At 36.7% G+C, this 288,358-nt stretch overlaps 1 protein-coding gene and 1 long non-coding RNA gene across 4 annotated transcripts; one reads left to right on the forward strand and one right to left on the reverse strand.

Moving 5' to 3' along the window:
- Positions 1-32,462: 32,462 nt before the first annotated feature.
- On the reverse strand, positions 32,463-39,661 carry LOC127164958 (uncharacterized). The gene is made up of 3 exons (XR_007827725.1): positions 39,544-39,661; positions 35,300-35,371; positions 32,463-32,829 (listed from the first exon to the last, which is right to left on the reverse strand). It is a non-coding gene; the product is annotated as an uncharacterized LOC127164958 (long non-coding RNA).
- A 58-nt stretch (positions 39,662-39,719) lies between these two features.
- On the forward strand, positions 39,720-237,400 carry edil3a (EGF-like repeats and discoidin I-like domains 3a). Of its 3 annotated transcripts, none has more exons than XM_051109149.1 (10): positions 39,720-40,150; positions 94,569-94,595; positions 117,417-117,545; positions 158,799-158,912; positions 176,421-176,602; positions 194,433-194,588; positions 195,258-195,402; positions 196,446-196,630; positions 219,359-219,514; positions 235,180-237,400. In XM_051109149.1, exons 1-10 carry the CDS (start codon positions 40,084-40,086, stop codon positions 235,327-235,329), a joined length of 1,311 nt encoding a protein of 436 aa, XP_050965106.1. In that variant the 5' UTR covers positions 39,720-40,083; the 3' UTR covers positions 235,330-237,400. The 3 variants fall into 3 exon arrangements, with proteins under 3 accessions (XP_050965106.1, XP_050965104.1, XP_050965107.1); XM_051109147.1 differs by having other exon boundaries at positions 39,725-40,150; positions 94,566-94,595; XM_051109150.1 differs by lacking the exon at positions 94,569-94,595 and having other exon boundaries at positions 39,728-40,150.
- Positions 237,401-288,358: the final 50,958 nt, after the last annotated feature.

The raw sequence follows: 288,358 nt of genomic DNA on the forward strand, positions 1-288,358 counted from the left end.
CAAGGTCGGCAGTTTAAGACATTAATTTATAAGCACAAAACACAAGATACTTCTCTTTTCAATATGAATAGGAATTTATTGGAAAAACCTAAGACATATAAACTAATCTAACACATAGACGCGCATTCACACATTCATACAAGTTGCAGAAAGAGAGAGAGATGAGGAAAGAATGAGTTTAGAAGAGTGAAAATGTGAAATCCCAAGTTTATAGCATACGTATATGCAATTGCTTAGACCTGAACAACCATCAATCATTTAATTAACCCTCGCGTTGAGTTTCTTAGTGAGGTTATTAAACACTATATTAATGCACCAGTTCAGCTAGAATCTGGAGGTTGTACTTGCGTTGCCTTTGTGTTAAGGGGTTTCCTTTGATGACGTCGTTGCAGAAAGGGGTTCCCCAAGGTTGCTGATTGGTTGGAAGTCCGTGGTCGTTGGAGGTGATGTCTTGGGCGTTGGCTGGATGATGGAGTCGTGTACGCTGGTTGAAGTTTTGAGGCAGGCACGAAGTCTGAGACACGGCTTAGCGGCAAAACTTAACTTAGAACACGAAACTCTCAACGGAAAGAAAAGATTAAAGTAACAGAAAGAAATGTGACGGTCTCCTCATGTTTTCGTTAGAGGAGTGGCTGGCGTGCAAGCCAGGAAGCGTTCAAAGAACGCAAAAAGCAGCGGCAAATTATGGCAAAAAGCATGGCTAAAAGAGATGGCACGAAGCACAAACTAAAAGCACAAGCTAAGAGCCTGACTAAAAGCAATGGTTAAACCAATAGCTAAAAGCTAAAGCTAAAAGCTAAAAGCATGGCTAGGAGCGATGGAAATAGCTAAAAGCAAAAGCAAAATTTGATGGTGTCCTGTGGTTTTAAACTCAGCTTTGGACACATCCCAAAATGGTGTCTTGACCAATTAGATGTTGTCTTAACTCAGGATATTGCTATGTTTCTCCTCCCAAAACATAAATCAGCATGTTATCTTATCAGTCACATGGTCAGAATTTTCCCGCTCTTGCAGAGTATAATTTGGCCATGATTCCTATAACATGAATACAACACATTTGACAATGAATTGATTGGTGGAAACATTCAAAGCATGAATTTTCAAACTCATACATACCAAACATGAATATAAACCCTTAAGCTATTCAATAGTTATTAAAAAGGACATACACAACGAGTGATTAGAACATAATAGACAAATGTGTGGGTGGCATACATAGCAGGGAGTTATGCAATGGTCTGATGTTCATTCATATGTCCTTTTAAGCATCGTTTTGGTGCATATTTAGGTAAAATGGACAGTCTCTGCCATTCTGTGAACTAAGGGCATGTTCCAAGGAACAAAGGAATTTAGAAGAAACTTGGTCTGGTTCTTGTCTTGGGTGGGGGAGCACCACCCAACAAAGTTTCCTCATGTGATGGTCCTGATGGGCTGCATCTTTGACCATTAATCTTGGGTTTCTCGCCCCAATATTGATAATCTCCATCCTGAGATGGGATTATCAATAATTGTGTTCTTTTGTTTTAATGTTGCAAGTTGTTCAAAGCTGTGAAAGTTAGTTGGTTAGGCTTACTTCAGGCTGGCTGGCGCCAGGGTATCCTGGACAGATTTATGACGTGGTTCTGGGCCCCTTTGTGGAATTTGGCTCTTTGGTTTCAACCAAATGTTCTGATCGAATCTTCCATTTGTCTGATTCGCTCTGATACCCTACAAATTGCACCGATCTTCTGGGGTCTGAAGTACTTGAGTAATTGTACTTCATTACTAAAATCAGTCAATAAAATGATAAACTATTCATCCTTAGGTTGTTACGGTATTGTGTAATATAAACACACAAAGAAGATGAACAACAGCAAACAGTCTTTAATTAATCCACATACAAGTAATCCACAAAAGGCAGGCAGGAAACACACGCACAAAGCAACGCTGACATTGGACAATGGAAAACCAAAAGAGGGCAACTAATATACAGAGGAAAATGAGGATGATTAACTAGACAAAGGTAAAGGACGGACAGAGGAAGGTGGAAAGGGGTTTAGGTTGGGGACAAGGTGGTGGTGAAGGGCAGGCAGGAAGGTAGGCAGAAGATGGTGGTGACGACAGAGGAAGAAGCCACAGAGGAACCCAGGGGAACCACAGCGGACCAGACGGAGGGAGGAGCCAGAACTAAGACAGAAGGAGCCAAGGCGGATCAGACGAAGGGAGGAGCCAGGGAGTAGCCAGGCGGGACCCAGACCCCAGCCATGTAGGCGACCCACGGTGGAGCCGACGGAGGTAGGAGCCATGGTGGAGGAAGGGCTGATGACTTCAGGGGGCCAACCAGCGATGGCAGAGCAGGTGGGAGAGGAGCCCAGGGTGGAGATGGAGAGCTGTAGAGCCAAGGTGATGCTTAGGATCCAGAAGGCCAAGATGGAGCAGATGGCTTTGGCAACTGAGGCGGAGACGGGAATCCAGAAGGCCACAATGGAGCCAGACAGAGCCGGAAAGACGAAGCGCAGCCGGAGGAGTGGAGTCGCAAGGCGGTGGATGTTTGACGACTGACCAAGGTGGAGCTTTTTTGGAGTGTCTCTTTACACTAAGTGCAAATAGTCCTCTCCTGTTGGCAGAGGATACTAGCTCCACCCACCAATGTGTGGTTGGGCTAGACAACATTACCAAAGACACCTGCTAAACAATGGCTCCAGTGGTTTAAGTGGTATAACACATAGCTGTGACATATTGATGTGATTGACCCGAGTTTGAATCTGCCTTGAATCCAACAAACTCGTTCTTCTCCCTTTTCACATTGCAGATCACATCGGAAAGGTATTTATTTTCAATAAAATGAAATAATCGAATAAGTGGAAAATAAAGTGTCTCACAGGTGTTCATTAGGGTTAGGGGTAGGTGTAGGGGAGGACTTTATTGTCCCAGTAACTATATTAGAATTCGGATCATCCGTCATCAAATCTCGGTAAATATTGGTACACAACATATTACAGATTTACTTTAAATGTCATTAAAGCTGATTACTCACTGAAAACTCCCACAGATCATGTTTTCATGCCAAGTCTTATTTTGACATAACACATGAGTTTTATCTAGGTATTTGAGTTGTTTACTTTTTTTAAATTAGTCTTTTCATTAACGTCATTGTATTGTTCATTCAGACTGATTCGTGAACGTGGAATGCGCACAAACACAAGAGGCGGATTTATCATATCAACAAATCACAGCCGAACATATCCAGTGAAGTCCAATTATACTGCAGTGGAGGCAATGCCTCCTCTCACATCATTTTCCCCCATTCTTTCTCAGTTACCCTCCAAAAACTTACGGCACACTTTAGGGGGTCTATTAAAACTTAGTGGACTCAGGAGCGGCGAGAGTGATGTGGACTCCTGCTGTAACTTCACCTGCTGGTGTCACTGTTGAAATGTTTTACTTTAGAAAACACAAGTGATGTTTTCTACACCCCATGAACCCTTGCGTCAAAAGTGGGAGCGTCTTCCAGTTCGAAGTAAACAAGCGGGACGTAACACTCATTCATTCAGCAGCTGACAGTAGTGATGGGCAAATGAAGCCTCGTAAAGCACTGACATTTCATCTGAATGTTTCGGGAAAAGATTCAAAGCTTCATATAAAGACAAATTTATTATACAGAGGCGAAGAATAAGCTTGCTGCCAGTTGGTAGGCATATGTAAATATCCACCATCAGCCCATGACTGAGGTATTTTCACAAATCCTTCAATGCACTTCATAAGCATCTTGTGTTATCTGAAGTTTTTGCTGGCTTTAAACGTATATGCTTTGAACTGCCTGCGCCAGCTTTCGCACAATCGCTGGTGAGCCACCTCGCTAGATCTAAGCCGCTTTTCCTGAACACAAGCGAGCGAGTGGCACTCGATTACAATAGCCACTGTCATGCATTGCCAAGAGGGCCCATTTGATAGCAATGACATGTGAAGTCAAACGTGCTCCGCTGCTGATGCTGGGCTGGGGATACAAAATAGCAGGGAACTGCTGAGTAGTCACAGTAGGAGATGAAATAGTACTGGAAATCATTTGTTCAGATAATGTAAGACGTGACTTAGCTGAGATCTACTTCCCTTGCATAGAACATGAAGCCATAAGGATTCAAAGAGTAAAGAAAGCCAAAGCCTTGCATTTAAAGCACATGCATTTAGTAATCGTGTGTTTGTTTGAGCTGTTGTTTATATGTAGGATGTTTCTGTGTAGGATGTTTCACATGTGTGTACACATGTGCACAGGCAACGCACAGATCACATGACCTGCTTGATGATGTTATTTTTAGCTGATTCAGCAGTACGTTGTTCCAGCTCTGTGCAGGCCCCATAACCGCACACCCCAATCTAATTCACCCGCTTCTTTCAAAGAGCTTCAGGCTCTGAGGTTTCAAATATTTCTGTCCTAAAAAGACACAAATGACACTATCTGTAATATTTAATGAAGTGTGTGCCAAGATTTTCCTGAGCTGGAGTGTAGGCAGGATTTGGGTGGGCCTGCTAAATATTGTTTGCTCTATAAGCAAATTTAAAATGAAATTTTCAATGACTTTTTTTTCTTCATATTATAAAAACTTGTGGGGGAAGAAACAGTATTATAAAAACTGTGTTTTTGTTGTCAGGAGTGTTCCAAGCCTAAAAAGTAACTAAATTCATGTACTTACTTTTGTGTTTTAGAGATTATATGAGTAATAGTTAACTCAGCAATTACAATTCTAACATTATCTGTTTTTTTAATCTATTTTTTTATCTACCTGAAATTTTTTTTGTCTGTTTTTTTATTTATTTATTTATGTTCCCTGGAGGGGGAAAAAAAAGTAGGAAAAACATTCGCATTCTTTTATTTTTGAGCGAAGTGATCATTTTAAAAGCATTATCTGAAACACCAAAACAATTTTCTTGGCTCATGAAAATGTGATCCATGTGAAAATACAGCAAATTGAGGATCTTTCCTGTGCATTGTGTGTGTAAAGCAGCTTTATTTTACAATATGGTTCTCAGCTGGATTAGAAAGATGAGGCATAATAGGGGATGATGTGTACTGTAGGTGAAGAGATCATACTGTTCTGCTTACTCTTCCTGTTGAGTTTAATGCTGCAGTGGCTTCAAAATATTATCACAGCTGCTCTGTGAACTTTTGACGTTTGTATTGAAAAAGAGAGAGATGATCTGGATTGCTGACAAGATGTTTTTCTTATATAACCGCATACTCTTTAAAGAAAGTTATTCTTCAATTATTCTAAATTTTATACAAAAAACCCCCCCTGAAATCTTTGTTGAGCAAACATTTATAAAGTTTGCACAAACCTCTGGACTCACTTCATTCCATATTATAAAGACAATCAGAGAGTCTAGTCTTTATAATACGATGAACTAAGCTCTCAGCTCATTTATGAGCAATGTGCAGCCATTATCATCTTCACACTCATGTAAAGCTCCTTTGTGCCTAATTGATTCTCAATGTCAGACTGTCCCACATTCCCTCGCTTCTTGTTTAATGAACCCATCAGCTATCACCCAACAGTTTGTTTATATTTAGAACTTTATGGAGCACACTTTACGTATCTTGACACTGCTTTATTAATTAAATGTAGATGAATCCCTGAAGCTACAAAAGTTATTGATTTCCCCTTTTTTGTTCTGTTTAACAGACATCACAGCAGCTGGGTTATTAGGTTAATTTGGCTGCTATTACTTTAAGAGCTGCCGCTGCTGAACGTGATGCGGACCTGACACGCTTGTTCGTAGATTCATTTGTGTTTTGATATGAAATGATACAGGCTACACCATGCGCTGCTCCATTTGTCCACAGTACAATGGCTGACAGGACAGGTAAATTCATTTTTACTGACATATGGCCTGACAAAATCTCTGACTGCTGTTCACTGATGTACTGAAGCTCCCTTGTCACCTGTACCTTTCCCACACTTGTTTGACTAGCGCCTCGTGCTGAAGTAAAGTTTAGAGTGTGCGTCTGAAAAGTCTCCCGTTTGATGTGGTTGTAAAGACATTCAGCGACTAAATAAATGCACTTCCTGTCAAAAAAAAGACACAGAAGCAGCAGCAGTTGTGAGTGGGGTGGCCAACCCTACCCCCACCCCTGTGTTAACCGCATTAAATATTTTTAACGCCATTAAACTGGAAAAATTAATTGCCTGTGTTAACGAAGTGGGTGCACGCAGTAATGCAACTCTGTTTGATAACCGACCGCAGAACAATGTGCTGATTCTGAACACAAAAAGAAGTATAACATTGCTTTGAAGGCTTGCACATTCAACTGTTTGTGAAATGGAGCTTTGTGCTCTTGTATCCTACCTCTATCATTCAGCATAAATCCAAATATTCCATAATATTTCCATATTTGCGATATATCTAAATGCTAAACTATTATTTTTTATGTAAATTATAGGCTTTGTACTTCAGTCGTGTTCCAAAGGTGATGAGGCGGGCGAGCGTGATTACTTAAATTGTTTCCTTATACCAGCAAAATCAACTTAAAACACTGTCATTTATTGTCTTGTTAATAATGCATCACTGTAAAAGGTCTTTTGTAAAATAAAGAAAACAAATAGGATGTCGCTTTTTGCCATTTGAGTTTCCTTTCTGTCACAAAAAATTAACTGAAACTCAGCATGTATAGGCTACATTACGTGTCACACTGTTTTTTCCCTTGTATATCTGTTAACTAAATCAAATATATTTCAAATTTCAAGTATTTATTCCTTGTATGTATATATGTACTGCAGATTATATATATATATATATATATATATATTACATTATGTGTGTGTGTGTGTGTGTGTGTGTTTCTTTTTTTAAAGCTTGTGACAGTCTGCCTTCGGGGTGGATAGCTGGCCACACAGATTTGCAGCGTCTGGGGTTGCAGGACAGGGCTTGATCTAAGATATTGTGAATTTGATTTATGTCTCCTGGTAGGACATATTGTCTGCATAGCACTGAATCCCAGAGGAGTGATCAGTTTACACACATGCCAAAGTACACACTGCTGGAGTTTTGTGGCCAGTTCAGACATGGTGAGATGTTTGCTAACCACGACCTTTGTTTCCAAAACATTCCACAATTCTAAGATTGGATATCTGATTATGGAATCAGCCTATTCAAAGCAGAAACAGTTGATTGGTTGTTTTTATCCAGGTGGATTAACTAAATCTTGCAGGAGAATGCTGTTGGCATAAATCTTATACATAAAACTTTTCCTCTACAGTTAAGAAAATGCCTACATTTATATACAAATATGCAGTGGTATTTTTGTGTCTATGTGTGAGTTTCTTTGAAACACCCCTACCTTCTTTCTCCTGTCAGAATCATCCTCCCAAATGCAGACGAGCACTGTCATTTAATTTGCTATGCATATATTTACACACCCGTCAGCTGAACGCAGTGCAAATATTCAGCTGCTCAGCTGGGGTGTGAGATTTGTTTCTCACTAGTTTGCTTATGGTAAGCCGAAAAATTTATTCCTAATGCTTCTCAAAATGAGCAGAGCATTAAAGAAACCCAGTGATGGAATATTTCAAAACAAGCAGATTAATGGAACAGTCTAGAAAAGCTCAGCATATGCTGTTAGTAAATTTTCTTTGGCCGCATATATACTGTTTAACTCACAACACTGACCAGTTAATTGATTGCCATTTCTGTTTTGAGACTTTTTATTATTATTATTATTATTGTTATTATTATTGAAGGAAAATTGGTGAGCAAATGAGAAAATGTCCAGTCAAATATGTGACTCTGGACCACAAAACCAGTCATAAGTGTCAATTTTAAGGAAAAAATGTACAAAATATCCTCATGGAACATGATCTTTACTTAATATCCTAAAGATTTTTGGCATAAAAGAAAAATCTATAATTTTGACCCATACAATGTACTTTTGGCTATTGCTACAAATACATCTCTGCTACTTAAGATTAGTTTAGTGGTCCAGGGTCACATATAATCAGAGATAAGGTACATTCCCTCACTTTAATGTATGCTAAATGGAAGAATTACATAATTCGTATAAGAAATATACAATCCTTCACAACTTGGTAAGTTTATGTTAGATCTCTGTGTGGGTCATTCCATGTCAAATCAACCAAATTTTAGAAACTTACCTGGCTCTAACAGGTATATTTTAAGTAGTTGTTTTGAAAGAGGGAAACAAGATACATTTCTGCTCTCAAAATTATTTGTTCTTCAGACATTCCTCTTTAAAATGAAGTAAGTATTAGCTGTATGCAAAGTGACCTCATTTGGTTTTCAGCAAATGTATACAATTTAACATTTTGGACATGGAGTCACATTGGAATCCCCATATTTCTGTGATAAGGCCTTAAAAATGAAGATTACAAAAGAAAACTTTAAGAACCAGGATATTAAGAGGAAAGTATATAAAAAGGACTAGAAGTATGTTAGGATACTGTTCATTGTTCTTGAGTTAGGCAATGCAAACTCTGAAGGTGAAAAAATAAGTGCTTTTTCTCATTTTTGAACTGTGACCAATGGAATTTAATGCAACAAGGATTGCTAAAGTCAACTGATTTACTAGACCTTTCTATCTCTGTGTAAAAATGGCATAATAGCGCTGCCATCTTTCTAAAGTAAAGTGTAATTTGGTTTCAAATCTCAAGTGAATATTGTCATTTTGACCCCCCTCTACACAACAGTGGATTACTCAGTAAATATTCATCCATGACATTTACTATTTTGTCTGTCTTCTTTATTTATGTATTTATTTTGCCAGAAAAAAATCAAAAGCTTTGACACAGAATGACCCATAACATTTTCAGGATAATTATTGGATGTTTATTGGAATAATTTTGATGACTTTTGCAGCAACTACCTGCAAGCTTTATAATGTATGTATAAACTACTGTATACTGTAGCTTGACCTAATTGTTACTGTTACCTGGAGCTACTTATTTGAATTTCTGTCCTCTTCTGAGCTGAGGGAGTTGGAACAGACAGTATAGTGTAACTACTGCAAAAAAAAACTGTTCTTACAAAAAAAAAAAACAAAAAAAAAAAACCCAGTAACCCAATACAGTGACTTGATTTCAGAAGCATATTTAACCTCAGATAAATGCATTTTCAGTAATAGCATCACCTTCTGTCATTATTAAAGGTGCTAGATTTATATATACCTGATACAACACTTAAACTTCTTTGTTGGTATAACCTATTCAGTTTGATTTGAATGGTAAATAATATTCTTTACACTGAAAATCAGTTTAATTAGGCATTACCGTAAAGGAAAACTTTTTTTTTTTTTTTTGGATAAAATTTCAGTCTGAATTTTACAAATGAGCAAATCTATGTTTCGTGTATCTGCATATTTTCAATTCTTCATGTCTCCTTTTAACTCTGGATAAAACAAGAGGATTCCATCAATAAGAAAACAAATTAATCTAACGGCCGTTATGAAATGGCATGCCAATGTTCCCATATTCCACATCTTGAACTCTCATTAATAATGTATTGATTGAGATTAATGATGTGTGTCCCTCTTGATACATTAAATCATTACATGGGAAAATGTCAATTATACTGTAATTAAAAAATAGCACAATATAGATTGTTAAACTCCATCACCCTATATTTTTTTATTTATTTATTCATTTATTTTTTTACTGAAAATTGGTCTTCTGCAATAATATCATCCCATTTCCATTTTTCAATCATGGATATTTAATAAAAATAGGATGAGACATATTGATATTTTAACATTTTGCACAATGTCATATGAATATCAATGTAAAAGCTCATAATTGCAGAGAAATGCTGGAATTATATTATAATTTTGCCAGTGCATACAATGACTAAAAATGAGTTTAACTTGAGTAGAATTGATTTTAACTACTTGTGCCGCATGCTGTCTTTTTCAATTTTTATTCAATCTGATTCAGGGTCTCTGAATCCTGGCAGAGAGACAATGTCCTGAAATGAATGTTAACAGGGGCCATAATTCCCAATTGTCCTTCTCAAGAAACTAATTTCAGCAAATATCATGAATTAGACTAATGCAATGAGATGAGCATGTCTTTAGCTAAGAGGATATGGCTTTGCAAAGTGCTAAGTACTACCATTAGGGCAGTGTAGCATAGCTAAATTTAAGCCAAGGTTACTCAAGCATGGCACAAGTATAGCTTGAAGATTGCTTCCATAGAGAGGGGGAGGTTTCTTTTAAAAAATGAACACCCTTTTCCAAACTTAAGACTGGGCCAGAGGGTGTGCGATATGGAAATGAGAGAAATGAGGCAACAGTAAGCAATAAACATGCTAATTCACGCAAGCGTGGCAACCACTTATCTGTAACCAAGAAGAAAAGAGCAGCAAAAGCTTGCTGTAATTTAACCCGAGCATCAAGAGCCGAACTGTAGACTACATCAACCTGTTGAAGTACGAGGGTCAAATAGCTGCAAACCCACGCAAAATATACAAAGTATTTTTTCTTGCATGCTAATAGGCTTTTTGCATAGGGTTTGCCTCTTTTTGGTGAAGGAGAAAGACTGTGAAAATTGCATTAGGAGACATGCGCATCGGGTGATTTCTTCATCACAATGTGACAGAAGTTTAAAGAGAATAAATGGATCAGCCGGTCACGGTAACGAGATTTCAGTGTTTATCAGGGAAAACAGAGCGATAAAGGACAAGGAAGATTAGCATGAAGAATGCAGGTGTGTAGGAACGTGAATAATATAGACATTGCAGTCATGCCAAAATCAGACATCCCAGCCTGGGTCCTCTGTGGATTACGCTTCACTGAAATACAAGACATAAGAGCAGTGTTTTGTATTGTAAAGGTATTTTACATGCGTTTCTCTCCGCTTTGTTTTACATTATGTGCTGCCTGCTTTATTGTCAGTGATTTAAATTCACAGGACTATGAAAAACAGCACAGTCTTAACCTGCATTTGCATGTCTAATATATTCAAGGCAATTGATTGATTGAGCACGCATCAAACCTGATTATTGACCTGTAAAAACATCCATAAATGTCAGCTCATCCCTCCCCCTTTCATAGTTTATTACTGCTATAAAATTAAACTGTTATCTGTGTAACCTACAAGATTCCTCTTTGGTGCAAGGCCTTGCATATACTAGAATTTTATTTGGTTTTTAATTCTTGTAAAGTTTTCCTTCAGCATAAGGAAAATATATTCAGTATATACTATATATTCAAGTTTTCTTATATTTACACCTTTAGGCAATAGATTTTGATTCTTGCTTCTGTCACATTTCAGACTGTAGTGTTTTGTCACAGCAGTGGTGTGAATTACCTGTTTTTGTCACTAGGCTATGGTAATGCATAATGCAAATTTGATTTTATTTTTTTTTATTTAGCTACAGTATTCACCCTTCCTATAGATCAGAAACATAAGTCATAAAGTTCTCATTCCCTAACTGTGTTAAAGGATTAGTTCAATTCCAGAATTACAATTTCTTGATAATTTACTCACCCCATGTCATCCTAGATGTTCATGTCTTTCTTTCTTCAGTTGAAAAGAAATTAAGGTTTTTGAGGAAAACATTCCTGAATTTTTCTCCATATAAAGGATTTTAAGGGGGATCAGCAGGTTGCAGGTCCAAACTGCAGGTTCAGTGCAGATCTCCTAATGCAAAAAATGATGTCATTTTCTAAAAAATAAATAAAAATGTTATACTTTTTAACCACAAATGCTTGTCTTGCACTAGCTCGACTTCACACATTACGTAATCACGTCAGACAAGTCTTTAGGACCAAAGTTGTGCATTGCATCACGCATTCTTCTTCTGAGGTAAATTCTGGCTTATTTCTCTCAGCGTGTCTTCTTCCAGAAACGAAAAATAGCCGAGATGAACTTGATGAATGTTCACGTTTGTTTACAGAGGTTATCTAACTTCGACGTGACTTACTTCATTTAAAAGTAGACATTTCAAGCTTTCTATACATATATTGCTCATGTCTGTAAAGTAGGCATTCTCTGAGATTCAGGTTGTTTTATTTGTGTGAAGAGAGTTGACGAAGACTGAGACGGCAGAGAACGCACCCTATTTATTTTTTATTTTATTTTACAAAAGTACATTGTTTTGTTGTTATGCCTATACACAAATATAAGTAGACCTTTTGTCTTTTCAAACGATACCTTATTCTTATCTGTGGGATGTTTCAGAATTGAATATTTAGTCCCTGGAAGGTGTCTCTCACATTGTCCCACAGCAACATTAAAATGTGTAAATTTGTAGTGTGGATTAGTGTACAATGTTTTATTCATTTAACATATTTAATATTGGGTTCATCCAAGTTATTTGACATATTTGATTTTTTTTTTAAAGTAACACAATAGTTACTTTCCCTGGTAATTAGTTACTTTTATGATGATGTAACTCAGTTACTAACTCAGTTACTATTTTTGAGATGTAACTAGTAACTAGTAACTATAACTAATTACTTTTTTAAAGTAACATGCCCAACACTGCTTATTCCTGGGATCGTGTAGAGCCCTTTGAAGCTGCATTGAAACTTAAATTAAATTTAAATTTTCCTCAAAAACTTTAAATTCTTTTTGACTGAAGAAAGAAAGACATGAACATCTTGGATTACATGGGGGTGAGTAAATTATCAGGAAATTAATGATCTACTCCTAAACTCTTCAGTATTTTGCTTATTTAAATCCAAACAGCAACCAGCAACCTTTTTGAGTTTCATCTTGTTTTGAGAATGCAAAACATGGTTTTACTCAAAGATCTTTGTGTTAGCAGCTGGACAGGTGACGTTATACAGAAAGTCCTTATATGGCGATGTTTGGATGTGTATTATGCTAATTAGCTAAGGTGGGCATGAGTTCCCTTAATCAGAATAATCTGGATTCATCACCGTTAGATAGCCATGAGTTGAGTGTCTAGACCTACAACAACTATGCTTAAATGATGGTGTATAGACAAGTAGAAAATGTACCAGAATTAACCTTTAGTGGTCCTGTAACAGCAATCAATGACTATAAATCTAACCACAGCATTAGTGGGAAAGCCCCTAACCACAGCCTTCTGACCGTAACTGTAAACTCTCACTCTCTGTTGTTTCAGGAACATGTCCTGGACAAATGTTAAGCGGTTAACGTGGTTGATGTGTTGCATTTCTGTGTCATTTATTTAAAAAAGGCCTATAGCTACAATTAATGTGTATATACAGCTTTGTGACAAACTTCTACAGTACATTACATACTCTACGAGAGGACATCTGTCCTTGAACTCATACAGTCACCCACAGGAAGGGAAGAAAAAGGAGACCATTCATACGGAAAAAAAGCAATTTCTTCCAATATCTATGTGGCATTGCACGTGTGTTTGTCAGGAAATATCAGGTCACCTAGCAATGGATCACGAGACAAATGTAACATTAATACTGCATGTTCCACCTTTCCATTTGCCATGTGCCACCAGACAACAAGCAGAATAAAGGTGTATATTAATATATCCAATAAATATGTAAGAAGGCAGAAAACACAGTACAGTCTACCTATTGCACAAGATCATAGCATGGCCTATTTTGAATGAATGAACATGATGCATGTTCACAGAAACATATATTCTATTTAGTAATATAATAACATGTTTTACATTTTGTTTGTTGAAATAAAAACTGGCTTAAAATCTTCTTTCCTAGGGAACAAGCATAGTGTTAAAATGTATAGGCTTAAATGCAGTGTAGGTTGCTTTGGATGGAAAGCAACTGCCAATTGAATTAATGTAGCCAGATAACAGAATGGAGGGAAAAAAAAAAAAAAAAACTTGATCACAGCTTTTTAGTATAAATTATTCATGTGTGTATGTGGGCATAAACTGCAGAGGTTGCATTTGCCTGCTGCAGCTGTGAAAATATATGTCCGTTCATTCCACGCCGTGTCCTCAAGTACGACAGGTGAGTCATTACATTCATTGGATCTGTTATACAACCTGTGAGACAATTTCAATAAATGACACACATGTAGAAGCTCCCAGTCATTAGATTATTCTTACACCCAGCCTCCTTTATTGTAGGATGTCCTGGAATGGATTCTGAAATGGATATTGAATTCTCTCCCCTGGAGATTTTAGATGAAAAAAAAGGCCTGGCTGGAAATCGAATCATCTAGCGAAGTGAAAATGCTGTGTAAAACTAGGATTTGTGTGAATTGCAAGACAACATCACACATAGCGCACACTCAAATACCTTTGTGGGAATAGATGAAGGAGAGGGGGTCAAAGCTAACACAACAGTTCTCAAGGTGAGGTTTGGTATGTGCTTTATTGCTTCGAATAGTCTACTAATTTCTATTTAGTATTCAGTGTGGACCCCTTCTTCCATTGTGATCTGCAAACTTCTTGTGTTCCCCTGACTATTTCAATGTTGTCTTTAATGGGAATGATTATGTTTAACACGAAAATCATAATGTCAATACTTTGTTTTAATTTGGTGCTTCATACAGCATGTAAAAGGTGGAATCCAGTCATACTACAACACAAAGCAATATGAACCTGAAGTGTTCTCTGAAAGAATCAATTCAGGTTGTTATTTTATTTATTTATTTTTTTTACCTCTAGCCTTACTGCTGAATAAAACGAATTACACAGGAGTGGACTGATGTCTGATGATGGGGCTTTGAGCAGCGAATATGAGGAGTGCATGCATTATGTGCTTAAGTTCAGAATGAAGCTGCTTGTCTCTGTGGTATGAATGAAAGGAGGTATGTAAGCAAGTGTACTGTACATAACATTTTTCGTTGTTTACTTCAGACCATTTTGGCGAGGAGCGAAGAGCTCCTCAAATTTAGATGAGAAAATAATTGCCAAAAAAAGAAAATAAAACAAAGATAGCCGAGTATGAGATGCTTAAGCTTATTTTGGAACTATTTTTGTTGGCAATGAGGAAATATATGAGAACTAACTGGCCATATTTTGTCTGAAATGTAGTTACCTGATATTAACTTCTTGTTTACAGAACTGCTATATGAAAGCAATATGCTCTTGCTGGTGTGGGATTGATATAAACCACCAAATAAAAGCTCGAATGGAAACAGCATTTCTTTCATAAAAGTGGATGAAGGGGTTTATCTGTGAAATGAGAGTTAAAAGTAGTCTGTCAGTGTCTTTCCACTAACCACTAATGTGATTACTGACCGCGTTTACTTGATGACTATTCTTACTCACTGAAGTGGTAAAAAGTCAGTACAGTCAGACATCACAACTTTTTTTTTAGGCTAAAATATATACTGCTATTGAAAGATTGGAGACAGTAAGATTTTTTTTCCAAGAAATTAATATTTTTAATTACACTATATGCATCTCCATAACTGAGCATATCTCGAAGCATATCCAACGATATGATACATTAAAGATACATATGAAGCTGCTACTGATGCAATGCAGTACGATTCACCCCTTTAAGATGCAGTGTGATCCGATTTCAATTTGATTCAACACAATGCGATTCAATGCAAAATGATGCAAGTGAAAAAAAAAATATAATGTTATGCAATTCGGTGTAGTACAGATTAGGGATGTGCCTGAATCCAAATACCGTATTGGGAAAGGAAATAATGTGCACTACTGGAATAAATATCAGATGGGAGAAAAATATATTTCAATGCTTTCTCTCACAATTATATTTTTAGGTAGTTATACTGTATATAAACTGCAGGCATCAGGGAGCTGCTATTAATATCCGGGGCATTGAAATTGCTTTTGAATGCGCACTCGCTTTTTACTACCACTTTCGAGATTTGCGATAACACATACTCTGTGTATACTACAGAGCGGCAGTATTTACCACACATTTTATTGCTAGTGGTGTGCAGGATCTGCTAATCATTTGCCATCATCTTATAAGTCATTTCTTCTTACTTTGTTTATGTGCTGAGTGAAATTTATATACAGTGCCTTGCAAAAGTATTCATACCCCTTCATTTCTTCACATTTGTTTTGTTGCTGCCTTATGTAAAACTGCTTTAAATTACTTCTTTCCCCACATAAATCTACACTCCGTACACCATAATGACAAAGCAAAAATGGAACTTTGTGAATTTATTAAAAATAAAAAAAACTGAAATAAGTGCATTGCATACATATTCATATCCTTAACTCAGTACTTAGCTGAAGTACCTTTACAGCCTCATCTGCATTTTGCAATTATCTGTCATTCTTCTCACCTCTTCACTTCTCCAGCTCTGTCAGGTTGGATGGGGGCCGACACACATTTTCAGGTTTCTCCAGAAATGTTTGACTGGGTCCGTGGCTGGGCCACTCAAGGACATTCACAGAGTTGTTTATAAGCCACTGTGTGCTTAAGGTCATTGTCCTGTTGGAAGGTGAACCTTCTGCCCAGTCTGAGGGTGCTTTCACACCTGTAGGTCGATTGCTTTGTTCCAAAACAGCTTTTTATTCTTGGTGTGGTTCATTTCACACGGTAAAGCTTCTAAACGGACCAAATGTGTTAATACAAGTCACGCACGAGTAAACTGTCCTCTCATTGGTCAAAGTTCCATGGTTTATTTTCGCACAGCTGTCATCCGTCAGGATGGAGCAACAACAGCATTGTGGGCTTATTGTTGAACTTTTTGTAGCTGTTGTTATATTAATTTATAAATTTGAGCAGAAGTCCAGCATTTGTCGGGAAAACATTTTTAAAATACACCTGCTACAAAGAGAGCAATAAGATGGCGTTATAAAATGAAAATGCGCGCTTTGATTTTGAATTACGAAGATATGCCCACACACATACATTCACAGGTTCATTTTAAGAGGTATTAGCAAAACAACAAAGCTACTGCTGTTCACAGAACTGTAATTACCCATTATACAATGTGATATAGCCTGGTTCATTGGTCCATTGGATCGAACTGCTTTCTCACTACAATCGAACCGCTCCAGAGTTTGTTTTCAGTCGCACCGAGACCACCTTGTTCAGGCGATCCCGGACTGATTGTTTTTTGACGCAGATCCGAGCGTGATTGCCGTGATGCCCAAACGCACCAAGCAAAGGGGGGAAACGTGCCAGGTTCTGAAACAAAGTGCCAGGTGTGAAAGCAAGTTTAGAGCTTCTAAAAGCTCTGGACTGGGTTTTCATTAAGGTTATTTCAAAATGTTGGTGTATTGAGCTTTTCTTCTACTTTGATGAGTCCTTGCAGTCCCTGCTGCTGAAAAACAGCCCCACAGCATGAGGCTGCTACCTCTATACTTTACTTTTGAGATGGTACTCTGCAGGCCTGTTTCCTTCAAACATGATGCTTGGAATTAAGGTTCATCAGACTAGAGAATCTTGTTTCTCACAGTCTGAGAGTCCTTTAGGTGCTTTGTTGCAAAATCCAAGTGTGTTTTCATGTATTTTCACTGAGGAAAGGATTGATTCTTGCCACACCGCCATAAAGTCAATCTCGAGTAGTCAATCTGGAGTGTTGCAGTGATGTTTATCCTTCTGTAGGTTTCTCCTGTCTCCACATATGATCATGGAGCTCAACTAGAGTGACCATCAGGTTCTTGGTCATCACTCTAACCAAAGGCCTTCTCCATCAGTTGCTCAGTTTGGCCAGGAGGCCAGCTCTACAAAGAGTCCTGGTTACTTCAAACTTCTTCAGTTAAGGGTAACAGAGACTACATGCTTCTTTGACCCTACAATGCAGCAGATTTTTTTTTCTGAACTCTTCAAGTGTGGCTTGATGCATTCCTGTTTCTGAGGTCTACAGGCAGGTTTTTTTTTTTTTTTTTTTTTGACCTCATGACTTGGTTTTTGCTCTGATATGCATTTAATTAATATATTTTATTTTGTTGGCAGCTAACCATGTCCCTTAGTGACTCTATAGAATGTGTTTATTTGTTTTTCATGCCTTTCGGAATACATATTCACTATTCGGGCACTTCCCCTAGTACAGACAGTTAGCTTTTTTTTTTTTTTCATTGTTATTATTTGGGGGAAGATGCAGCTCTATCTCTGCTATGTTATTCTACATTCTATGTGACTCTCAGGACTTGTGTTTAGGTCTCCGTAGTGTTATGATACGTCATATTCACGTAGCAAATTATCGATCACATTCTAAATAATAAAAGTAAAGTGTATCTACTAATAATTATTCATAAATCTTTTGTACCAATGCAAATATGTCAAAAGTGATCCATTGTGATACAAATGCCAACTTGCATCGGATGCACATTTTTTAAATCGATGCATCACATTGTTAACTTTTATGCCGATGCACCGATGTGAACTGGTGAATCTTACCGTCCCTAACGTACACATTAAATTGATCAGACAGTAAAGACTTTTTAATTATTAGAAAAGATTTACACCAAGTTTTTTTTTTTTTTTTTTTTTTTTTTGTAAGTTTTGAATAGTACATAAAAAACAAAAACCCTAAAAAGCGATCCCATTTTTGGAGCTTTAGGTTATGTCTGCAACAATTATTACCAAGGATTTGATGACTGAAGAAAAGTAATACATAGTTATAAATGACTGTAAACCTTGTAGATATCTAAATATCTCTGACTATATGGTTTCTCAGGGTTTCTTTGTAACCATTCATACTTGTTTGTATATATATATATATATATATATATATATATTTTTTTTTTTTTAACATGTATCATAGCACTGACAGCATCAAAAACCCATTTACATTCATGCTTTTGGCAGATGCTTTTATCCGAAACGACTTACATTGCATTCAAGGTATACATTTATCAGTGCAAAGGATTTTTTTTATAATTATGATAGAATTAAGACAGAAAATGATGATGAATAGAGGGGAGAAAGGGATGGCAATGACATGAGCCAGACAGCGTCAAAGCTCTATTCTTAGTTAAAAGATGACAGATGCTTTTTTCTTAAATTATGTTAAGTATGTTAAGTTTAGACCTTTATTTCCAAATAAACTGTACCAGTTTTCTAAATTGGTCTGGTTAAGTGTGGTACTGCAAAGTAGTGTAAATGTATAGATTGAATGAAATATGTTTACCTCATTTGGTTTGATGTAAAGGTAGGAATGTTTAGGATCACACGTATTTCTGTCTCTTTTATCAGACAGATTGATGTTGTGTTTTCCAATACATTGCCATAATTCCCACTTTGTGGCCTCTTATTCCTAATGTGTACTTGTTATAGACACCTTTTTTTCAATTATTTTCCATTTCCTGGCACAGGCAAGGACAAACACAGAGGGATATATCTCAGTATTGACATTGGCTTACTCATCAAAAGCCATTGGGTGATCAATAAATGAAGCACAGCCAGAATTACAGATGACTTTTTCAGTTTATTGATACAACTGTAGTTATCTCACCTTCTTGGCTTGGACATCCTCCATTACCCTTCCAGTCTGCACATTAACACCGGTCTAGCTATGTTAACATACGGTCTTGCTCACAGGGCCATACAAAGCAGGCAGTGTTAAGCCACCAAGTCAAATATGTAAATAATTAAAGTACTGTGCCAGAAAATGCCTCAGTTTGGAAATGCGGTTGGCAATGAGATTGCCAGTCTGCAAGCGTGCAGAGTGGGATTTTCCAATTTCCTCCTTCTACAAAACCGTACACTTGACATTTCTCTGATCCAATCCCAGAGACATCTTTGAAGAACATAAAGCCTTCCAGAGACTGTTTCTGTTTCCCCCTCATTGATTTGGAAAACGGCAGCGATGAAGGCAGCAGGGTAATTAACAGATTTGCAAGAAGCATTGTAAGGACAGCCAATGAAAGTCTTCTGGCTTATTATCTATAAGTAGATTGGAACTAGTACTGAGGAATTTAAAATTTGCCATTTCGCACTTCAACAAACCCTCTAAGAACAAACTGCTGTGGTAAAAGCCTTGGTGACAGGCTTTGAAAAAATGAGGACCAATTATGGTAATTTAAAGAACATTTAAAAACATTTAATGGGGAATAAATGTTGCTGTTGAAGACTATGAATAGCATGTTCCAAATAAATAACAGTTTAAATAGTTTAATGTATGGAGAAAAAAAAGTAATAGTAATATAGATCTCTAGTAACCAGTCACATCCAAAAGGAACAGGAACAAAATTTCAGAAAATGTATTTACTTAATAAACATAATAAGAGAGTGAAGTAGTTCTTCTTCTTCTTCTTCTTCTTCTTCTTCTTCTTCTTCTTCTTCTTCTTCTTCTTCTTCTTCTTCTTCTTCTTCATATTATTAAGTTGGTTTTTAGCTTTTGTAATCAACTGGTTTTAGATGCTAAATGAGCTAGTTTTAGCTGGGGTTTTTTTCTTGATAAATCAACTGGTTTTTATTTTATTTATTTATTTATTTATTTTTTGCTAAATTAGCTGGTTTTAGCTGGATTTTAGCTGGCTTTCGTAAATCAGCTGGTTTAGTTGGTTTTTAGCTGTTTTTGTTATTTTTTTGCTTTATGTTAGCAGTATGTTAATTCTTGGAAAAAAACATGCTAAATATATGATAGTCATGCTAGAAACATCCTAGCATATTGTTAATCATGCTAAGAACATGATATCAATATGCTATCAACCTGCTAATCATGGAATAAAATGCAAACAATGTGTTAACAATGTGTTAACAACATGCTAATCATGCTAAAACATGTTAGAAACATGTTAACAACGTGCTAAAAATTAATCTTTTTCCTCAGTCAGCTGGTTTTAGGTTGGTTTTTAGTTGTTTTTACTAAACGAGCTGGTTTTAGCTGTTTTTTTTTTTTCTTGCTAAATCAGCTGTTTTTATTTTATTTTGTTGTTGTTGTTTTTGCTGAATCAGCTGGTTTTAGTTGTTTTTTAGCTGGCTTTTCCTAAATCAGCTGGTTTTAGGTGGTTTTAGCTGTTTTTGCTAATTTCTTTATTCATGTACCTAGTGCAAAATAGATTTATTAAAGAAAATAGGGGTGAAATAGTAAATCTACAATAAAAATACACACCTGTGCACAAAATGTATGAACCTGGCAATAACACAGGCAAAATGATTTAAAAAAAAAAGATGTCCAAAAGGTTGCACAATGGTTAAAGACATTTAATGGGGAAATAAATGTTGCTGTTGAAGACTATGAATAGCATGTTCCAAATAAATAACAGTTTAAATAGTTTAATATATGGAGAAAAAAAAGTAATAGTAATATATATCTCTAGTAACCAGTCACATCCAAAAGGAATAGGAACAATATTTCAGAAAATGTATTTACTGTAATAAACATAATAAGAGAGTATTTTCTGGTTTTAGCTGTTTTTTTCTTGCTAAATCAGCTGTTTTTATTTTATTTTGTTGGTGGTGTTTTTGCTGAATCAGCTAGTTTTAGCTGTTTTTTTAGCTGGCTTTTCTTAATCAGCTGGTTTTAGGTTGTTTTAGCTGTTTTTGCTAAATTTTTTTATTCATGTACCTAGTGCAAAATAGATTTATTAAAGGAAATAGGGGTGTGATTGTTAAATTACAATAAAAATACACACCTGTGCAAAAATGTATGCACCTGGCAATAACACAGACAAAATGTAAAAAAAAAAAAAGATGTCCAAAAGGTTGCACAACGGTTAAAGACATCTAATAGACGCCTATTTGACATCTGAAGGAAATGTCCTATAGACGTATTGCAGATGAGCAAACACTCTAAAAAAATATACGTCTTCCAGATGTAAATGCAGATGTCAAATAGACGTCTCTGTGATGTATGTGTGTTATTGTTATTGTTGTTGTTGCTGCAGTTTATTATAATGATAATAATAATGATAATAATATATATATATATATATATATATATAAATCAGCTCAAAACAAAAAGAGGAGAAAAATCCTTTCCCCCCCTTTCACTCCCCCTCTCGTTACTAATGCTAGTAACCATAGAAACATAGAGCCTACTGGGACATAAATAAAATGGAAGGCAACCAAATTGTGATGGATAGTTTTGTACTTGTGCATTTATTTATCCATACGTTTCCATTCATTGAGTAAACAGTGATATGATGACTGCAGTGTATATTTGCCTTTGTGCTCCACAGCTCACACAAGCCCAGACACACAACTGAAAACACATACAGATCCACACGCATGCATGCCTATAATATGTCTATGCAATCACAACTCTCTGCAAACAAACACTTCTGATTCCTCACAATATTCTTAGTATCAGCCATGGAAATGCAACTGTTTCCATATTTGAAAATACGCTTTTTCACATAAAAGAATGAGGAAACTTCTGTCTGTCAGCAGAAACAGTCTCTCAAAGCATCTAGGAACTAGACAGGTTCACAAAGATCTATATACGACTTTTGTCTGTTGCTCTAAAGGCTGCCCTGACTTTAACCTTCATGCCTCACCTTATTGTTAACCTTTGGAATAAAAGCACCATAGAGTTGATCGAATCTGCCTTATTGACTTGTTGGGATGTAATATTGACTTGGTTCTATGATGCTTAAATGGCATACAACAGTGGTTACTTCATACTTTGATGACAAGCCACATCAGCAATTTATTCCTGCTGGTTTTCCTCACAGAGAAGGGTAAATATAGACCATGTTCACAGAAATTGACAGAGCATCATATTTAATGCTGAGACAGGGAATTGTTTCTTGCTTTGCCTTACAGTTGATCACTGGGTTGTAACAGCTGTTGCCCTTGGGGAACCACAGACACATAAGAACAACACAAGTACAATATAATAGGAGTGATGACTATTCCCAAAAGATGTGTAGTCCTAGCTAACAAAAGATGTGCTCTAAGAATGTTCTCATAGAGTTATAAAAACAATATTTCTTAATGGTCTCTGAACGCTTGAAACATCTAGATGGTAGTTCAGTTAACCTGTTGCCAAGAAGTACATTCCATAAATAATTTTTTTAAATAATGTTGAGAATATTAGGTAAAGTTAAATGAACGTCCAGCTAAAACATTTCTGGTTTGCATTTTTGTGCAAATGTTTTGAGACATTATTAGTTTGTGTAACATTTTTAAAAAATGTGTAAAAAAATATCCGACTTAAACATTTTAGGAAAATAGTCCAAGAACAATGTATACATGTCTTTTTTTCTTTTTTTCTGCTGTTTTCAGAACAAGTTTGTCTAACATTAAAAAAAGGTATCAGGTATACCCTGTGGTATAGGGACAAAATGTCCCCACAAAGATGGCAGAATCCAAAATCCTTGTCCTTGCAGGGACATTTTTAGACCCCATGAGCAAACAAGCTTATAAATAAATCTTTTTTTTTTTTTTTTTTTTAAAGCAGAAATTTTTGTGTTAGGAGTGGGTTTAGGGGTAAGGTTAAGGTAAGGGAATAGAAAATACAGTTTATACAGAAAAAAATCACTATGTATATGGGATGTCCCATGGAAACCCAACATGTGTGTTTTTGTAGAAGCTTACTGTTTTCAAGCATATTGTCTTTTTCCTGTCTTTTTGCATTTTCGAAGGATACACAACCTCACTGCTCATTCCTAATTGGAAAAGGTGAGGTGACAAAGTGAAGCTATTGCCAGTATAAATCATGCACATGTGGTACCCACATGTGGAGTCGTGATGTATTGAATCCAGTATGAGTCAACAGCAGCATCTCCGAAAACAAGCGCACTGTGGTTATATATTACAAAACCTTCAGACGGGCACATCTTGCTCTTAATATCACCAACCTTGTGGAGGAACAACAAAAGTCTTGAAAATCAAACCTTCAGACATTTTGATAAATGTTACAACACATTTCAATGTCAAGAATCAGACAGCTTTTCAGACAGGAATAAAACATACAAGACAAATGATTAGTGCATGCCTAGAGACAGTCGAGTTGTCTTGCCTATTGTTTTCTGCATTAATATAAGATAGCTGCATCCTTAAAGAATTCTTTCTTTGAAGAATTTCAATTACTGTATATCATGCTATAGATTACTAATGTATGATTTATGAGCTTAAAAATGTATTATTTATTTTAGTTTTAAAGAAAATGAAGTAGCCAGAAAAAAAGGCTCCGTGGTGGATATTGTACTACAAGATAAAGTTCAGGCTGACCAAGTTCAGTAAAGGTCAGGCTACAGAGACAAAACCCCACATCTGGTTGACATTAGGGAGACTGTACTATATGTGTTACTGTTTTGCAAGCATTAATTTACCTCAAACTATGATAAATCACTTTGCATTACTGTGTCCATGATAAATGTATAACTGAATAGCAATAAAAACATACTCAGTTCAGCCAAAAAATGAAAATTCTATTATTCGGTCATATCAGTACAAATCTCAGTGACCTTTTTTCTTATATGGAACAGAAACTAAGATATTTTAAAGAAGGAAATATTCGACTTTTAGTATATGGAGAGAGAGAGAGAGAGAGAGAGAGAGAGAGGGAGGAGAAAAAAAAAAAAACACTGAGATATTCCTAAAAAAAAATCTTCTTTTTATGTTCCACAAGAGAAAGTCAGTATAGTTTTATACCAACTTAAAAATTAAAATAAAACGTAATTCAAAAAATAATAATAATAACATTTAAAATGTAATCATATTATACTGTACTGTATAAAAATCATGACCACTGTACTGTAACGTCAACATTTCTTGTAAAGTGTTATAAAACATTGCTTTTTCAGTGTTTTTTTCTTCTTTTTTTTTTTGGCTTCAATAATTCATAACCACTAATTATTTATTAAGAACTGTTAAATATTAAGTGTAGGCCTGTTGCTGATTTTCATATGCATATTTTGCATATGTTTACATACAAAAGTCTTCAAATTTTTTAATGCTTTTGAAAGAATTACTTTGATATTTATATATATATATTAGGGCTGTCAAACCTTTTATCGCAATTAATCGCATTCAGGATAAAAGTTTGTTTACATACTATATGTGTGTGTACTGTGTATATTTATTATTTATATATAAATACATACACATTTTTATATATATTAAGGAAAAATATGTTAGATTTTTATATAAAATATTTATATATATTCTAAAGTATATACAAATAAAAATATATGTACATATAAATATTTTTCAAATATATACATGCATGTATGTTTATTTATATATACATAATAAATATACACAATACACACATATCGTATGTAAACATAAATTTTTATTTTGGATGTGATTAATTGCAATTAATCATTTGACAGCCCTAATATATATGAAGAGTTCAGATGCAAAACCAGCTAAATCCATCTGACGTCTTTCTTTAAAAAATGCATTTTTATCAGGCTCAGATGTATAGGTTTCTATGTAAGTACCGGTACTTCTGGTTGGGCTGAGGCTGTTATTTTAGCGAGTTTGAAGAAAAAGTATTTGATGGACGTATGTGTCGAGAGCATTCACTCAGTATCATTATCTCATTTTTGACCGAGATGGCTTTTATATATATATATATATATATATATATATATATATATATATATATTTGCTGTTAAATAATAAACGTACATATTACTTACAATATTTTTTTTCTTTATTACATCTGGTGTAATTATAACACATTTGATTTAGAATAATTAAGCCTGAATAAATATGCAACTCAAAATATTTTTGTTGTGAGTGTTTATGATCCCTAATGACAAACTGTTTTGTCAACAGCACCTGCAATTAGCAAGTATAAATGTGCTGTCATATTCAAGATGTTATTTATTAATACACTTGTACACAAGTCACCTATGATCTTTCCAGCTTTCACAAACCAAAGATATCTGAATTCTCCCAGGCTCAAAAACTTTGCCCAAGAGATCAAAGGTTTCCATGTGTTTTACTGGGTATTTCACCCCAATAAATACTCTTTAAATGCTTCAAACAGAAACAAAGATGAGGATAGCCTTTCAACATCTGCAGAAGTCCTCTTTGAATCAGATCTTAGAAATTCAACTTTTTTTTTTACACATATGTAAATATATATCTGAAGTCTTTTTTTTTGTGCTCTGGTATGAACTTTATGATTTAGAAAGATACAATGCAAGTTATTGCTTGTGACTTGTATACTGAAATACTGTTTTTCACACAAAATATTTGTAAACTACTGTGTGCTTTTACTCCAACAGAAGGGGCTACAGGAACGCGACCACCCTCCAAAACTGCTGAATGTGAGAACCGTGTCTTTGAGTCTGAGTGCAGCGGTTGTTTTTTTTGCTTACTCTCACACTATATTTGCATGTGATATTTACTCTCAAGTTGCACTAGACTGCTCAGATCGGAAAATTCTCATATTTACATGCTTTTGATTTCCTTCTTTTTCATATTTTGCTTGCTATTGATTAATATTACCATGTGAAAGAAAAACCCATCTATGAAGTTGTCTAACATGATAAATGGGGCCATGTTAGCATGAGAAATGGGAAATGCAAATGATTGATCTATTTAGTGTGCGAATATCTGGGTAGGGAAATACTATGTGTGCGTGTGGGGAATATCCATATCTTCCAAGACAGGAAATTCTGATCCCTCATGTGCCTTTGCCCAAGCAAGCATGTTACAACAGGGAATTAAATCTCAACACAGGCCACCTGGGTGTGAAACAATATAGTACATACAAGAGATAAACACGTCTCTTCTTTGAAATGGGAACGTAGGGTTTGAGGAGTTCAGAATTATTCATATTTGCCAGATGAAACAACAATCAAGTGTTTAAAGGAATAGTTCATCCAAAAAATTAAAATCCTGTCATTCATTACTCACCCTCATTTTCCAAATCCGTAAGACCTTCGTTCTTCTTTGGAACACAAATTAAGATATTTTTGATGAAATGCTAGAGCTTTCTGACTCTGCATAGAAATGTTCAAGGCCCAGAAAGGTAGTAAGGACATCGTTAAAAAAAGTCCCCGTGACATCAGTGGTTCAACCTTAATTTTATGAAGCTAACAGAATATATGGATAGATATATAATGGATAGATAGATGGATAAATTAATGAATAATGACATTTACAGGTTTGAAAACGTACTAGTAATTTTCTGTAAAGACATTATCCAGTAATATCCAGTAACCATTTTTTTAATCAGATTTTTTATTTCTTGTACACAGTGTATTGCAGAATAAATGTCAATGCAAAAATAAATATTAATATTTATATTTAAAAAAAATCACAGATGAGCATAACTAATATTTCATATGTCATAGCATCAGTTATTTTTATGATTTGTCCTAGCTTCTACTTGCCCGTATAAGCTGCAGGGACACCGACAGAACTTCTCCATTTCATTAATAGCAACATTGCTCTCACCTTGAAGAAATATGAGACAGGTGGTGATATATAGCTGTCAAAGCATTATATGACAGTCACTTTTATTGAAAGAACACATTAGGCTAGACACAGGACTGACGATAGAAAAGCACTATATAAATGAACTAATGAACATAAAACTTCAGGTAGCTCAGGGTCAAATGACCATTACAGTCTGAACTGATTTAAAGTGGAAGCGAAGCAGTCAGTTAAGTTTACATTATTTAGTAAAGTGACGTCCACTTTAATTAAAAATATATAACAAAGATGATTAATGCAACCAACATAGAAAACAGGATGTTTTGTTATGGTGCCACCATCTTGCAATGCCACAGCATGTGATGTCATGGGGTTAGTTCGCCATGGCCAGTATAGTAATTTAAGCATTTCTTTACATTTTGAACACACAAATGCTATTTTAACACACATATTCTGGTTTACACCATAATTTGGATGAATATTCAACATCACACTGTCTATATGCTGAGTTTTGATCATGATATCCATTGTTTGCATAATCTGAGGGGTAACATGTTGTAAACAAACAACGCTTCATACAATATCATTCATGTTACATTGTATTATGTCAGACCATTCAGACATGTTTGCATTACACTGACTTGTTCACCAGTTGTACGTAACATATTTTATGTTCACCTGTGAATACAGTTAGCTTTCCTGCTGTTAACTCATCACCTATCTGAATGATCGGGCCAGTGCTAGTTCCTCTTTCTTCCCCTTTAGTGTCACTTTTGGACGTGCAGGGCCCTCTGTTGATTTCAGTTGTTTGCCTTAATTTAATGGTTTGCATGCATTTGTAAAAAATATAAATTATTTTAAATAAATTTATACTTTCATTGGAGCACCTAAACTCACCCCTACCCTACCCTAAACTTACCCACACTGTAAAAAACAATTTGTTGAGCCAACTTAAAATAATTTGTAACCTGGCTGCCTTAAAATTTTAAGTTCAGTCAACTCAAAAAAAAGTTTATTCAACTTGAAATGTTAAATTATACTAAGTGACAACTTAGATATTTGAGTTAAATCAGCTTAAAATTTTAAGGCAGCTGGGTAACTTATACATCTGTTAAGTTTAGCAAACACAAATATCTAAGTTGTTCCTTAGTACAACTTAACATTTCAAGTTGACTAAACTTATTTTAGTTGACTGAACTTAAAATTTTAAGGCAGCAGGGTAACAAATTATTTTAAGCTGACTCAACAAATTATGTTTTTTATTTTTTACAGTGAATAAAAAAAACACATAACAGGCAAATATAAGTACAGTCATAGGTATTTATTGCAGAAACTGACCATAAACAAGCAGTATAAAAGCATTACAAACAAGTCATTTTGCATTCCGTGTATTCTGAAGCCATACGATATCTTTTTGTGAAGAAAAGAGTAAAACATAAGGTATAATCAGAGAATTTCTTACTATAGGGAGATAAGAGGGTCTGTATTACTTACTACTGGAGAAAGCGTAACGGCTAACTTGGATCACGTGTTCCTTAATAATCAATCACATTACAGCTTTGACGTCATTTGCCCTGTGTTCCATTCGGAAGGGCTCATCCCTATGCCCTTATCCCTTCAAAGTGTTTTACACTCCGGAGTGAGAGCATCGAAGGGTTAAAGGGTGTAGGGGACCAAACAACTGTTTCTTGAAGTGCCCTTCTGCGTCATCATCCCGTAACCACACGGAGGCGCCGTCATCATTGAAGGAATCAGTGCAAAGGATCATGGGGGCCCGAAGTGTCCATCAGTTGTACCCTTCGAAATCCCTCATTCTGAAGGGCCCTTTGAAGTGGCCAGGTTTGAGCACTTCGGTTTGGAATGACCCTTCAATATGATGGCCATCATTGTTTTCACTCTGAAGTGCCCTTCGGAGGGCGATATTTCCCGTTTGGAATGCACCGTGAATTTCAGTCAGAGGATACCATAGAAATGAATTATAAATGCCATAAACTGAATCCCACCTGTCGCGAAAAGTCAGTGACTTCTCTTATAAAATGGCATTTTTAAACTAAACTAGTTTAAAACTAAAAATAGTTCAATCCAGAAGTATTGTTTAGTGTAAAACATGTTGAAGATTAGCAGATAGGCTGTCGATTCATTAAATGATAAGCCGTTTCCTCCACAAAACTGTCTATTCAGCATAGTGAAGCCTCTCTTCCATTGACATCCATTCAAAGAAAACGGCCTCTGGTCTTCTTTCCCATGTACTGCCAGACTGGAAGTGTACTGCCAGACCGGTACTGCCAGACCGGTAGTTGCAGGCTTGCCTCCTAGTGGCTAAAAATGATCTCGCTCCGTTAACGCACTCACATCTCATTCAGAAGATACTCCTGAGCATCAGCATGACGCAATCAGTCACGAGACACACAAGAGCCAATGGCATTTCACAACCAACTCTGACGTAACGCTTCTTCTGGCGCCATTTTTTAAATTTACGCAGAGTTTTACGGCAGACAGAGATGGCGATCACGTCTCACAGATCAAACATGTTGGCTTCGGAAGACTTGGAATATTAACACTTTTTTAAAAATAAATTATGACTGTAGCTGTATCTGCCTGTTATATCTTGCGTTTTATTGACAAATGGTAGGTTTAGGGGTTGGGGTTGGGTCACGTGCTCGTAAATGTGTAAATAATGTAATGTAAATACTGTTGTGACTGTTTACATTGAAAAATCACACCACAACATACATGCAATAATGGCAATATTATTACCCAATATATAATTTAATCATGATGATAAAATTCCCAGTGCCTTTTGCATCAGCACCAGAAACCAAGCGTTTCTTATTTAAAGGAATGAAGGACCCTGCACAACGAAAAATGACGCGAAAGGGGTACCCTGTGCGTCAAAAAGGGCCAAAGGGCCCTGACCAAGCGTCAATATGTGACGAGTTACTCACGCGTTGTGATAGACACGAAAGCCACAGCTCGGCTTGGACAGCAGGAGAGTACCAAATTGAGCTTTCTTTCACATCTTCACCAGCAAATGCACACAAGACTATGTCTGAATGTCTTGAGGAGTATCTACGTAAAAGCATATTGTTTCCAATCTGCACTTTACCCCAAACCAGCAGGTTCTGCAAATTTCTGCAAAATACTGAGAAAAAGTGGAAGTTGTTTTTCTAAATAATGTAAACTTGACTGACTGCCTCATTTCCACTTCAAGCAGCAGGAAGATGTGCGTGCTTGAGTTTCACCACATCCGTGTTAAACGCAAGGACAAAAAAATCAAAGTGCAAGGGAATGATACTTAACCGATACGCTAATTTACAGAAAAAAAGAGAAGGAAGAAAGGAAGAAAGGAAAGGAAAGGAAACCAACAAGAAAGAAACAGTCAGTATATCACTTCTATCTCCCAACCCTGATAAACATTACGCAATCTAGTCTCTTGAGTCTTTCCAATTGCATGGGTACTATAGTTCATGAGAGCTGCTGACCTGTGCTGTAACCTTCCAGTGAAGACACAATTATCACCTAGCCAGAGGCAGAGAAATGGATTGATCTGGCTGTAGTTAACTGTAATTCATTGGCCTCTGTCTACATTAAGAGTCCTGTGGGGAGGATTAATGTGGCAGAGGACCTGATAAACCAACCTAGTTCTCTAATAATGTCCCAGCTCTCCTGTTGTGTGCAGAGTTGAACTGTTTGCGCTTGGGATAAAAGCATTGAAAACACACATTCAATCTTAATATAGAAGTCTGACTTCTGGATTTTTTCTTATCTAGAACAATGTTCAAACAGACCTTAGTGCTCCAGTAACCCCTCAGGACATTTGATTCAATATAACATTGATTTGAATGCGTAGTTGATCTCTTTTAAAAGAAGTGATCATTTGGTTATTACTGAAGTATGGAAGATTAAGATTATGTTTAAAGGATTATGATTTGTTTTCTTTCTGTTTGCTGGCCCATGAAATCAAGCGGGAAGCTTGTGCAGTCTTTGATTTTGGATTCTGGAGGAGACGGCCTCAATTAGAGCGTGACATCTGAAATATGTTGTCAGAATTAATAAACGCAATTAGGTCTTATTGTTCAGTGAAGTGCATAAATTACAGTGTGTGGGTAAACTCTGAAAGTGAAGTATAATGTTTTAAAACATATTGTAGATTTCAACAGAAGGTTGAACTATTAATAAACTATGGTTTCTAAAAGTTATTCTGATTTGTGGTGTTTATCACTGTGGCATTTATACTATACAGCAAAGCTATCTATCTAACTTTAAAACGATCTTTATTTTATCTTTTATTTTATTTTATTTTATTTTATTTTATTTTATTTTATTTTATTTTATTTTATTTTATTTTATTTTATTTTATTTTATTTTAATAAATTCAGAAGGCCAGGTATTTATCTGTGATAAGCAACACTCAGGAGAGTTCAAACAGTTTTTTTTTTTTTTATTGAGCAAGTAAAGACATTTATAACGTTACAAAATTAAAAATATTGTCCCTTTGAAGCACAAGTGTTTTCAACATTGATAAAATTCAGCATATTACAATAATGAAGGATCATGTTACACTGCAGACTGCACTATGGCTGCTGAAAATTTAGCTTTGCCTCACAGCAATAAATTAAGTTTTAAAATATATTAAAAATGATTTTAAAAGAATATTTTACAATATTAGTGTTGACATTTTTGATCAAATAAATGCAGCAATGTGGGCATAAGACACTTCTTTCTAAAACATCAAAAATAATAAAATAAAATAAAATAAAATAAATCTTCTACACCAAACCTTTTTAATGATAATGTATATTAATTAATATACATAATTTCACAAGTCGATTAAGATGTCTTCGTCCACGTAAAACCAATGCTTTAAACCTTCTTAGGGCAAAGCATGTCATTTGTGAGCAGAAATTTTAAACATCAAACCGGTAGTTAAGCTTTTTTTTTTTTTTTTTTTTTTTTTTTGTATTTATTTATTTTTTGTTTCAAGCTGGTCAAGCAGTGCTTTGATAGCAACACAGAGCTACAGTTAAGACTTATTGACAGAATCAGTCTTCTGCTGTCCTGAAAAGACAAAACACAGTAACTATGCCAACAATGAAAGTGATAAAATTGCCATTCATGTCAATTCACACTCCATTTTCTCTGAATCTGAGCTTACTTGAACTAAACCTGTCTGTCACAGGATAGATTATAGTCTTGAAGACACAATTTCAGTCAATCCAATTTTGACAAAATGAATAGAGCTAGTTATTGCGTTGTACCTTTGCATGACTGACCGTATAGTTGTCTATATATTAAGATGTGGTAGAAAAAAGTATTGTAATATTGACAGAAAAAAAAAAAATGGCATGCTTCACTTTTATCAGCAGCATTCTCAAAAGTGAGAACTCCAACACCACAGCATGTGTCTCTAATGAAATTCCTGTAATACCAGATAAAAGTGTCACCGCTTTGTTTTGTTTTGTCATGTTTGTGACTCCGGTCGAGGTGAGAAAATGCCAAGAAGGAGTCAGATGATATGCTCATAATTCATGACACTGCACAGTAAATCTGGTGCAGGTGTGGCTTATTGATCTCCCAAGAGAAATATAGTCCCACCACTCTGTTTCTCTTCTGCTGATATACGGCCACACTGACATTGTAAATGAGTCTCAGGGCCGTCCGTGGAGGTTTGAACAAAGGGCAGCATTTGAGGCTACCTGGCGTAAGAAAGAAGAGTTATCAAAACGTGCTGAAAATCCTTTATTTCCGAGCAGACTCCACTACAGATTGCTGGTCATACACATTAGCAGAGAAAAGAAAAGAAAGAAGGGAAGAGAAAGGAAAAAGGGAGGAAGAAAGAAAGAATGTTACATAGGAAGCAGCTGCAGAAAGAGATCAGTGTAAACAGGCCAAGATGATGTGCAGAGAAGCAATGATGTGATGTTTTTTTCCTTCAACACAGAGTAAACAGAGTAGATTGGGGAGAACTTAGGCGAAGGTGTGTGGGTGGATGAATCCAGCGAGTCCAATAAAGAAACACATCGACTGGTGTTTCTCCAGGGGAGCTCCTATGTCTCTGTGTAACTGAGGGAAATATTACACATGCCTTCAGTGTACACCACAGCTCCTTATGTGTTAAATTACAATATCATGGTGACACATTATACTTCTGTGTTTGTTTTAGTGTTTATCATGGGTAAGATTGGTATTATGCATGTGTTGATATGTAGGAAAAGCATTTAAATATTTTTAGTTGTATTTATCGAGCTTACTGACAAAGGCATTGCATGTAAAGATGCTTATGGGTGCGTTGGGTTTATAATTGCATCTTTAACTGAACTGCGGCATGGAGTTTTGCCCATCTTTTCAGCATGGTGAAAAGAGCAATATTTCTGTTCTTATATTTTAGACAATGCAAAAAATGCATTAGGATTGACAAAAGTGTTAGTTCTTGGAAACTGATGTGCTGGAATGAGCCTTGAAAAATTTGTTTTTTATTGTACCTAACCATGAATCAATCCTCATTCTTCATTTTAATAAAAGCAGTGGTTCACAATTTTTCTTCTCAGGATCCAGATTTTACATCTAGCAATGATGTGACAACACAGTACCAAACGTAACCTATTTTTTTAAGCAGGCTATATCATATTTTGGTAACACTTTACAATAAGGTTCATTAGATAATATGACTTAACTACATTAGTTAATAGCAATATTTCTACAGCATTTATTAATCTTAGTTAATGATAATTTTAGCATTTACTAATGTATTATTAAAATTAAAAATTGTGCTTGTTAACATTAGTTATTACAGTATTAGTTTTTGTATTAACATTAACAAAGACTAGTAAATAGTGTAATAAATGTATTGCACATTGTTCATTCATGTTAGTTAATACATTAACCAATGTTAACAAATGTCACCTTATTGTAAAGTGTTACCCATATATATATATATATATATATATTTTTTTTTTTTTTTTTTTACCTTGCTTTGTTAATGTTTTTGGAGGACTGCAACCCAGGCTCTTTGGAAAATCATACCTGTGACGGCACTTCTGTAAAATTATATTGCATTGCTTCTTGCACATTTGACAGCACTTTTGAAGTGAAAAGTGGTGATAAAAGTGCCTTCAGTTTTATCTAAAACAGATGAATCTGGTTTTATCATTTGGGTTTTGTAGTTTGGAAACAAAATGTCTTGTTAGTGGTATTATAAGTACAAATACTTTAAGTACAATGTTGTACCAGGTGACCTTCCGAGCAAGTTTACTACATCAGAAAAGCCATGCATATGGAGTTAGTCTTGTGATGAAAATATCAAAATGTATTATTTTATGAATCATGCACTATGGTAAAAGTGTTTTAAGATCATGATATAGAATCATGCAAGGAACCATGCAAAAACAAGTCTTTATTAAATAAGAATGTGCCCCCATAATCGTACTTTGTGTGACAATATACTGTAAAAGTTGTTGGTGTCTTACTGCAACTGGTGTTCATTTTAAACAGAAATTACAGTGAATTGTATTTAGGTACTTTTTTAAAGTTTTGATTTTGCAAAAATGTAGTTGTTTTTTCAAAGAGTGTATAGCTGCATGTAAGCTGACACAAAAAATCTGATTTTTTGCTCACATCTGACACAGATCGGGAATTTGTTGCACACGTGTAAACACAAAATCTGCATGAGAGCTGTTTTTTTCGCATTTGACCTGGCCCACTTCCAAATGTGGATTTTAATCGGATACACACCCAAATTCTAGACATCCGACCTACGTCTAAACACACATATCCGATTCCCCTCAGAACTCTCAATGCGAGGGCAACACATTGGCCCATAAAGATAGCGTTTTAATGTCAGTGTGATGTATGCATCACATTTTATTGAGATGGAAACTTTAATTGCACATTTAGGAGCTGGTTTTCAACCCCTGCCCTGTGAATTTTATAAATAGTTACAACAGCTTCACTACTAAAAGCTAAAATTATATTTCTCAGCAATGAGGTGAGAACTCAACAGTTTTCGTAATTAAACCAACAAGCCCTACTTGTTTGCAAGCTTCACACTTGCTTGCATGTTTTCTGTCTCTAGTTAATTTATTTGAATTAATTTAAATAAATATCATTTTGGTGCTACTTTATTTCACTAAAGTTCAATCTATATCTGTACATAAAATAACAAATTACCGTTATTTTCTGGTCTTGATCCATTCAGTCAGATTTTGTGCTGCAAAACAACCATGACAGCTGTTGTCCATGCTGAAAAATAATAATTGAAATTTATATAAATAGCTTTACTAACACGGCCATTAAAAACCTGAGTTTCTACCACGTGCATAGTAAAGCAATCACTGACAATCATTTTGGGCGGGAATTATTGTAGACACATATCGGATATCGGTCGTGTCTAAAATGAATGTAAACAGGTGGGTCAAAAGATCAGATTTGTGCATTGAGAATTGCAGTGTAAATCCCACCTGTATGACAGATGAATTTTCACCAAAATACAGTCGACTTTCTTTGGATGTATGGCATCTGACATCATCAACAAATGAAATGACTAGTGTTTTCTTCTTTTCTTGTAAAAATTGATCAGTTTGTTTTGCTCTCATACGCAACATGTAGTTACTTGCATTTTATTATTTGCATTTAGCATTATTTTTCCCCTGCTCTATGCAACTCTATCAGAAAAGACATGAAACCCATTTTTGGGTCGCAACCCACCGGTTAAGAATCCTACAGCAACATCAAACAATGCATTATTCTATTACGGAAAATAGCTGTCTTGCTTGTTATCTAGCAAATGTTCTCAAAATAATGGGCATCGGATGTTTGCTACAGAGAGCAAAGTAAAAAAAAAAAAAGAATGGAAAAAATCATAGGCAGCAGAGAACTTTAAAGAATGCAACAGGGTGAGAGTATTACTACAACATTATGACTCCATTCATGTCAGGTCATGTCCTCTGCTCTTCGAATGCGTATATATACAGTATATAAGAATAATTTTCTATTGTATTTGCAGATTTACAGGACATCATTTGCCACTATGTGCTTGAAGAATGAGGACAAAGTAGAACATTCCAGTTTCCAGTAGCTCTACAGTAAGCAGGAAAACCACATGGATTCCAGTCGTCTATGTTTTTTGGCTTGTTTAAATGGGGGATGATATAACCTCTGCTCCGTCTATTGGGGACACAAAGTAGAACAACATTTTTCATTCAACGGTTCAGTGTCCGACAGCCAGCAAACTAATAGAAATGCATCACGGGACCAGCAGTCAGCGAAAATCAAACAAATATGACTTTCAAGCACAGTTAAAATTGAAAGTGCAGATTGCTCTTAATTTAGGCCAAGTGCTTCACAAAACTTCCACAGGGTTCTTTGGCGTGATGCATCAGAGGAACAGATGGAGAACACAGCACAGTGGCAGAGCAAAGTTATTATGGTCTCACACATTTACGGAAAAAGAAAAAAAAAAAAAAACCCTCACTGCAACATAATAGAGTCTTTGCCGGATCCGCTTTCCCAAGCCTGTGGAAACACTGATGCAAATGTGTATTTTAAAGATCATGATTCGCAGAGAGTTTTGAGCGTTTCCCCTTTGAAGCAGGAGCTCTGGGGCTTTTGGGAGGGTATTGCACTTCTGTGTCCCACTGCTGTTCAGGAAGACAAAAGTAATATTCTCTGGTGAATTAATGCAGTGTCTCTAATTCTGTCTTCCCTGCCTCTCCTCTTTTAGTGCCGTGGGGTTTGAAAGAGCGAATAGAGTAATGAACATGGAAAAAGAGCGACTACTGCCAAAATTCAAAAACACGAAGCTGAAGGATGGATGCAAGGCAAGAAAAAACATTGAAAAGACTATTCAAATCCCCTACTTCTAGAAGTGGACTCAAAGGATTAAAACAAATCTCTCAAGTAATGCTTAAGAGGGTTCTTTAATGCATTCAACTAAATTGACAACAATAAGCATCCACAGGTATATAGTGGTATATACGTTATAGACGTAAAATATAACATTTCAGTTATAAGGCTACTGCATGTCTTCGTATTTTTTAATATTTGACAGTATGCTGTATAGGCAAAAGACGCTGAAGAATCCAGCAATTTGCTATTATTCATAAAACCACAGGAAGTGTCGCTTTAAAGGAATATTGCATGCTCAATACAAGAAAAACTCCAACAACAGTTGTATTTATTTACTAATATAAAAAGGAGCAAAAATCAAGGTGAAGCACATTCATTAGAAATAAATGAGGAACCAGTTTATTAATTAATTCTTCTGTTAAAAAGATAATTTAAAAAATGCATTAAATTAGATACTGCATACATTTTTACAGCACTTTTAGAGCTTGAGAAGTTACATTGTCATGGCAATAAATAAGATAAATGTATATCACTTTTCCTTTTTTCCCCTGCTATTTTAACTTTTAGCATTAATGTTTTAGTTTTTTTTAGTTAAGACAAGTGGAAATTTATTTGAGTTTAACTTAACCTTGAACAATGTTTGAACTATTTTGTCAGGAGAGACACCTCTTTTGTAGGTGATATGAATCTTGATGTAAGGTAAATATTATACCTTGTTGCAGCTCAATAATTCATATTCCTGCATCCTTGCATGACCATATGGCCCCGTTATTCTGTTTTGCACAGGGTTACAGCAGTAGAGCACTATACTGTAAATGCATTCAGCATAAACATGTCTTATTCATAGATACAGCCTGAAAGTATGCATAGAGGTGTCCCTTAAGTTATGAGCTATTATTTTTCACACGTTACATACAGGAAGAGCAATAAGCCTCTGAAGTACTCCTTAGAGGATTAGGAAAGGGTTTAGCAATTTTTGGATGCCTGTAACCAGCTGTGTCTGATGTGATGTGTATGGAGATGCTCCACTTTATTGTGTGTAATTAATTAAATGTCATATCAAATCTCCAGAGACTGGCAGTTAAATGTGCAGGCCATGTCCGATAAGTATTCACACCAAACTTCATCCACAACTGAAGCAGCCAGCATAAAGATTTAGCTCCTTTTTAGACTAATGAGGGGTATAATGTGGTGTGTTAAATTGACAGCTCAGGTTTGCTTTAAATTGTTTTATATTTTAATGTGGGATTAAAGTACTCCACAGTCTGTCAATGGCTCAAGTATTCAAAGAGATACTGCACAAATTTGCATGTCCATTAAATTAATGGAATTACTAAGTGCAATAAGTACTTATCCCTTAAAATAGAGATTACTACTAGAATAGCATAAGGATTTGTATAGGGGAGACGGCAGTGCGTTGTAACACCATAATCTTTTCTGTTTTTCTGCTGGATGAGCGGACAGGAGGTTTGGTTCCAGTGTACTTTTACAGGACCCACAAAGATTGCACAAAATGGGACTTTGTATAAGCTTTATGAGAGAGACTAAGACACACATATAGATGGCATAGTATTTTTCTTTCTAAATCTCTTTCTTTTTTCTTTCTTTCTTTCTTTGCCCTGCTGACATTTTATTTTTAGCAATATATTTTTTACTATATATATATATATATATATATATATAAACATTCACTGATACTCCAGAAGGAAACACAATGCATTAAGAGCCGGGGGTGAAAACTTTTTGAATGTGAAGATCAAGGAAAATTGTACTTAATTTGCCTTCTGGGAAACATGCGAGTATCTTCTGTTGCTTCCAAAGGGTAGTACTAAATTTTAACAAAATAAGAAGAATTTGGACATCATCTTGTTCAAAGTTTTCAAGGGTTCCCAAACTTTTGAAGGGGGTTTATTTTAATTTCAGTTTTTTTTTTTTTTTTTTTTTGTCTTGTGGACTATATGTAAACCTCTATGTAAAGTTTCTTACTCAGGACAGTACTAAATAAAAATAATAATAATAATAATAATTTGCATTTTGTATGATCTCTCCTATTTTGTTTAAATTATTCTATTTTCACAGATTCTGCAGGGGTTCCTAAACTTTTGCATGCCACTGTAATGACCTTTTTTTATTTAAATAAATAAATAAATATGTTTTTGCTTAGTTCCATGAACTGTACAAAAACAAGCATTTTTGATGCTTTTGTTTTGAATTGTTAACCTTTATATGTATTTCAAGTTATATTTTCTGTTTCAGTTAACACATCTACCATTTGTTTAGCTATACTTTGAAATTAAACTGTTTACAATGAAATTAATGTTGCTTTGGGTTGTTGTGGTGAACACGAATGAATGTATAAAATTAAAAGGTTTTAACTGTTGGAAGACAACTCACCCAGTTAGTGAACGCGGGTTATAACACAGGTACTCGTTGTACTTTATTTTAATTTGTAGCAGACAAATATGGGAAGATCACATCAAAGTTTTAGATAAATAGCGCACGTTAAGCACAAACTGTTAGCTACAGAAATCCCCGGTCTCCCCTACATGGCCATCCCACTATCTCACCTGCAGAGAGTGAAGAGAGAGTGTGTGATAAATCTGTGATCGGAAGGGAGGTCAGAACAGTTAAGCCGCTGTACCTGTTCTACATCAGAGCAAAAAGAGCGTCTTTCCCAGGGCGAAGTGAAATACACTGACAGTGTCCCACCCATTTGGAATCAGCCGTTCGTTCTGTGTATTGGAGGCTCCAGGGCTGCTGGGGAGGAGCGAGGCTCGTCTTTATCAGTAAGACAGCGCCGCTGCTCGAGCGCTACACTGACCGTCTGCCGCGCGCAATCACCGTTTGATCGGGACCCGCGCGGAGTCTCTCCGTTATCTCGCCGCGCGCCACTGCAGCAGAAGGGCAAGAGGAACTCCTGAGAGGATCACTTATTTCATCTACGCTGACCCTTGCTGGGAGAAAAAAAACACACGGACTTAACTGACACCTGTCCTGGGAGATACTTAGTCGAAGACCTTTGCGTGTAACTCAGTGGAAGACAGAAGTTTTAACCGTCGGTGCCGTTGAACGCTTGTAACCTTGGAACTCGTAGCTGCTGTTCGGTGATGATGGGACCGTTGCTCGTCTCCATCGCCCTCTGCGTGCACCTCGCTGTCCCGCATCTCGTCAAAGGTGAGTGGCAGAGCGCAGAATCTCTGTTTTTGTGAATGCTGTTGTTTAACTTTCAATTCCAGCAGGACAGGGAGACAAAACTAGAACTGTTACAATTAGGCACGTCACAGAATGACCTTAAAAGGCTCGTTTATAACAAAATGTTTGTTGTGCGACTCATCATGTCCCGAAATTAACCTCAGAACGCATGATTAGTTTGCAGCAACTATATCTGAGCACAAGTCAGTTGCGGATATTTGAAATGCCATTCATTATACATCATGCTGTTTTTGTTGGTCAAGTGAAGGTAGTAGGGAAGACATTATTTACACGCTATCCCATTGACAGGCTGCTACGGCTTTCCTGATCACACTCCCACGGTTTTTACATCGATGGCAAGCTGTTTTAACATTTAACCTGTAAAACGGACAAGTATCTGTTTTATTGTACTATTTCTTAGGATTTATGTTCTAGTAATCCAGTAGTGACTAGTAGCTATCTTCTTCATGTTCACCAACTATTCTTTAGATATTTGCTAGTATAGCCTAGTTAACAGTGGCTAAATGAATAGATACTAGTCATGTTTATTTAACAGTCTACATATTAGAACTTCATTTATTAAATCATTTAATCAACCAACCAATCGATTCAGTTTATTTATGAAGCACAAATAAACAAAAGTGCTTATTCATTTTCTGCAAGTCATTATCCAAATAGTTACTTGTGTCTGTCCCAGCTTTGTTTTTGTATGTTAATGAGACATTAGTATGTAAATACTTGCATGCCTTGGGAATACTTAACTGTAAATGTCAAACTGAAATAGGTACCAGCAACAGATGGAGTACATACTAGTATGTGAATATTTAATATCTGAATAACAGATAACCATTGAATTAACGCCCCACAAAAAAATTGTTACTGGTTGACAATGGAACAGTAATCTGATTAATAGGTACTTCTAAACAAAAAAAAGTCAGTAATGGATTGCTTAAAATTAGCGATGCACCAATATGAAATTTCTCAACCGATTCCGATTATTCAGAACCGATAGTTCGGTTTTCTTAAGGAAAATAAAAATCTCTCCCAAATAATGCTGCAGGATAAAAACTTTAGGTTAAAATGAACAACAGTCAACAAAATGAGCAATGATCAATAATAATAATAATAATAATAATAATAATAATAATAAAAATAGGTTGAAACACTGATTAAACGATTATGAGACATGATACATTCCGGTAAGTTGTACTGTATATTTCAACATACCTTCTGATGTTCATCCATGCTTATTTAATGCTACAACTTGCATTAAAGTGGAAGAGACTCACGCTCTGCACTGCTGTTTGAACTGAAGCTGCTACAGCGATCTGTCATGGCACATTTAAGAGGGTCAAAACGGATTTATTGTTTGAATTTTGTCATAAAATGTACAATATTTGAAATCAGAAGTATTCTTATCAGAAGTAACAAAGCTCAAAGCTCTTATGCATTATAAATGTTTTGAGGAATAAATGTTAAAATAGCTTGCCACATTACATCAGCATTTTAAGACATAGGAGGAGACTGACCAGTTGTCATGCTGGATGGACTTGGGATCCATTTACCAGAGCTCAGTGGATGTTACTCCTTGTTCTCATCGATCTCCAATCCCTGCCAATGTTATCTTCTATAGTAGACACATGAGTGATTTGCATCCGTTTGGATTCAAATGCTGTCATTGCATTAGAAGAGTGGACAGGTTTCCTGTCTGATTTGTTTATACAGAGATTCAAATCAATTGGATTTTTATCTTCAAAGTTGTTCATAGAGCAGTCACAAGTGCTGGATAACATCGTAAAGATAATGTTCAATGCTGTCATGGTCCAAGGCACATATAAAAAAAATAGTGTTTTGACAAAATTTGGGTTAGGTACTGTGACGTGTGATTTTGTATATTCATATCAACATTCTGACTCTCGTTAGTAAAAACACAAGCCACCTTATGCATCTGGCATAAATGCAGGAAAATCTTTTTGCTAAGAAGTTGCTCTTTCATAGCTTGACGGACACTGTGGAAGTCTCAGTTTCTTGGCAAATCTAAGTACAGTTTGAGACACTGCGATCTCTTCTAAAACCCTAGAGGAAATACTTTGGAGATTACTGGGGTTGTTTCCTTCCTGAGAAAACCTGAGAAGCAAAATTCTCAAATGTGCTCTGTATTTAATCTCATTGCAGTCTAGGAGAAACAGTTCTTATATGTGTTTTTTGGTCCCCGAGAGGATGAACCTGTTTTCTGAAAGCGTCTTCTTGAGGCTGCAAGAGCACTGAAGTTATATAGCAATGATGGAGCATAATTTAAGTGTTCCTCAAAGGCAGAAGATATCGCTTTCTAAGTTTGGATGCTGCTCAAAAGAATGAAGTATAGATGCATCAGTCCAAATATTCTTCAGCAGACAGTTAAGTTCCTGAATATGAGTGCAAATAATATTTGAACACAGGTTGAATGCTTGTGTCCTTGTTTGTAGTTTCCCAGTCTTCTCAGCTTCACAGGTCTGTGATTTTAAGTGTGCTTCCTAGCTGTGCTAGGAGCTATAATTGCAACTGAGCATGGCCTCAGAGCCTCCTGGTGTCAACTGTGCTTCTGCAGCTTGGAGCTGCAGCTTCCTCCTTGAATAATGGATTCTTAGCTACAATACCTCACGGTGCACTTGTTCCTTGGCTTGGTGAGAGAGTGAAATCATCAGTGGCAGTTCTTCAATTAATCACAGCACATTCAGACGTCACACATTCGACATGCTTCAAGGTGTGATTTGGTAGCATGCCACACTTCCAGTCACGTTTCCTTTGTTTGTTGCACAGCAATTAGGAACTTCATAGAGTTTGGCTTCTATTAGATTTAAAGGTAACTTATGTTAAAGTAGAGGGGTAGTCCATTCAGAAAATTAAAATTCTGTCATTCTTTCACATATTAAACCTGTATGACTTTCTTCTGTGGACACAAAAGGAGTTATTTTGAAGAATGTTGCTAACCAAACAGTTTTGGTTCCCATTGACCAAAAATACAATGGGAACCAAAACTCAACATTCTTCTTCAATCTTCTTTTGTGTTTGCAGAAAAAGAAAGAAAGAAAGAAAGAAAGAAAAAAAAAAAGCAAACAGGTTTGGAACAACATGAGGTTGAGTAAATGAGTAAATTTGAGTAAATATTTTGGGTGAACTAGCCCTTTAATTTAACTTAATTTAATTTAACCCTTTAATTTATATATATATATATATATTTTCTTTTATGTTAAAATATTTGCTATCACAGTTCAATGTAGGTTAACATCCGAATATATGCAGTCCAACGTGTATGGAGACGTCTGTAATTTGTGGTCCAACATTTATGGAAGCGTATGAAATATCCTGCAGTATATCATGTTTCTCCCATTGTGTGCGAGACTGTGTGGGAGATTTTTGAGAGGCTGCTTTCATTGATGCATGCAACTGTCGGGGGGCAATTACAAGCAAACACCCTATTCCCAATGTCAGAGGCCACAGCTGCTGGCTTGAGCGAATCGATGCTCCTTAAACATCCCTTTCCTAGAAAGGCTCGCTGTGCATCGTCTCATGCCATTTTGCAATGTATCAGAATGCTGTGTGGCTGATAAAAAGGCATTTTGTTTGGTAAGCTACCGACTGTCTCAGATAGACCGTGAAATAACACTTGCTGATGACAGTGGGCCTGTTGCTTACGTATACTCTGTGGTGGTTGGTGTTTTTTTAGTTTTATGTATGTGGACACCTTTAAACTTGAGGTTCTTAGATTGCAATCATTTTATTTTCGACAGATGGTGTTGCTCAACTGCTGTATGAAAGCCTGTTTTATAGAGATGTAACAATATCAAAATCTCATGATATGATAATATTGCAATATGAATTTGTCACAATATGACAAATGAAGAAAATTTAAGTCAGAAAAAAGTGAACTGACTTGTACCTTAACTTTAAAGGGGCCTCAACCCTCTTTTTAGTTGTGGTATACTGTCTCAGTCTAAATTACATTCTCACTTGTGTTTAAGGAAGCCAAACAAGTTAGAAAATAATAATAATAACAACAGCTTTATATTATTGTTATTCTTATGACAATAACAGCAATTGTAAAACAACTGCACGGTAAAATGAATATTTCAGAGGTATATTATTTTTGCTTTACACTACAATAGGAAGAATTTACAATACTTCTTTCCTAATTTCTATACTTGAAAGAGATATTTTGAATTTGGACTGCAGCAACACTACCCATTTAAACCGCTAGCTGTCAGCAATTCATACTGCACTTTTAAGCTTTATTTTGTCGCAAATGGCAGCAGAGCTTTTATTTTGACAGAAGAATCCAGCTTCAGTAAAATACAAAAACACATCTTACTGCAAATCTAGTAAAATGCTGTAATCATCTGCTTTGAAAATAAAGCATAACTGATAGCCATTGCATTCCCAAATGCGCGCTAAACTCATAGCACATGCAATAAATGAGTTCACTGTATTCACTGTGAACTAACCGTTCTGAAGCACAGAAAACGCTGGATCACGAGCTGATCGCCTGAACAAAGTGTGTGCTTCACTTTGACAGGAAAACAGACTTGATGAAGGGATTAAGCCATATTGTGCTTCAGTTTTAGTTCGTTTGCCAGATACTGTGCCAAAGCATAATGTTATGTGTCATAGACCTCCTTTTAGAATTTGAAGAATTTAGAGTTTTCTCAATAATGATGCCTACACTTGTGGATCGTACTGCCTGTGGGGCATTTTGGGCTTGTCTGTATGCATCTGAAGATATTTCAGTAGGGTAGTCTTTGTTACTGTCTCTTGCCTTGAACTATGAGAAAATGTAGTAAAAAAGCAAGATTGATTGCTGCAGATAACTTTTTCCCCTTCTTTCTGAATTGCAATGGTATAACAGGAAATGTGAGCTTTTTGTAACAATTCAAGCATGGCATTAAATAAATAGCATGGCACGCCATGAGATGTCAGCAATTCTTACTGCACTTTTAAGTTTTTTTTTTTTTTTTTTTTTTTTTTTTTTTTTATGGAAACGGCAGTAGAGCTTTTATTTTGACTGAAAAATCCAGCTTCAGTGAAAACAAAAACACATCTCACTACAAATCTAAAATGCTGTAATCATCTGCTGAGAAAATAAGGCATAAATGATGTCCGTTGTATTCCCAAATGTGTGCTGAACTCATCATTCACTGTGAACTGAACCATTCTGAGACGCAGAAAATGCTGGATCACGAGCATCGCCTAAACAAAGTGCAAGCTTCCCTTTGAAACGCACAGCAAAAACTGGATGAAGGCCTTAAGCCATATTGTGCTTTCAGTTTTAGATCATTTGACAGATACTGTGCCAAAGCATAATGGCCCAAAATACAACTTTAAAGACCCCTTATGTTAGAATAAGAAGTTTAAATATATTTTAAAAATGACACTTAGCCCAGAAGACCTATTGTGTCATATCATCATGTGACCACGGTAACATTGAGACAGTTTTGCTATTGCGATACCACGATATTGATAATACCATTACATACTTATTGTTTTGGCTAAAACATGTGATAGTGAGATAGTGTGTTAAATAAGAAATTAAGTCATATTGTGATAGATAAATTCACAATAAATAAATATATGAAATATCAGTCACATTTTAAGATATAAAGTCGTGGTTACAGGAAATAATTACAGTTATAGGAAGCAAATCTAATTATGTGAAATTGCACTTGTATATAGATATAAAACATAACTATGAGACGTACATTTGCAATTGAGAGAAATACATTTGCAATTAATTAGCTAATAAGAACTGAAGTTGCAGTTCCAAGAAATAAAGTAGCATTTTTGAAATATAAGTCACATTTTAAGATATAAAGTCACAATTACAGAAAATAATTGGAAATATGTGAAATAAGCAGTTGTAAGATATAAAGTCCAATTTGTAAGAAAATCATATTGTGAAAAATGAAGCTAAATTTGTGAATTCACAGTTATAGGAAACAAATACAATTATGTAAAATAAAGTTGCAATTGTTAAGATATACAAAATGAATGATCAAAAATAAATTTTGAAATTATGAGAACTAGGAGTCGATTCGTGTTTCAGAGCTGATGCCGATAGCGATTATTGCATATAAAGTAGACGACCGATATTTTGAACTGATATAAATGTTTGGTGTAAAAATGAACATTAATGACAAAATTAAGAATTACAATGGCTTTGACAAACACTTTTTAAAAATGCTTTTAAGTTATTTTATCAGCAAATCGGTTTCAAAAATTACCAATAACCATAAAAAGTGCTTGGCACCGATAATCGGTTGACCCCTAATGAGTACTACAGCTTAAGTTCCAAGAGTTGCATTTGTGAGATAAAAATCACAATGAAAGATAATAATGTCAGTGATGTGAATAAAGTTGCAGTTGTGAGATATAATTAGCAATTTTAAATGGTCTTACATAGCTCAATGTGGAGTACAGATGATGTTTATTGGTGGCTCATCACAATGTTTTTAGAGACTGCAAGCTGTCTAGACATCCTTTATTTATGTGTATCTTTGTACTTGCATGTGTACTGTAAGTAGTGTATCTCTGCACTACAGACTTCAAAAGCTTTATATATCAATATTTATTGCATTATATTTTCCGCTTTGTATTGGGCACTCTGTCCGTGACAGTGTAACTATTTTATCCCAGCTTGAGGACAGGAGTGTGTTTGACAGGGGACCCATGTTGAGAGTGTGAGACAAATTTGTTCTGGTTGGTTGAGCCTGTGGGCCCTTAAGCTCCAGTAGTTCAGGTCTTTATCCCGCACACATGAACTGTGCTGTCAGCGTCAGCTGGCCACTTCATTAGAACGGCTTCCCTGCGTGAGTCTTGCATGCTTTATTTATTGTGTGACATTCGTGATTACATTGTGGAAAAATTCAAAGCAAGTACCTTAGAAGAACAATCCACCATGGGCTGGCTGCCTGACGAAGAGACCAAAAGCTGTTTGGGAAAAATAGATTTGCTTATTAAACAGACCCAGTAAAGATGCAAAATGCAATCAGATTCCTTGTTGAAAAAAATGTAAATATGACCACAGCATTTTCCTAGAGTGAACTTGTGGAGAAAAATGAGTTAATTGTGATTTTAAATGGTGACGTTTCCTTCTTTTGATGGAGTGCCAGCTGGATTGGTTTCTTAGTTAAGCAAATAACTTTCCCCCCTCCGAGAGCAACATGTGGCCGCATTACACAATCTGATAGGCTCAAAAGGCTCATTTTGTAGGTCTCTAGGAGAAGTAGATGGTTTTGTCATTCGTTTTTTTTCTGCCATCACTTTCACTGTCTCCTTAATGAGTGTACAGAGGCCATTCCTTTCTAGATCATTGGTTTTGATAGGCTCACAGATCACAATTAATCATGAATGAGGCAACATGGCCGCTCTGGTGAAACAGAACTCAATCTTTCCATAATGACCTTCCAGTTCTGATGAGGTGTCATTGAACTTTACTCATTGCCCTTCGTTTCCTGTACGCTGGGGTGTAATTGTGGTCATCACTGTCTGGACTGTGCCCATGCTGTCCTGCTAATAATAAAAGATGGATTCATTTTTCACTTGTTTTGACAGACTAATGGCACCATTGACGTTTGTTGATGAGCAAGACTTGACCTGCATTATCTCATGGTAGAGCACCTGCATGCTAAACTGTGTGAAGAATATTAAGGGGTCAAGATTTGGCTCTCTAGCATGGCCTATTTAGTCATTTCTCTAGTTAAGATATCACATATAGGCCTGTTCTTATTATGTTGTTTATGATTATTTACAAAGTAGTTTGGGTAGGTACAAGTGAGACCCTTGTAGCTATATAAAATTGATCATTTTAATTAATTCATTCATGATTTATTATATACATGATTTATATGCTTTTTTCCCCACAAGCAATAAAGCTGAAAAAGCCAAACAAAAATTAAAAGGAAAAAAAAATCTAATTACATTCTTCTGGGGAGCCCTGTGCCTGAACAGCTGGTATTCAGAAGAAAAGGGAATGTTAACAGATGATTTCTCTAAGTGTTATAGACCTCCTTTTAGAATTTGAAGAATTTGGGGATGTATTGTTATGTTGTGCCTATGGGGCTATCATCAAATGCCACTGAGAGATTTAGAGTTTTCTCAATAATGGTGACTATGCAAGATGCCTAAACCTGTGGATCGTACTGCCTGTGGGGCATTTTGGGCTTGTCTGTGTGCATCTAATGGAGATAATTCAGTAGGGTACTCTTTGTTGCTGTCTCTTGCCTTGAACTATGAGAAAATGCAGTATAAAAGCAAGATTGATTGCTGCAGATAACTTTTTCCCCTTCTTACTGAATTGTAAAGATATAACAAGAAATGTGAGCTTTTTGTAACAATCCAAGCATGGTATTAAATAAATAGCATGGCATGCCATGAGATGAACAATTTTTTTTTTTTTGTCTGACTTTAGGAGTACAACATAGCTTAGCTCTTTGTATAATGTTTATACATCTACCATTGTACAATGAGTTATACTGATTCATTTTGTGGCCTGCAATAATTAATTTTTGTTGATAACAACCCCTGTGCAAACCTCACTTGCACCCTGGGGCTGTTAGAGTCTAAGCTTGAGCGCTACCATAAACAAAAAGATAATTAAAGTGGTTGAAAGAGAACTTTACAATGGACATTATTAAAAAGGAACTTGTGGGATTTTTTCTTATCGTCCTTAATTGTTGAACAGTCTACACTGTAACCTGTGGCAGAGTTTGGGTAGGTGCAAGTGAGACCCTTATAGTCATATAAAAAGGATAATTTTAATAAAACACATTGCAAAAAAAGGCTTATCTTACTTAGTATTTGTGTCTTGTTTCTAGTCAAAATATCTAAAAATTCTTAAAACAAGGTGAATTTACTAGATAAGCAAAATAACATTAGCTATTTAGTTTTGTTTTAAGAAAAAATGAACTTAATTTAGTTTTTCCCCCCTGGAAACAAGTAAAATTATCTGCCAGTTGGGTAAGAAAAATAGTATTTTACTTACCCCACTGGCAGATAATTTTACTTATTTTAACCAAAATAAACTTAATTTAGTTTTTTACCCCTGGAAACAAGACTAAATATCTAATGTTGTTTTGCTTATCTAGTAAATGCATCTTAATTTAAGAATTTGTAGATATTCTGACTAGAAACACAACAAAAATGTTAAGACAAGCCTTTTTTTGCAGTGCAGTAGGATTTTTTTAAATTCCTGGAATTAGAAATTGATGGAAAATGACCATCTGAAATTGTCCATTTATTTTCTAGAATAACTTTACAGATAATTAGGGGTTGACATATTATTGGCTTGGCTGATCATCGGCACGATATTAGGCAGTTTTTATGGTTATCGGTATCGGTCATTTTCAAAACAGGTTTGCCAATAAAATAATTTAAAGTTTTTGTCAGATCCCTTGTTATTATTTTGACATTCATTTTAATTTCTTCCCATATCGGTTCAAAATATCGGTTATCGGCCTACTTGATCTGTAATAATCAATATTAGCATCAGCCCTGAAAAACACATGGTGGTTGACCCCTACTGATAATATTACTATATATATCACTATAGCCTTGTCTGGTGAGTTTGCTGTGGGTAAAAAGCTCTATTATGAACCAAACAAAAGACAGTTTTTTTTGTGTTTTTCAGCAGGACATCATTTATTACGCATCAGGCAAATTATTTTCGGTTCATTTTGTCATATTTTGTTGGTATTTATGACCTCTGGTGGGTGTAGTGTGTTATCATCGCCTGTGAATGAAAGGACATTCATAATGAGTGATGAATTAGTATAGCAGATGGCAGGAAGTCAGATTGAATAAAGACGATGTCACTCCAAGCAAATAACCCTCTTCTTCTCTATGGGAAACAAATCATCCTCTTTCAGAACATGTCTGCCTCACATGGTATCTGTTAACAAGGACCACTGCAGTACTTACAGCCATGTGGCTAAGAGTGATGGGATAGAGGGTGGATTGGATGTGGATTGCTGCATACTTAAACAGTTTATTTGAAGCTGTGCTAAAATTACCTGTGTAGCACGATCTCCTCATGTTCCCCTAGGACCTTAGTGCTTTAAAGATATTGGTTTAAAGACTAAAGTTGATTAAATTTGGCCTTGCAAAGAGATTTTTACTCTCAGATCTGACATCAGCGTTCGTTAAGTCGAGCCAGTCATGTTTAGCTTATTTATTTTAAATACATGTAGATTATAAAGGTGCACTGTGGCTATGAGAGTACAGAGTACAAAGTACATTAGACATCAGGGTTGTGTGCCATCCAGAACTGAATTGAGAATGCATTTTGAAATTCATATGATTTTTGAATCTGTCAAGACTTTTAATTGAGAAATTGTATGTTTTGACAGTATGAAATTGTATGTGAATTTGTACAGTTATAGGTACAAGAATACTTTTTGTGTGCAAAGAAAGCAAAAATAACAACTTTATTCAACAATTTCTTCTTTCATGTCAGTCTTCGACATTCTGACAAAATGCAATGCAGAGAGCAATGCAGTTTACAAGCAAAGGGAACCAGATGGGTCCTCTGCACAATCTGACTGCGTTGCAGCCTGGAATACAACTTCTGGTTTTGTCTCGCCAGAGGAGAATGATGGAGTTTTGGTTCCTTCGGCACACTTACTGTAAAGCTGCTTTGACAAATTTTGTATTGTAAAAGCGCTGTACATTGGTGACTTAACTTGACTAGAGGAATGCATACGCACGTGTCGTGGTACTCTCGTGAACGTGTGTCAAAGACTGACATGGAAGAAAAGAAATTGTTGAACAAAGTTGTTATTTTTGTTTTCTTTGCATATTCTTGTAGCTTCATAAAATTATGGTTGAACCACTGATGACACATGGCCTATTTTAATGATGTCCTTGCTGCCTTCCTGGGCCTTGAATGTGGTAGTTGCGTTGCTGTCTATGCAGGGTCAGAAAACTCTCAGATTTCATCAAAAATATCTTAATTTGTGTTCAGAAGATGAATGAAGTTTGGAACGACACAAGGGTGAGTAATTAATGACAGAATTGTCTTTTTTGGGTGGACTATCCCTTTAAATGACTGCAAATTAAGAGAGTGTTTTGGTTTACTTTTTTGAAAGTTAGAAAACTAGAAAACAGTTGTTGGCATCGATAGCTTTATGGTTAGTTTGCCGAGATATAACGCATCTGCACTCACGGCGACCAGAGTTCGATTCCCATCTTGAGGTCCTTTGCCGTTCCTGCTTCCCTCTCTTCACCCAATGCTTTCCTGTCTACTTTATACTATCCTGGCATAAAAAGGCCCAAAATATAACTTTAAAAAAATAGAAAAAACTTGGAAAGCTTTTAGAACGTTTTAGTTAATCTATTTCAGTGTATTTAATAAATGAACATGCAATACCTGTTTGATATTTCTGTGAATTGCAGCTTAGTAAATTTCTCTTCCTTCTAGTTCAGCTTCCTGTGGTGCGTGACTAGTCTATTTCAATACAAAAACGAAACACCACACAAGTTGGTGCCACACAAAGGATTATGAATTAAGAAAGAAAGAGCTCATACAGTGCAGTAAAACAAGTACAAGTTGAAGTGGATGTAAAAGCTTAACAATAGAGATGCAAATGTGTCAAGACGCTGGATGTATAACTAGGAGAGGAATTAAGAAGATCCTAAACATCAGAGAAGATACAATTATTTCATGTCTAGCCAGGTGCCTCATTAGCAAGTAATTTGGAAGTAAACTCAGAAGCTTGGCTAGTCTTTCTGCAATACTGGGAGTGGGTGGATTGTTTGGGAATTATTGGCTGAACTCGGGTTGCAATTCTTTAGGGTTCTTTCATATTTTTCTAATTAGATTAGCTCCATCATTCAAACTCCTCAAAAGAGTCTAGACAGATCATAAGATCTGTCTAAATTCTGCACTGACTGCATCTACATGGTCTCCTGTAAAGATATGCTGTGCTTGGCAGTCGTGATCTGTATAGTTCAGCGTATTCCACAAGTACTTTTGGGTATTCACCATCTCTCTCGCCTCCGCGGAGCCATGAATTACATTATTCAGCCTCTTTACTGACATGAGGTGTAATAAGATTCAGACGCAGGTATCAGCGTCATTTATCTGGATCTGAACAACTGCATTGAATGAAGGCTCCCCAATTACTCTCAGGCCAAGGTTGATGCCATGACTTGTTTATTGATTATCAAAAGATGGAGGTTTAATTTGATACTCGGATGCAAACCGTCAGCTGATTCTATTCCTCATGCACAGCCGTTTTGTTTAACACCACTCGCTGTCTGTCTGATCTTGAGGCTTACATCTCCAGTCGTTGGCACTATGCGCTATGACTTTCACCGCCGTATTCTCTGCTCCCAGACACCCGGTGTTCACAGCATGCCATTGTTAGGCACATTAAGTACATTAACCACAGTCGATATCTGAGGATTTGTCTCCCTTCACTCGGTTCTGTTCTCAGAGCCATCATCTCATGCTCGGTTCAAGGCAATTGCTTTCAGTCGGCTAGTTCTGATTTAATTTGACGTGTGAACACCCTTGAATGTATGTGTGGCTCTGTGAAGGTTCAGGGAAGAATCATGTGCCAGGCATGTGTATGCGTGTGTGTATGCCCGTATTTTTAGCTTTTATTTTGCGTGTGTGTTGTTCATTAGCGTTCCAGTGCATTTGTGCGTGTGTACTGTGTGTGCTAAGCAAGTGGATGTGTTTTCTCATAATGAGGTGCTATGTGTGCCACACTCAAAAAGCTTTGAAAGCTAACCCAGAAATGTCATCACATTAATAAGGGCTTCTTCACAAGCCAGAGAAGCTTTTTGAGAAACTTCTACAGCACTTTGTGCGACACCATGACTCTCTGCACACCTACTCATGTCGAGCCTGCATGCTCATGCTGCTGTTTATTGACAGTCGTAAATCTGATTGAAGGGACATGTTTGACTTTCACAATATTACTGAGGGATGAAACCTCATTTAACTCCATATAGCAGTGTGTGGACATACCCACTCTACAATGATAAAAATCCATCATAAATATGAACATTTAGAATAATTATCTAAAGTCATATAAGCATTAAAAAGTGGCAGGTTATGATACATAATTACAACTATACAATCCAAATCAGTGAATTTTGCTGATGTTTTTTTATTTTTTTATTTTTATAGAAATAATAAAGTTAATGTACTTGTTTACCAGAGACAACAGTGTTATTGAATATTACTTTAGATGAAATATGATGTCCGTGAAGAAAACAAAGAAGATTCAAGCTAAATATTACGTGTGGGCTGAACATTTTTAATTTTTAATCAAGGTGTCATTTTGTCAAATTATGTGAAAAATATGAAAAGTGTTGTATTTAGGATATATAAAATGCTAGCTTAGAATTACATTTACAGAATTGTAAACACAATATATCTTGAATTACAAACACAATACTGTACGTCTTTTGAGACTTGTTGGAAATTACATTGTTTTGAAAGGTGTCATTACTTTCAGTAAAAAAAAAAAAAATTTTTGCCTTTGACACAATTGCACATTGACAGTGGACTAATGAAATAATCTGGTGAGCATGAAATTTATGATTTACAGGAGACATCGAATGGAAAATTGCATATAAATATGTCTTATCAGTATGTGAACACAACCACTCTACAATGATAAAAAAACATTTACTCCTTTTTAATCCCTAAAAGACCTAAACTGTCTCAATTATCAAGCCGTTTTGATTTTGTCAGGCCACACCCACAACTGCTGACGGACTGTCCCGTATTAGCATATTTCCGCATTTTTTTCAGCGCGCTGAGTTTTGTTTTTGATGGTAACGTGCCACCGAATACATACAAAATGGAAGAGAGAGGCGGGGTGAGCAGTAGCTAATTATAATTTAAAGAAACATCCGGAATGGGTTGCTGTGAACAGAGCTGTTTTTGACAATGTAAAAACAATGTTGTTTTATATGACCACTGAGGAATTTTAACCAAAGTGTTTTGCAGACACTTCATGAAGACCCTAAAAATATTATCAACTCGTTGAAAATAGGCATCCGATGTCCCCTTTAAGAGAGTTCATTTTCCAGTCTACAAGGCCAGAAGTATCCATAGTTAAAGAAACGCTAAATAAAAAAAAAAAGTTATTTTAAATTGTATCCCAGTGATTCATGAGGGTCATGAGTCATGTTGTCACTTGCCATGTAATACATCAAAACACTAAACAAATGTCTGACAAACTCAAGAGGGTTCAATTCGGGTAATGGTTGAGACTGGCGCAATTACAACCCCCGGAGACCTGAGCATAGAGTTTGTGAAGAGTTGTCCAGCTGTTAGACATTACAGCTCAGCCATTCTCATGAGCCGAGACTGTGACACTCTGAGAAACCATACACAGTCCTAAAAATGGACTCAGGAAGCGGATGGAGTGGGATAGTTTGCAGTCTTTTGTCTCCGTTGCTGTCCAGATGGGTTTGACACAGTGTGTAATTGGATGAAAGGTTACAGCCTCGTGCACCAGCTCATGATAATTAGAGAAATGCTTGAAATTCAAACAAGTTGCAGGGGCTTGCTGGAAGGGGTTGGCAGCGATTCTTTTTGAAGTGCGAACAGGTTTTTAGAAAACACCTGTTTCCTTCTGGAGACTGAAACATTTGGCTTTAAAATCAGAAGACTCAATTTTGCAACAGGCAGTGTGTGTTTGTATATTATTTAATATAAATGAATGGAATTATACATTAACCTTCACGTAAGAACAAAGTTTATATGAGTCTAAATCTAAAATAAAAATGTAGCTCAATTATTTTAAAGATGTTTGCCAATAGATTATGCAACATTACTCAAGGTTATTACAATGATTACCTAAACTGTATGAAATCAGAGAGGGTGTTTGTATAGTAATACAGAGAGAAATTAATATCATATGTGGCTGAGAGAATAATAATCTCTTGGCCTGCCAGAAATGCTTCATTTGGAGTGCTTTACAGAGGTTGCATTTAGGTCAGTGCATTTCAAGAACATAATGCTGAATTGAGTGTTTGATTGTGAATCTGTTTGCGGTACTGAATTGTGAATAATTAATTCTTGGTAATTGGAAACTTTCAGCTATGATAGTTCATTAAGAATTCAGGTGACAGAAGCTCAACGAACTGGCCTTGTAGGAGCGATATGATGTTATTAAACTCATTATTTATGATGCATTGTGGTCCATCCGCACCCAAGTTCTATTCTGTATTGCCGCTGAGGTTTTAGTACGACTGGAATGTTTTGGCCGATTTCACCTCGACTACATTTCCATATCCTCTCTCTTTCATTTGCCTAATTAAATGAATAAATATGCATTCAGCTTTCCAACCAGTTTACAACTCAGGGTTGTTTTCATTTTTCTCAATAGGCTACTGCATAAATAAACAAGAGTATCATTTCTACCGCACATTTTATTAATCATACTGTGGGTTTTATGTGAGTGCGTTTGTTCTTGTGCGCATTTGCGTGCGTGTGTGTATCAGGAATTGGGTGAATAGGTGAAAATGAGAACTGGTTCTTATTCAGTATTGGAATTATGAGTTTCTTTAATATTTCTAATACATGCATTCTTCTGCAGATTTCATACTTTACTGAAATACTCGGAGTTCCTTGCAAGTTGCAGTTAGTGTTGTTAGAATTATTAAAAATCATTTTCATAGTTAAGATAAAGCTAAAATAAAACAAATTATTTAAAACAAATAAAACAAACACCACGACTGAATATAATACAACACAATACTAATTTTTTTTTTTTTTCTTTCTTAAAAATACTAAAAGTATCATTAATAGAGGAGTCAAGCAACAAGAATTGTTAAGATGAATCCGAATTAGAATCAAGTTGTTCAAGATTCCCATACCTTGTCTCAAAATCATTAGGAATTATGTGGTTAACACTGAATTTAATATTTTGAACATTGGCTGTCAAGAAACAACACATTTCTGAGAAGGTTCTCTCTGCTCAGGAATGGATTTTCAGGATAAGATTACAGAAGAGTTCAGCAAGGAATTTAGTTCTCTGACATTTCTAAAATATGTAATGATGGTGTATTGTTAAGATCATTTAAGCACAGAAGTGGCCAAATTTTTACTGACGACTCTGGGAAAGAACCCACAATGCATGGCGGTACATTCAGACGTTAGCTAATCGGTAACCACAGCAGACATTCTTCAGATATGAGTTTATATGTTTGTGTAGGTGGGTGAGTGGGTTGATGGTTTCGAATGAATAAGCGGGTCCGATAGCTTCTTTCCAGTGATGGTTTTGTATGGCAGGGTCAGACTGGAAGAGCTGGAAAATGCTAGCTTTGTGAAATTCAAACTGAAGAACCTCCACACAAAACAGAAAGAACTGAATTCCAGCATGCTGAACAAGGTCCCTAATGGGATAGCAGTGTTTTACAAAGCAGGTGCCTAGAACAATATTCTCTCATTTGTTCATTTTGTTTAGTACATTTGTAAATTAGCAACATCTGCAGAAAAGAATGTAATGCATTGTAATGCTCTGGCTAATTTAAAGCAGTCATTGTTTTCACTGTTATTCCTTTAGGAGTTCTGTATTGCAAAGACGCGGTCTGAGATTGTTAACCCTGTGTGATCTGACAGAGTTATCGTAATGTTTAAATATATTTATTTCATTTTGCAGTCTATGTGTTTGCGTTTTTCTACTGCAGTGGCTATAATTCATCTGTACACTGTTTCCCTAGAAATGATTAATTTTGTGTATGGAATGATGGGAAAAAGACCAATTTGCAAGCCAGCTGCAGAGTCCATTTGACAGATATAAAGAGGTTACATTTCTCATTACAATTAGTAGACAGCTCATATTTTCATTCTGGTAAATATCTGCTAGTATTAAGAAATATGCAAAAGAAACTGCACTTGGCAGTCTGGATTGGTGCTTGTCATCGATGTATCTTATATTTAATCAGAGTTTAAACTGATTATTCAGATTGATTGTGTTTGAGTTTGATTGTCTGGATTGTAAGAAGTAGGCTAATTCAAACAGACTCTTTAGAACACAGTTTAGCAAACATTTGTGTTGTTACCTGATTTTGATGTTTTCATATATTATACCGTTAATTAATCAGCTTCTCAAACCACACAGACAGCATGTGCACATGAAGGATGCTTGTAGCAGCTGTAATTCATTCTTAGTGAGTTTCCCCAAGAGTGTACAACATCAATTTGGAAAATACGAATCCCTGGGCATGACATACAAAAAAAAATAGGCTAAATAAATAAAAAAAGATGTTGTGGCCATGAATTAAAGGGATAGTTCACCCAAAAATGAAAATTACCCCATAATTACTCACCCTCAAGCCATCCTAGATGTATATGACTTTCTTCGTTCAGACAAATACAATAAGAGTTATATTAAAAAAAAAAAATGTCCTGGCGGTTCCAAGATTTATAATTGCAGTAAATGGCTGTTGTGATTCAATAGTCCTCCCTGTGATTCAAAAAGTACTCCACACAGCCCCAGGGATTAATAAAGGCCTTCTGAAGTGAATCAGTGTGTTTGTGTAAGAAAATGGGTGGGTCAAGTTTTGCCAGGAGCGAAGTTATAAGTATGCGATACACAGGCTTGGTCCTGTAGTCGGTGTTACAAGGCATTTTTATAGAAATAAACTCAGTCTAGTTCAGCTGGAAATGGGATGCTACATATCTGAGGGAGGCGCTGCGCGACGCATCTGTTTCAAGCAGTGCAGAGCCGCAGGAGTCTGATGCGAAATAACTGGTGGCGGATCCAAAAGCGCAAGATAACTATTGTTAATAAACGTTTAATTTCTTAAAATAACTGCCTTTCATAAAAAAAATAACGATGAACCACAAATTAAGCATTCGTTTTAAATAAGGGAAACCTTATTTATTTGGGTTACAATGCAAGTATAGGCTATAGACTTCGTCTTCTTCATTTTGTTAATAGGAATTAGATGTTTAATAAATGCGAAATTTCCATTATACTACTTTATGACTGATCTGTAATAATAATGAACCACAAACTACGATCGTTTTTGAAGGGGAAATCCATTTTATTTAAATAACAATTTTATTAACAAAATTGTCATTTTGTTATTAAAACTGCAGTTTCATATATGTGAATATCTTAATGGTACTATTTTATTGTGGGCCTATACAGTGGCAAATAAAATTGGTAAATAAAAAATACCACGGCACACCAAGCACTGAAATATAGAAATAAAAATAGAACATAAAAAAAGGCTTTTTTTTTTTTCAATAGTTAAATGCAGTCATCAGAATTGGTATTATGGCTTTTTTTATATATATATTTTATTACAGGCAGATGTAAAAGACAGAACAATACAATGAAAAGAACATTGTCTGCATTTTCTTTTATCACCACATATAACCCCACTGAATTAAAGGAATCCAAACCAAAATTAAAACAATACATAACCTCCCCCCACCCATAAAGCCCTTAGGAGGATTGAAGTGAAATGTCATTATCTATAACAATACTATGAAAAGAAAAAAAATATATATATATATATATATATACACAGTATATACAGGTATTATGGCTTTATCAGACTGCACTTAACATTTTCCAAAAATCAAGCTCAAATGGAGTTAACTGGTTCCCCTTCAGGAACTCGAGCCGCGTCCGAAAACGCTATGGGAACGCCTTCAGCGTGACCGCGCTCTGAATCACGTGTAATCAGCCCAATGAAAGAGCGAGACGTCATAGGCGGGTGACGTCACCAACCAGGAAGCTATAAATACACGTGCGTCGGAAACCGGCGTCAGCTTCTGTCTTTCAGCAGCGCTCTGTACCTCACCCAGCAGATGCGGTTGCGCAGATGCGCACTGCGGTTTCTTCCCCCCCGGGAAACGGGCTCGACGGTCCGACTATCAAAAAAAAAAAAAAAAACAGTCTGTGCAGTATGAGGAGCTGCTGGAGGTTGTGACTCGTGCGGTGTAGAAGTTAAAATTAGATTGGCCCGCCGAGTCACAGGCCGAGCCGCAGAAAAGCAGATTAGATGAGAGATTTCTGCAGTCTCGGCCACCTTCAGCCCACCGGAGCCTTCCTTTCTTTCCCGATCTCCACACCGAGGTGTCGAGATCGTGGAATTCTCTGTTTTCAGCCCGCTTGTTCATCCCTGCTTCCTACAATTATGGCAGCGTTGCAGGGTTGGATGAGCGTGGCTATAGAGCGATGCCACGGGTGGAACAGACACTCGCCAGCTATCTGTCCCCCGGTTCGGCATCGTCTCTTAAGGCTCCGGCATTGCCGACCAAACCGCTGCGAGTCACCTCAGCGTTGGTCCTCCGAGGGGGGTGATGTCGAGATCGCCGAAGAAAAGCCCTAGTGGCCGCGGAGAGACATCTTTGGTTGACCCTGTCCGATATGAAAGAAAAGGACAGGGTCTTCCTTCTGGACGCCCCGCTATCGCCTTCTGGCCTGTTCGGCGACTCTGTCAACTCGGTCGTCGACAGGTACCAGGAGGCTCGTAAACAAGCGCCGGCGTTCCAGCGGTTCCTCCCTCTCCGCCATCCAGCTCGCGAGGCTGCTGCGGGAGCAGCCTCGGCCATCTACCAGCTCCTCGTACAGAGATGCACAGAAGCAGAGCGTGGCCACTCGCACTCCTCCCCATCGAGAGCGGGTGGTCGTACGCTCTAAGTCGGGGACTTCCAAGGCGAGGCCCGACCTGAGGGTCGTGCTGCAGTCGAAGAAGTCCTCGACAAAGCCTGACAGTTCAGGACCACTGAGGGCAGCCCCAGGGGGGGAAAGGCGGGGTGCACCGCATTCTTCGGTGTCCGCCTCCCCCCTGTGCCCTCAGGAGACCGCTCTGCTAACCCTGCCGGTGCTTCAGGGCGCAGCGGCCTCCAGCGAGCATACACCTCGGTTTCTTCCGCCCGGAAACGTAGCGGGGCCGGGGAGCTCGCCACCCCCGAGGGGGTCTCAGGGGACCCGAAGAAGGATGGGGGCCTACGTCCCATTTTAGATCTTCGTGTTCTGAACCGCTCAGTCATGAAGCTGATGTTCAGGATGCTTACTCTCAAGCAAGTAGTGTCACAGATCAGGTCCGAGGACTGGTTTGTGACGATAGATCTAAAAGACGCGTACTTCCATGTTTCCATCCTTCCTCAACACAGGAAGTTCCTGAGGTTTGCTTTCAGGGGCGAAGCATACCAATATCGGGTTCTTCCGTTCGGCCTAGCACTCTCCCCCCGCACTTTCACCAAGTGTGTGGATGCAGCTCTGGCTCCGTTGTGACTCCAGGGCATCTGCATACTAAATTATATCGACGACTGGTTAATTCTAGCTCAGTCGGAACAGTTAGCGGCTCAGCATCGAGATGTTGTGCTCGCTCACATGAAAAAGTTGGGGCTGAGACTGAACGTCAAGAAAAGTGTGCTGTCTCCATTACAGAGAACCACTTATCTAGGTGTGGTGTGGGATTCGACCACGATGCAGGCACGTTTGTCTCCTGCTCGGATAGAGTCGATCCTCGCTGCAGTCAGGAGAGTCAAAGAAGGCCGGTCACTCACTGTCAAGCAGTTTCAACAACTGCTGGGTCTGGTGGCAGCTGCGTCCAACGTGATACCTTTTCGCCTGCTGTACATGAGACCCCTACAGTGGTGGCTCAAAACCAGGGGGTTCTCCCCAAGGGGAAACCCGCTTCGCATGATCAAGGTCACGCGGCGATGCCTACGTGCCTTGGACATGTGGAGGAATCCCTGGTTCCTGTCTCAGGGCCCGGTGCTGGGAGCTCCTTGTCGCCGCGTAACGCTAGCAACAGATGCTTCCCTCACAGGTTAGGGTGCGGTCATGAGTGGCTACACCGCCCGCGGTCTGTGGAGAGGTCACCAACTCACATGGCACATAAATTGCCTGGAGATGCTGGCTGTGTTTCAAGCGCTGAAGCACTTTCTCCCGGACCTGAGAGACCGTCATGTGTTGGTTCGCACCGACAACACAGCGGTGGTCTCTTACATCAACCACCAGGGAGGTCTGCGTTCGCGCCCCTTGTACAAGCTGGCGCACCAGATCCTTGTGTGGTCCCGGGGCAAACTCCTCTCGCTGAGAGCGGTTTACTTGCCGGGGTATCTCAATGTGGGAGCAGACATCCTGTCGAGACAGGGAATGGATGCTTCACCCCGAGGTGGTGAAGCAGATATGGAGAGTTTTTGGTCCAGCACAAGTGGATCTTTTTGCCACGAGGGAGAACACGCAATGTCCCCTCTGGTACTCTCTAGTTCATCCAGCTCTCCTGGGGCTGGATGCCATGGTACAGACGTGGCCGAGGCTTCGTCTGTACGCGTTTCCCCTGATCGCTCTGCTCCCGGGAGTTCTAGAGAGAGTGCGCCGGGACGGGGTGTCCCTCCTTCTAGTAGCCCCGTACTGGCCGGGCCGAGTTTGGTTCTCTGACCTGATTTCTCTCCTCGACGGCTCTCCATGGGAGATTCCTGTCAGGAGGGATCTCCTCTCACAGGTGGGGGGCACTGTGTTCCACCCTCGCCCGGAGCTGTGGAAGCTTTGGGTGTGGCCCCTGAGGGGGCACACCTCTTAGCTTCCGGTCTCTCAACCGAGGTTGTTGAGACCATCCTCCAATCTAGAGCTCCCTCTACAAGGAAACTTTACGCCTTGATGTGGAAGCTTTTCACTTCTTGGTCCGGACGCCACCAGCAGGACCCAGTTAACTGCCCAGTTGGTACAGTGCTGGAGTTCCTGCAGGACAGGCTTTCCGCAGGGTTATCCCACTCCACCCTGAAGGTCTACGTGGCGGCCATTGCGGCCTACCACGCCCCTCTCGGTGGTCTCTCTGTGGGTAAAGACCCCCTTGTCTCACGTTTCCTCCGTGGTGCGCTGAGGCTTAGGCCTCCTGTACGTTCTCGTGTTCCCTCATGGGACTTGTCGCTGGTGCTAGAGGCTCTCTGTAGGCCTCCTTTCGAGCCAATTGAAGAGATTTCTGATCGTCACCTTACGATTAAGACAGTTTTACTTATCGCGATTACTTCTTTAAAGAGAGTTGGGGATCTTCAGGCTTTCAGTGGCCCCTTCTTTTCTGGACTTTGCGTCAGGTCTGGCAAAAGCTTTTTTGCACCCTCGTCCGGGGTATATCCCGAAAGTCCCCTCCTCAGCACCACGGCCAGTCGTACTACAGGCCTTTTGTCCTCCTCCCTTCCGGGAGCCCGACCAGCAGAAGCTAAACTGTATGTGTCCAGTTCGAGCGCTAGACACATACGTCCACAGAGCCGCCATGTGGAGAAAATCTGATCAACATTTCGTTCGCTATGGTCCGGCTAAGCGAGGCTTTCCGGCCACCAAACAAACTTTGAGCCGTTGGATTGTGGATGCTATTTCTTGTGCATATGAGTCCTCTGGTCTCCCTCCTCCTTTAGGGGTCAAGGCTCACTCAACCCGGAGTGTTTCTGCCTCCAAGGCCTTTCTTGAAGGTGTTTCTATGCAAGACATCTGTAATGCTGCGGGATGGTCCACGCCCCTTACTTTTGTCAGGTTTTATGACCTGGACTTGCGAGCGCTCCTGGCTCTTCTGTCCTTAGTCCTAGCTCTCTCTAGGCAGGGACTTGGATTCTGGCAGCGTGGGCATCTCGTTCCCATAGCGTTGTCGGACACGGCTTGAGTCAGGTTACGTATGTAACCCTGGTTCCCCGAGGGAACGAGACGCCGCGTCTCGAGGCCTTCATCCTGCATCTCTGTGAGCGCTGCTTCTCTCTTGAAGCTGACGCCGGTTTCCGACGCACGTGTATTTATAGCTTCCTGTTTGGTGACGTCACCCGCCTATGACGTCTCGCTCTTTCATTGGACTGATTACACATGTGATTCAGAGCGCGGTCACGCTGAAGGCGTTCCCATAGCGTTTTCGGGCGCGGCGTTTCGTTCCCTCGGGGAACCAGGGTTACATACGTAACCTGAGACGTTTTTTAACCAGTGAATGACGATCTGTGTTTTGTCTGTCATAAGAACAGTTGTATCTGAGTCAGCAAGTGCATCGCATTATGCGCTTTCATCAACCTACAGGTTATAACTTTTATTGTAGTTATATGTGCGCTTAGTTTTTCTTGTCGTTTAATACACCAAAATCTCATGATATAGCGATGAAGCTCTATATTCACAGGATATTTAAAACGTAGCCTACAAAAGTATATTGGCTACAACTAGACAGCAAAGTTAAGACTCTTCTCCGCTCTTCAAACACACAAAAAAACATTAGCCTTTACAGACATAGTGTTTGAGTAAAGAAAACGCTGTACTTAATCAAACATCAGTTATTTATTTGCATTGCGAACAAGGCACTTTGTTCAGTGAAAAAATCAGAAATGCGTTTCTGCGACATGTTGACTGGTGTATTTTCAGTCTTCAATGATGGATGTGGACGTGGTGACGTCATTTATTTATTTTTAACACCGCACCCCCAGCACACCCATTTTTTTCTTTAGCTCCGAATCAGGGGCTGCTGCAGCACCCTCAGCACCCTACTTCCCGCCGTAATGCTGTCGTATATACGTTCATGAGAGAGTGGCGTTCCAGCGGATGATGCAGGATGTAAGTGTAGCGTAAGCTGCGGTGAGAATATGCTAGTCTCGCGAGAACCAAGTTTTACTTACAGTAAAGGAAAATAAGTCTCCTTGTGGCTTTACAAAAGGCCTTAACTACTTTTTATGACAAAATGGATTTTATCTGGGTTCTATTGGACTATTGAATCTCAACAGCCATTCACTGCTATTATAAAGCTTGGAGGAGCCAGAACATTTTTTAATACAACTCCGATTGTATTTGTCTAAAAGAAGAAAGTCATATACACCTGAGATGGCTTGAGGGTGAGTAAATAATGTGGTAATTTTCATTTTTGGGTGAACTATCCCTTTAAGAATTATTTTTCACAACTTTAATCATTTGTTTCCTTGCTTCCTTACTAATTTTAACTTTAAGTTTAAACACGAGTTGTTTAGTACAATGCGGCCATGATTTACCTGAAACAAGGGAAAAAATTAACAGTGTTGGGGAAAGTTACTTTTAAAAGTAATGCATTACAATATTGCGGTACTGAATTACGTTAGTTACTTTTTTAAGGAAAGTAATGCGTCACATTACTTTTGCATTACTTTTTAAATCTGGACAGGGATTGCTTGCTCATTTTTAATATAAAAGTTCTATTTTTGGCAAATAAATAGAAAAACAAAGTAGTTTGTGGTACTTATTTGAAAAAAGTAACTTAGATATTTTCTTGTAAATTATACTTGAAAAAGTAATCTGATTATGTAACTTGCATTACTTGTATTGTGTTAGCCCCAACGCTGCAAATGAATAAAACCTTGTCACAAATAACTAATTTGTGGCCATGATAACTTGTTTTCTGATGCATTAAAATCATGTAAGAATTATTGTCCACTACTGTTAAAAAGGGAATGAAGTTGGCAAGATTTTTTTTTTTTTTTTTTTTTTTTTTTTAGTATCTTATGCTCCCCAAGGTTGCATTCATTTGTTCAAAAATACAGCAAAACACTAATATTGTGAAATAGTCATGAGAGTGAATTCTTTATGGCCACGATATCCAATTATTACCCTATGTCATGTCTGAGGTGTCATAGGAAAATGATGTTGACATAAAACAAAATATTGGCTCTCTCCAATCTTAAGCTCGTTAACAAATTGTTTCCATGCCGTCTTTTATAGTATCTGCATACATTTATTGAGCTTTAAAGAGCAAGTGATCCTTATTAAACTTTGTAATATAATCCAACTTTTAATTTAAGTTTGTTTGGACCAGCAGACTAAATCCACAGCCAAGTGAGGCTTTCACAGATATTAAATAGTTCTTTTCTCCGAAAGTTATGAATTATTTAAAAGCATGTTCTGTGTTGCCACCTGGCTGCAGAAAGCTGAGTTTTCTCCAGCCTTCAAGGTACAGAAACATCAACGCGTGTCGATACAGCTTTAATAAGAACGCAGCGACTCATAAAGCCCAAATCTGTCGTCTTCAGCCGGTGACAAATCTCTGACTGTGCGAGCGTGAGTGTTTGTGTTTGTGCCGATCCATGTGTTTTGAGTGAGTGGCAACGTTTGATCTCCATCTCGCTCATTGATTGAAACCATGTGAGTGCCGCGCTCATGGCAGCCCACCATTAGGATCCACGTTTCTCTGCCCTGTGATTTCCAAGCACACTCCCCTTAACATCAACAAAGCCGGGCGTCTTGTAAAGCTTGCACATGTTTCGGCTCAAAATTCACACTGCTGCTTTGCACAAACTGTGAAATGGACGAGGCCTCATCTGCTAACCAGTTTTTCACAGTAGCACGTGCCTGCTGGTACCGACCCGTGGTCGACGCGGTGGGTGGTTGAGAGGGGAAAAGAGTTGGCGGGAGCTCTCGCCGCATCTGTGACATCGATCAGCTTGGCATACCGTCCAGCATAGGAAGGAAGAGTCATCATCAAAAGCTACATCTGTGACAGGCGGCCCTTACGGACTGAGCCAAAAAGGATTTATGGGATGAGGTGGGGGAATGCTGAAGTATTTCTTATGGATGGGTGACCTAGTTGAACAGGTTATACTTTTTCGAGATGAAATATAGGAGCCACACAAGAGCTCTGAAAGCTGTGCGAGTTAAGACAAGCACATGAATAATTTACATTTTAACACCCAGCCTTTTCAAATTCACATCTTCATCTTTTGACCCGCTGCTTTCTAATGTTGTTGCAGAATCGGTGGACTACCATGTTCTTTCACCTGCGGTTCGGCTTGATGATGGCAATTCGTGCTGCCTTTAACTTTGCTTTTATTCCCTCAGGTTTCTTTATTGACAACATCGACTGACATTACACATGTAATTTACTGGAGCCTGCCGCTGGTCTCTCCTCCCATGACTAATTCAACAAAAGGCTGTAAACAATGTTAAGGAGGACAAACTGGAGTCATAAGTCATTGATGCCTGTTTTTCTCTCATGCCTTTCTGTTACAGCTTTGTCCTGAGAGACTTTTTCTGAGATCTATAATCTGTTGTACTTCTAAACGTTTTATCAGATTTGCTTTAACAGATTTCTTTTTTAGTATCTCTCTTCCAAAAATATTGATGGCTCCCGCACTCACATTTTTGTCCAATAAGATGCCTAGCAAACAGTAATGTGTTTTTTAGTCGTGCCATAATTATTATTCCATTTAAAAGTTTGGGATTGGTAAGTTTTATTAATGTTTTTGAAAGATGTCTCTTATACTCACAGAGCATACATTTCTTTGATCAAAAATACTGTAAAAACAGTAATATTGTGAAATATTATTACTATTTAAACTAACTGTGTTCTATTTGAATATATTTTAAAATGTAATTTATTGCTGTGATAGCAAAGCTACATTTTCAGCATCATTACTCCAGTCCACAGTGTGACATGACCATCCAGAAATCATTCTAATATGCCAATTTGGTGCTGAAGAAACATTTGTCATTATTATCTGTGTTAAAAAGAGTTTTTTTAATGAATGGAAAGTTCAAAAGAACAGCATCTATTTGCAATAGATCTCTTTTGTAACATTATAAATGTCCTTACTGTCATTTTTGATCAGTTTAATATGTCCTGCTGAATAAAAGTACTCATTTCTTTCACAGCACAAATGTAACCATAAATTTGTAATAACTTGTGGGAAACTCTTTTTTAGGCTCCTACTTTTTTGCTGTTCATTATTTTGCATTAGTGCAAAAAATCTTCTTACCTTTGTCAGTAAGTGAAAAATGGGAAAAAATATGAAAATGTAAGTCTGAGTTACCCCTCCAGGACATCCAGTTTCATTAGGAAATACTTGAACACAGGACAAAAACAGCTCTTAAGTGATTGTATGGAGTCTTGAAGTAAAGTGGGGCAAAACAGAAAGTGCAGGCCCTGCGACTGGCTGCTTCAGCTCACCTACTTCCACTGTCTTCTCAAATGAAGTGTTCCTGCTGGTGTAGGTGCAGAAATTTCTCTAGTCTTGGCTTTCTGTGGTGAAATCATAATCATCAGTCATTTCAATCATTATCATGACAGCCAGTTCCACTCAAACAGACCTTTAGGCATTCCTCTGCAAGATTCCCGCTCACTTTACCTGGAGTATATGTGAAAAATAAATCGACTCATCTTTAGCAAACCCTCTTAGTGACCTGATGTATATGACTCTTATTTGTCATTCTGACAGTATTGGTACAGTGTTCGCTGTTTTCGTAGCATTTGCCTGAGCACTTGACTTGCATTTGTACCTGGGCTGATAACTGCCACATATGCAATATGTCAGATTTGGTTTAGGTTGCTGTTTGACAGCGTCTGCTAAACATAAATATGAAAGTAAGTGAGAGTTAATCAAATTGAGATCTTTATAATTTCAAAACCTTACTTAATGTTAATGCATTATGCTATATTTTTTTATGCTTTTACTTATTTGTAGAGAGCAGGATGGCCAGTGACCAATACAATGCAGATATACGATGTAATGATAGTACTGTATATGAGACACACAAAAAATGCTACAAATTTAATTATAAATATGCTATTATAAATATAAATAAATTTGCACTAACATTAAAAATTAGGTCAGTAAGATATTTTTAAATAAATTAATACTTTTATTTAGCAAGGGTGCATTAATTTGATCAAAAATGGCATTCATAATGTTACAAAAGATTTCTATTTTAAATGACTTCTGTTCATCAAAGAAAAATAAATATGCAGTACAACTTGTTTGGAACATTGAGAAGAATAAGAAATGCTTCTTGAGCACTAAAACAATAAAATTTATCTTCAAAGTAATAAATTACATTTAAAAATATATTGAAATAGAAATCAGTTATTTTAAATTGTAAAAATAATTCACAATATTACTGTTCTATGACGCAGTTTTACTGCCACATAAAAAAAAAATCTAAGATTATGAGATTAAAGTCAAAATATTTCAAGAATAATGTAAAAATTACTAGAATAAGGTCAGCATACTATGAGAATAAAGCTGAAATACTATAAGAATAGCTGACATATTTTGAGAATAAAGTCAAAATATTACGAGAACTAAGGCTAAATATTTTGAGAATAAACCTGAAATTACGAGAATAAAGTTGAAATGTTTCAAGAATAAAGTCAAAATATTTTAAAAATATAGTCAAAATTATGAGACTTATTTCATAGCAATTACAAGATTAAAATTGTGATAATTTGAGATTATATTCTATCCTATTGCGCATGCAAATTGCCCAGATATTGGGAGCACCAGAAATTCCAAAGTCTCCGCTTTCAAATTCTGTCAGTTTTATAGCGATACACAAACAATATGTCTTACAATATTGTGTTTTACTGTTTTTTTAATGTGGTTTAACAGATTGCTGTATTCGTTTCAGTTTAAGCGGGATGCAAGTCAATCATCTTTCCGATTACAATAATGAGACATTTGTTTCATTAAATTAGGCTATACTATTTTTTTCATGCTTTCTGATGTTTCTTCACTTTTATCTCTCTATAAATTTGAAATAAAGAGGACAAACATTTATAATTTGTATTTTGTGATAAAATTGACAGAATTTGAAAGCTGAGCTTTGTTATATTAAAAGCAACAAAGCACAAAATTATTGTGAATTATTGTGACGTTAAATATTAAGTCCAATCATTTACTGTATTATACCGTGAATAAAACAGCTTGTGAATAGTCCCTTAACGTTATATACCTCAGAAAAGACAACAGTGTAACTTTTGTCAGCAAGTTTGAGCCCATTTTAGACTTTAGAACGTTTTATTGTTGTTTTTAATTAAATACATGTGAGGAATGAAAGATTGGATGCCACAGATGTTTTTGCGGAGTTGGTGGTGGAATTTTCACAAAGAAAACAGTGTAATTGAATGATTTTAATTCACATGAATACAGCGATCTGTCACGCCACATTTGAGAGCTTGAAACACATTTTAAGACACAGTTTGTATTATGCTATTAAACTGATTTTGAAAGCTGAGAGTTTGTTCTATATTAAAAGTACCAAAAGCACAAAGCTTATTGCTATTGGGGGGCTGGCACACTGCAAATGATAAATGCAATCGAAGACATGAAATATCATTTCTAAGCATGTCCCCACGAGTATGACATGGTGATGATTTCTGCTAATAATCCCACATATATTTGTGGTGTATTATAAAGGGTTAAATAAAGAAAGCTACGGAACCCCCTAAAGGAATGTCGATTGGATGTGTGAGCTAATATTAAGATAAAAAGTTGTTCCTGTTCAATCTGTTAATAAATATCATATTCTTGATATTGAGCTGTGTCCACAAGTCCTTAAAAATTGACTCTTCCTCATCCCAATAAGACGACGCGGCCGCTCAGACGCACCAATATTCAATTAAATTGTGGTGGCCTGGAAAGTTCTCCTGGTGCTCACAATCCGGGCTATTTGTATGTGTAATATAGGCAATACTCAAAACAAAATATTTTAACTTTAATTTCTACACTGTACAAAATAAAAACACAATTTGTTATAAATATAATAAAAAATAATTTGTTACCTGGCTGTCTTAAAATTTTAAGTTGAATCAACTCAAATATCTAAGTTGTCACTTAGTATAATTTAACATTTCAAGTTGAATAAACTTTTTTTGAGTTGACTGAACTTAAAATTTTAAGACAGCCAGGTAACAAATTATTTTAAGTTGACTCAGCAAATTGTTTTTTACAGTGTACTATTTACATTCTCGAAACATTTCGACTTTATTCTCATAATTTCGACTTTATTCCCGAAATATTTAGACTTTATTCTCCAAATATTTAGACTTTATTCTCTAAATATTTAGACTTTATTCTCTAAATATTTAGACTTTATTCTCTAAATATATAGACTTTATTCTCTAAATATTTCAACTTTATTCTCATTTGACTTTATTCTCTAAATATTTTGACTATATATATATATTTTTTTTACCGTGGCACTAAAACGTAGCCGTACTGTTCATACTGTATTTAGATCAAATAAATACAGCCTTGGTAAGCATAAGAGACTAAAACCCCCAAACTTTTGTGAAGTAGTTTATAATCTCTAAATGTACTTAATGGTCTTGGTCTTGGTCTTGACTTCATATGCGTCATTCATTTATGTTTATGATTACGTTATTGGACACTAGAGGATAAGACTGTTTAGTGTGTTCCTCATTCAAATAAGTAAAATTTGAAGAAACAAGATAAATGTTTAGATTCCCATACAGATTTGTATTCTTTTGCTTGACAATGTGGACACCCTCTTAGCATAACAAAGTTGGATTATAGGGCCTGACAAAGATATTTCAACAGAAATTTCAAACAAGAGACCAGGACTGACAGTTCGCCGTCTTAACAGTTTAGAAAGTTATGACAAGGACGACCTACTTGACTAAAAGATTCCATTCCAGGTTGTATTTCACCTTAAGCATGTGGGTGGAATGATGTAGCCTTTTGGTTGAGACGTGGCAAATCTTCAACATGACTACAGATGTCTGTCTTGTCAGATGTAGGAGTGTATTCAGAATGGCATAACTTGTGTTTCATGGGACATGTAAAAACATTTCAATAAAGTTTCAAAACATATTTGCTTCTGCCCTTTGAGAAGTGTTCCCTTTTCCAAGCTAGTGGTCTCTTTTTTTAGGTACTCTCCACTTTTCCTCTGAAGCTGACTTTCCAATTGTTTGGAAACTGCTTTCATTATCTACACATCAACAGAGTGAGTCTTTCTCTCATCATTTTGAAGACTTGAATGCTGTACACTACAAAATGAAAATTTCCTGCTTACTTACAGATTGCAAAGTTTGAAGATGCAGCCAGGGTACAGACGGGAACTTTTGACAGCTCATTTTTGGACAGGCATCTCACATGGAGTAGCATAATCTGTCTTAAAAATCTTTTTCCAGACAGTCTGCAAGCCATTTTTAGAAGAGGCCCCTGCACGCACTGGCCCTTTTGTGGATTAAAGCACTCGCTCGGTCGGTTTATGGACGCGCTTACTCACACAATGTCTTTGGAGAAACAAGAGAAAGCACCCTCAAGGGACCTGTGGGATGCACCAAATCGTATCTTCAGATGTGGATTCTCATAGTAAAATGGTCGTTTATATATGAACTCCATTGGTTGCGGATGAAACCACCCACCTCGCATAAACGGAGGCCTGTTAAGGTCGTAATGTGGGAGTGGGAATGTGAGTGACATCTTTACAGGTCCTTACCATTGTGCTCTTTAATCTTTGTTCATCAAGTCATGTTTCATCTCCTTGTTTTGAGTTCAGTTGCTTTTTATGTTGAGGCATACAAATTCACAGACGGGAGACCCTTCGAAAGGACAGGCCCTCAGGGGCCCTTAGTGTTCAAAGACTCTCGCACTGGCTTTTCTCGCTGGGATCAGCTTTCTAGAGTCTTTCAGGACTAAATGTCTTGCCTTTCCGTCTGTTCTACCTGCTATGCCTTTCACTTTGGTAATTTGCGTCTTGCTCTTTTTTACTCTTCTCTGGTTTTCTTGTTTAGTCTCCGCTCTCTGAGCTCTTTATCTCCTGGTGTCGGCTTGTTATAACGGCAGTTGCCTCTAGCGCGAATGTTATGCAGTGTGCGCGTGTGTTTTTATCCTCTGTCTTTTTGGCCACCAGAAGCAAATTCCCCCCAGCCATTATATCCAATTAGCAAGAGGCTTTCTTTTCTTCTTCGCCGCCCCTACCTCTCAACGCAGAGTGGTAGAGGGGAATTCTGGCTGCATGCTTCTTTGATGAGAGCAAATCAAGCTCTACTCGGCCAATGAGGATTTAAGTGCCATAAGAATGCACATTCTGTTGTCTTTCTTTTTATGTTTGGCATTCAGGAAAACTGAAGGTATTTCTCTGGACTCTTTACATTACATTTTGACATTTATATTTATTGTTTGTGTGCTTTTAAGATATCCTGTTTCAAGACTTCCTGCTGTTTGGAGTCATCATCAGGTGATACTGCTTTTATCAGTTGCTGTGTTATATAAGTACTACATTCATTACCAAAACACATTGTCATATTAAAGAAAATTATGTGAAAGTGTCGGCATGCATTATCACTATCACAAAATCCCTTGACCAACCAATTAATATCAAGTAATACAAACTGCTGTATAATGAGTACAGTTAATTTATAACAGCTAAGGGGCGTTGTTAGGCACAGTACGAATAACAATTTTATAAAATTACATTTATATGATTCCATTTATGTGACCCTGGACCACAAAACCAGTCTTGAGTAGCACGGATATATTTGTAGCAATAGCCAACAATACACTGTATGGGTCAAAATGATAGATTTTAATTTTATTCCAAAAATCATTAGGATAGTAAGTAAAGATCATGTTCCATGAAGATATTTTGTAAATTCCCTAATGTAAATATGTCAAATCTTAATTTTTTATTAGTAATATGCATTGCTAAGAACTTCATTTGGACAACTTTAAAGGTGATTTTTTTCAATATTTTGATTTTTTTGCACCCTCAGATTCCAGATTTTCAAATAGTTCATGGCCAGATATATCCTAACAAACCATACGTCAATGGAAAGCTTATTTATGACTGGTTTTGTGGTCCAGGCTCACATATGTAGTAAGGTTTCACAAAATAAAATGGAGCAAATAAAGTGTAATGATATTAATAAAAACATTATTCTTCCACTAAACAATGTAGTTCCTCAGAAACGGTTGTGGTTGCACACAGATGTAAACAAAGGTGTATGTTTATAGAATGTAACGAACGCTGTAATTTACGACAGCTTTGAACATGGCTCAACCAATCAGAATCAAGGACCAGAACTATCAATTTCATTAAAAAAATTTGTAAGCATAGCCAACCCATAAATTAAAATTCTGTCATTACTTGAATGTTGTTCTAAATCTACAAGACTCACTTTCTTGTATGGAGCACAAAAGAAGATTTTTGAAATGCTATTTTTGTTCATTCATTGTCCATATTCTTTACTGAAACTAGTACTGCTGCATAAATGTGTTCAATTTGTTAAAAAGTTTGTGACCTTTTTCTTCAGCAACAAGCCATTCAATTTAAATTTGTTTAGCATGCTTTGCACTTTTACGGCAAATGCAAAAAGGCCAATCCCAAAACCCCAATTCAGCAACAAAATGTTCAGTATATTCAAATGCACATGCCGGATACACAGTTGGTCACACTGACTCACTGTGCTGAACAATACTTCTCCTATTAAATGACTGCTAGCCCACACAGTTCCACTTAAACTCTGTTTGATTTATGTGCGGCGTAGAGCTGCGGGCCTGTGGAAGAAGGATGTCCTATGAAAACCGCTGCCCTCAACATGCAACTGACTGCATGTTTGCCATAGGTTGGTTTTAAATTGTGTATTACTCCTTTGGTGTCCTAGTTTCTTACCATCTAAAACTCTCTGAAATGCGAATTTTAGGCAGCAAATAGGTTATATTCAGCACATGTGAATTTACACTGGCTTTTCTCAGTGCTGAGTTGAGAATGTGGGTGTTTGCAATTTGCATGTCATTTAAATTAATGCCTCTACGGCAAAATAAAGTGTGCGTTTTCTGAGGCAGGTGGTTCTGTTCTGCTTTTGAATCTCTGGTAAGTCATCAGACAGCACTCAGACTGATTCCCTAGCATCCAAATAAGCTACTTTTAGGTGTTGAATGTTTCCTAAGCCTCTTTTCCACTCTAAAGCCTCATTTCAAAACCGAACCCATGTGAAGAATGGAGGTGCTTGGCTCGCTGAGTATTGATGCCTACATTTGTGAGTTCTTCCCAGATTTTGCCTAGACCCAGATGTGGATGGTAACTGTCATGAAAAAAATCACAGCCATGGAAGTGATGTTTCTTTTTGCTGTCCTGTTAATGGCATGAGTAAATGCAGCATATGGTGAGAAAAGGTCAGACACGCTCAGTACAAAATTCTCATAAATTCACTTAACACTCTTGAGAAATTCACTAGAAGAGTGTTAACAGGCAGATCCCTGGCTCAGTTACCAGTCTTGAATTCTAAAAGCTTAAAATTAGCATTTTACAGAGAATATAAGCAATATAACACCTAGAACTCTTTCATAGCTGACTACTGCCTTTTAAAGGGAACCCGTATTACAACTTGTATGGCTTAATATAACATTAACTATGTCTCTTACTGAAATATGTAGTAGAAAACCCATGAACGCCGCTGGATAGCGAGTGAAATCTGCGTGGAGAAACTCGTTCAGTGGCTGTGGCATCATGAAAAACGTCGGCATGTTTACATCCTGCCAGGATGGCATCTAGCGTTATCTAGCGTTTCTTGTCTCTGCCGTTTGTAAGCTCTGTCAGTAGCTGTGTTCTACTAAAAGCCTCAAAGGCATCAGGGCTAAAGTGGAGAGAAAAGATGCAGGTCTTTAGAAAGTTTTATTCATCCACAGGCATCTTCCCATTCTTTTCTCCTCTTCTTATCGCCAGGAAATCAGTGAAGACTTACATCGATTCTCTTGTTGCCCTTCAACTGAAAATTACAACCAAAAGGCGCAAAAATATGGCATTGTATCAGTATTTTATTTTATTTTCTGAGTTGCTTATTCCCAGCTGTGTTGCAGTAAAAATAGCATTAGGTAGTACCAGTAGCTCTCCGAGTTACTGCTTCACGTCATTGAAATAATGGCGCCCCCCCAAATAGTCCAAAATATATATAAAACATAATTTACGTTAGCCATACAAGTCTTAATACCCAGGGTTCCCTTTAAGCTTTCAGTTTTTTAATGAACAATGCTCATGGTATAAAACATTGTACAGGTCAGACAGTCATATATCATTGAAAATCTCTCAACTAACAGGCACATTTCACAATGTTTGTCCCTTATTGGTTACTGGACAATCATACTTTTTTTTTTTTTTTTTCCCTATATCAGTCAATATAGGAAGTTAGAATATATTTGCTGTCATTCAACACCAACTTAAAGTTAACACTAATAATTTGTTAAATTCTTAAATGTAATTTTATCAAACCTAAAAATATATTTTTACTGGTACTTAAAACGATAAAAATTAGTTTTTAATGTGATTTTTTTTTCCCCACCTCCTTTTTCCCATAAGAGCGGGTTCGGTCATTTGTAAATTTTATGGGTCAGGCTTCCGGTCTCATCCGTGTCCGGCTATTTTTAGCTGTACAAAACAGCTCGTTTTGGTGCTTGATATTGCAGATTGGTGTGTCTTACCATAATGTGTTATCTTAATTATGAACATATTTGAATTATCTTCTCGTTATTTCCCTATAGCAGCTAATGAACTGGAAGTCTCCCCCATAGGCTTATTCTGCGTTGAAGAGTAAGGTGGATAGATTTTGACAAATTCTGTCTATTTAACAGTTACCAGATGGAATACAAAATACTGATCAGATCATAATTATGTGACAAGAAATTGATTAGATTCTGTACTGCACATATTATATAGGCTTAGAAATTGATAGCTTTTAATGTTAATGCCCATATTTGGTTGAATATTGTGTGGCTGCCTAAGCCTAGAGCTAAGCCCTTAAATCATTGGCATATGTCTATTAGCAGACCCTTTCAATATGGCCTCTTTGACTCACTCTCTACCTTTCCTTGCTCGCTTCATCCAGTTTCTCTCCTTCTTCTGAGCTATTCTGTGTGTGCTGCTCTGCTCGATCCAATGGTCCATGTTTTATTTACACATATGAACACTCACACATACAGCTCAGCAAGTTATAAAAAAGGCTGTGAAGTTGCCCTCTTGCTGGCCCATATGTTCAAAATATGCCACCACTGTGATGGTCTAAACACAACTGCTGGAGCTGGGTAATGGAATTAGTCACTATTTCCAACAGAAACTGGGTTCAATCCTTGGCCTTGTTCCACATAAAATGATTTAATGAGAACTGCTAAGATGCTAATATGAGCTATATCACCTATCACCACAGATTTGCTACTGCCAAGTTGCTGAACTTTTTTATCTGGAGTTGCAAATCGAGTTATGGCTAAGCCTTAAAGTCTGTCTTTAGAGCTTATTTCTTTGACTCATACTGACAGCCGTTTCCTGTTGGTTCTGTGAAGTTGTGTAACTTTCTAAAAGATGCAGAAACTTTAAAGAGAATCCAGACTTACAATGCAGAAGTTCTAGTATTGTAAGTTGTTGGGTTAGGGTTATCAACATCTGATTAGCCAGGGATTTCTCTGGTCGATCACACAAAACCTTCTGCAAATATCCACTGATACTTTGGCATTTGAAATCCATTCACCCTGTTTGTGTTGTTAGTCATAATCCCCAAAGCCAACTGGTTCTCAGCTCAGATTTTGTAGCTCTTGTAGTACTCTGAATTGCATTTCGGATACACCATCTCATTTAGCTGTTTTCTTGCATTTGCTTTCACATTAGCCATTTTGCTGCACCCCGCTGAGCAATTTAGCTCTTCATCCTTATTAACAGAGGTTCAGATAAAGATTCCTCTCTCAGAGAAGTGGTGTTCAGCAGTTAATAAATTATTAAATCAATGTGTAATAATTGTCATTATAATTATTTATTATTATGATCAATTGTGCCAAATGGTCCCTGTTGATAATGAACAATTACTGAGTCATTTGAAGAAGTGCCATTACTGTCCACAAAATGTATAAAGTGCATTTAATGCAAAAGTAGGGTATTAACGGATTTGCAATCTTATGTTAACTAATTCTAAATTTAGAAATGAATATATGTATTATAATTATTATACATACATATCATTAATAATATGTATTATACATGATGTAGGTTAGACCACTGTGTGAGCAGATTTAGAGTTTATGCTTTCACTACATGATTTAGTCTATTGAAACACATTTAGAATTCCCTCAAAATTCAAGATAAAGAAGCAAAATGCCCCAGTATGTCTTTTTTTATCTAACTTTCATGTCTCTTATATGTATATCATCTGATATAGTTAATATTACACGACTGACGGTTTTCTCCAAATATCAGCACGACTGCAAATGTGATTTTGATTTGATGAACAGCTCAAAAAACAAGAAGTTAATATTAAGTGACTTACATTTTAGACGCAACATTTCTTGTTTTTGCTGTATTTCGACAACGAAAGTAGTTACAAACAAAGAACTGTTTTGCATCTCTGAGCAACACACGACAGTGTTTCTTTACTGAATCAGTCAGCCATTTAAATGAACTGGCTGAATGAATGACTCAACAACTCAGTCATGCAACAATTTACCGCCACCTACTGTAAATGTCACTTCAGATGCAGACTCTGTGCCACCTTTGCACTCCAAATACAAATTTTGTTGATACTGATTTCATTTGTTTGGTAACAGCACTATAGTGTCCTACTTTTTTCAATGTATTGATTAAATTCAAGAATTTGACACAAAAGATGATGCATACAATTAATTTAGATTAAAAAATGACCTTATAAAGGTAAAAATGCCCATAGAAGGAAAAATCAATTTAAACTTGTTGAAAAAATTTTTGCTAGTGCTGCAAATGAACCACCGCACAGAATATAAATAATATCAAAAACTTTGCAAGTCAGCTGTCCACAGCAGTCCTAAACCTGCCAAAATACCAGCACAATAACATGCTCAGTGAAATATTGTCTAGTTATCGCTATCGACAAAATTCCAGAATATATGGAATATATATAATATATATCGCACACCCCTAGTACAATTTATTGCAAATTTTGTCTCACAGAAACATTTGACAGTCAATAGCTGGCTGAGTTGGGATGCAGATGCAAATTTAGTTTTTACAAAAATAACATTTGTCCATTCAGTGATGCAGATAATTGGTCCGTACAGTGTGTGGTTCAGTAGGTTGCACTGTTTCGTTTTGTTTTTGGAGTGTTTTGCTTGTGGTATTTCCATCTGCCAGAGAAAAAGGCAGAGGATAATAGAAGAGGGCAATTTTGTAGTCACACCAGTGCTGCCTTAAACAAAATAAAGCTGCACTGACAGGACTAACAGTTACAAACTGTTCTGGAGCCCTAGATTGCTGTAATGTTTTGTTTGACAGTAAACTGGACTTTAGCATGCCAATACTTCAGACTTGACTTTGGAAGTCTGTCACTTTTTGATGTGGCTTTCATGGTATTATGTGTTGTTGTGGTTAAACTTCTGGGCTGGTATCAGAAATGCTGCACAAGGGTGTTTCGAGCACTTCCACGAATATGCCGTTGAGCGTTTCTCCTGGTTGTCTGTCCCTGTAATAAGTGTTCTGTAAGTTGCTTTGGATAAATGACTGACATGCTCTGATTATGATAAACTTCATTATTAGTTACAAGCCATTGCTTTATTTATTCAAAGCCTATTAAGTCAAAACTAAAAAGAAGGCAAATGATTCAGCTGTTTCCTGAGATTTTTTTGAATGTTTCTTATGAAAACCTCAAACAGCCACTAATTCTGGCTTTAAAGTTAACACAATAGCGAAGCATTATGAGTGTCCGTAATGTGCTCAGTGCCCTTTTAAATGCTTAGGTAGTGGAATTTGGATCTCAGAGTGTGTGGAGCTATGCGTGCCAAAGCGCAGAGCTAGTGAGTACCGTCCCACTGATAAGCAATAGGTATTTGGCAGGACACTTGAAAACAGATGTGAAAAACACAGTGGTTCAAAGCCAAAGGTTCCAATAGGCAAAGATTGCTTTGGTTAATGTGCCTAAGGCATGGCATAAATTAACATTTGTCTGAACAATAAAGATTTCCTTTGTGCATCGAGGTGGGCTGGAAGAGCCAATTAACATTGAGTTGTTGCCTTTCATTTAGAGTACAGATCTCCAACAGATTTCACATTATGTTGTTCATTTTGCAACTTTTATGGTATTAAATAAAGAATCTTTTTTTAACTACACCTTTTCTCTTTTGTAAAGAACACTTTGAGAACACTTAATGTCTTAAATGTTATCCACGTGAGGTTTTCAGAGCATGTTTTTGCAAGCCTTTTACCGCTAAGTCACCACATTGGTGTGTGTTATTGTCCGTGACTTCTATATTCATGCATTTTCTGCTGACCAGGCAGAAAAAAAGAGAATTAACCTGAACTCAGAGGAGCATTGTTGCACTGAAAGATCTAGATTGAAAAGCAGTTAATGATTCATGTTTGTGTTGCATTTATGCATAGGCTTAGCTCCATTGTGGGTATGACTATTTGTTTGCCTGAGGGAGGGAGCAATGTAAAAGTGATTAGTGTACATTGTTTGAGTGGTGTTGTTCGAAAAATGTGTATCTTGAATACGGAAGATATCAGGTGGTGCCTGCAATGTTAAGCAGTGGCTACTGGTATACAAGACCCTAATGGTGTTATGAGGCTATTATACTGTGGTGTTTTAATGTTGCGTACAGTAAGTTGTGTATGAAGCTTAATTATCAGTCTGTACTGTATTGGTCAATGTTGTGACACTATTTTTTGTCTCTATTAAAGGATTAGTTCACTCCTGAATTAATTGCTGAGAATTTACTCACCCCATCGTCATGCAAAATGTTTATGTCTTTCGATGTAGGTAGGTGTCATTGCATTTTAACGAGGGGTGTAATGATACATGTATACCGAACCATCACGGTACGGGCATCTCGGTTCGGTGCATGAGGCCTTACAACGAATACAGGCAATTCAACTTCAATCCAGAAGGGGGCGCCCGCAGTAATGTAACTCTGATTAACACCAGCAGAACAGCGAATGCTAGGAGTTGCAGCTAGGAGTGTAACGTTACTTTAAAGGCTTGCACACTCAACTGTTTGCGAAATGGAGCTTTGTGCTCTTGTATCCTACCTTTCTCATTCGGCACAAATCCAAATATTGCATAATATTTTCATTTTGACGATGTATCCAAATGCTAACGTGTTCCTACGGTGACACAGTGAGGCGGGCGCTCATGTATGTTTTGTGTTTGTGTGCGTCGGCGCGATTACGTCAGCTTTTCTCATACCAGCAAAATCAACTTAAACAAAAAACAAATAGGATGTCGCTTTTTGCCATTTGAGTTTCCTTTCTGTCACAAAACTGAAACTCAGCAAATACAGGCTACGTTACGTGTTGCAATGTTTTCCCCCTTGTCTATCAGTTAACTAAATTAAATATATGTCAAGTATTTATTCCTTGTATGTATACATGTACTGCAGATTTTATTGCCTATATATGACATTATAATTTGATATAATATTTAGTATTTTAACATGTAGGTGGAAACCAATTTTAATTTGTACTACTCTCTGTTAAAAATAAATGAAAAGAAATCTAGCACAATAGATTTTTTTCTGTTGTACCAAAATTGTGTTGAACCGTGACCCCCGATCCGAGGTACATATCGAACCGTCACCGTGACATGTGTGTACAGTTACACCCCTAATTCTAATGTCTTTTTTTTAGCCTATCCAGTTGAACCCACTGGATATGCTGTTCATTCAAAATATTGCGGAAAAATTTTTAATGCATTTTCTAGAGGGACGTCTATCACCGTTGCACTCGCGCCTCGCACAAGAGAGTGGGATGTTTAGAAAGTCATTTAAAATTATTGTAAGTTCAACAATAATTGTATTATTTTATTGGAACCGTGGATTAGTAATATTTTGCTCAGTGTGCCCTCTTGTGGCATCAGGAGAGGAGCCAAAAGCTTTTATTCCCCTAAATTAAATTATGCATCTTAAATTTGAATATAATTCAAATTTTGATAACATTAAGTATAAAATTCAAATTAATTTTCAGCCATTTTGATAGCTCTAAACGATCTCAGCCGAGAAATAAAGGTCTTATCTAGCAAAACGATATACTGTGTATATTTATCATATATATATATATATATAGTATAATATGGAGTGTGTGAATATAAATACATACATCTAAATAGATGTAAATATTTTCTAAACATGTACTGTGTATCTGTCACGTTTCAGGCAGGAACAGACGAACAACGACGTAGTGAAACGAACAGTCTTTAATAATCCACAAGGAAACACGGGAAACACTGGAACACAGGGTGGTAACATCAAGGTCTGACAAGGCAATAGGGAAAACACACGCTATATATACACACAGACTGATTACAAACACAGGTGCAGACAATGAGGGAGAAACCAAAACACATAGAGCTGCAGGGGGAAATGATGGGAGAAACCAAATAAAAAGTCCAGGGGTGTGACAGTATGTGTGTGTAAAACATTTATTTTGGATGCAATTAATCGTGATTAATCATTTGACAGCACTAGTCATTTTCTTAAAAAAAAAAAAAATAACGTATATACTTTTTAAACAAAAATGTTCATCTTGCACTAGCTAGACTTCACACATTACATAGTCACGTTGGAAAGGTCATGTGTGACATAATGTAACAAATGTGCACAGAAATGCCCTTTATGAAAAAAGAAAAAAAAAAAAAAACTAAAACAGCGATTTTGGACGATTCTGAAGTTGGAGGAGAAACCAGAGTATACAGATGAAGAACCGTGCGTGACCTTTCCAACGTGACTACGTAATACGTAAAGTCATGGATGCGCATCACTGAGCTAGTGTAAGATGAGCATTTGTGGTTAAAAAGTATATAATTTTTTAGAAAAGATTATTCGTTTTGCTAGATATTCCTGGGTTCGAGTAGAGCCCTTTAAAGTTTAGCTGAAATGGCTATTTGGAACTTCAAAATAATACAATTCTTGAATAAAAAAGTAGTAGTTTGAGTGGTTATATTGGTATATTGAGTGGTGTGTACATACTTTTATATAATAATCTTATATGTCATTGACCCATATACTATCGATTCTACTATTAGCTTTACAGGCTAACCCTATTAGTGCATATAATCAGCTTTTGTAGACCCTGTGTATGCTTGATCAAGTGATCAAGTCATGTACACACCATTCTGTCTTTAATAGTATCCAGCTGTTGTCTTACAGAGACATAATGATGTGTAAGAGGAAGAGAGCAGATGCGGTCAGCATTCTGAACTAGCCGTTCGCTATTAATGTTCTGCAGAGACATTTTCGTGTTTCGAGTGCAGAGCTATTGGAACTACTGTATTGTGCAGATATAAAGGTGCCACTTCTGAAATAGAACAAAATCATTCTGTAATGATTTTTAGACATCTTTGTCAAGGTTGGTTAGACCTAGCTTTAAGCTTAGAACTAGGTTCAAGTGCTTACAGAGCACGTATCTGCGTCTGTCGGCACTCTTCAGAAATGTTATTCTCATTATTATAGTGCTCTTCAGAAGAAGTGTTATTGTTTGATGTAATTTCACATTAGTGTGTTGAGTATCTAATCCCCACTGTGATGTTATGTGGGTGTAGCATTTAATCTAGCAATTCCATATGATGTAGCCGCCTATCATACTGTATACGATTTTACATTCCTACATATTTTTGTAACGCATCTCAAACGCTGGTTTCACAAGTTGCATTGATTCTGGGAATAAAAAGTAATTTTATGTGTTCGACATTGCAGGTATTTACATCTGTTTGACCTCCTACTACTTCAGTTTTCTCAAGTATGTGAACAAAAGTATATTTTCAAAATTAACTTTTTCCTGTGAGGACATAGAAGTAGGGAAGCTTGTTTCAGTTATAAGATTAAAAAGAAAAGTAGATATAAACTCGCAATTTGGAATTGTGAGATATAAACAGTTTTCTTTATTCTTTGGTTGATCATTGCATAGATTGGCTAAAAACTGAATAACATTAATGAACAATCTTATCCAAAGCCATATGATTTATCATTATATGATTCATTGGGAATCAAACAGACGACCTCGCTGGCATCATGCTCTTCCAGCTGCAGGAAAAATGTCTCTTAAACAGAACGGCTCGATGTCTGTGTCTGCGTTAGACAAAGGCACTCTCAGACTAAATACACCCCCTGAAGCTGGTGTTTAGTGGGAGGTGACAAGCCCGTCACTCGGAATGCCACTGTGCTAAATGCAGATTAGATCCATTACCCAAATCTGCTCTGACCTTGTCACGATCTGTTGGAAGAGAGATGTGGATGCTGCGTCTGTGACTCACACAGCACTCAACACTGCATGCCGCTTTCACACATCCCCCATCCGCTCATTTAAAGTATGATCATTTAGTAATTAACTTTGTCAAATGATGAATGCTCTAAGGAGACTACTTGGAAACTGCTTCAAGTTTTCAGATTCATCCTGTTGTGATTCTATAAATTTGCTGAGGAATAATTATTACTTGAAAAGCTCTGCTAAATGGGTACGAGTACATTAGAAGATATTTCCAGTTTTGCCTTGACAGCTGAGCATTAAGCCTTCACCATCCAAAGACAGATAGTTCATGATGACCAAAGCAATTAGTGAGGTTGACTAGATAATAAAGATTTCTGTTTTTTTTTTGCACTAAGGGTGCATTTATTTGAAATACAGTAAAATCACTAATATTACGAAATGTTATTACAATTTAAAATAACTGTTTTCTATATATATATATATAAAAATTCTGTTTATTCCTGTGATGGTAAAGCTAAATTTTCAGCAGCTATTACTCCAGGCTTCAGTGTCACATCAGTTCTAACAGTTAACTCTTAACTATGAGTTTTGCGTAAAAAAAAAAAAAAAAAAAAAAAAACTCCTAAATTGCTGTTGTTAAGGCCTTGTCCACACTAATACGTTTCTGAGGTCCTGACGTCAAGACGCCAGGATGGTGTTTTTGTTAGTGAGCTTTTGAAAGAGCTCTACAAAGTTGATAAAAAAGCTGTTTTTGCATTATAGTGGGGAGGCTTTTGAAAACGATGACACAGTTTAGTCGTGACAACTATTGTATCAATAGATATCTATGTTTATACTGGTATTGTACTTTCACACTGTTGCTACAGATCAGGGCTGTGCGATATCACAAAACAATTAAAATCTCAATTTATTTTCAGAACGTTTGACCGATTCTCAGTTTTTTATGATTTTTAACTAGTCAGCTTAAGGTAACCACACAGTAAGCTTTTTTAAGGCTTTACACGTGCGCAGTAAAGCGTTTAATGTTTCTGATGTTTCAGTGTGGATGAGAAACTTCTGTGAAATGCTTGAAAACGCTATTGTGGACACAGAGTATTTTGAAACAAAATTGCCATTTTCAAGTGTATCAAGAATAATGTAGACGTAGCCTATAATAGTTGAAAATAATAGTTGAATTTATAAAAATGCCCTGGATAAAAAGTTTCTCAATTTGAATATCAGGAGGAAATTTTACTTATTTTATCTTCTGGGAAACATGTAATTATCTTCTGTAGCCTGTAAAGGGCAGTACTAAATGAAAAAAAAAAGTTTTCAAAAGTTTCTCCCCTACTCTTAATGCATGTTTTTTTTTTCCTTCTGAAGCATCAGTGAGCATTTGAACTTTCTGTAATAGTTGCGTATGAGTCCCTCAGCTGTCCTCAGTGTGAAAATGTATCTCTAAATTATACAGTAAGTGTTGGAAAGGGTTCAAATACACAAAAATGCTGGAAAAACAAAGAATTTGTGGGACCTAAAGGATTTTTCTGAAGAACAGCAAGCAGTTTAACTGTTCAGGACTTGTGAAAAAAAAAAAAAAAAAAAAAAAAAAAACTGCTGTGGATCATTCAGGTAAGAACACAGTATTAAGAATCAAGGGGATGTAAACTTTTGAACCAAGTTGTTTTTATAAATTACTATTATTTTATAAAAACTATTATTTTCTCTGAAAATATGTGAAATATCTTATTTAGGTTAGTACTAAATAAACAGTAACATGCATTTTGTATGATCCCTCTTATTTTAGTAAAATAATTACAATTTTTAATGATTCTGTAACGGGGATGCAAACTTTTGACCTCAACTGTAAATACTGATAAACCAATATGCTTGTAACACATGCTTATAAGCAACTAGTTAATAATGAGAATTGGTCCTTAAACTAAAGTGTTATCATGTTTGTGCATATTTTGAGTGTCAAGTACATCTTGTGTGAACTGTTTCTTTTAACAAACCCTCTTTCTTCTGTTTAAAACAGTTTTTGTTTGTATAGTTTGATTTTATGTGCAACATCCCTCGATTTTTGACCGTAGTTCTGGGTCTCATTCAATTTTTTTGATATCTGACATGAGGCAACAGCTCTCTTTCATATTCCATGAAGATCCAGAAGCCCTCAAATCCTCACTTAACCTAAACCCTCCCGAAGCTTCCCTTTAGCTTCCCTCCTGAATTATCAAACACACCCGGAATTTATGTAACTTATTTGTTCTAGTGCATAAGTACCAGCCACGAGTAAAGGCTTTTAGTTGTGGCTTAGGCTTGATCTTTTGATATACAATAGATTTTCGGCAATAAAAACTAATGGTGTGATAGAAAGGTGTCTTGCTGGTCACGCAGTGCTTTTTAAAACTGTCTGAAACTAATACTTTTCATTCAAAGCAGACTGTCATGGATACAATATATATATTTTATAAAAAAACGTACTGTCTTTTAATAGACCGTAACCAATATGGGAACGATTCATCAGCGTTCCCATAGACCTCTGCGGTACCTCTGTGCGTGTCACGCTCCCCTATCTTCAGTGTGCACCTTTAGGGTGGTATCAGCCTTGTGCTTTCTGTACCTGTTACATTATATTTGGATATTACTTTCTCCAGGATTTCAGTAAGATTAAGTCAATCCGCCCTATGGCTTTGCCTTATCACCCCTGGCTGGGATTATCTACATGAGTAGGGACCGCTCTGCAATAAACCACCGTCATGTTTCATTTCTTCTTTCCTTTTCTAAACTTAGACTCAAAGAACATGCGTTTGAAATGAAAAAGGTCTATTTTTTCATTTTTTTTTTTTTTCTGATGAGAGTCAAATAGACAATAATTGGCCTGTGTGATTGTGTTGTGGAGTCTTGATGTCTGTGTTTGACTATTTTGGCCATGATGTTTGCTTCATTTAAGACCTTTTGCACCGTCATTCCTTCACATGTTAGATAAAGTTCTTGGGTGGATCACTCACTGATATTGTGTGTTTTGGTTGGATCTCGATGCCAAGCATCTGACATTTGTTTGGGAAAATATTTGATTCATTTCCCTCTAAAATGAGCTGGCATGGGTAAGAAATGGGATTATATGGAGATGAAAGGGTTTGTGGGTAATCTGATCGGCTCTTTTCCATTCCATAAATCTCATAGTGCTTTAAAATCGCTGTTGGAGGAGTGGACACTGCTTAAACTGCAGAAGAGCAGAACACATGTTGAGAACCAGTTCTTGAAAACAAAACCAAACTTACACACACACACACACTTTTCAACCCATAATGCCATACAGCTGTTGCAGGGACCAGATTATCCAGATGGAAACTCGTAGGGTGCTCGTAATTTTCAAAGCATTTATTGAATTTTAGTACTTTCATTGGAAGTAGCATGTTACCAGGAGAAACAAATGTAAATACCCTTAATACTGTGTTTATTTAACATTATAGTCAGCGGTATTTCATAGTTTTTTAGGGTTTGGCCATAAATTCCTTCAAAAAGAACTGGCTGGAGAACAAACATCACTTCTCAGCTTCAGCTAACAAATATGTCTTCATAAAATTGATTGAGGGTTATTCTCAATGATATTGAGAAAATGTAGTTTTAAGATTTTTTAGTAAGAATGCTGCAGTTTAAATGTCAAATTTGAGGTTGATTCATAAAGATTTATATTTGAAAATTTGCTCCGTTTTCGGAGTGTGAGGTTTTTCTTTTATTGATTGTACATGTGTTGACACACAGTATTGGTTTGTCAGCTTGTGTGTTTTTTTTCTGTCTGGAGAGTTGTCTGCAGCTATATTATTTGCATAAATACATTTAGATAAGACATAGTCAAACATGTATGTCGAAATTGTGCCTGGTCATGTGCGGGGAAGCTAGTGGCGCTTGCACTGTCCGGAAATTAACTTGATTTGCAGTCTGCCGACCGTATTTGGATTCGTCGCAGTTTTGCACAGAGAGCGCTCTGATATGTCGGACTGTACAGCCGTTTAATCAAAATCAATCTGAAGGCTGTATTAAAATGATTGAAGGGTCTAACCTGGCCCGCGGGCCACCAGGTGAAAAGACCTGCCATACAAGGTCAGTATGGTCTGTGTAGTCATTCGAAAAGGCTAATTCAAAAAAGTGTAATCTATATTTTGAAAGAACTGTTATTTAACCCCTAGTAATGTGTGATGATCTATCACAGACCATTTATTAGCAGTATGACTCATGGCGCTTATTTAAAACACTGTAATTAACTGTCTGTGCATTACAGACTCAAAGTATGTGATATCTACTATTGACACACATCCACTTTAGAGAATGGGCTTTTGAACTGATAAAATCCTCATTGGCATTGATTAAATTCGCCTGTGGCTGTGTTTTCTAACTAGCTCTTTAGAAATGGTAATTTAGGAATGCATTTTAGAGGTGTAGCATCAGTGCAGATGGAAAGAGATTTGGGAGTGCTTAACAAAACAATAAACATCATGAACATAGCAGTCAGTGACTGGACATGATAGCTTAGGGCTGTCTGTGTGCTGAGAGATAATGTGCATGTCTGGCTTTGTGTGATCAAAATTGTGTTTATGTGTGCATACATTTACATGTTACATGTCTGTGGGCCTTTTATTTTCAGTTTGTACACTGCTATTCAAATATTTGGATTTATTTAATAATATTGCTTGCACAATACATTTTTGATGAATGCAGTTGTCTTTCAAAAATCTTACCAAACTCTTTAGTGGCAATGGTCTTGTGCATGGTGACATATAGCACATACAAAATATTAAGGAGCACAACTGTTTTCAAGATTAGTAATAAAAATAAATGTTTCTTGAGCACTAAATCAACATATTCAGGGCTGTAATCTTACATTTATTTTTTGAAACACTTGTGCTCCTATTAAAAAAAAATTATAATTAAAAAAAGAAAAAAAATGTAAAAAAAAATTCAGAAGCACTTTCTGGTCAATAACAAAAATTATTCTTCCCATTACGCTGTGATATTTGACACCTTAAAGTGATTTACAGGGGCATTTTTTTAATATTTGTATTTTTTTTACATTTGCATTTTACATTTGAATTTTTTCTATATTGAAATGCCATCTTTTATGTCAAATTCAAAAGTGTATATTTATAAGCTTTTTCAAAATTTTTAAAATTAAAACAAAATAATAAGTAATCGATCAAATAAAATCAGTAATAACAAAATTCATTTGCAATTTGCACTACAGATGTGGCACAGAAGAAAAAAAAGTGGCATGTAGGTATATTTACAGACATTAAATGAGGCTCAGAGGTGGCATGATTGCAATTAAATTCATAAATTCATGTTGAAATAAATATTTTAAATACAGAATTTTAACTATAGAAATATATAATATATATATATATATATATATATATATATATATATATATATAAATAACTGAAATGATCATTTAAAAATGAAACTTAAACTGCCAGTAGGTGGTGGCTTGTCACTGATTTTATCACTGAATCATTCATTCAGTTGATTCGTTCAAATGATTGATTCATTCAGGAGTGAAGCAAGTGGCTGTCTTTATGAATGGGTAATTGAATCATTAACTCACTAGTTTCCTTTAAAAACACACATTCATTCGTAAACCAAACACTGCTGTGTTCATGCAAATATGATTGAAATTGTCACACTGTAGTGCCCTGATAAGTAATGGCTGATGAAAATTCAGCTTTGTTATCACATTAATTAATTACGTTTTAAAACATATTAAAATAGAAAAAATTTAAATTGTGATAATATTTCAAAATATTTGTTTTCTCTGTTGTCTTTTTTTCTGTAGTGCATATTTGATCAATATCTTTATGTAATATTTGCCGATATTGATATTTAATTTGTGCATTTACCTATTTGGAATTTCTTTTTCACCATCTAATGCTCACTTGTCTTATATATTTTTTTCATACTGTACATTAAAATGTTTTAATGCCTAAATTTACTTGTAGCATTTGAAATGACAGTTTTAAGTGTGCTATTTTTAATCTATCTGTCTAGACAAAATAGTACATAATTTCAGTGTTTACATTTATTGGTTATCTGAAATAATTGCCGAATTTTGTTAATCGTTAATTTTATTAATCACATGCATGAACTTTGTATAGTTTCATATTGTAAAATGTTGGTTGCTTAGTGCTGTTGCACTGTTAGGCAGCTCTATTTAAAAAAAAAAAAAATATTATTCAGATTACTTGAAATGCTCAGAGCCATAAAATTGGTTTATCCCTCTAATAGCACAAATATTATAGAATTGGATGTGCTGTATCGTTGCCTGCTAAAACGGGTGATGATTCGAAAACATTTCAAGTCTTTGTCCAAGTAGAAGAGTTTTACACCACAATCAGTTTTATATTGTTTCTATTTCTCTGTGATGTTAATTACCTTACACAAAATGGCAATGTTACGAAACACTGTACTGACGTGTTTGGAGTCTAATAACTGGCGGTTAATTGATGACTGAGTTGCCATAAGAACACGGCTTGTTTATGTACAGTTTTGTATAAATCTACATCAATATTCAGTTTCTGCCATTCAGGAGTAGCTCTCTTTGACCTCCTCTGCTTTCATCTTTTCAATAAAGTGATTCTCTCACATTTTTAATTAACTTAACGATATAAACAGACATTTCTCTTACTGAATCTTGAAAGAGTTGCTTTGTTAAGCAAGGTTTCTCCCTCAACAGTAGCATGTCTAGGATGAATATAATGACGGCTGCTAACAACCATTCTGGCCAACTACCATTTCACAGTAATTATATAATAGCTCAGATTTTAAATTTTCTCTAAGACCCAAGGGAACTACAAAAGGCTGCGTAAAAAGCCGATTGTCAGATTATATTTTCAGAATGAGTGCTGTTTATCAGGCATTAAATATAGCTGAATTAAAAGAAAGAATTAGCTTTTACATATCTTACTGTAGTTACACAAAATTAATCAAAGTGTCAGAAGGACAGGGCGGAACAGATACTACACATCAGTTCCAGCACTAATTGAATGAGTCTGTGACGTCTGGCAGCGATGTCTTTCTTCCTGTAATCAGTTTAGCGAGTCTGTGTTTGAGACTGTGCGGTGCCACGGTTTGGCTCAGATGCTGTTTGAGCTGCTTCAGGAGAAGATGCTGCCTAATTCTTCACCCAGATGTAAAACAATCCAGCGTCTGCTGATTTATATCAGTGTCTGTGTGTTCCAACGGATGCACAACAATATCACAGTGTTTCAAAATGCTACAATAAAAGCGCAGTGTTGTGATACAGAGATGATATCAGATGGTAATACCCTGGCACTGAACAGGGATGTGCTGAACTACAAATTTACAAAATCCCATATAATTACGGTTCACCTAGTCTCGCAAAGCCAAACCTTACGAATGATGACAGAAAGTCTCGACTCCATAGCAGCTATCATTGGACAAGGACCGCCCAATAGGCCGTCTGACCATAATGTAATACTTTCGATTACAGTTCATTTCATTCAGCATCCTGTTTAGGGGTACAAATGTAAAGTCAATATCCCTACAATAACAGGCTGGCATGCAGGCAATAACTCATTCAGTCAAGAACATTGTGTTCAGAGTCTACGCAATACTTCACATGCTTTTGAAAATCCACTGTTTAGATCAGGGGAAGGCAAGCTCAGTCCTAGAGAGGCACAGTCCTGCAGAGTTCAGCTCTAACCCTGAAAGAAAAAAAACTCTCTACTCTCTCTAAAAACTGTCTATCGACCTTTTTCCTCATTGTGGAAGTAAGCCTATGGGTGAGACTTCCGGTTCATTATCCATGATAGGGAAATAACGAGAAGAATAACAGCGTGCAGTAAATGGTAAAACTGTTTGCTCTACAATCCAGAGTGCTCATAATTAAGATAACAGATTATGGTCAGAAACACAAATCTGCAATATCAAGCAGCAAAACAAGTTGTTTTGTACAGCAAAAAATAGTTGGACGCTGATGAGACCAGAAGCCACTCATAAGAGGGCTTAGTAATAGCCTTAGTAATCCTGAAGACATTGATTAGCTTGTTCAGATGTGTTGATTAGGGTTAGCGCTGAACTCTGCAGTACTGCAGCTCTCTAGGACCGAACTTGCAGACCCCTGGTTTAGATGCTCCTGATTGTTAAGCGCTGATTGTTACAGTTGTGAACATTACAGCTTCCTTTGTCTTGTTTCCAGGCAGACTGTTAATAAACTCAACACACACATCTCCTGTGAAATCCTGTAAATTCAACCTACGTATCAGAAGTGAACTATTTTTTACTTGACTGGGCATGTTGAAAGCACAACTACTTAAATGTCTAGACCAAAACTGTCTGAGTAATGTTCTTTAACAATATTGTTCAGGACTTAGAATTTATTAGAAAACTGCTGCTTTGAAAGTTATAGAGCAGGTTTTTGTGTTCTGACAGTTACTACATAAGTTGATCTTACTAATTAGATATTTTCTTTTTAGTAACTTGTGCACCATATATATTTATTTATTTATTTTTTATTGGGATTCATACATCATCTGAATAGCTAAATAAATAAGCTTTCCAATGATGTATGGTTTGTTTGGATAGAACAATATTTGGGATATACAACTATTTGAAAATCTTAAATCTGAGGGTGTAAAAAATCTAAATATTGAGAAAATTGCCTTTAAAGTTGTCCAAATTAAGTTCTTAGCAATGCATATTACTAATCCAATTTTTTTTTTTCTTTTAGAAAATTTTGAAATAAATGTATAATTTTATTCAGCAGATTAAAGCATTAAAGACATTTATAATGTTACAGAATTTCTACAAAGTTATTAAGCTATTAAGCAGCACAACTCAGCATAATTTAATGAATTTTGAAGTAATGGCCACTGGAAATTCAGCTTGTCATCCCAGGAATAAATTACATTTTAACTATATTACAATAGAAAACAGTTGTTTTATATATTTATAATAAATAAAATGTCATAGTATTCCTGTTTTTTTTTTTTTTTTTTTTTTTTTTTGTATATTTGATCAAATAAATGCAGCCTTGATGAGCATAAGAGATAAGAGAAAAAAAAAAATTACATTTAAAAATATTTTTGACCCCAAACTTTTAAAACAATATTGTACATGAATGAATCAATCAATCAATCAATCAATCAACCAATCAATGGTATTACAATGGCATCATGGTAATACCAAGATAGTTTCTTGTATGTGAAGACCAGTTGCCAAGTAAAGGGCAGTGTGGTTTACAGAGTGGTTTGCATATATTTCTATGGAGGGCTGAAATCACGTTTGGGGGTTCGGGTAGGAATCTGTAATCACGTACAGTTGCTGAAGCTCATGACAACGTGCAATCGCTTTCGTATGTGCGCTGTTTTTCGAAATCAAAGAAATTCAGCGGAGAGGGGAGAGGAGGGGAAGGGGGGACACAGTAACTTGTTTGGGGGGGGCAAGGTCTGCAAATGCGTCGGCCCTGCTTCAGCGGCCATTTTCAAGACAATGTATCATGTTGAGACTAAGCACATTTGTGATACATAATTTTTTTTTTTTCCTCACCAAAGACCACCTTCCTGCCCAACACACACACACTAACACACACAAATACACTCATATTCTCCCCCCCTTCCCCCCCACACACATCTCAACAACCTTGTTTTTCATGTTTGGGGCTCCAGGCCAAATCCCCAGTGTGCAGCAGTACGTTTCAGAGAGCAGATAACACAAAACTCAAAGAAGGTTCTAGAAACCAGACCCAGCAGAAAGAGGGGGAGCAAGAAAGTGGGAAGATGTAGCATGGGGACTGGGCCTTTTATGTCTGTGAGCTGTCACTCTGCTCTGTAAGAGAAAGATAGAGTGGCAAAACAGAAGAAAACCACAAGAAGATACAGTTCGCAGTGGATAGAGTCAAGAGTCTGGATGTGTGATGTCATATTTGTGTTCATGCAGCTCTTTAAAACACCACACAACTGTGTCATGGCTATGAATGGTGTATGTTCTTAAGCAGTGTGTGTTCTTGTGCCTTTGAATTGTTTTATTAACATAAAAGGCACACTTTGTGCCCTGGTTATGCATGTGTGTCAGGAAAAGCTGTGTTTGGTACGCGAAAGCTTGCGCATTGTGTCTGTGCATGTCTTTGTAGATAAACTTCTGTCTTGGCTCAGATAATGACTCTTATGGACGTTATAGAGGAGCAGACATTGACACTCACCCGAGTAGCCATGCTGTTGCTGGGTTGGTGCATCCAACTCTCTCTTCCTTTCTCTGTCTTCAGCTTGTTTACATGGATTATTGGGGCTTTGACATTCTACATAGTGGCGCATCTGTGTGAAAATGGTCTGTACCATTAGAAATCTGACTGATTAGACAGTCAGATTTCTAATGGTACAGACCATTAAGATTCCTTTAAAGAGAGTTGACCTCTAACTGCTACCAGCAACACAAAAACCCAAACAATTCATCACATGCAGCCAATGAGGATAGCTTAACCTCAGTTCTGATACCATCAGGACCCAAGAAGAGCTTCTTTCACAGGGAGGTGAATAGGATGAAGACTGAGTGAAAGAGAAGAAAAAGGAAAGGGTGCCGGGAGTCTTCCCGGGGTAACGTGATCAGGTTGATGGAGGTCAATGATAATGGCTGGAGACAGGTTGGGTTCATCCTTGCCTTTAAGGCCCACAGCACAGCGATTAACAGTCAAACACATGCATGCTCAGCCGGATAATCTGTGAGCTGCTGCTGAATGATAAATACGGGCCGGGCTCCGGCTGAGTGAGCGCCAGGGTCAGACGCAACAGCAACGTTTAGATATTGTATTAAAACTTGCCCTATGAGACTGTCCTAATTCCAAAGAGCCCGACCTTCAGGCGATTACGAGAACGGTCATCAGCTACATTCACACAGCAGCAGCGGACAGCCGGCCCGGTTGGGAGAACTAAAATGAGTAATGAGTATAAAATATAATGACGACTGCATTATATTCCTCTTATATTCCACATGTTTTCAGATGTTACAAATGGATTCTGAGTGTGAATTCAGCTGATGTGTGATGTAATAACAGAATGGCAACTGACAGTGTCATGTCATTGATATACGTATGAAATAGGTGTGTGCTTCATGGGTTATTCTTTTGCTGTCAGTCACTAATATATAAGGCCTGTCAGCCTCTCTCAGGTTTGAAAAATGGCAGGGAAAAAAAAAATCTCTGGAGATCTCATATCTATAAGAATGAAAAACACTGGGGATGTCCACTGAAATTGCTGAAATTGAAACATGTATATATATACATATATATATATATATATATATATATATATATATATATATATATATAATGCTGTTTTGTTGTTTTTAGCAATGACTTATTGTTGTATTATGATATTTTTGGTGTGACTCAAATGCACCACCTGTTCAATTGCAAATAGCTTTTGTGTTACAAGAGAGGTTATGTGAAAGAGGACTGACCACGTCTTTCTCTTTCTCTCCTTCCTCCCCTCCAATTCCTTCATATCCGTCTATAGCAGCAGATGGTGAGGATCCGACTTCAGCAGGTGGGATATATCTAGATATGGTAATTGTTGTGCTCCCCTCATTTGGCTCCTGTAGCTCTCTTTGTTGCACTTCCTTCTACTGTTGTCAGTTTTGGCATGTGTGACCTTCCCTGCATGAAATTCACACGTCTATTTCAGAGCTCTTCTCTTACCTGTTTCTTCACACCTTCTCAAGATCCCCTCTGATGTCACATCGTCCTTGCTGTGTTATTCTGTCTTCTCACCATGACGTTGATGCATAGAGCATCTCAAAACCTGCTGCAGAACCCCCCTGCTTATGATACATTACCCAGTCTCTTTTCAAATGCTGCTATTCTGATCGCTTGCTTGCAGTCGAATTTGGTTGCCACCGCTGTTGACGTATATTCTTGCTTTTTATAAATTTTGATAATCTTGCACATTTGGCACTGTGCATTTGCACACACATATTATGGTAACTTAAGGTGTTTGCTTCTCTCCATCTCCTCTCGACCTCCTTGGCTTCTCAGTATCCCACCCATTGATCCCTCTCATCGCGCCTGGTCAGCACTCACTCTTGAGCCCACTGATCTCTGTGAGCGGAGCTGCTTTGAAGAGCGCTCAGAATCTTCTCTCCTGCCTCGTTGTTTTATGAGGTTCCAAGCTTTCAATAAAACGCTCCAGCCCTTCTGTCTTCACATTCACGGGTGTTCCTTTTATACTGTGAACAAGACGCACATCTGTTGCTCTCTGTCACCACAGAAAGTGTTAGATAGACTTTTGCATAAATGAGCAAGATTATTAATCATGATTAAAATTCTCTTTTATAGGTGTGAACACATTTATCGTTGTTCAGTACATTTTCACAGACAAAATCCAGTCATTTCAATAGAAATCCACACAGTTGGGAATTTCACATAAGATTTTTGCATCAGGTTCATGGTGGTCGCATGGATTTGCATTGTTGACAACCAGAAAGTTGCTTGGTTTGAAAGGGACTTTAGATTTTATTTTATCTGACAACAACGGCATACCAAATTTTGTTTATTTAAAGTGTGAAATTATCATAATTTACTAATGCTGTGTCAAACTTGTATGACTTTTTTCTTCTGTGGAACATAATATGTCTTGAGTGTCTATACATATAGTCATATAGGTTTGGAAAAATGTGAGGGTGAGTAAAAGATGATATGAAGTTTTATTTTCTATTAAAAGGCAAGTTTTCTATTCTTTAACTTGTGTTTCTTTGGCTTCAGTCTGATCTACAACCCCAATTCCAGAAAAGCTGAGACATTTCATGAAATGCCATAAAATAAAGAATAATTATCTGTTCGTTCTCTTTAACCTTTATTCAACTGCAAAAAGTACAAAAAATTGTTTTCAGTGGCCAGCTTTTCATTTTATGAAAACCAACCTTTTACCAGTAAGAAAATCCGACTACGCCACCCTAGAAATTAGCTCTAGGGAACAATACTCAAAACCCAAGAATGAAGTAATTAAGCACACAGGTTCGGTTCCCTCATGCAAGTGAACAAGAGACGTGGGTATAATATAAAAATACAAATGTTTATTAATACAAGAATGTGTTAAAATGGACACTAAAATGTCAAAGAAGCAACAGGAGATCCCACTTTAAATGGAAGAAAATGAATTTACACAAAGAATGAATGTAGATAATAACACAAAATCAACTTTAAATATGAAAGCAAAATAAATACCAGCAGGGCTGAGGCTCCCAACGGCAGGAAACAAAATGGAGTCTGGTTTTACAAGGGCACACTTTCACGCACACACACCAAGGTGCACTCAGATCACACTACCACACACTCAAAGTGGTACACAGCACGCAATAAAGAAGAACCACCACCACAAAGAGGAGGATCCGTTCACCCGTGGGACCCCAGCTCCTGCAATAGACCAAAAATAAATGAATAAACTATAACAAACAAATAAACACCATTAACTTAAAGCAAAATACAACACAAACATCAATTAACTAATAAAACAACTCCAAACAAAGGTGGGTATCAATACCACATAAGACTGGAAGAAAACATTAGGAAAAAATCAAATAAATTCAAACAAAATTACAAAGCAACTTGAAGTTAGATGTAAACGGCATATAAATCAAGTTGCATTAATAAAGGAAAAATAACATACAAATAAAACAGCAAACACAACAGTATATAATTACATATATATATATATAGTACGATAACCAAAAAGAACACAAGACAAACTTGACTCCCACAAAATTAATCAAAAGAAAATAAAGGACAAAACTAAACAGTTATTTTCTCTCAATAAAATGAGATCGTCATATTCTCCATGTTGATGCACAAGCAGGAAACGAAACAATAGGAACCAGACGAACAATCCCCTTTCAACAACGATGATGATGGCGTCTGCACGACAGTGTGAACAGCAAAACCGTAGGATTGTGAGCAGAACGTCAGCAGCGCAAAGCGGAAAACAGCAGTAAATACAATATAAAACAAGAAAGAACAAGAGGGAGAATCCTATAACGAACACAAAAAGAGACGTTACAAATCCTCATACTTTTTCATTCATGAATTATAATTATACTTAAAACACTTACCGTCAAGGTATCATGCAAAATAGAAAATGTACAGGCACAGATCTATAAATCATGCCCACCGATAGCACCCTGGGGTACAGGAAACGCACCTATTCAGCATGTAACAATGTTAACAGCACATCGAAGGATCACGATACAACAAGCTTATACAAATACACATACCTGAGAGGCAAACAGTCATTAAATCCACCAAGCAGCACCGACAACACACTGACACCAGGCCAAAACGACACTATAATTTACGGAAGAAAGCGCTTTAAAAGACCAACCAGTTTTAAAATAACCGCCTGTTACAGCACAGCGCGCTTACCTGCAACCACCGTAAACACGGGCACAAAGGGGGAAAGTCGGACGTGACGCATCACAGGCAACAACCAATCAGCCTTTATATTGAGGATACTAGTTGCTGATAGGTAAATTCGGCTGTCAGTCACCTAATTTCATTACATTCCACCCCCAGTTTCTGCAACGTCGCCCCGACGGTGATCTAAACGGCAGCCCACCCAAAACTGTCAGTTCCAAGGCCGAAACAGGGTACTAACTGTACTACAAACTATACTAGACACTGAACCAGCACCTACTGCTCGAGGGAGGTGATGCATGTTAGAGTGATGACCTGCAGTTCTCCTCCCGGTTCTTCTCACTACACTCTCGGCAACCTCCAATGAATTGGGAGGCAATGCAACTGGCTGCAAACCCCCCTCAACCTCAGAACCGTCTGTTACTCTACCGGCTTCTACAGATAACGCACCACCAGATGTCTGAGGGACAGAAGAAATGACAACATCTTGTGGCCTCAACCTACCTCTATCTTGTGGTGTCTCTGGCACCAAGACAAACAAATCCTCCTCATCATGCTCCTCTTCGAGAGGTTGCAAAGGTTCAATAACCAAAGGGTCAGGCAACTCAAGAGGTGGATCCTGGCCGATCAAAGCCTTCAGCAGAGATCGGTGCACCTGCTTTACCTTACTCAAGTCTGTGGTGGGAGCAATGGTATATACCGGCCCACCCTCCTTAGGCGCCCTCAGGACCTGGTACACCACTGAGCTCCACAGGTCCTGGATTTTACATCTACCCCTTACGCTATAATCGCGGAGGTATACCAGCTGACCCTCCTTCAGTGGTGCTTCCTTTACCTGCAGGTCATGCCGGGCCTTTCGCCGATCAGCTGCGGCACCCAACCGTTCACGGGCACCCTTGAAAGCAACTTGCAACCGATCCTGCTGCTCCAAAATCCACCTATGAACACTGCCAGCGAATGGCTCTTGAACTCTTCCCAACAGGAAATCAACAGGAAGTCTAGGCTCCTGCCCAAACATTAAAAAGTGCGGAGATTCCCCAGTTGCCTGATGAGGGGTCGTGTTATAAGCAAAGAGTGCCTGGGGGAGACAAAATGGCCAATCACCCTTTTTAGAAAGCGGCAAAGTGCGCAACAAGTCATGCAACGTCCTATTAAAGCGTTCGCATTGACCATTTCCAGCTGGGTGATATGGAGTGGTCCGTGACTTCTCGACTCCATACAAACTACAAAGTTGCTGGATGAGAGTGGATTCAAAATTACGGCCTTGGTCAGAGTGAATACGACCTGGCACTCCGAATTTACAGAACCACTCTACCACCAGAACCTGAGCCACGGTCTCTGCCCGTTGGTCTCTAGTGGGTACGGCCAAGGTGTATTTTGTAAAAATATCAGTCATGACTAACACGTTCTCCAGCCCAGACCTCGAGGGCTCTAGCACAGTGAAATCCAAAGCTAAAATTTCATTAGGACGGGCAGCCAACAAATGTCCCATAAAGCTACCAGGGGCAGTAGGGAAACCTTTGGCACACTGGCACCGCTCACACTCCTGGCACCAGCGGGCAATATCTGCAGACATCCCAGGCCAGTAGCATCGCTGACGCACAAGCTGGGATGTACGCTCCACCCCCTGGTGCCCATGCTGTTGGTGAAGCTGGGTCAAGACTTCGTGTTTCATGACTGCTGGCAATAACACCTGGAAAACCTCCTCGCCACCGTCTGGGCGAAACACACGCCGATAAAGCACCCCATCAGTCTCCACCAGGCGGTCCCACTGCCGAAACAGAATAATTGCAAGCTTTGAGAGTTTCTTACGCTCTTCAGGAGTTGGAGGTGACTTGCGCCTCCAAAATACCAACAATTCTCCTATGACCGGGTCTACTACCTGCTGAGCACCCATATCACTGACAGAGGAACAAGGGAATGAGGTAACCTGATTTACCTGGGCCACCAGTTCAACTTGGGCAGCTTGCTGCAACACCACTGGAACAGCAACCCCTGGGCACAACTCCTGCACCTCTACTGTACCTGGAAAGTTTTGTCGTGACAAAGCATCAGCATTGCGATTGCTTTTCCCTGACCTATATTTGATCTCAAAGTCAAATGCTGCAACTTGGGCAGCCCAACGCTGTTCCATCGCACCCAACTTTGCGGAAGTCAGGTAGCTAAGGGGGTTGTTATCAGTAAATACCACACATTTATGGCCCAGCAAGTACTCCCTAAATTTCTCAGTCATGGCCCACTTGAGCGCTAAAAACTCCAGTTTCATAGAACTGTAGTTAGTTGTATTGCGCTCAGTGGGCCTAAGACTGCGACTACCATACGCTATAGGGCGCACCTTACCTTGCTGCTCCTGTGAAAGGACTGCCCCTAGTCCCCCATGACTAGCATCTACCTCTAAAATAAACGGTAGCGAGAAGTCAGCATAGGCAAGCACTGGGGCTGTGGTCAATTTACCTTTCAACCCCTCAAAGCTACACTGACATTCCGCAGACCAGGCTTCAGCAAACTCCCGAGCACTGCGCTTTAGAGGTTTTGGGTTTGCTAGCTGAGCCACCAACCTATGAAGAGGGGCAGCCAACTTGGCGAACCCCTCCACAAAGCGCCGGTAGTAGCTAGCAAATCCCAAAAATGAGCGCAACTCCGAAACATTAGTCGGACGGGGCCATTGTGCAACTGCCTCTACTTTACCTGGGTCAGTAGAAACCCCCTCAGAAGAGATGACATGCCCCAAATAATGTACTTCCTTTTTAAAAAAGGCACACTTGGATAGTTTGGCCTTCAAACCTTCCCTCTGCAAGCGGCTCAAGACAACCTCCAACCGAGCAAGATGTTGATCTACGGAGGAGGAGGAAAAGACAATAATATCATCAAGATATAGGAGGAGGGACTGGCACTGCTGGTCCCCAAACAACCGCTCCATCAAACGTTGGAAGGTGCTTGGGGCGTTGCATAACCCGAACGGCATTCTGTTCCACTCAAAGAGACCAAATGGGGTGCAGAAAGCAGTCTTGGATTTGTCCCCCTCAGCTACAGGTACTTGGTTGTACCCGCTGGCCAGGTCCATGGTGGAAAACCAACGGGCCCCAGCCAGCGAATCCAAAGTCTCCTCAATACGTGGTAGAGGGAACGCATCCTTCCTAGTTTTTGAATTTAAGCGACGGTAGTCTACACACATTCGCAGACTACCGTCCTTCTTTTTAACCAACACAATAGGTGAAGCATAAGGACTGCAGCTCTCTCTTATTACCTGGGTTTCCAATAACTGATTGATATGTGCCTTTACCACCTCATACTCAGATGGAGGAATGCGCCTGAACCGCTGCCTGACCGGGATGTCATCCAACAAGGGGATATCATGAGATATCAAGTTGGTGCATCCCAAATCACCATCGTGTGTGGAGAACACGGGTACATACTTCTCCAACAATGCTCTAACCTTACCCTGTTCTTCTTCTGACAACACAGAAAGATCCAAAGTGGCTATCTGTTCCTGCACAGTAGGAGAAACCTGCACAACCTGTGCACTCACCTTAGCTGTAACCGTCTTAACTTCTGCAACTTCTGGAGGTAAACTAACCACATCAACCTGATTCACAGTGCCAATAACAGTGCTAGCATACAACACTACGTCCATGGTACCAACATTCACTATTGGCACATAGACCGTACCACTGTCCACCCTTAGAAGAGCAGGGGAGGCCAACAAACCTGCCGGTAGACCAGAAGTGGGTGGTTCAAACAGTACAGTACCACTTGCGTACTGCACAGAACAGGTTGCAGCAACAAATTTCATGGTGCCACCCGTGATGCGACATGCCCGACGTCCACGCACTCTGACTCGCCCCTTACAATCCACAGCTGGCTGAGCATCAACCTGGTGGCAATGTTGTAAAGCCTGAAAAACAAAACTAGGGGCCTGTGACACCGACGGTAAATCAAAAAGAGCTGCACCATGTTGGCCAAGGAGCTCCCGGTAGCAGCGGCTGAGGATGTTCATGCCCAACACCCCAGGAACTTGTGCACACACACCACCAGGAGGATCCCTGACCACCAAAATGCCACAGCCTAAAACTACTCGCCCACAAAGCTCCACGTCCAATTCCAAATAACCAATATAGGGAATTGTAAGGCCGTTTGCAGCTCGAAGCTGCAACCAATTACATGACCTAAGCTGCTCCTGACCCCACAACCCAAAATTAGTCATAAAACAACTCTCTGTCATGGTGGACACCATTGAACCAGTGTCCACCAGGCAAGGTACCTGAACCCCACCCATAAATACAACGAGCTGTGGACAAGAAGACATAAAACGTGACATAAAATCAGTAGCGGTGACATTGAGCCTATCCTTTTCCCAACCAAGTTGCGGCCCTGCAACTCGGTGGGAACTAGTTTTCCGACGGCTGCATGGACGATGACTGCTCACCCCTCATTAAAGCCAAATTCACACGAGCCGGCGGTGGGCGGACAGGCATCCGCTCCCCGTCGCAATCTCTAGCAAAATGGCCAGGTTTCTGACACCTTCTGCAAATTAAATTAGCCCTAGATGGTCGTGAATGTGACTGAGGATTTTGAAGCTGAGCCATACTTTGAGATAACTGATTTAATTGTTGCTGCTGCTTCCGCAGCATGTCCCGCAGTTCACTCATTTCTGACACTGCTGAACCATCACTACTATTAAGGTGCTGCCGTCCCTGTACCCCATATTGAATGCCATAAGCGGATGGAACGGACTGACTTCGACCACGCACCCCCCCCCAGGCATACCCTCTCTTTCCCAACGAAGGGCTTCGCTGCGAACATCAAATAATGTGACAGTGGGTTGACGACGCACTAACTGCTTCAGTTCACGTCGAAGAGCACAATCATTAACATACTCAACAAACTGATCCCTCAGCAAAATTTCACCATTAGGGATGCCATGAGGGGACTGATTTTTAACTTTTTCCAGAAGACTCATCAAGGCCAAAGAAAACTCTACCAAAGTTTCCCCTTCCTGTTGTCTTCTGGAAAAAAACGACTCTTGAAGTGCTACGTAAGACTTTGTGCAACCATACAATTCGCGCAATACTCGAATAATTTGTTTTGGATCCTCCCTCTCGTTCACTGACCGATAACGAATTTCTTCCCTCGCCTCTCCCTCCAGATGATCAACCAAGAAAAATGCCTGATCAACTGTAGACAGACGGCGAAGCCGCATACAAGCCTGAGCCTCCTCCACCCACTCGTCGATGCCAATGCCCGACCGACCACTAAACTTTGGGCACTTACGATCTCGAGGAACAAAAACAAACCGTTCCATTGCCGATGCATCAGCACCAACGAGTGGGGGATCTGCAACTGCAGGAATAGAAACATTAGATGGGCCTGGCTGTGCAACAGACACTTGTTCTTGTCTCAATCGTTCATTATCCGATTTTAATTGGGCTACCAAATCTCTTAACTCACGCATTTCATCCTCCATAATTGCAAATGCACCAGCACTTACCACTAATACGTAACTGAATTTAACTTGTGCCGGACCACCGAAAGGGACTGCCTCTGTCTGGTTCCTAACAAAAAGAAAAACAAAAAGAACAGAACAAATACTCAAACAAACCCACGTCTCTGTACTAAAGAGGGAACCCTGCCGACTACGCCAGAATGTGACGGAGTGGCACAATTATGAAAACCAACCTTTTACCAGTAAGAAAATCCGACTACGCCACCCTAGAAATTAGCTCTAGGGAACAATACTCAAAACCCAAGAATGAAGTAATTAAGCACACAGGTTCGGTTCCCTCATGCAAGTGAACAAGAGACGTGGGTATAATATAAAAATACAAATGTTTATTAATACAAGAATGTGTTAAAATGGACACTAAAATGTCAAAGAAGCAACAGGAGATCCCACTTTAAATGGAAGAAAATGAATTTACACAAAGAATGAATGTAGATAATAACACAAAATCAACTTTAAATATGAAAGCAAAATAAATACCAGCAGGGCTGAGGCTCCCAACGGCAGGAAACAAAATGGAGTCTGGTTTTACAAGGGCACACTTTCACGCACACACACCAAGGTGCACTCAGATCACACTACCACACACTCAAAGTGGTACACAGCACGCAATAAAGAAGAACCACCACCACAAAGAGGAGGATCCGTTCACCCGTGGGACCCCAGCTCCTGCAATAGACCAAAAATAAATGAATAAACTATAACAAACAAATAAACACCATTAACTTAAAGCAAAATACAACACAAACATCAATTAACTAATAAAACAACTCCAAACAAAGGTGGGTATCAATACCACATAAGACTGGAAGAAAACATTAGGAAAAAATCAAATAAATTCAAACAAAATTACAAAGCAACTTGAAGTTAGATGTAAACGGCATATAAATCAAGTTGCATTAATAAAGGAAAAATAACATACAAATAAAACAGCAAACACAACAGTATATAATTACACATATATATATATATATAGTACGATAACCAAAAAGAACACAAGACAAACTTGACTCCCACAAAATTAATCAAAAGAAAATAAAGGACAAAACTAAACAGTTATTTTCTCTCAATAAAATGAGATCGTCATATTCTCCATGTTGATGCACAAGCAGGAAACGAAACAATAGGAACCAGACGAACAATCCCCTTTCAACAACGATGATGATGGCGTCTGCACGACAGTGTGAACAGCAAAACCGTAGGATTGTGAGCAGAACGTCAGCAGCGCAAAGCGGAAAACAGCAGTAAATACAATATAAAACAAGAAAGAACAAGAGGGAGAATCCTATAACGAACACAAAAAGAGACGTTACAAATCCTCATACTTTTTCATTCATGAATTATAATTATACTTAAAACACTTACCGTCAAGGTATCATGCAAAATAGAAAATGTACAGGCACAGATCTATAAATCATGCCCACCGATAGCACCCTGGGGTACAGGAAACGCACCTATTCAGCATGTAACAATGTTAACAGCACATCGAAGGATCACGATACAACAAGCTTATACAAATACACATACCTGAGAGGCAAACAGTCATTAAATCCACCAAGCAGCACCGACAACACACTGACACCAGGCCAAAACGACACTATAATTTACGGAAGAAAGCGCTTTAAAAGACCAACCAGTTTTAAAATAACCGCCTGTTACAGCACAGCGCGCTTACCTGCAACCACCGTAAACACGGGCACAAAGGGGGAAAGTCGGACGTGACGCATCACAGGCAACAACCAATCAGCCTTTATATTGAGGATACTAGTTGCTGATAGGTAAATTCGGCTGTCAGTCACCTAATTTCATTGGGGGCAAAGGTGCCATTGACTGGAATATGTGCAAAATGGGGCATGTATTGCTTGTACAGACACACACAGTATACTGCCATCAAGATGACGTATTTCATGGGACGTCCATGGTTATTAGATCAAGACAATGCCAGGTCTCATTCTGCATGTGCTGCAACAGCATGGTTTTGTAGACACAAACTGAATGTGCTAGACTGGCCTGCCTGCAGTCCAGATCTGTTTCCTGTTGAAAATGTATGACCAGTCATGAAAAGGAGTATCAGACAATGATGATCACAGACTGCTAAGCATCTGAAGTTTTTTATCAAGCCAGATTGGGCAACAATTTTACTTGCAAGACTAGAAGTAGTAGTATCTTCAATTCCCAAACAATTAAATACTGTAATTAAAAGGAAAGTTGATGTGGCACAGTGTTAAATATGTCTCTGTCCTAGCTTTTTTGGAGTGTGACAACTTTTCTGTAATTGGGGTTGTAGCTAATGAATATGCATGTTATATAAACGCAGATGGGCTCTTGTAACTGAATGGCAGAACCTCCATTCCTATAGCCTTTTTTAGTATTATGGTTTCTGCCATTCACATTTCTATGAGTAGGCCATCTTCTCCTTCTCAGACAGACTCTGTGGTTACTTAAATGCTTTTCTCTAAGAACCACACTATCTGTATTGCAGCTGTCATATCCTATCCAAAAAAAAAAAAACAAAAAAAAAACCCTGTCATTTCATATTAGTTTAGCATCCAAAGTGGCTTTTTAAGCCTGTTTAGAATTTCAGATTAGTTCTACTAACTCTTCAGCCGGCCGTGCTTTATGCTGATGCTAAAAGGTTCGTGGTACTGTATGTGTTCCATAGTTTACATTTACCAGCATCCATTAGTTTCCACAAGGAATTTATGATCTTTGATGCACATAATGCCTTCAAATTCCACTTCTCTATATATACTGGAATGAATGAATGAATAAATGTATGAATGAACGAATGAATGAAAGTGTGCAGTATGCACCCAAAGAAAGAAGTCTTCATCAAAAAAAAAAAAAAAAGCCGTTTTATGAAATTATGTTGTCAATCTGACTTTCTTAAGTGCGTTTTGACAGATTTGAAGAGTGTACATGCATCTTCATTTGACATGAGTCTCTGCATGTGGACCACAATGAGGAAAAAAAAATCCACATTGCAGATGAACTTCAGATTGTTGTTTGATATAGTTTAGATTGGTTTCAGCTTTAAAGCTCACGTATAATCTGGCATTATTTTGGATTATTCTGTTTTCCACATCCACAAGGGTTAGAGCAATGACCTCGGTGGACTCTTCAGTCCTGGAGCATTTGCAGCATTGATTTGATTTTTAAACCTAGAATTATGACCTGTTGAAGCCCAAATTATATATTTCACGGGGTAGGTAAGTACATGCAGAAATGTGCCTTCACGAGTGTATGTGTGATCAATGGATTCATTGGTATACATGTGGTGTGATGCTTGAATCAGTGTTCAATCAAGACACCCCAGGCTTAATAGCATGCTACATGTTTGATATAATTATGTAGATTAAACAAGATCAAAAGCACCTTTATATAGGTAATCACCCCCCCCAATGCATTTATTCATATTACAGCACCCTTGTCAGAAGCTATTTGCATTTTATTGTCTTGCCAAATTTGAGAGCAAGAGGTAAATGGGAAGCAGATTTATTTTTTAGCTTCTGATTGTCCCCAAATGTCTTTTTTACTGTATAAACTCTGAGTTGCCATGGAGGCAAAGATCACAGAAATGCTGGCTCATCTTTGCATTTCAAAAGGAGCAAAAATGAAGCCGTATAAGCTCTTTAGACTGTATGTTCCACCGTACTTTCATACTCAAGCAAAACGCAAGAAATAATTGGTCAAATGAGAGGTGACAATGAATAAATTTCAGCATTTGAAACACAATCTGAATATCAGCTCCTTCTTTTGCTTTATTGAATCAGAATAGTTCTCTTTTATTTCTTAACTGCGTCACTGTGCTTTTCTCTATTCTTTGTTCAATTATGGATTCGATATGTACATTTTATATGCAGCTGGAGAACATTCATCGTAGCCCACTGGGCCCTTATTAGTGTAGTTGCTATGGAGGAGCGTGTTGCATGAATAATACACTTTCTTTTTCCTCCTGGGGAGTTTGAGTGATGGAGCGGGTAACTGCAGCAAACATTAGTATGCCATTATATAACTAAAGGTGGGACTGAGTTCACTGGCCAATATTATGACCCCTCCATCAGACACTGACATGCTAAAAGCCCTTTTTTTTTAATGCCCTTTCTTTGGCCCAAGCACCCATTTTGTAATCCGAGAAACATTATTTCAATTTGCTGTGTAGTGCATTTCAACTTGGAAATGGACATAGGTGGCTTCTGTTCTCATGGTCCTGCTGTAACCGGTAATTGTTAGCGTCAAACGTCTGGCGATAAATTGAAGGCTTTACTTTAAATGTGGCCTTTTGAAAATCTCAGCATGTACGTGTTCAGAAAAAATACTTTAGGAAAGCAGGTTACCAGCACAGCGTTTGCCATATGTTCTAAAAGAAAAAAGAAGAAATGACCGGAGTGTCACAACTGGTGAAGAGGCAGACAACGGTAGGTTACACAACTGAAGATAACTTCCCAAACGTCAAATTCAACAAAGGCAGAAACACAGAAGCTCAATGCTTGTAGGGTAAACAGTCTTATCTTAATTTTTTAATATAAAATGGAGAACATTTGATACATATTAATCTGTCTTATGAAACATGCATAAACATTTCTGCTTTAAAATAAACACACTAGCTGCCTATTAAAAAATTCGTATTTTAAAGAATAAGCATGCGCAGCAGGTAACTAATAAGAAAGAACTTTTGCATGTACCTTTAATTTTAAAATGAGATTTATTTGTGCTTGTGAGGAAAAAAAATACTACAACAAACTCATTATTTGACTTCTCAGTATAATGAGTGCAACTCAATCTTATCTGCCTTGTCGTATCTTCAAAAAAATCTACATACAGTACATACTGTATACCCAGATAAATTAATATACGGAATGAGCAATATCACACTTGTAGCGGTGTGATATTACTGTATATACTCGCACAGCTGTGATTCAGCTGTAAGTAATTACAGTGTGCTGTTATACAGCCATATCACACTGCTAAGAGTGTGATATTGCATTTATACGACAGTTCGAATAGCATGAATGTGTCAATACATAAGAAACAACAGATTGTCTTTTAAAACTCTCTTCCTGCTGCCATAAACTCAAGTTGACAGTTTTACAGCTGAGCCCAAGCCTCCGTTACTAATTTTAAAATGTCACTTCACTTCAAAAATGGACTGAGCGAGTGTGATTGTGAGTGTGATTCTTTAGCTCAGTTTCATATTTGCAATAAAACATTAGTGACATTGAATGTCCGCTGAGAAAATCAATATCTTTGTTGTACTATCCTTTCATCTGTTAAGGGTGATTTCCGATGATGGCGCTGCTCAGTGCATTTGTCTTACAATGTGTTGTTGAAAGTAAAAATGACTTACAACCCATTTACAAATTTCAACAGATATGGCCAAGGTAAGGCTTCTCTCAGCGGGTTCATAAGCGCTGAAAAAATGTAACCATGTATATTATTGCCCAGCTCTTTATATTAGATTGGGTATATAAGTATGTCAAACTTTATCTGCATACATACAGTATACTCGTGTAGGCTGATAGATATTATATAGCAAATATCAAGTTCCTGATATTGCCTTGATAATATGCTTTGCATTGTTGCAAAATGTAAAAATGCGACATAAACGTTATCAACATTTTCTGCAAGGCTGTGTTGTATTATGAAAGCTCTATACAAATAAATTTGACTTGACTTATCTGAATTGCGATATTGCATCAGAAATGCAATTATGTCTTGCTAAAGGATTACAAAATAAGCACCCAAATCAGTTGGTCTATCCAAAGTAAACTGTTGCAGGAGTTTTCATTTGGAGATGTCTGTTCTTATCAGCCCTGCATTCTTGGATGTATGTGAGTTGACAGGAGAGAATCTCTGGGCTGTTCTTCTCCTGCCAGCCTGCTATCATGGTGACATTTCCATGGCATTTCCTGCCTCCCTTTTACACCCTCACCTTCCATATACGAAAGACTTTCCAAGGTGAGCTTGAACTTACTTTGGCTGCCCTAAGAGATTTTGCTCCCGTGGCGGGGAGCTGAGTGGCCACTGATTTAGTTCTTTTGCCTCTGTTCTGTTTTTTCTTTAACGCGTTGTTTCACCTGTTCAGTTTAGTCAGCGTGTCTTGTCATATAGCGTGCACGGCGGGATTTAGAGACAGGGCTTTTCACTTCCGGCCGTAGTTCTTAGTGGGAGAGGCAAGTGTACTGGGCAGTAGGCAGTGAACTGGTAGGAGGCTGATACTGCACTCCCTGTAAAAAATGAAGACAGAATTAGGCCACGTACGAGCTGTGTAAGCTCTTAGCCTGCAAACTCTGCGAGCTGAACATCTCTTTTAATGTGCCTGCATAGGCATTAATGCGAAGGTGTGGTTTTCCTGTGGTACAATGATTCTCGATTAAGGACACAGTGCTCTAAATTACAGCATACTGACATTGCGTCCCACTGACGGCAGATAAAATGTGTTCAGCTTTTGAAGTTTGAAGACATACAGTATGCAAATCAGTGCCCTATTACCCAAAGTATTAGTAGTGTATGATCCTTTTTTATTGGTGCATAATAAGATCTATCTATCTATCTATCTATCTATCTATCTATCTATCTATCTATCTATCTATCTATCTATCTATCTATCTATCTATCTATCTGTCTATCTACCTGTCCATCTGTCCGTCTCTCTGTCTGTCTATCATCTTTTTGTCTGTCTATCATTCATTGTTCTATATATTGTTCTATCCATATTTTGTTCTATCAATCTAGCTAACATTTTATCTGTTTCTCAATTTTTAAGGCATTATACCATTTTGCAATAAAAAGTCTTTAAACTTTTCCTTTTTTTCAAAACTTCCAAAAAAAGGCTTTGTTAAGCCACTTTACTTGTTACTTGTTTAAAAATTCTAGTCATATTAATTCCTTTGAATTGATTATCTAAATTTAAAATCTAATTCAGGCTTTGAACAGTTATTTTAAAGAAATTCTTAATTATATTCTGAATGGTGCAACATACTGTAGGCCTATATTGTAGTCAAAAGGAAAAGAGGAAAGTTTTGTCTAATTGTCTAATTTCAATACAAACAAATTCCTTACATATTGAATTAACATCATAACAACTTGTGTCAAAAGCTGAATTGAATCTCTCAGAATGTCTGCATTTGTTTTGTCCTCCTGCTTCAATAAGAGCAGCACTTAAGCTGTGTGAAAATAATTAATTTTTTATCTATTATTTTTCAAACATTTTTCAAACAGTATGCAGTATGATACAAAACACATTTGTGGAAAACTAAAAGCATAATTTGAGATTACCCAATGAACAACTTGAAGAACATCTGATTATCTGTACCATGAGTTATCAAAAAAAATTATTTTAAAAATTTAATTTTGTGATTAGTGAAAAAAGTGCAGACTTTTGTATTTAAAGGACTGCTAAAGTGCCTTGAAATATGTGTTGATGTATTTCAAATGAAACAGGAAGATAGGGTGGGATATATCAAGAAGTCTTGCCCCTATTTTTTCAAATAGCCAGTAACTTTTTGTTTACATCACATATTGGGTCAAAGCCATTGAGCTCGGTGAAGCTGCATTTGGCAGTGTATGACAGCCACAGTCTAATAGATTATTTGTTTAGATTCAACATGAAACTATTACTAAAGCAAATTATTTGAACTATAATTGGAAAGCATAATAAATATAATTGGAAAGCATATTTAAACTCTCTAAATCATTCCATATCCCATATTTAGTGCACTACGTGCCATTTTCTGTATAAAAAAAATACTAACTCTGTGAACAATTGAGTGATTTCAGTTGCAGTTTTAGCATCTATTTCAACCCAGGCTCATGAAAATACATGCCTCTACATTAGGGGTGTAACGGTTCACAAAATTCATAGTTCAGATAAAATTCATCACAGTGGTGTCACAGTTCAGAACATTTTTTGAAATGGCAAAAAGAAAGAAATTCCAGAGAAATTTCCTTGATTTTACTAAATTTTTATTTATTAAAACTAACATCATAAAGTATGATTTTTTCTTTGAAAAATGCAGTGTGCCAAACAACAGTCGCATCTCAGATCATCATGGCAGAAGAAGGATTTCATTTATCACATGATGAGAGTGAGTAAAGCTGACGAGTGAGGTGAGAAAGACAAGAAGTTGGTAAAATATTTAGTTTCGAAACGAAGTACAGTAATGCCTACTTAAATATTTTAGACTTTGCAAGGCCTTTTGACTTTTGCGGTTTATCTAAGATTGTTTTGTAATCTTTTTTAACATTTGTTTACTTGCTTCCACCATGTTTGCTGATTTTCAGTGTTTTATATTCTTTGTGTAAGTTATTTGTTATTTTATATTAGGCCTATAGCATGGTGTATTTGTATTCATTATGTTAATAAATTAAAAATTCTATGTTTAATATAAGTGAGTTTGTCGCACTGTTTTGTTGTTGTCAATTCAATCAATTTATGCCAAATTGCCGCAATTCGAAAGTGAAAGTAAAATGTGCACAGGCATTTACAAGCTATATAAAAGCCAGGAAAAGAGGGAAAACAGTAATGAACTACCTCACTCTCACAACCTGTTATGTCATTTAGACTGCCTTCTTAAAGGAGAAGTCCACTTCCAGAACAAAAATTGACACACAATGTACTCATCCCTTGTTAACCAAGATGTTCATGTCTTTTCTTTCAAACGATCCCAAATGCAGTTGTAAGAAGAAGGGTCTTATCTAGTGTAATGATCGGCTATTTTCATAAATATAATACAATTTATATACTTATGCTTATACGCTATGCAAAAGCTTTTTAAATACATTTTTTGGTGTTGCCGACTTTACATTTGCATTGTTATACTTATTAATGTCAAACGCTTGTCTTGTCTCACTCTGCCTGAACTGTTTTTTCTGGTTCATGACAGTTAGGGTATGTCAAAAAATTCCCATCTCATGTTCTCCCTCAACTTCAAAATCATCTTATATTGCTGTTTTACCTTTTTGTTGAGGGTGTTTGATATTCTTTGCATGTTCACTTTGCAAAGACTGGGTCAGAACTTCTGCAGTGATGTAGGATGATTTTGAAATGATTTTTGAAGTTGAGGGAGAAAATACGATTGGAGTTTTTCAACATACCCTAAGTGTCTTGAGCCAGAATACACAGACATCAGGGAGAGCAAGACAAGACGAGCGTTTGAGATTAAAAAGTATTTAAATTGTATTTTTTTAATGAAAATAACCAATCGTTTCACTAGATAAGACCCTTCTTCCTCGGCTGGGATTGTTTACAACCGCATTTGCGATCGTTGAAGCCACAAGTTCAAAAATTGGGGCACCATACCAGTCCATTATATGGAGAAAAATCCTTTATGGCTGAAAAAAATACATGAACATCTTGGATGACAAGGGGGTTAGTACGTTATCTGTAAATTTTTGTTCTGGAAGTGGACTTCTCCTTTAAGCACAATGGCACTGAGAACATTATATTTCACACACTTTAAGCTGTTTTATTGTCCAAATGTAATAGGATTAGTCCAACGAATCATTCGGTTTGTAATGCATACCGAACCAAAAGCCTTGTACCGAACGGTTCAATATGAATATGTGTGTGAATATGTATATATGTTCATTTCAACTGTAAACTGCAGTGATTTGTATATATTGGTACGTTTTTTCAGTGTTTTCAGGCATGTATTTCCAATGAGCCTATGTTGGTCTATTTATAGTGTATGGGGTGAGATGCTACAGAGTCTAGGGAGCATTTGATTGGACAGAAAGTTTCTGGTTGAGAAGCTGAATTGCAGGTTGATGTCATCAAAATAGTTGATCCATATTGGTGGAAATTAGAGGCAAGTTTTGAATGCTTATATGTTGTAAATGCAAATTTTATCATTGTTTTGGAGCACACTAACTTATGGATATGCTTAAGGCTATATTCATTCTAAAAGCCAAAAAACTTCAATTTTGATATCATGGGGACTTGAATGAGAAAAAATCTCATTTTTTCAATTTGTGCTCAATCTGTTGGACCTTGCTGTTTAGACGAATGCCTGGCTATGGTGGAAACATAAGCATTCTCCAGTCCCCAGACTCATAAGATACATACAGGTCATGTGCACATGACCTCACTGTTGCTCTGTGCTGCTGCTGTGCTTGGTTTTACTTTACAGGAAGTCTGATTTGAGCTCCAGCTGCCCGCTTGCTCACCTTCCTGCCTCCCAAATGCTCAGCTCAATCTGTTCATGATAACTCAGACACGGAGAGGCTGTCTGTGCCCCTCTCACCTCCATCACCTTCACCTAGAGATCATTTGAGGGAACAGTAATTAAAACACCTACATAACTTCCTTCGCATGCCAAGGTATAATTATCCAGTGGGCTGTTTGTTACATATGATGCTGTATAGACGGTGTGGTGTGTAATTATCATGGCCGGTTGCTTTATTTAGTGACACCATTATTTGCATGGACTTCGAATAGGTGATCCAATCGATGGCTGAAAGGTTTGTTCAGCGAAAACCCATAAAGGTTCAGACGTCAAAGCTGTAATTATTATAATCCAACCAAGTGAATACCATATCTCCATATTAATGCTTTAGGATTTCCATACCATCCAAGTCACATTACCCACAATCTGCATAAATGAATGCATTAGCGAGTGCAACACATTTGGGTCGCTTACCTGTCTCACTTCAATGACGTTTGAGTTGAGAACTAAAATGAATTCACTTTTGGGAATTTAGTAGGGAGCATCCATCAGAAAGTGATTAATTGCACAGGAAACATCGGACGATTTGCTGTGTTTAACCACCGCTGAGGTTTTTACTGTGCTGCATTGGAACCAGGCTCTTCTGATAGATTGGCTTCCATTGTGACTTGTCGGAAAATCGGGATGCGTGCGCCAGCCAACATCAATTACTTTCCTGCCACAATCACGAGCCGCCCAACAACGGCTGACATTCTTGTTGATCCCCCTGACTTGCGCCACAAAAGGGAACAGTACAGAGGACAAAGCTTTGTTTCATCGGCCACAATGCCTGGCAATGTCTCTCAGGAACGTGTGCAAATGTGGCATACGTCCCCCCCACCTCCTTCCTTTCGCCCGCTCCCTTTTCTCCTTCTCATACCGTCTCTCTCCATCGCTGTCTCGCTCTCCCTCTTCTGACTTCCATCTCTCTGGAGGTAGAGAGGGCGCTGTCACAAAGCTTTGTGCGGTTATAGATCGTCATGTCAGAATGCAGGCATAGCTGTCACCCTCTCCTTCAGGATGCAGAGGACTTTTAATAGAGTTCTGGCAAGGTTATTACATGGTGTGTCCCTTTAATTAGCTACTAGTCTCATTATAGCTGAGATGCTGTACTGGAATTCACAAATGTTGATAGGGTTACCCTCTGTGGCACATTTTTCTGTGAGTGACTTTTTTGTTTTTTTTTTTGTTACACATATGTTGTCTAAGAACGGCACTAACTTTTACCTTTGTAACAGTTTATGTCATGTGACATAATGTTATGACCAGCACCTGTACATTACTTATTATCAATGTTGAAAACAATTGTGCTGCTTAATATGTTTGTGAAAACCATTACCTTTTTATAGTTAGGATTATTTGATAAATAGTTAAACATATCAGTGTCACATGATCCCAGTGTTATTTTGGTGTCAGTGATTAATGATTAGTGTTTGTTTATTTATTTATTTATGTATGTTCTTTTCACTTTAATTATAGGTAAAACATGTCTATGTAGTTCTAAATATGTTATTATTATTATATTATTATTATTATTATTATTATTATTATTACTATTATTATTATTGTTGTTGTTGTTGTTGTTGTTATTTTATTTATTAGTTGTAATGGTAACAGATTACAATAAGGTTCCATTAGTTAATATTAGTTAATGTATTTAACTAACATGAACAAACAATGAACAATACATTTATTACAGATTTTATTCATCTTTGTGAATGTTAGTTAATGAAAATACAATCGTTCATTGTTACTTCATGTTAATTCACAGTGCATTAACTAATGTTACCAAGCACAACTTGTGATTTTGATAATGCGTTAGTAAATACTGATTTTATACTAATTTTAGTTTTCAGTTATTTGAGTACTTCAACTAATAAATAAATAAATAAATAAATAAATAAATAGAAATATTGCCTTGACATCTAGCTGAAACAAAAAAGTATAATATGCTGATTTGGTACCCAAAGTTTTTTTTTGTTTTGTTTTTAATTATTATTAGAAGAAGCAATTACATTTGTATGATCATTTGTTAAATAGAAAATTCAAATGCAGTTCAAGAACAGCACTCATTTATTCATTCATGCATTTATATTAAATATTTACTGTCACTTCTGATTTATTTATTTACTTTATTTATTTATTTATTTATTTATTTAATAGGGACAGTGCTCATTAATCAACAGTAAAATACTGTAAATAAGCCAGTCCTAATGCCTCATTTTCATCAGTTGCCCATTGCCAGGTTCTATAAAAAGGCAACCTAAAAATCTGAAAAACAGTAAATTATCACACATAAGCATACAATAACATTTACAATTACATACAACTACAGATAATAACGGCAGTTTAAAAAAAAAAAAAAAAAAAAATACAAATTTGATTTGCTTTTAACCATTTCTGTAATGTATATTTAAATGTTGAATAATTTGTACTACTCCTTAATTCAGTTTGGTAGAGTATTCCAATAGTTAATGTCTCTAACTGAAAAGACTGACCGTCCAAATTTTGTACGCCTAAATTGTACAGCACAGACTCCTCTAGTAATTGCTCTTGTTACTCTACCATTATTATCCGTCTACGTTATAAACTGGCATAATGGGGGAGGTGCAAAACCATTAAAATTTTTAAAAATCAAGCAAGCATCAACCAAATGTTTAATATTATCAAAACTTATTTTATATAACAGTATTGAAATCAGTCATCTGACTTCAGTTTTTTGAACGATAGTTTATCTCTCAAAGATCCTGTGCTTGTCACACAATCAAACATTTTCAAGACTCTCATCCAGAGCTCCTCTGCTTAGCACCCAAAATGGAATTTGTGTCTTTTGAGCAATCTACATTTAGTCTGTCTTTGCACTTAGAAGCACATTGATCATCTCTCTGTAATACGTCTCTCTGCTCCACCCATGCCCTCTTGTAGAACTCGCTGCTGATATTTTGAAAGATTAAACTGACTGCCCTGGAATTTCATCAAGCAACTTTTGACAGCATGCAACCCGATGCAGGCCCTCTAATGTTTTAAACATCAGTATGGTATTGATAGGCCATGAGATATGGGCCCTCCGGGGGTTCTTATGAGGTTGACTTACTTGCAAATGCAGGATTTGAGAAGACTAAGAGATTAGAAACTACTCTGGAACAATCAGTCCAGTGCCGGAATGTTGTTTTAAAAGCTTTTAGTGAAATCAGCATTTTGACTGGTCATTCATGACTTCACAACAGTTTTTTTTTTCCAAGGCAGTAGGTGAAATCAAAGTGGTTTTCCATTTGGAATAGAGACGCTCAAACAATTTATTAATCAAAAATAAATTCATTTTTACAATTCATATTGTTTATAGAAATACTGTTCAAATTAAATAACACAAAACATTTGTTTTGAGATTTGCATGTGCAGTTTGCATAGAAACCAACTGAAACAATCTAAGTAGATAATTGCTCTATTAATAAATTATGACAGCTTAATATTTTTAATACTTACTTAAATTAAATCAAGTTTTACTTCACTCTAAAAAGTCTGTAATCACCTCATATTTTACGATCTAATAGAGGGATAAAAAAGTTGAGAGGAACCAGAATCAGCTGGAGGAGACAATCTGTCAAGGCACATTACAATAAATGCACATATGCCAGACATTATCTAGTTACATAATATATGCCATATGTGTCATACCTTTACAGAATCCATCTTTTACTAAAATGTCATTAAACTGGCATCCTGTCAAAGAGCATTGCTCTCATAACCTTACTTTGACCATTTCACATACTCATCTATTAGCTTCTGCTCCGATTTAACTCTCTGACTGATTATAACGATTGAGTGAAATGCCAGCACTTTCATCCAGCATCTCTTTCTCTGTCTTTGTCTCTCTCTCTCTGTGTGTTGACACAGTGCCAGGAGAGCTAATACAGTGCCCATGATAGCATTTATCCCTCAAGCTGCCCCATGGTGACCTCAGCAAGCGATGCTTATACTTACACTTCTCTCTTTCTCTATGTGATTCTGTCTCGTTTCATCCTTTCCTTCGGTGTGTTCAATCATTTATCTTTTTCCCACTCTGTATGTCACAGGAGTCGTTATTTGAACCACTGTAGACAGAGATGCAAGTGCTTACACTGCAGGCCGTGTTTTAAATTGCTGATGTCTGTTTCTAGCACATCTGTTTATCTAACCCATCATGTGGCTGTGAACACTTACATACTGTATCAAAAACACTTCAGCCTGCCTGCTTATTTCTGTTTTGTCTAAATTACAGGACCCTGCCATCCAAACCCTTGTCACAATGGAGGCACCTGTGAAATCAGTGAAACGTTCAGGGGCGACACATTCATTGGATACGTCTGCAAGTGCCCATCAGGCTTCAACGGAATCCACTGCCAACACAGTAAGTTTAGACAGTGACTGTGCAGCGCTGTTTCTGCTTGAGTTTTAATTAGAGATGGGATGCTGGATGAGTACTGTAGTTGCATTCATTTGAAACCCATTGTGCTCCACTTTTTTGTACACGTGAATGCATCTTATGTAAACACGTCCAATTTCACATGGATATGAAACCAGCTTAACGGTGTGTTTACTCTGCAGCGATTGTGTTTAATCTATGTTTTTTTCAGCACACGGTCAATATAATCATCATATATACACACGATTACAGTTGGTAAGATTCTTTCTTCCTGAATGCTCAAAGTAAATATACAGTGCCAATTTAGAAACTTTTAACGACAACAAAAAACCCAGCTACAATAAAAGTGAAATATTTAAAATGTAATTGCAAAGCATCCAAAATGTAAACAATACTATTTACACACTAAATTCAGCAGAGCTGACACTCCAGCAGAGCTGGACGATTTGTGATAAATTGAGAATTATATATATTTTTGAGGCTGTGACAAAATATTAATTGTAGCAGTCTATTTAAAAATTTGTAATTAAGTTCAATTAATTTTTATATATTTTTTTAATTGTTTGAATGAACGATGGAGGCGTAAATAAGCAAAACAGTCTTTAATAAATCCACAAACACAGGGTAATCCACACAAGGAACGAGGAATGAGACACAACCACAACTTGTTAGACCCGACAAAGGAATACACAGACTGAAACTTGAATACATGGGGTAACGAGGGAACACAGTTGAACAGAATGACTAATCAAATTTAACGAGAACAGGAATATGACCATATAAGGGAGCACAGGAACAGGAACAGTGGCGAAAACACAACAAAACAGGTCCATATTCCTGACAATGATTCAATGACTCACTCATAAATACTTCACTTGTTTCATTACTGAATGAATTAGCACTTTTGAATGAATCATATGAATGAATGATTCAATGACAAATACAATTTTTAACGGTCATTTGTTGCCACCTAGTGGCAAAACAATGTAGCAATATTTGAAGCGCTAATCAATGTTACTTTCAAAAGATGATTTGCTTTATTTCAGTCGCTAAACATCAATGTTTATATCCGAACTATAAATGGTTGAAAATACTGTTTGTGAAGCTATGTTATATTATACCTGATAAACATGATAACTGCTCTTTCAATGTCAGCCGCAGCACATTTTTTTAATCACTTATATCATGAAAAATGTCACTACCTGCATCACTACCTAACAACAACTGGCTGCCACCCGGCCTTTTTATCTTTTTGTGTTCCTCATTTCTTTAAAGTGGAGAATTTCGGAACGTTTTGCCGCTCTCGGTTGAAAACGCCTGTTCTGTAAACTCTGTAGGTGTATAGGGCTTTTCTTAAGCCTTAAAAAATGTTGTCACTTGGTTATTTAGGCAACTAATTGGTTTTGTACAGTACACAGGGTCTGTGACTGAGCAATTCAAAAACACTTCCTACTAATTCCTACCTAATAAGATTTTGAAGTGCACATCCAATGGACTCCTAATATAAGTTGTTAATGTCAGTGAAACGACACAGCTAATGTTGCTGTATGATAATAACAACATGGTGAATGTAGTATGTCCATTCAGTTATACCATACATTTGTTTTAGTATCTATGGATATTTGCCCTTATTATTAAACAGTAGTTGGCAGTATAATATAAGAATGCCAATTTCATGAAGGTGTTTTTATCTTTATGACTTTATTTTATAAGCCTAATGTAATTTGTTTGTATTATGAACTCAAATTCAGGTGCACACACATTGCTTTTTGCTGTGATTATAGCAAACAGAGACAGATATTATTGCATGATTTATTTTTACTTTTTTTTTTATTATTTTTTCTCTTTAATTTTCATCCACTGCTAAACATATGGTCAGAAGCAGTCTGAGCTTTCACTACTCCAGCAGAAAAAAGGCAGAAAAATCAACATTTACTCTTGCATATTAAGTGTGTATGATTGTGTGTGGATACAAGCTGGAGGATAAACCAGAGATGAAAGGGGATTTGAATATAAGCTCCTTAACTGTTCTACTACTGTAACTCACAGTGTCTCTGTCTTACTCTCTAATCTTAAAATTATCTCAGTAATAATAATTTTTTAACCCAGGGGTTCCTTTTAATTGTCTCCTTTACTTTGCAATCAGTTGACATATGGGAGATTTTGCAATCAAAATGTATGGAAACCATTAAATGCTGTATCATTGACATACTACTATATGTATTTATGAATTAGTTTTCATTTCTGTATTTACCTTATTCATTCATTCATTCGTTTCTATTTTAATTTTTGTTTTAGTTACTTTAGTTCATGATGTTAAACTAGATGAAAAAGAGAACTATGTGAGGCTGAAAAATGAATTGTTACAGTGTTAGTATTGTGATTTGGTAGCAAATGTCCCAGCAGTTGCATTTCCAGCAGGCTTATGGTAGTTAATGCAGCATAACAAAACGTTTGACTGTAGAAGTCAGATTTAAAGATTTTTATGTCGACATGCTTAAGATGTCACACTGTTGGATTTTTTTCTGAAATAAAAAAAGAGACTTAATAAGATGCTAGGCACATCTTTCAATGACTTTAGCCTCATGTCCGCTCAACAGTGTTCATCAAAATTTAGGTCAGTGATAAAGATGCTTTTATACTTCGCATGTAATTATACTTAATTGGATTCATAAGTTCAAATTTGTAAAATCCCACATCCTGAGTGTCACAATAAAACCGTAAGTGTGTCAAGCGAAGTGATTGCTGTGTGCAGTAGTGCCATCCTAGAGAATAATAGCTATTCACAGTGCCTTCTCAGATTTTTAGAAATAGCTGAATAAATTGCATCCATTATCGTGTAACATTTTGTTTTTTGCAGATCCTGTAAAGGCACTGCATAGATTTAATAATTATTGCTAAATGAACTGAAACAAGGATGTGTTTCCTATATAATACATTTAATATTGTTCATAGTTATTTTAAGTTTTAAGTTGTTTAATAGTGCTAAGTAATTTAATAAATTATTTATTAGTACATATTAACACATATTAACGCCTTGGTCTGCATGACCATATTCTAGATCCCTTAATCCTTCCACATACCTAAAAAAAAATAAATAAAAATAAACCTAACATCTACCTTTCTATCTATTAATATACTGAAAATGATGAATTTATTGAAGGTGAAAGTCATAAATAATAGTTAATTAGTAGTGAGAACTGGACCTTAAAATAAAGTATGACCGAACTGACATGCTCTATGCTTTAATCTATAGAATGTGTGATATTAGCATATAGAAAAAAATAAAAATAAAAAAAAAACTGTTAAATCTCCTGGCAAAAGCAATTTACCACGACTTAAACCTGAATAGTTAACACTTACTCCTTCTGGAGAAGCTCATCTCTTCTAACTAGAGTCTATTATTATTGTAATAGAGTAGGATGCAAGCATAGGTTATTGCTGCTACTGGATGAGACTCAGAATACTGATAATGACAGATGGGGCACAGGTGAAGGGATGATGGTGGCCAAGAGTGGGCAGAAGCTTGTAAACATTGGTACTTCCAAAGGTGTGGGTGGAGAAAAGCAATGAACAAAGAGATTAGTACTCCAAGGAACGGATGATTGAAGTAGTAGTGGAAAGAGGAAACAGTAAACTGATGCGTGCAACCTCATTTTAAACTGTTTCTTCAGTGCCAAATCCATCCGTCAAAGAACAATAACAGTTTACTTGACCAAACGTGGCTGTTTGACATTTTAGTAGAATTGATGGATTGTTTAGACCTGTGACTCATTCATTTTACGTAATGTTGTAGATGCTTGAAATTTACCAGGTTTTGTATGTTTACGAGATGTCCCTTGTGCACAGTCATAAACATTCTTCAAAAGATGCAGTTTCTTCAAAAGGAGATAGTATGTCTTATCAAAGCCAGCTTTGAAAGATTCGTGTCATCAGCCTTGTGTGATTAGCTTCGGTTAAGCTGAGTAAAGCTCAGCTCTGTCAGTACGTTTGTTAAATCTCAAAACAACTGAAGGTCTATAATAGCATCCAATTTCTTTTCCTCTCGTTGAAATGGATTGGCACATATACTGTATCTAAAGACATTAGGTAACCAAATCTAGTGTCTGGGTAATTCCTGCAATTAAATGATAAAAGGAAAGTGATAATAGAGCCCCAAGAATGACAGCTTAGTGGGCTTTGTTGCAGCCATGTGCAGGCTTTGTAATTGCTGACAGGCTTAATAGGACTGATAAAATTGAGTTAGAGGGATTTTATCAGCAAGAATAAACCTTGTGCTGAATGTTGGTCCTTTGTTACAAATGGAAATGACTTTGGAATCAGTGTGGAAATAGGAAAACCACTGTCAGGGAAGCATAAAACATAAAAAGAAATATATATATATTACCTCAGGTAAATTGACCAACAGACAAAACCCAGAACAGCTGCAAAACTATTCCTTTAAAATACATATTGTGTTTTAGTGCTCAGACTGCTCTGTTCTCTAGGAGATTGATTTGATTTATACTTTTAGACCTGTCAATATAATTCCAAGCAACAAGTAGCGCTAATCCAGTGGATATAGAATGCTATTTTAAAGAAGCAGATAAAAGTAGTAGGCATAACTGAAATATAACTGATTTTTTTTTAGTATTTCATATGATTGGACTTGTGGACGTTTGGGGGGGTGGGGGGGGTTCATTCGCAGGCCGTGCCTCCCAAAATTAGTTACTCTGCCCCCCTTTTCCATCCTTTCCCCTCCTTGCTGAACGTGATCAATTTTGAAAGTGAAACCGAAAAAACAGCGCGCATAAGAAAGCGTTTGCACGCTTTCGCAAGTGTCAGCAACTGCATGCAATCACAGGTTGCACGCTTCCCACTCAAAACACCCCCTCCCGTTTAATGTGGTTTGTGCCCCCCTAGAAATTTAAATGACCCCGATGGAGGTGCCCTGGCATCAGCTCTGTGACATGGCCACTCTAGTCAATGCTTGTGTTTATACCAGCCATCTCACGGCAAGTTTTTGAAGATTTCTATTTATAGTTTGCAAATTGACATTTTAGAACATACTTTTTAAAAGCTCTCGGATCATCAAAAATATCTTAATTTTTATTTCAAAGATGAACGAAGGTCTTACGGGTTTGGAACGACGTGAGGGTGAGTAATTAATGACAGAATTTTAAATTTTGGGTAAACTGTCCTTTTAAGGTTAAAGTGTAGTCTTGTTTCACATTATGTAATCTTCTGAAATTAGTTGGGAGCAGCAGTTACACAGAACTGAATGAAAAGTTATAATTTCATATTAAGTAAATAAGTAAAATGTGTTTAATAAACACGACTGAAAACAATGCTTTCAGTAATAATGCTAATGATTTCAGTATTCATAAGGATTCATTTGTACGTCTGTAAAGTTGTTCACTCCTAAACTGCATTTTGGTTGCTGTCAGTATGTCAATATTGTATTGTATGTCAATATCGGCTGGTTGTAGTTGTTGTTATTTTCCTGACAGTGTATTAAAATAATTTAAACTTTTTAAAATCAATATTTCAAGTCTATGTGTTTATTTATTTACCAAGTAGCCATGTAATGAGCGAGACAGTGTACACTCTGCTGGTCATTATCTCTAAGGTTTATCTGCTTCACACTGAGCCTAAAAACACCCTTTATCCAAGTTAAAATTGCTATAACACAAGCCTGCAGGGCTTTCTGTTTTAATAAACCCCTTTAGGATATATTTTGTGATAATGACCGGCTGACTGTACATATTGTAGGTACCATCCAGTAATTGAATCCGACCTCAACATTTCAATCCATAATAATGCTTATGAAACAGGCATTATTATCTTCTTTGTCCAGTACTGTTGGCTCTAAATAGCAAGGTTGCATTGGCTGGCCGTGCTAAAGATAATGCGCACAGCTGTGAAATTGTTCTTGATGCTCACAGTTCAATTGAGCCATGTATTTAGATCTAGGCTGAAAATACCTGTGATGCTGGGAAAATGAAATCGCATTACTAGACCACTAGCAATGTCTGAGAACATTTTGAGCATTAACAGAATATACCAAGGATGTATTACAGAGAAAAGAATGATGTTTAAAGGAATAGCAAAAATGGAAACTCTGCCATTAATTACCCTCATGTCGTACCAAACCCGTAAGACCTTCATTCGTCTTTGGATCACAAAATATTTTTGATTAAATCTAAGAGCTTTTTGTCCCGTGACAGTCTTCGACCCATGGTAGTTACTTTGCTGTCTATGCAACATACAAAGCTCTTGGATTTTATAAAAAATATCTTAACTTGTGTTCAGAAGATGAATTACAGGTTTGGAGCGACATGAGGGTGAGTAATTAATGACAGAATTTTCTTTTTTGGGTGAACTATCCCTTTAAAATGAATAACGTTCATTTATTGTTAACCATTTTTTTTTCTTTTAGCCTTAATTCAGTGATCTTCATCTCCATTCTCAGCAGCGACTAAATGTCAAAAAACCCATGCTCATTATACATTCAAAAATTGTCACCTCAAAGTTTTACAACTAATTTTGCAGCAGTGAAATCAAACACTCACTGGATCTCGCCTGCTTCGTCATACACTGGGACACACTGTGTTTTTGGGTGATGTGAGTTTGAATGAGAAATGTGAGCCTTCACAGAGTGGATTGGGCTAAAATTTTCAGCAAGTAATAAGTTAAATTCTGTTCTGTACGGCACACAAAATTGTTGTATTGGGTTAAAGGAGAAGTTCACTTCCAGAACAAAAATTGACAGATAATGTACTCACCCACTTGTCATCCAAGATGTTCATGTCTTTTTTTCTTCAGTCATAAATAAATTATGTTTTTTGAGGAAAACATTGCTGCATTTTTCTCCATATAATGGACTGGTATGGTGCCTCGAGTTTGAACTTCCAAAATGCAGTTTAAATACAGTTTCAAACGATCCCAAATGTGGTTGTAAACGATCCCAGCCGAGGAAGAAGGGTCTTATCTAGTGAAACGATCGGTTATTTTCATTAAAAAAATACAGTTTAAATACTTTTTAATCTTAAACACTCATCTTGCCTTGCTCTGCCTGAACTCTGTGTATTTTGACTCAAGACAGGGTATGTTGAAAAACTCCAATTGTATTTTCTCCCTCAACTTCAAAAATAATTTCAAAATCATCCTACATCCCTGCAGAAGTACCAACCCAGTCTTTGCTAAGTGAACATGCAAAGAAGATCAAACCCCTTAAGGTAAGAGGTAAACCAGCGATATAAGACGATTTTGAAGTTGAGGGAGAACATGAGATGAGAGTTTTTCAACATACCCTTGAATCTTGAAGTCCAGGCAGAGTAAGACAAGACGAACGTTTGACTTTAAAAAGTATATAAATTGTATTATTTTATGAAAATAACCGATCGTTTCACTAGATAAGACACTTCTTCCTCAGCTGGGATCGTTTGCAACCGCATTTGGGATCGTTTGAAGCCGCATTTAAACTGCTTTTTGGAAGTTCAAACTCAGGGCTCCATAGAAGTCCACTATATGGAGAAAAATGCTGAAATGTTTTCCTCAAAAAACATAATTTCTTGAAGAAAGAAGAAAGACATGAACATCATCAAGACATTTCCACAAGGCTGGAAAAAAGGTACAAAAGCTATCACTGATGCATTGCCCTTTCAAAAGGAAATATCCAATGAGATGTGTAATAATATTTGGATATTGCTGGATAACTTTTGGATAGACGTAATTTTGGTCACAGATGTGCCTTTTTCTTTTTGTACCTCACAGCTCTGTAAACTTAAAGGGATAGTTCACCCAAAATTGAGAAATGTTATCATTATTTATTCAGCCTGATGACATTTGTATAAGAAGATATTTTGAAAAATGTCTCCAGGTTTTGTTAATGATACATTGCAAGTCAATGGGGTCCAGTGTTGTTGTAAAACTCTTGAGACATCCTTCAAAATAACTTTTTACACACGCACACACACAAAATAAAAAAATCAGACAGGTTTGGAACAATGTGAGTGTGACTAAATGACAGCAGAGTTTTCATTTATCCCTTTTAACAGTATTTCACATTTTGTGCAAACACATACAATTCACACGTTCAGATTTCAGATGTCAGTTGTGAATTCTGTGAAACTTTGCACTTAGTTAGCGTCCTTTCCTGTGAACTCTTTGGGATGATGAGGCCCGCTGGTGGTTAGCTCTATTACCATCATCATTATTACTGGTGAAATCCAGCTTGAATCTCCGCTGTGTTGTCATTACTGGAATGATGGGCTGCCATGCTCCCACTGTGTCAATGGGCAGATTGGCAGGCCAACCGGGGATGGAGAGCGAACGGCCAATTATTATAATGGCATGTCACGACAAGCTATTGGCAGGCGGAGAAGCATGTGGATATTGTCAGGTTGGAAAAGGAGGAGAGGGGAATCAGAGTGCATTTGCTATTATTGCTGGTATTGGTTATAATGCTAACAAGCCCCAAATCATGTCTTGGAACACAATGACTACGAGCCTTTGATGTGATATGCCACGTACTGCTTTGTTCATGTCGTCACTGAAAGTTCCTTGGATTCAAATTGTGTTTACTTCTCCACTCAGCCAGCTCTCATTCGCACTTGTGCAAGCCTAAACAGTCCTCCTGTTTAGAACAGTAAACAATACAATGCCATGATAAACAGTATTAATATTATTTAAACATTCATCTGTGTACTGTTAACCGGGCAAGATTCCAGCAACAGGAATCCACAAGCAATCTCTCTTTGTTCACATTTCATTGATTTTGTAGTTCTTATTTTTTACTACATTTTTGAAAAGGAAATCAAGCAGCCTAGAGCACATAATGCTGTGCAGCTGGATAGGACAAAAAAAGTTGATTAAATTGGAAAAGATAGCTTTTTTGTTGTTGTTTTTTAATGTAATTCATTATCAATAGTCAAAGTGCTTTAGATATACATGAAAAAAGTGAAAAAATAAATAAAGACATTTAAAAGTCACAGTTATCCATTTAAGAATAGAAAAATTAATAAACAAGAATTAAAGAATGGTGTTTAAAATGTGAAAAAGTTAAAGATAATAGATAAAACATTTTAGCCTGGATTTAAATGGGACTGCTTTTGAGACACAGTGTATTTGTCTTTATTATTTTTAACATGAATGGCCAAGAGACTCTCTGCTCTGCATTGTTATTCACAAAACAATTAATGATAGCTTTGTTCTGTTTCTGACAAGGTTATTAAATTTGAAGAGTTTTAGCATGCAGAACTGTATTTTTAGCTTTGTTTGTTAATGATTGAAGATTGTGTTTGCAGAAAGTTCATCAAATCCAATACAGGCCACATCTGTGGGATATATCACATGGCATTGAAATATATATATATTTTTTAAGAAATGCATAAGAGGAGATAATAAAGCAAGGTTAAAAAGATTTTTAAGCGGAGGCATCTTGAGTAGGTTGGACTACGCTTTGGCTAATACTCAAAAGACGCCAGCACTTTTATATCTAAGCAAGAAGTCTTTTGGGTGATTTAATTTGTACTTTGATCAATAAGCAATCTTCAGCTTCTTACGAAATATTCCAGCTGTTACGGTGATTGATTTGGATTGAGGCTACATGTGCAAGGTTTTTGGACTTGATCTGTATTTGATTAAATATTGACAGGAGCTTGTGTGGCTTGTTTTCTTGGCCGCCTGGTGGGTTTAAAAGAAATATGGCAGTGTCTGTAGGGAATATGCTAGCGAATATGTTTTTATACAGTTTGCAGATGATGGAACCAGATCATGCCGCCTCTCAGTCTCTGAAGCATTAAAACAATCTTTGCTAATCCTGCACAAATGCAAACAACAATTTCTGTAAATACATACTGTGAGCTCCACACTTTGATGTTTAAGTTCAGCAGATGGGTACGGCTGCAACCGACACATCTCTTTGCTCTCTTTATTTAATCTCATCAATCTTTTTAATACCTTAAACTGTGTTGATAATACTGTGCCATATGCATTACTGTTGGTTTTCAGAGCCACATCTGCCAGAATGTGTTGGGATGTTTACCTGCATCCACATTTCCATTGTGATTGTGACTGAGAGCATACGGAGTGGAGATATGCAGGCATGTCGGTGAGAGTTTGTCCTCACACAGCTCTCAGCTCAGCCTCTACCTCATCACCCCCTCAGAGCCCGACACAAACTGCTCCCTCTGCTCCGGTAATAAATAGGATCATGCCTGTAGGCACCACTCTGAGGGACAGACAGAGAGAGAGAGAAAGAGAGAGAGAGAAGGGGTGGGTGTGTGTTTGTGTCTGTCTGTCTGTGTCACTGTGTACTTTTCACTGACTGTTCTGAAAACTCAAAGGTTACCATTATTACTAGACTTTCTTTAAAGGTGTCTCATTTTTCCATGTTGAAAAGTTTTCTTAGACGCTAGCCTAATAAGCAGAGACAACTATAAGACTATAAGTAAGTTTTAAATTGTTTCACTTTAACCTTACAGGGTTTCTGATTTGTAAGGCACTTGGTCACTTGTCAGCTGGTCAGTCTGGGAAAGCAGCTGGCCATCCGAGTAAACTAGCTGTATGCCAGATTGGCCAGGCTTGGAAATCTGCTTAATCCAAAAGGCTTTTGTTTGTTTTCTAACAGGAACTATTCTTTTTGTTTGAGCGTCTTGATTAAACTGACATCAACAAAAAAAAAAAAAAAAAACAAAAAAAAAAAAAGCCTCTGGATTTTGGTGCAGGAGGAAGGTCAATGGAAGGAAAGATATGAATGAATGGATTGATTGATTGATTGTAATAGAGTGCAACAGTCGGGTTCTAGAAGGAAAAAATCCCATTGAATTTCTTCATAGGGGAATTGATTTTTAACAGTTACTTACAAATTTTTAAAAACAGATAGACTGTTAGCTACAAGGTTGTTATCTATGGAATATGCTTTTCTAAAGCAGTCAGTCTGCATCACTTCAACTTCTTTTCTTAAATAATAATTTTCAGTGGATATTACATTACCCATGATTCTGAGAAAAAAATCTATCTATCATCAATTTAATAAATGTTAAAAGTAGTTTTATTGTTGTCTTTTATTTTTCACACGTTTCCTGAGATCGTAGTCCTCTTCCTCTTGAAAATTTTTCCAATTTTCCTGTCATTTGCCTCAAATTAAAGTTTGTAATTTTCTTTCTTTCTCTTTCTTTCTTTCTTTCTTTCTTTCTTTCTTTCTTTCTTTCTTTCTTTTTTTTAGTTTTTAGTTTTATTTTTATTATGTTTCACATCCCACATGATTGGTTTGGGTTATGGCATATAACTGTTTAGCAAAGTTTTATACTCTCTGTTCTGTTTGATGACATGAGGGAGACAAAATGACACAGTTCATCTTAAAATCCATCCCTTAAAAATAATTTTAGTAACCCAATGTACTACAAATGGCTATTGTAATTTTAATAATAGGGGTGGGAATCTTTTGGTATCTCATGATTTGTTGCATATCAATTCATTGGGTCGTGATTTTCAATCTCAACTCACAGTTTTTTATACATTTTTTTGTACACAATGGACATCAAATGAAACAGTCTATAGTGTGAGTAGTCCTGACTCAAGAAATAGGTGGTTCCTATTAACGTAATAAATCAAATATTTTACACTCCCCTTTAGGGATGTGCATGTATTACAATTATATAGTTGGATAATTATACTGTATATAAATTGTGGGCATCAGGGAGTCGTTATTAATATGCTTGCTTTTTACTTTCACTTTCGAGATTCGTGATCACACTTTCACGAAGCGGCAGTGCTCACCATAAATTTTACAAGATTAGATATTTGTCAGTGAGGGATCTGCAAATCATTGAGAATCGTCCTATCAGTCATCTCTCTTCACTCTGTTTATGTAGTAAGTGAAATTTACAAGCAGCAAGTGCCTAACCATGTCTCACATACCTTTAGTGGCTCTGTAAAACGCGTTGTCCATTTTCCATGCCTTTCCGAATATGGATTTATGCGCATTCCTACTTCCCATAACAACAAAAGATCAATAATTAATATAATACTTTTCCAAACACTTCCCCTACTGAAAATGGGACAGGATGTAATCATTTTCTTCTTCCACTGCTGTTGCTGTTTTGTTCTGTTAACTAGAAAATTTGTAAATCGATATGAATCGCTAGAAGACCGAATCACGATTCATATATGCATCGTTTTTTTTATCCCACCCCATTAAAGAATGTTTTAGACTTGAACAAAACCAGGTAGTTTATGTATTATCTCAGAAAGTAGATTTTAAGTTACCTAAAACAACATTTCATGCAGTGTTGAAGTGTTGAACTTTATTCAACCTTTAAAAATAAATAAATAAAAACAAGGAGGTTGCGAGTAGAACCTCTGCTAATTAAAAACAGCACACAAGTATTAGTCATTGTGCCTGTGGTCTGTTTTCGTAGAGCTTTGTATAGTTTAAATATATATAATATGTTTATGTATATATTATATATATATATATATATATATATATATATATATATAATTTATTTTTGGTTGGGTAAATTTGCATTAATTAGGAAATTAATAAAAACAATCTAAGTGATAGTTGGATTTATAGGCATTTTCAAGGCTTGAATTGGTATGGTGTCTATTTTATTCTCAAAATGATAGCTAATTTCCTGTTCACTGGAAAACACCTTTTCCTCAGTCTCATAATTGAGAGTCTGGTGGATAAAGCCTATGTCCTTCACATTATTTTTTCCCACAGTAATACACAGAGACCTTTGGTTGAAGTGTGCTTCTGTACTGAAATTAGACTCTATAAGCGCTCTCAGAGCTGTTGTATGAACCCAAGCTTTGGACTCAAAACTGTAGAAGTGCTTCATCAATGATTACCATAGTTAAATATGGAAGCGCAGTCTTGACATACTTGTCATATTAAGACAAACAGTGTTTTATTATTAATTTTATTATTTAAACATTAGCAGTACACCAACAACCCTTATTCTCACCATAGCTCTCTCACAATCTGGGTGGCCTTCCCACAGAGCTCAATGATCCAGCAATATGTGGAAGACCAACTCTCATGGAGATTCAGATTACGATCCCATTCCTGATCCCACAGCCCACACACATCACAACCCACTAACACAATGGAAAACCAGGAAAACAGACCATTAAACTCTTGACAGCACACAAAACATTAATTGGAGATGAACCACCCTATTTATATTTTCTGCATTCTGTACTATGTGTAATAGATAATGCACGTGAGACATCTGTGAACGAGCATATTATCTGAAAAGTGTCAGGTACTGTTTCACACGTCATATTTAAGTACAAACAGCTCATTAAAAAGGGGCAATCGCATGCACTTGCAAATTGTAAAATTCCAATTTGTTAAAAAGATATTTTAACAAATCCTAAGAATGACATCTTATAGATAACGAACACACATATGGAATAGATGTCTCAGTGACATATGTGGTATAAGCGTAGAGGATTTATATTTAGCGCATTCATTGTAAACGTAATGGTGAAAAACACAGAGAAAAACTGAAGTTCCTGTTGATCACAGATGCTTCTGATTATAGACTTCTTGGAAGACAGAAGTTTAGCCCTGTAAACTAAAAAGAGAACCAACTTAAACCTCTCACACATTCTTAAAACACTAAAAAAAAACACACAAGAATGTGTTCTGCCGTGATGGTGAGACTAATGCAAAACAGGACTGATAATAATCTGCCGTTCTTGTCCAAAAAGAATATATATGGCTTACACTGTGGGTCAAATGTTTCACATATTTTTGATTTTTAATGTTTTTAAAAGTCTGCTCTCTAACGAGTTTATTAAACCAAAAACAATAATATTGTTAAATATTATTACAGTTTAAAATTTAATTTATTCCTGATGGCAAAGTGAATTTTCAGCAGCCATTACTCCATTCTTCACTCCACATTCTTTAGTGTCACTTTTTTTATTTATATATTTAGAAACAGTGATATTTTTTCCTTTGCTGCCTGTGCTGACACTTGATCAGTTCAAAGCATTCTTGCTTGAAAAAAAAAATGTATTATTTCTCAGAAAAATCTAATCTAATTAATTTCTATATACATTTTATATACTCAATTTACTGAATTTTACATTTTATTTTATACTTGGTGGTGTATCACATTTCTACAAAAATATTAAGCAGCACAGCTGTTTTCAACATTGATAATAAGAAGTAGTATTTCTTGAACACCAAATCAACCTTAGATCGATTGCTGAAGGATCATATGAGACTGAAGTCTGATGAAAAGGTTGCAGAAAATTGAGCTTTGCCGTCACAGGTAAAAATACTTTAAAACACATTAAAATAGAGAACAGTTACATTGCATTCTTTCGGATGACACCCAGATTTTTCAGGTACTTTACCAAGATGTCTATTCCATTTGTGCATTTTCATCTTGAAGATGAAAGTTGATTCATTTTGTAATGGTTTTGAGTGTTTGTTTGTAATTGTTCTGAGGGTTCCTTTCATGTGTTTTTAAGGTTTTAATTAATGCTTTTGTTTCATCTTTAAGTCTTGCATTGTTTCTGTCTCTCATGTTTATCATCTTTCTGTTGCTTGATCCTGGATGTTTTTTATTTGTTAGCTGCTGTATACCTAAGAGGTCTATAATACCTGAAGAGCACTAACTATTCCCATTCATCTGAATGTCATGTATTTACAGCTTTTTTTTCTAACAGGGTCATGCTAACCAGTCCAAACTTGACCCCTTGGTCATACCCTCATGTTCACCTTTGTCTTCATTGGATTTTGCCCTTGTCTTTTGTTGCCATGTTCTTGTTTTTACTAAAATAAAGCTTTAGCTCCATACTTTTGCTCTCATGTAACCCCACAATACAGGCATTTTCTGCAACACATCTCTAAAATGTTCCTTGTGCTTATTAGAATGAGAAGCAGATGTCTTGTGACATCTTTTATCAGATGTTTGTACACACACATGACACTTTAAAGAAAAGGTGATTCTTCCTGCAGGATTCACTCTTTCTTTGTTTCAGTGATGTGATACATTAAGCATTTTGCTTAATTACTTCTTCTAAACACACTTTATGAAGCACATCTTTATCCCATGCTTTCTAAAGAAAAAGGAACATGAGTAATTTAAAAGATATTTCATCACTGTCTAGGTAAACATGCAAATATGTTTTTTTTTTGTTTTGTTTTTTGTTTTTTCCTCACTAGCATAACGAGAGGCTTGCTAATGAAAGTTTATTTGACTGGACGAAGTGTAGCTGGAAGCGCATGCTTAATGGGGTTGCTGTGAACGATCAGCAATACTTTGTATCTCCACCCTCAAGCTCAGACAATGAATTATTTAAAATAACCTGCAGCTACACTAAGTGGCAATACAAGAAGAAAGAGAATAGCAAGAAAGGGGTTTTGTTCTTCAGGCAGTCTGGTGAGAATAGTCCTAACAAATAAGAGTGAGAAAAACAGGTTGTGCACATGCATGAGGACATTTTTACATTTTTTGGTTTGCTTGTTTATCTGAGATGTAATCAAGAAGTGTGCAGTTGCCTCCTGATTTTGATCAGTTCAATGCAAGTGGTAATATACATTATACTGTATATTACCACATGACAAGTCAGTATATTTTAAACATGATAACTTCTGTTAAACACTCTCTTAATGGTAAATATTACTATTCTGAGGTACTAATATGCAACCTTTAGGGCTAAAGAAGGTGCAAATGTATCCAAATAAGAGCAAGAGTCCAGGATTCATCAGGAAAAATTTATTTTTTTTAATGCAACTACTACAAAGAGAGCAATAAGACGGCATTATAAAATGAAAAGGCGCGCTTTGATTTTGAATGATGAAGATTTGCCCACACGGAACACAGAACTGTAATGACTCATTATACATTGTGATATAATCTGATTCATTGGTCTGTTGGATCGGATTGCTTTCTCACTACAACCGAACCGGTCCAGAGTTAATTTGTTTTGGCGCGGATCCAAGCGAGATTGCCGTGTTCACATATCGTCATATTTTTGTCAAAACTGAGTTTTTCACATATTCTTATTCTGTGACAACTTATTTACATTATGTGATGTTTCTGTGTACATTTTGTGCCTTTTTTTGTAGAAAACAAAAATGGTTCTATCTACAGAAGTCTATGGAACTAAAAAATTTTGAAGCTCAATATTTCAAAATTGCTCAGAATGCAGATAGAATCTTGTAATTCTAAGGTGACGGTATGTTCAGACAAACCGAGCTAAGGGGGCAAACACAGGTTCCGAAACAAAGTGCCAGGTGTGAATGCAACCATAGACATAGTATAAATATCAAAGCAGCAAGTACTGTACCATGTGCTAAAACAAACTGTAAACAGTTTGCAGGAGACTTAACCAATTGTCCATAGCTCTCCATTTAATCACATTTTGTGGGTATTAATAGTATTAGTATTACAGAATTTCATTAATTACATGATTTTTTTTTTTTTTTCCTGTGGACATATACTCAATGTACTGAGGGAGAACAGATTGTTTCAAAATAAGCTTGCAGGCCACACTTCCTCCTAGCCATCTGATTCTGTCGTGTCTGGAGCTGCTGTTATCTCTGAGCTGTCTAAAGGCATCAGGGAAAACAAACAGCAGGGATAAAGCCTGAATCAGAGAGTTTCATGGGTTGGTGATCCTGGTTTCCAACATCAGTTTTCTCATCCAGAAGTCTTGTTCTGCCTAGCCGGCAAACACACGTCCCATAGATCACTGCTGACCTTTTCGTTTTCCACGTGAATGTTTGGCAGGCTGGACAACGCAGGTAAACATCACTCATGCAATGCTACAGTGTACTTGTCAATCAAGTTGGTGTGTCTGGAAGCTGAGAGTAACACAAGCTGAAGGGTTGGGGGGGGAGGAGGGGAGAAGAGGGTGCTCTTTTTTTTTAAACTTACACTGACTGACACTGCAGCAGAGCAAATGATCTCAGCTGGTTTGACATGCGTATCTTAACATATTCCATACATGGATGTAGATTTGAGTATGAATAGTAGGAATGTGTAGTATAAGTGACTGCTGAATACGTTTCTAGTGATCAGTTGACTGAAGGTGACAAAATAGGCATATATGCTTGTTTTTTTGGGGGTTTTTTTTGAGAAAAATATTTAGTAAAAAAAAAAAAATCATCTTCACTAACGCGTGCCTCAACATACATTTCTGCAACACCGTTATTACGTACCTTACTGTACGTTTTGTGGCAGTTTCAAAGTGAAATGTCCAGAGAGTGACGCTAAAACACACGTGACTGTGGCACGTGTTTATTACATTAGTACAGGCACATATTGCTGCATTTTTATTACACTGCTTGAGGTACGTATTGTGGCTGTTCAGAATTCAAATATCCGGGTAGTGTCGCTAAAGGTAAATGCTCTGTTGTGCTGGAAATATCCCCTACACCAAACCCAACCCTAAACCTAACTCTAAACCAAACTTACAGTGTTAACAAATGCAAAAAAGATATAAAAATGCATTTGTTGATGCCATTTTAACTTCCTTATGCGGATTTGAGCTGTTTTGTTGAACTGGGAGCTCTTTATCATTCAAGTGCTACACCATATCGCGTGAGCTACCGAGCAAACCTACTGAATTAGAAAACTCCAACATATGAAGCTGTATATGTGATGACAATGTTCAAAAGTATCATTCTTCAAATAGCTCATGATGTTAAAATGGTTTGAAGCCATAATATAATATTCTGTAAGTAAATGTGTGAAAATTAGGCTTTTTAAATCAAAACTCTGTTTGTCAATCATACTGTGTGAAAATGAATAAAAGTTGCCAGAGTTTTACTGCACCTGGTGTTCATTTCGACTGGAATCTGCAGTGATTTGTACATATAGGCATTTTTTTATTTTTTTTTTTTAAGTTTTGCAGAAATGTATTTAGAGGCACGTTTTTCCAGTGAGCCTATGTTGTTATTCTGAGTACAAGGTGGCAAGTTCTCATGTCCTTAAGAGTGAATTGTGTAATTTTTGGATTGCAGAGTAGAATTATAATGCTTATTTTCGAATATGATTCCAAAACGTTTGGCTAATCTGCCATTGGTCAAAAAACATTAAGCCACACCCTAAACTCACCCCATTGGTTGAGCCAGTGTTGCTATGTCAGGCTGGTCAAAAAACAGAGCACTGTTTTGAAAACAGCACAGAGACACAGTCTTTATGCATTTTGAGAAAAAATTAACCGACAGGCTTATGATAGCTGAAGTATTTTATCATAAAACAGTAGCTATGTTTCCATCACCCTGTTTTTTATGCATATTTTGAAGTATCACATAAAAAACGAGTGATTAAAATGCCAAATTTCCCTTACTTTGCTAAAAAAATTTGCTAAAATGGTTGTTAAATTGGTGAAAAAGAGTTAATGCGAATAATACGACGTGGAAGCACGTTTGCAGAATATGTGACTTTGTGCTATTGGACAGCATAACCTGACTAGTCTATAGACCGATCGTGTTGCATCTTAAATGTTGTTATGGTCATTCTGAAATGCCCAAGCAAAGTCTGTCGTCAAAGTATTTCTTTATAATTGTCTCCCAGAACTATCTTATATGACTGCGTTCCTAAACAGCAGGCATCCACCTCCAAAAGCAATGACTACATTTATTGTGTTTCATCTGTTTACTCTGAGGTGCAAATAATTTATTATATATGAGAATTATTATATTGTGTGGCTTCCCCTACTCTTTTAGTGATATTTATTGCCAGTTTATGAGGAAGTGACGATTTTTGTTCTCTTTGACTATTTGAAAATAGTGCTTATTCGCATATGTTTTATGCGATTTTCTAGTTTGCACATAAGTTAAAAATCGCAAATTTGGATGGAAACCCAGCTAATGACACATAACAGATTCGAAGTAACAATGAAAGCAACGTGATTTGATTATATGTATTCAGTGTGTGTGTGTCACCACGGCGGTCTCTGTGGCTCCCTCTAACCGCCGTCAGCGGGAACCATCCCCGGACTTTTAGTTTGACATCGCTCCGCACCCCGTACCTGGGACCCTCCCGCTTCCGGTTCCGGGTCTTCCGGGTCACTTCCCTCCGGCGGCCATTTATACCGCGCTCCCGCGGTAAAACCCCCGCGAAGTATTGTCTAGTCTCTAGCAATCTCTGAGCGTTTTCCTTGTATCTATTGCCTTTTGTTACCGACCGGATTGTTTATATCGTTTACCCCGCTTGCTGCCTGCCTATTGGACTTATTGCCTGGACTGTTTGTTTACGCTCTGGATTCTCCTTATTGCTCCCGTTCGCTGTTGTTTGACTTACGCCTGCACGACTACGTCATTAAAGTATCGCACATGGATCCAACGCCTCCGCCTCCTTCTGTGAGTGTGTTACAGAATACTTCGCCAACATCGGATCCAGCGATCGTTTACCCGGCCTCGTCAGCGGCGACCGCGGCCACTCCTCCGTCAGTGCTGCAGATCGCTTCGGAGTTATCTGCCCAGGCTTCGACGCTGGCTGTACACCAGCAACAGCTCCACCCCCTCACTTTGAGATCTCGAGTTCTGGCTGAGGTCCACACTGTTCCGAGCTCCGGTCATCCCGGTATTGAGGCCACCATCCACCTACTCAACAATCGTTTCTGGTGGCCTTCTCTGCGCCTGGATACCATTAACTTCGTCAAGGCCTGCACCGCCTGCAACACCGCCAAGGTCCCACGCCGCCTACCCGCCGGCCTCCTCCAGCCATTACCCGTGCCTCAGCGTCCCTGGTCACATATAGCCGTGGATTTCGTCACTGACCTGCCCGTCTCCAACGGACACACCACCGTCCTGTCTGTGGTAGATCGTTTCTCCAAGGCCTGCCGTTTTATCCCCTTACCCAAACTCCCCACTGCCCTGGAAACGGCAGAGATCCTATGCAACTGGGTGTTCAGACTTTACGGTCTGCCGGAGGACATTGTGTCAGACAGGGGTCCCCAATTTACCTCACGCCTCTGGGCAAACTTCTTCCGTCAGCTAGGGGTCAACGTGAGCCTCACCTCGGGGTACCATCCTCAGGCCAATGGGCAGGTGGAACGTCTTAACCAGGAACTTATTCGCTTCCTCCGAACATACTGTCAGAACCGCCAGGAGGACTGGAGTCGGTTCCTGTTCTGGGCGGAATATGCCCAGAACTCCCTTCACAAACCATCCACTAACCTTACCCCGTTCCAGTGCGTACTGGGCTACCAACCACCCATGTTCCCCTGGTCCGGGGAACCCTCAGAGCTCCCAGCAGTAGACTCCTGGCTCCAGAACAGCGAGGAGACCTGGAACCAGGCCCACGTCCATCTTCGGGGGCTGTACGACGCACCCAGACGCAAGCCGATCGCAGGCGCCGCCCCAATCCACCATACCAACCTGGACAGTGGGTCTGGCTTTCGACCCGGGATCTGCGTCTTCGTCAGCCCTGCAAAAAACTAACTCCCAGGTACGTGGGTCCCTTCAAGATAGTTAAACAGATCACACCTGTGTCTTTTCGATTAGCTCTCCCTGCTGAATACCGAATCTCACCCACTTTCCATGTCTCTCTGTTTAAGCCCGCTGGCGATCCGGAAGGAGCGGAGAACCTAGAGGGGACCGCCTCCCAGGGACCTACCCCCATTGTCGTCGACGGCGAGGAGGTCTACCGGGTTAATACTATCCTGGACTCCCGACGCCGGAGAGGTCAGTTACAATATCTAGTCGACTGGGAGGGCTTCGGCCCAGAGGAAAGATCATGGGTCGCCTCCGGAGATATACTGGACCCCTCTCTCACCACTGAGTTCCACACTAATCACCCAGATCGACCAGCCCCTCGAGGAAGGGGCAGACCCCGGCGTCGGGTACCTCCTCGCGCCAGGAGTCGCTCGCAGGGGGGGGGGGGCTCTGTCACCACGGCGGTCTCTGTGGCTCCCTCTAACCGCCGTCAGCGGGAACCATCCCCGGACTTTTAGTTTGACATCGCTCCGCACCCCGTACCTGGGACCCTCCCGCTTCCGGTTCCGGGTCTTCCGGGTCACTTCCCTCCGGCGGCCATTTATACCGCGCTCCCGCGGTAAAACCCCCCGCGAAGTATTGTCTAGTCTCTAGCAATCTCTGAGCGTTTTCCTTGTATCTATTGCCTTTTGTTACCGACCGGATTGTTTATATCGTTTACCCCGCTTGCTGCCTGCCTATTGGACTTATTGCCTGGACTGTTTGTTTACGCTCTGGATTCTCCTTATTGCTCCCGTTCGCTGTTGTTTGACTTACGCCTGCACGACTACGTCATTAAAGTATCGCACATGGATCCAACGCCTCCGCCTCCTTCTGTGAGTGTGTTACAGTGTGTATATTTCAACATATAAAAAGGGTTATAGCAGTAAAAGTATTTTAACAGAACAATGGCACACTTCAGTTTTAGAAACTTTTTCGAAAAAAGAACAACTGATCATTTGCAACAGACAGAATCACAACAAAAGCCACATGATGTATTATATATATATATATATATATATATACTTAGTCCTTGATGTACCCATTGAGGAATTGCTTGAGTTGTTATTCATTTTATTCATAATTAATCTGATTGTTCTACACACCTACAGTAAATTCATCTCTCTGGTATGACCTAGATATAGTCAGGAACGGTATTGTCACACCACCTGACAATTCTAGCTGCAGTGGGTAACCTAGTTTTGTGTGTAGAAAGTGTTTGTTAGTTTTCTTCCCGCTTTGAAAGCACGCTATCCAAAGCATCAGTTGATATAGTGCTTTTTAGCGACAAAGCCTCATTGAAGGAGCAAAGTGTAGAGACATTGTATTGTTCTTCCTATTGTTCTACAATCCCATAGAGGCAGAGCTCCACTCTGTGTCCCCTGGTGCTGCCACATTGCCTGCCTCTTGATGGTTTTCCCTGTTTTCCTCTCCTCCTCTTCTTCTTCTTCCTCCCTTTCCACCTGACCCCAGTACTCTTTTCATTCCTTTCTCTTTTTCTTGAATCCCCAGTACTTCTCTCCCCACCCTCAGCTTTCTCTCTTTTCATCTCATCTCTGTCATTTTCTTCCCTCTCTACTCTCTTGCCTTTTTTCGCCATCTCTCCTCCTTCACTGAAGGTTTCTGTGCTTCTTTTGCCTCTTTGGTGCTGCAGCCGAGCCTTCATCTCTGCTGCCGGAGCTCCATTGGCAGGCTGCCAAAGCCTGTTAGTACAGAAACCTGCCCATTCCTCAAACACCATCCACTGCACTTGCATTAGGACTCAGCCCATCGTTACAGCCAGGCCATCAGACTGGAATCATCCCATCCCTTTTTTTAAAATACTGAGGAGTGAATTCATTAAACAGTTGTGACACTAAGATTTCAGCACAGAAGCCTGTGTTTCATTCACTAATCAACTGCAGGCCACACAGTATTTGCTCTGGTGTAGTACTGCAACATGAGTATTTAAATAAAGCCACTGTCATTCTTTCAGCCCAAACACGCCAACATACTTTTCACAGAAGGTAGTACTACTTACCTGGTAGAACTAATGTTGTACTAGTACAGCATAACATGTATTTAATTCATTATTTTATTCCATTTTTAGTGATCATGGTGGCAGTTATTCATCAAATTCAATTCACTTGAGCCAATCACAGACATGTCAATTCATCTCTTGAGCACAATGACCAAACAGAGATGTTAAAGTCAGTCAGAATTCCCTCAATACCACTCAAAATTCTTCTGCACACCCGTGAATCTTCACAAAGATATTCATTGTACAGTGTAGACAGCTTTACTGACTGAACAGACGTTTTCATGCAGCAGAACAAACAGATTTTAGTGATTATGAAGGGAGTGCTTTTTGCATGCTTTCAATATATAATCCATTCAGAATTTGAATAAAAGTTTTGTTTTTGATGCTGCTAAGAAGACATTTAAATGCAGGATTCACACTCATAAATTGCATAACCATACCGTTGCATTAGAAAGAAATAGATGTGCTTTAAGCAATGTAAATGCAGACTAAAAGATGTTTCTGCTTATACATTCCATCTTCACTTTGCTAAAGAATCCCATCTAATTTCAGAAGCACCTCAGTGGTTTGATTCTGGAAGCGGGCCTGCCTCAAGATAACTTTCATACATGACAGATGTTTGGTGTGACACACAGCATGTAATTAAACTCGGGGGTCTGCTAGTGCCATGAAAGATCCCGACCCCCAACTGCTCTAGGCACCTGTTAAACAAAAGATGGCTGGGAGAAAATATGCCTGTTGGTAATAAACCAAAACTCTGTGATAAACACTTTTAGTTCCTCACGTCATTCAGAGAGCTCTCATAGCAATAGAGTAGCTCATATAGATGGCCTAAACCTTAAAGGGGTCATCGGATGCCCATTTTCCACAAGTTGCTATGATTCTTTAGGGTCTTAATGAAAAGTCTCTAATATACTTTGATTAAAAATTCTCAATGGTTTTGTAAAACAACACCCTTTTTACCTTGCCAAAATCAGCTCTGCAAAAATCATCTCATTCTAAGGGGTTGTTCCTTTAAATGCAAATGAGCTCTGCTCACCCCGCCCCTCTCTTCTCTCTGTGGAAAGACGGTCTTGTTTACATTAGCCGCGTTTAGCCGCTGAACTTCCTAACTACCACGTTGTAAGGAAAGGCGATCGCAAAGCTTCATAAAAAAATGCTTATACTCTCTTCTGCTGTAAGTGAAGCTAGATCATGAATGATTTGCACACACATAGGATATATGTAGATCGGGAGGCGCATTCCATTCACAAACAAATGTAATCTACTGCATCTTCAGCGGCTCAGATGTCGGGAGTAAATGACGACCACTATGTTCATTATTACATCCAGCAACACAACACCTCAATCGCTCAATCGGAGATATTCTTGTCTAACTTACATCCCATTTTCATGTCTTTCTGTCTTCAGTCGTGAAGAAATTATGGTTTTTGAGGAAAGCATTGCAGGATTTTTCTTCATATAATGGACTTGATTGGTGCCCCGATTTTGAACTTCCAAAATGTAGTTTAAATGCAGCTTCAAAGGGCTCTAAATGATCCCAGCCAAGGAACAAGGGTCTTATCTTGTGAAACGATCTGTCGGAAAATAAAAAAATTATACTTTTTAAGCACAAAAGCTTGTGTAGTACTTGCTCTGGGATGCACGTCCACGAAACTAGGTCACACGGAACTACAGACCCAGTGTTTACAAAGCGAACGCGCAAAGACTAAGGAAGTACAAGTAAGTCAAACGCTGTTTACAAACAAAAAGGTACAACAATGTCGGACGATTCTGAAGTTATAAGATGGAGTTTTTCGCCACACTCTACCTTTTTGAGCCGGAGTACACAGACGGTGAGCTTAGACGTGATTCGTAGTGTTGTGGATGTGCATCCTAGAGCCTACACGAGCTTTTGTGCTTAAAAAGTATACAAATTTTTATTTTTCGAAAAAAATGGCTGATCGTTTCGCTAGATAAGACCCTTCTTCCTCGGGTGGGCTTTAGAGCCCTTTGAAGCTGCATTTAAACTGCATTTTAGAAGTTCAAATCAGGGCAGCAATGAAGTTCATTATATGCAGAAAAATCCTGAAATGTTTTCCTCAAAAAACGTAATTTATTTACAGCTGAAGACAGAAAGACATGAACATCTTGGATGACAAGGGGGTGAGTAAATTATTTGCAAATTGTTGTTCTTGTCTTATCACAACTTTATAAACTTTTTTTGATCCACTTCAAATGTTGACTACTGTATATCATATTAAAAGTGTCAAGCTAACCAAATTATTTAATTTCTCAAAATAATTTACTAGAAGATCTGAATTGGCCCTCTCATGTTTCATGTTCAGTCCATTATGTTTAATGGATGCACTGTATATATGGACTGTTTTCAGGTGAAATACACCCAGTGTTGAGTTATTGCAATGGAGCCATCATAAAAAAAGAGTATAAAAGTTTCACTATTTTAAACAGACACTTAGTAAATCATAGCAGCCTGGGCTGAGATGAAACTTAACAGAGTGTCATTTTTATGTCTTAAACCAGAATGCCACAGCTTAGCGTCTGCTATTTCTTTCCCACTGAGCTGAGCAGAAGATAAGCTGATAAACTAATGATATACTCGCAGTATGGTTTCATTCAGCAAACAAACTGCACTTGTCTATGCTCAGGGCAACAGTAAAAATGAACTGTGTATTTTAACAGCTGTTTACTGAGACCTCTGAGAAACGAGCCTTTTTGCATCAACTGTATGTTTGATAGATGAACTGCATGAATTAATATAATGCCTACGACTGTTACATTTTCATTTCAGTTACTGAATCATCACTCGGTGAAGGTCCTCTGAGACTTCACGCTTCAACTATTTTAGATCTTATATAGTGCTGGATCTCATCTGGTGTAATACTCAGAGAAGAAAAGTAAGATCCAGAACTTTTATCTGCTATTGTTAAACAGCGAATTCAATCATAGTAGTAGTGCACCTGTAGTAGCTCTCATACTGCAAAGGGAATTGAAAACCATTTAAAAATCCAACAGTGTGAAGTTTTAGATTTAGTTGTAAGGACTGCATTTTTTACTGACCTTCATCAGCTTCACATCTACTACTGACATATTTAGTACATTCAGTTGAAAAGAAGGCAGATACAAATGGAGCACTACTTAAAATAAATAAACAATAAACAATCTGAACATTAAGAATCAGTCAAAATATTGGCTGGCAGAAATGTGAATTACTGCTCATTTTGTAGTAAATTAGCGCCAGAGTGCAATTCTACAAAAGCACAGATGGGAGGGGAAAATTCTGCCGGTTATTTACTGACAAGGTGCACTTTAAAGAACACAGATGCAACATCTTATTTTCATAATGAACAGCTCAATCTATCAAGAGCTGTGCAAATTACCGCCTGCTTTAAGACATGCTTTTTTTGGGACGTTAAATTTGACGAGTGCAAACGTTAGTAAATCACGTTGCGTGATTCATTTTAATACTCTCCTCCCATAAATTTTGCGTCTGAAAGGGAAACTCCTACACATGCATATTCAATAAGGTCAGGTCTTTAGTAAATCCTGACAGTACTATTTTAATACCAAAAGATGGTTTGCACTGACACAAGCTGTTAGTAAATCTGACCTCAAATGTTTGAGATCAGTAAAATGTTTTAATGTTTTTTAAAAGAAGTCTTATGTTCAGCAGTGCTGCATTTATTTGATCAAAAATACTGATACTTTGATCAAAAATACAAAAAAAAACAAATGTATTACGAAATAGAATTATTTAGTTTCCTATTTTAATATATTTTAAATGTAACTTATTCCTGTGATGACAAAGATCGATTTTCTTCAGTGTTTAGTTTCACATCATCCTTGAGTAATCATTCTACTATGTGATCTGCAAAATATATTTGTGCTAATGTGTCTTATGATACATATTTTTCAAGATTTCTGATAAAAAGAAAGTTTAAAAGAACAACATTTTAACTGCAGTCGGCGCTGTTCGCTTTCTGGGATTTTTTTTCCTTTGCGGAAGCTTTGCATTTGGTTGGCTAATAAAATATTAAAACTCAATTCTGTATTATGTGTACAATGATTTAATTATGTCATCCTGGTATGGTGAACTCACTCTCTTGTTTCATAAAACATGTTCATTTTGCAACAATTGTTTTATACAGTGTAATGGATTGTAAGATAGCTAACAAACTGGTACGATTTAGAAACATTTTTGTCTTACGTTAATATATTTTATCGCCATATTTATTTATGTGGTGAAATGCTATGCAAAAAAACAATAAACCCTGTGAAGCCGTGGTTTACAATGAATTTATAACAGCTAAGGGGGGTTTTAGGCACCCCGCTCCGCATCGTGTCTAACAACGCCCCTTAGTTGTTATAAATTCACTGTAAACCACGGCTTCTCGGGGCTTATTGCTCTTATAAAACAGTTATTCCATATACGTGGTAAGGTTTCACAAAAAAAGAGACAGAGCAAATAAAGTGTAATGATATCAATAAAAACATTATTCTTCTGCCAAGCAATGTAGTTCCTCAGAAACAGTTGTGGTTGCAACAAAGACACATAGACGTAAACAAATCTGTATGTTTGTAGAGTAATTTACAACTGCTTCGAACGTGGCTCAACCAATTAGAATAAAGAACCATAACTATCTGTTTTATAATAAGTACTATGACTGCACCATATCCCTTAAATGTCTGTCTAGTTTGAACTTGCCATTTACTATCAAATGCCTTCTTCACAGAAGCTTTGCATTCAAATATTTCAACTCAGATCAATGTTCTGTGTCAATTATTTACTTTTGTGGAAAGCAGCCGTGTAATAAGTGGGATAATGTACATCCAGCCAGTTGTTATTGCAAAATAAAGTCAGTCATACAACAGCCCTCGACTTTAATGTCGGGCTTTATTCTGCGATAATAAACGGCTGGATGTACATTATCCTGTGCTTAACAAACACAACTTTTGACTTTAATAATTCAGTAGTAAATACTAAAATTAATATGTATTAAGATTATTAAATGCTGTAGAAGTATTGTTTATTCTTAGTTCGCGTTAACTAAAGTAGTTAACTAATTTTAACTAATGAAACCCAAACTGTTCCCAAACTGTATTTACTGAAATATCTTTAATCAATTTAATGTTTCTTTTTTTATAAAATGAATTTATTTAAAAAAAAAACTTACTGACTCTAAAATTTTGAACATTGAAAACTTTTTGCAAACATTCATATCTAGAATGACATAAAGTTGATAAACTAAAATATGTAATTATTCAACAGCTAGTTCCTATTCTTCAATTTGACTGGACGGGCGACATTCCAAGAGTGCTGATATGAAGTCCAACAAGCTATTAGTGCTGAATCATTTTGATAAGGGTCATTCTTACGTGCTCTTTTACGGTAATTCAGATGGATTGTTAAATATTTATGAGGCTCATTGTTGAGGTGGACACAATGTAAACATTATAGAAGACCCGAAATATTGTTTGGACGCAATCTTCTTCCACATATTAAAAAGCCATATTATTGATATTATTCATTTTTGCCCGACAGTTGACCTGTCAATCAAGCAATAACAGTTGCCTCCTGAATTTACATTAAGCTTAGTTATCTTCCATTTCTTGTATAGAAACAGACTGAACTGCAATAAGAACAGTTCAGTCCTTTATATATATATATATATATATATATATACATACATATAACGTACACCTTCAGCCTCTGTAGCCCTTCCATCTCCCACTGCACCCATCTCCTCTGTTCTTCTGCACGGTTACTCTTCATCCGAATGTCTCAGAGCAGCACCAGAGCAGGTGTCCACGCAGTAGGGGTCACTGCTGCCTGCTGCAAAGGCCATTTCCTCTTCCCTCGGCTCTCTCTCTGGATGTATGGCTACCAATTTAGCGCTTACCGTTACAGCCCTTCATGCCGGAGTGCTATTCATCTCTCTCATTATCCCCCGACTGAGAACTGCTTTGAGCCGAACAGGAAAAAGGTCACGAGACCGTCGTCCACAGCCAATCAGAGTTTGGCCTGAGACTAACTATAACAGCAGATGTTGTTAAAAGCTTGATAAAGGGTTAGGAGGTAGTTATAGGGGAGTGTGGCACACTTGGAAGATTTTTAAAAATCCTTTGGTAGCGAGAGAGATTCAAAAGTTATTTTCGGTTCTGGGAGAGGCATGACGATGAATGTGGATTGGGGGAAGGCTGTAAGCTTAAGAGACACGCATGTATACACACATGCACCACTGTCACACACACACATACACACACTCTACCTCCATCCCCTCGCTCTGTGGAAATGGCCCTATGTGCTCTGAACACTAAATCAGGTTAAGCCTCCACTGTCTCCCGGCTAGCAGAGCACTTCATCACTCACACGGCAGACAATGCCACAGCAAAGGACAATCCCTCCTCTCTGTCTGCCTCTGTGTGTGCATACTAATAGATATGAGTTGTAAAATCCTTCCAACATTTTTGTGTCTCTGTTTGATCTTTACAAAACCACCTGGTGCAGGTTTGAAATGAATTTCACATATGTAGTGTTCAGAAAAACACGTTTTTGTACGGTTTTGCTTCGCATGCCGTGCCTTGAATGCTAATGTCATCTGAATGTATGTATGCCCTACTGAGATTGACTTGTTGATGTCGATATGTTTAGGATTTTAGTAGGGCTGCCCCGTAATAGTCGACTAACCGTTAGTCGACAAGAAGTGGCTTGGTTTTGGTTGGCCAAAATTTTATTAGTTGCTTAATTGCAGAAAATAAATAAATAAATAAACAGACAAAAATCACGCAAGTCACGCAGCCCTTGATGGACAGGTAGTTAACGGCTGGTCTATGTGGTAATACAATACATTGGGCAGGACACCCAAATGCTCACCTATCTTTCATCGACCTCAAATATGGCTTATCATCTAAAATACTGTATGTAAGTCGTAGCAACTTTACATGGCTACTCAATCTAATGTTAACCTAGAAAAATGTGCGCTATTCAGCTATCTGTGCGGAGTGTGGAAGCTGAATAGTAGCGCGATCACTGCATGACAGATAAATGTGCCGGTGTGGTTACATGCTCTTAAAATACATCATTTCTGGTCATACAGATAAGAGTAATACATCTTTCAAATCTGTAAAGACTCTATGTTTATTTTTGTGCACTCAGAATAACAACAAAACATTGTGCTTTTGTAAAATAATGAAAGCATAAAACAGGATGCACTTTCTGCCGTCTCGGTCTCTGTGAACTTGTCAAGAAAAAAAAATTTACAGAAACTCTGTGTATACTTACCTTACAGACACTGAAAATATATCTGTATAGAGCAAAATATCTACTTACAAATGAACCAATTCAAATGGAAAAAGAATTTTTTCAGATTATGTAATCCATATGAAACATGCATACAGGCACATCCACTAGTCTACTGCGGAGATGACGAGTCGCTGACTTTATCTCTTAAGCCGAAAACAAAGAAAGCACTAGTTTATCAATAAATTATTAAACTGTTAATGCAGTTTTCTTACTGTCTCTCCGTTACACATTCATAATCATATATTCTGCAGGTGTGCAGTGGCAAGCTTTATGCGTGCGCTTGAACGCTTATTGGGCTGTGTAGGCAATTAAAGGCTCATTGTTAGGATTTAAATGGTTTATTAATAAATGTGCTATTAGTCGACTAATGTGTAAAATGAATGACTACTAGTCAACCAGAAAAATATTTAGTTGAGATCAGCCCAAGATTTTAGAGATTTGACCCAATCAAAAAGCCAGTAGACAGATATTGTTAACTCTATAAAGCTTACTGTATCATATTTGATGCATGAATTTTCTAAGGCCTTGAATTATCAACATGATCAAAACTTTGCTGAACAAAAAACTGTTGCACACAACTTATTACATGCTGTCTGCCTTATATTTTTTTATTTATTTTTATTATTATTATTTTTTTTTTTGACTAAATATTCAATAAACTGTTCCATTAAAAATGGTAAAACTGCAATGTGCCACGCTGTTGCATGCGGGGAATGAGGAGTAGGGATGAGGAGAATCTGGAACATGCACTTTTATTTAATAATCCACACAAGGAACAGGAACGGACAGCAAAGCAGGGAATCCAACGCAAAATGACATGAAAAGGCTTTGAATACACAGAGTGACATAAACAATAACCGACAACCAAACGGGGGACACAACCAAACTTAAATACACAGACCAATCAGACGAGGACAGGTGTAACCGATTAAACAGTGACGTAATAATTGGAGACGGAACAGGAAAGACCAAATAAGGGCATACATAGGGAAAACCACAAAAACAGTCCACAGGGGTGTGACACAATGAGGTTTCTTTTGTTAACATTAATTAACTATATTAGTTAACATAATTAATAATAGGCAATAAGCATTTATTAATGTTAATATTAAGTTCAAGACTTACTAAAATGTTTAGCTGTATCTTTTAACATTAGTTAATGTTAAAATTAAAATAAACATTTTTATCAACTAACATTAAAAAAAAGAATAATAAACGCTGTAAAAAAAATATAGGGCTGCCCTCAAGATTTTTCTGGTTGACTAGCAATCGTTCATTTCAAGCATTAGTCAACTATTAGTCACACGTTTATTAATGAACCATATAAATCATAATAATGAGCCTTTAATTGCCAACGTAGTCCAATAAGCGCTCAAGCGCACAAAAAAAGAATGCCAGATATAATAATTTGAACGCGTCAGGGAAAAACAGCAAGGAGACTGCATTAATGTTTTAATAATTTCTTGATAAACTAGCACTTTCTGTGTTTTCTGCTAAAGAGGCTACACTGACTTGACATTTCAGCAATAGTAATGCACCTGTATGCACGTTTCATAGGGATTACATAATCTGAGAATATTTGTTTTCTATTTGAATCGGTTAATTTAAAAGTAGACATTTCGCTCTATTTATTTTTATATATATATATATATATATATATATATATATATGTGTGTGTGTATTTCATGTCTGTAAGGCAAGTATACACAGAGTTTTGAAGTTTCAAGCTCAAGTTCACAGAGACCGAGAATGCAGAAAGCGCATCCTGTTTGCTTTCATTATTTTACAAAAGCGCAACATTTCATTGTTATTCTGAGTGCACACAAATAAACCAAGAATCTTCACAGATCAGAAAGATGTATTACTATCTGTATGATCAAAAATGATGGAGTGTTTTAAGTGACCGCACCAGCACCTCTATCTGTCATGCAGCAAGTGCGCTACTATTCAGCTTCCACACAGACACTTGAATAGCACACATTTTTCTAGGTTAACATTAGATTGAGCTGCCACTACACACAAGTTGCTACTACACACAGCTTTCAGATGGAAAGCCATACTTGAGGTCAATGAATGATAGGTAAGTGTTTGGATGTCCTGCCCGATGTACTATATTACCACATAAACCAGCCGTTAACCAAGCCTCTTCTTGTTTACTAACCTTTAGTCGACTATTAGTGGGCAGCCCTAGTTCATTGATTGTTTATGTTATTTAATGTATTAACTAATACTGAGAGTTTGTTGTAAAGTGTAAAAAAATTATTTCATATGTCAGGCTTTATAGAGTTAAAGCATTATCCTTCAGTTTTTACCATAGAGTACACATGCAAATAAAAATAAAAAGATTCTGTAGCATTGTTTCCTCATTAGCCTTTATACCCTGATGAAATTAGATGCTTTGAATGTATGTAATATATTTATTTAGCAGCTGTAATTGGCTGCAGAGTGTACATCAGTCTGAGAATGTGAAAATGTGTTGCACTCATGGTCATGTATTGCATTTATATGTGTCTTATTTCTAAAAATGAATAATGTTAGTAACATTTTACTGTAGGCAGGATAAATATGAAAGCCCTGAACTATAAAATGGGGAAGAATGTAAATAGAAAAATGTGTTGTAGTTCCTTTCCGAGGCACTAGTTTTTAAATTCCATACCAAATTTAAGAGGAAAAAAAACAGGAAGCCACACATTTTTTGTGTTTTGTGAAAAAGTTGAAATTCTGTTTATAATGAATTAGTTATTAGATTAGTTAAAAAAAAGAAAAACATGAAGAATCACCCTGATGCTTAAATATTAAGTATGTTTTTAAGCCAGTTTGGTCTCTCAAACCTCAAGCAGGGAATGAGGGTTAAAAGAAAAACATGAATTTAACAGGTTCAAACATGTAATTAGAGCATTCACATGTGAAATTTATGAGGTTTTCCTTAAGGGATTACATCTTCAGATTATTCTGTATGATTAGAGCTTACATGCATTCTGGAAAAGTGTGAGTTTTGTAATATTAATGATCATATTTCTTTCAGTATTCCTCGTGTCTCATGGTAGCACAGCTCACATGAGAGTCTTTGGTCAGAGAGCAGGAGTTCATTGACTCTGATGGCTTCTAGTTGAGGGATCTTGATGTCAGGTATGGCAGAGTTTTGTTTACCTGACCTTGAGCCTCTCAGTGTCTGTGTCTCCCCGACTGTGTGGATTAGCTACTCTTCCCCTGAGGTAATCCTCTCTCTCCTGCTCTCCCGCACGCGCTCTGACAAGCGTACACACACACACACACTCTCACGCTCACTGACAATCTCACACTCACACACTCACACAAACACGCACACAACAGATTTAATTGCCCCTCACTGATATAAAGTCTCACTCCTTAAGCTGCCTTTCAATCCAGGGTGGCTGCACCATCTCAAATGGACCTACACTCTTGCCCAGTCGGATTTGTCTCTGTGTTCACCTGACGTGCCAAATGCCACCTGATCATCTATCTATTTGTCCCGAATGGTTCTGTGAACACAATGGAACAAAGATCAGGAGTTCTTCCAGTAACAAAGGAGCTGAGACGCTTCTGTCATTAAATACCCGCTGCAGGTGCAAGGTCTAATTGTAGCAAATTACAGTGATGTGCAGTGCAAACCGCAGTGTGACGCACCATCAAAACCGCCCACGGTCTCATGTTCATTTGAGTGAATGATAAAGCTTTTAATACTTTATGCTAAGAAAGGAGGTACCATAATTTGAGTGTTTTTTGAAGATGTTCTGCTATTGAAAGGTTAAATGAGTGTATTTTGTGGTCACTGAACACTTATGTCATGATTTGAAGTGAACTAACATTCACTCAGGCCTGTGAGCTCTGAAAACACTCATTTACTATACTGGTGCATCTGATATGTTTTCATAGCTAGTTATTTATCAGAGAGCATTTGATCCAGTTTTAAACTTTCTGTGAAACTTTATCCACTTGTTGAGGTTTCTTCAGAAGAGTTTGCAGAGCAGAAGGTGCTACACAGAGCCAGGAATAATGAGTTTGGTGAACTGTTTCTCTGCCAGAGTATTAATTGTTGCCAGCCAAAGCCAGCATTTTTTATTATATTTAACAATCTTTCATATTTTACAATATCCTATTTATTATTTGATAATATAAATCACCAGTTTAAAAACAGGAAAATAGATATATAGTTTAAGTGGTTTTTGGTCTTTTTATGTCATTTATGGCATTTTATGTCTCAAATTGATAGATGGATGTCATTAAAAATGTGGAGATTAGGGTAAATAAGTTAATGCAACCTCTTATTTACGTAAGCTAAACATAAAGCTGCTTGGTTTTTATTTTTATATATGGAATTAGTAGACCTATATAATACATATTTTAAAATTGTATTGCATACCTGTTCCTGCCAAAATAATGACCCATTTCAAACGTTTATGCACTTTTCTTATATTTCTTCTCTTTGTTCTTAACAGCTCCCACTCGCTGTGGTGGAGCAGTTATGAAATATTCTTCTTGTAAATACTTTCCAGCATTTCAGTGTTTTTTTTGTTTTTTGTTTTTTTTTTCCCCACTAATAAATATACATGCAAATTACAGCAAAAGTGCAACAGTTACCATGTGGTGTTTGGCAGTGGGAAAAAAGAATTTAAACAGTAAATTTTGAATTGATTTATTTTTGTAAACTCAAAGGTGTGGATAATTTACAACATGGCCTTGGTGTTTGTTACAAAACAGTAGGTAATTTGGCCGAGACACTAGCATTCTGGATTCGGACGGCAATAAAATGACTGATTAACTCCTGTTGAACATCTCTTACATCCCCGTGAAAATCAATTCCCGTTTAAAATGTCGTAAAGACTGTGTCTGAATCACATTAAGAATCATGATTAAAACATAAATTATCAGAGATCAAGTCCATCAACACCTCCAAAGTTTCCGCAGTCATATTATCCTTGTCGTTTTTCTCTGTAACATTAGACACTTTTGATTTGTATGCTGTTGAACGTTTGGTGATCATGTTAGCTTACTTGTGTATAAACAATTTCTATCCACTCATTTTGGTTACACAGATCTTCTTTGCTTGTTTTTGGATCCAGAGATGATGTAGTATATTTTAAGGTCCATAGGTGTCTCCTACAGTATAACACTGAAAACACAGGTTGCCAGAATAACCAACCTGGTCTCATTTTTTATACGTAGGTATTAGTAAGTAACGTTTACAAGAGTTAAACATACTTTTTTTATAATTTTTTTTGAAATGTACAATTTGGACATATTTCAATGTTTCAAATGCAAAAACTGCTACATATTTTCCGTTAAAAACTTATATTTAAAATATTTACAAAACTTTTATATGATTAAGGTATTTGTATCAATGCATTTGTATCATTTTAGACGCCTTAACCTCCCCCCAAAATCTAAACCTACCCATTTTATAGAGAATATATAAATAAAAAAATATATATATAAAAAAATATATAAATAAATAAAGAAAGAAAAATATATAAAATATAGCTGACCGAAATATGCAGGGAAATACAATATATTTATAGTATATATATTTTTATAGTCGCTAGTTCCACTCCTACGTCTAAACCTAACCATAACTATGGCTGTACAGTATAAAGAAAAACACGACATTATTTTTTGAATTAACGTGAAGGCGCAGTTTTGATGCTTATGGTTGCAATTTAGGATAAAGATGAAGATGAATAAAGGCATTTGATTTTGTTCCTTGCAGTCGTATGGGTTCTGAAGATTTGGATTACAGTGCACAAATTACATTTGAAGAGTTCAGATGCAAAACCAGCTAAAAGCCATCTCAGTCAAAAATGAGATAATGATACTGAGTAAATGCTCCTGACACATAGTACACATCCATCAAATACTTTTACTTCAAACTCGCAAAATTCCAGCCTCAGCCCAAGTACTTACATAGAAACCTATACAGGGTAGCCAGAAAGAAATGCTCATTTTAAAGAATTACGTCAGATGGATTTAACTGGTTTTGCATCTGAACTCTTCATTTATTCCTTTCGTAATTATGTTGCGTTTTTGGTGTATTTTATGGTTCTTTGTCAGTCACATAATGTCGGAGAAAACGCCTTTTGTGTCCTATGGCAAACGATTAAATGTTTTGTAGACCCACTTTTTATGTAAAAATACATATGAATTGTTATGAGATCATGTTGGAATAACTCCTTAAATGGTGGGAAGCATTGTGTTGTAAATATTGGTGTGAAAAGAGTTAAGGAATAACACAAGCCCATCTGTCCTACTGTATGTTCTCTGTATCACCTTACATGGTGGGACACATTTTATGGTTTTGTTTCATGTTCATGCTCATGTTTCTGATATCAGAAAGGCAAGAATTTCAAAATGAGATGATTTTGCAGCTCAGTTTTCATCCTGCTAAGAAGGTTTGAGTTCTTTAAGTAACAGTATGTTTCCATAGTAGACTGAACTGTAATCTACTGTATAAAGATTAAGAAAATTTTGATTCCTAATGATATGTCCCCTTTAACGAATCAACAGATTTGTGAATATAAAAGAAAACATTAGTGGCTAATTTTGATTTTGAAGTAGCTATTAACTTAATGATAATTTGCCCTTGTCGTTGTCAGCAGTGTGCTCTCAGGTCTTTGTTTGTCAAGTTAATGATCGTTAATGAGAGCGTTAAGCCTCTCTCACTTGAATTAATTAAAACATAATCCTTGTGATTGTGACAATCTCCCGCTATGACGATGGCACTATGTCTGACAAGGGCTTGTTTGTGCACCCATGCTAATAAAGCACTTGTTCAGAGAGGAGTGCTTAGAGCATAGTTTTCTAATTTGAAGTTGCGTGGTCATTAAGATGTTTGAAGTAATGAAGTAATTGTTGTGTGTTTTGTATTGTTCCATTACAAGTGGTACGGAATTTGTGTGTTTAAGACAAACTGATATCAAGTGTGAAACCTGCAATGATCAAAAGTGACATGTTTTGTGTAATGTGAGATCTACTGCAGACACTTACTATTTGTGAAGTAGTTTTTGTGTTTTGGAGCACAAAGGAAATTTATGTAAGTTACATGAGGACGGGCACTGACTTTGTTCGAAGGATGTATTCATCTTAAGCCAAAACCTAGATCAGAACAAAAATATATATACGGATTTAGGGATTTAGTTTACATATGCATTCAGTGTCCGAAAATACCAGCAGGATTTTAAGTCTTTGATTTATTAAGGCCAGATAAGTTAAGCAAAATCAAGCCTGCTGTTGAATGGAAGCTTATCCTCCAAACATCAAAGCTAAGTCCTTCAGCTCTGTGATGGCTGCTTATAACGCTTTGCGAATTTATTCAGTTCTGTGAAATCTTTCGGGATCACCATTAAGGCTTATTTCCACAGATCATGTCTTCAAACACATCACCATACAACACACATTTACTTGTTAAATAGTTTGTTCCAGTTTAGTTCTAATGGTTTATTGTGGAAAAGTTTAGTTCAAACAAAGTCTAACCACATTTGATGCAAACCTTTATAAACTAGCATCACAGAAAAGAACTGAAAAGACAGTGACTACTACCAGAGTACTTTCCTACTATGTTTTACAAAAATATGTCAAATATAAGATAAAATAAAGCAATTTGACTCAGGACATGCCAAGTCGACTCTAAAGAACTAGTGGGGATAAAAGCCGACGCTGTTGTCGCCTCACGTCGCCAGCGTCTTGACCAAAAAGCTGCGCTTGAACACAACGCACAGACTAGCCGACTGCAAACTAACGTGCGTTCTGCGTCTGCGTGAGATGAATTAGCTGTCTACTGTATATCAGCAGCTATCAATAGTATTTGTCATTCAAAAGGAGAAACCAAAACAAGAGCATACAAGCTATATGCAGATATACGAAACATAAACAAAGCCATGCTTGCTTACCATTTTGAATATCAGTTATATTGATAACTTTCTTCATTTTAAGCATCTCATACTGTTATGAAAATATTCACATATTGGAATGCTTGGGTAAGATCATGTAACATTAGTCTTCTGTCTGTGCCGCTTTTATTTATTCACTCATTTTCATCACTTTCGCTTTTATTCATTGGCGCTGACTCGTTCCCTAACTGAGCATCCAATCAGAGTTGTCACTTGCACCGATGCCCCGACACTGAATTAACATGTTGAGTCAGGCAAATTCGAAAGCTAACGTGTGGAACTCACCAAGCAAACTAGAAGTTTCAACTCAAAGTACCCCACAGATCTTTTATTATAGCATGTCAAATTTCCCCTTCTTTGGGTGTGAGCAAAAAACACGCCATTTTTGTGTGTGTACCTTTAAATGCTGCAGCTCATGCTTCAGATAGTCCGTCAACAACAAAACTGGAGAATCTTATGCAGCCAAAATTATTTATGAAATATGCAGACAGTCATCGTATTCTGAAAAAAATTAATGACATAACTCTGCTTTCTGTTAATACAGTCATAGACAGTGATAATTTTAGTCACATTAGCTGAGCAGCATGCTAACAGGCACATCCAGAAATGCGATTTGGAAACATTCCAAAAATAAGTGGCTTACTTGTTCTGGTTATGATGTATAAGCAAGAACAGCTGGTAGTGACTCATTTATTGAAATCAGCTTCTGTGCAAATCCTGTGTTGAACTAACCCTTGTTTACGAAACAGTCTGGCATAAACAACCTGATCTCATGCCGAAAACATACTGCATCAGGTAGCCCATAGGTGGGGTAAAACTCCCCCTTAGTACAAATTAAATTTTTGTTAAAAATCTAATAAGATGAAAACTCTACAAATTTTTTGTTTAGCGAATGTAATGTAAAAACGCAATTGCAAGCATACCGTTTTAGCTTGTTTTACAGTCTCTACTCTTTCAGCTCATTCATAGTGAGTCATGTTTTTCACGGGATTTGTACCCAAGAATTCCTCATCCTAAATCAAAATTCCGTTCCGGCTGAGCTACCGAGCAAGCTTGTAACCTGTAGCTGTAGTCATAACTGTGTAAGAAAACGATTACAAGTGCTAACTGTTTTACTGCCTCTAGTGTTCATTTCTGTTGGAAACTGCAGTGATGTACTTATTCCCATCTTGTGAAAAAGTTCCCACAAGTATGTTTTCGTCACGAGATCAGGTAGGGCATAAAATTATGTACACAAAAATATATCACTCTTCTGCACATTTTTGTCCGTATATGAAATTCATCCACAATGTTCTCTGTGGCTTAGATGCCGAGAGTCTTTGGAGACTCTCATTTGTACATCCAAAACCTATTTGTAATGTTTATGTGGTGCAGACAATATGTAAATAGGAGCGTTAGTGACAATATAAGCATGGCGGATTATGTACAGTTCAATCAGGGCGGAGTCAATGCGAATAGGCCAGATTGTCACTAGTCATGGGCGGGGCTTACTCTTACTGTGATGTCACAGTAGGGGGAAATCTAGAACGGCTTATTTCAGACACTGCTTCTGATTTATGGGGATTGTAAAAAAAGAGTTTACCATTATAGGCTGGTTGTTTACACACACACTGTAAACACATCTTATAAACCATATAAAAGTGAATTTTGCATAATAGGTCCCATTTAAATACAGATATTATCTATAGATCTGTCCAAGAGGAAATGTAGTGCCCTTGCAGTGTGACAGTAGATGCATCCGGAGGGCCAAGGCGGAGCCCTAGGCTCTGGCGACCGAGGCGTAGGCGGAGATCCGAAGGTCCGCGGCAGAGCCGGAGCGACAGAGGATGGAGGCTGTGCCAGAGGGAGGAAGGAGGTCCACAGAGCCGGTGGGACGGAGTGACGAGGCGCAGCCGTAGGAACAGAGTCCTGAGGTGATGAAGGGCCGACGACCGACCAGGGCGGAGCCGGAAAGACGAGGGAGCCCGGTGGAGCTGGTGGACCGATGGGCGACGATGGAGACGAGGGCGCTGAGAGCCGTGGTGAAGCCGCAGGGTCGGAGGGCTGAGGCGGAGTTCTGGACTCTGAGGCTGGAGGCGGAGATGAGGGATCCTCCAGCCCTGACGCCGATGGAAGCTGGCAGACCCGCGGCGCACCCACTGCACAGGTGGTGGGCTGAGGGTGAGCAGAGGGGCTGTCAGGGGACAGCGGTGAGCAGACAGATGTTGACATAGGCAGAAGAGGGAGGGTGGGGATTCCATACAGGCAGGCATAACGAGACAGGTAGATACTTCTGTAAAGAAGTCTATTAAATCCCCAGAGTTATTCTCTAGATCTTCCGTAGAAAAGTCAATCAAGTCCCCAGAGTTATCCTCTAGATCTTCCGTAGAAAAGTCAATCAAGTCCCCAGAGTTATCATCCAGCTCACCCCCAGCAGTGGTGCAGTGGGCAGGGCTCTCCATAGCCCTCACTTGCTCCATCTTGCACTCCCCCGTCATGGTAGATGTAGCCGGCTCTCGCACCTGATCGGATGTGTAGGGCTCTGGCTCTGTGGCGATCTTTAGCTCTGTCGCTCGTGGCTCTGGCTCGTCATCCGCGGTGGGCTCGGGCTCAAACTCCGCGTGTCGGGGTGCTGGTTGGCTGGGCTCTGGGTCTTGAGTGGGGCTGGTGTCATCCTCCGCGGTCAACGAAGATCTACAGGACACCAGCACCCACTCCATGTAGTCGGCGAAGCTCTCTCGTGGACCCTCCCCGGACAGCTGCGCTTTCGTGGCGATGTTCAGTCCTGCACGGTAAAATGTGCAAAGGCTGCTGTCCGGGAAGTGTGTGAGTGGTACGAGGTGGACAAAGTCTCTAGTGTGGTCCACGAGAGAGCGATTCCCCTGCTCCAGGAGAAGGAGGAGGACAGCAGGGTTATCCATAACGAAAAACCAAAAAAACAAACACTGAGAAAAAAAAAACGGAAAAAATAAAGCAGGGAAACGCCGGGGATAAACTGTAGGGTCGGTCCTTCTGTCACGGTACGTGCTGGATAGATGAGTCGAGAGACGAGATACGATACAAATAACAATTTAATATAACTCTTAGTAGGAACAGGCAGGAACAGAACGATAATCCACACACATCCAAATAACGTCAAGGACCGACAGCAAACTCAAATCACAAGCAGACTTATAAAGGGTGGTGATTAAGACACAGACAGGTGTAGTAAATAAACTAATCAGGACAAAATGAGGACAGGAAGAACCAAATATGGGCACAATGGGAAAAACAAACATAAACAGTCCAAATGGCACACAGAACTCTGACACTTACTCTCTTGTCTCTTTTGTGTTTATAAATATTTAATTCATCAAGGACTTGCAAGCGAGGGGGTGTTATTGCTTTATCATCAATAGTCACCATTTTCAATCACTGTAATTTCATTACATGGATGAGATGTTCTTCTAAGCTGTGAGAAGAGAAACAAATCTAAAATAACAAACAGTACAAACCCAATAAATGGCCTCTACCACTGAATTTGAATGAGAGAGGTTCCAGTAATTGCCTTTAAGCCTGATACAAATGATTCCTTTTTCTGTTTTTTCTGCAGATGTTAATGAATGCGAAAGAAGCCCCTGTAGAAACGGGGGGATCTGCACAGATCTGGTTGCGAACTATTCCTGTGAATGCCCAGGGGAATATATGGGAAGAAACTGCCAGTACAGTAAGTACATGTTCTTGTTTTTATGGATGCTTCCTTCCCTGTCCCATTTCTTCTCCCTCGGTCCATCAGGTGGGCTTTGCATTAAGTGAATTTCGTGACAGTTCAGAGCGTCTGTTTCACCGGGTCCATGGAGAAGCATGCAAGAACAGCTGAGAACAGACAGTTATACCCACACAAGACACACTGTGTCAGGGTGAACGGAGACGAGCACAGTGGGTGTGGCGTCAGACCTCAGAGAGGGAGTCATTTGAAATAAACCGTAAATAAACTTTTAAAATAGAAGGTGAAGTGTTTTGGGAATACTGCTATGTAATGCAAGGGGGCGAGATGTTTCATGGGACCTGACAACTATAAAAAGATGAAGTGTTCATCGGGAACATGACCGCCAGTCTCTAAAATTACTGCTTACTCACTTCTTTCCTGGATGTGGAAGGATACCATCATGCATTCACGAGGGATGAGGCCAAAGTAGGCTTTGCAATTAAAGGAAATGTTTACTCATAAATGAACATTTATTCCCATTAGGCCATCTAAGATGTAGATTTGGAGAAATTTAGCATTTGGCATCAGTGGATCTTATGCAGTCAATGGGTGCCGTCAATGAGAGTTCAAACAGCTGATAAAGACATCACAGAAATCCACAAGTAATCCAAATCACTCCATTAGCATCAAAAGTTGCGTGTTTGTAAGATAACAAATCCCTCATTAAGGCATTTTAACTATAAACCATATATATTCCATTATAACTCTTCATTCAATGAAAAGTCCACCTAGTGTTGGAAAATTCAAAATCCATTAACATTGGTTTAGAACTGTTTTAGACATTTGTAAATGTGCTTGATCTATGCATATTTCTGTGCATACAGTGCACAGCATAAATGCATACACCCCCTCTAAAACTTAAATTCAGCAATTACTCTTTACTTAGATGACATGTTAGCATTCTTTGGAGATAAAATGTAAGAAGAATGTCAAAATTATTCAGGAAAATAAGATATTCTTATCAAAGTTGCAAAAATAAGTACACCCTCCTTAAAGTTACTAAATAAAAATGTTTAGGTTTAAGACAATTTTTGATCAACATGTAAGTATATTGAACCAAAATTAAAAGTGTTATATAGCCTACTGAATCATACTCAGACTTAATGCTAGCAACAATGAAACCACTTGGGAGAGAATTGCCAGGTGACTTATTTCTTAGCATAAAAGAGGACAATAGTACAAGAGGAATGCCAAATTATTGTTTCAAGTGTGAAAATATAGCAGAAGTAACACCGATATTCAAAAACAATGCATTTGTGACAAGGCTCCTGAAATAATCAGGTCTTCACTTTAAGTTTTAATTTAGTGATGAGTGAATTTTTGCTAGAAAAAAGCAGGAGAAATACCATGTAAATGTCTCAGAGACAGCAAAAGCTATGAAAAGAGTGACACTTTATCTCACAGAGTACGACACAGCCTGCAGAAGTGACATGCATGGTTGTTGTCACCTCTAGAATTACCCACTGTAGCCAAAGCACAATAAATTTAATTAACCTTTTCAAAGGCCCATATTTACAAAATATAGACTTCTGGGAATCCATAATCTGTCATACTCTACCAAGTCAATCATTTCGGATCCAAAAGCATTCAAAATGTTATGGTGTTGCTAGAGGAGGAGTACAGCAAGAAGTGCCTGATTTCCGCAGTGACATTCAGTGGTAGTAAAGCTCTTATATAAGAATGTATGTGTGCTGAAGGTGTGAGGGAGTTGTGCTTTATCAATGCTGTCATGAATTCACACACCACTGTGTGATGTAATACAAAAACTTGAAACAGAAGATGCTACCCTCTGCTCATTCCATGCATTGTTGGGCAGTTTTTTCAACATGACAGTGAAGATATTCATTCTCCCAATGTGAAAATCCACAAGTGAACATGTATTTTACTCAATCTTAACACTCTTTTGCAGCTATGGGGAATTTTGTAGAGACGAGCTGAGCAACACTCCACTTAAAGATTAGGGCATTTAGGAAGGTCATCCTCAAGGAGTTAAACAGGACAGATATGGCATATTGTCATGAACTTGTACACTCAGTGCCCAGAAGGGTCAGAGCAGTGTACTTAAAGTTCTGGAATACATATGAAGTACTAGATTATTATACATTTGCTGAATTAAATCTAGGGTGTACTCATTTCTGCAATCCTTCATTTAAACAAAATCGGCTAATTTACTTATTTTACAGAAAATGTTGGCATATATTTTTTTTGTTTTTATTAAGTATAAGTTTAATACATTTTAATTTTGACATCTTCCCATGAAATTTATTAGTGATCATTAAGAAAATGCATCTTTTATATTTATTCAGAAGGAGTGTACTCATTTATGCTGTGCACTGTATCTCCTGATTCAGACAAGGTGACTTTTTCACTGGAGAAAGCAATATTATGGTTAGAATACTCATATTTTATCCAGAAACAAATAAATGGTTAAAAAAAAAAACATCTTAACGGTGGATTATAAACATGTATTTTAGATTTTACAAGACGTTAATTGATAGACTGGAGTCAATTGTACATTACTTGAGGATTATTGTGATGTTTTTATCAGCTGTTTGGACTCATTCTGACAGCACCCAGGGGGATTCATTGATAAGCAAGTGATGAAATGCTGAATTTCTCCTAATCTGTTCCACTGAAGAAACAAACCCATCTACATCTTGGATGACCTGAGGGTGAGTATGTTTTTTAGCAAACTTTTATTTTTGGGTAATGGCAACAATGACAAGGTGGTGACTTTCGAGCCGTCAGACATCTCATACTATTCAAACTGGAACCATATGTCATTTAACCTTCCTACCTCACTTCAGTAGTCAACGCTGATATACCAGGCTGATATTTCAAAATAAGCTGTATGAAAGGACTGAAACACTTTGATTAGGTATGATCAAACGCTTTGATGAAATAGTATTTCATCACCTTTCATCACCGTTTTTGCTGTATTATCTAAATCATTTATATTGCTGCTGCTATTTTTTGAATAAATGGCCAGTGAGACCAAGACAAAGATGCAGACAGATGGAGTGTGACTGGATAACAGAGAGAGAGAGAGGCAAGAGACAGAAAATGTCATTTGTTCACACTAGATATGCCTTATCGCCATGAATCAAAAGGGATATTAGTTTTCTTAGGGTTATTTGAGATATCTCAAGACATTTATTAAATAGAGACAAACACCTCTATCATCCTCGGTTTTCACGGTTATTACTTTAAACACTAGCAATTTTATATCAGCTTCAAAAATAATGATCAGTAAAAAATAATAATAATATATATATATATATATATATAATGGAAGCATTTCAAATAACTTTGGATTAATTTGGTGTTCTTAATTATTTTTCTCAATTGTAATTGTGTTCAAACACAGCCAGATGGAGCGCAACAGAATGAAATAGAATGCTTTCATCTGCTACACCAATGTCATTTTTAATTATTTTATTTTTTTATTTTTTATATGTGGACAACAATACACAAATTAACATATAATTTGTGCATGTTTTGTCTTCATTTGGAGCTTTTATTTTTCAGGAAATTATTTGTGGAATTAATTGTGATTAATTTGATTCTTTAGCATATGTCATAAATCCAAAAAAAAAAAAAAAACCACATCAGTGATTTAATGACAGCACTAAAAATAGCACACAAAAAAACTGGCAGACATGTTTAAAAAAAAAAAAAGAAAAGAAAAAAAGAAATAAAAAATGCTCTTACATACCAAGCCCAGGAAGATGTGTCACAACCTTCCTAGAATGAGTTTGACCAAAGCCCTGTCAGAATGCCTTCAGTCACGTCTTCCCACACTGCTAAAATCGATTGCTGCTAAATTCCTCCAGTCGTTTGACTGACAGTTTTGCTCTATTCATTTCACCTTTTTGTCATGTTGAATCACTGCCACCTCCTTCGCTTTATTATGTGTGGCAAGCTGGCAAACTGCAAATCATTTGCATGTTGAAAGTTTAAGGTTCCTCTCTCTCTCTCTTTCTCTCTCTCTCCCTGGATTAGGAATGCTGCTATAATAATAAAATAAAGAATCAAATAAATCTATTCAGTAGAAGCCAATTACACTGGGCTCAAAAAGAGTATGTGGACACGTCACATTAGTCTTTCTTTCTTTCTTCAAATTCACAGAAATTTCTATAAACGATGTGGCTTAAGTGTTCAAATACTTTTGGAGGCCATTTTAGATCAGGACATCTCATACAGTAAATCACAAATTAAATTCTGCAAGAGTGTTGAGAAATTTTTAATGGACTGAATTCTGGATGAACTTGTGTATCGTCTTTGCTTAAATATTCAGAGTGCATGTTCTTGTACAACAAAGTCTCTTGTGCATATAGCAGTGAATGAGTGGAATATCAATGAAACGTGTAGTTGTCTAATGACAGGATTTCTCACTATTTAAAATGACAATGCATACAGCTCACAGCATATCAGTATCATGTTATCATGCTACAAGGATCTCAGACTGTATGACAAGTCATCTTGATGAGCTGTCAAGTGTCAAATCAACAGGCCAGTCTTTATACAGTGCTGTATTTAAATTCCTCTGTGTAACCATAGAGAGCTGCTATTGGTTTGGAGGCGTTAATTGAAGTCTGCAGCAATTTTTTTTTTTTCCAATGAAAAAATGTTCCCAGAGTTTGCTTTGACATTTACTTGTGTGCTTGCTTACCATTTGTATGATACAGCTAGCTTAAACATATTGCCAGATTGTTTGCATGTTTACAGTTGTCCCCTTGCTGACGAAGGCACTCTGTAAATTCACTCTGTTCTCTGTTATACTCTGTTATACTCAGTGGCTCAGTTTTTTAAATGACCACAACGTGTTGAGTAACTAGACTTGTTAAAAGCTAAAAGAGAACAAATCAGTACAAGGGGTTTAGTCTTTAATTTTCCTTCCCAACAAAGTTACCAAAAAAAAAAAAAAGTAATTACAGAAGTCATTAATTTAATTGGCTAAGAAATTAAATGAGCAGCGTAATCTGTTTTCTTTCTTTCTTACTTTCTTTCTTTCTTTCTTTCTTCAATCTTACATTTTCAACATAGTCTTTCCAAGACTTCTGATTTATGATTCATTCAGAATGCAATTTAATTAATTCAGTTATTTTCTTATTGTATAGTGCTTTTCACAAGGCAAGTCATCAATACAAATGTCTTCAAAGGGAAACCTTTTTACTAAGAAAAAAACAACAACAATATTCTGGTGTTTCAGAACAATGTTTTAGTGAAAGAGGTTGGGCAGTATTTGCTCCAAAATCTAAGTCTTTATTTTACTTCTTTATTTCGTTTGGATGATTTTGGGGTAAACTGAAGAATTCTTGGAAATTAAAATGTATGTCATGGGAAATAGGAAAACTATGGAAACCCGTTTACGCCACTGAATCAAAACTGAATCAAAATTGCATGATACAAACTAGCAATTGTGAGTTACAAAGTTAAAGTTATTCTGACTTTTTTTTCTTGCAATTTATATCTCAGTTTATATCTCATTTCTCAAAATTGCGACTTCATGTCTACTTTATAACTCACAATATTGAGAAATATGCAAGTTTGTATGATGGAATTCTGAGAAAAAAGGTAGAATTGGAAGATATGAAATCACAATAACTTTTTAAATTTATTTTTTATTCAGTGCCGGCATAGGCAGATTAACCATATGGGCAATTGGGCAAGTGCCCAGGGGCACCACGTCCAGGGGGGGCACCACACAAAAAAATTCTCCGTTAAGACAAGCGATGTATTCTCGAACGTCTATTTAGCCATGGCCTATATATACCCTTTCATCAGAACGTACTAAGTCCCCTGAATATTTTTTTTGAAAGTTTTTTTTTCTCCTGTGTGAATCAGTGGATGTGCAATCTATCGTCAGATTCACACAAACTGTGTGAACCCGTGCGCTTTCGTTTTTACGCCTATATTACTTAACCAGATTCTAGGAGCATGCTGTGCGGTGCGTTGTCTCTTCAACTGACATTAAAATGTCTCACTCATATATGTGTGAATTCGCTACAGAGCGTCAGCTTTGCGCTTTCATGTTGTACTTTACAGCTGTTGCCAATCAAGAAAGGGGCAGAGTGTAAAAAAGTGAGTTTGTAAGTTTTCAGTTCAAATCCTCATAAAACTATGTAGCTATATACAGTGCTTAACAAACTTATTAGACCACCCATCAAAAACTTGTTTAAAGCTAAAAATTGTATTGTCATTTATTAGGCAAATAACAAACAACTAAATAGTCTTTTTTCACACATAATAACCAAAAAAATGAATAAACCAAATACATAAATATTTAAATTTTATTTTGTATGCCTCCTTTTGCCTTGATAAAAGCTTTCTTGGTGACATTTTGATGCACTTTCCACAGTCTCTATTGTTACTGACATCCAAATAGTTTATAGTTGCTCCCAAAGACTTGCTTTTGATTAACCTTTTGTACAATCTATCTTTCAGTTTTTCCATTCCATTCAGTCCCAACAATAATTATATTTTTGTATTAGAAACACTACTTTGACTAAAGATCTTACACGTGCTGGTGGATTAACCATTACAGAAACATTAAAAATGATTTTGGTAATCACCAATACTTAGTTTAGGGCAGCTGTGGCACAAACCTTACATTGGAAGGTGGTCCAATAAATTTGTTAAGCGCAGTCAGGGATGGGCAGTATGTCAAAAACATGTATTTGAAATTTTTTGTAATTAAATACATTTAATCTTAGTATTTTTGTATTTTTCAAAATACATAAAATACTTTTTGCCAATCAACCTTTTTATTAGACTGCTGATTCCCTTTATCAAGTATACACAATACTAAATACAAAAATACTAAGATTAAATGTATTTAAATTCCAAATACATTTGGCTTTTTCCAAAGGTATTTAAATACAAAAATTCAAAACAGTATTTTAAATACATGTATTTGAAATACTGCCCATACCTGCAGCAAGATCATGCACTCATTGTCACACTTCTCATTGTCACAAAATGAGCTGAGGACAATAATGACTCTAAAACACTATTCACACTTTCTTTGTTGGCCATAGAGTCTGATGAGATTAACAGATTGGATTATTATTATACCTGTAACAGTTGTCTTCACTAGTTAAATCATGTTTGAATTTGCTGCATACTGTTCAGATTTATATCTAATCTTAGAACAGATTACACCTGGGTTTACAAATTATAAATAATTTAGGTACACTGTAAAAAGTGGTAACCTGATTTTGTAAGGATTTCTACTTGATTTATGTAGCCTTCTGTTATCAGATAAGTTTATTAATATGCAATTTTGCAAATAAAAAAAGAGTCTTAATAGAGGCGCCTTAATCTGCCACTGAGTGCTGGATATGGACTTCAATAGAAAACAGTTGTCAATGGAAATGGAGGGGAAAAAAACAGTTGTCAGTGGCATGAATAAAAGTTTCTTGTGAACATCGGCATAGTCAGATAATCCATCTCTTGAGAGAACATCCATCATTTTCATCAGAGTTTTGAAATCAATATTTGGCAGCTTATTTATTCCAGAAGGAGCTCCTTCAGCTTCATAAACATTTATTTTCTTTCCAACCATTAGTCAGTAGAGAGTGCCAGTGAATGCATGAAGACAGGGCCGTCGCTACAATTCATGGGTCCCGATACAAAATGTTTATGGATGGGTGCCTTTTCCACAGGCTTAATAAGTGGACTATAATGTAGAGGACTGCAGTGAGCCCAGGACAATCTATGACAAATATGTAGGGTGAAATGTGTACTTAAAAAAGAAAGGATGAATTTGTTTTATGGTCATCAATGTGTTTATTATGTTGTTCTGTATTTAGTATGCTGATAAGCAGAGGCTTTTAGGAGGGTCCTTAGATACTTAGCACATGGGGACAGGCACACACGTGTGACTTTGTATGTGTTGAGAGGGAATGTAAGAAAAAAAGGAAAAAAAAAAAAAAATCAAAAGTCCAGCAAGCAGCCAATCTGATTAAAATGACGAATCTTAAAAATGACAAAATATTAAAGGATCCTTGTGAAGACTCATGTTCTTGCTTTACCTCATGCAGAGAGATATAAAGATTTAAAATGAAGTTCTGAAGACCTAATTTTTTTGTAAAAGGACTCAGTGTTCAAAGAACATTTTAGTTGCAATAGAGGACATATAGATTTGCCAAACTGGAATTTGCAAATTGGAATAAATTGAGATATTATTGATTTAACAGAAAGCACAGCGGGACATTACAGTCAGTAGTGCAATCTTTTACATGTATTAAACAAAAGCAAGAATAATCAAAACCTCTTTTCTGGTGTTTTGCTTGTGGTTGTATCGCTTTTAATCTTGAAAAGGAAGAGCTAACTTCCCAGTTCGTCCTCATTAGCACCAGCACGAAAGATTGAGGTGGACTTCAACTCAATATATGGATTATATAAGTAGCCCTGCTGAGAAATGGATTCAGCTGTCTTGCCGCTGTGGCTGTAGCATTAGTGATGGCCACTGTCTGTTGGGCTGTTGATGTATGCTGTAAGGTCAGTATAGAAGAGCTTCACGCTGCTGCTGCTGCGGTGGGTGGCTGGCAGGCAACTCATTCAAGATGGAAGATCACACGCCGTGCCTTGTGTCATCTCAAGTCACAACACCGCCAAATAGAAAATCTGAAAGAGAGGGATCCACTGATGCTCGTAAAGTGATAGACAGAATATTTCTGTTGCCAGTAGTCCTTATGCTTCTCAATATCTAAGCCAAACTGAATGTTGTGTATCAGTGTTCACAGGACTAATCCAGTAGTTATGTGGCTTTTAAATTTCAAATCATTCTTGAATTTGAATTGCAAACAGGATTCAAAATTGCATTTTGAATTAAAGTATGAATGGTTGGATCCACAAACAGATGGATAGACAGATGGATGGGTGGATGTATGAATGAATAGATGGATGGATGGATGGATGGATGGATGGATGGATGGATGGACAGGCAGATGGAGGAATGGATGGATGGATGCATGAATGAATGAATAGATGGATGGTGGGCAGATGGATGCATGGATGGATGGATGTACAGGCAGATGGCGGAATGGATGCAAGAATTAATGAATAGATGGATGGTGGACAGAGGGATGGATGGATGGATGGATGGATGGATGGACAGGCAGGCGGAGGAATGGATGAATGGATGGAAGAATGAGTGGATGATGAATAGATCATAGTAGATGGATGGATGGATGGATGGATGGATGGAGGTATAGATGGATGAATGGACAGAGGGACAGACGGGTGGGTGGATGGATGGATAGACAGAAGGAAGTAGGGACGATGGATGGTTGGATGGATAGACAGTAAGATGGATGGGTGGACAGACAGACAGAAGATTGATGGATGAATGAATAAATGGATAGACGGATGGATGGATGGATGGATGGACAGACAAAAGATGGAGAGATGGATGGACAGGCAGAAGATGGAGAGATGGAAGGATGGATGGACAAGCAGGCGGAGGAATGGATGGATGGATGGATGATGAATAGATCATAGTAGACGGATGGAGGGACAGACGGGTGGGTGGATGGATAGACAGTAAGATGGATGGGTGGACAGACGGATGGATGAACAGACAGACAGAAGATTGATGGATGGATGAATATATGGATAGACAGTAAGATGGATGGGTGGACAGATGGATGGATGGATGGACAGACAGAAGATGGATGGATGGATGGATGGATGGATGGATGGATGGATGGATGGGTGGAAAAATGGGTGGGTGGGTGGATGGATGACAGACAGGTAGATAGAAGGATTGACAGATGGATGGATGGACAGAGGGACAGACGGCTGGGCGGAGGGATGGATGGATCAATAGATAGACACAGATAAAGGGGTTATGGATGGATGAATGGACTGACGGAAAGCCTAAAGATGGACAGATAGATAGATAGATAGATAGATAGATAGATAGATAGATAGATAGATAGATAGATAGATAGATGAATAGAATGTCATAGCTTGCTTCTGAGTAAATCGAAGCAACCTGTGGTACTATTTATTGCAGGGACAATGTCATCCCAGCCCTTCTGGAGCAATGGGGTTATGTGTGTATAGCACACAGGCACAATGGTGATTGAAGATTGGCATAATTCCCAACCCCCTTTTGAGGTTTGAACCAATAAGCTTCAGCTAAGTAACTGGATTTTTAACCGCTAAGCGGATAAAATAAGATAAAATATATGTGCTGATTCTCAGAGGAATCTCATATATTAATTCAGTCCTATAACATTCTGCTTGCAGTCTCCACTGGGTTTAAATTAATACTCCACAGAGGAACAACAGATCCACAATGATAAAAGATCTGTATGGCATTTGTGAAACACATCTCTTTGATGTTAAAATTGTGAAAATAAGAAAATCGGTACGGTATTAAAAAAGACAGAAAGAGAGAGAAAGAGAGAGAGAGAGGGGGAGAGAAGGAAGGAAGATAAGCTTTGAGTTTTTTTTGTTTTGACATAATTGAACTCTGAATCCACGGATTCTCAGCGAACAGAAATCTGTTGTGACTGTAGGTGTCATAAGTTTACTCTTGTGATGTGCCTGTTCTTTGATTCCTCACAAAACTGTCTTTGTGATTGAGGGATAAAAAGGGAAGAGGCAAAACAGAAACTTCTGACTCCTTCAAAGAGCACCAGGCAATTGAGATGAATCAATCGGGAGCTATGGAGTGCCAAGCCTGGGTAAATATTAGTATTGAGCACCCGGGGTAAAGAAAAGGCACTGGAAATGTCAAAGCCCAAATTGAATTGAAGATGTATATCAACACAGTGTCCTATGCGCATTTCCAAACAATCAGTCCAACGCTAGGAAAGTATGTGCTATGTGGGAGAAGATAGATCCTGAAAAATATTAATAGATGTATTTGTGGGGTTACAACCCCAGCAACATTGTTAAATTACACAGAAATAGAGTGGAAAATGAGGGCGCCTGTGTTGATATTGTGTGGTGATGCTGTGCATTCAGAACAGGCAGCAGGCAGTCATCATGCTCAAATCATCAGCTTATTGTTTGGCTTTTAGAACAGTTTTGATCAGATAAGAGACATTAATGTTTTTTTGTTTTTTTTTTAATTTCACATAGTTCAATTGGTGAAAAGTTCGAAACTCACAGAATGAAAATCATGGATATATGCTGATGATTCAAAACTCTTTAAATAATACAGTGGCAAGAAAAAGTATGTGAACCAATTGGAATTGATTGGTTTTCTGCCTTAAATGGTCATGAAAGCTTTTCTAATCTTACAGTGTAATTTTGATGTAAATTGTAAATTGTAATTTTAATTGGAGCAAATATTTAATAAAAAAGTTTAAAGTTCATCTAAGTCCATTTCTCCACATTGTTATAAATTTCAGCTGCTGTTATAAATATGCATTTGTCTCACTTCGGGTCGAAAGTTCAGTCTAAAGGTTTTGATGGTAATTTTTTATGATTTACACCCCTCAACCTTTTGTTCTCATTCATAACCTCACCATCCATTTCAGACTGATTTAGATTTATACAATATTCCTTAAAGACAGACTTTCTAATGTTTAAAAATCTTTGAGCTGTATGTTACAGAATGTACTGTCTTCCATAAGTGGTGAACTAGCAGCCACACAGTAGATAGATTGTCTGCATCCTGTTCATCTTGGAAAGATCTTCCTTTTATTTTCTCTCTCTGGAAAACAGTAGGTTGTTTAGCAGCAGGCGTGCTATGTTTCTTACAACACTGCATTTATCTTCCTCCACAGGTTGGTTTTATTTCTTTGTTTTGATCTTCAGCATATAACTAAAAAATGAATGCAAATTAAGTTTCTTTACAGAGAAATAAAAAATCATTTTACCGTAATAAAAGATCTTTCATGAAATTAATACTAAATTTAACATTTATTTAATCAATACATTTATTTTGAATACTTTTTTATTAATATACATTAGTATTTATTATATAATATATTAAAATAAACCAAACTGCTTGAATAAATGAATCAATCTCATAACCTTTAACAGGGAAGGTAATGGTGGAATGTCTTTGTACATCTTGATGTTAAGTGAACAAGCTCACAAACATCCTCTCTTTCCCAGAAGACTTGGAGGAAGTTCATGTTAAGGATGATGATTCAGCATTCCGGTATTGATTTGTTAGATGGGTGACTAATTACTGGAACCTTTTTAAATGGGAATGGACAAGGTTCAGTTGTAAGAGGGATGTTTGTTATAATGATGTAAAGGCTAAAGAGGCTCTGAGTTTCTTAGTAATTCCAGGGGGACAAAAGACAGAGATGCAGGTTTATAGTGCACAGATTTTTTTTTTTTAGAAAGAAAGAAAGAAAGAAAACAATTATTTTATTATGTTCTTTTGACCTTCCTGTTCATCAAATAATCCTAAAAAATGTATTACTGTCTCCAAAAAAAAAACAAAAAAAAAAAAAAACAATGACAATGACAATGACAATGGTAATGATAAAAAGCAGCATATCAGAATATCAGAATGTTTTCTGAAGGATCATGTAACACTGAAGACTGGAGTAATTAAATGGTTTTTGCAAATACAATTTTATATTTATATACACACATACATAGGACATTAAAGGATTACTCCACCCCAAAATAAAAATTTTGTCATTAATCACTTACCCCCATGTCCTTCCAAACCCGTTACAGCTTTGTTCATCTTCGGAACGCAATTTAAGATATTTTAGATGAAAACCGGGATGCATGTGACATACCGTGCCATTGACTGCCAAGAAAATACCACTGTCAAGACCCAGAAAAGTATGAAAGGCATCGTCAAAATAGTCCATCTGCCATCAGTGGTTCAATCTGAATTTTATGGCGTGACGAGAATATTTTTTGTACGCAAAACCATTTTGACGATGCCTTTCATGCTTTTCTGGCTCTTGACAGTGGTATTTACTTGGCAGTCAAAGGGACGGTCACTAGCCTCCCAGTTGTCATTCAAAATATCTTAAATTGTGTTTCGAAGATGAGCGAAGCTTTTACGGGTTTGGAACAACATGGGGGTAAGTGATTAATGACAAAATTTTCATTTTGGGGTGTAGTAACCCTTTAATATGTATGTGTGTGTATAAATATGAGTTTATTTGCAAAAAATTGTAACTGCCACTTAAAAAAAGAGCTGATTGCCGTGCATTATTCTCCACATATGGCACGATCTGAACCTAAAAAAGCCGGTATTGTCCACTTTCAAATCATTGCGAGTTCACGTTTTACTGCAGATGCCGGAAAGGAAACTGATAAGTCCATTTTAGCAAATCAGCGTGCTGTATTCAGGTCAGGTGACAAGGCTATTTTCACTTTGAAAAGACGAGCTAGCTCAGAGGAGTTTAGTCAAAGCTGACTAGAAGTGATTGAGGATGGACAATTTCGACGAACTTGATGAACCTGTGGTATTTTCTTCATGGCGTAAAAGGAAAATAAAAGATGAAACGTTGTCACGAACCTTGCAAAAGCAGCGCGTTAGGGAAGCTCTGTGTATTGCGTGTAATAACATCCATACAGTCTATGATCACAACAACGTTTGTCAGGCATCTACATTGTCTTCTGAGGAGATTACAAAGATTAAAGGAATGTTTTTTTTTTTTTAACTGTAAACATGAAATGTGGAGTTATCTGCTTTTGCCAAAAATTATGCTATAATTAATAAAAACATACTTTCATTGATTTTAATTTTGTAAATTACCAGTATTAGTTTAAGCTATTATTACTTAATCAAAACAACCCAAATGCAGTTTGATTTCGATAAATAAATAAATAAATAAATAAAGGAGTTATCGTTTTTGCAAATGAACTCTATATATATTGATTCACAATATTACTGTTATGCTGTTTTTTTGTTTGTTTGTTTTTTGTTTTGTTTGATCAGATAAATGCAGCATTAGTGAGCATAAGAGACTTTTTTCAAAAACTCTTACCAACCCCAAACATCTGAGCAAAAAACAAGGTTATGTTGCTAATAAACAGCCTCTTATAAGCTTTTCAGCTAAATTTTAACCGTAAAAACTAAAATATTAAAGCATTGTTTTGGTAAATATTGAAATTTGACCTGTTTTGACTCTTTTCAGTTATGCTGTTATTCAATTTATCTTTGTTTTACACTTTGTTTTTATCTCTTTTTTAAAAAATTCAGGTGAAACCTTGTTGTTCACCCAATTACATTTTAGCCTCTGTGCACATTTTAACTCTTACAATTTAAAACACGAACACTGGTTAAACCTCTTTTGTTGTTGAGGTCATTGGCAGTGCTTCAGCTTTGAGAGATTTGAGTATGTTTTCACAGAGAGATAAAGCGACAGATGAGAAAGAAAGGATGCCTTTGAGGTAAAACGCCCAAAACAGCTGAAAGTGAAATCTTTCTGAAACTTGTAGAATATCTAATTGCACTACATTTCCATGGAAGTCATGCTTCTCCAATTAAATGTTCACACAGCTAGGTATTTAAGCGCAAACAGGCGTGCAGCCTGTGAAAACACCATGCTGGCTTTCAAAATAAGAGACATGCCCCTTGAAACACTGTTTTCGGAAGAAAGCCTTGAGGAGAAACAAATCATACCTTTCAAGGATGATGATTAGAAGCGCGTGGAAACATGTTCACGTACAGTGCGGCTCGTTATGAGCTTTAGTATTTTGAAAATGAGAACACCAAGGCCAATATTGCCCTTAATGAAAACAACATGCAAAACGGGATTCCTGCAGGTGGAATCGTGTCCCCAGGTGGGATGATAGAAATCAGCTCAGAGGCTGTATGAAAGGAAATCGTTTTTTGTAAAGGAAGAGGAAGAAGGCAGTGTGTCCATTGCAGAGCCCTCGGAGGAACATACAAGCAAGGATAGTGATTCCCAAAGTGATTTTACAAGGACGCAGACTCTGGAATGTGCCAAGGAGGCGTCACAGACAGCATGGATGCATTGAAAGAGTATGCTTGATACTGTACAGAAATGGTCATGTCCTTTTGGTGTTTTAGACACGCTCATAGAACAAGTGAACATATTAATTGTAAGTTTATGGATTATAGATTCGCTACAAATTAACCCAGCACTTTTAGTCAATAAAATGTACTTTAAAAATACTAATTTTATATGTTACATTTTGTAAATATACTCAAGTTTGGAGTTACTATTATTTTATGTTTTTGAAAGAAGTCTCTTAAGCTCACCAAGGCTGCATTTATATGATTAAAATACAGCAAAACAGTAATATTGTGAAATATTATTACAATTTAAAATAGCTTTTTTTTCTATTTTAATATGTTTTAAAATGTAATTTATTCCTGTGATGAAAAAGCTTATTTTTTTTTATTTAATTTAATTCATTTTTAATACGCTGATTTAGTGCTCAGTGATCTTTCAAAACATTATAAATGTATTAACTGTTACTTTCAGTTTAATTGAAGGGCCGTGTTTGATACATTGATGCAGTGATACTTGACGATACGGGTGTATCGATACCAAATGGGATATGTACCGTGTCATGGATTTGATAAATGCAGACTATATGTTATGGTAGCGGCTGTTTGCACTAAGTGTAAATAGCAGTGGAGGCTACGATGCGTTGTGAAAGTATTCATACCCCTTCATTTTCTTCCTGTTTTGTTATGTTATAGCCTTATGTTAAACTGCTTTAAATTACTTTTTTCCCCACATCAATGTACACTCTATACACTATAATGATAAACCAAAAAAAAAATGTTTAAAAAGTTGTGACAACTTTGCTAATTTAATAAAAATAAAATACTGAAGTAAATAAGTATTCATACCCTTAAATCAGTACTTAATTGAAGTGCCTTTACAGCCTGAAATCTTTTTGGGTATGATGCGACAAGCTTTGCACATCAGCATTTGGTGATTATCTGCCATTTTTCTGCTCACCTCTTCACCCATCTAGCTCTGTCAGGTTGAATGGGGGCAGATGCACATTTTCAGGTTTCTCCAAAAATGTTTGATTGGGTTCAAGCCCAGGCTCAGACAGAGTTGTCTATAAGCCACTCTTGCTGTGTGTTTAGGGTCATTGTCCTGTTGGAAGGTGAACCTTTTGCCCAGTCTGAGGTTCTAAATGATTTTGAATTGAGGCTGTCTTAATATTTTGGTGCATTGAGCTTTTCTTCTACTCTGACGAGTCCTTTAGTCCCTCTCGCTTAAAAAAACAGCTCCACAGCATGAGGCTGCTACCAGCACACGTTACTTTTGGGATGGCACTCTGCAGGTGCTTGGTTTCCTTCAAACATGATGCTTGAAATTGAGTTTCATCAGACCAGAGAATTTTGTTTCTCACAGTCTGGGGGTCCTTTAGGTGCTTTTTGCAAATTCCAAGTGGGTTTTCATGTGTCTACACTGAGGAGAGGGCTGAGTTTGGCCACACCGCCGTAAAGACCGGATTGGTGGAGTGTTGCAGTGATGTTTGACCTTCTATAAGTTGCTTCCATCTGCATATATGATCATGGAACTCAACCAGAGTGATCATCAGCTTCTTGGTCACTGATATAACCAAGCCCGTTCTCCATCAATTGCTCAGTTTGGCCAGGGGGCCAGCTCCTGGTTGTTCCAAGCATCTTCCATTATGGATAATGGACGCTACATGCTTCATTGAACCTTCAATGCAGCAGAATTTTTTTCTGAGTTTTTCCCCAGATCTGTGCCTTGATGCAAGCCTGTTTCTGAGCTCTACAGGTAGTTATTTTGACCTCAGGGCTTGGTTTCTGCTCTAATATACATTTTCAGCCTTCAGTTCTTTTCTGAGAGGTGTGCGCCTTTCCAAATCATACTTATTCAAATGAATTTGCCACAGTTTAACTCTACTTGAAATGTAGTAATATCTACAAGTGATATGAGTGCTCCTGAGCTAAATTTTAAGTGTCCCAGAAAAGGGTATGAATACTTATGCAATGGAATCATTTCAGTTTTTTATGTATAATAAATTTGCAAAGTCCAATTTTACAATAATATTTATTTTTATCATTTAATTGTTTCATTTAAATTTGGCAGAAATAGGAATATATAAAGACCTACATTTTACTGTACAAAAGTAATACAAGACTTATATATTTCTGTTACATGTTAAACTGTACTTTTATTTTGACCGGTTGCCGTTTAGTTTCTGTTTGTATACAGTATGATATGATGCTAGTTTTTTCAAATGAAACGGTAAAATTCACATGAAGTGACTCTCACAGCAAGATTAAGCGCCCCCGAATATAATGGTAGTGGAAACACTGCAAGCTATTTGCACTTGGTGTAAATAGACACTCTGATATGTTATTCCAAACTTTTGACCAGTATGATACCTTCACATAAAATATAAAAATAATGATGTGAAAATAACAAGTTTGTACTGAGAGCTGTTGTCACTTGTCAAAACCTTGTGATTTGTAAAGTTGAGCCATGATTGCATTTGTCTGTACCCTGTAAGTCTAACCTCTCCATTTGTGTGTCATTTTTGTGTATTGAGCAGAATGCTCCGGTCCGCTGGGCATGGAGGGTGGAATTATCTCCAACCAGCAGATAACGGCCTCCTCCACTCACCGAGCTCTCTTCGGCCTCCAGAAATGGTACCCCTACTTTGCCCGGCTGAATAAGAAGGGTCTTGTGAACGCCTGGACCGCAGCCGAGAATGACAGATGGCCCTGGATTCAGGTAACAGATTGACACAGGCAGATTAAGTCTGGATGAAGATCCATCAACAGTGAATGAACCTGTAGTTGGCAGGAATATTTTCTTCCTGTCAGCCTGTTTATCTGAAAATGATGATCACCAATAGAGAGTTTTTTTGTAGGTTTTTTTTTTTTTTTTTTACTTACTTTAGTAGATATTGCCAAAGCATTGCAGAAAAACATATATAAAGAGAAGTAATAATAATAATAATTGAACAACACTAATATTTGATAATAATTGCACCAAATCACCAAATTATTTCTGAACGAACATGTAAAATTGTATGGAGGACGAGAAATGACTTAAGTATAAATAAGTAAATAAGTAAATGAAGAAATTAATCAATAAATAAATGTAGAAATACATAAATGAATAAATAAATAAATAAATAAATAAATAAATGTAGAAATAAATAAATAAATAAATAAATAAATGCAGAAATAAATGTAGTATAACACAAATGGTACAAAAATAGCACAATTAAAAATGACACTTCTGACAGCATTATTTATTTATTCATTCATTTATGCATATCTGCATTTATTTATTTATTTCAACATTTAATTTTTTATTTATTCATTTATTTGTTTATTTTTTATGTATTTCTACATTAATTATTTTATTCATTTATATGTTATGTTTATTTATGTATTTCTATGTTTATTTATTTCTATGTTTATTTATTTTTTTTTATTTCTGCATGTGTGTATTTATTTATGCTTAAGTCATTTCTCGTCCTCCATAAAACTGGAGACTTGTAATGGCTTCTAGAATTTCAGCTTTGTCATCACAGGAATAAATTATATTTTAAAATAAATATAATGGTTAGTTTACACTGTTTAGTGCTGGTCAACCAGCAAAACTGTATTGTTTACTAAAAAAAACATTTAGCCGGAAAGATTGATTAACTGGATTTTTTTTTTTTTTTTCAATCCCCCTCTTTAATTTTATGGTGGTGCTGGCTGAAAGAAGTGGTTAATCCAGTCACAAAGCCTTCTTGAAATACAAACACACCATAAAACATAACATGCTGGTGACAATTTATGCTGTTTTGGTTGCTGTTGTTGTTTTCTTCAGCAGGGAAGCTCTGAATTTAGTAGGATCTCTCTCCGTTATCCGCTCTAGAAATCAAAACAGTTGTTTTTCAAACAAATTCCTTCTTTGGCTGCAGCTCTGTCAGTATTCCGAAATGTTTCAAAAGCATTGTCCATTCACAGAACCGCTTCATGTTAGTCCATTACCATTGATTGATGGCAATGGCAGGCTTGCATCTTTGTGTATCAATCCATTTCTTTGAGTTTCTTCAGTGGATGAATTAGTATTCATATGCAGTTTCTTCAGCAGAGTACATTTGATTGATAATGCAGACAATCACAGTGGATGGAAGTCTCAGTCCATTTACCTCTAGTTTTACGATGAGTAGCCTCATGTCAACCTCAGATTTATTCTTTAAATGCCTGCTTGTAAAAGAAAGAGAGACTGAATTGGATCCTTCATTGCATTGATATTCAGCGGGTAGTCCAAGCAGCGGCGCAGCGTAAGACTCTGACCTCTATGAGGAGTTGAAATGAAATTCGGCTGAAGGAAGAAATGATAGGGAGAGTCTGACTGCAGACTTGTGAGCGTAACAAGTTAACCACTGTTTGTGCATTGGTAGCTGCTCGCAGGTAAAGAGCGAGTGGAGAGGTGGAGAGAGAGCTAGAAAGGGAGACAAGGAGAGGACAGTAGTAAAAAGGGAAAAATCTGAAGTATTTAGGGAGTTTGTTTGACTTTAATGACGCCTCTTGGGAAGAAGCTTTTGGTGCTGTGGAGCTGCTGGGGTAGAACACAGAGAGGTGTGTTGGAAATATCAGACTGGCTTAAGGCGATATGCTGGGGTAGTTGCCACGTGACCTCTTCAGCTCTAGTCATTTAAATTAGAGGTGACATGCAGTGTGTCTGTTTGTCTCTCTCGTTAACATCCTTTTTCTTCACTGTCATTCTTTCCTGTCATTTCTGTCTCAGTTTCTTACTGTCTACTAAGACATCAGGTGCTGTGTTTGTGAATAAAATGCAAATACTAGCATTGTTTAGTGTGGGGACATGTCACCATCACTTTATTAATATCTAGAATTATGATAGAGTGGATTAGAACCCAAAAGCCTCATACTCAAAGCAAAATGTTATCTGTAAACCAGTGATTCATCTTTAAGATTAAGCTGATGATCCATGGATATCCACTGAGCTATAAAATCCCAAGACTGACTGCAGCAGATTTTGGAATAAAGTCCCGTTCCAGAGTTCATTTGAGAACTGATGAGTGAGAATTAGCACTGCGTGATGAGGACTTTAGGTTTTATTGTCATAAATTATAATCTAATTTAATTTCTAATTGTAATATTATAGTTTAAATTTCAGTTTTAGCTTGGATCTAATGAGCTATTTGTGGAATCTGTACATCAAAGAGACTTTTTTTAATCTAAACTGTAAAAACTCTTTTAAAATTGTTGGTGTATATCCTAATGCCATTTTGTGATATTAGTCACCAGCACATCTGTGCACTCTTACCTGTCCATCAGTCTTACCTGTCCATCACATTAATGTGTGTTGGCAGTGTATGTACACATCTGCCCTATAATGATAAAAATCCATGCAGTGGTTTTTAATTCATCTGTAAAAAAAATGTACCCTTTTTCAAATCGAGCCATTCTCAGATTCTCAGGTGGCTCCCACGATAGTTGATTGACATGAGCGTCTTACCTCAGACCTGCCTTAAATCAGCTGTAACAGTCCAACTTCCATTGTTTTGATGCCGGAGCAGGGATGTAAGTTAGACAAGAATATCTCCGATTGAGCAATTAAGGTGTTGTGTTGCTGGATGTAATAATGAACATAGTGGTTGTCATTTACTCCTGACATCTGAGCCACCGAAGATGCAATGGATTACGTTTGTATGTGAAGGGAATGCGCCTCCCGATCTACATATATCCGTCTATGTTCACGCAAATAATTCGTGATCCAGCTTCACTTACAGCAGAAGTGAGTTTAGGGTTTTTTTTTTTATGAATCTTTGCAATTGCCTTTCCTAATAACGTGCTAGTTAGGAAGTTTAGTGGCTAAGTTTGGCTAAAGTAAACATGCTCATCACTCCACAGAGAGAAAAGAGGGGCGGGGCAAGCAGAGCTCATTAACATTTAAAGCAACCTTGACCAGAACAGGATGATTTTTGCAGAGCTCATTTTGGCAGGGTAAAAAGGGTGTTGTTTTACACTACCATTGAGAATTTGTAACCGAAGTATATTGTAGACTTTTCTTTAAGACCCTAAAGAATCATATCAACTTTTGGAAAATGGGCATCCGATGACCCCTTTAAAACTTCACTGCTTTAACAACACTTAAGTCTCTTATGCTCAACAAAGATGAATTTACTTGGTCAAAAAATATAGTAAAAAATAGTAATATTTTGAAATGTATATTTGTGATGGCAAAGCTGAATTTTCAGCAGCCATTACCCCAGTAGTCACTGTCACATGATCCTTCAGAAATCATTTTAATATGCTCATTTGGTGCTTCATGTTGAAATCAATTCTGCTGCTTAATATTTTTGAAGAAACATATAGATTTTTTGAACCTTCTTTGATGGAAAGTTCAAATGAATAGCATATATTTAAAAATAGACATCTTTTATAGCTTTATTGATGTCTTTACTATCACTTTTGATCAATGTAATGCATCCTTGCTTAAAAAAAAAAAAAGTATTTTTACGAGTATATTTGATTATAAAAATATAGGGAGAAAGAGCTAGAGGTAAACATGGGTTTCTGTGAGGGTAGAAGTAGCAGATTTGTCAGTAGCACTTGCATCTTGACTTTCTCAGTTGTGTGAAATTGCTTTGTGACACACTGGGGAAATTTCTTTAAGCCCATAGTGGACAAAAGCGTGAGATTTCATAACTGAAGAAGTGGCACTTTTGGACATGAAGCAAGTGGAATACTCAGCAGCGTGCTTTATTCTTTTATTTATTTCATTTCTTGAGGGGATCAGGATTTGGCACATCTCCTCAATATCCTGAATCTCACCATTCATTTAAGTTCTTTAGTGTAACATCCAAGGCTTTCATTAGAAAATATCAGCACTTATCCTTGCCAGGCATGTTTTAGCATAACCTGTCAGAGACGATTTATGTCGTTTATCCTCAGTGTATCTTTTCAAATATTGCAAACCTCGACAAAGTCAAGTATGTCAAGGTACAAATTTGTAACTGCTGTCAATTTTAAGTATATTAACCACATTGCCAATAACGCCCACACTCATTTGATTCAGTGTCAAGGCCACAAATCTGCAAGTGGGTGGATCTTGGTCAAATCGGATAAACCCCTGTGCCTATAGTCAACTTTTATTGAGTATAGTGATTTTTTTCCCCTTTCCTTAGTGTTTATGAGACTATATTAGACCATTCTACACAACCTAGTTAACTCTACAAAAACAATAACAATGTAACTGAGTTGTAAATGTACTTTAAAAGGTAATAGTGATCTGTTGTGCTGGAGACAGGGTTAGGGTTCCCAGCATGCACTGTGGCATGCTTTACTGTTTACAGCATTATTTACTGTTTTTGTGGCTACTTTAAGTCATGTGGTGTTAACTGCATCAGTGTTTATATGTCAAGTGTGTGGTTATTGAGTAATTGTGGTTTGTGTGTGGGATAATTTGGTTTCACTCTCTGGGTTTATTCTCCTCTCCTGATTACAGTTAGCCAAGCACATATAACATGAATTAAATGCAAAACACAACAGTGTTTCAGGATAATGTGACTGTAAAAGGAAAATTCCAAAAGGTGATACAAAACCACACAGCATGGACCAATTATCTGCGCGTCAGATAATGCGTGTTTTTTCTTTTAAGAAGCTAATATTTGCAAGCATGCATTAAAATGATCAAAAGTAACACTAAATACTGTTATAATGTTACAAAATACTTCTATTTCTTTTGAATTTTCTATTGATCAAATAACTCTGAAAAAAATGCATTATGGTTTCCACAGAAATATTAAACAGCACAACTGTTTTCAACATGATGATAATAAAAATGTTTCTTGAGTACCAAATCATCAAATTTATGAAGGTTTATGTGACACTGAAGAATGAAATAATAGTTGCTGAAATTTCAGCTTTACATTACTGGAATGAATTACATTTTAATATACATTAAAATAATAATAAAAAAACGGTTATTTTAAATTGTAAACATATTATTTAAAAAAGAAAAATCTTACCTTCTAAACTTTAGTATTATTTTCTGTGTGACAAAAAAAAAAAAAAAAAACTCTAAACTATTAATATGTTCTGGCAGTTTTGACAGTATTGACCAGCTGTCAATCTGGCTGGACCAGAGCTACTTTGGTTCTTATGTGGCCTCTGTCACTCTTTGGTCTATGAGTTTGGTCTATGACTCAACCTAGCACAACAGCCCAAAATAAAAAATTTGCTAACTCCAGACAGTTTACTCACTTGCCTGTGGCATTTGGCTGTCTGGCGTTTGTCTCACAGTACAGAAATTTGGATTCAAAATTTGGTTCAAATTTGAGGCATCTCTGTCTGTTCTTCTTCCTCTCCTGGCATTTCAACCAGACTCTGCATCCTGTAGTCTGCTTTTAATTGCACACTGTTCTAAAAACATGTGTTGAAAATATAAAGTGAAAATCTTGATTGCATAGCATTATTATTGCCCAAAATCTGTTTTTCTTCCAACACTAAAAGGTTTACATACACACCATTACAATAAATGTACTTTCTGCTTTGCAACATGTTTCTCGTACACACACTCATCTTTCTGTCTGCAGATCATCCCTGCAGACAGCATTGACTAAATCCTGAGGGATGATACTGTTGGTAAAAAAGGTAGCACATCGTGATATCTTTTAAAATGTGCTCACCACAGCAGAAAGCCTGAATATTTGAGGTGGGATAATTATGGCTGTGCGTGACTCAGCAGATTGTGTCATAGTATAGGCTTAATAGGCTGGTTAACCACTTTTGAAGTGGTGGAGTTCACTCCTGCAAGCATGTTCCTGCGTGAGATGAGTCATAGTTCATTACAAGTTAATGAGCAAGGCTGTAAGCCATGCCACTGTCTAGATTTAAGACAGTTATGTTAAGTGTTCACACAGCAGCAGAATACCACTTTCAGTGCTATATATATATATATACAACCCAAACATACTGTTCAAAAGTTTGTTAAAGTCTCTTATTCCTACCCAGGTTGCATTATTAGATTATTGTGATATTTTAAAATATTATTACAGTTTAAAAAGCTGTTTTCTATTTAAATACATTTTAAAGTGTACTTTTTGTTCCTGTAATGGCAAAGCTAAATGTTTAGCAGCAATTACTGTGGATCATTCATGTAACAACACAGTATTAAAAAGGGGTGTAAACTTTTGAACAAGATCATTTTTATAAATTCATCTATTATTTTCTCTTGTGGACTTTATGTAAACATTTTTTTATGTGAAATATCTTATTCAGGTCAGTAATAAATAAAAAAAATAGCATGCATTTTGTATGATCCCTCTTATTTTGGTAAAATAATTAACATTTTACAGATTCTGAAAGGGGGTTGTAAACTTTCGACCTTAACTGCAGTCTACACATTGAATGTTGAATGTTTTTTTTTTTTTTTTTTTTTAAGCAATATAAACCCCAAAAAATAAAAATTAATTGAGGACTCAAGACCTGTCGTTAACATACTGTTTACAGGGGGAAACGTAAGTAAGTAAGTAAGTAAGTAAGTAAACAAATAAATAACCCATGTTTCATACTTATCTGTGTGTTCATGAAGGCTGATATGTTTTATTTCTGAAATCAGTTCAGTCTGCAGTGGTGTGTGTGTCTCAGTGTGTGTCTGCGCAGGACTCTCATTCTCCTACCACCTACCACAGCAACTTAAAAACCCTGTCAGTGGCTGGAGAATTGAGATCATGATTGGTAAACGACTCTTGCGTGATTGGGTGTCAGGCTGATAAACGGCCTTTGGGAATTACAGCCATTTTATGTCCGCCGTCCGCAACCGAATCAATTTCCGCAAAACTGACAAATATTGCCGTGCCAGATGTTTCCAGTGGCCCCTCCACACATGGCGCCAGAGTGCATCTCCATTAGATGAAGTGACTCCAGCATCTGTGGCCATTATGAGCATGAAGTATCACCCAGTCATGGCCTTTTAGTCACGAGGCTTTAATTGGTCACCCCTGTTTTTGTCTTGCGCGAGTCTATGAAAGGATAGATTGAGATTAATTGATGTATAATTAACATTGTGGGTGGGCTATGTGACCAGAATATTACATCACAGTAGGAGTAATTTTATATCACAGTAATAGTATGTGGAACTAGATTTTCTTCTGAATTAAATATATTAAATAATTTTTTATTTCCTTTATTTTTGTTTCTGTTTTTATCAGCATAGTTTTATTTATGTTTATATTTTGAGCTGCATTCTATGTATAAAAATATATAATAAATAAATAAATGATAATAATAGTAATAATAATAATATTATAATTATTATTCCCTTTTTATTATTTCCTTTATTTTTGTTGCTGTTTTTATAAGCATAGTTTTATTTGTTTTGTTTATTTTTATATGTTGAGCTGCATTCTGTGTATCAAAAAATATATAATAAAATAAATAAATAATAATTGTTATTATTATATTATTATTTCCTTTTTATTTATTTTATTTTTGTTGCTGTTTTTATCAGCATAGTTTTATTTGTTTTGATTATGCTTATGTTGAGCTGCATTCTGTGTATCAAAAAATATATATATAATAAAACAAATAAATAATAATAATTATTATTATTACTATTACTGTTATTATTATTATTACTAATTTCCTTTTTAATAGTGTGCCTTTATTTTTGTTGCTGTTTTTTATCAGCATTGTTTTGTTTGTTTTGTTTATGTTTGTATTATTTATTTTTATATGTTGAGCTGTATTCTATGTATCCAAATAAAATTAATAATAATATTTACTATTATTATCAGTAGTAGTAGTAGTAGTGTATCTTGTTTTTGTTGCTGTTTTTATCAGCCTTGTTTTATTTGTTTTGATTATGCTTATATGTTGAGCTGCGTATATGTATCCAATAATAATAATAATAATAATAATAATATAGTAAAAACAAGACTACTATTATTATTTCCTTTTTTAATTGTGTATCTTAATTTTTATTTATTTTATTTTATTTTTTGCTGTTTTTATTAGCCTTTTTTATTTGTTTTGATTATTTTTATATGCTGAGCTGCATTCTATGTATTTAAATAATAATAATAATTATTGTTTTTTTTTTTTTTTTTATTGAATATACACATTTTACACATGCAGTATGGTATATATCTCCCAGCCCTAATAACATTTAAGAAAAAGAAGAAAACTTGTTGAATCAAAGGTGATTTAGAATATTTTGAATTTTGAATTTTTTGAGTTAGACATGTAAAGTTCTGTGAGTAATGTGCAAATTGCTGTTACAATTATTTGTGATTACTACACAAGCCTGCAAGCATTTTAAATTACAGGATTTCTCAACAGCGCTGTAGAATTTCAGAAAGTGATTGTTCTTTCAAAATCTTGACATGTTCTCCCAGTGTGTGCTGTAGCCGCTGTCAGTGGTTTAGTGAGGTTTTGATGCATCTTTAGAGAGACTTAAAGGCTAGGAGAACGAATTCAGCTAGTGATTTGTGTGGCCCCTCAAAATCCCAGCCCATTGCTCACACACAGTAGGATGGTGAATTAGCTGTCATCAAGTGTAGCTGACTGTGAAGCAACACGCACACACACACACACTCCCCACTCAGCGATAACAAATCATTTTAAACCCTGTATTATGACTATTACTTTTCCCCCATTTCATGGCTGTCTGTCTACGAGCTTGAGCTGTCTTCCTCTTCCCTTCCACACTCTGAGCACTCAGCTTCGGTCCTCCACGCCCCGTCCCTCAGGAGCCTCTCAGACAGCTTTTTACCTCTGGGGAAAACAAAGACTTGACTGACTGCTCTCACTCGCCGTTTGAAGGCTGACTAAACGCCTTAACTTAGTCTTGAGTCTCCAAGCGTTTCTCCATTAGTTAGACAGAGGAGTTATGCTGAGAAATAGCGTGGGAGTTATTTTGAAAGGCTCATTACTTGCAGATCACCTCTTTGCTCAACGATAAAGGTTTATGTGTACATATGTAGAGTGTGATGGATGGGGTTGTGCCATATGTGCGCAAGCGTATGCATTAATACATGTGTACGCATTCAGATAGCAGGAACACAGGCTGTGAGTTGAGCATCAGCATGCGCTCATCTCCATATTGCTCTCGGTCTCCCCCCTGTCATGAAGCCATGCAAGTAGGAAGGACATTAGTGCTTCTCTTTCTCTCTCTCTCTCTCTCTCTCTCTCTCTCTCTGGTGCGTGCTGGAAGTGTGGAGTGTGTAGGAGGAAGGTGATGTGAAATATCTTTATTTTAATTTAGTCTTTTGCATTCCACTGCATATATTTGCTACATCAGTGATTCTCAGCTGGTAGGTCGTGACCCCAAAAATGGCTGTCAGGTTTGGTCTGATACGGTCAGCAGGGAAAAACATTGCTGGATGCAAAATTAAGTTTAACAAACCATATAATCATGCATGGTTAGGTTAGGATAACAAAAAAGTTGCTTTAAAAGGGAGGAAGAAAACATAGTATACAAGATTAGACAAGAGTAGTTTTATTTACCTCAGCTAATGTTTATTTATTTACCTCAACTAATGTTAACTAACTAATTGCTTACAAATGACTATATTTCTTGCTTAAAATGAACCCAAATAAGTTGTAAATTAAAAATCAGACACATAATTACTAGAGGCATTAGCATTAATCAAAAGGTGAAAAGTTATTAATAAGCAATTTAAAAAAAAAAAGTTTATTATTTAATTGTTATTTATTCAACAATTTATTTGTCATGAATCGTGTCCGGTCTGCCCGCCACCAGAGGTCGCTGTACATTTCACGAACAGTTCACATCACACAGACTGTTACACTACACCCCGGACTACGTCTCCCATCACCCATTGCGCTGATTGCGTCAACACCTGTGGCCAATCAGGTGCGCTATATAAGCCCCGGAGTTCCCCCGTTACTCACCGAGTATTGTGTGGTTTTGCTTTGTTGTTTCGCATTTTTCCTGTGTTCCCTAGTTCCTGAGTTCCCAGTGTTTAGCTTTCTAGCCCGGTCTTCTCGTTTCGTCTGTCTTGCCTTGTTTCTCGTTTCACGGATCACCCCTTCGCTTTTCCCCCCCTGGATTACGTTCGCCGAACTTCGACCCACGCCTACTGCACGGACTATTCCCACGTCTTGCCTTTGCTACACCTGTTTGCTATTGTTTCGACCCTGCCTGTTTTCACCATGTCTCTGTCTCGCCCTTTAAATAAAAGCTTGCGAATGGATCTGCTTGCCTCTCGTCTCTCTCCCCACATTACATTAATAAATGTTCATGTATTGAACATATTAATAAATGTTGATTTCCAACCTATTGTGGGTTCATTTTAAGCAAGAAATATTCATTTTGGTAGCAATTTACAACAATTAACATTAGTTAATTACATTAGTTAACATGAGCTAGTAATGAACAATACTTCTACAGCATTTATTAATCTTAGTTAATTTTGGCATTTACTAATGCATTATTAAAATCACAAGTTGTCTGTGAACTAACATGAACAATGAACGACTGTATTTTTATTAATTAACTTTAACAAAGATTAATAAATGGTGTAATAAATGTATTGTTTTTGTTCATTCATGCATGGTAACAAATTACATCTTATTGTAATGTGTTACAGTAATGTTTAATTTAATTAACCCAGCATTTTTAGGGTAATATTAATCAGTTTTAGTGTTTGGGGGCTGATAAAACATATTTGTAGTGTTGTTGGATTACCATCTGATGTCTAATAAAAAATTCTAGCTCCTGAAGCAAAAGCGGGTGAGAATGACTGTTTTAAATGTTATTTATTTTTACTTTTTCTCTTACTAAGCGCTTGAATTTGAGTGATAGTGTCTGTTAAAGCAGAGCTGTGCTGCACTGAGTCGTGACCTACACAACAGTTTGGCTTGGCATGGTGTCAGTCCCTGTGGGCACGTCCTTCCTCCCACAGCAGGTTCAGTTGTACTTCAGATTAACGCTAACATTGAGGATGTGCCCTGCTGTGGAAGAGCAAACTGACAATGGTAGCACGAAGTGAAGATGCTGGGGTGAAGTTATGAGCCAATTATGTTATGGTTAAACTTGTCTGTCTAGAGCCATTTTACTCTGCATAGAAGCTGCATCAATGCAGCAAAAGACTGACACATAGTGTTAGACATAAAGGTATTTCCACAACAATCACAGCGTATCACACACTTGAATGTTGATTATTGATTTCTGTGCACAGTGGGCTGAATACATGATGCAGGTTGATTGACATGACAGAGTGGCAGTGGAAAAACACAGTAGGAGTCTCTGCCAGTCCAGCTGCCTTCCTGTGATGTGAAGGACAGGTTTTAGAGTTGAATCACACAGTCGGCTCCCTCTGTTTACTGTTCAAATTTCACTTTTACTTTCTCAACAATGCATACTCTTGTTGGCCTGTGTTTGTTTTCTTTCTTTTTAATTGTTGACATCGTACATATATTTAAAAAATACCTGCATGTAATTATCTGTAATTCATTTCTTGTAATTACATTTATAATTACACTCAGGGCTCTACGCTTACTTTTCTTTTTAGGAGCACAGTCAAAATTTTAGGAGCACTTTCTAATCAATAATCAAAAATCTGTTAAAAAATTAGCCTTCCCATTACGAGGTGATATTTGACTCCTTAAAGTTATTTACGGGGGAATTTTGTTTTTGTATTTGTAATGGCACTTCTGTAACTTTATTAAAAGTATGTCATCTTTTATGTATTTTTTATATATAATTAAAACAACAAAATAAGAACAAGCAGAGTAAGAATAAGTTACCAATCAAATGAAATCAGCATTAACAAAATGTATTTGTACTACAGAGGTGACACAGAAGAACACAAAAGTGGCTTGTAGGTGTATTTTCATATATTTAATGAGGCTCAGTGGTGGCATGAGTGCAACCAAATTCATAAATTCATTTTGAGATTAATGTTTTTCATATAAAATTTTGAATATAGAAATATTAAATGATTTAAATAACTGAAAACATACTTAAAAATTAAACTAAAACTGCCAGTAGGTGGCAGCAAGTCATGGATTCAATTACTGAATCATTTATTCAGTTGATTCATTTGAACGGATGATTCATTAAGGAATAAATTAAGTGACTGTCTTTATGAATGGGAAATTGAATCATTGACTCATTCGTTTAAAAACGCACGTTTATTCATGAACGAAACACTGCTGTGTTTGAATACGCAGCGGCTCAGTTGTGACTTGTTTTTTGACAGCAAAATAGAGTAAAATGAGGCAATAATGTTGTAGTCAGAAAATGTAAGTCACCTAATATTAACTTCTTGTTTATTTAACTGTGTTAAATCAATATCTCATTTACAAACTCCCTTAAAAATCATTAAAAACTGTCATTCATCTTAGTTCATCACGATCTCACAAAGTTCCATTATAATCAACAAAGCTCTGTAAACTCCACAATCAATCTCTTATTTACACTCTCTCTACACTTTGTTTATGAAATCATTTGTGAGATATGTCTGTGATACATTACTCAACATTGCAAAAACACATAGAAATCTTTGAAGCTCCCCTCAGCGCAAACACAGTTATGCTGATCGGGTCAGTCGCACATGCTGCTTCTAAATATTTTTTCATAGTCGCACGCAGTAGTTTTCAGTTGCAAATGCAACTGAAATGGTCGCACTGTAGAGCCCTGACACTGTTGACCCATCCCTTTTACATTAACCCACCCTTAAACCTACCCATAGCACTAAACCTGTCCCTAACCTTACCCGTATCCCACAGCAAAAGTGTTTTGCAAAAAAATATGAACACAATAAGTACATGTGTTACAAGAAAATACCAATTATGTTTTTCAACTTCAGAATTTCATATTTAATTTAATGTGTTACTTGCAGTTTCTTAGTCATTTTCAAAATTAATAGCAATTTCTGAGTGAAAATTGTTTTCTTTTCTTTCTTTTTTTTTCAGTAACCACTGGTTATGAAAGCAGTGCATTTGGGATCCGTCGTGCTTGCCGTTTACCTGTGGTGTTTTAGAAAAAGATCAGAAAAAAAAATCTTTTATTATTCTACAGGCTAGCTACAAAACTAAGAAACTCCCAGAAGGCTGTCAGCTTGTCTGGCCTACTTGAAAACCAGAGGCCTGTAGCAATTTAATGTGCAAAGCTCAAAATACTGAAAATGCATCTCAAGTAGAATCAGTGGGGTCCTGAAAGGATCATTCGTATTACATAACAAATAGCAAAAAATCTTTATGGCAATTTTGTTTTCAATGAGGGACATATCGTGTTTGCAAAGAGGGCTGCTTTATAGTTTTGCAGTAGAGCCCTGCTTTAAAGATAAACTGCAAAGCTATGTGGATATGCATGTGATATTACAGCTGTAGCTTGTCAAACACAATATGTTCAAAAATTCAAAGGATGCTCTGTGGATGTATGTCAAAGCTTAATCAGCCAGATCTGTTCAGAGCGTAGAAGTGTTTTCTCTCTTTTCTTGGGCTTCCTACGGATGTATAATGGAACAGGGCTTGGCTTTAACAGCCAGCAGTGTATTTTAGGTAGAGTGACTATGAAATCAAGAAGGGTCTGTTGAAAACAGTTTTTGGCAGGTTGTCTAAATGGAAATTCTGGCTATAGGGCTTCCACGAGTACTGGTATGGAATAGCAGTAGACTAGTCGGCTGTCTACACTAACACTGACTAGTCAGTGTTCACCTTATATACATGACCGTCGTCTTGCAGTATAAGCGATCTCTGCCATCGTTTCTGCACTGATGAAGAGACTGTGTGAAATCAGAGATGTCTGAATATCTCTATTACCAGATTCGTGCCATTTGTGTTGTCATAAACGGTGCAAAAACAGTCCTGTCCTACTCACTTATGGTTTCTGTCAGCGCCTGGCCGACACTTGATTAGTTTTAGGGTTGTTTGCAAGAATTTAGGCCTGTGTGTGAACGCTCTAAATGAACTCCTTGCCTGGTGTACGTGCCTTGTATGTGCAAAGTGCTCTGAGTCCACTTTATTTTCACTTCTGCATAATTACAAATTCACATGCCCATTACAGGTCAATATATTAATGTCATGCAGGAGCACGGTTTATGGTTAGAGGATTTTGTAAACTGCTTTCTGTAGACTACGGAAGTAGAGCTGCATGATTTGGGGAAAAAAATCTCAATTTAATTTTTCTGGTAAATTTGTGATAGTGATTTAAAATACATTTTTTTGTTGTTGTTGATACAGATTACATTTGATTGGTAACAACCCTATAGTGCCTTATTATTCTAAAAGGTATTGCTTTTTAATGAAAAAGTCTAATCTATATCTAATGTGTAAACCCTTGGGAGAAAGCTGTCTTCAGCAGATTTAAACCAGACAAGACACTATTTCAAAAACACACTCTATACAATACTGTCTAATTATCATATCAACAAAATCACTCAAATTTTGAGTTATCTGTAGGTTGTCTGTTAGCTTAGTTAACCTCAATGGTAAGAGCAAGATAGTTAAAAAAAAAAAAAAAAAAAAAGTGAATAAATGTCACCTTGTTGAAGGTGGATAACATTAATTTAATAAGCTTTAATAAGGCTCATTGAGCTTTGGTTTTTGTATCTTCACTGCTGTAGTGCTGCCTCTCTGCATGTCAGCCAGTGATATTAATCCACACACCTCAGATGGGTTTGGCTTGCTGGTAGACTCTGGTGGTGAAAAAGGGAATATTCAACATCCATATTGGCCATTCATTGCACACACAAGGTTGGATGCCTAATGAGCCTGCGGGAGTTTTCACTGCCTTCTTGCTTTTCTTGTCAATGAAGGAGTCAACAGCAAGTATGTCATCCCACTCGTCTCAGCATTCAGAGTGGGAGATAGTAGACTGTGGCCACATCTCGTGTTTCTTAGGACTATCGTCTAACTGGCTCTCCAGCTTTTTAACACCTATCATCCCATGTACTCTAGTCCACCTCCTCATCCCAAATAACAGTAGAATCTTTATCGGCATCAGGATTAGAATCTTTGCTCGCAGAGAGAAAAGACTCAACCATTTTGGCAATCTTGGGTACCCCCAGTTCTTGTCCGTTCTCAGGATGCTGAATCAGTTTTTTATAGCTCCTCTGCTTCTCAAATTCGTATCTCTAGAGCTGGCTTCTCCTCGTCACCTCAGTCTATAACTTCATCCCACTTATTCCATGACAGCCAGAAGTTGTTGTTGGCCCATGAGACAGAAGACTGTAAGCTGTTTTTCTTCACCATATCCATTTCTATCTCCAGAACATCACAGGTGCACTGCAAAAAAATGATTTTCTTCCTTAGTGTTTTTGTCTTGTTTTCTAGTTTAAATATCTAAAAATTCCTGAATCAGGATGCATTTGCTGGACAAGTAAAATGACTTAAGATATTACGTATTGTTTTCTGAAAAGAAATTACTCAAACTGTCAATGGGGCAAGAACAATAATCTTGCTTAGGCTTTGATTTAAGATTATTTTTCTTACCCCATTAGGAGACATTTTTGCTTGTTTTAAGTAAAAACTAACAAAATTTTTATTTTTATTTTATTTATTTTTTTTTTTTCAGAAAGCAAGACATAATATCATATTACAAGTCATTTTACCTGTCAAGTAAATGCATCGTGATTCAAGAATTCTTATACTATTAGATATTTATACTACAAAACAAGACAAAAATTTTTTGCAATGTGAAAAGACATAAATAATGAAGAAATAAGTAGGATCTGAGTCATGATGATCTGATAGTCACGTTGGAAACTCTCTGTGTAACAATTAAGTGATTTACATTACAAACATCTGGTTTATTTTTTGATGTGCAGTCATGTTGATGAAAGTTAAATGATACAAATTGGTATCATCAGCAGGCTTCTTTTTCAATTTATAAATAACATCAATGCAAGCTTTTTATATGAATTTAATTAATTTTACTTTCATTTGTAGTATGCAGGCATATACAGTTGAGGTCAAACGTTTACATACACACTGCAGAATCTGCAACATGTTAAGTATTTTACCTAAATAAGAGGGATTATACAAAATGCATGTTGTTATTTATTTAGCACTGACCTGAATAAGATATTTCACATAAAAGACATTTACATATAGTCCACAAGATGGCTCTTAATGCATCATTTTACCTTCTGGAGTATCAGTGAGCATTTGAACCTTCTGTAATAGTTGCATATGAGTCCCTCAGCTGTCCTCAGTGTGAAAAGATGGATCTCAAAATCATAGTCATTATTGGAACCAAAGAAATTGTGAGATCTGAAGGATTTTTCTAAAGAACAGCGCACTGCACTAACAGTTCAGGAAAAACAAGGGACTCATGAACAACAACAACAAAAAAATAAACACATAAACACATGAAAAAAAAAAAAAACAGTGGTGGATCATTCAGGTAATAACACAGTGTTAAGAATCAAGCATATGTTAACTTTTGAATGGGGTCATTTTTATAAATTTAAGTATTATTTTCTCTTGTGGACTATATGTAAGCATATTTTATGTGAAATATCTCATTCAGGTCAGTACTAAATAAAAGATAATGTGCATTTTGAATGATCCCTCTTATTTTGGTAAAATAACTACCATTTTGCAGATTCTGCAAGATGTATGTAAACTTTTGACCTCAACTGTAAATGAATTCAAAATTGTTGTATATTTACATATTATAAGGATAAAGTACACCCAACTGATTCCAAAGCATGCATACTCCCAAACAAACTACAGTTTACAGAAAACTGCTTCTGTGTGAGCAGTGCTTCAAACATCGCTACACTGTTGTCAATGAACAGTGGCCTTTTACCAGCAATATTCTGCTGAAATTGTGCTAATGTGACTGCACCTTAAGTCACTAAAGGGTGCGAAATGTTAAGGAGACTTTCAGTGACTCTTTCATTACGCCAATAGGTGGTGACACATGACTGTCTTAATGAGTGAGTCAGCAAATCCTTATTCAAGGATTCGTTCAAAAAAAAAAACGCTATCTCATTCTGAGACAAAGCAAATGTGTGTTATGCTTGGTGTTGCTCAGTGTTTGGCGGTTCTGCTTGCTTGGCGGACCAAAAACAGACAAGGTCACAGGCAATGTTGTGTCTGAAATGTGAACTTCTCAGTATTGACTTCTTGTTTATTGTACTGTTATATAAAAGTAACATCATGCTGCCTTATTGTTACACCAATAACTTCTCAGAAACTGCCCAAGCTATGGGTTCAGGAGACTAGAGTGTTTTGGGGACACTTCTTGATTTTTCCTTATTTATATACTTGTCTATTAAACTTAAATGTAAAAACAACTGCACATGTAAAATGTGTTGTGGTGGTGGTGGTGTTTTAGCATGTCTGCGATTAGCAGCAGTCATAGCATGTTGTTATTATATTTCTTTATTGTGTAATTACAGGTTACTAAATTCACTAAAACTGAAATTAAATAAACCATATCTATCATAGATAGATAGATAGATAGATATGTATGTATGTATGACAATAGCACATAACAAGTTTACCAAACTAAATAAGTAATACTAAGATAACATTAAAGAAGATTCTTTCTCTCTTTCTCCTTCTCTCTGCATCTGTTCCTCTCTTTGTCTCCTCTTCTGTCTCAGATTAACCTACAGAGGAGGATGCGGGTCACAGGAGTGATAACCCAAGGAGCCAAGCGCATCGGGAGCCCAGAATATGTTAAGTCGTACAAAGTGGCCTACAGCGATGACGGAAAGACCTGGAGGACGTACAAAGTCAAGGGCACGGACGAAGATATAGTGAGACATTTTTTTAATTTGCGAACATCAGCCACATCAGTCACTCAGCATGTGCTTTTGCTTCCCTCTCCGCCATACACACTTTTAGTCTGGATTTTGAGGAGATTGATGAGAGCTGTCGAGGCCTCAAATGACATAAGGCGTCCATCATCTTAGATGCCATCTTTTTTTACGTTTAGAGAGTGTCCAGATTTCTTCTAGTGACTTTGAGTAGTTGCTGTTTTGATGATTTCAGACACTGTTTTATTATTATGGAATTTTATTCATTATATTGTGTAGTCTTATACATTCAGTGATAATGCCATCCAAATAATTACATAGTAAATTGTGTTCAGTATACTCTCTTTAAATCTATTTAGCATACCTAATTGTGATTGGTTCTATTTTCTTATTTCATTTCATTGTTCAGAACTTGCTTGCTTAAAACATTTCTACTTTTGCTATCTAGCAAGCACTGATATTTCCTTTGAGAAATGCAAACCTAGTCCAGTTTAATCTAGGTTTAACCTTTTTACCTCAAATATTTTTCACAAATGATTTCGATTTGGTGTTAGTAAATACTCTTCTGATTAAAAACCAGTATAATAAATTGTGGTGAGTGTAACGGAGCAGCGCTGACCTTCTCTTTGCTCTCTCGTCTTGTGAAATCTCCCCACGTTCTTCCTGCAGATCTTCCGTGGGAATATTGATAACAACACTCCATTTGCCAACTCCTTCACCCCTCCTATCGAGGCTCAGTATGTGAGGCTCTACCCGCAGGTGTGCAGGAGACACTGCACTCTTCGCATGGAGCTCCTGGGTTGTGAGCTCACGGGTAAGTCACCTCAATAGACAGCATACATCATTCTGAGAGCACGTCCAAAGGCGACTTTGGAAGTGTGTAATACCTCTGAAACATTGTCCAGACTGTCAATAAAGCACAACACAACAAGGCTGAAGCCGATTTTCTTTTCTCCTAGCTAGTTCAGGGTATTTATTTTTTACAGCTTAACAATATAGATTTTTTTTTCTGTTGGTCTGATTGTCCTAGAAGTTCTGCCAAAGTTTTCACTGTGCTATGGCGAAATGCTCAATTATTTCTGCATTTCGATTTTTGGTCAAATTATTTTTTTAGGTTTTTAGTTTAAACAATAGGTGGAATTCCTATAATGTAACTTTTTAAGAGCTATAAATTCATACATTTCTACCAAGACTTTCACAAGTTACACAATTCCAACATAACCTCAGCTAGATAACTGCCTTAAAGTCATAGTTAACCTGCATTCCTTGTAAAAAAAGTTCAGCGTGGATGGTCATCAGACACTAACCAGTGTACGTTGTTGTGCAACAGCATGTAGAGTTCAAACACTCGCTGATGCTTCAGAGTGAAAAACGATGCATTAAGAGCCAGGGGTGTAAACTTTTGAATGGAATGAGGATCTGTACATTTTTCTTGTTTTGCTCAAATTTTTTTTTTTTTTTTAAATTTAGTACAGCCCTTCAGAAGCTACAGAAGATACTTACATGTTCCCCAGAAGACAAAATAATCACATTTAACCTGATCTACAAAATTCAAAAAATTTTCACCCCCCGGCTCTTAAAAATCAAGTGTATGTAAACTTTTGAACAGGGTCATTTTTATAAATTCAACTATTATCTTTTTTTGTGGACTATATGTAAACATATTTTATGTGAAATATCTTATTCAGGTCAGTACTAAATAAAAATAACATGCATTTTGTATAATCCCTCTTATTTTGGTAAAATAATTAACATTTTGCTGATTCTGCAATGTGTATGTAAACTTTTGACTTAAACTGTAAATTAGGTTTAGTGTAATACAGTTTTAGGCTAATGATATGCATTTGAATTCTTCAGGGTGTTCGGAGCCAATGGGGATGAAGTCCGGCCACATTCAGGACTATCAAATCACAGCCTCCAGCATCTTCAGGACTCTTAACATGGACATGTTCACCTGGGAACCTGGGAAAGCAAGACTGGATAAACAAGGCAAGGTCAATGCCTGGACATCTGGACACAGTGACCAGTCTCAGTGGCTGCAGGTAGGGTTTATTAGAAATGTTCTCATATACTTAGGGACAAAATACTGTTATTATGTCTGTTAATGGCTCTAATTCTACAGAATGCCTGTGAATGGTTAAAAAGTTGAAGTGTGTTGTAATGAAATGATCACTGCAGCACAGCACAGAGGTGTACATTAAATAACATTCAGAGTTCAGATGATCCCTAACACAAAAAAGATCAAAGCTTTATCGTGATTGCTACTATTTAGCTCCCAGAATCAGAGTTTCAACGAAATCCCAGTTATCCCTTCTCCCTAGAGCCTCTCTTTTTTTGCTCACTCACTCACTGTTCATTAAGGTAACCAGTCACCTTACCTCAGGCTTCAGGCGAGAGCTATTTGCCGTCATTCAAGCCAAGCATCTTAATACCACATCACTTCATGTTTAACCATATTTCACTTTAAACCTGGCTGTATGATTCATTACTTGGGTTGTTGCCAAAATCTGGTGAAAATGTCAAGTCAACAGCACCTTTGGAAATATATTTACTGAGAAAAATGGTGATGTGTTCAATCCTTATTTTACCTGCTGTATATATATATATATATATATATATATATACTGTATATAGTTAAAAGTTCTGTACAAAAAAAGTATTGTACTTTAAGGGTTAGTTCACCCAAACATGAAAATTACCCCATTATTTACTCACCCTCAAGGTATCCTAGGTGTATATGGCTTTCTTCTTTCAGACAGATGCAATCGGAGTTATATTAAAAATTGTTTTGGCTCTTCCAAGCTTTATAAAGGCAATTGGCGGCTGTTTCTCTTCAACAGTCCAAAACAAGTCCAATGAAGTGCATCCATCCATAATAAAAAGTGCCTGACACAGCTCCAGGGGGTGAATAAAGGCCTCCTGTAGTGAATTGATGCTTTTGAGTTGAGAGAACAAAACACAGATCACGAATTAGAAGTACAAAACGAGGATTTAAAAAGAAAATTGTCAGAGGATTTCAATATAAGCCAAGAGAAAACTGGTTTTCCTTTGCTAAAGTAAGGAAACTTTGCTTCATTTGCTGCTGTAAACAAACATTGGTTTTCGTGAGACTCACAGGCGCATGCGCTACGCATACATCCTACGTCATCCATTCCGGGTACAATAGCTGGCGCAAGCTAGAGAAACGAGATTATTACGTTTTAAATACGGATATTTTTCTTTCAAAAATACATTGATTCACTACAGAAAGCTATTATTAACCCTCGCAGCTGTGTGAGGCACTTTTTATTATAGATGAATGTGCTTTATTGGACTTGTTTTGGACTGCTGAAAAAAAACACCCACCCACTGTCATTATAAAGCTTGGAGGAGCCAGAACAATTTTTAATATAGCTCTGATTGCATTTGTCTGAAAGAAGAAAGTCATATACACCAAGGATGCCTTGAGGGTAAGTAAATAATGGGGTAATTTTCATTTTTGGGTGAACTAACCCTTTAAGTTGTAAAAATGATAACATTTTTAAATGTATGTAGCAACTTGCCTTAACACATTATGACAGTTATGATTTACTAGCAGATTTTTTCACCTTTTTTTTTTTTTTTTGGTCTTGTATTGATATAATTTCTCTTTTTATGTTTGATAGACAGCTCTGTTATAGATAGGGCTGTGCCATTTTTCAGAGGACATGGACTGTTGTTCATGAGATGCAAGGAATGTCATCACATCTGAATGATTTTGTACCTTGTGAGGTGTTAAAAGTGATTAATATCCTGAGATTACTGAATAAATGCTCCGGTGCAATCACAGAAATTGAGCGAATGTGAGTCACAGTTGGGCAGATTTCAAACACCAGTTGCCATGGTGAACTGTGAGCTTCTGCAGTGGTTGCCCCAATGGAATAATCAATACCAGTGGCATCACAGAATGACTTTAGGTTTAATAGATTAATGGAATTAATCAAGCTTAATGACAAATTAAGTATTCTAATTAATCAAGACAATTGCAGTTCTGCAGAGGCAAGAATTACCTCACAAACCTCAGTAATATCAGAGACATTTTGACCGAACGGAGCACATCTTAAGGATCCGCCAGTGATGTGCTCAATCACACTGCATCAGAATCATCAGATTGTCAGTGTCTCAGTGGTTCAGTTGCATGTTTTGATTGGGAGTCATTTATTTGTATGTCCATTGATTTTGGCGAAAACAAAGCCGCTGTTACTCACAGGCCTTAATTTGGAACTTTTTAATGATCTTGGTACTTTCAGTCTGTTAAACGGTTTGGTCTCTGTATGCTGACATGTTCAGTCAAGCAGGCATTTCACATGCCGTATGCACACGTTAATATTGACTAAGACTCCAAGTGAAAAGTTCATTTGCCTACATTCATTAGGCTGGCTTAGGAACTGCATCGAATTGATGCAAATCAAGTCTTATATTGCAGTGCAGTTTGTTTTAGCGAATTAAAAAACGGCGGGAGAGTCACAAACTGAGTCACAAACAACATTATCTTTTACATCTGTGGCAAAGTTTCCCTCCATTAACCAATCAAAAGAACAAATCATGCTGCTTTTCCAGGGACTTCTAAGGTCAAACAAACCACTCACATTAAAATGCATATAAATCCCATTGACAGGTTTTGGAGCTGTTTGAATGAACCCATTACTCGCCAGCCCTTCAAATGCACTGCAAGTCAGCTCTTTTTCATCTCTTTGGACTCCACAGCTAGAAGGCCTCTTGAAGTTTTTGTTGATTGCTTCCAAACATGCTGAATCGACCGAGAGACCGCGAGGAGACACCCATCCTCCTTCTCTTACATCTGTCTGGGTCTATCTCTGGCTTTTCTCCCCTTGAATTTTGAAAAATTGCCTTTTCAACTCGTTCCTCTCCCTTCTCTTTGTGTGTAATGAATCGATTTAGTGTCCTCATTTGTGGTTTCCTGTGTCTTTGCCACTGCTCAAACAGAGATGTGGCCTCAGTCCCACAGAGGGAACATTTAGCCTTCATCAGGGAAGCATGAGAAGACCACTTGCATTCATTATGGATCTTAAGTCTGCTCATTACGGACTATATGCATGGACAGTTTGAGAAATCTTAGCAGTGGTTTTCTTCAGTAAAGATGAGGACTAGAATTTATAGCAACTTTTATCTAAGTCAGCATTTCTCTAACCGGGGTCCGTCTCAAATACCCAGGGGCTGTGTGGAAAATTTCTGAACTGAGAACAAAAATCTTTCTGCAGAGACTTGACAAGCAATATGAGACGGTTCACTTTTCTAGCAGAGTTCTGGAAGAATTTTTCCCATTCGTTTTCTTCATATAGACTTTTCAAAGCATTTTTCAGCAAGTCTTGAACCAACCCATTATGGCGTTATTTTAATGATAAATGTAGAGAGCGCATTATTGTAGCGCGAAAGTAGATTAATACAATGCGCGAGCGCAAATCTCTCCACTCGCACGCAGATTTCCTTGCTTTTGCACAAAACCGGATGCGCGCTCTCAGATTCACACTGCTCTCGCCAAGAGAGATTGCACACACTTAAAAGGTGTCTCTTCTCTCTCTCAAAGTGTGCGTGCTCAAACTGTGTTCTGTGCATGCGCAAATCTCTCATTCGCTAGAAAATAATTATTTTAAATGTTGTCAAAAGTTATCAACCAATCAAATTTTTCTACGACTGGGAGATAAAAATACTATATGAAATCTTATTGGCTATAGGGAAATGAACCTGGAATTCTTTCCACAATCAAAGATAAATCTGTAATTTCTTTACAATTTAATAATATGTAGTCATATTAATCAAATATATATAAGAAATAGCTAGGAATCGGGAGCTTGCATGACTTGTAAATAACCTCATTTGTTTGGTCAAACCCCTCAAACAAACAAAAAAGTATGATTCTTAAAGTTCATGCGGTCATATGTACTTGGGTTTATATATATATATATATATATATGTATATATACACACTGCCCTCCAAAAGTTTGGAAACGCCCTAGAAGAGTGGGGTTTTGGACAATATTGGCATAAATCCTTTTTAATTTGTGATAATTTTACACTGATAAGGGACAACACAAACTAGGAAAACATATTTTATTACATAAACGGTTTATACATAGAAAAAACGTAAAGTTTCGATTCATCAAAATATCCACCATTAGCAGCTATTACAGCTCTGCTTAATCTTAATAATAATAAATTATTATTGCTGGTCTTCATTGATAATGTCAAGTTACTTTAATGTATTTGCACCAAAAAATGATAAGGATTTAACCACATTTTGCCAGGGGTGTTTTCAAACTTTTGGAGGGCAGTGTGTGTGTGTGTGTATATATATATATATATTTATTTATTTATTTATTTATTTATTTATTTATTTATTTGTCTTCTAATTTAAGTCAGAACTTTTTAGATCAGGATCAGGTGTCCTATTTCTATTTCTTAAACACTTAAGATGTGGAGACAAAATATAACACTATAACACTAATGAATTTCTCATATTTGTCATAACATCACTACAGTATTTTCTATAAGTTTAATGCATTTGCAGACAATGCAATTACCTTTAACTGTCATATTCACTGTATACCCAGTGCAGCACTGTATATAGAGAAGAGTTTAGTGGGTTTTCATGAAAAAAAAAAACTCAAATCAGAACTGAAAACAAACACTGGATAAAAAAAATCCAATAAATGTCCAAAGAGTGATTCTATCAGAGCATTTATTGTGCTATGATGATATCTTTCATCATTTACATCTGTTTTTGCATTTGATGTTGATTTGATAGGAAGTGTTACTTATTATTGCCAAGATACCAACTGAGAATTTATTGCAATTGTTTTCATAAATCTGTCATATGACATAACAGTAATCTTTTATATGAAGTTTTTATATGAAGTCCGGTTTTGTGCGAGAGCAAAGGAAATCCACGTGCAAGCGGAGAGATTCGTGCTCGCACATTGTGTTAATCTACTTTCGCGCTACAAGAATGCGCTCTCGACATTTGTCATTACAATAACGCCATAACCCATGGCTCTGAAATTAATCACATTGCAACAACTGATTTTAAGCACAGGCAAATTTGAACATGATTTGGTAAAGATAACCGTACAAGCTTGTGTATGTATGCCTGACCATTTACATAATCAAATAATCAAAGCAGTGATGATATGGTATAAACTGCTGATTAAAGTGTATTAATGTGTTTAGTTATTTAGTCATGGTAGCCCAGCTATCAGTCTCTCAGGATTAGATTTAGGGGCCTCTTCTTTGTGCTCTATTTAAAAGCATTTATAACCTTCAGTGGGCCGTTATCTCTGTCTCGAGCTCTTCACATTATTAAGACCACATTTATCATTACCCTCCAGAGGGGTCTTTCTTTTTAATAGAAAGACTTCACACCAACATAGATGTAAAAGAAGCATGACTTTATATGTTAATTATAGCTTGAAAGTGTCATTTCACAGACATATTGCAAAATAATTTATTTAATTTGAAGTCAAGTAGGAATATGTTAACGTCATGTTAGTTTTGCTAGAGGTCACATATGTCTTTTGAATTGTTCCCTTTGTACTGCAGCCTCACAAGGATTTGACTTTGTATTTCATTTGGCCTGAGGTCATTTTAGACAAATTCTTACATGATCATTTCATCAGATGATTAGAATATAAGAGACATTCTTAGATACTGTACCGCCTCCCCCTCCCCCTTCCCCCCCCTTTTAGAAATTTATATGTATGCATCAAGGATGCTTAAAAATGGCGTCAAAAAAGTTTTACATTATCAAAAAAAAAAATTAATTAATTAATTAAGCAATCAGTTACAATAAATGCTGTTCTTTTGAACTTTCTGATCATCAAAGAATCCTGAAAAAAGTCACTGATTTAAAAGAAAGAATGAAAGAAAGAAAGAAAGAAAGAAACATTAAGCGACTGTTTTCAACATTGGTAATAATAATAAATGCTAGCAAATCAGCATATAGAAAGATTTCTGAAGTATCATGTGACAGAAGACTGGAGTAATGACTGCTGAAAATTCAGCTTTGTTATCACAGGAATAAGTTACATTTTAAAATATTAAAATAAAAAAACTACTATTTTAAGTTGCAATAATATTTTACAATATTATTGTTTTTACTCTATTTTCATCGGATAAATCAGCTTTAGTGAGCATAAGAGACTTCTCAAAAACATTTAAATTAAATTAAATTAAATTAAATTAAATTAAATGCCTCCAAACTTTATTTGTACAAACTTTATTTATTTGTATGTCGCCACACTAACTGCAAGGCTATCGGCTCTGACTAAATATCTTAATTTGTCTTTATTTCTCAAATGTCTTTATTTCTGACACTTGTAGTCAGCTGCACTTCTGGCATTTTAGAGAGCTGATTCGAGTGTTTGGATCACAGTGGTGTGATACTGTACAGTCAGAGTAAAGTATAACAAATCGTGTTAGTCTGCTGCATCCTTTACAACCACGCATTCAAAACCGGTATGATAAATTTTACTATGCAAATTGTGCACAGCACACATTTTGTTAGCAACGATACCTGATTTACATAATTTCTTTAGGAAATTGGGTGCTAAAACAGCACAGTCTGCATGTGCAAATAAACAGAGTAATCAGCAGGCATAATTCGTTCTTAGTTAATTCCCTGCTTAATCTCTTAATCGGGGGAATTTAACGTACCTCCACCTTGTTTGAAAATTACAAACCTTTTGGCTTTCCCATTTCCTTCCTGGCAACAGACCAACCTGCCGGATTGGTCTGTGCATTGGCCTGCCTCCCCTGATTCTACCGTAGGCAGTGTTTTAGTACTAGATAAAAAGTCGCTGTAGTCTAAGCAAGTTCTACTAACCCTAAACCTAACCTAACAGTCTGCTCTGAGAGTTAGTAGACATGTAGTTGCAAATTAATGAGAATTAGTTGACATGTAGTTGCAAAGTTACTTATAGTTAGTAGAATGTCTAAAGTGGACTATCAAAATAAAGTGTAACCGATATTTGCTGTCAGTGAAGTTACGAGAGGGCAGGACTTAAATATTAACCCAAAAACTGTCCTTCTTGGGTTTGTTAGAATATTTATTCAGAAACTAGAAACTTTTCTAGTACTTTTATGGTCGCTTGTGTCTCCTTTATCCTAGAAGTGTTTGAATGTTTGAAATTTGTTTTCATTTGTTACAAATTTCAATTGCATTTCTGTAATATTAACTTTTTTAGACCGATCAGACATCCTCAAACACAGTGCTCTGGAATGCAGAAACAAACTTCACAGTGGCATAGATGGGACTGAGATTAGAAGCTCTCTACCGTTTGGAAGATGCTTGAAGATGAGTTGGTGAAATCTTCAGAAGCAAACAGTGAATATGCTTGGTTCCAGCTGGCAGAGGCTTATTAGTTAATTATGCATATTAACAGGCTAACCGCATAACACAGAGAGCCTGCCAGAGTGCACTTGGCTGTTTTTAGAACTTCCTTATTACAGAATCATTGCAGCAATGCAATCATATGCTAAATCTTGTGCTGACCCTGCTAGTACAGCGACAGTTACTACAAGAACCACAAAAGAAACCACACGCAAGAACTGTTATTTTTTATTATTATTATTATTAAAGTGACCTTAGAAGCCAACCTGTTAGTTTAGTCATTTACTTGTAAATTAGAACTATTAGATATACCTCTATATTAGACATGTTAGAATAATTGTGGCTGTCAGTGTTAATTGCATGTGTCACTACATGCAATTAATTGTATATTCAGTTGCTGCACTTATGCATTCTGTAACGCTTTTATCTAGTCTGATCTGAAGCTTTGTTTGTGCACTTGCAAAGATCTCCTTGTTCAGTATGTATAAAATTCCCATAGCAAAAATTATTTATTAGTAAATGATGGAGAAACCCCTATTTATTGGCTTATATATTTAGAATTTTAATATTATTTTATCAAATTCCAATGGGATGTTTAAACAACAAAACGGCCAGCAACGGTGTGAGAGAAGAATGATTTATCTTTATCTAAAGCTTACAACTATTGTGCACTGGCATTCACAGATGTATAGTAAAAGAATTTAGCTTAAGTCTGTTCAAGTGATGAATATAATTTCAGTCCCAAGTTGTTAGGTGGTTTTAACTGCTATGTACTTACATTTAAATTAATCATTTGATACAGTGCACTTATTGTGTATATGCATGTTTTTATATTGTACTTACATTTAAAAAAAATACCTACATGTAATTATATCTGTTTTTAATTTCTGTGGTTATGTTTATAATTATGCTGTTGACCCATTTTTACACCTCAAAGGAGAAGTCCACTTCCAAAACAAAGATTCACATATAATGTACTCACCCCCTTGTCATCCAAGATGTTCATGTCTTTCTTTCTTCAGTCGTAAAGAAATTATGTGTTTTGAGGAAAACATTTTTGCATTTTTCTCTATATAATGAACTGGTATGGTGCCCCGATTTCAACTTCCAAAAGGCAGATTAAATGCGGCTTTAAACGATCCCAAATGTGGTTGTAAACGATCCCAGCCAAGGAAGAAGGGTCTTATCTAGTGAAACAATCGGTTATTTCCATTAAAAAAGTACAATTTAAATCTCAAGACAGTTAGGGTATGTCAAAAAACTTTTTTTGATTGTATTTTCTCCCTCAACTTAAAAAAACCTTTCAAAATCATCCTACATCGCTGCAGAAGTACCGACCCAGTCTTTGCAAAGTGAACATGCAAAGAAGATCAAACACGCCTAACAAAAAAGGTAAAACGGCGATATAGGATGATTTCAAAGTTGAGGGAGAACATGAGATGGGAGTTTTTCGACATACCCTAACTGTCATGAACCGGAACAAAAACAGTCCAAGCAGAGTAAGACAAGACAAGTGTTTGGCATTAAAAAGTATATAAATTGTATTGTTATTATTAAAATAACCGATCTTTACACTAGGTAAGACCCTTCTTTCTCGGCTGGGATCATTTACAGCCGCATTTGGGATCTTTTGAAGCCGCATTTAAACTGCATTTTGGAAGTTCGGGGCACCATATTAGTCCATTATATGGAGAAAAATGCTGAAATGTTTTCCTCAGAAAACATAACTTCTTTACGGCTGAAAGAAAGAAAGACATGAACATCTTGAATGACACGGGGTGAGTACATTATATGTGAATCTTTGTTTTGGAAGTGGACTTCTCCTTTAACCCACCCTTAAACCTACCCATATTCCCAAACATGTCCCTAATCTCACCCATATCCCACCTCAATAGCAGCAAAAGTGTTTTGCTATACAATATGAACACATGTACATTGTACTTGTTTTTTTATGTAATCACATAGCAGTTAAGGCCACCCAATATAAAGTGGGACCATAATGTCATGCTAGCTTTAGTTTTAATGTCGTCACATATGTATTTTAAATATTCTGTTTAGGTTGCAGCCTCACAACATTTCAATTTGTTTTTTTGTTTTTTTGTTTTGTTTTTTAACTAAAATAACTAATCTGGCAGAGAACCTTGTTTGATCTGGTGTGGCACATAATAAGTTAACAGTTTGCTGAGAATTGCTCATAATGATTCATTTACAGCATGATGGATGCTTTAGTAATTTTCTCTTTTTTAATGCGGTTAGTTTTAAAATGCATAAAATTTGCATAAAACAGTAATTTGTTAGATGTAATCAATGCAGTGTTTTAGTTACTGGCTTTTTTGGCATTAACAGGATGTTTACCAATAACATTTCAAACAGCGTTCACAGTTGGATCATTTATAGTGGTTCAGACATCACTTTCTATTTTAGTGGAGTTTCTTTACAACACGTGAAGTATATATTGTTCATCCGCCGATGCAAAAAAACGACTTGTTTCTCACTCCATGTAATCTCAACAGCATAAATAAAGCTATTTGCAGGTTCTAACACTCTTTTCCATCTGATAGTCATGTGTTTTCTCAGTTAATTATCTCCTGTGCCTTGATAAATATGCCTGTTGCGCTACATGTAATTAAGCGTCTCTAGCGTTCTCTTTTCAAATGTAACCAGCTACTATAGGAGAACTTCTAAAGATGCCATGTTCTCTGATTAACAAGTGCTCTGGCTGAACAAGGCTCTCATTACAAAGCAGCAGCGAAACAGCAGTGGACTTGCGATTTAATACATCCCCCAGTGTTTTGCATAAATCACTGTAGATGTCATTAAAGCAAACTTTTTTGGGGTAGGATAAGACCACTTATCATACTAAAGTAAGCTGCCTGTACAGGTCTAAATTTACTGATCTTTAATGAGCACATGGCAAATCATTTACAGCCGTCTTTTAATCATTCATAGTAAACACTGTCATTATGAGTAGGAGAGCGAAAACAAATCCCAGACAGTTAGTTCACATCAACATAGCCTTTGATAATTCTCATTAACACTCTCATGCATTCAGGTTTTCATTGTGTGTTACATTGTAGGCAATATTACAGCTGTCTTGGACGAAACAGAAGCTTCTTGATGGTGTGTTCATAATGCAGCAAATTTAGCTCAGCAGAGTGGGCGTTTTCAATGAATTCCTATAGAAGCCAAACGTCACACTCGCATTGGTGAATTGTGATATTGACAGCGGAGAATTACAGAGCTGCTGTGTAAATACATTGCAAGCCTACCTGTGCCCATAAATGGCAAACTGTTTCACTGAAACCACATAGACGTGAGGCCAATCTAAAGAGACTAGTGATCTGTCTACGCTTGAACAAATTGCTCAAGTGGAGGAGCCTGGGCGTGGGACAGTAATTAGGAGTAATGCAAGATTGATTCGTACTCAGCGGCAATGCCTTGATTAATGTCAGGCTCTCTGCAAACAGAAACATGTGTTTGTGTTAATCAGAAGGTCTGATATAATTGCTCTGTGTTTGGAGGCCTGTTTTGGTATGTAACCTGGTGGATGCTTCTGGCGATGAAAATGGGTTCTGTTAGTCAACAGCATTGGGTGCATCTTGTCTCGTCCACAGCTCAAAGCTGCCACTTGCGTGTTGATTAAATTTCTGCTCTGTCGCAGTTGTTTATTATGTACACACTTCAAAAATGGAATGTGTCACCGCCCAGGACAACATATCTGAGAAAACTGCTGCCTTGGAAAAATGAGGGAATCGACGTGACAGAAGTTGAGAGGAATTGTAATTGTCTCCTAGAGCAGTAATGATGACTAGCTAAATAAAGGCTGGGGCTACTGCTGTTTTGATTAAATGTCACACATGAAAAATGAAGCTCAGCAAGCGGCCGTCAGTGCTCATGGAAGGAAGGATCTACAATATGCCCTGGGATTTACCATTCATGGCATCAAAACAGTGCACGAATATATTCTGGCACACCAAAATGTCTGAAATATGCCACTTGGTAAGTGGGATTCTTGTAGTGTAGCCACTTTTTTTTAACCTTCCTCAGGCTATTAAATCCATAAGTATGGCTGGTTGACATGCATTGCTTTTTAATGTTATTTGTCTTATTACCCAGCCTTGTAAAGGAATCAATAGAAACGCTACCTGAAGCCATGTTGTCTCACTGAACTAATTGTGAGTTGAAAACAAAGTCTTCAGGATTCCAATACAATTATTGAACAGACGAAAAATTGCATTTTCATGATTCTTGGTTCCAATCCAGAACGTAAATGAAACGGAACAGCTCCCTCAATGAGTCGAATCCCATTTGAGCTTTGCGGAAATAAGCCTTTATTTCACAAAAAAGGAATATACTTCTACACATTCCCTTTAGTTTTTAGTAATCTACACTCATAAATTCTATACTTTTTACAGTTGATTGTAATTGGCCCGTCACAACAGCATGTGATCAAGTGTATCATTTCCTCTAGCATTTCCAAACACAATTGCAAAAATTTGTGCCCACTGGTGAGAGCAACAAGTTTTTGTTTCAAATCGTTCCAACACTACAGAGACACTCTTTGCAGAAATCAAACTGGAAGGATGGATTACTTGTGGTGTTCTTTGCACATTAAGCTAGGCTGGGAAAAAGTATTCTACCATTAAATATTGTTCTCTTTACCTTTCACACATTACTGTTTTCCTGTCATGTTGTTTGCTGAAAGAATGAAAACGCAACAGATGTCTGTTGTTATGTGCCAAGAAAAGGTGCTTTCTGTTTTTTTTAATTTGTGATGTGTGCAGGTGTGAGAAGTTGAAGGGCAGGAGCACTTTCAGATGCATCGAGGGCTTTTTGTAAGCAGATGGTGCTGATGTGCTCACCAGGAAAGCTGCTAGAGCATGGGAATAGTCAGTGGGCTATGGAAAAATGTTTCCGCCACTGGAAAAAAAATAAATAAATAAAATGTTATTGCAACTTTTAATCTCACAATTCTGATATTTTTTTCTCAGAATTGCATGATACAGCCTCGCAATTGTGAGTTATAAAGACAGAATTGCAAGATATAAACTCACAATTTTTTTTCTCAGAATTGTGTGATATAAACACACAGTTCTGAGAAATAAAGTCAGAATTACAAGATAAAAACTAAACATTTGTATCTTGCAATTCTATTTCTTTCTCAGAATTGTGAGATATAAACTCAATTGCGAGTTATAACGTCCAATTTTGAGGGGAAAAAGACATGCTAAATCTTATTTTCTTATGTATCTTATTTTCTCAGAATTGCTTGGGTAACACTTTAGAATACTAGTTAATAGTAGTTACTAGTTAATAATGCATTAGTCATTTGTTCCTGTGTAGTTATTCACTAATGACGGATCTGTATTTTAAAGTGTTACCATTGCTTGATATAAACTTACAATTCTGAGAAATAAAGTCAATTCTGACAGTAAATTCTGACATTTTTTAATCACAATTATGGCTTATTTTCTCCGAATTGTGATATGTATGCTTGGAATTGTTATAAGGTCCATATTTGAGGGGAAAAACATGTTTTCAGAACTGAGTTTATATCTTACTTAATTCTGACTTTTTTTCTTAGAATTGCTTGATATAAACTCACAATTCTGACAAATAAGGCTGCGATTATGAGAATCAGAATGGTAAGATATAAACTCAATTCTGACTTTTTTCTGACTTTTGAGAAATAAAGTCAGAACTGCGAGATATAAACTCACAATTGTGAGAAATAATGTCAGAATTACAAGATAAAAACTCGCAATTCTGACATTTTTTTTAATCGCAATTGTGAGTTTGTATCTCGCAGTTTTGACTTTTTTCTTGCAATTCTGACTTTTTTCTCAGAATTGTAAGATAAACTTGCAATTACGAGTTATAGAGTCCAATTTTGAGGGGAAAAAAGACATGTTTTCAGAGCTATAAGTTTACACAATTCTGACTTAATAACTTGCAATTCTGACTTTTTTAACCTTTAAATAAGGTTGCAATTCTGAGATATAAAGATGTAACTCACAATTCTGATTTTTTTTCTCAGAATTGCGAGTTTATTTCTCAGAATTGAGAGGTTATACTTTAACGCAATCCTGAGAAAAAAACTCAGAATTGCAAGTTTATATCAGAATTGTAAGGGGAAAAATAGTCACAATTACTTTTTCTCACAATTCTGACTTTTTTTTTCTCAGAATCGTGATATATAGATTCGCACTTGCTATAAAGTCCCATTTTGAGAGAAAAAAGGCATATTTTCAGAACTGAGTTTATATCTCACAATTCTGACTTAACACGCAATTGCAACTCTGACTTTGTTTCTCAGAATTGTTTCTTAGAGTTTTTATTTTTTTTTTATTTATTTCTCAGAGTTTTTATCACACAACTCTGAGAAAAAAAAAAAGTCAGAATTGCAAGTTTTTTACAGTGGCTTAAACAGTCTTCCATAGTGGGCAAGCACAAGGTGCTTGGTAAAATTAAAGAAGACTGGTACTCTTTCACTAATAACTGCATAGATTTTTTTTTTTATTATTTGCACAACTTTTGGACAACTTCCCACAAAACAATTTTACCTAACTCACAACTCACATGAATTTATGAACATATAAATTTATAACCTCATTCTAATATGAATGAAATTAGAGTATTCTAAATGAGCAACGAACATGCCCGTGGCATTCATTTACAGCCTTGTAAGCATATATTTCTACGTATATAGTGTTAAACATTTATAGTGCATCTTGATATAAAAAGTTTTAATGAAACATTGTGATAATAATGGAGTAGTGAATGAGTTGGTGAATGAGACCTATTATTCTTTATTCCATGACCTTGAGTGGCTTTTGTCTTCATCCTCAATTTTCTGGGTTCAGGCATTTTATTATATCTGCCGTGTGACTGTTCTTTGCTCCATTTCCATGCCATGGAAGCACTGGAGCGATGCTGATCAGAGTCACTTTCACATTTATCTTGGGTCTTGGTTTGAACTAAACCTGCTGAATTGCAGCACTGAAAAAAATCTGTCGGCAAGTTTCAGCTTAGCTTGTTTTTAACATTTGTGATATGTTTCTTTTTTCTTTCATAGTGTTTTCAGCAAACATCAAGTATGTGGGTGGTTGTTTACGTACTTTAGGGACTTTCTCCCCTCTCTTTTCCAGAACTGAAAGTCATGTAAATGTTAACTCTGTGTTTGCAGATGATCTCAGAATTAGCTAATCTAATTTAAGAGCACTTGTAATCCTCATCACAGACCCTCTGTTAGATGAAGGCCAATGAAACTTTCACTTTACCCAATTTGAGTTGATTTCCCTGAGTGTCAGCGTAAATTCGATTAGTCGATAAATGGTGTTACTTCAGGAAGAGAGGAGATGCATCTAACGCTGCAATTCACTTAACATTCTTTATTCATTGCATCTATCTGCTTTAAAAGGAGCTGTGCACTTCCCTTATGTGTATAATGGGCTCAAGGTCTTATTTACTAACCCCTATGTATTTCCCACCTGTTGGAAATGGCCGGAAATTATCTTATAGCTTGAGGCTTGAGCCTCTAGACTGTTAAAACATAAATATTCATAGTAAATTAATAAAATTCTGCCAGTTTTAGGTTTAAACTATTCAAACACTTTTCAAAATGGATTTGAAAGTTGTTGTGAAGTAATATTCTGAATTCAGCTAAAGAATCTTTTCTTAACATTTTAAAAACTAATCCATCATCTGCTAATTATCTGTTAACTCTCAGTGGTACTTTTAGAAATATGGTAAAATATATTTGACATTTGTAACATTAACCTTCACATTTTTAAACTCCACAATGGCAGTTTTATCCATGGATCTTTTAAGTAATTGCGTGATTCTTCAATCAGCGCTATCCTACGCTTTGTGACAACGCAACAAAGAAACGATCAACACATGACTTGATAAATATCTCAGCTTCTATCTTGTCCTTTCACAGATGAGCAAAACTGATTCCCAACACGTCTGCCAGCTGGAAGCTGCATTTGTCACCTTAAGAATGTCCTTAGTTCTTAACTGGATTTGAAGCATGGATGGCTAAAGAAATTGATTTCCTCCAGGGAGTAATTTTTTTTAAATGATCTATAGCTGCGCTAGAATTGATGAATGCAGTGGTGGATTTTTTATTTATTTTTTTAATAGCTGTGTTAAGGCCTTAGGCCTTAAAAATACAATAGCAGTCATATTCAACTCGCATGTAGATGTTCGCCAAAACACATGCTTTGTTTTTAAAGGGGCTCGTAATTGATTGAATGCACTTTATCTTTGTTATTCTCACAAAGGTGCTTTTTCTGCAAAAAAAAGTCATTTTTTGTGTGTGTATGTCGAACTCTTAGATGAGGTTTGGTGGTGTGAATTATGCATGCAGAGCAAGCGCACTCTGAATTGAGAAGCTGTCAGGTCTGTTCGAATCTGGACGCTTGCTATGAATTGGAGATGCATTTACTCATGAAAATGTTGTGCCTTTCTCTTTCTCTCTCTTTCATTTTCCCTCAACCGGAGGTATTTCATTTTCCAGGTCTGATTTGTATGCAGTTTGTTAAGCAGTGGAACTAATTAATGTAATGGGATGAAAAGAAGCGATTTAAGTGCGAATCTGTACAGATGAAGAATGATCCAGGCTTGAAGGAACTGAGTGGAGCATTGAAATATTCACGCAGGGGACTAATTTGCTCTTACTCTTGTCTGTTTTGAGGGCCTCATATTCACTTTTTTGTTGTTCTCTTATTGAGCTAACAGATTGGATCTATTTTTATATATGCTTTAATCCAAAATAGTCTACACAGATAAAATGATGAAAGTTACATTTCTGAATGAAACTAGTTCCAAATCAAAGAGATCTGTATATGCCTACCTGAGGTAAGCTATTTGTGTGCATTTGCATTCATATCAATGGCAGTTCCTCATTTAGTTCAGGATTTGCTAATGCTTTTGTGCTTTCTTAAAAACAGATTCACTAACTAGCTGTAAAGGCTTTGATATATGACAACGTTATGCTTTAAACAAAGCCATAAGTGAAGCCGACTACAAGTTTCCCAAAATTCTTACAATATGATTTACCTTGTTCAGCAGCTTCTTTAAAAGCCTCTATTTGATTTCTGTGAAGGGGACCACAGGGAGAAATCCTGGAACTGAATGTACTTTGTGTTCAAAAATAATATCCAAGAATTACTTTCTTTGTTCATTCCAGAGCCAAAAAGCCAAAAGATAATCATCAGGGTTCAATCAGTTTGGAGAATTGTACAAAAACTGCCAAACGTGACAAATCAGATCGTGTGGGTGCTGCAGTACTGTTTTTTGGTGGAAAATGGCAAATGTTGCACAGTTTGGATTTTTTTTTCTTTAGTTATAGCACCCCTTAGCATCAGAAATAAATGGCATTTATTATCTATCTGGAGAATATCTAAATGATATGTACCAAATTTCATACAAATTGGACAAACATTGGTTGGCCATTGATTATTTTTTTAAGAAAATGTGGAAAGGAAAAACCCAGAATTTTGACGGTAGCTCAAATGTCTCTTTAGTATTTATTAAAAATGTAAGTATGCTTATTATAGGGCCACCTAGTGATAGAATATATTGTGCCTAATTAGTGGGTAAGATGTTAGAGAAGGAAAAAACTGAAAATCTTAACAAATACAACAGGGTGTCATCAGATTCATTGTTTGTTACCTGTTTAATTCAAGACTGAAAATTATGATAGAATTAAAGGGGTCATCGGACGCCCATTTTCCACAAGTTGATATGATTCTTTAGGGTCTTAAGGGAAAGTCTATAATATACTTTGGTTAAAAATTCTCAATGGTAGTGTAAAACAACACCCTTTTTACCTTGACAAAATGAGCTCTGTAAAAATCATCCCATTCTGAGGGATTGTTCCTTTAAATGCAAATTAGCTCTACTCTCTGCTGCTCTGAGAGATTGTTTACTTTAGCCACATTTAGCGTTTAACTGCTAAACTTGCTAACTAGCATGTTTTTAGGAAAGGTGACTGCACAGATTCATAAAATAAACCCTTATACTCACTTCTGCTGTAAGTGAAGCTGGATCACGAATGATTTGCGCGAACATAGACGCATTTATGTAGATCGGGAGGCGCATTCCCTTCACAAACAAACGTAATCCACTGCATCTTCAGCGGCTCAGATGTCGGGAGTAAATGACGACCACTATGTTCATTATTAAATCCAGCAACAGAACACGTCAATCGCTCAATCTGAGATATTCTTGTCTAACATACATCCCATCGAAACAATGGAGGTCAGACTGTTACAGCTGATGTTAGGTAAGATGCTCATGTCAATCAACTATCATGGGAGCGGCCTCTGTGGGTGTGACGCCACACTGACAGGCATCTGAGAAAAAGGTTTTTTTTACAGATTAATTAAAAACCACTGCATGGATTTTTATCATTACAGGGTAGATTTGTACATACACTGCCAACACACATTAATGTTCAAACAACATGTAAAAGTGAAGTTTGCATCCGATGACCCCTTTAAATAAAATAAAATTAAAAAATTATAAAATAGAATAAAATAAAATTAAATTAAGGTAATTAACTTATTACTATGGCCTGAGCACATCTTGTCAGACTGCTGGCTGTTTGATTGGATGTTATGTTCTTGTAGAGCAGATATACCTCATGTCTTTACCCCCATGTGTACCTTTTCATCTGACTTTTCAGTAGGCATGAAAGTAGGTCAGAGAATTCAAGGAATTGCAAATTAAAGGGGTTTTCAGTATAGAGCTAATTTAGTCCAGCCACAGGGACCCTAATATCGCAATGGTGTGACCATGTGAAGTTTGTATAATTTGATTTCTTTAATGTGCCAGCATTTCACAAAAAGCTGTATTTCTATGTACACCGGCTGGGCTATGCAAAGCTGGTATGTGCCAGATCATGAATACATTTGCTTGTGGGTGTTGTAATAGAATGAAGGGACAATAAAATACATCAGGACTGTGGAAGGTGTTTCCTAAATCTAGATCCGCCTGAGGAAAAATACCCTAAATAAATAACAGCCGATGTTTTTTTTTTTTTTTTTTTTTTTTGTTAAACTTTGCCAAAAGCAAATCTTCAGTCAGTCTTGCCTGAATGACTTCGAACCCACTGTCTGTGTAAAGGTTAAACACATTGTGGTGAATGGAGTAAACAGTATTTTAGCACAAAAACACATTTACTCAATAACCTCCTTTTAACCACACACTATTTGCTGTATTAGTTATTGTCATTCTTTTCAGCACAAACACACCTTTCTGTGTTAATTGGGCTTATAGATTGAGCCTTACTTGCAAAAGTCGGTGCTTTTTGGCTGGCGCAATTAACATTGGACTGTTTACCAGTCACAGAAACAGTGGAATTGACTCACTAAATGATAGAGAAGAGCGTTATAGCCAGGCATACATCTTGCAGGGTGTAGACAAGCATGCTTTTGGCATTTTAAAAAACCGATTTAGGTGATTTGGGCCAATTTACAGTATTACCTGATTTGCATAATTTCTTTATTGAATTGAGCATTAAAACAATGCAGACAGCATGCACAAATAAACAGCATTATCAGCGAGTGCAATGCATTGTTGGGAATCCCTGTGTTGGGTTTTTTATTACGATTTAAAACGGTTCAAAAGCTAACGCACCTGAATTCATTCGCTGACATTGAAGATAAAACGTTGTGTCCTCAGGTTTACACGTAACTGCAATTACTGCCTCAACGTCAAGGTCCTCCTTTGTTCAGACAGACTGGCTTGATTCATTGGTCTGAGTAAGATTAGCTTTGGGTTCAAGCTTCTGTGTGAAATCAAGGACATGCAGGTGTGTCAAGCACTTCCATTCATTCCAGGCCACTCGCTCTCCTACATGTTATCATTGCAATTACCTTGGAAATGTCACATATGTTATAATATGCAAACGTGAGTAACATTTTTATGAGTCTAGATGAAATTATTTCTGCTCTTTAGCATTAAGGGAACATGGTATGAATCTATACTTAAAAGCAGGTCTTATTCCCATAGATATGTGTGTTGACTAAGTGTAATTAAAGAAAAGTCAAGTAAAGGTTTATTGTTGTTTCTGTTATAGAGTAATAAAGGAAACAGTTTCTCAAGTGACCTTGGTGGAGAAGCTTAGCATGAGCCATGCAACAGTAAATGTAATAGTAAGGCAGTGTTATAGAGATACAATAACCGCAACCTACATACAAAGGGGGCAATACAGACTGCCAGTGTAAATAAGATACGCATTCAATAAATATGAAACACACCATAGTGCTTTATTATTGCACTGTTGAAAGCAGTGTTAATTCCATTGAGAAAACAAGTTCTTTCACAGTATTTGCAGACTCCTAAGCGCAAAGGGAGCTTGTGTCATGGTTCCCCCAATTTTTATTTATTTATTTTTAACTTCTTCTATCATATCATCTTATGGAGCATGTCCTTTTCATTATCACTTTGCCTTGCTTCTTCTGGTTTCGTGTTCTGGTATGACGCTATTCCATGTAAACATTTTTTAAGGCTGTAATAAACTACACGATTTTTGCCCTGATTTACAGTTTGGATAAGTCAGTGCTAGTTGCAGAAAGTCAGAGCCAGTCTGCAGATTAGATTTGAGAGATTTCACAGAAAATTGCGTAGTGTATAATGATCACAGACCGTTTTTTAGCTTCTGACTCTGATTCCATCTAGTCGGAGGATATGTTTTATATTTTCAGCTGATTTTAGAACACAAATTGTTTTTATCCTAAGAATAAGGCACATGTTTCTGTGTGAGTTTGTTTTGATAAAAACAACTTTAAAGTCTGGTAGTGTATGATCCTCAGTTGTTTAGTGTATGTTTACCAGTTTTACCAGTGATTATTACAAAGTTGGTAATGCCTAGTGTTTTAAAAATGTGTTCAGATTTTAAAAGACGTGTCGTGTATTCCAGCCTTTAGAGAAATGTATAGGGGAGCGCAGGGCACAACCTAACACTTTTTGAATTTCTCAGTTTGTTTAAATCCACCTGAGGTTCACTTTTTAACCACATTAATTTCACAGTCTAGTACAAACATGTCACTTTGTTTCATAATCACAGTGTATACGTTTATCGTCGTTTACCTCAAAAGAAAGGAAGTGAAATGTGACAACATGCCCCATCGATGGGACACATTGTAATGTGTGAGGGGCACATTGTAACATGACCATATGACCGTTAAAAATGTTATCTGATCTAATGAAAAAATATGCAAGACAGACTTAAATATTTTGTCAATAAAATAAAAGTATTAACTTTTTCAAATACAATAATGGCATTTTTAAGAATTAAAAATAATCTAATTTTGGAGTTTGACAATGAACTCATCGCAACCATGCTTGGGACAGCCCTGATCACGAAACACAGCTATACAGTATAGTTCAAAACAATGTGCACAAATGAAGAAACACATTCAGACATTCAGAAAAACACTTCCCTCCTTCCACAAGCAGCTCTCATTGAACACGAAACACATAAACAAGCCAAAATGCTTTACAAGTGTTGAAGTAATAATTTCTGAACATTAAACCTCGATGGTCAGTCTTTGTTCACCTGTTTCTTGTGGTTTCTCATTAAAATCCTTAGAAGTAAATAGTGTAAATTACATTGCTAATGTCATAGAATAGCATAGTTTAATAATAGCAGGGCAGATTGTAACGCAGTGTTACAACGTTCCCCATCAGCGCAACTGGACTTTAAAACCTGGTTTTCTGTCTTCTGCTAGATCTAGCAAACTGATAAATAACAAATTGGAGGTTAAAATAATAGCAGATTTGTCTCATTTTAAATGAATACTAAAAACTGAGATGAAAAATTTCCTTCAGCCAGAAATGTACTTTTACTATGGTAAAACAAATATTCAGCGTTATCTTCAAAAGGCTTTTAAATTTCTCTATATAGTGTTGATTTGGCAACTAGTAAATACCGTAAATTTTGTTACGCTAGTATGTGTGGAAATATTTAAACCACGTGTCTTACAATTAACCCCGCATTAGTTTGTTGAAATGGAACTGAGTCAGTGTTTATGAGTGACCATAATAAAGTCATTTTCTGTTTTACAAATTTTCCTGTGCGAAATCCAGTCATTTCAATAGGAATCCATACAATCTGGAATTTTTTCACGTGAGGGCTAAAGATGTTCCGATTTAGATTTCACAGCCATTCAAGTTCACACATAGATTCATCACATTGACCAATCTGCTTGGTGTAAAAGTGATTTTTGTGTTAGCTGTGCTTCATACTTTGCTACACTATTGACAACAGACAGTGGATTTCACTGAAAGTTTATGGCTTTTGACTGTTTGGTGTATTTGTTCTAGCATTAGAAGTGCAATGGGTCTTTAAGAATGATTTTATTGCTTAACCAACACTATCTGAATATCTCCCTGTACAAGCGAACTGTCTTCTCTTTTTGTTTTGTGGTGTAGTTCAAAACATTTATGACCACAATTCAGTAAGAGTGACTTAAACGATCCAACTTTATTGAGACTGCAGCAGCGAGGCATAAAGAAAACCTTACAAGTTTAGTTTGGATGTATTATATACCATCAGCTAAAAATGGAATTTGGCATATTTAGGTTGCTTTTTAAACCAGCTTACATAAAACACAAATCAAGTGTAGCATTAGTTCTGGCGGGTCACGTCAGTCAAGCTTGCATCAGCTGACTCTCAGCTGATCTATGTCCACCTATAGGAATACAACGTCTATCACTACTTCCTTTTATAAGGTCGTTTCACTTAAAAATCAAATTTTTCTCAGGAAACAGATAATTACCCTCCTCCATTCCCAGCTCCTCCTTTCATCCACACTCAGGACTTGGCCAACGCCGGATTATGTTGTTACATTAAATTGTCATTAAGAACATTAATGATATCTGCTACATTTATGTTGGTTCTGTTCTGTTTACCCTAAGGGGGGTATCACTGCTCTGCCTGCTCTTATCCATGTTAGGCTGCATGGATGTGCAGAGAGTTCTTGCCAATAACAGAATCATACCGCCAATCCAAATTGTATGCTAAGTGTCAGTCATCTTTGTTGATAGTGGTCCTGAAGGATCTAAATAAAAGGGTTTTTTTCAAGCTTTGCACCAAAAAACCTCAGTAAATACAGCCACATAAAATATTAACCAAATGCAATTATCGCATATTGCTGTGGCTAGCAATCACGGTTCTGCTGAGCTAAAATAAAGGCTACTTTTTATTGCCCACTTTGCTGTGAATTATTCATGATATCCACTAAACAAATTTACAGTATCTTTAGAAGTTATTGCCGAATATAAGAGTGGAAGATTCAGGCTATCTGGGGAGTCAAGTAATCATTAAAATCTCTTACTGATAGAAGAGCTCTCTCATTCTTTTTCTCTTACTCTTTCTCTGTGTGTTTTTCAGGTTGACATGCTTCGGCCAACAAAAATCACAGGCGTTATTACCCAGGGGGCTAAAGACTTTGGACACGTTCAGTTTGTCGGCTCCTACAAGCTGGCATACAGCAATAACGGCGAGAGATGGTTTATATATCAAGATGAAAAACAGAAGAAAGACAAGGTAAGATTCTTTCTCGCACGCTATCACGTCAAACATATTATTGCAAGACCAAAAGTACTTTTATCTTTTGACCAAAGGCGCCTTTATCTCAAGGTTGAGCTGAATCACCTTGATTTCAATTGTTTTGTTTTTTTTACCAAATATTATCTTTGCATTGTTTTTTGCTAAACCTAAATACTTGATTTTATAAATCTGGATTCCATGGACGTGTTTACATCCCAAAGTCAATAAAAGAAGGACATCCTTGTCTGGAATCAGGGCTGTATATTCTCCTCTATCCTGTCCTGTCAGCACTGTCCCAGGGCACCTGGGCAGACTCTGTCTGTGTCTCTCTCTATGGCCTGCCTACACCCAGATAACGGTCCAATCTGCCCAGCCTTAGTGAAGAATGTGCTAGAAATGTTTGTTTACAAACCTCTAGTGGGTTACAACGTCGAGTCCATTGGCCTGAGCTTGTCTTCTGAGGCTTCTGATACCATTCTGAACCTAGCAATGAAGTGGTTTATTTGTGTAGTTTTGAAGATGTACATACACAATATACTTGTCAGTATTTGAAAAAGAAAAGGTTTCATCAGGGGTTGTTAAATGAAAAAGCTAAAACCATGGCTTTTATCAGTAGACATATGTCTGTTTGTGACCTTAATATTTGGGATGTTTGTTACACAGCCCTGTGTCACATCTCTAATTTTAGTTCATTTTTAATACTGAGATAATCTTTGCATTTGGCTACTGCTATAAAGATGCATGCCATGGAAAGAGAGCTGGTGAGTATTAGCTGGCACAGGGTCAGCACCTTGGCAAGCCAAGCACAGCATGGATCTTTGGATAAAAATGTGAAAAGGCAGAGATGGCCTCCTACGATTGTAATGAGATGATTAAAACCTGATTTGCACCCCAGTGTTTCTCACTTCTACAGTGATTTTTTTTTCCTCAGTTTTCTCAAAGTTCTTAACTCCAATTATATGATATAAGGCTACATTTCACAAAACCTCTATTTAAACATACTTGCTAAAAACATGCAATATACTGTAATTAGAGTATATTAGAGTTAGAGTAGAGTAATTAGAATGTAGGTAGAGTATACAAATCACAATAGAATTTCATTTTAAAATCACATTTAAAGTGTTAGTTCAACCATAAATGAAAATTCTGTCATTAATTACTCACCCTCTTGTCGTTCCAAACCTGTAAGACCTCTGTTCGTCTTCGGAATAAAAATTAAGATGTTTTGATTAAATCCGAGAGCTTTTTACCCTGCATAGACAGCAACGCAGCTACCACGTTCAAGGCCCAGAAATGTAGTTAGACATTGATGAAATAGTCCATGTGACATCAGTGGTTCAACCGTAATGTTATAAAGCAACAAGAATACTCAATGTGCACAAAGAAAACAAAATAATGACTGCATTTGAACGTTTTATTCCGTGACATACAATACATTAGCAATACCCCACTAAAGATATGTGTGACTTTAATGTGTTTTAACTGCTAACAAGTAGCTAAATTTAACTACAGACTGTGAAGACATTAAATGCCATCATGGTGAATTGGTAAAACTATAACTCACTAGTCTGCATTTACAGCCTCATTATGTTTATAACCACTATCTTGCAAACTATTATAACTCAAACATTCCAACTTGTAGATTTTAAATAGAGATTGAAAGAGTTGGTGGAAGCCTACTGTTAACTATTTCTTGCAATTGTATTTAATTGTATGCAATTGTATGTACCTTTTTACAAGATGTAATATTAATCTTATGGCTCTCCTGAATGTGCCTGTGAAGATTCAGCTCCAAATACAATATAGATTGATTATTATAACGTGTTGAAAAGTGTAATTTTTGGGGCAGGTCTGTTTCAGGGGTGTGTTCCCTTGCATGAAAATAAGCTGCAACTTCCCACCCAACAGAGGGGGGCAGAGCCTAGACGTCTCTGTTTTGCATATGGCAATAAACAGAGAGGAGAAGCAACATGAGCAAGTAGAGGACCGGTATTTTTACTGTACTTAAATAGAACAATTTTACAATTTCTTACCAAGAGTTGTTGAACAGTGAATCAAAGTGTGCAATCTGGGATCATGTGCAGTTGCTGACGATCACGAAAGCGTGCAGTCGCTTTCTTATACGCACAGTTTTACAGGTTTCACTTTCGTTTTCGAAATCTGTCACGGTTACCAAGGAGAGGAGAGGATATGGACAGAAGAGCACGGCCCGCGAATGCCCCCCACTTTGGTGCAACACCTGTCCTGCTTGACGTAGACTAGTAATCTGTTGGCAGAATTTTAATTTTGTTCGGTTTATAGAAAGGTTTATCCCACCCCTCTCAAACCAGTTACAATTTCATTCGGTTTGAGCATTTGTATTCTGATTGAGGTGTTTATATGGAGCATGTGGATTGGACTTTTAAACCGATTACAATGCTCCATGTAAAATGATCTTACAAAACGTTTACAGCAGAAACATTAACATCCTTGAATGTTTTATCACAAAGACAAAATGGCTGAGGATATGAAAACAAGCCCGTCAGTCAATAGTGATGGGCGGGGCTACCGAAATATGATGTCATTTTGCAGACAGGCTCCAAAGTGCTTGTTTTTTGAGCCTGGTTTGATTTTATGAAGATTAAAAAAAAAAAGACTGGATGTGTTTTCATCATTCTAAGATGGCTGTGTACACACAATTCCACACATTTCTGTCCAAACATCTTCTAAAAGTGGATTCTGCATAATAGGTTAAGCTTTTTTGTTTATCCTGCATGAGAAAACATGCAAAGTTATCTAAAAGCTAATGAAGAAAATTCCTGTTGGGTTTTTTGCCAATGAAACCAGAGCAATGCTAATTTCCAGATTCCACATTCATCTAGCACTCTGTAGGAGCGAGTAAAGTGGCAAGAGAAAGACCAGTGTCAAAGTTTGTAAATGAATGTAACTGTTTCCCTGTGATTTGCTTGCACTGCACTTGTCGATAAAAAAGACACAAATTGACAAGCTGTCATTGTCGACAAGAGAGTGGCAGCAATGCATTAACAACTAGTTGTTCAGCTTGGTTCTGTAAACACTACGAGGATTTAATGAAAATTGATTCGGCTGTGGTTGTCACTCCCCAGTATAACCCACTCTGTATGTAAAGAATGCTATTAAGCACTCAAGGAGTGACAACCACATTTAGCAGTATTGTGTACCCATGTGTGGTCCATGATCGCACTCTGCCTTTGGCCAAAACCCAAACTTATCTAAGTGTGCTTAGCCTCAAGAGACATTTAAAACAAGTCTTTTTTGCTAACACCCTCACATAATGCTTACTTACCCCATATCTTCCAACCAAACAACCTGTTTTCTATCAGAAATCATCAGCCCACCTGAAGCTGTTGGCAGTGAAGATGCTGTGATTGGCACAGACATGCACACCCATCATTGATTATCCTCAGGTCAACGTCAAGGGGTTAATTAGCCCGTGAATAGAACTATTCCCTCGTGTGCAGTGGGGTCAATAGCACATTAGATGGCAGTAAATAAGATCACGTCCCAAGATTAGCTGCTGGTGGATTCCCTTTCCCCGTCCAAGCATGAAGCCACATTCCCTTGACGTGAACGTGAAGAGGAAGGTGAAGCTCTGTGGTCTATGTTAGTTTTGATTGCATTGTATATTTTGAAGACGGCAGTTGATTAGCAGCAATGCTTAGGCTTAGAAGATTCATGTCAGCATTTGAATGATAAGTGAAAAGAGATGTGATTGGATTCCTATGATGGGTATGACCAGAAGGTAATATGTGGTTATAGAATGTCCTGTTGTATAATCTGTATCAGTGTCAAATCATGACTTACAACCAGGAAAGATACAAGTTCCCATGCGTCATTTGGTAGTAGGTGCCCTTGATGTCCTCACTGCAGAAATCAATACTGTGGAAACATTGCCCAATGGGTTAAATAGGAGGCACAGACCAGAACAGATTGGAGGGGAAAAGTAAAACTCTATTTCCAGCCACTGAGCAGGAAGTTAAAGTGAGGCTTAGTGACCCACAAAGGGCACAGTGGATATTATTAAAGAGAGCACATTCTGAATTTTAGAGGTGCTTCTCTGAAATACCTGCATTAATATCTGTGAAGACTCGATGTAGATGGACAGTACAGACAGTTCTTCCTTGGTACATGATGGCCAACAGTTTTACTTGATATGTTTCAGTCACTTTTCTAAACTTATTTTGTTCTTATCACTCCATGGTCGCAATTCACCTTTCAAGCTCTACTAAAATCTTATCTCACCGCCTCATATCCCCAGCTGCTTTTAACTCAAGGGAGAAAATGCGATATCAGATTGTATCATATCTCTTTTTATCCTTTCAGATTTTGGCCCTGATCTAATGGTGGTCTTAAAGAGCTATTTATCTGGTTGTTGGCAATAGGGTTTTGAGGATGATGGGCCTTGAAGATGAAATTGAATACAGTGCAACCTACTATTTACTGTCTTCAGGTGAGATGAGCTCTAGAACAGCGGTTGCATTAGCCGAGTATATTGACTAGCAGTCACAGAGATTCCCTTTCTTACACAGAATCATTTTAGAATCACTGAACACCCTCTTGATGGGTGTGAGAAAAGGTGCCAGTTTAGTAATGTGCTATATTGTCACAGAACAAGTGAAATGAACTGTGTCCTGTGGCATAATGGCTCAAATATGAATCTGCAGGGTCTGCATTACCATCCTCTTTACTGTATATCATCATAATAAAATTAACAGGTTTGTTTAATTAAATGTGTTTAGCACTATTACCTATTTAACTCTCTAGCAATAGGCCAAATTTGCACTCATATTTCTGCTAATTACTTTGAACCATAAGGTCTAGATTCCTTGGGTCATAAATTTCTACACGTTAAGATTTGTGCAATTTTTAATTTTGCCGAATTTGTCAGATTTTCATCAAAATTGGCTCAGATCATCTTTAGACAATGCTGACCCAAAGTGATCAAAAGCTTTTTGATATATCAAACCATTTTTGTAAAGCATGTTAATGAATTTGATGAAATTCAGACAAAAATGGACATGAGACTATATCTTTGCACCCCTTTAGCGGATTCAGACCAAACTTGGTATGTGTTATACCAAGCATGACCTGAGGGCACATGATTTGTTTTGGCACAGTGCCACCTACTGGTCAAAATATATAAAAATGTGACTTTTTTTTTTTTTTGAGTGGCATACCGAATCAAACAATACAAAATTTTCTTATGTCAGCCATTTTGACCGTGCATCATTTTGAATTTTGTAGTAAAATGCTGTATTTTTCAAACGCTTTAACGTATTGTTGTGAATCTTATAGAATTGCTTGTGGAAAAAGTTATGAAATTTCACACACTGATAGGGGATAGTGTCATCATTAACAAGCTAATTTGGATTCTCTAAGGCAAAGTCTGTAGCGCCACCAATAGGCCAAATTTGCACTCATGTTTTTTCTAATAACTTTTGAACTTTTGAAAAGCTAAATTCTTTTTTTCCTCTGATTCCTTGAAAATTTAATTTCTATGGTCAAGATTTTTCACAATTTTGAATTTCCCAAAAAAATTACTTTTTCAAACTTGTGACAGTTTGTCCAATGTTCACCAAATTTGGCTCAGATCATCTTCAGAGCATTGTGGCAAAAAGTTATCAAAAGCTTTTTAATATACCAAACAGTTTTTATAAAGCATGTTAACAAATATGATGGTTTGTGAAAAAATGGACATGAAGCTATGTCTCTGCAACGCTTTTGCGGATTCTGACCAAACTTGGTATGTGCTATAACAAGCATGACATGAGGGCACATGAATAGTTTCGGCACAGCGCCGCATACTGGTCAAAAGATATTAAAAAACTGACATTTCTGCTTATACCTTCTAACCAGTTACAATAAGATTGGTCTCGTGGAACGGCATACCAAGTCAAATGATACCAAATTTTCATGTGTACTAAATGTGTTCATGTTATGAAAAATGAATAAGATTGATTGACAGCTCTATAAATTACACAACCGTAATTTCAAAACTGCCACCTGAAGCTTGCATCAGCAAGAGGTAATGAGTAGCTTTGATAAGTTGGCACACCTCTGAGTAATGACAGAAACTCGGATCAGGTCCTTATAGGATTGCTTTCCTGCTGAGTCACACCAGATCTTCTCCGTTTTATCAGAGCTCGGGAGAAATAGGACAACTGTACCCGTGGAGCCCTCACATCTGATATATTGTTCAAGATTTGTTTGCTCTGCACAGCACACGCTGTTCAGCTCCTCTGTTACTTATATAGATGAGTTAAAGAAAGGAAGTAGACTGATTTAAGAGGGAGAAAATGAAAAGGAATGGTGTATTAAAAGCGATTGTGTCCTCATTTGGTCCTTGTCAGGGTGTGGGATGTCAGCCTCCTGGGTAAATCATGTGGCCTGCCACTTCTTAAACGCTTACTTTTATAGACAGACCAGACAGTGTCAGGAAAGGGCGAGCGCTCACGCAATATCTCCATCATTAGTTAATAACATTAAATTGAGCGAGCTAGTGCTCTACAGATGAGGCTGTAACAGTGCATAATATGAATTTGGCTTAGGCAAGCAAACGAGAGGGATAATGCCAGCTGGCACATAAGATAAAGCAATATTATACCTTTAGAAAGATATAAAAGATGTTGTTATACTTAATAGGTACTCAGTTTCATAGTGGGTGTTCTGGCTGTGATTTTAAACTCCATTTCTGTCATTGTGCAGGCAATGTTGATTATAAATAAACGTTTACTGATATACAGTTCAGGTCAAAAATTGACATGCACCTTGCAGAATCTGCGAAATGTTAATTATTTTATCAAAATAAGAGGGATCATAAAACATGCATGTTATTTTTTTATTTAGCACTGACCTGAATAAGATATTTCACATAAAAGACGTTTACATATAGTCCACAAGAGATTTTTTTTGTAAACAAAAGTTTACATACACTTCTTAATATTGTGTTGTTACCTAAAACAGCTGTTTTTTTTTTGTTTGTTTTTTTTTTTTTTTGAGCCCCTTTTTGTCCTAAACAGTTAAACTGACCACCGAAACTGAACCCTTTTCAACAATAACTGTCATCATATCTGTCATCATCAACTATTACAGAAGATTCAAACGCTCACTGATGCTCCAGAAGGAAAAACCATGCATTAAGAGCCAGGGGTGTAAACTTTTGAATAGAATGATGTGTACATTTTTTTTGTTGTTGTTGTTGTTTTCAAATTCAAAAAGTTTTTACCTATCAGCTCTTAATGCATTGTGTTTCCTTCTGAAGCATCAGTGAGTGTTTGAACATTCTGTAATAGTTGCTTATGAGTCCCTCAGTTGTCCTCAGTGTGAAAAGATGGATCTCAAAATCATACAGTCATTGTTGGAAATTGTTCAAATACACAAAAATGCTGAAAAACCAAAGAATTTGTGAAACCTGAAGGATTTTTCTGAAGAACAGCAGGCAGTTTAAATGTTTAGAACAAACAAGGGACTCATGAACAACCATCACAAAACAAAAACACAGCTGTGGATCATTCAGGTAACAACACAGTATTAAGAATCAAGTGTATGTAAACTTTTGAACAGGGTAATTTTTTTTAAATCTGGCTATTGTTTTCTTGTGTGGACTATATGTAAGTGTCTTTTATGTGAAACATATTATTCAGGTCAGTACTAAATAAAAAAATAACATGCATTTTGTATCATCCCTCTTATTTTGGTAAAACAATGAACATTTTGCAGATTCTGCATGGTGTATGTAAACTTTTATAATGCATGTTTTTAAATGTTATTCATTTTCAAACAATTAAAGCAGGCAAGGTTAACCTCACAGTAGTACTCCACACTAACCATCACTCGAAGTAAGATTATAATAATTTAATTTTAAGCACAGGCACCAAAAATAAGATTTTAGCACCTTTTTTTACTTTGAACTGACTACTTGTACTTTTACTTGCTTTCATTTCTGAAGAAATTGCTCTATAATTTTAACTTGAAAAGTACATTTTCAAGTTTCACGTTTTCATTCGTCTTACACACATTGAATGTGCTAAACAGAAGCATAAATGTGAGATGTGGAAACAGAAAGCAGGCCAAGATTGCTAGATCTCAAGGACCTGTTTGAGTAGCGATCATTTCTGAAAGGTAGAAAGGTGCTTGGTTGTTTAAAGATTTAGATGTTAGCAGAAGATTTACTCACCCTTATGCCATACAAGACGTATATGACAACTGTCATATACATGTCTGTCAATCAGATTTGGAATCAGTTGCAAAATTCTTGCTTAGATGTAATACCCAGATCTCTCTACAGTCAAACTTGTTTTGCCATGCTGCAAAAGGACTTGAGATTGCCTTTCCACTTTGTGTCACTCGAGGGATTTTTACACTGATTCAGCTCCATATGAAGGGCCCACTTCAAAGGACGTGTTTATGAATTGAGCAGTCCTGCAGCTTGAAGAGGCTATGAAGTGATAAAGCATCCTCCCCTTGTGATCGAACTCCAAAAGCCCTCACCTCTAAATAGAATATCTGCTATACCTGATGCACCCTACTTATATAATCCTCCATTTGTTTCTGCATGCCATAACACTCATTCAGTGCTCTAAAGACAACTTTCTGTTCCACGGCTTTGCAGTGATGAGCGGAGCAGTGCAGGGATTAGATTAAGCAGTAAACACCAGGCGCAGATTTATGGGATGTCTTAGAGATGGATTTGTTTTCTTTGCAGCTTTTATGCATAATCGTTCCAAATGTTCTTGGGTGCGCAGGGAGAGAAGGTAATTGAGAGTGACTTGTTTCCATCATTCCTTCCGAGGGTTCATCAGAAGAGTGAGATGTCTCATTTGGTTACGGTCACAGAAAGCGAAAGCGTTCACCGGAATTTTAGTGTTTACTGTTGCGTGAAAGACTGAAATGGATAAGTACCATAAAAGAGATGTGCACTACATTACACCTCTGTGAGGCTGTTTTATTTAGCTTTAACCAGTCCAACAGCAACAATATCTGTTGCTCAAGTAATTAACCTTACCTGATGAGTCGTGTTCATTTTAATTTCAGAGAACTTCAGCTCAAACTGTCATAATTAAATTGAAAAATCATGATGTTATTCTAGATTTTCAATAAGCTATTACACTTGGATGCCCATCATAAAATAGAACAACTACTCTCATTTCATTGTGACTTACATAAGAAGGTACAACTTAACATTACAATGTTTTGGTTACAGTTTACATTAGCTTTGAATTCAAAAGCTTATACATCGTTATAATTATTGATATGAATGTGTAATATTCATTTCTGCAATACCTTACTGCATGTTTCGCAGCAGTTTAAAAGTGAAATGTCCGGAGTGGCGCTAAAACACACAGTCAATACGTGACCGTGGCACAGTTTTATTACAATATACAGACAACTATTGCTAAGTTTTTATTACTGAATTAGAAAACTCATGCATATGAAGCTGTATATGTGACAACAATGTTTAAAAGTATCCGTTTTCAAATCGTGCAGGATGTTAAAATTGTTTTGAAGCCATAATTTAATATTCTGCAAGCAATTATGTGAAAATTAGGCTTTATTAATCAAAACTCTGTGTGTAAATCATGCTTTGTGTGAAAAGGAATAAAAGTTGTTGGACTTTTACTGCCTCCAGTGTTCATTTCAGCTGGAAACTGCAGTGATTTGTACATATAGGTATATTTTTTCAGTTTTGCAAAAATGTATATTGATGCACTTATTTCTAATGAGCCTATGTTGGTAATATTTGTATGATGGGCACTTTACTGTGACTTGTTACCAGTCAGTTTCAGAGTTACAAGTTCAATCCTTACAGTTTAGGGATGTAATGGAACACATTTCAAACCAAACATTTTCTGGCACGTATGTGCCTCAAACAAATACAGAATTGTTTTGACCACACACAATTGTGTGTCCGATCCATGTGCTATTTAATGTATTTGAAACATCTTTCCCTCAGTGTATAATTTATATCCTACAGTTACATCCTTGTACATAAATGTCAAAAAGTCATGCCAGTATTTCCATTTTACTCAAATAATTTGCATTCAAAAGTGGAAGCATTTCAAATCCCTTTCCTCATTTCCAACAGCACCATAAAGTGGAGTATGTTTTTTTTTTTTGATGTCAGCATTGAGACAATTTCCTGCCAGCATTTTTGAAAAAAAAAAAAAGTTGCCAGCCACCACCAGCATTTCTTATCATTTTCACTAAAATTTGATGGCCCCCAGAGAATTTTGTTGTTAAAATATTTGAACATGAAATAAATCACATTAAAAAAATAAAAGTTTTAATCTAGGTTCAAGCATTCTTTTTATCAACACTTGAACATAGGTATAAATTTCATAAAAAAGCAACATTTTGCTTCTATCAGCACCCCCAAAGCTTGCACAGTCCTTCCTGGACTGACATTTTACTCTGTAACATTAGGAAAATTTCATTTATATGCTGTTTATTGTTTATGATCACGTGATTTTTCATATGAATTTGTTTACACGTGAGATCGCTAATTTTTGCGTCTTCCTTGCCTGTGTTTTTCAAAAGAGTTAAAATAGAACCATGATTTCTGTGTGCTGTTACAGCCCTAATAAAGTTATATACAGTATCACAGAAACTGAGTAACTTCTCAAGGTATTTATAATTTAAAGTAGTTAAATAGCAGTCAAGTTGTCCATCACATGATACAGTTTATTTTTACAAACACAAATAATGAGGATCTAAAATAGGGTAACTTCTCAGTGACTAATTGGTAAATAAAAACAGCTCTGAACTGAACCACTTGATTTATATTTGCATTAAGGGCCCTATTTTAACGATCTAAGTGCATGGTCTCAGTGCTCAGTGCAGGTGCACTTAGGGCATGTCCGAATCCACTTTTTCTATTTTAAGGACGGGAAAAACGGTCAGTGGGGGTGCGTTCACAGGCCGAGCCCCATCAAATGAGTTACTGTGCACCCCCTTTCCATCCTCTCCCTTCCTTGCTGAACATGATCGTTTTCAAAAGCGAGGGTGAAACCAAAAAAACATCTTGCATAAGAAAGCAATTGACTATCCATTATGTAGGCATTTTTATATTTATGTACACAATAAAAATCTTTTACATTGTAATCCTTTCATTTTTAATATGTGGCATGTTTGTTTGCTGATGCGTGTCACTGTGTGTGTAATAAGCAGAGTGTATGTGCATTGTGCACCTGTCTATAGGCGCATATTACTAATGCGCTCTTTAAATAACAAAAAAAAAATATTGCGCCATTGACCAGATTTCAGTTGGTCAATGGCGCAGTCTATTTCAGTTGCCTCAAAATGGCAACACGCCAACAATGCGCCTGAACACCAAGCCCATGGGTGCACAAATGGGCGCACATGCATTTGCTAGTTAAACATTGTGAAAATGATAACTGCGTTGGCTGAAACTAGCAATAAACACTTGCGTTCTGCCTAGCGCCACATTCTGGTGGGTACATGATAGGGACCTTACTACTCTCTCACAGAAAAGACTAAAAAACTACCCTCACGCTACTGAAAAATTTATTTTTTATTTAGCAAACACAAATATCTAAGTTGTTACTTGGTACAACTTAACATTTCAAGTTGAGTAAACTCATTTTAGTTGACTGATCTTCAAATTTTGAGGCAGCAGGGTAACAAATTATTTTAAGCTGACTCAACAAATTGTGTTTTTTTTATTTTTTACAGTGTAATAAATCCTTATACGTATTTCCCACTGTGCTATCTATCGACGCTCACAGTCAAAGTATGCAGACCTTATCATCATAAAAGCCTGGCAGGAAATACTTGGCATTGAAAGACTTTCCTGTGCAGGGCATCAGATGAAAAGTTCAGCGAATGAGTTCTTGTTTTGAGCTGCCCTTTTGCCTAATCAATTTTTTATGACATTTCCCCCGCTTTGCCTCAGAGTACATTGGAGGGAGTCAAGCTGCAAAACACAAGATTGGTTCCATGGTGCAAAAGAGAGCGAGGGAGGGAATATGTCACACATTTATGTAATACTTGTGACATCAACAATTAGACACACAGGATCTCTGTGCTCTTATTGTTTACTCTCTGCTGATGAATATGTGCTGTCAGAGCTCGGAGAGCTCAGCAAAATTTGTCTTTGAAGCCCACTTGAAGACTTAGTTCCCAGCCAATCTCTTTGTTGCTTGCTGATTTTTTTCCCTGTCTCTGAACTCTTTACACTGAACATACTTGAGCTCTGTTTGCCTTCAGCATTAGTTCAGCAGCGCACTCAAGGGTTATTCATAAATCATGAACTGTACTTCCTTTCTCTCACTCTGTATTGTAAATACGCACTATGTGATTGATAGGGCAATGTGTCTGTATACGTCTGCTGTAGGAAATACAAAGTCAAGCTGATTTCATCAAAAGCAAATTAAATAAGCAGACTGTTTACAGTAAATTAGCCTGTAGTTCTTTTGAAATTTAAATTGGCGGCATGTGAGCCAAAACTAAACAGTTTAAAACTTTCAGTAGCTCCAATTTGGTTGCCAGTGAGTGTTCATGATTACATCCTACATAATATAAATCAGATTAAGGGCAAACTGTGGATCAGATGTGGTCAGTACACATACTATACCCCATCTCACACAGATTTCTTTCTATATGGTAAAAGTAATGATTTTATGTATTGCTATTTGCTTCTGTAACACCCATCCTAAACTGAACAGAATTTGAGTCTCAATTACCAGTTTTTGATTTTTAAATTCTCAAGCCAGAGAAGCCAAAGATTTTTAAAAATGTTTTTGGAATGTCTCTTATGCTCACCAAGGCTGTTTATGTAATCAAAAATGCAGTAAAACATTAAAACAATATTCTTATAATTTTAAATATCTGTTTTCGATTTTAATTTATTTTCAAATGTAATGAATTTCTATCAAAGCTGAATTTTCGGCAGCCATTACACCGTAAAAACACCCTCGCCTAATCGCCCTCCAAAGTCGTGCCCAGGGACTAGACGCCCTACCCATAGGCGTACTTTACAAGTGGGACGGGTGGCTTCGGGTGGGACATGTCCCTACCGCTTTTTGCCAGGGTCGATATTGTCCCCACCACGTTATTGAACATCTTGTGCGCGAACGTAATAATGCTGATGAAATATTTGTTTTTGTTAAGTAAGATGCAATCTGGCGCTGAAATCTGTTGTTTCTAAATTTATGCCGAACATTTATTGCAATGTTCTTACTGACGGAACATTCTCAATGCGGCTCGTGCTCAGTGTTCACACGCGAGCGCTTCAAATCTATCGCGACAAACCACAAAACAAAATACATACAAATGTGTCGCTCGTCTTGATATAGGATCACGGATGAAAATATGTGATTTTAATAAGGGGGAAAAATTATGCGAAAGCAGATTAGAACCCAAAACCTCTAGCTTGCCTGATGAAAATTCCAACACTAGACTATCTGGGAATACAAATAATTAATGTGTATATCTATGTATTTATTCACTGACATTAATTATCCTGAGGCTAATAATATTATTGTAGTACATGTAAGAATAAAACTATTATGTTAAAAATGAGTTCTATGTCAATACATTAACCGCACCCCCCCCTCCAAACACATACTTGTATCCCACCCACTTTTTAAAACAAAGTTATGCCACTGGCCCTACCGATACCCTGGCACTTTGACATTTTTTTTTTTGAGCTGAAATTCCTCCAGGGTCTCTGCCCTGCTAAGCCAGTCCAAAAAGGGTGAGGGCTCCTGGCTACACCTCTCGCCGAAGAGGCCCTGGAGCCTCGAACCAGACTGGGGCCCACACAGGAGAGGCGGCCGCTGAAATAGAGAGAGGTCGAGACAGGCAGAGCTTGGCGGCAGAGCCCCCCTGGTAACCCTGGAAGTCCGAGACGAGGTGGCCAAAACCAAAGCCAGAAAGTCAACACAGGCTCATTGGAAATACATGCCTCTAGATACATTTCTGCAAAACTGAAGGCGTACCTATGTGTTTGAATCACTGAAGTTTCCAGTTAAAATGAACAATAGAGGCAGTAAAACTCTGACAACTTATATTCCTTTTCACACAAAGTATGATTTACACACAGAGTTTTGATTAATAAAGTCTAATTTTCGCACAGTTACTTGCAGAATATTATATTATGGCTTCGAAACAATTTTACACCCTGCTCGATTTGAAAACTGATACTTTTGAACTTTGTTGTCACATATACAGCTTCATATGCATGAGTTTTCTAATTCTGTAGGTTTGCTTAGTAGCCATACCCAGGGACCAAGCGTCCTGCCCAGTATACCCCGGCTCAGACAGCTTTTATTCCTTTTCACACAAAGATTGATTTACAGATAGAGAGTTTTGACTAATAAAGCCTAATTTTTGTACAGTTACTTACAGAATATTATATTATGGCTTAAAAACTATTTTAACATGCTGCGCGATTTAAGAAATGATACTTTTGAATGTTGTTGTCATATATACAGCTTCACATGCATGAGTTTTCTAATTCAGTAGGTTTGCTCAGTAGCTCACGTGATACGGCGTTGCACTTGGGTGATGAAGAGCTCCGGTACAAACCCCATGGAACTATGGTTTGACAAAACAGTTCAAATATGCGTAAGGAAGTTAAAATAGCATGTCTGCATCAATAAATGCTTTTTTATGTCACTTTTGCATTTGTTAACACTATTGGGTAGGTTTAGGGTTGAGTTTGTTGTAGGGGATATTTCCAACACAATAGAGCATTAACCTTTAGCAACACTCCCCGGATATTTGAATTCTGAACAGCCCCAATGCCTACCTCAAGCAGCATAATAAAAACATGCCACAGTCAAGTACTGAATGTGTGTTTTAGTGCCATTCTCTGGACATTTCACTTTGAAACTGCCGCAAAACATGCAGTAAGGTACGTAATTACGGTGTTGCAGAAATGTATATAGAGGCATGTATTTCCAATGAGCCTGGGTTGCAGAAAGTCAATACGGGGTGACCAGTGGTAAAACTCTCCCGGCGTGACCAGTGGCCTGGTTCTCTGTAGAGTAACCAGTAACCTATGTTTAAGTGTGGGAGGTCCGCGTTTGGCTTGTGCACGGGTTGGGGTCCTGCCCTGGGAGTCCAGGGGGGTGCCCAGAGAAGAGGTGTCAGGGAAGAGGGATGGCAAAGCGGGCAGGGGGCGGTGTGCATGATATCCCTCTCAAGCCTTTGGTTCCTTGAAGCAGAGTTCCAGTGTTCAGTGACACATGATCCTTCAGAAATCATTCTAATATGATGATTTGGTGCTCAAGAAATGTTTCTTATTATTCAAGGTTGAAAACAGTTTTGCTGCTTTTTTATGGAAATTTTTTTTTTTTCACAGTTTAAAAGAACAGCATTTATTTAAAAATTATTTTTTTTGTAGCATTATAAATGTCCTTGCTGTCACTTTTGATCAACTGAATGTGTACTTACGAAATAAAATGTGATTTCAAATGTGGAAATATTTTTTCTGACAAAAATCGAAGCTTAATACTAATGTTTTATGTATCAAATAAACAAATATTATATAGTAGCTTTTTATTATCAAATATTCCAAGATGCTTCATTTAGTGCACCTGAAAAATAGTTGTGCTAGATTTTGTTGAGAAGTAAAATGAATCAGTTCATAATTTAGGAATTTTTTGTTTTCTTTCCAACAGGTCTTTCAAGGCAATTTTGATAATGACACCCACAGAAAGAACGTGATAGATCCTCCCATCTATGCCAGATTCATCCGAATTCTTCCTTGGTCGTGGTACGGAAGAATCACTTTGCGCGCAGAGTTACTGGGATGCACGGAGGAAGAGTGAAGACCCCTATTCGTTTTCCCTTTGCTACACTTTGGTCCATATTCAATATAAACTGTGCTTAAACATGTAAAATTAAAATTGTTTTCAACTGAATTTTCCAGTTTTGTTTTAGGTTTTTTCCTAAAAGCCTAGTTTAGTCATCTCTCATGCCCTGCTTGTTTGTCCTTTTTATGGTCTACGCCATTTGTTGAATTATTTCTTTTTACCTTTTTTTTTTTTTTTTTTTTTTTTTTAGCTAAATGGAGGATAGGGGTTATTTCACTGTGGTTTACGCAGTGGAAGAATAGCCACTGTACAGTGTCACTTTAAACCAGAACAAAAAATGACATGCAATGCTTTTTGGGCCATAATCAAACACGTCACAGAAAAAGACTAACATTATTATGTAAAATATCTTTCTACTTTCATTTTAACAGCAGGCCTGACTGAAGTTATATCACAACCGACACTGACATCGTTGTGTAGACAAAAAATATGATGGTATTGTATTATATGTAAAACGCAAAATAACTGCATGATGCAAAAATGAATAGAAGTATAAGACAACAAGATGTATAAGTTCAAATTAAAGCATTTCGTAGATCATTTTTATCAATCATTTCAAATTTTTATGATCTGTTTTGCTGTACTTTTTCTAAAGACACTGTTACATGCCCCATAACGTAGTGACATCCCATAATAATAAAAGCAACACTGCAGTACTGGAAGCACCTATTACAGACCAGTCTTAATTAATTTCACACACAGACAACTGTTGGAAAGTTATGAAGGTAAAGGTTCATTCACTTACAGGTTCTTACGTAGGCAGTCTGTAACAACGACAGGAGAAATTTGTAAGAAAATAATATCCTTGGAGATTAATTCTTTAGAAGTTTTTTTAATGTATACAATATTGTTTGTTTAACCTCCAGATGTCTCAGTTTTTCAGGCTGTTTACCTATCACCTGTACTACTGTATTTTTGTTTTTCTTGATTGTAAAAACCTCAGGATAGATGTCATCTTTTTTTAGTACTTACAATCATACAATTAAAACAACTTGGTGGAATGCAAAGTCCCTTTGAAATGTCCCACATTTGTATGTGCTTGTTAGAAAATGTGAAGGAATATTAACATACGGAAATGTATTGTATGGAGTACACTAAGTGGGATTATTCTTTCTTTCCCCTTTGCATATAATGAAGTCACCAATAAATAACAGCTTTCATGTATGGGAAGATTAGATACAGATGTTTATACAGCTGTTAGGTAATTGTCAAAATCTAGTTAATCATTTCAAAGGTGAGCACCATTGGGTTGTGAAATCACTGCATCATTTTATTTGCTATTTTTCTGGAAATTTTCTGGGCTCATGACAAACATGTAATATATATACAAAAACCCATGAGACGGGGGGAAGGGGGTTTAACACTATTTGTACAGTCTTGAATGTGACGAAAAAAAAAAACATAAATTCAGTGTATATCAAACACCCTCACGTACAGTACCATATTTTTTAACTAACAGATAAATGTTGGCATCATGTTTCCATGTTTATCATGATTATCGTCATATATGGAAGTAATATCAGTAATTCTTGTCTAACATTTCCCTGTGTCTGTGAGATTCTTCTCTAACACTGTTCAAATGACGTGTGTGCACATTTAACAGTTTTGTACAGACCTTTTGAGGGTGACTGTGTATTATGAAAAAAAAAATCGAAATATGAGGTCCACAGGCACATTTTTGAAAAAAGTAAATAAATAACAAAATATGTATATCGGTGGGTCTGATAGTTCAGCATTTCCATTACATGTGCTGTGAATAGTGATCGTTTGAAAACATGTATAAGAGTTAAAGTCAAGAGAGACCCAGTGGGCCACATGCTCTTTTTGTTTTGCATTTATGCTGTCAGCTGTTCCAAAAAAAAAAGTCATGTTTCTTTTTCTTTCATACAGTGTCAAGCAAGTGATATATGGTAAAACATACCAATTATACACCATTATTTCAAGCGAAGTGTACAAAGGAGGACAGCCATTGCTAACATATAGACAGCTCTTTTGTTTGACAAATAAAAAGACATCTGTGAAAAAGCTTTCGATTTCTCTCTATTGGCTTTTTGTGTGTTATGCCTTCTCTAATGTTTAAAAAAAAGAGAGAGAGAGAGAGAGAGAGAGAGAGAGATAGTTGTTTGTTACAGTATATAATTTGGTATGCAGCCTTTGTTTTTCGCTTGCATTGATTGCTTTTCTCCTCCCAAGCTATTCTTTGTTCAGGATCGCACAGCCTGTGAATGTGATGTCAGTTCATATACTGCTTATGGCACTTCATGTAAAGGAGGTAAAGGGGTTCTTTCTGCCAAAGAGTAAAAAAATAAAAAGGTACTTGTGATTTATCTCACAATTCTGACTTGTCTTGCAGTTCCAAAATGTGAGATATAAACTCAAAAATGCAGAATTGTAAGAAAGTCAGATTTCTGACTTTAAAGGATTAGTTCACTTCCAGAATAAAAATCCTGATAATTTACTTACTCCCATGTCATCCAAGATGTTCATGTCTTTCCTTCTTCAGTCGAAAAGAAATTAAGGTTTTTGAGAAAAAAAAATTCCAGGGTTGAAGGTCGAAACTGCAGTTTCAATGCAGCTTCAAACGGCTCTACAGTCCCAGCCAAGAAAATAGGGTCTTATCTAATGAAACAAATGGTCATTTAAAAAAAAAAAAAAAAAAAAAAAAGATATACTTTTTAACCACAAATGCTCGTCTTTCACTAGCTCGACCTCACACATTACATAGTCACATTGGAAAGGTCATGTTAGACAGGTAAAAGTACCAACCCAGTGTTTACAAAGCGAATGTGCAAAGAAAGTCAAACGCCCTTTACCAAAAAAAGGTAATAAAGTTGGACGATTCTGAAGTTGGAGGAGAAAATGAGATGGAGTCTTTTTGAACCAGAGTACACAGACAAGCTAACCACGTGGGACCTTTCCAACGTGATTACGTAATGCGTTAAGTCATAGATGTGCATCGCAGGGCTAGTGCAAGATGAGCATTTGTGGTTTAAAAGAATTTTTTATTTTTTTTTAAGAAAATGACAGATCGTTTCTCAATAAAAGACCCGTATTTCTCAGCTGAGATCGTGTAGAGCCCTTTGAAACTGCTTTGAAACTGCAGTTTGAACCCACTGATCATTATTGAAATCCACTATATGGAGAAAAATCCTGGAATGTTTTCCTCAAAAACTTAATTTCTTTTTAACTGAAGAAAGAAAGACATGAACATCTGGCATGGGGGTGAGTAAATTATCAGGAAATGTTTCTTCTGGAAGTAAACTCAGTGAACTCGCAGTTCTGAAGGGAAAGTCAGAATTGTGAGATATAAATTCAAAATTGCAAAAAGTTACCTTGGAATTGCAAGAAACAAAGACAGAATTGTAAAATAAAAAGTTTATTGTTGTGCACTCTTAAGGCCTTTCCACACTGAGTGCAAAAAGGTGAAACAAGATATCGCACGCTATGACACGCTGGAATAAAACAATAGATTCCTATGGATGCTTCCACATAGACTGCGAACATTCGTGCACCGAAAAGGTGAATGTTTTTTTTTTTTCAACCAGTCCGACTGATCTTTTCAGTTTCGCAAAGCGAAATAAGATGTAATGATTTGAGCATTACATCACCTGGTCACAGCAACTGCTGTTGCACAAAAAGAATAGAGTGGTGGCGCTGTTTTGAAAACCAGTGTTAACAAACACAGAAGAAAATATTCCAATAGAGATGAGGATGCGTTCTTCTTGTCATTGTATCTGAGAACAGATGGTTATTCTCACATGTTCTTAATATAGTTCCTATTAATTCTCCCCTGATCTTGTGATCTGTAGGAGAGCACAGTCCGTTTTCTTCCACATGCGTGAGTGTTATATGAGTCAGAGCACGTTCACTCTCTAGATGTTCCGTATTTAAAAAATTGAGTGAAACATTTTTCTACTGTTCTACACATGAAATATGAAAGCAAATAGACATATGATTATGTTATATTATATATAAGATACATTTTCTGTATGTGTTTTGTATGCAGCAAACTGACATATTATACCCAAAAATTATTCATGTGGACTACCAGTAATATTGATACAAATTTGGGACCAAAAATATTCAGATACTTTGACCTGACCAAGTTTTGCTTAAGTGTTTTTCTTTAATTGCTAATGTGACCTTTTAACACCACAAACTGAACAAAATTAAGCATTGCTTGGTAATTAGTTTAGTTGACCTAAATTGGTATCATCTTGTATACTTAAATTTAACAGCTGACTGCTGACAGCTTTTCGACCTAATTCATTTGTAAGACAGTCAGAAGGATGGCATTATCAAGATTAATATTGTTATGACACAGTTTAACAGTTTAACCAAGTTCTAAACCATAGCGAATAAACTGTGATAATGTGAGAAATGTTGAAGGTGTCTGAATAAATTTTGGTTTGACTGTATGTGCAAACATGCAAAAATGCTTATTTTTATTTTGCTTTGTTTGTTTTTGAGGAGCATGCATGTTCATCATGTGCTTTCCATGCTGTCTTCTCCTTCAGGGAAAATTGCCAGTCTGATATTATAAAAGTTGTATTGCAAGTGCAACAGATTATGTGGATAAACAGAAAGCACAGAGTTGTAGAATCTTTCTGACAATGCCTCTAATAGACTTTATACAGCTGTCTTACAGGTTTGAAATCCATGCAAGAGGAGATTTGTATGGGCTTTTTGAGAACTGCAATCTAGAATCAGCATTCTCAATCAGCCCATTTCTGAGCACAATGGCATGAGATGTTAGCATGAGGCTATTGTACATGTCTGATTGTGCTGTTGGATTATTAATGCACATGAGTGATTGCTATAGGAAACCATTCTTTTGCCAGCAGAAGGCACGGGGTGGGCATGGTGCCACAAGCAAAAAGGGAAGGGATAAGGAGGATATGTGATTAGCATGCTGGGATCTCTTCTATACTAAAGGTTATCGTGCTTCATTTTGATTTTTCCATCATAAATTAGAATTGCTTTCAGATGTAACAGCTGATTGCTTCTGCCGTGGCTTCATTCAGTGAAGACGATCAGTCTTACCCAAGACTGATACACAGCTGTTTGCTACACATGCAGATCACATACTGGCAGAAGATTAAAGTCTTTAATCAATAGGTCACAGGTCTTAATGTGCACTCACTAATTTGGTGCTCATAAAAAGTCTTACACATTGAGAAATAAATTGTTTTGTGAAGAGCCTAAATAAAGAATAGTTTTGCTTTTTCAGCTGAAACAAAGGAATAATCCGACTCGATAACACAGGAGTACTATTTTATGAGGTGACAATTTTATATCAATTTGTATGATTTGAATCATACTAAAACCCAGCTGGCACCGGACATTAATATAACTTCAAGTTGAAGTTGGACCTCAATGTCTGACAGATGTTGCATTTTGGTTGACAGTGAAAACTGTGTTGATGTTGTCACACCCCTGTGGACTGTTTTGTTGGTTTCGCCCTCCTGTGCCCTTATTTGGTCTTTCCTGTTCCGTTTCTTTATCATTAGTTTATTACCTACACCTGTCTGTGTCTCGTTAGCTACGCTTTATAAGGTTGTTCCAGTTCCTTTGTCCCTGTCTGATCTTAATGTTATGTTGGAGTGGTTTCCCCTGCTGTTCCTGTCTGTACCCTGGTTGATTTTATTATTAAAACCTGTTTGTTTTATTTCCTTGTCCTCGTCTCCTCCATACACACAGTATTTGATTTTTTTTTTTTTCCCATTCAGTATTTAATCTGTGAGATGTCCTGAGCTTTAAATTTTTGGGACTCTAGGTTTACTCTGAAGCTCTCCTTTAATGGTCTGTGATTAATACGTAAAGTTTATTTGATCCTCCCACCTCAGGGTCTCCTTTCCTGTTTGTTTCCTACTGAAGAAATCTTAAACCATCATTCAGACAAAGAAACAAAAAAGACTGTGACAAGCCTTCACTTACAATCAGTTTTTCAGCTGTATATGTTAGGTGGTTTATAAAAGTAACAGATGACAAGAGCTGCTGACACTGTCTCGTGTGTCTCTCTTGACCATGTCAGACTGTGTATTTGAGCTTGAAACAATAATGCCTTCTGACTAGAAGAAAATCTTTGACTGTTTACCTCTTGAGAGAACACTAGACGCCTGGAGAGTGAGTGTTTAATTTAGGACACCCTTAATCCTTAGCATACTGTTCACAAAAGCACATGGATGAGAAAATACTTAAGCTGGAAGAACTGATTTGAATGCATTACGATCTCCTACAGATTACATTTGAGGTTACATTGATGTTGGTATGACTAACTCTGTCTCTTTCTCTGTGTACCTTCCTCTCCTTCCCTCTTGAACATGTTGTTGGGATGTTGTTTTTTGTTTATACAGCATGAATATTCTATATCTGTTTGGAATGCAGTGTTAGTTTACTACTGTGCCGAGCCACTCTGGCAAGAAGCCACCTCTGTGTGTAAAACAAACATTTCAACAAGCAGATATTACACATGCAAATGTGCCTGAGCTAGTGAGCAGAAGAAATGCTATTGCATTTAAGAAACATTCTTTTACGGTAATGTTCAGCCCCCACTTTTTGGTTTTATAACAAAATCTGTCAGCAACAATTACAGAGCTGAGCATGAGAATGGCATTGTGTGCAATGCACTAAACCTGACCCTAATGCTGTGTTCACACCAAATGCGAATTTAATTGTTCACGTTAGTAGATCACATACAAAGTCAACGCAAAGACGCAAACAGCCGCAAATTCGCGCCGGGCAGCACAAATGACGCAAAATGCATGATATTCGCTTCAATCTCATCTTCCGTGCAAGTTAAAAAAAATTTCACCTGGAGCGGTAAATTGACATGACGTGTTCTTGCACAAAACAATCAGCGAATAGCTTATTGACATCTTGAGACAGATTCTTTAGGGTCTTAATGAAAACTCTATAATATACTTTGGTTAAAAATTCTCAATGGTTGTGTAAAGCAACCTTTTTACCTTGCCAAAATCAGCTCTGCAAAAATCATCTAATTCTGGTCAAGGCTGTTTTAAATGCAAATGAGCTCTGCTCGCCCCGCCCCTCTCTTCTCTCTGTGGAGAGATGAGCCTGTTTACTTTAGCCACATTTAGCCGCTAAACTTGCTAACTAGCACATTATTAGGAAAGGCAATTGCAAAGATTCATAAACGTAATCTACTGCATCTTCAGCGGCTCAGATGTCAGGAGTTAATGACGACCACTATGTTCATTATTACATCCAGCAACACAACAGCTCAATTGCTCAATTGGAGATATTCTTGTCTAACTTACATCCCTGCTCTGGCATCGAAACAAAGAGGATGGACTCTGACAGCTGATCTAAGGTAAAACGCTCATGTCAATCAAATATCATGGGAGCGGCCTCTGTGGGTGTGACGCCACAACGACAGGCATCTGAGAATGGCTCGATTTGAAAAAGGGGATATTATTTTTACAGATTAATTAAAAACCACTGCATGGATTTTTATTATTATAGGGTAGATTTGTACATACACTGCCAACACACATTAGTGTTCAAACAACATGTAAAAGTGAACTTAGCATCTGATGACCCCTTTAAGATGTTATGATCATTTTGACCACTTTGTCCAAAAACTGCTTAAAGGCACAATGTGTAAGGTTTTTTTATATTAATATATCTACAAACCACTAGAACAGTGATATATATTTTGTTGACTTTTGTACTTACATTATCCCAGGGGTTTCCAAGAATGTTTTAATCTAGAGGAATAAGCAATTTTAACTAGTGTCCCTTGCCCTTTTCATTGCGTTGCCTGCTAGTGACGTCATACAACTGTGATTTCTGGTTTTATTTTGTTAAAAACATGGAAACTCCAAAGACACTGTAATGTTATTAATTTTATTAGACAGGTTACAAACACACAGAGTAGCATTGTAACAGAACTTTCAACCCGCTCAAATATTTCTAGTATGAAAACAGCACTGCTTTACCCCATATACGCATGACCGGAAGGAGCAGAAGCAGTCAGCTGTGGCATGATAAAAGGTGCTTTTGAGCCGTATATCGTGCTTGTCTCTCATTAGCTATCGCTACAGCCTTGTTTCGCTTCCACAGCTTTCAGCTCCACTCTGCTTCATACTACTGTAAGGTTAATAAATCTTTAACACATTAGCTCATCCATGAACATGATTTCTGCTCGAGTCCTGTCGGATCGCATTGGCTGTGGGGACGAAGATGACGACTCTCATGATTCCACCCCTAATCATGGTATCATCAAACTACGTCTTTCTTTCTTTCTTTGTTTTGAATATGTGCCATCTAGAGGTGAAAATTACATACTGTGGCTTTAATCTCTGAACATGCTTTCAATGATTCTCACAAAATATCATCTTTGTCGAGGTACAGGCTTGCATTTGCCTGATTAGCTTTGCCATCAACTTTGTTAGTGGTTTTCAAAAGGTTTGTGAGACCAACCCCAAAAAGACCACCAAGAATGTTCAGGCTCACGCTACTATCATCATGTCATCAAGTCTTAGTGTGAGCACAAAGACTAGTCCAATTGAATTGCCTGTCTTAAAGGTATGCAGTTAAACATTGACTTTCAGAGAGCAATTCTGCATTTATCCATGTTGATTACAATGCCATCTGTTCCTCTACCCGCACTGCAAAGAAAATGCATTTGACTAAATGCTTGTGGCAGGCATTCTGTACAAAACCAATGGACAAACCACATCTGCTGCTTCAAAAAGTCTTTCTATTATTCCACAGGAAAGCATTGGGGAAAATCTCCTAATGCTGTTTTGGCATTGGTCGAGGCCTTTCTTCTGGAACAGCCCAGGTACTAATTAAACTCTTTAAAAGCTTTCTTTTTCAGCTTGGCCAGCATGGCTCATCCTAATCTACATCCTCTTATGTTAATTAAATGTGGTGAAAACAACTTTAAGGCACACCCCACCCAATGGTATTGTTGTATGTATTTATCTTTGCAGAATTTTGTTTTCATTTTTGCACTATTGTGGCCAATTTCAGGCGTTAAGGTCAATTAGGGGAGCTTTGAAACAGCCAAAAGGGGGTATCTTATACGGAAACCATTCAGTTCCCTAAAAATTCAAATAATGATTAGAATGGGAATCAGAGCGGGACACAGACAAATTAAAAGATCATTTTACACTGTTTAAACATCAGACTTACCATGTGATGCACATGGTACAATGAAAAGTGTCTGTAAAATAAAAGAACAAATAGTTATTCTTTCTTTTTAAAATCAATTTAAAATGAGTTGTAAAAAGACTTTTGTTCATTAAATACTTGACCATTTAAAATACGCTGCCTACTTCCACTGCACCTCTAAACACCCCATTATCCTGTCTGAGATCGGAGGAAACACCTGCTATGTTAAATGGCCAATCACACAGGAGGAAGCAGAACAAAATGAGAGGGACTGGTGCTGATGGAATTAATTTAGTTTTCTTTTTGTATAACCACAAAAAATAAAACTTGTTTGTATGAAAAGTGCATGCAGGTTAAGTTTTCCTATTCACAGTGAAAACACTCTTTTCCCACATTTAATTCCTTGAAACATTTAATCACAAAACGGACTGGAGAGACAGAATAGAGCATGGCGACTCCACACTGATTCTGTGCGTCTTGACATGTGGGACATCTGAAAAGACTGTAAAGTGGCAGAACAAACAAAATGATAAACAGAAAACAGCTTTGTTGACTCATAAATGCAACCCTGACCCCATAAAATTGTCTCTGGAGTAGTTTATTATTGAAGCTTCAAGGAGAGTTCCTGAGAATGTCAAGAGTATCAATATGGCAAATTCAGTAATTGACCCCACTGTCTCAGGTCGGGAAAAGAATGCCATTTATCAACATGATGACATTTGCAGAGAAGCTCTCTCTCTTCATATCTCTCCCTCTACAGCTACTGTATACCGCTTGCATTCCAATGATCTTTTTAAAGGGCCAAAGCGTACAATTTTTTCTTAAATTAAATTAAGTAATAATAATTTGTAAACAATTGTTTGTAATTGTTTGTCTCCATGGCGATGACTGAAAAGAGAGATGGAAAAACTATTTTGTTCAATGTTTTCAACTAAAGATGATGTAACTTATGTTAGCTGTTTTGAAATTTCTGCCAGACTTTTTTCTAACCTTCTTTACAACCCTGCCCTGCAATATAACGTTTTATTATTATTGTTTCCCCAGCCCAGCGATGTCCCAGATACAGTGAATATATTTCAGGAAAAAATAAAATAAAATAAAATAAAATAAAATAAAATAAAATAAAATAAAATAAAATAAAATAAAATAAAATAAAATAAAATAAAATAAAATAAAATAAAATAAAATAAAAAAGTCACCTTGTCCACCTTCATTATATTAATATGCATCTTCTGGAAAAGCTGCTTGTGATGACCTGTGATTCTTCATGTGGCTTTCTTTTTACACTCTAAAAAGTAATGGGTTAAATACAACACAGTGCTGGGTGAAATATGGACAAACCCACTGACTGGGTTGTTTTGACCCAGCAGTTGGGTTAGATGTGTAACCCAACCTTCTGGGTAGTTTTATTCAACTCAGCTAGTGTTTAAAAACTATTATATGGCTGGCTTAAAATGAACCCAAAATAAGTCGTAAAAATCATACACATAATCACTAGGTTTAAAAGATGAACATTTATTAATAAGCAATATTATTATAGTATTATTTATTCAATTTATCAATAAATGTTAATTTATGGAACATATTAATAAATGTTTTAAGATTTTAAGAAAGAAGCAGTAAGAATGTAGCAGTGCGATTATAATAATTCAGCAGAAAAAGGCTGTTGGATTTACTTTCAAAGGAAAACTCCACTTTCAGAACAACAATTTACAAATAATGTACTCACCCCCTTGTCATCCAAGATGTTCATGTCTTTCTTTCTTCAGTCGTAAAGAAATTATGTTTTCTGAGGGAAACATTTCTGCATTTGTCTCCATATAATGGACTGCTATGGTGCCCTGATTTTGAACTTCCAAAATACAGCTTAAATGCGGCTTCAAACGATCCCAAATGCGGTTGTAAACAATCCCAGCCGAGAAAGAAGGGTCTTGTCTAGCGTAACGATCAGTTATTTTCACAAAAATAATAAATTTATATACTTTTTAATGCCAAGCGCTCATCTTGTCTTACTCCTGCCTGGACTGTTTTTTTTCCGGTTCATGACAGTTAGGGTATGTTGAAAAACTTCCATCTCATGTTTTTCCTCAACTTCGAAATCATCCTATATCGCCGTTTTACCTTTTTTGTTAGGCGTGTTTGATCTTTTTTACCTGTTCACTTTGCAAAGACTGGGTCGGAACTTCTGCAGCGATGTGATTTTTGAAGTTGAGGGCGAAAATACAATTTTTTCGACATACCCTAACTGTCTTGAGTCAGAATACACAGAGTTCATGGAGAGAAAGGCAAGACGTGTGTTTGAGATTAAAAAGTATTTAAATTGTATTTTTTTAATTAAAATAACCAACCTTCTTCCTCGGCTGGGATCGTTTACAACAGCATTTGTGAAGCCGCATTTAAACTGCATTTTCGGGACACCATAAAAGTCCACTATATGGCGAAAAATCCTGAAATGTTTTCCTCAAAAAACATAATTTCTTTACGACTGAAGAAAGAAAGACATGAACATCTTGGATGACAAGGGGGTGAGTACATTATATGTGAATCTTTGTTTTGGAAGTGGACTTCTCCTTTAATGTAAAATTTGTAGGTTGTTCAGTAAAGTTGTTTACATTTTATTTATTTATTTACTCATTTAATTTAATTTAATTTTTTTAGAATAATTCTGGAAATTTTTATTTAATGAATGAATCACGGTGGCCACAACAAAATTATATGTGCACATTATTTGGTGTAGGTTTTACGTCAAATATCTAAAAATTGCTATTGCTGAAAAAAGTAAATTAAATCAAATAAAACTGATTTCTGATTCTTTTCTAAAAAAGAAAAAAAGGCAATATAAGCTAGAACAATATAGGCCAAGACTATAAATACAAGACAAATGTTATCTGTGAGAACAGCAGACAGATCTCAGTGCATATGCAAAATAACCCCTGGAGGTTTCTTATTCACACATTCAGCGCTATCACTGAGATGGGATATATCATTTTGAGTGATGTGCTTGTACCTTGTGTGTTGCACACTAAGATATCTCTGGACCTCACTGATAATTCCCTCCACATCCATCTCCGATGACAGCCTATGTGGTGTTTACAGATGGGTTCGTTGTGAGGTAGTCCTAGAGTTTTTGTGAAAGTTGGAACTGCATGATAATATAATCACAACATCTGAGATGTTCTAATGTTGTTCTAAGTACACGGTGTGCCACTTTTCATATTGCAGATTATTTCATATTACTGTGACAGCAAAAGCATTTATGAACAGAAAAAGTAAGAAGCACAAATAGCCGGACATTGCGACAATCATATAGTATTATAATTACCTTGTCTTCTGGGAACCATTGACAGAATCAGGCCGACTTTGTACGCAGAACGCAGATCTTAATGCCACTTTGCAGCACCTTTACACATTGAAAGTGGGTCTAATGTGAAAGCAATATTAATTCTTCTTGCAGACTGAATGAGGTATCCTTGACCAATATACTCTTGATGCTACCAAGATTGGTGTGCCATGAGGATGAGATGGATGCACTTAATGGAAAAACAAGACCTATTTCAAATGAGAAATTACAGGATAATGTCAGAAGCGTCTATGGTGGCGTTTTGAAGTGAGGAACCATCATGAACATGCACTCAAAGTGTCTTCAATCGCTATGCAAAATATTGCGTATGAAGATCACCTTGATGTCCTATAGAAGATACATTATTCATACATCCATTAATGAGCATTCTGATGTTCACTGACATTTAGCAGGTGCTTTTTATCCAAAGCAACTCAAAGTACGTTGCAGAAACAATCCCCTATGGAGCTGAAGTTAACTGCAATCCTCAAGGACAAAATGGAATGAAATAGGAGCTGCAATTTTAGTCATTTATTTGCTCTCAAACATCCTCGTCCTCAACGTCCTTCAACGTCCTTCAATCTATAATCGAATCATGCCATTTTGAAAACCTCTTCTGAACATATACTAACTATTTTTATATATATATATATATATGTTTTAGGGTCATGTGTATCTTTGTGTTTACTGTATAATACAGTAACTTGAGCTTTTCCCTTATAAATGAGTTCATATGACCCTTTAACTATGCTAGCAGTGCAAGTTCATTTCAAAGCTCACTTCTAGCTTTGTGTTAAATGACTGCCCTTGAATACAGTGGTTAAAGGGGTTGTAATTACTATGATAAAATGGAGAAAATGCTGTGACAGTATTAGAGCAGATTTCATATTATTCACCAAGGACATAAAATCTCATTTGTCAATGTCTAAGTTGATGCTAAATCTCCTTCGTTGATTGTCCACTCCCTTGGATTCAAGGCGCCATAAATATAATATGAGATATTCGGTAGAGGTCATCTATAGATGTACATGTCTTAAGTGACAGCAAAGGAGGACAAGCTAGGTCCAATTAAAAAGATTAATTAAAGTGAACAGATTGAGAAAATAAAACAATAAAATAGGCACCAGCAGAGATCCAGAACTATCTCACATAATGACATTTAGATGTAAATAGGTGATGAATGCCTTTTGTCTTCCAGTTGTCCTGTAGGCATCTAATGCTATGCAAACAATTTCTTTCTCTCTCTCTCTCTCTCTCTCTCTCTCTCTCTCTCTCTCTCTCTCTCTCTCTCTCTCTCTCTCTCTTTCTCTCTTTCTCACTCTCACTGCCATTGACATGCATGCTGCTCCATGCTCTCTTTGGAACCAATTAAAATCACATAATATAAAAAAAAAGATACTGAATGTGGCATCTGTGAGTGCAGCACATTGTGAAATGAATGATGAGGTTTGGTATTTACATACTGTGAACCAGTGGCATCATGAAAGAATTGCATCTGTCAGCCTGCCCAAGGACATCAAAATGGTTTTAATGATACACCAGAAAAAAACAAAAAAAATCATGAGGCATAAAATGTAAAGTCAAAAAGACATCAAGTCTAATATTATGATAATCAAGCTCTGCAAACAAAGTCTCGCTCTACGTCTAAAATTCATATTACTTGTTTGTGCATTCATTACTTTCACTGTGCAGATGCAAATTTTATAAATCACTACATAACATGACAGAAATAAGAAGCAAGTATCTAAAACAACTGAATAGTCAAGGCGCTATTAATGATTCAACAGGCAGTGTCAGCTGTTTTTTTATTTTTTTTGGAAATTACCTAAATTTAAATCTTCTTGAATATAAATGTATATTAAAATTGACCATAGATTAATTCTGGATATTACAATGCATTTATAGGTGGCTTAGTGGGTAACACTGTAGCCTTATAGGTTCCTTCTGCATGCCCTGGGTTACCCCCAATCCAAATATATGCATAAGTAAATTGGAGACAGTAAATTGTCTGTAGGTGTGAATGAGTGTACACTCTTCAAGATAAAGGTTATTTACTGGAATGGTTCCATGAAGAACCCGTAACATCCATGGACTCTTTTCATGCAATGCGTTCTCACTCCCAACTCCTTGGTCAGGACCCCTTGGTGTCTCTTTTTGAAACTCAGGGTACCCTTTTAGATGTGCAAGGAACTCAATTTCTTTCAGTTGCTTGCCTTATGTGTCAGATTAAGACACATTTAATGGTTTGCATGCATTTGTAAAAATAAAAATCATTTTATACAGTGCCTTGCGGAAGTATTCAAACCCCTTCATTTTTTCACAATTTGTTATGTTGTTGCCTTATGTTAAACTGCTTTACAAAAAAAAAAAAAAAAAAAAAAAAAAAAAATTATTCCACATCAATCTACACTTCATACACCATAATGGCAAAGTAAAAAAACATATTTGTAATAACTTATTAGAAAAAAAAAAAAAAAAATGAAATGATAATAATAATGCTTGATAATGGACACTTGAAATTTAGCTCAGGAGATTCATTTGAATCAGTATGATCACACCTCTCAATAAAAGGTCTAACAGCTGAAAATGCATATTAGAGCAAAAACTGAGTTCAAAAGTACTGCATGTACAGCTCAGAAACAGGATTGTGTCAAGCCACACATCTGGGGAAGATTCAGAAAAAAATCTGCCGCATTAAAAATTCACAGAAGCATGTAGCCACCATTATCCTTAATGGAACAACTAGGACTCTGCCTAGAGCTGGCCTTCTGGCCAAACTGAGCAATTGATGGAGAAGGGTCTTGGTTATACTGGTGACCAAGTAGCTGATGGTCATTGTAGTTGAGCTCCATGATCATATATGCAGATGGGAGAAACTTACAGAAGAACAAACATCACTGCAACATTCCACCATTCCAGTCTTTACGGCTATGTGGCCAAACTCAATCCTCTCCTCAGTGAAGACACATGAAAACCAACTTGGAATTTGCAACAAAGCACCTAAAGAACTCTCAGACTGTCAGAAACAAAATTCTGGTCTGATGAAACACAATTCCAAACATCAGGAAACTGCTCATCACCTGTAGAGCACCATCCCAAAAGTAAAGTATGGAGGTAGAAGCCTCATGCCGTGAGGCTGTTTTTTAGTGGCAGAGACTGAGGGATTTGTCAGAGTAGATGGAAAGCTCAACACAGCAAAATATTGCAATAGCCTTAATGAAAACCCAGTCGAGAGCATTCAGAACCTCAGACTAGACAGAAGGTTGACCTTCCAGCAGGGCAATGACCCTAAGTACACAACAAGAGTGGCTTATAGACAACTCTGTGAATGTCCTTGAGTGGCCCAGCCAGAGCCTGGGCTTGAACCCAATCAAACATTTCTGGAAAAACCTCAAGATATACGTCTGCCCCCATCTAAGCTGACAGAGCTTGAGAGGTGAAGAGGTGATGCGAAGAATGGCAGATAACTGCCAAATGCGGATGTGCAAAGCTTGTTGCATCATACCAAAAAGACCTGAGGCCGTAAAGGTGCTTCAGGTAAGTACCCCATTAAGGGTATGAATACTTATGCAATGTACTTATTTAAGTTTTTTAAATTTTAATAAACTTGCAGTGTTGTCACACATCAGTTTTTTGCTTTGTCATTATGGTGTATGAAGTGTAGATTGATGTGGAAAAAAGTTACTTAAAGCAGTTTAACATAAGGTTGCAACATAACAAAACATGAAAACAGTGAAGGGGTTTGAATACTTTCGCAAGGCACTGTAAATGTATACTTTCGTAGATATTTTGGAACACCTAACCGCACCCCTGTCCTAAACCTACCCACTTCTGAAGCACTCACATATCATTCAAAATGATACTCCTGTTCATTAGCATGACGCAGTCGGCCACGTTACACACAAGAGCCAATGGCATTTCAGAACCAAAGCTGACATAACGCTTCTTCTGGCAGCAATTTTTGAATTTGTGCACACAGGATCTGAGCTTTACGGCGGATGAAGTGGGTGATTGTGTTTATTCCTCTCATAAAGCAATCTTTGGCCTTGAAGACTTAATATTAACACTTTTTTTTTAATAAATTGTGACTGTAGTTGTATCTGCCCATTACTTCTTGTGTTTTTAATTGACAAATAGTTAGGTTTAGGGATAGGACTTGGGTTACATGCTTATAAATGTGTGCCTGATAGGTTCCATAGGCTACGACCCTACATAAGACAAGCCATTTGGGAAAGTCATGCATGTCTGGACAACGTTTTTTATTAACAAGATTATACACCACTTCTCAAGAATATGCAGTTGAATAACTTTTCCATCATCAAACGGTTTTATGTGAATGACTAACGTTTGTTCTTTATTTAAAACAGATGCAAAAACTGTGGATTATACAATTACGTTTTTAATGAAAGCTCCAGGGAGATCAGAGAAAACAAAAGATTTTGAGAAATCACGTCAGTGCATCTGCTGCGTTTTCAAACCTTCTGGATGTGAAGGCAAAATCATTGAGCTCAAAGCTCGTAAAAAATATTGATATCACTCTGCATCAGCACATCGACGTTGCCTCAGGCCTCGAGGCAGAGGGGGTCCTGCTGTGACAGACAGAAAGAGAGCAGCCCGAGCACAGAGGTTTGTCCTGGTTGCTGTGATTCCTCTCTGATTCCTGCTCTGCATTCAGCGTGCTCTTGTGCCCTCACTTTCCATATCACAGCCAATCCATTCTCAGCTTCCTCGATGCCCACTCTGTTATTCCACCCGCACTGCTCGTAAAGGGAATTCTCCACTCTAAACCTCATTCTAAGTAGGTGTAATTAAAAGGCTTTCATGGTAATATTCCCTGCTTAGGACCCTGTTTGGATTGTCCCTCCAGCTGCAGGGTACTCAGAGGGAAGTCCAGCTCGCTCTTTCCAGCCAGAACTCATTATAAGACCCCATTTTCGCCAGCCAAAGGCTGACTGGAAGTACGTTACAGTGGATGAATTGAAGGCTAATTTTACCCAAGTGGAGTTTGGAGACCTCAACTTGCAATACTCAAATGAGTTCCTACGCTTCACAGAACCTGGTGGCGGGTTTAAAAAATAAGAGGCTGCCAAATAAAGAATACTTGATGTTTCTTAGGATGATGATTGCTTAGAGACTCCGTTCGACTTTAAAAACACAATCAGCATTTAGAAGATAGCCCAGAAATATCAATTTAGTGTAAAAAAGCCCTTTTGGAATCAACAGTGCGATATGCAGAGCGGGACCAGACAACCACTTCCCAGGGACTCAAACAATTTAAACCCAAGTTTAAAACTACTCTAAACTGTTACCTTGTCTCCAAAGAAACACTATATCTGGCATTTTATTTGACAGAGATCACAACAAAGGAATATAAATGTGCAATGAGCCTGCATCTCACATCAGAAACCACTCAGCCTACCTCCCACTTCCCATTCGCCTTCCTCTAATCTCTCACATCAAAGTTTAATGCCTAACATTTCCAGGGCCTCTGAAGTTTTATAAAACAGCTCCTGTGATTCCAGTACTCTAATCTGCCGAAAAAAAAAAAAAAAAAAAAAAAAGGTAATATAAAAGTGGTTCATTTTATTTGAGAACATTTTAAATTGTGGTGGCTAATGAAATATTCACACAAATGAAACATAAGGATGCGTTTTTTGTGATTTTGTTCTTGAGATACTCTATATTTTGGGTTTTACTAATATTGTTTAAATGGAGTCCAAAAGAATCAATCAACCAGTCAGTCAAAAAATAACTTTTGCAGCTAAAATGAAAACTCAGCCATCAGAACATCAAGAGAACTTCATATTAGAAAGCGCTCTTGCATGATCGATAAAGTGAGTTATCTATACTGACAGAGTTTGACTTTGTGAGATAAACTTTGTTATTTTGATTGTGTCCTCATCAAGCTCTTTTCAACTCTTTTTGTGCTTTTGTAACATCTGTCTCTGAATCATAAAGCAAACTTTTCTGATTAGCTCATCTCTCCATCTCCAACCAATTCGCCTCAGTGCCAGACTCATTCATCTGTCGTTTGTGTGAGACATAAAGAAAAGCATCTACACACAAATCCCTTTCTGAATGGAAACCATTGAAATCAGCTGAGTTGAGCCTCTCTCAATGAGCAATCAACGGCATGTGAGCTCCCACTGAGAACTCTAATTAGGATCTATCATAATTTAAATGATTTAGAACTCTGCCATGTGCACTTCAATCTACAACAGAGAAACCAAGCATCATAGTGATGTGCTGCCACAGTTTTATTGTGTTTAAAACTATTTAAGCTGACACCTAATACACAGTTAAAATCTCTTTTCCCTTCTGTATATATATGGACGTGACATCAGCTGTGCGATTGAGAATTATTCATTACTTTCGGCTCTCTGCTGCACAGCATGCTAATGTTACAAGATGGTGGTATCATTATTTATTGATTTTTCAACAGTTCTGTGCCTTGTAGGTCAGAGGGGCTGGGAATGTCTTTATATCTAACTTGAGGTGTCTGAGCTAGGATTGCGGCTTGCTAGCTTGACGTGCTATGCATGAGAGAGAGGCTTTAAAAGACAGTGGTTTGCACTCTTTCCCTTTCGTTTCCTATTGAATCTGTTCCCTCCAAAAATCTGTCTTATCGGACATGCCTATTTGGACGCGTCCAAACAATATGACGTTAGCTACTCTAACTGCATTCCATGGCAGACCTCCATGTTTGTCTGGCCCGATCTCATCTTATGCTGACAGCCAAACATGACATCTGTCCTTCGCAGCTGTGATGAATTCGTACTCATCTGCGAGAGCTATTTCTTGGCCCTTGCCTCGGCTACCAATGAGCAAACCTGGCTGATATCCTCAACCAAACAGCCATCTGATACATATCTACCTCTGCTTAAGGCCCACACAAATGTGCAATACTGTCCACTGGCAAAGTGTTGATCTGAAGCATGGAGACATTTGGCTCGCCTATTTTCTGGTGTTTTAATGTGTAGTCAGGTTTCAGGCCCCATCATAGCACAGAAACTGCACCTGTTAAAATCACGAATGACTTGCTTCTTGCATCAGATCACGGCTGCAACTCACTGCTAGTTTTCCTTGATCTTAGTGCTGTGTTTGACACTATAGATCATGACATACTAATAGATCGACTACAAAACGATGCGGGTATCCAAGGGCAGGCTTTAAGATGGTTTAGATCCTACCTGTCCGATCACTACTACTTTGTTTATTTAAATGGGGAGTCATCTCAATTATCACCAGTAAAGTATGGAGTGCCACAAGGATCTGTCCTAGGTCCTCTGCTATTTTCATTATACATGTTGCCCCTTGGTAATATTATTAGAAAATACGGAATTAGTTTCCATTGTTATGCTGATGATACTCATCTATATATTTCAACAAGACCAGATGAAACTTCTAAATTATGTGTGTTAAAAATGTAAAAGATTGGGTGACCAATAATTTTTTAAATTCAGATAAGACAGAGATATTACTTATTGGACCAAAAGACAGTACACTGAATCTCTTGGCTTACAGTCTACAACTAGACGGATGTACAGTTACTTCCACTACAGTCAAAAGTCTGGGTGTTATATTAGACTGCAAGTTCTCTTTTGAAAATCATATTTCTCATTTTACAAAAACAGCATTCTTCCATCTTAGAAACATTGCCAAGCTATAAAACATGTTACCTGTTTCTGATGCAGAAAAGTTAGTTCATGCATTCATGACCTCTAGACTGAAGTATTGTAATGCACTGCTAGGTGGCTGTCCTGCATCTTTAATAAACAAACAAAAGAGAATAGTCCAAAATGCAGCTGCTAGAGTCCTTACCAGGTCAAGAAAATATGATCATATTACCCCAATTTTAAAGTCTCTGCACTGGCTACCTACCTACAAAATATTACTTCTTACCTTTAAGGCCCTTAAAGGCACAATATGTAAGATTTTTGTAATAAAATGTTCAAAAACCACTTGTACAGTGTTATATATTTCATGCAGTTGTGTACTTACATTATCTCAAAAGTTCTCAAGGATTTGTCAATCCAGAGAAGTAACAGTTTTAAGTAATGACTCGTCCCTGGTCATTGTCGCCTATCAATGATTTTTTTGAAAATGGTTTCCGCTTAGGAATACTATATATAGACCATTTCGCTAGATGTAAACAACACTGGTCCAGAAGCACTTCCTGTTTTTTTGTTTTTTATTTTTTATTTTATTTCACATATACAAATACATCTTAAAGGTGCTAATGTAACATTTTCATCCAGTCAAATGTTATGTTGGTTGTATTTTTTTGTGATGTTTGTGTAAAGTAAAAATATATATATATTTCCGGTGAGCATGAGTAGCGGTACACGAGTGGGTTGGTGCCTAAGGAAAAGGTGGCAACATTTAGTGGTATTAAATCTTAGCAGGGCTCTAGTTGATAGCTGTAATGAGGCAGCTGAATGTTGGTCTACTGCTGTGTTAATAATTGTACTCTCTGCTGTGCTTATTGAGTTTTATTGGCTGTCTATATTGTCTTGAGGGAACATTCGCATAACCCCCTTCAGTGTTCTGTAATCTGATTGAGGGGATAAATACAGTACAGATGCTTAGAAATGGTCAGTCATATCAATGTTGCATTCCAAGAATCACAAAACAGCAGAATAATAAATAAGCAAGAGGTAACAGATGTACAGTATACTTATTACATAGCTTATCACTAAATAAATAGGTAACTGAGTAATGTATAATTATTTTAATTTCATTATTTTATCATTTAAAGCTTCCGCTATGTGAATAACCAATTGCAATGTGAAAAACAATCTGCCTACAGTGACTATTACTGCAACAATATTGCAATAATATTATTACTAAAGTTCTCTAAGGTCATTTTCACTATACAATCAATAATTGAGATGTAAGATGGCAGCAGTTGAATTTGTATGAAATAAAAAAGCACACTGGAAAGTAGTGCTAGTTTACTACTCGGATTTAAAGACTGATATATTGTGTAACTATTTGTATAGAAGCTTTCATCCACCACACACACACACACACACACATGTTCTGTTTCCATGTTTTATGGGGACATTCCATAGGCGTAATGGTTTCTATACTGTACAACCCTACACCTAAACCTAGCCCTCACTAGACTGTGCACACTTTTACTCTCTCAAAAAAACTCATTCTGCATGATTTATAAGCCTGTTTCCTCATGGAGACCTCTCAAATGTCCCCACAAGGTCAAAATTTACTGGTATTCCTATCCTTGTGGGGACTTTTGGTCCCCATAACGTGATAAATACCAGATACACACACACACACACACAATTACTAGAGGCAACAGCAGTAATCACAAGATGAACATTTATTATTAAGAAAGAACACATGGAGAAAAAACACTATGAATTGAATTTATTTGGGTAAATACAGCATAGTTTACAATATTACATACATTTAAACTCGTTTAACAAGCATTTTAGACATAAAAATGTAACTTTTAAAAATTGCATTTTAATTTTAGTGTATTCAACCTTTCTCTGTAATCGCTTTTTACTGAAATAGAACTAATTCTTGTGCCCTTCTCTCACAGAAATCTGAGCCTGGCTGGCTTAAAATAGCTTAAAAAACCCAGAATAGGTTGTAAATTAAAAATCATACATATAAATACTAGAGGCATCAGCAACAATCAAAAGGTGAACATTTATTTATAAGCAATATAAAAATGTTTATTATTTAATTATTATTTATTCAACATTATTATATAACATAAAATAACATACTCATAAATGTTTATTTCCAATCTATTTTGGGTTCATTTCAAGCAAGAAATATAGTAATTGTTAAGCAATATCTGAGTTAAATAAAACTACCCAGAAGGTTGGGTTAAACATTTAGCCCATCTGCTGGGTCAAAAAAACACGATTGCTGGGTTTGTCCATATTTTACCCGGCAATAGTTTGTTTTTAACCCAGCAATTTAATTTGTTTTAGCATAATTTTTATGTAACAGTTCTGATTTAAAAAAGGTGCTTTTGTGTGTGTGAGTGAGTGTGTGTGTGTGTGTGTGTGTACTTGTTTTTGCTACATTGTGGGGACCAAATGTCCCCACAATGATAGTAAAACCTGAAATTTTTGACATTGTGGGGACCGGCCTGCGGTCCCCACAATGTTAAAAAATGATTAAAAATAGTAAATGATGTTTATCTGAAAGTGTAACGATGCAAACATGTTTTCTGTGAGGGCTAGGTTTAGGGTTAGGGTTGGGTTAGGGGATAGACAATATCGTTTGGTCAGTACAAAATCTATAGAAGTCTATGGAAAGTCCCCACAATTCACAAAAACAAACATGTGTGTGTGTGTGTGTGTGTGTGTGTGTGTGTGTGTGTTTATAAGTTCCAGTCCATTTTAAGCCAGCAATATAGTAATTTTTAAACAATAGTTGACTTAAATAAAACAACCCAGCAAGTTTGGTAAAAACATTTAACCCAACCAGCTGGGTCAAAATAACCCAACATGTGTTCTGTCCAATGTGTTTTTAATCCAGCAAAAAGTCATAATTTTTATCACTTCAGACATTTTATTACTTCATGTCACAATTATGACTTTTAATCTCATAATTTCTATCGTCATAACTAACTTTTCAATGTCAGAATTTCGTTTTTATCTCACAATTTCAACTTTTTGTCTTAACTGACCTTTCATGTCAGAATTAGTATGTGACTTAGTATGCCAGTGCCCTACTGGTTATTATTGTAAAATATAACGCTAAAAGAAGACTATTTGTGTGAGTGCAGATCATGGTTTCATATACTAAGTAATCTAAATATTAAGTGACGAAAGAGCGCGGTGCAAAGGGCTGAATGAAACTGCATTAGTATGTCAATTTTAAATTTTTATGTCATAGTTATGATTTATCAAAGCATGAATTTAAAAAGGCTTCCATCCATACCTAACAGTGATGATCATAATTATTGACCACATATCAACAATAATAGGAAGAAAAACAAAACAGAATAGGAACAAGAAATTATTAAAGATGCCATTTACAACACAAGCATGTGTCATGGGGTGAAAGCTGTAAATGACATCACCTAATGGACTATAATCAATAAACATAACTTCATCCTCTATAATGGTAATTTTATTTACAATACCCATTTTGGGGAAAATATACAGTATTAATGATAAGGAACCATAGAAGAAGGTGAAGTATGTTAAAATGGCAGAATGCAGTGAAGGTAGGAGCGCGTTCCTTTTCTGTGATGAGTCTACTACGGAGAGAGAGGGAGAGAGAGAGGGGGGACAAAGAGCTCAGCTTTATTTGTTGGCTTCTCATTCACACCTGGCTGGAGGCCATGATAACGTCTTTGTATATAATAATGGTTTAATTAAAGTAGTGCTCGACTGGCCTTGCATAGAAATATGAAGTTCTAGCAAATGGTTCAAAACCTAGTGTCAGTTTATCAGAGCGCAAATTCATGATTTATAGCACCTATCTCCTTGGTTACAAACACCGCCAATCAGAAATGCCTTCACGGTTCTTCTTCAAAAAGGAAAACTATTTAAACAATCTTAAAAACATCTGATTGCCATAGGGGAGATATTTTATAATCTAATAAAAACACTGCTCTGTCTGAGTACGAGCAAAATATAACCTCGTAGCCTGTGTTGCTGGCTGTTTGTATTCAGTGTTGATCTCTTCATTTACTGAAGGCAGAATTGTGTGCCAGTTTGGACTGTTTGTTCTATTGATTCAAATAGTGTCATTATGGTTCACCGCCAATGCCAGTAAACATATTTAAATAAGAATGCACTTCTTTCCAAACTATAAAACCGTCACCCAGAATATAATTCATTAATGAATTTCTTTCATTCGGCTGGAGTGCTGAACATCACTGCGCCAAAAAGAAAGATAGGGCCTATCCAAGTCTTGATCTTGTAGGGAAATTTTCAATTACCTTTCGGTGTTCATGTTTACATCACTTTGGTTGATAAGCAAACATGCGTTTCTTCTTCTTTTTTAATGCATTTGATTTTACAAAAGCAAAAAGCTGTCTTACATAGCCACAACATATCAAGTGATACGGAACATGTGACCACAGCCTACGAGCACCTCTTAGGTTTCATTTGGAGATATAAAAAATCCATTTGCATGAAAATGACATTACTGAAATTGCGATCAGATGGCAGCGTGCAAGGCTGAAGTGTCATTCTCGGGAGATGAGGTGGCGGCCGTATCTTTAATTGAAAAGTGAATGAGGATAAAACCTTGCGCTGATAAGCGGAAAGAATGTTCTGTTAACCCTGTCCAGTTTATTGTCTTCTCATTGTTCATTCCTTTATGTAGCCTAATCTTTCTCTTTCTTTCATCTTTGTCCCCTATCCATTGTTGAAATAATCTGAGTTGAAGAGCTTTTTTATGCCTGTGTAATAAAACCAACTATTTTTTTCAGGAAGGTGATTACAAATACCTTCAACGATGTCTGCTAATGATTACATGACTTGTTTAGCCGTGCTCACTAACATGATGTACAAAACAGTATACTAAATCATGCTTCAGTTTAGGTCACTATTTTATTTCAGTCTGAGAGCCTTTATTTCAAGGTCATAAACTACATTATATGTAACAACATCTGTGCTGTAATTTCCTTTTCCTGTTTCAAGATGCTCTCAATAAAAGAGAAGGGTCTGGCTGCAGGCATGCACCTGCACTCTCAGACACCTGCACTCTCAGACACCTGCACTTCCGGAAGTGACGTCCCTTGCAGTCGATTTTTTTATTTTATTTTAGTTATTTATTTATATTTTTTAATTGAATCTCTCAACATTTTACAACAGTAGCCAGGTGGTGAAGACAAGAAAAAATAAACTAAATTACAATGTCACTCGCAATCGTCACCTGCACTCTCAGCTACCTGCAACCTCATTTGCAATCCACACAATTGTTGCCAATAGAGACAAGACGCTGTGGTCGTTAAACGATTAAAACTAATTTAATAGCATAATGTACAGGGTCCTGCAAGTCATCTGTAGGAGATAAAAACAAGACCCGCAAATCCGTGGCCACAGAACAGCAGAATATGAACACAATGCGCAAAGTCTCTCGTTAAGGTTTTGCCTCCTGTAGAAAACCATTAACACTTGACATGGCTTAACGTATTAAGATACATTAATTGCCATTAAACGATCAAATTTGTAATACAGTTTATTAATTTAATGTACGTCAAGGCAAGCATATGGCCATGAACACAATGCGCAAACTTTCACTTTTATACTTGCCCAGCAAATGCTTAATGTGGCAAAACGGACTAAGATGATAAAAACCAAATTCAGTATAAACCTTACTGATGTCAAACGATATACCAGCAGATATGAACCCGCCATAAGAAAGGCATTATGTGATATTAAAAGGACCAACTCTGTATAGGCAAGCAGATGAGCCCAGAACGTAATGCGTTAATAGACGTTTTCCTCACATAGAAAATCAATATAAACAAAACACAATGATATAAAACAGCTGTAGAGATTATTCTTTATGGGAAAACGCAAAAGTGTACGCGGCGTTGCGGTTATTCTGGGCTCACCTGTTTGTGTGTAGTTGTTTTAATAATGAATAGGAGCATATTGAATTTAGTCTTTTCATCTTAATCCGTTATGCCACATTATGCCACGTTTGGGAAGGAAAACATATATAGCCTACATATACATTATATTAATAAACTGTATATTGAATTTGATCTTTTAATTGCATCTTAATACATTAAGCCATATTAAGCGTTAATGGCTGTCTACGGGAGGAAAACGCTTAACGAGAGACTTCATATTCTCTTGTTCATATTCTGCTTCATATTCATATTCGTTCATATTCTGCTGTTCTGTGGCCGCAGATTTGCGGGTCTTGTTTTTATGTTATGCTAACTTAGTTTTAATTGTTTAACCACCACAGCATCTTGTCTCCACTGGCAACAGGCACGATTTGTGTGGATTGCGTGTGACATCACAGGTAGCAGAGAGTGCAGGTGGTGATTGTAAGTGACATTGTAATTTTGTTTCGTTTTTCTTGTCTTCACCACCTGGCTACTGTTGTAAAATGTTGAGAGATTCAATTTAAAAAATAATAAATATATAAAATAAAGTACAAATAAAATAGACGGCAAATGACGTCACTTGCGGAAGTGCAGGTGCCTGAGAGTGCAGGCGTCTGAGAGTGCAGGTGCAGATGTCTGCAGCCAGACCCTATTGGGGAATAAAAATGTACCTTTACTGTTTGTATCACTCACTTGCCTTTGCAATATTAAGCATAATGAACTGTCTGGACAGCAAATATTACTGAAAGTGTCTGATAGTCTACTGGAATTAAGGTTTTAATACCTATTGTCAGGTTTGAATTATAGGTCTCTTCTGGAGTAGTAGAACTGGCTAGGTGGCGCTATAACAAAAAACTAGGCTACTTATGCAGTATCCTAAGACTGCGGTACTGCAGGTAAGACCAACACCACGGTTTGTAACTCAGATGTGTGAGGTTTCCGGTATCATTCCTTTCAGTGTATTTTAGCAGCACAAAAGCTGAATAATATGGCCATAAACTGGTCCTATCAAGTTTTTTAATGTACTGTTGTAATTATAAGCACAGGTTTGTAGCGCAAATAGTTTTACCATTTACTCCACTATAGGGTACACTCTTAAAAATAAAGGTGCTTTAAAAGGTTCTTCACAGCGATGCCATAGAAGAACCATTTTTGGTTCCACAAAGAACCATCTCTTTCTTACCTTTTTATAATCTGAAGAGCCTTCTGTCACAACAAAGAACCTTTTGTGAAACAGAAAGGTTCTTCAGATGTAAAAGGTTCTTTATGGAACCATTTAGACTAAAAAGGTTCTTCTATGGCATCGTGAAACACCTTTATTTTTAAGAGTGTAAAGTGGAGGACAACGCCTGTGTAATTTATTTTTTTTTCCTGTGAAACAAAGGTTAAATGTGTTCAGAAAAATGATCATAGTTTTAGTGACAATGACATAAATTGAAGTGACGTAAACAAAGTATGAAAAATGTCCAGAGATTTCATGTTATTCGATTTTTAACAAAAATGTAATTTAATTCAACCAACTAGTTAGAATTCATTTGATGGAGAAAGAAACTAAGGATTTGACGTTCAGAAGAGAGTAACTACAGTAATTTCAAATTGCTCCCTGGGAGCATTTTACCCCACTGACTATGTTTGAGAAAAACAATGATGTCATTTTAAAATTATAATTATATATTTTTAAACATCACACACTCCCTGTCTACAGGCCCTACTGTTCTCATATCTAACTGTGATGTTCTACAAAACAACAAGCTTTAAAACACTTTTTTTTCTTACAGCTGAAAATTAGATAATTTACTGTGAAATCCGTTTTCTCTCAGACTCATCACCAACATAAGCTTCATGGTGAAAACTACATCACTCTTGTCAATGTAGTCCATAGTTACAATAATAATGTATCTTGACTTCATCTTGTGGTTATTTTGGGAACACAAAGAAAATAATTATCTACCTATATGTTTTATTAACGTCTTCACCTACCCCAACCCTAAATTCGCCCTTACTATAATACAAAAACAGTATTATAGTTGTACAGTGTGACAAAAGTAACGTTAGATTGATGTGCGCATGCCCAGTAGCCAGAGCTGTTTCCCTTCTAGCCTTTACCCACTCTACCTGACTGTTCTTGTATTTACAGCAGCTATCAAAAGACCTGCGGATTTACAGAAAACAGTTTCCTTCCGTTCTGCAAAAAAGTGGATATTGTATGCAGTTTTCGAATTAATTACTGTTATAGGGATTTTCACCTAATCTTGCTGCAGGTAATGTCATAAGGCCATTAGGTGGTGACATGTGACTCGTGTTAAGTCGTTGAATCATTCAAAACCATTGATACATTCTGAAATCACACACTACCGTGTGTTGTTTACAGACGTGCTAAGATTTTCGCTTCTATTTTGTGAGGAACTTGCTTTGGCGCCACGAAAACACGCAAAATCACTGCCCATAGTGTGTATGAAACATAAGTTTACTGAACTGTTTTATAAAACAATATCACAATGCTGGCCATGTCTTTATAAAATTCAGAACACCAGAACAACAAACTCTTTATCGTGTGATTTAAACGTACTTAGACTAGACTAGAATAATCTAATGCTGGTTTAGTGTGATAGGGATAAATGGGAAAGTGCATTATTTGCTTTTTAGCTCTAGTCCATTGTAAGTTTGTTGTAGAATTCAGGATGCTGGATTTAGGCATATTTGTTGAATTATATGTCTTTTTTAGACTTTGCTGTGATGATGTGATGATAAGAAATGGTGCAGTCGTGTTGTTTTTATCCTGACAAATATGAACACAAGCAAACCTGAATCATGCAAATGTTTGTGCATTCAAAATGTTGAGTTTTGTAAATTTATATATGTAACCCACCCGATAAACTGTAAGCTTTGGTCAAAATCAACATTATCACAATCACTGTTTTGTTGTATAAGGTTGTTGCTTATACCTTCTGAACTTTTTGACTTCTTGTCGCATTACCTGCATGATGCAACATTGTCACCTGGTTTGTTTCAAAGCAGATCCAGCTGTCAAAACAGCACACCCGTACAAACATTACCCTCTGAAACGTTGCGTTAAAGACAAAAGAACATTTCACAAGCACAGCATAGCATTAACATTGAATTAAAGTGAGACTGATACAGATGGTCACAGTGCAGGGGTGAAGGCTCTTAAGGCCTCAACTGGTTTTGGCCTGGATGGCTCCGAACCGTTTGTCAGAAGGGAGCATATGGAAAATGAGATGACTGTGAAGAGACAAGTCTGAGGTGATCTTCAGCCTGATGCTTTGTGTTAAAGCCACAGCTGATCCACAACTTACGGAGGACATGCATAGCAACTAATGCGAGTTTGCACTTTCTTTCTTTTTCTTTTTTTTTTTTTTTAATATAATAGGGTGAAAACAGATGGAATGTATAATACTATTTTAAATAGCTAAAGATCTTTATGTCAGCTACAGATACAAAAAAAAAGTATTAGATTCAAAAACTTTTTCTTCCTCACACACATTGAATTTTCCGGTAATCACTGACAAAGTGGGAAACTTTTTAAATACAACATTTAATTGTAAATGTAATCACTAAAGTGAATAATTATCTTAATTGTCTTATTGGATTTGCAATTTTTGAATCCACTGATTTAACATCTCTCTTGGCTGCTGCTCTGGCATATTCTTCCTTTTTACTTTAATGACTACATGTATTCAGAAATACATTTTTTATTATTATTCTAGTGAATGGGTCAGCATACCACTAGAACTAGCTAACAAGCTATCTTAAGGGCAAATTTACATAAAACATGGTCTTAACCTTTTAGTCTGAAGTGTAGAGTTAGGAATTGTACTTTCATAATGGTCGAAGACAAACAGAATCTATGCTCCCTCATTAAAATGACTTAAATGGCTCTTCCAGTTTGCCAGTAATGCATTTTTCCAGTTTGACAAACTGGGATAGTGTCAAAGTTGCATCCAAAGATGAAAAAGAAGACTCAAATGAAAATGACTTCAGTAAAATCTGTTTGGTTATTGTATCTCATGTAAAAAAAAAATCAACTTTTAAAGAACTTTCTACTTAATTTCAGCAGTCGAAAAGTACTGTACAAAAGATAAAGATAATTAAGTTGAAGTATCCTGCTTACCTTATTCCGTACTTTCCGTTTATTTTCTTTATTTACCCTATTTGTGAATTTTTTATGTACCTCATGCATACAATATAAGGGTTTAATTAAAGCAAGCAGTTTTCACAGGACTCATTTTAACATAGAAGTGAGATTCACACATAAGTCACTTAATTAATTCATGACCAACTGTTCAGTTCATTAGCAGCAAACATTGTTCATTTTTTGGTGAGATACACTTTGTGGGTGTTGAGTGGGTGCATAACATAGTGATGGATGATTCAGCTTTATGTCCATATGTCTGAAAAAACAAATGTGTAGATTTTCTGTTCAAATTAGGGATAACATGTAATCAGGATATTACAACATCAAGATGGCATAGAGTTTTGTTAACTGCAAGGTGGGCATACATTAATGAATCAACACATATATACAAACAACAAATCCCTTCTGTCTTAATATATACTGTATAACTCTACAAACAGGTGCAGTCTGTACAATTTAGAGTGCTCCCCTGATCAAATCCAATTGTACAAGTTTCCATGAGTGTGTGTAGTATAAGTGTAATATTGTTTTAGTCAGTGTGGCATTGGATGGTGTTGAGCAGTGACAGATGGATAGATAACAGAAACTAATTGTGTGTCTTGGGGTTTATATTTTCACAAAGAGACAAGCACACATAAAAATCATTGGATTTGTGGACTTGTGGCTTGGACTCAAGATTTGAATTGCAATTTTGAGGACTTGGCAAATAGTAGAATACTTGAAACTCATGTGATTGGAGGGAAAACAATATTATTCATCTGTGGTATTGAATACAAGTCATTCAGTATTGACTTTAATTTTTAGCTTTAATTATAATAATGTCTACAGATTTGATGTTAAAACAATGAAATATAAAAACTAGTTTTTATAACTTTTTATTCAGTTCGCAAGTTCTCCTGCCCATCCAGTCCTGGTGGTTAATGGTAAACGAATTTGGCTTGCTGTCCTCAACGGAGGCTCAAACCCAAGGCTCATCTTGAGCTCCGTGATCAACCCCACTATTGACGTGGTAGATAGAGGGAGGATAACAGATATAGAAGTGGAGCGATGCTGGAAGAATTGACAATGAGATGGCACAATAACTGCTGCCTATACTGTATATGCTCGTAATGATGATTGGCAGGACTGGATGATTAGGCACTTTCCGAACCTACTTTTCAACTTCATTAAATAATTAAGCTTTGAACACATTAAAGAATAAGGAAGAAATCACCTGAGAACTTTAAAATATCTGTTGCATAATAGCCTTGATGTCATTGCATGTTCCAGAGTTTTACAACAGTCAGTCGATGATTATTCCGTTGAATGAATGTGTATGTGTTGGGCATGTTTGTGCCGTAGAATGTAGCCTGTCTGATGCAAAATTGTCTGTGACCTCTTATATATATATATATAAAAGAGGTCACAGACAATTTTGCATCAGACAGGCTACATTCTACGGCACAAACATGCCCAGTATATATATATATATATTATTTTTTTTGTTTAATTAATGTCAAATAAAGCAATGCAAACATTTTAATAATTAGCACCCAAGAAGTCAATTTATGATGTGACAGACTATTTTCACAGTATATTCAGCATACTGAGGTAACTCCTCCACTTTTTTTTTTTTTTTTGTTGTTGTTGTTGTTGTTTATAAAGTTTCCCTGAAAGGTGGGCACTGTTACACACTGCAAAAATAAATAAATAAATAAATAAATAAATAAATAAAACTGTTTCCCACATTATCCACAAACTAGATGTTAGCAGGCTATCTTGGAAATATCTTTAATTTATAAAGCTGTCAGCCACATATAACATGAATTTATAAATACTGAAAGTAGTACGACTTCTTTTTTTTTTGACAGTTTTGCATCTTTGAAATGCTTAGGATGTTTTCACACTTCAGTTGTTCACTTCTCTTGGTTCTTTTGGTCTGGACCAAAACATAAAATTATATATTTAGTCCTGTACTGCACCAGAGTTTGCTTAGAAGCAGCCCCTCTTGTTTGGTGGGCACCGAGATTTAGATGCTAGCATAAATATAGAGCCACTAAGCCACTAAAGGGACACGGTTAGCTGCTTGCTAGTGGGTAGCCTGTTACGTTACAGTACATAAAATTTCACTGCCCACATATACAGAGCAAAGAGAGATTACTGATAGGATGATGGTGAATGATTTGTAGATCCTGAGCACCACTGACAAACATCTAATCTTGTAAAATGTGTGGTAAGTACTGGTGCTCCGTAGTATACAGAGAGTACGTGTGATCGCGAATCTAGAAAGTGAAAGTAAAAAGCGAGCATGTATTTAAAAAGCGATTTCAGTGCCCCGTATATTAATAGTGGCTCCCTGATGTCCGCAATTTATATACAGTATAATTACCCAATGATATACTGTAACTGCGAGAGAAAGTATTTGAATTTTTTTTTTTCTCCGATCTCATATTTATTCCCTTTAGGGGTTCCGTAGTACACGTCATTTCTTTTCCGAACACGGTATTCGGATTTGACAGGTTTCAGCAGGGGGTAGTGATGGGAGAAACAAACCTTTTTGAAGCTTCAAATCAATTGAACCAACTGCTTTTGCAAATTGATTCACTGTTTCAAAGCACTCAAAACACCTTAGGCTAGTGATGCCTGCTGGTCAAAAGTGTGTAAATGCAACAAAAAAACATGCATAAAAAAACCCATTTCAAGTATTTTATTGAAAGTATAATACATTAAATGCTAGGGATGTGATGAGATCTTGTGGCTTACATTAGAGCTGCACATTTAACCCTTAAAAGATCGAGATCTCGATTCAAACAACCACGCGATCTTATTCCTGAAAGACAACGATTCAGCTATTTCTATTACAACTGTTTCACATCGTGGTACAAAACACACGCTGCTCATGCTCCACTGATGCTTACAATGTGAAACAGGTGTTTAAGACATTGAAATCTGCATTCATACTGCTTCTGATCCAGAAACAGCAACATAAACAGTCTTTTCAACCACATTATAATCATTATTTCTGTGTTACAGACATTTAAATAACAGAAGTACTGGGATAAAAGTTTATAGTTTGGGTATAAACACTTATTGTCTACAGTAGCGATCAAAACGAAAGTATCTTAACACTTGTATGTATTGTAATGCTTATCCTCTTCTGCCAGGAGTTGGCGACAACTGCCCATTTAAAAAAGATTTGTCATTGAATCATTCATTCAAGAGATTCCAATAGTAAAAGTCTTAATGAATTGAGACACTGACTCCTTCACTGAATTTTTTTATTTTATTTTGTTTAAATGAATATATGTTTTTAAAAGACTTAAGCAATGAACATTTTGTCAGAACTACTAGTAAATTGCGTTATTTTGTTTTCTAATCTTTTTTTCTCCAATCATGGTCTCCAATTTATTAGGAAAAACTGGGATTCTCAAGTTATCCAGAATCATAAAGCTCTTGTTTAAATGTTGTTTATTACTGCATATAATTCATTAAAATGGAAGTTCAAAATGCACCTACATTTTTTTTTTTTTTTTTTTTTTTTTGTCTTTTTCAGTTGAATAAAAGACTATTTTCCCTATATATTTCATCATTGAGGATTTTTTTTTTTTTAAATGTAAAAATCTCATCTTGTTCCTGTGAACCCAGTCTCGTGTCTCGTCTCGTCCTGTGGGATAAGTGTCTCGTTACACCCCTATTAAATGCAATAAAAAATAATAAAGTACCATTAAATATGAAGTGTCTGTATAATATGTGGTTTCTAAAAAAATTAGATTAACCCTTAAATGCATGAATGTTTCACCAATCACTATTACATATTCAGGTCTTTAGCAACCCGGACCTATATCTCCAGCACAGATGGATCTCTAACTGCGGCAATGGCAAAAAAAACTCTCTTAATATTTTAAGAACAATTACAGAATGAAAATAAAATAAAGCATATTTTGTTACCTTTTGAAATTTAGAAAGGTTCAGTTTAAGCAGATTATTGTACAATCGCCATCATTGTAAGAGCGCACTTCTACAGTATATTCAGCATCTGAATCATATTTATATTTATATTTTATTGCGTATAGCAATTGCTTCGCAGTAAAGCCATTCAAACCAGTCCAATTTTTGCTAATGACATTCTATTGTTTTATGCCTGTGGTAATTATGAGTGAAACATCACGTCATTACTTTCTATTAAACTTCAAGGAATAAAGGTGAATTGCATGTACTGAGTCATCAGATATTTGAATATTTTTGCACAGAAAAATATAGTTGGGCTCTAGCGACCCTATACGCTTTTTTTTATAAAAAATTAATCTGAAAACAGACATTCTTTTAATTTTTCTTTCTTCTTGTTATATTGTTTATAATGAATAGACTGAGGAATACTAATAAAGCTGATGTCTGACTTTAAATGAAAGAGGGAGAGGGTAGTGAATGACATCCCGGGTGGCTAAAGACTTGAGGTATGCATTTAAGGGTTAATTTGCAGGGCTGGTTTTGTTTAGAATATTAACTACTTCATATCTAATTGCACAAATGTCTTGTTAAAAATGGTTACAAATTGATGAAACTGATCCTAGATCAGGTAAAAAGATGCTGATTCAGTAGTTCGCCGCTGGGGTGCGATCTCAGTGAACTCGCATGATTCACGGGTTTACATAGATCGCTCCCCAAAGGCAAACAATTGAAATTTCGATGTTTTGGAACAGTAATGACGTTGTGAAGCTTTGTTTACTGAAATCACTTTACTTTGCCAGTTTGATACGCGCTTCGAAGCACTGTCTCGAAACATTTCATTCACAAAGTTTCAAAGCTTTATGAAGCAGTGCTTCAAAAGCCTCCATCACTACAGGGGGTGGAGGGAGGAATCACAATGCTGACTCAACATCATGATGTCTGTCAACCATTTGAGGTGGACAATGACACTGTCTATCAGCCCAACCCTAAACTAAACCTAAGACTGAACACATCCTTAATCTCTCAATCAGTTCCAAAAAACCTCTTATAGTCAATCAAAACAGAATATTTCATCTTGGTGATTTACAGTAGTTTGCTCTGATTGTCCCTCATTATCCCACTGGTGAGGTAAAGAGTGAAGCTTTACTAAAGCCACAAGACTGTTTGTGTTAATTGCTTGGATGAAAGCATGATGATTTGCAAATACTGGTGACTGCCATAGTCACAGATAGATAAATAAAAAGACAGACACAGAAGTTGGCAAAGTTATGCGATTGCCTAATGCTTGTGCATATCTCATCCCACCTGCTGCAGTGAGAGGAGTCTCTGCCCTGCTGTTGTTTACTTTCTGAAGAACGATAAGCCTCTCTGGCAACATTACCCAAAGTGCTGCATGATCTAACGAGAGCACACACTGGTGGCGACAGACTCACACACACATATACACGCACGCAAATAATTCAAAGCATGCCTTGCCATTCCCTCACCCGACCTGTCTCCCTCAATTTCCTTGCTCTAATTGGATAACACTATATTTTGATTTCACAGGAGCCAGCAGGCCTCCATGCCGTTTTAGAGCATGTGATTCTTATTCGATGCACCCTGTGTTTACAACATCATCTTGTAATTAATGACACAGTGCAGAGCCGTGCATCCCTGTGACCTCTTATTCCTTATTCCTGAATTCAGGCCAGTGTGCCAGTTTCTCTCTCCTCTGCCTTGAATTTTGAAATACAGTTTTTGAAGTTGGATTATATGACCTTGCAGAGTCATTTCGTGTAGTTTTATCAGCTGTCGGCGGGAATGGGATTCTGCCTAAATGGATTGCTTGGGCTTGTTTGACTCTCTGGGTTAAGGAGATTAATCGACATAAAAGTTTGTTTTAATACAGTGTATGTGTGTAGTCTAAGTAATATAGTCAAGCCCACGAGAACAAAAATAGAATTGACTGAAGTTGATTAAAGTCTTTTGAATCAGAATAGTATTTTTTTCCTTGATTTGATAGTGTTTTTGACACTATCAAATCATATCAAATAGTGTTTTAGTGTTCTCACAGCATTTGTTTTAAATTTTGTGAACTTTTTGTAAAATAATTTTTATTGCTAGCCTTCCTCTGAAAAATGCATAAAATACATATGCATACATGCATATAAATAAAATAAAATGCATACACTCATAAAAAAAAGTGTTTCTAGAGGGCTAGGACCCACTAGGGGGCATCAGCAGATTTCCAAGGGGCCACGGTATGACTTAAAAGTATTTAAATTAAACAAATAGTACTGGACCCTGGACCCTGGACAACAAAACCAGTCATTTTGACCAGGGGTCCATTTTTAAAAAAAAAAAATTGATTTATACTTTTCACTGATGTATGGTTTATGTTATAACAATATTTGGCTGATATACAACCTTTTGATAAAGTTGTCCAAATAAGGTTCTTAGCAATGCATATTACTAATCAAAAATTAAGTTTTGATATATTTATGGTAGGAAATTTACCAAATAACTTCATGGAACATGATCTTTACTTAATATCCTAATGATTTTTGGCATAAAAGAAAAATCAATCATTTTGACCCATACCATGTTTTTTTGGCTATTGCTACAAATACACCCGCGCTACTTAAGACTTAAGGTTTTGTGGTCCAGGGTTACATATTATATAAAAATAAATAAATAAAATAACTAAAAATAAACAACTAATGTTTTTTTTTTTTTTTTTTTTAATTGAAGAATGTACAGTTCTTAAAATCACATAACAAACTGTAATTCATATCAGTAAAAAAAAAAGTTTTAAAACAAGAAGCTTTGTCATAATTACAGCAGAAAAAAATAATGGAGGAGTGATGTTATTGTGTTGACAGCAGGGGGCCTCAAAATGTTGTGAATTACTGATGAGGATCACTAAATGTATGGCATTTACAAGGTATTTCGCAAAATCTACTAATCAAGCTCATTTAGTTTAATCATGTAGGCTCTGTCTCCACTGGTATTTTTCTACATCATATTTAAGTCATATAGACTCTTAGAACAAGAGGAATTGAAGAGAAATTAAAAAAAAAACACAAGCTGAAGTAAAAATATACTATAAAACTGTTTTAGTTGTTTGTCTTCTCTAGACTTTGTTTTAAAGTTTGAATAATAATAATCTAATTTGACTCTTGTCCTTCTTTGACGTTTTTAAAATATAAGAAGATAAAGGTTAAACTGATATCCAGACCATATCGTGAAAACCATATGACTTCTGTAAGCTCTAACAGAAGTAGCCACGTCAAACTGAAACAGGCAGAAAGAGGTCAAAGCTAACAGTCTTTATGTCAGAAATGTGTTTGTGCCATCTGAAACTGACACTCTTTTCTCACCACTTCTCTCTATTCTCTATCTCTGTTTCAATAATTCAAGGCCAGAGAGCTGCAGTGAACACATACCTCAGTTGAATGACCTCAATTGTTCCTCCTCTTCCTCCTGTGAGAGGTGCTGAAAGACACTTTGATACTGAAGAGAACTTTTGTACCATTCATTCATTCACTCACTCACTCATTTGCGGTTTTTCAGTTTTGCACTGAAATAATTTCCTTGTTTTATTTCTCTCTAAAAATTGCTGTGGGTGTGTGCCCGTGATTTCATGATGATGAGGAAATGCCTCCCCATTTATATTTGAAAAACAACACTTGCAGAGCATCTTCCCTTCTAATAAAATGCAATGATAAGGCTTTCTAAACTTGTTGTCCAACAAAAGAGAACATTATAACTTATTTTTACTTCACAGCATCAGTCAAGTGTTGTAAATAACTAACTTTTGTGATCTGATGTGGCTTCTTATCATAGAATGAGGCAGACAATATATTCTATCCACCTGTTTCCGAGGGGCGCTACTGTAAAAAAGAATGTGGGTGCAACTTCCAGTGAGGTGGTAGTAGTAGTATACCAATGGTATTTTGTGTGCTAATTAGCGAGAGTCTAAGTGTTTTTCGGATCATTGCTTACTTTGAAAAGTTGCAAACCTTGAGAGATGTCGTTACGGTGCTCAGGGACAACATGTGCGAAGCTGTGCTCCCACATTGTTAGCAAGATTGGATCGCCAAGTCTTGAATGACTGTTAACTAGTGATAAACCGAGGTATCTGAGCTTGTGTTAAGGGGTGTGCCAGATGAAGCCTGTTTTCGACACACTTAAAGCTTTGAATCTTTTCCTGAAACAGTCAGAGGAAATGTCAGTGTTTTACAAGGCTTCATTTCCCCTTCACTACTGTCAGCTGTTGAATAAATGAGTGTCACGTCCCGCTTGTTTACTTCGAACTGGCAGACGCTCCCACTTTCGACGCAAGGCCTCGTGGGGCATAAGAAACTTGTGGATACTGTATGCCGATTAGCAGTGGCTTACAAATATACTTAATCATTATGAAAATACCCGAGATGGCTTGAAGAACACAGATAAACCATTATTACTGCAGACGAGTGTTTATTGTTCTTACATTTCATCATTCAAAATGTTTAACGTTATATCTTGTATTTATTCAGTTACAGCAATAGCGATGCCTTTATCCATATTAGAGATTTCCTGGCTGGAACATCATCAGTGTGTATTTTCTGCACAAGGGCGCCCTCTAGTGCCCAGTATGAATGAAAGCCATCCTACTTTGCGTAAAAATCAGACAAAAAATACCTCTCTCAAAAGAAATATTAAGCAGACATATAATAATCCACGCTTTTTCCAGTGTACAGAGGTTTATTTTGTTGTAAATTAGATGCAAAAATAAAACAAAAAAAAACAAAAACACACTGATGTGGCAAGCTATCAGAGCCGAACCGAAAACCGTGGTTAAAACCGAGGTACAATGAACCGTGGACTAACTGTATTGTTGCATCCCTAGTACAAACTATATTTTCAATCCCTTAAACCTATCTCTTACACAAAACTACAGGCGTTTTTAGATTTTCAAAACACTTAAATGGGTCCTATTATGCTTTTTTTACTTTTTGAACTTTAGTCAGTTTCTGGTGTGTATCTTTGGGCATAAAAAAGATCTACAAAGTTACAAATCTCAAAGTCCACTTCAAAGGGATATATTTTGTTTTTAAAAAATCCCTTTTCAAGAACTACAACGAACGGCTCCTTTGGACTACAACGTTTGTTTTCCGCATGAAATGATGTCACAGTGCGGTCCATTAGAATATCATTAAATTAAATCCCGCCCACGGAAATTCGAATTGTAGGGACAAGATGGGGGATTACCCTAACGATGCAGTGTGGAGAACCGCTTCAACGAACCGCAGCGCGGTGGGTATAAACACAAGCACTGACTAGAGTTCCCGATTCAGGACAGTAATGCGCTGCAGACGTGTGCAGTACAGGGGGTCAAAACACCTGCCGAAGCCACAATCTACTCCGATTGTTGTGTCGGAGCCATTTATTCATCATACAGTGTAGATAACCTTAGCTTCACTTATAACACAAGTGTTTTAAATGCATAACTTTGCCCTAGAATAGGCTAGGCTAATCAGTGATGATGTTCTTTGATAATGTTAATGTTAGGCTGCTTTTAGCCTTATGCTGGAGCTGGTTTCGGGCAATGAAACTAAGTATGTAAATAATTAAATACATTAGCACAATAATATCATGTACTGGCAATCTCACAGGCTGAGCATACCAACACTACTGTAGCATATTATTTACTCACCCTCCATGCATCTTAGGTGTATATGACTTCCTCCTTTCAGACGAATGCAATCATAGTTATATTAAAATTCACACTCCTGTAGCGAATCAATGAGTTTTTGTAAGAAAAATATCCATATTTAAAATGTCACTTTAATCACTTTAGTAATATTAAAAAAAAATCACTTTAATCTAACAGTTGTACATGGAATTTGCTTCTTTGACAAGGGGCGTGGCAGTACTGAATCACAGTCTTAAGCTGTTCGCCAATTGCAACGCAGTGGGACAGCTAACCAATCACAACACATTTTGTTTTTCGGAAGGTAGAACCCGGAACCAATTCCCGGAGCCATTTGTGCCAGGCTGGGAGAAATGTATTGTAATAATGTAAATTATGTTAAAAATAATGCATTTTTCGAACCACTAAGCATGAAAGCATGTTTTAGTACACCCCCAAAACAAATTCTGTATGATTTATAGGCTTGTTTTCTCATGGGGACCTAAAACACCCACCCATACACCCACCCACGCAAACACACGCACACACACACTCTTCTTATTATTTTCAGTGTTTAGGTTTTTGCTGATAAATAATTCTTGTGGAAACCATTCACACTTTGGGCAGGATTTATTCGGTAATGATGCATTAAATTGATTAAATGTTTTTATTGTTACAGTAAGTGCTTTGCAATAAATTGTTCTATTGAGAATTTTCAAGAAATCCTGATAAAATTAATGATGATTTCCATAAAAACATGAATCACTAAAAATGTTTTCAAATTAATAATATTAATAACTAAGCACTAAGCACTAAATCATTACATTAGAATGATAAAAATGCAGCTTTACCATCACAAATTTATGAAAATAGAAAGCAATTAAATTCGTAGATGAAGCATTGGTGGGAGTAACAAACTTCTTTTTTTTAAAAACTTATTTTTACATCTTTATAGATATAATATTTTAATATATGATATATATATATATATATATATATATATATATATATATATATATATTTTTTTTTAAGATTTTATCTGGTTTAAACAGAAGCAAAAATTTCAAACAATATACTGGGTGTGAAAGCTGAGCACATAGTTGATAAACTGCTCCACTGAGCTTGAGAAGTACTTGAAACATCTAGCTCTAAGTGCTGATGAAGACACATCTGATCAAAAGAGCAGCACTTGCTGCTAACGGATCATAATAAACTAAATGAAATGTGTATAGTGCCCTCTTCTGGATAAAGAGAACAAAACAAACCAGTGGGGAGCTAGACGCTTGGGAACTGAACACACACTAACCTTAACAAAATCAGCATTTTTTGGTGTATTTTAACTGACAGCAAATAATAAGCATACACATTCAGGTGGAACAAAATAGAGTACAGATAAGGACTGACTTGAAAAAAAAAAAAATCAGTCTTTCTATATTTAAATGTTCTGCAGTAATTAATTAGTTCCACTGTGTCTCTTTTAGATATGGTAAGAAATTCCCACAAATTTAAATTCAACTCTAAAAGTCTGTGGAATAAAACAGTGGCTTTTCTTCTCTCTTGATATGAGGAAACAGAGACAAATTGTTGTGAGACTCAGTGTTAGATTAGGTGAGGATTAAGGTGAAAGATAACTCGAGGGACGTGGAACATTGCAAGCTATCTGCCCTTAACAAATGACAAGTGTTGCCTCATTATTTAAAGCTGATATCCAGATAGAACCGTGTCGTAACTGCGTTGAGTTATGTGAATGGAGCTCCCCTTACTGGCCTTGCCGTGTCAACACAAATGTTTCTAGATCAAAGCTACTTTATCCCCATTCAGGTTCTTAGGTGTCAGATAAATGAAAGAATTAGAACAGTCTGGAAAGACCAAATCCCTGAAGACGGGGTTAAACGCTTGGAGGTGGAGTACTGAGATTTATGCGTGACGAAAAAAAGAAATCCTTCATTATAAAGGGCCTGTGGACTCAAATGGACTTCAACTAGAGGGTTAAAGTACAGGGAGGATCAGCATATGGTAACATCATTATGGGAAGGATCTTTTGCCTGTGGAGTCACTTTGTCAGTGGAAGTGTGAGGCAGCAGAAAAATGGTTCCCATAGGCAGAGAAACTAGCTGGGTTGAGTCTTCACTCTCCCCACAGGGGACAATGCTGTACAGCGTGTCCCATTTTCTCAAACAACTTTAGAAAATATATTTCTTGCACTACAGAGAAGCTCCCATATTTTGGATATATCTCATTGATAAATGTAAATGAATATAGAAAGCTTTTTCAGTATTGCCTAATAACCTTAATAAAACACTGTTTTTGTATGAGCATGCACATGCAACACCTTAGGTTCAGCAAAGACTTTCTCATCAAGAACTATTTGTTATCTGCATTCTTAAGTATGTTATACAGTTGAGGTCAAAAGTTTACATACACCTTGCAGAATCTACACAATGTTACCTTATTTTACAGAAATAAGAGGGATCAACAGCAACACAGTATTAGGAATCAAGCATATGAAATGTCATATTCAGGTCAGTACTACTAAATAAAAAATAACATGCATTTTGTATGATCCCTCTTATTTTGGTAAAATAATTCACATTTTGCAGATTCTGCAAGGTGTGTGTAAACTTTTGACCTCAACTGTATATAACAATGTTGACAGTAGCTATTGACTTACATAGTGTTTTCCCATACTATGGGAGTCAGAGGCTACTGTGAACTGTTTGGTTTGCCATCCATTTTTTAAAATATCTTCTTGTTTAGCAGAAGAATGCAAACTCATATAGGTTTGAAACAACTTTTAGGAATTTTCAGAATTTTCATTTTTTGGGTGGACTATACCTTTAATGCAATAGTTAACATGATCTAACAATGAACAATACAGAATTTATTAAAGAACCATAGAGCTTTAAAGGCTCTCTTATTGTAATGGACTCTTTATTTTAAGACTGTAAAGATCCTAACAATAAGCCAGTAACAATAGAAGACAAATGTTGAGCACTGTGTACAGTACTATTTAGAGTTTGCTCAGCTGAAGATGAATGAAGTGAGTTTTATTTCTGCGGCCTATGGGGAAATCGCTTTGAACACTGCGATCTTAAGCCACCAAAACACACGTATGTGTGTGTCTTGGCCAGTGGAGCAAGACGGTACCCCCGTGACAAATTTAATATACTGTATCAGCCTTGCTGTCCCCTTCCTTTTCGCCCTGTGATGTACGACATGACGGGCGCTCATTTGTCATGCCCGTAACACCTACAGTAATGGAATGGAGAAGAACACAACAGTCAGAGGGAGTGGAAAGGCGACACAGGGAGAGTTAAAATGAATTAATAGCTTGGGTGAACTGGCAAGGACAGTGATGGCTCAATAAAAGTACAGCTGAGGAGGAATGATGGGTCCTGGAGTTTGTTTGTGTTGACTTTGAGTGCATAACAGCTCTAAAGGGGAATAGATCAAAGAGAAAGTTGAACTCCAGGTAGCCTCACCAAATATCACGTACACTGCCATTCAAAGGTTTGAGGTTAGGAAAATATATTTGAATGTTTTTTAAAAAGAAGTTTCTTATATGCTCACCAAGGCAAATAAAATAGTAAAATAGAAATATTGTTTAAGTTATTCATAAAAAATATTCTAAATGTGCAAATAGTCCGCCTTGTTGGCAGAGGCTATTTACACTAACTCCGCCCACCAACGTGTGATTGGGCTAGGCAACACTACAAAAGATGATCGTGAAACAACAGTTCCAGTGGCGCGGATGGTAAAGTGCGTGCTGTACCTTTTCGACGCGATCAACCCAGTTTTGAATTTTTCTTTTGGCACTTTTTTTCTAACTTTTCAAATCTCATATTATATCAGAAAGGCATTTAATTTCAATAAAAATTATGGAAATAATCAAAAAGTTGAAAATAAAGCATTTGTTAGGGTTAGGCTAGGTGTAGGAAGGGCTTATTGTCCCAATGAGGCAGCATCATTTAAAAATTTCAATTAAAACTATAATTTACACTCAATATGTTATTATTGCATACTATTTTATATGTACTACAAAACTGAGGTGCAGGCAATTGCCTCTATTTAAAATAAGTAAACAGAATCTATAGCTATTTTGCCCTTAGTGTAAATAGCATCTGTTGCTAAGTAAATATGCAATTTGCACCTAGTGTAAATAGCATCTATTGTTATTTGCACTTAGTGTAAATAGCACCAGTTGCTATGTACACTTAGCGCAAATAGCTGCTACCTTTCTTTTTTATCTTTGTTAAAAACAGTTGGATCAATGCATTTTTAGGATTCTTTGATTTAATAGAAAGAACAGCATTCAACATTTCGAATGATACAAAATTGTTGGTTTAAATACGGCCCAGCACTGGGTAAAATATGGACAAAATTACTATATAAAACATTAATGAACAAGCAATTTAAATTTAAAAATGTTTATTATTTATTCAACTTATTAATAAATGTTCATTGTTGGATAAATGTTGATTTCTAACCTATTTTGGGTTCATTTTAAGCAAGAAATATAGTAATTTTTAAGCAATAGTTGAGGTTTGTCCATGTTTCACCCAGCGCTAGTTTGTTTTTAACCATTTAAACTTTTTTTGTATATAGAAATAATACTATTAGTAATAAGTTTTGTCTTAAAATCAAGCAAAAAGACAAACAGTCCAAGGCTTGAACCCCAGTGAACATCTTTGAGATGAAATGAGAAACAGACTGCCAGGGAGGTACAGTAATAGCAGTTTATTATTCGATACTGGTTAGATGATATCTTATAATCATCTAATTTACTTCTCATTATGTTCAAATTTTATTAGAGTATAATAGTTGTGCTGCTGAGCACCTTTTGAATTACAATTTAATGCATATCTCTGCATATATTGTTATTGTTGTTTGTAATCTTTTGCCAGTTCAAAGGGACCTTGGGCTAAGATTTATTTTATCATGCAAAAACATTCATTCATTGACATTGGACCATCCCTCCATGTCCAGACAGAATCTCTCAGGAGCTTTAAGTCTTAGAACTAAGAACATTATTGCTGATACAGAGTTACAGTTATAGTACATTGTGCTCTAAGCGCTCTCTCACTCCCTTTTCCCCCTCCTGTCCTCTCTTCTCTGCCGAGAGCTTGCAACTCTAACTTGTGTTTGACACGATGGCAACTTTTTGGATTTTTTTTTTTTCTTTTCTTTTCTCCAGCTGAAGTTTGCTCAGCTGGATTTGGTAATGTGTATATTCCCCCAGCTCTGACATCGTTCAAAATCAGGGCCGTGTTTATCTTTCCCCTGGATAGAAACACTTCTTTCTTTTCTTTATTCAAGCCCTCTTGTATTCCTTCTCGAGAATCTACAAAATCCATCTCCTCTTTTATTACGGGTACATGAACTCACAATGGACCACACCTCCCTCTGGCCAGAAACCAGGCAGTGCCAATATTGACCCTGAACAGAGCTTTGTTTATTGTGCGTGACCTCTGATCTGGCCCGGGCGCCCCGGGCTGCTTAAGATGACTGACATTTCTCACAATATTATGCTATGATATTTTTTAGTACAACCACAAAATCTTTTTTGAAGACTGCTTTCAAGAACAGACGGCAAAGTACATTTTTAATATAATGTGTGTAATTAAAATTTATTGAAGACATTGAAGACTGGAAAACTTTACAGTGACTGTAAAGAATGGAAAATTACTTTAATCAATATTTGAAACTTGTCAGTTTAAAGTTGTATCATTTATATATCAATTATACATGTAAAAAAACAGGAGCTCATAGGGCTGACAAAAATCATTATTGTAGATCATTACTCTTTATACTGTAATAATGATTATTAACCCGTTTAATCCCAATTTTTTCCCAGACATTAAAATATCCAAATGGATATAAGCACTGAGATAAAAGACAAAAAAATACATCCATCAATGCATTTCAAAATTGTTACTTTTTTGTAAAATTTAACATCAAATTTTTCTATTAGTGCTACCAGTATTAAAACAGTAATATATATATATATATATATATATATATATATATATATATATATATATATATTTTTTTTTTTTTTTTTTTTTTTTTTTTAACATTTGATTTTTTTTTTAATTTACTGCAATATTTTGTCATTTTCACTAACAACTGCAATTGGATTTATATTGTATACCTAAATTCACTGTTATACCACCGGTTACTATTGTGACCTTTAACGTGTTACTCATTCTATGACCACACTCAACAAAACTGAATATATGCGAATTCGTATATTGATTCTAGACACCTCAAAGATAATGTGTACCAAAAATCTCTGTCATATCTTTATGTTAACATACTTGACTAGCTTTCATTTTGAAGCTTTGATGCAGCCATCATCTTCTCAAGGTGCAAACATGAAATAAACTGCTCTGGTCATGTGACAGTTTGCACTAATCATGTGAAACTGCACATATATATTTGAGACCCTTTATTTTTTCCATATTTGCAGGAAGTGCACTAAAACATCAGTCAGTAAGGTTTTTAGAGTTTTATAAATGAAAATCTTTTTTACGGTCATTATGTGACCGGTGGGGTTGAATGTGTTAATATCAATATAGAAAACAATATGAAATGTCTTTGTTTTGGGCACGTCACATTCTGGCTTCATAGACAAACATGTTGGTCCATGACGTAAATACAAGTTATGCAAAAACTCCCGTTATAATCACCAAAGCTACGGAATGAATATTTTATTTACATCATTTCTGCACGGTTGTTTATGATGAGGGAATTCGTGGGAGAGTGTTCACTCCACACAGCTCCGGCATTTTCAGCGCTGACTAATCGAAGGCCTGATTGGCCAATGCATTCCTAAGTTCAACAGAAATGCATTTGATTGGTTATGAGGCTCAACGCTGCACAAAACAGCATGTAAAAGCAGTCTGAGCAAATCTAAATATAATCTAAATGATACGTTTCACTAATTTTCACATTTAATTTTAATTGCGACAGCCGTAATATATTGTTTAATTGTGCAGGGGCATTTTTTGCCCCATTTTCTTAAATGCCACCAAAATGTCCTGTAAATTTTTGCCACAAGCCCTTGTAAATTTCCGACCCTAATACTTATACCATATATATTAGTTTTATATTTTAAGTCAATAAATCACTAAGCAGTAAACACTAAAGGACTGAACTCCAACTTTTTAAGCATTAGGGACCAATCTGAGTATATAATATTAACCCAAACCTTTTCAGCCTGAACAAAAGAGTCCTTTAGTGGCTTGTGCCCTTCTGCTCTTTTTCCCAGGCTAAATTATCTGACAGGCTGACCGATCGGTTGCTCTGGGAGCAGAGTGAAATGACTTTTTCCTGTAATTAAAGGCTTTGCAGACATTCGCTTCTCTTTCACTTCCCCAATTTTCTGATGTGTAGTCAAGTGTATGTAGTGAGGGCTCATGGGGTGTAGTAGTCAAAAAGAAACACATATTGCGTCATACTGTTCACTTAACTTAATAGCAAAAAAACACAGTTCAAATTATAGTGGTGAAAAGTTGGTTCAGTGCAAGGCAGCCAATCTCAACAATTGCAAGTTCTATTGTTCATCAGTGTTGTTGTTGTTTTTTTTTAATTATTATTTTACTGTTGTTTGGAAGTACTACTATGTCCCCCACAAATGTATTTTAATATTCATTCACAAGGAAAAAAAAGTTTTGTTCCTGTATTATAATCAGTTTTGCATTGGAACTTTTAGTAAACGCAAGATATGTCATCCACTCATAGCAACTGTTTGTGTATAACAAATGTTTAACAAATACACTTTAAACCAAATAAATCTTTGTCCCTGCAGAACAGCTCCCCCAAACTTTCCATGCAATCATGTTTCATTTCAACATTTTACAGCCAGGGGGATTCCAGGGTGGGAGGGCATGTGCTAACGTGACGGGGCTCACGTAAACCAAAAGAAGGGTGATCAAAAAAAGAAGCTTTCCTGTGTTTATTTCACTGAGACCCCAAGCTTGACCTTAGCCATCTGTGTGTGCCGTTAGCAGGCAACCTAAACCTCTCACACTCTCTCAACACTCGAGCAGAAAGGTCAGACATGGAGCACTGGTTAACGTGTCAACTGAGCGCCTCTGTGTCGTCAAGCTTAACTTTTCAGTAGCGAATTTCATGGGCTAATTATTGTGATTATCAAGCTGATTTTAGATCAGCCGTGACAGCCCTAAATAGAAAACCTTCTCGCTTTCTGGCTAGTACAATAAACTGATTGACGGTGAATGGTATGCACTCTTTCAGCTACAAATAATCAAACCCATTTTTGCAAATGAGCAATTTGGTTAATTAAACGCCTGAGGCAGCCATTTGTAAGCAGGATGGGAAAAACGTATAGACATTACACTATAATTCTGAATTGTAGACTAGTGTGTCTGTAAATGCTGAGCAAAGTCTTTTTCTTTGCAGTCAGATTGAGTTTTAGACGTCTTTTGTGCTTAAATCGCTTTTAATTGTAAGTGATGGAACTGGGAAAGTATGTTAGTTCAGATACATAGATTTCACTGCTTTGGTACTTACGTGATTTTAGATTTTAATAGTTTTTAACAAATTCTCTATTTGGGAACATTTTGATGGTAACGAGGACTAATAATGCTTTTAAAATAGGCTTTGTCTTGTTGTTTTTGAGGCACATGAATAGAAATGGTACTTAAAGTACCATTTGCAGCATAAAGTGAAATGGCACTAAGGCCCGAGAATGACTTCAGTGTTTCCCATGCCATTATATTAGGGGGACGGCCCGCCCCCACCAATGGCACCCCCCGCCCCCCCTTAAAGGTCAAATAAACTTTATTTTCTATATAGCGCCAGACCACAACTCTTCCCAATTCTACCCCTTACCCGTACACTTTCCCCTACCCCTCCATTTGGCGCATTCACGTGAAGGAGTAGGGGTGTCTCAATTCTCTTTTGGTTGGAGGGGTAGGGGGAAGGGGAAGGGCTAGATAGCCCTCCAAACGAAGATTTTTCGGGACCTCACTTCAAACGAAGGGCTAAGAGAAATTTCCAACATGGCTGCTCACACAGGTCTATAACTTGTAACTTTATTAAACAAACAAAATAGTCTTATGTTATTTATCTTATTTACACAACGGCATGTCATTTCTGTCTCTACGTGGACGTGCGTCTACAATTTCTCTGCGAATACGCAGACGGGATTGCAGAGTCCATTCATTAAAACAGATTTACTCTATAGCACAGAATGCCACAGAATTCATAAATTTTTGCATGAATAAATCAAAAGTAGGTCTCTCACTTAATTCAAATCGTGATATGGACTAATGTTTGTAAATATTAAAATGCAAAAAGACGGTTTAAATACGAATCCTCCATGTTCCACTTGGCTCTGTATGAATGAATGGCGGAGCACAGTTTTGTTTACTACACAAATAGCGAAGCACATGTGCGGCTCGCTGTGTTTTTGGCCTTTGGGTCTAATTATATGACGACATAAAAACATGAACATAATCTCCAGAGCAGCTGTGAGAGTCACTTCATGTGAATTTTACCGATTAATTTGAGAAAATTAGCATCATATCATAGTGTATACACACAAAAACTAACTGGTGGCCTGTCAAAATAAAAGTATGGTTTGGAAATGTAATGGAAATGTATTAGTCTTGTATTACTTTAGTACAGTATAATGTAGGTGTTTATATAAAACAAATTCAAATAAAAAAATTAAATGTTAAAAAAATAAATATTACAACAAGATTAACCACCTAATTGCTGAAAAAAAAATTCTACAATTATAATTCAATTTTTTTTAACAGAATATTCACACAATTTTTCTTCCATGTATTAATTTTAACAGAAAAACCTCTGTTTGTTTGGCAACAAATAAAAGGGTTTAATTTTCATTTCATAAAAAATAAGTAAATGTTTAATGCCTTCATTTAATTATCAGAAAAATTAAAACACACAAGAATTTCTGAAAAAAAAAGAAAATGATTGTTGGGCCCTATTGTTCAAAATGTTGAAACTGAGATTTTTGGACTTATTTTTTTCACTGAAATAAATGTACAGAGAGTAAAGAGTAAAGTAACTGTTACCGAAAAGAGTACCGTACCGTACCAGCGGTACGACACCCAAAACCAGAATCCTAGGGGGAAACACTGGACTTAATATATGGAGATGAGAGGGTCTGTATTACTTACTGTTGGAGAAAGTGTAAAGCTGTAACATAACATGCAGTTTTGAGAAAAAAATACAGAATTGGGAGTTTATTTCTCACACTTCTGCCTAAATAAGAACTCGTCATAATGACATGCAATTAGCTCAGAAAAGAGTTTAGAAATGTGAAATATAAAGTTGCAATTCTGATCTTTTTCTTTTTTTTGCTGTGTTGAAAATGGGCTTCCATACAGTGCTTTTTCTCGGTACCCAAAGCTAAAGAATGTTCAGCTTTGGGTAAAACACAGTGCTCATCACTTTTTAGCCAGCAATGAAGTGAAGGAGGGTGGGACAGATTCCATACCGACCAGCTGCCACATCCTGCTTGTACAACAGCAACAGATGACAACAAGAGGCACAACAATAAAGCAAAGTCATTTAGCAAAGCAAGTACTTTATATTGTGTCACTTCCACAGATATTAAGTATCATATTGACCAAAGCGTCTCAAGAAAAAAAAAAAAAGCTGCACCCCAGAAGCGCTCACAGCTAGGTTTGGCATGACGTTTTTAGCTAGCTTGGTGGACACGCAGCCTAATATCACATGCTGCATGTTAACTTTTACCATAGGTTCAGCCACAGACCACAAAAGACATATTAGGCCACCCAAAACTAGGCAATTCTGTTGAGGAAATGGTTGTGTGGTTTAAAATGCTCTCCTTCCATCTCTTAATATCTGTATTTATATGATGTCACTGCATACAAAAAAAAAAAAAAAAAAAACACTGAACACTGAATAATGTTTCTCATCAGGTTTTTACTACATGGATATATTTCCACACTTATACCTCCGAGTGCATGATTGGATTACGCAGTTATAATGTCAAAGCACCTTGCCAATGGTTTGGCTTATAGTAAACTGTCCTTTTAAACAGCTGTTGCAGCATGAACATAACAGCTTTAACCTCTTGGGTTCATAGCTGTGGGTGTGTTAGAGTGGAAAACGTTTTAACACACATCCACTATAAAGCTTGTTGTTAAACTACAGTTTTGCGGTTCAACAATAAATAACTTAAATCCCAAAGGTTGCCTAATTGCATAAAGCAATGATTTATGTCAGTTTATATATTGAGATCATTTTGTTCTCCATTACAGTTCAAGTGGTTCTGTAGGTTACTGCTTGTATATTAACTGATAAGCTGTTAAAGCTATTAAAAAGTCTAGAACATCAATTCTCTAATGTCTGGAACATCAGTTATTTAGCAGGCCAAAGAGAAATAATCTAAATTAATAAGAGCCAAATGATTTCTGCATGTTGTTTTCATGTGTATAGACGTTTTGGATGATTAATGAAAGAGCTTATCTAGCTCTATGGGAATACTACATGCCATTTGACTCCACAGAGCAATAGGAAACATCTTTTTGAGTTTAAAAATATTGATAAACATGGTCATATTTCATGTGACAACAACATATATACAAAACATGATAAACAGTTTTCTAATTAAGGAACAAAAGGCTCTTGATTTAAGGGTTCAATCATCATTTGTACACTGTGTTGTGATAGGCCTGGTTTCGTGATTTTTGAGTTTGGCAGAGCCAACACTGTGGTCTCCATGAGGCCAACTTATCTATGATATATGTGACCCTGGTCCACAAAAATACATGATCAAATGATCAATTTTTCTTTTATTAAAAATCATTAGGATATTAAGCAAAGGTCATGTTCTATGAAGATATTTTGTAAATTTCCTATCGTAAATGTATCAAAACTTAATTTTTGGTTAGTAATATGCATTGCTAAGAACTTCATTTGGACAAGTTTAAAGGCGATTTTCTCAATATTTAGATTTTTTTGCACTCAGGTTCCAAATTTTCGAATATCTCGGCCAAATATGGTCCTAACAAAAAATTCATCAACAGAAATCTTATTTATTCAGCTTTCAGATAATGTATAATTCTAAAAAATTGACCCTTATGACTGGTTTTGTGGTCCAGGGTCACATATGGCTTTATCACCCATTTTCTCACTGACAAGTTAGTCAAAACTCAAAATACTTCAAGGAGATCGCCTTAAAATGTGTTTTCTCATACCATTTGAAATTTATGATAAAATTTTGTCATTTAATGATAAATATATACAAAATGTTAGTAGTCCTCTTTAGAGGAAGATGACTACCACATTACACAACAACAAAAATTCCTTTAATAGAGATTAGATGCTTTAGTAGGTGTTTAATAGTTGTGGATCAAGTGTTCATGAAAAGGGTGTGTGAGGGTCTTGGGTGGAGTTTGGAAATGTCGTTCCATCATCAATAGACAGTAAATGTGACATGTGACATACCTAATCATATAAGCACAGCGTTGCACCACCCAAAATGCATCAGTGAGAATTAGAGTGCAGTTCCATTGGCTCTTCTGTAAGAAGTCAACCAGATTCATTTGCGATTTTTGAAATCCAATTCATTAACTAGGCACAAAAATACTGACACCCTTTCCACACCCTGCATTCCTACTTATTCTGAACTTTTTTGTCTCATTGCTGGAAGGCCAGCAATTATTGGAGTAGTCTTGTCTTGAGATGTCAAGAGCCCGGTCAAGGATTTGCACATCATGCTCAGAAAGGAAAGGTCTAATGTGTTTCACTTAAAATTCTTTCCCACTCTTTCCCCAGTCCATGTATAGGTACAGTGGACTGTCCTCTTCAAAGAATGGGCCTTCAAACTGTAATGGGAACATCTTAGGCTGATAAAACATGAGCGCTTTCTGAGTGCTGGATGTCTTTGTGGCTGTTCATGACTCATCACTTTAAACATTCAGATGAAGTTCTGGTATTATTAGAGCTAGTGATCAATCAGTTTCATTTCTGAAAATAAACCCTCATGTTCCACTGGACCCCAGCCCTCCCCTTCACGTAGTTATCAGAAAACACAAATGAGGGCTTTCAGAGTGAGCCTATTCTTAGATGCGCTCTAGTCTTTTAAGTTTCTAATGTTGATTGAGACGTCGCAGTGGAGAAGAGCTCTAGCACATCCGCTGAGTACCGTTCAAGTAGGCTGTGTAATCAAATAGT

The sequence above is a fragment of the Labeo rohita genome, chromosome 5 (genome assembly GCF_022985175.1).
Source record: "Labeo rohita strain BAU-BD-2019 chromosome 5, IGBB_LRoh.1.0, whole genome shotgun sequence".
Lineage (NCBI taxonomy): Eukaryota > Metazoa > Chordata > Actinopteri > Cypriniformes > Cyprinidae > Labeo > Labeo rohita.

Bases quoted from the DNA above. Each gene is read 5' to 3' on its own strand.
- edil3a (XM_051109147.1), top strand. From the start codon at position 40,084: ATGATGGGACCGTTGCTCGTCTCCATCGCCCTCTGCGTGCACCTCGCT. The intron at 40,151-94,565 runs GTGAGTGGCAGA...ATCCGTCTATAG, and splicing joins TGTCCCGCATCTCGTCAAAG to CAGCAGATGGTGAGGATCCG. The intron at 158,913-176,420 runs GTAAGTACATGT...TGTATTGAGCAG, and splicing joins GGGAAGAAACTGCCAGTACA to AATGCTCCGGTCCGCTGGGC.